This window comes from Papio anubis, chromosome 1 (assembly GCF_008728515.1).
Source record: "Papio anubis isolate 15944 chromosome 1, Panubis1.0, whole genome shotgun sequence".
NCBI lineage: Eukaryota > Metazoa > Chordata > Mammalia > Primates > Cercopithecidae > Papio > Papio anubis.
Genome location: NC_044976.1, coordinates 24,985,583 through 25,222,893, shown reverse-complemented (window position 1 = coordinate 25,222,893; position 237,311 = coordinate 24,985,583). Strand labels below are relative to the sequence as shown.

Sequence of the window (237,311 nt, the reverse complement as noted above, 5' to 3'; positions counted from 1 at the left end):
TTTGGTCAGGCTGGTCTTGAACTTCCAACCTCAGGTGAACCGCCCGCCTCGCCCTCCCAAAGTGCTGGGATTGTAGGCGTGAGCTACCACGCCCAGCCTTTTTTGTATTTTTTAGTAGAGAAGGGGTTTCACCATGTTGGCCAGGCTGGTCTCAAAGTCCCGACCTCAGGTGATCTGCCCACCTCCGCCTCCCAAAGTGCTGAGATTACAGGCGTAAGCCACCACACCCGGCCTCCATCCATTTTATAGACGAAGAAACTCAAGGAGTGAAGGACATGCCAATGTGCCAAATTGGTATCTTGATCATTTTGAGTTGGAAACCTTGGAGAAATTGTAGTTTCAGAAAGGGCGAACTGACCTGCCTCTTCCCACATGCAGCAAGCCATCAAGATTCCTCTGTGAGGGATACCCTCTCTATACCAGGGCAAAAAAATAGCCCTGATTACCAGAGACTGGGAACTCGGGGCTGCAACGGACCTGAATAAATATACTTTCCAAGGTAACCCTTATCTTCCACTGGTTCCACCTCAAATATCTCCTCATCACTCACCTAGAAATCTACTGCCCCTAGCTAGATATCCCTTGTCCTGTGACTTCTCAAATTTATTGTTGTCTAAAAAGTATAAAAGCATGTTGTAGTTGGGCACTGTGGCTCATGCCTGTAATCCCAGGACTTGGGGAGGCCGAGGTGGGAGGATCACCTGAGGTCCAGAGTTCGAGACCAGCCTGGCCAGCATGGTGAAACCCTGTCTCTACTAAAAATACAAAAATTAGCCGGGCATGTTGGCAGGCTCTTGTAATCCCAGCTACTCGGGAAGCTGAGGCAGGAGAATCGCTTGAACCCAGGAGGCAGAGGTTGCAGTGAGCTGAGATTGTGCCATTGCACTCCAGCCTGGGCAACATCTTGTTTTGACCAGTTCTTCAGACTTCACTCTCTTGTGAAGATCCCCACATACACGTAAAACTAATAAAATATTATATAATGTTAAAATATCATACAATAATAGGCCAGGCTCAGTCGCTTGCACCTGTAATCCCAGCGCTTTGGGAGGCCGAGGTGGACGGATCACCTGAGGTCAGGAGTTCGAGACCAGCCTGGCCAACATGGTGAAACCCCGTCTTTAGTAAAAATACAAAAATTAGCTGGGTGTGGTGCTGGCCTGTAGTCCCAGCTACTTAGGAAGCAGAGGCAAGAGAATGGCTTGAACCTGGCAGATGGAGATTGCAGTAAGCCAGATTGCATCACTGCATGCACTCCAGCCTGGGTGACAAAAAAAAAAAAAGTATGTAATAAAATAAAAAATAAATAAAATCCAGATATGATGTGGGTTTAAACCTAGATATAATTGTCCTAGCTACAATTTCCCACTCATTAGAAGACTTTTTAAATTTTTTATTTTTATTAGTTTTTGTAGAGACAGGGTCTTACTATGTTGCCCAGGCTGGTCTCCAACTCCTGGCCTCAAGCGATCCTTCTGCTTCGGCCTCTCAGAGTGATGGGATTATAAGTGTGAGCCACTATGCCTAGCCATGTTTTTCAATTTTTAAAATTCATCATATAGTTGTATATTTGCTATCACAAGGTAACTATTGCTTTCTGAAATGAGTTATTTTCACTTTTAATATTTTTACATTTTAAATATTGAGTAAAACAATGTTGATAAATATGTGTAAAGTATAAAGAATAACAGTAGAATGAACTCTATTATTGTTTCATAGGTCATTATTACCATTAACTTTGAAGTCCCTTTCTAAATCTATCATTTCTCTCCAAAGGTAACAACTACCTTGGATTTTATGTTAATAATTTATTTGCTTTTCTTTCTGATTTTAAAGTATATTCATTTATGTAGCCCTAAGAATAGTTTTTAGTTTGCATTTTTGGAACTTTGCATAAATAAAACAATTCTGTGTTTTCTAACTGGCTTTGCCTGAAGTTATTAGCACAAAAAGCCAGATTTTTGCATTTATAAGGACTGTAGCTATGAATATTTATATATACTGTGAAATAAAAACAAATCCAGACTTGGTAAGGAGAGATTTTATTATAATAATTTTTTTTTTTTTTTTTTGAGACAGAGTCTCGCTCTGTTGCCCAGGATGGAGTGTGTAGTGGTGTGATCTCGGCCGTCTGCAACCTCCGCCTCCTGGGTTCAAGCGATTCTCGTGCCTCAGCTTCCCTGAGGAGCTGGGATTACAGGCTCATGCCAGCATGCCTGGCTAATTTTTGTATTTTTAGTAGAGACGGGGATTTCACCATGTTGGCCAGGCTGGCCTCAAACTCCGGACCTCAAGTGATCTGCCCGCCCCAGCAGATCACTTGGGATTACATGCCTGTATGTAATCCCACCCGCCTTGGCCTCCCAAAGTGCTGGGATTACAGGCATTAGCCACTGCGCCCAGTCATTATAATTTTTTTTTTTTTTTGAGACAGATTATCATTCTGCTGCCCAGGTGGGAGTGCATGGTACAATCATGGCTCACTGTAGCCTTGCTCTCTTGGGCTCAAGTGATCCTCTCACCTCAATCTCCCGATGTGCTAAAATTACAAGTGTGAGTTACCACACCGCGCCAGGAGAGATTTTATTTGAAAGGATTATTGCAGGGCCGGGCACGGTGGCTCAAGCCTGTAATCCCAGCACTTTGGGAGGCCGAGACAGGCGGATCACGAGGTCAGGAGATCGAGACCATCCTGGCTAACACGGTGAAACCCCGTCTCTACTAAAAAATACAAAAAACTAGCCGAGCGAGGTGGCGGGCGTCTGTAGTCCCAGCTACTCGGGAGGCTGAGGCAGGAGAATGGCGTGAACCCGGGAGGCGGAGCTTGCAGTGAGCTGAGATCCGGCCACTGCACTCCAGCCTGGGCGACAGAGCGAGACTCCGTCTCAAAAAAAAAAAAAAGAAAAGAAAAAAAAAAGAAAGGATTATTGCAAGGGAAGAAAGGAACTACTGCAATAGGGGGAGGAAGAATATTGCAGCAGGGAGGACCCTCTGACCATAATATCTGCAAGTGACTCAAGGGTTAGGCAAAAACGGTTCTTCTCTCATAGGGAGGAGTAAACAGGGCAGTAAACAGGGAGGAAGTGGGATGATCAGGAGTGGCAAGATGGGACAGGAGATCAGGTGATGCTTTACCCTGAAGCCAGCCTATTCTCAAGAGGGGCTGTTAAGGAGGAGATGTGTGCTGGCTCAAGCTGAGGGTAAGCCAAAGTTCAGGAACCCGGGGGAAGGAGAGAAATTTTAACCAAAGTTTGTTCCAACTGATCAGTGGGGAGAAGAAGTTCCTCAAAGCTTTCACGAGGAGATTTGGAATTTGGAGTCTGTGTCTGGCTTTGTCATTGGTGAACCAGAGGGGCATACACTGGTCTTATCTAACTCACTTGAGGAAGGATGTTTTTTTGCAGTATGCTGTGTTCCAGAACACAAAACAGTGGGGAGGCATTTCTTAAGCTTTAGTGTTCCAGGATCACAGGGCTTGGGTAAAAGTCAACATTATCAATAAGTCTTCCGATAAACATGTGCAGTAATTTCTTTTCTGTTTAGACAAGGGTCTTGCCAACTTGGCCAGGCTGGTCTCAAACTCCTAGGCTCAAGGTATCCTCCTACGCCGGTTTGTCAAAGTGCTGGGATTATAGGCGTAAGCCCCCGCGCTCAGCCCTTTATTTTTTGTTTTTGTTTGAGGTCTCTCAGTGTATAGATTCCTCCTATCACCCAGTATAATGTTAGACTTTGTCTGAATTATGAATCAATGAATCAATAGTAATCGAATAACCCAATTAAAAAAACGGACAAAGAGGGTCGGGTGCGGTGGCTCACATCTGTAACCCCAGTACTTTGGGAGGCCAAGGCGGGTGGATCATCTTAGGTCAGGGGTTTGAGACCAGCCTGACCAATATGGTGAAACCCCATCTCTACTAAAAATACAAAAATTAGCCAGGCGTGGTGATGCACGCACCTGTAGTCCCAGCTACTTGGGAGGCTGAGACAGGAGAATTGCTTGAACCCAGGAGGCGGAGGTTGCAGTAAGCCGTGATCACACCATTGCACTCCAGCCTGGATGACAGAGTGAGACTCCATCTCAAACAAAACAAAACAAAACAAAACAAAACAAAACAAACAAACAAAAAAGCGGGGCACCGTGGCTCACCCTTGTAATCCTAACACTTTGGAAGGCTGAGGCCAGTGGATTGCTTGAGCACTGGAGTTCAATACCAGCCTGGGCAAGGTAGTGAGACCCCGTCTCTACAAATAGTTTTAAAAATTCGGCGGGGCGCGGTGGCTCACGCCTGTAATTCCAGCACTTTGGGATGTCAAGGCAGGCGGATCACGAGGTCAGGAGATCGAGACCATACTGGCTAACACGGTGAAACCCCGTCTCTACTAAAAATACAAAAAATTAGCCGGTCGTGGTGGCGGGCACCTATAGTCCCAGCCACCCGGGAAGCTGCAGCGGGAGAATGGCATGAACCCGGGAGGCGGAGCTTGCAGTGAGCTGAGATCACACCACTGCACTCCAGCCTGGGTGACAGAGCGAGACTCCATCTCAGAAAAAAAAAAAGCCAGGCATAGTGGGGTGCATCTGTGGTCCCAGCACATCTGTCGTCCCAGCCTGGGCGACAGAGACCCCAACTCAAAAATAAATAAAATATTACCTACAAGTGTTGAGTCAAATGCTGTGTAGCAACTTCGCTTTTACTAGATAAAGTCAACTGTTTTCCAAAGTGGTTGTATCAACTTACATTTCCAACAACAGTGTATGAGAGCTTCAGTTCCACCATGTTGCCATCGATTCGAAGGTTTTAAAGTTTGCCAAAGTGGTGGATGCAAAGTGGGTCTCGCTGCATTTGCTTTATTACTGAGTTGTGCATCTTTTCTTTAACGTAAGCCTCTAGCAACTCATAGCACTTTCATTGTAAATTGGACCTGCGTGTTTCCTCTTTTGTGAAATATCTGTGGCACATTTTTCTACTGGGTTATCTTTTTCTTACCGATTTGTGGGAGTTCATCAACACATTTTGGAAAAATAAATGGAAGAACGACTAAAGGTTCAGAACTGAGGAAGGTTGAGATTAGGTGTGCAAGATTCACAACTAAATACCTCAAAAATGACCCCTCCCGCAGGCTTCTTATTTGGTACTCATTAGAGCTTTATGAAAGAACTCTATGACCCCATTTTCCAGGTCAGTTTTTCCATCATCGCCAGCTTCCCTCTGTGGGAAAGCAACACAGAAGACTTCGGATCTTCCGGCTGCAGATTCCACAACCCCAACACCAACGGACTAGTTAGAATTTTCACAATCTCGCAACGCAGACGCTGGAGCGTTGCTCGCGGTGTTTTCGCGAGACTTGAGACTTGGTTCCAGCAGATCATGTGACAATCCAACATGGCGGTGCCCGGCGAGGCGGAGGAGGAAGCGACAGTTTACCTGGTAGTGAGCGGTATCCCCTCTGTGTTGCGCTCGGCCCATTTACGGAGCTACTTTAGCCAGTTCCGAGAAGACCGCGGCGGTGGCTTCCTCTGTTTCCACTACCGGCATCGGCCTGAGCGGGCCCCTCCGCAGGCCGCTCCTAACTCTGCCCTAACTCCTACGGACCCAGCCGCTGGGAGCCAGCTTCTCGCCCAGACTTCGGCCACCGATGTCCGGCCTCTCTCCACTCGAGACTCTGCTCCGATCCAGACCCGCACCTGCTGCTGCGTCATCTCGGTAAGGGGGTTGGCTCAAGCTCAGAGGCTTCTTCGCATGTACTCGGGCCGCCGGTGGCTGGATTCTCACGGGACCTGGCTACCGGGTCGCTGTCTCATCCGCAGACTTCGGCTACCTACGGAGGCATCAGGTAAGAGTGAGTAGTAGACTGGGCCTACGGGCCTGGAACAGAGGCACCTTGTCAGAAGAGTGGTGAGGATAAGTCAGTCTGGTTAGGACTCTAGGAGTTTAGGTCATATTCTAGACAGCTTCAGGCTCAACTTGCAGGGAGTTAGTTCAATGCATGGAGAAAAATAAACCGGAGAGGCTTATTCGGAAGAGCTTTCATTTTGTTAGGTCTCTTCTGAGACCCTTTCTCTATCCAAGGGGTTGATTTTGCACTAACACAGAAGGAAAAAAGGAAATCCAGTCTCTAACCTTCTTACTGTCTTTCTCTCCTGCTCTCTCTCTGTGCTTCCTACCCAGTCCTTTCAGTAAGATGCAAATGAAGAGACAATCTTTTCTCTGGACAGCTCCCACTTTTATAGGAAATCAGTCTGATGGGGAAACAGGACAGTGTCAGAGCCCTCCAGTTCACACATTCAACAGATGCTTCTCTTGCTAGACCTAGTGTGACTAGCTGGGTATGCAGAGAACAGTTGCACATAGTGTGTGCTCAGAATCCACAAAGGAAGAGATTTGGAAAAAGGTAATTGCCACAGAGATGTCATTCTAATTGTTAGCATTCGCTGAGCACTCTGTGTATTTAGTAGGCACTGTTCTAAGCCTTTTGTTTTCTTACCCCTCACAACAGTCCTATGAGATAGGAGCTATTGTTTCTCCCATTTTATAGGTGAAGAAACTGAGGGAAGCGAAGTTATGTGACTCACCTGAGGTTACAGAGTTACTTAGTGTCAGGGCTACAACAAACCTAGGCGTCTGTTCCAGAGCCTATACTGTTTATCACTAAGTGCTGTGAGATGACAGAGAAGGGAGAAACTGACTTCCTAGACTTATCATGAAATGTGACTTTCCATCTGGGTCTTGAAAAATAAATAGGAGTTAATAGGAGAGAATGGTGTTTCTGGGTTTCAAGGTAAATGGCATTTGCAAAGACACAGATTTGAAAGTCTGTGAAACTTTCAGGGCATGCTAAATTGTTCATTGTGGGCCGGGTTGCAGTGGCTGGTGCCTGTAATCCCAGCACTTTGGGAGGTGCGTAGGCGGATCTCTTGAGCTCAGGAGTTCAATACCAGCCTGGGCAACATGGTGAAACTCCATCTCTACCAAAAATACAAATTAACCAGTTGTGGTGGCGCATGCCTGTAGTCCCAACTACTTGCGAGGTTGAGGTGGGGGGATCGCTTGAGCCCAGGAAATGGAGGTTGCAGTGAGTCAAGATTGTGCCACTGTACTCCAGCCTGAGTGACAGAACGAGACCCCATCTCAAAAAAAAAAAAAAAAAAAAAAAAAAAAGAAGAAGGAGGAAAAAAAGAAATGAGGAGAAAAATTGTTTGGTGTGGCTGAAGCACATGGTATGAAGACATGCAGGAGGTGGGAGTTGGTGACAGTTGAGAATCAAAAGGTCATCAGATGGGTGGATTGCTTGAGGCCAGGACCAGCCTGGGCAACATGGCATAACCCTGTCTGTACTAGAAATACAAAAATCAGCCAGGCATGGTGGCACATGCCTGTAATCCCAGCTACTCGGGAGGCTGAAACACGAGAATCACTTGAACCCGGGAGACGGAGGTTGCAGTGAGCTGAGATTGCACAACTGCATACTCCAGTCTGGGTGACACAGTGAGAATCTGTCTCAAAAAAAAAAAAAAGAGAAATAAAAAAAAGGCTTCAGGAGCGAGAGCTGGAAGAAACTTGTATGCCCAGCCAAGGTGATGAGAAATGACATGAAACTACTAGGTAGTTTTGTAGTTCTGCTTGGGGAGAGATGAAAAGGCCTGGAGAAGTTTGAGAGGGAGGAACAGCATTAGGCTAATGGATTTATTTTATTATTTATTTATTTTTGAGACAGGGTACTCTGTCACCCGAGATGGAGTGCAGTGGTGCAGTCTCGGCTCACTACAGCCTCACTTCCCAGGCTCAAGCAGTCCTCCTGCCTCAGCCTCCCAAGGAGCTGGGATCACAGGGTGCACCACCACTCCCAGCTAACTTTTTTATTTTTTGTAGAGATAAGGGTCTCACCATGTTGCCCAGGCTGGTCTTGAACTCCTGAGTTCAGGCAATCCTCCTGCCTCAGCCTCCCAAAGTGCTGGGATCACAAGCGTGAGCCACTGTGTCAGCCTGGATTTATTTATTTTTATTTTGTCTAAGTCTGTTTACTAGGGAAAGGCTAATAGATTTAAACATTGGCCAATTTCTGGCTCAAGTGTTGCTGGAGGCTTCTGGGTTTCAAGATCTATTCTCCCTCCTTCCCAAGGTTTAGGCTCCTTTCCCTTCAAGACCCGGAAGGAAATGCAGAGTCGGAAGGCTGAGAATGAAGCCTTCACCCTGGCTGACCTGAAGCAGCTGCCAGAGCTGAACCCACCGGTGCTGATGCCCAATGGGAATGTGGGGACTCCCCTGCGGGTCTTTTTGGAGTTGATCCGGGCCTGCCGCCTACCCCCTCGGATCATCACCCAGCTGCAGCTCCAGTTCCCCAAGACAGGTTCCTACCGGCGCTACGGCAATGTGCCTTTTGAGTATGAGGACGCAGAGACTGTGGAGCAGGAAGAGCTTGTGTATACAGCAGAGGGTGAGGAAATACCCCAGGGAACCTGCCTGGCAGATATACCAGCCAGCCCCTGTGGAGAGCCTGAGGAAGAAGCAAGGAAGGAAGAGGAAGAAGAGTCTCACTCAGATGACGTGAGTACAGTGTGCTACCCTGTTCTGCTGGCAGCTGAAAGAGGCCAAAGGCATTAATAATACCACTTTTCAATTGTCCGTTACAAGGGTGCGGTCGTGGTGCAGTCTCTGCTCACGGCAAGCTCTGCCTCCTGGGTTCAAGCCATTCTCCTGCCTCAGCCTCCCGAGTAACTGGGACTATAGGCACCCACCACCACGGCCGGCTAATTTTTTTTATATTTTTAGTAGAGACGGAGTTTCACCATGTTAGCCAGGATGGTCTCAATCTCCTGACCTTGTGATCCACCCACCTCAGCCTCCCAAAGTGTTGGGATTACAGGCGTGAACCACTGCGCCTGGCCTGTTACAAGGGTTCTTAACCTGGGGTCCTCAGGAGGGTTCCAAGGAGTCTGAGAAGGAATGTAAAACTACATTTGCATGTGTGTTTCTGTATTTCTCTAGGGAGATGGTCCAGAGCTTTTACCAGAATATTTGTAAGTGGGTCTTATTTTTCATTCCCTTGGAAGGGATATATAAGGGTGGTTCCTTTTTTTTTTTTTTTTTTTTTTTTTGAGACAGAACCTCACTCTGTTGTCCAGGCTGGAGTGCAGTGGTGCGATCTCAGCTCACTGCAAGCTCCGCCTCCTGGGTTCACGCCATTCTCCTGCCTCAGCCTCCCGAGTAGCTGGGACGACAGGTGCCCGCCACCACGCCTGGCTAATTTTTTGTATTTTTAGTAGAGACAGGGTTTCACCATGTCAGCCAGGATGGTCTCGATCTCCTGACCTCGTGATCTGCCTGCCTTAGCCTCCCAAAGTGCTGGGATTATAGGTGTGAGCCACCGCACCCAGCCAGGATGGTTCCTTTTTATTCATTTTTTCTTTGTTTTGAGACCGAGTCTCGCTGTGTCACCCAGGCTGGAGTGAAGTGGTGCAATCTCGGCTTACTGCAACCTCCACCTTCTGGGGTTTAAGTGATTCTCCTGCCTCAGCCTCCCGAGTAAGCTGGGACTACAGGCTTGTGCCACCAAGCCCGGCTAGTTTTTGTTTTTGTATTTTTAGTAGAGACGGGGTTTCACCATGTTAACCAGGAGAGTCTCGATCTCCTGACCTTGTGACCCGCCTGCCTTGGCCTCCCAAAGTGCTGGGATTACAGGCATGACCCACCGTGCCAGGCCCATTTTTTCTCTTTTTTTTTTTGAGACGGAGTCTCGCTCTGTCGCCCAGGCTGGAGTGCATGGCCGGATCTCAGCTCACTGCAAGCTCCGCCTCACGGGTTCACGCCATTCTCCTGCCTCAGTCTCCTGAGTAGCTGGGACTACAGGCGCCCGCCACCTTGCCCGGTTAGTTTTTTGTATTTTTAGTAGAGACGGGGTTTCACCGTGTTAGCCAGGATGGTCTCGATCTCCTGACCTCGTGATCCACCCGTCTCACCCTCCCAAAGTGCTGGGATTACAGGCTTGAGCCACCGCGCCCAGCCCATTTTTTCTCTTTTAAAAATTATTTCCAGCTGGGCATGGAATCATTTGAACCCGGGAGGTGGGGGTTGCAGTGAGCTGAGAAAAAAAAAAAATTTCCATGTGAAAGACCAGATAAGGCGAATTCATTTTCAGCGATGAAAATGTGCTGACCAAGACATGTGCAGTGACTTGTCTAAGATCATCTCAGGAAATAGAGGTCAAGCTAGGGTGTGAGCCCAGTTCTTGCTTCTTCCTTAACCTCTGCATGCTGTCATGATGTGGCTGAGCAGTCGTCTCTATTTTCGGACCTCGAGGCAGCAGATTGAACAGTAGCCTCCACTTTCACTTCATTAGTGACATAGACATTTCTTTGGTTCCTTTCCCCAGACTTGGTTGCACATCCATAAAATCAGGAAGGTGGGCCGGGCGTGGTGGCTCAAGCCCGTAATCCCAGCACTTTGGGAGGCCGGGACAGGCGGATCACGAGGTCAGGAGATCGAGACTATCCTGGCTAACACGGTGAAACCCCGCCTCTACTAAAAAATACAAAAAACTAGCCGGGCGAGGTGGCGGGCGCCTGTAGTCCCAGCTACTCAGGAGGCTGAGGCAGGAGAATGGCGTAAACCCGGGAGTCGGAGCTTGCAGTGAGCTGAGATCCGGCCACTGCACCCCAGCCTGGGCGACAGAGCAAGACTCCGTCTCAGGAAAAAAAAAAAAAAAAAAAAAAATTCAGTAAGGTGTGATTTGTTGGGAAAACTTTTTAAAAAATGTGTACCCTGGGTAAAAAGTAATTCACCCATGTTTCAAAGCTTCCGGCCAGCTGGGTGTGGTGGCTCACGCCTGTAATCCCAGCACTTTGGGAGGCCGAGACGGGCGGATCACAAGGTTAGGAGATCGAGACCATCCTGGCTAACATGGTGAAACCCCGTCTCTACTAAAAAATACAAAAAACTAGCCGGGCGAGGTGACGGGTGCCTGTAGTCCCAGCTACTCGAGAGGCTGAGGCAGGAGAATGGTGTAAACCCGGGAGGCGGAGCTTGCAGTGAGCTGAGATCTGGCCACTGCACTCCAGCCTGGGTGACAGAGCGAGACTCCGTCTCAAAAAAACAAACAAACAAAAAAGCTCCCAGCCAAAATTGCTAAGATATCCGGACCACATCCTTAGTGTGGTACCATTCTGACTTCCCCTCCCTCCCCTCTTCTCTCCCCTTCCTTCCTTTTTTTTTTTTTTTTTTTTTGTGTGAAGCAGGCTGTGGTTCTGTTGCCCTGGCTGGAGTGCAGTGGTGCAATCTCGGCTCTCTGCAGCCTCCAACTCCCTGGGCTCAAGCCATCCTCTCACCTCAGCTTCCCCAGTAGCTAGGACTACACTCACACATCACCACACTTGGCTAATTTTTGTATTTTTTGTAGAGATAGGGTTTTGTCTTGTTGCCTAAACTGGTCTTGAACCCCAGAGCTCAAGGGATCCTCCCACCTTGGCTTCCCAAAGTGCTGGGATTACAGGCGTGAGCCACTGCATCTGGCCCCATCCTGACTTTTCTTCAGCACTTGAAGGCCTGCAGGATTTCAAGCCAGGAATCATTCTGTCATTCCACAAATCCAGTCAAGCCAAGGGCTAGTGTAGGATTCCGAAGGCATTCTAAGACCCATTTCCTGCCCTCAAAGAGCCTAAAATCTCCCTGAAAAGAAAGAACCAGCATCTGGAGATACTGCAACTGGATGTGGCCACCTGGGTTTGCATCACTGGCTCTGCTGCTCCCTCAGTGTACTCTTTCGAACAAATAACTTTTTACTCCCCCGAACCTAGGTTTTGTCATCTGTAGAATGGGAATAATGGTACTTATCTCACAGGGTTGTTGTGATGATTAAAGGAGCTAAGCTATGGGAAGGGCCTGACACACCAGAGACAATAAGCGTTCTTGTCCATTCTTTCTTTGTGATGTCACATAAAAAGGCCTAACCAGTGTGTACTGATTAGCATTGAGAGTTCAGAGACTGGTGGGAGAGCTGTGGGCCTAAGTTCGGGGGGCTTCATGTAGGCTGTAGGACTTGAGGGACGAGGAGGATTTAACCAAGTGGAGAAGAGAAGGGTGTGGGAGAGGAAAGTGGGTATTTCAGGCAGGGAAAGACATGGCCAAAAGCACAGAGCTGAGTGAGGCTTGTGGGGACAGGAGCAAACTATGTTGAGAATTATCAGGGGCTAGAGACATGTGTTGGTCGGGGGGCAAATATGTGCTGCTTCTTGGAGAAATTCGAAGGAATGGGGCTGAGGCTTGCCACACATGCCTCCTGTGCCCTGCGCTTCCCTCCCTCTGGGCATGAGGTCAGGAAGCTCAGGCAGATCACTTCTCCCTGCCTTTTAGGACGATGACCGGGGTGAGGAATGGGAACGGCATGAAGCGCTGCATGAGGACGTGACCAGGCAGGAGCGGACCACTGAACAGCTCTTTGAGGAGGAGATTGAGCTCAAGTGGGAGAAGGGTGGCTCTGGCCTGGTGTTTTATACCGATGCCCAGTTCTGGCAGGAGGAAGAAGGAGGTAATGCTGGTACCCAGGCAAAGGCAGGGGTGACCCCTGCTGCATTCTCTTGGGGTTCCCTGTTCTGCACAGTAGATTCCCTAGTGGTGAGCCCAAACCAAAGGCTAGGGAACAGGCTGACCTTTATTGTATATGAGAGACCAATCATCCTTTTTAAGAGTGGGGATCAGTGAGATGGAGAGAAAATGTCCCCCCACCCCCTGCAAATTCTGAATAACCCTCCCAGAGGAAGGATCTTAAAATACAAACAAACTGGGTGCAGTGGCTCATGCCTATAGTCCGAACTACTCAAGAGACTGAGGCAGGAGGATCACTTGAGCCCAGGAGTTCAAGGTTGCAGTGAGCTATGAACCCACTACTTTACTCCAGCCTGGGGGACAGAGTGAGACCTTCTCTAAAATAAACAAATGCCCCGCCGGGCATGGTGGCTCATGCCTGTAATCCCAGCACTTTGAGAGGCTGAGGTGGGCAGATCATGAGGTCAAAAGATCGAGACCATCCTGGCCAACATGGTGAAACCCTGTCTCTACAAAAAATAAAAAAATTAGCTAGGTGTGGTAGCACGCACCTGTAGTCCCAGCTTCTTGGGAGGCTGAGGCAGGAGAATTGCTTGAACCCGGGAGGCAGAGATTGCAGTGAGCCAAGATCACGCCACTGCAGTCCAGCCTGGCGACAGAACGAGACTCCATCTCAAAAAAACAAAACAAAACAAAAAAGCCAAACAACTCTAGGTTTACCTCTTAATAGAACTGAGAGTCCTTATTGCACTCTGTTGGATGCTTTTCTATCCCAGCAGATTTTGATGAACAGACAGCCGATGACTGGGATGTGGACATGAGCGTGTACTATGACAGAGGTACTGGGCAAGGAATATCAATACTGGGAGGTGAAACGGGTGCCCTGGCCTTGCAGTGACACTTTGCCAGAGCTAGCAAAGGCTGAGACAGGGAACCATTCCCTTGGGGTAGCCCACTGAGAGGGTTCCTCTTAAAACATCTTTGGTTGTGTACATTAAGTGCTAGTTTTGGACAGAGCCTTCCTTTCTTGGAGGAGGACGAGGGACAGATAGCCCTCAGGGGCTCTGGGTCTGATGGTCAGGCCCTGGTAGGTGGCTGGTCAGGAACTCAGGCTCTAGTAAAGTTTAGATTTTAGAAGAGAAAAGGACCTGGGTGGGGGAAATAGCCAAGTGGGGGAGGGGAGAAGACCTGGGTTCTAATCCTCTCTCTGTCATTTGTTGACTCTGTTACTTTTCTGTACCACAATCTTCTCATCTGTATGATTGGGGAGAACCATGGTTCCTACTCTTGGGGAGCTCCCAGTCTAATGAGAGAGATACAGAACACCATTAAAATGAATAAGTCAATCTTATGAGGGGGTCCTAGAAACCTGATTCTTCCCCCTTCTTTGAGAGGGACGCTTCCATAAACTGAGCTCTGGTTCCTCAGATGGTGGAGACAAGGATGCCCGAGACTCTGTCCAAATGCGTCTGGAACAGAGACTCCGAGATGGGCAGGAAGATGGCTCTGTGATCGAACGCCAGGTGGGCACCTTTGAGCGCCACACCAAGGTGAGTGAGCACTGTGCCCATCCCATGGACCCCTCTCTTTTCCTTCTTCCATCCCCATTCCGCCTACTCCCAGCAGGAGCCCGATTTCTTGAATCTTATCCCTTCACTTTGCAGGGCATTGGGCGGAAGGTGATGGAGCGGCAGGGCTGGGCTGAGGGCCAGGGCCTGGGCAGCAGGTGTTCAGGGGTGCCTGAGGCCCTGGATGGTGATGGCCAACACCCCAGATGCAAGCGTGGATTGGGGTAAGTGTGGCTGAGGGATTTCCCTGGGGGCCCAAGCCTTTCAGCTATGCCCTGGTTTCCCTCTTCCCACTGGTTTTGGCATGGGTGCTGAGTACTCTTGCAGGATGAACTTCAAAACAGAGTTAAGAGGAAAAAGTGAATCTGGGCCAGGTGCGGTGGCTCAAGCCTGTAATCCTAACACTTTGGGAGGCTGAAGTAGTAGGATTCCTTGAGCCCAGTTTGAAACCAGCCTGGGCAACATGTGAGACTGTCTCTATTAAAAAAAAAAAAAAAAAAAAAAGCCTGGGCGTGGTGGCTCACACCTGTAATCACAACACTTTGGGATGCTGAGGCGGGTGGATCACGAGGTCAGGAGTTTGAGACCAGCCTGGTCAAGATGGTGAAATCCTGTCTCTACTAAAAATACAAAAAAGTAGCTGGGCACGGTAGTGGGCACCTGTAATCCCAGCTACTTGGGAGACTGAGGCAGGAGAGTCGCTTGAACCCAGGAGGTGGAGGTTGCAGTGAGCCAAGATCATACCACTGCACTCTAGCCTGGGCAACAGAGGAAGACTCTGACTCAAACAAACAGACAAAAAAAGGCCAGGTGCGGTGGCTCAAGCCTGTAATCCCCAGCACTTTGGGAGGCCGAGACGGGCAGATCATGAGGTCAGGAGATCGAGACCATCCTGGCTAACACAGTGAAACCCCGTCTCTACTAAAAAAAATACAAAAAACTAGCCGGGCGAGGTGGCGGGCGCCTGTAGTCCCAGCTACTCGGGAGGCTGAGGCAGGAGAATGGCGTAAACCCGGGAGGCGGAGCTTGCAGTGAGTTGAGATCCGGCCACTGCACTCCAGCCTGGGCGACAGAGCGAGACTCCGTCTCAAAAAAAAAAAAAAAAAAAAAAAAAAAAAAAAAAAAAATTAGCTGGGCATAGTGGCATGTGCCTGTAGTCCCAGCTACTCTGGGGGCAGAAGAATCACTTGAACCCAGGAGGTGGAGGTTGCAGTGAGCTGAGATCACGCCATTACAATCCAGCCTGGGTGACAGTGAGACCCCGTCTCAAAAATAAATAAATAAATAAAGCTTTTTTTTTTTTTTTTTAAATTTTAAAGACTGAGCCCTAAGGCTTAACAAGATCATTCATACCCTTTGTTGGAGGAGTTTGGACTTGATGGTTACTATTAGGAAGTCTGTGGTGACAGAATGAAAATTTTATCTGAGGTCCCTTCTTACTGGCACTGTCAATGGATAGATAAGAGGGCTGGAGAGCAAAGACCCATATTTAAAGCCTCTGTCTTTGGACAAACCAGACGTAGTAGCTACTTCCCCGTCCTCTCCCAACCCCTTTAACTGGAATTTGAGAGCACCCTTCTCACTGAGAGCCCGTTTTTATCCAGGTACCATGGAGAGAAGCTGCAGCCATTTGGGCAACTGAAGAGGCCCCGTAGAAATGGCCTGGGGCTCATCTCCACCATCTATGATGAGCCTCTACCCCAGGACCAGACGGAGTCACTGCTCCGCCGCCAGCCACCCACCAGCATGAAGTTTCGGACAGACATGGCCTTTGTGAGGGGTTCCAGTTGTGCTTCAGACAGCCCCTCATTGCCTGATTGACCAGGTTGGGGGCTTCATTGGTCAGAATCTCATAGCTACATGATGAGAACCCTCTGCCCCGGCCTCATCTACCACTGAAGCAGAAAGGAGTCTGGGAGCAGCAGTCTTCGTGGCTGGTTCAGGGTGCTTTGCTCTGAGCCTGCCTGCCTGCCGGTTCTCTACCTCGGGCATTTTTACAAAAAGCCCCCTCCCGTCCCCTCCCCTTGGATATCAGGGGTAACGACCGATTGTCTTTGGTCTCTAACCCTAGTCTCTGGGCTTGCCCTTTGCCTCCTGCAGAATCTTGAAAAGCTGGATTGAGTGAGGCTATCAGCACAGCCTTCCTTGGGGACTCTGAAGGTGTCCCGAAGAAGGCCAGAAAGGGGGGGAAAGGGACCTGGACGAGGAGAGGATTTGTGAGCTTGGAAGAGCCGGCCTTGGGCGGGCCCTTCACCGCCTCACTAGGTGGGACTGCAGCAGAGAGTCCGCGGGAAGTGGCTTGGGTGTGCGACGTCACGGAAGAATAAAGACGTTTACTACTGGAGCTCCCTTTCTTTTCTAATTCGAGTCTGAAGGAAGGTCAGGGAAATTCCGAGAGAGATTTTCCCGCAAAGACCCCACATTCGACCCATTCCCGGCGAGAAAAACGCGGCTGCGCTGCCCTCCCCTCGGCATCGAGCTACGTCCCCGCCCTGAGGGCGGGACTTCCTCTCCTTGGCCCGCGGCTTCCGACGCTGTCCGGAAGTCAAGTTAGTCTAGTTAGTACCGGCCCGTTGGCGACGCTGTCCCCGCTGTTCCGGCTGAGGCGAGTGACGCTGGCCGCCAACGAGGTATACGTCCTGGGTCCCTCGCCCTCAGTCTCGTCTCCGGCGCGGCTGCTCGCCCCGTTTTCCCTCTGAGCTGACCTGCTCCGAGCCGTGGGCCGCCCATGGCGGGGGCCGCTCCGACCACGGCCTTCGGGCAGGCGGTGATCGGCCCTCCGGGCTCAGGGAAGACCACGTACTGTCTGGGCATGAGTGAGTTCCTGCGCGCGCTGGGCCGGCGCGTGGCCGTAGTGAACCTGGACCCGGCCAACGAGGGGCTGCCGTACGAGTGTGCCGTGGACGTAGGCGAACTGGTGGGGCTGGGCGACGTGATGGACGCGCTGCGCCTGGGTCCCAACGGCGGACTGCTCTACTGCATGGAGTACCTGGAAGCCAACCTGGACTGGCTGCGTGCCAAGCTGGACCCCCTCCGCGGCCACTACTTCCTCTTCGACTGCCCAGGACAGGTGGAGCTCTGCACGCATCACGGCGCCCTGCGCAGCATCTTCTCCCAAATGGCGCAGTGGGACCTCAGGGTGAGTCTCAGGGCGGGGAGGACCATTTTGCGGATGGAGTAACTGAGACAGGGAGGACAGACGCCACACCCCCATGTCACACAGGGAGGTAGGGGCTGAGTTGCTTTGGAGTAAAACAGGCATGAGTTCAAAATCTGGTTCTGCTACTGACTCGCTGTGTGGTGTTGATAAGTCAGTTCATCAGTCTGAACCTCAGTTTACTCACGTGTAAAATGGGTGTTAGTAGCCAACTTGGCGATTTCAGAAGTATGGAAGGGGTTAATGTAGAAAGTGGCATGGAGATTGTTGTAAATTGGTGGGCAAAAGTAAATGAAAGAGTGAAGTCAGATGCCGTGGGATTTAAACCCTTTGCCCACTGGGAGGCTCAGTGCAAGACATCTTGTAAGGAAAAAAAAAGCCTCCTATTTCCTGGGAGAAGGAAACGAGGGTAGTTATTAGAAAGAAACAGAGGCAGAAGGAGACTAATGGGGAAAGCTTCCCCTCTGTCCTCAAGCCCTCATTATCATGAGAGAATGCTGATTCCTGTTTCTCCAGGCCACTCTGACCCTGTCTCTTCCCTCCCAGCTGACTGCCGTCCACCTGGTGGATTCTCACTACTGCACAGACCCTGCCAAGTTCATTTCAGTACTGTGTACCTCCCTGGCCACCATGCTGCACGTGGAGCTGCCCCACATCAACCTCCTTTCCAAGATGGACCTCATTGAGCATTATGGGAAGCTGGGTAAGAGCTTCTGTTCCAGGTGAAGAGCAGGGCAGCAGCTGGGCTAGAATGAAGCAGACATCTCAGCTGAAGGTAGCTGCCTCTGGTGACTTGTGTGGTCTGCTGATAGTAGCCACAGGCAGGTTCTGACTCCTGCCAATTTATTTTGTGCCACTCTGTGCTAGATACCGTTGTGTAGATTTTGGAGACGAGAGAGCTACAGGTGGTGTTAGGTATTACAAAGGAATTAAAGTGATACGACAGTGAATATTTGGGAGTGAGGTGAGTGGAGTAAAACAGGCATGAGTTTAAATTCTGGCTCTGCCACTGAATCACCGTGTGATCTGGGTAAGTCAGTTCATCTCTCTGGACCTCAGTTTCTCACTTCTGCTCTGAGGCAGTGGCATCTGAGCTGAGACGTGAATGGTGAGAAGGAGCCAGCCAAGGGAGGACTGCTCTATGCAGAGGCACCAGTAGGGATAAAGGCCTTGTCTTAGTCAGTTTGTGCTGCCATCACAAAAATACCATAGACCAGATGGCTTAGCCAATAAATATTTATTTCTCACAGTTCTGGAGGCTGGTAAGTCCAAGATCAAGATACAAGCAGATCTGGTGTGTGGTGAGAGCCTGCTTCCTGGCTCCTAGACAGCCTCCTTCTGTGAGGACAGAATATATTCTCACATGGCAGAGAGACAGAGAAGGGGTGGGAGGCCAGGGACAAAATAGGGAAGATTGAAGTGGGCTGGTATGAGGGGAGTTGGCTAGAGTCCCAGTGGCCAGTTTTTTTTTCTTGACAAATTAGTACTCTCGACCGGGCGTGGTGGCTCACGTCTGTAATCCCAGCACTTTGGGAGGCCAAGGTGGCAGATCACCAGAGGTCAGGAGTTCGAGACCAGCTTGACCAACATGGAGAAACCCCATCTCTACTAAAAATACAAAAAAGTAGCCAGGCATGGTGGCGCATGCCTGTAATCCCAGCTACTCGGGAAGCTGAGGCAGGAGAATCGCTTGAACCTGGGAGGCGGAGGTTGTAGTGAGCCAAGATCACGCCATTGTACTCCAGCCTGGGCAACAAGAGTGAAACTCCATCTCAAAAAAAAAAAAAAAAAGAAAGAAAAAAATTAGGCCAGGCACGGAGGCTCACACCTGTAATCCCAGCACTTTGGGAGGCTGAGGCGGGCAGATCACGAGGTCAGGAGATTGAGACCATCCTGGCTAACATGGTGAAACCCCATCTCTACTAAAAATAACAGGCCGGGCGCAGTGGCTAACGCCTGTAATCCCAGCACTTTGGGAGGCCAAGGCGGGAGGATCACGAGGTCAGGAGATCAAGACCATCCTGGCTAACACGGTGAAACCCCGTCTCTACTAAAAATATAAAAAATTAGCCGGACGTGGTGGCGGGCGCCTGTAGTCCCAGCTACTCGGGAGGCTGAGATAGGAGAATGGCGTGAACCCAGGAGGCGGAGCTTGCAGTGAGCCGAGATTGCGCCACTGCACTCTAGCCTGGGCTGCAGTGCGAGACTCTGTCTCAAAAAAAAAAAAAAAAAAAAAATTAGCACTCTCCTGAACTGGGGACATTGTTCCCTAAATAGCATCTCTAGCCACAAAGGAACCTAGAGAAGACAGATAAAATGACCAGCACATAAGCAGTAGGGAGAAAAGGGAGGTGTCAGGACCTTGTCCAGGGAGCCAGCTAGCTTCTAGTCTGGACATAGAGTGATGTAGAGTCCTCAGCTCACTTTAGGATAGATCTGCCAAGGAGCCTAGATACTTAAGTTTTCTGGGCGGAAACAGGCCACTAGGGGGAGGTGCAACTTACTTCTTTTAGTGGGAAATGATTTATAAAACCGAATCAGGGACCTCAGCATCATCTAGTCCTTATTTTACATTAAGAAATAACTGGCTCAGAAAAGGAAAGTGATATACCCAGGAGGCTACCCTGCTAGAATGTAGCATTTATTCAGTTTAACCATTTACAGAGTCTTTGCAGTGTACATGCCAGGTCCTGAGGGTATGACCTGACTGTGAGCTCTGTGAGGTGAGGACAGCCATACACAGTTCTTGGTCCATGTTTGATATCATTATTTGCAACTTTATTTATTTATTTATTTTTGAGACAGTTTCGCTCCTGTTGCCCAGGCTGGAGTGCAATGGTGCAATCTCAGCTCACTGCATCCTCTGCCTCCCAGATTCAAGTGATTCTCCTGTATCACCCTCCCGAGTAGCTGGGATTACAGGCATGTGCCACCAGGTCCGTCTAATTTTGTATTTTTAGTAGAGATGGAGTTTCACCATATTGACTGGTCTTGAACTCCTGACCTCAGGTGATCACCCACCTCGGCCTCCCAAAGTGCTGGGATTACAGGCGTGAGCCACTGAGCCCAGCCTGTTTGCAGTTGTTGATCAAGCACTTCTCTGTACCAGACACTGGGGTTTACAGCATTTAATCTTCATAACAGTGCTATGAAATAGGTACCTGCCTATATAGCTAGTAAATAGCACAGCCAGCAGGGTAAAACCAAAAGCTTTTTTTCTTAGTAACTTCATTTTACTGTGTCAAGTAATACTTGAGTGCATAAATACACAAAGGAAAAAAAGAAAAACGAACCTCGTCCTCAGGTCTTTAGCCTGATACTGGTTGTTCCTGAACACAGTTTTCTCTCTTTAGCCTTCAACCTGGACTACTACACAGAGGTTCTGGACCTCTCCTACCTGCTTGACCACCTGGCTTCTGACCCTTTCTTCCGCCACTACCGCCAGCTCAATGAGAAGCTAGTGCAACTCATCGAAGACTATAGCCTGGTGTCCTTTATCCCTCTGAACATCCAGGTACTGGGGGCTAAGACAGGACTCTGACAGTGCCTGGGATTCACCAAGCCAAAAGCACAGGATGGTTTGAGGGCTTAAACAATGGTCTTTGCCCTGGGTTGACTATCGCTGAGTAATCTTAGTTTCAGGACCAGGGGCTGCTGTAGGGGCAAAATTCCAGTAAAGAGAGTGGACCAAACCCTTGCCTGTCTATTCTATTTTGCTGGATCCTCTCTTCACATGTTCCCTCCTCAGTGTGAAAATGGGTGAGTTCAGAAAGTCATCAGCAAGAAACTTGACCAGGACCAGGGACAAGTCTCTTAAGCCCATTCAACTGGGCAACTGTCTGTTGACTTTGCAAAGTGGTACCCAACCCCTGTGCCTCTCACCTTTACCCTGCAGAGATAACCTGGGAGACGCAGGTACATGTTAGATTCCTTTCTGCAGTGGGTGAACTTGAGCTAACTTGTCTCCTCACTTCTAATGCCATGCTTATATGAGGAGATGAACTCTATAATATCAATCATAACAGTTACCTCTTATTTATGGCTTTCTGTGCTGGGCACTTTGCTAAGGACTAGACATATGTAATTTTGGTTTGTCCTTCCCACCATGTGATATATAGACTGTTTTTATTACTGTATATGGATGAGGAAACAGTTATAGTTTTTTTTTTGTGTGTGACGGAAATCTCACTCTGTCGCCCAGGATGGAGTGCAGTGGTGTGATCTTAGCTCACTGCAACCTCCGCCTCCTGGGTTCAACCGATTCTCCTGCCTCACCCTCACAAGTGACTGGGATTACAGGCATCTGTCATCATGCCCAGCTAATTTTTGTATTTTTAGTAGAGACAGGGTTTCACCATGTTGGCCAGGCTGGTCTCAAACTCCTGACCTCAAGTGATCCACCTGCCTCAGCCTCCCAAAGTGCTGGGCTTTACAGGCGTGAACCACTGCGCCTGGCCCAGTTATAGATTTAAAACATGCATATTTATTGGATATCTGCTTAAGAGAAGTACTGTGCCAGGCACTGGGAATACTGCGACAGATGATCTGGCCCTAAGAGGTGCTTAGTTTAGTAGGGGAGGCAGGTGAGTTAATAGGCATTTATTACATGTACAATAGATGTAAACCCAGGGGACTATGGATGTGCATAGGGGAGCTTATCTGTTCTAATCTGAGTGAGTTGGTGGTCAGAAAACATGGGATTTATCCAGCCTTTGGGGACATGTAGAACTACTCCAGGCCAAGAAAGCTACACATACAGAGGCAAGATGGAGGAAGGTGTATTTAGAGATTGCAAGCAGTTTTACACACTTCTGTTTCACTCACAAAACTGTTTCTCTCCTCCCTGCTCAGGACAAGGAGAGCATCCAGCGAGTCCTGCAGGCTGTAGATAAAGCCAATGGATACTGTTTCGGAGCCCAAGAGCAGCGAAGCCTAGAGGCCATGATGTCTGCCGCAATGGGAGCCGACTTCCATTTCTCTTCGTATCCTTGCCAGCTTCCTGGCCATAGCGGAGAGGGTGAGACATGGGGCTCAGGAATGGCCACAGGAGGTGCAGTCATCATCCTTCTGGGTGACCTTTTTTTTTTTTTTTTAAGAGGGAGTTTCCCTCTTGTTGCCCACGCTGGATTGCACAATGTCGCAGTCTTGGCTCACTGTAACCTCTGCCTCCCAGGTTCAAGCGATTCTTCTGCCTCAGCTTCCCGAGTAGCTGGGATTACAGGCATGTGCCACTGTGCCCAGCTAATTTTTGTATTTTTAGTAGAGACGGGGTTTCACCATGTTGGCCAGGCTGATCTGGAACTCCTGACCTCAGGTGATCCACCCGCCTCAGCTTCCCAAAGTGCTAGGATTACAGACGTGAGCCACTGCACCCACCTGTGGATGACTGATTCATATTGATCAGTTGGGCTTCCTGATGACTGTCTCTCATGTGCAAAGGTGGTCCCTTGGCTTCAGAGTTGGTTGTACTGAGGACAAGGGATGATATTGAGCAGTAGGAGCAACAAATACAGAGGTCCAGAAATCAGAGGGCATTGGTCATTTGGGAGAGATGCAGGAGGTCCAGTTGCCTGGTGTGTTGCATGTGAAGAGGAAAGGACTTTGCAGGGGTGCAGGCAGGGCTGCCGAGGGAGGGGCCTGAGTGCCCTACTAAGGAATGTGGACTTCAGTTCATGAGTGGGCAGTGGGATCCACTATTCAAGCAGTACTGTTGAACAGGGTATGACACGATCACATGTACATTTCAGGAAAGCCCCTGCAATTGTGGAAAATGCATTTAAGGGATGTGATTGGGGGCAGAAGAGTTTTACAGTCTTGTTAGGTGAGAAGGGATGAAAAATTTGTAGTGAGAATAGAAAGGTGTGGAATGGAAAAATACTAAGGAGATAGACTATAAGAGTCAGTGACTGAATGGGTAGATGGAGCTGGAGCAGAATTTAGCTTCCCACATCTCTGGCTTAGACAGTGCATGGGTGGTTTTACTAATCACTGAGGCAGGAAAAGGAGGAGGGGGCAGGTTTTTCACATGGATAAAAGGGACAAGAGCTGGCAGATATGCTGTGTTCAGGGGTCCATGGGACATCCAGAGCTATCCAAGAGGTAGCCAGACTTTGGAGCTTGGTTAGTGACTAGTGAGGCTGGAGCCAAGAGGTATCCATCAGGTCACAGAGGCCATGCGTGAAACAGGACAGGAAAGTCCAGGCCCTCTAGACTGATGCTGTCACAGATTCAGCATCTACGCAGCATGCTGGAGACAAGGGGGACTCAGAGTCTTAGGGTACAGAGGAAAAGAATTCCAGCCAACACTTACTGATCTGTGTCAAGCCATATGTGGGAAACAAAGCTCATGGGGCGGGGGTTGGATGGATGACTTACAAATAATGGTAGTAGAGTGTGCAGTCTCTGGTGAAGGTACGAAGGAGCTGTGTCACACCTGCAGTTAATGTAGGCCAATTGGACTGCATGTGCTCAGCAAGGGAGGGGAGGAGCAATTTTTTGTTTTTTAAATTTAAGATGGACTTTTGGCCGAGCGCGGTGGCTCACGCCTGTAATCCGAGCACTTTGGGAGGCTGAGGCGGGCGGATCACAAGGTCAGGAGATCAAGACCATCCTGGCTAACAAGGTGAAACCCGTCTCTACTAAAAATACAAAAAATTAGCCGGGTGTGGCAGCATGCACCTGTAGTCCCAGCTGCTGGGGAGGCCGAGACAGGAGAATGGTGTGAACCCAGGAGATGAAACTTGCAGTGAGCCGAGATCATGCCACTGCACTCCAGCCTGGGCGACAGAGCGAGACTCTGTCTCTTTGAGACGCCTCGGCCTCGGCCTCCCAAAGTGCTGGGTGAGCCACAGGTGTGAGCCAGCACGCCTCGCCTTTTTTTTTTTTTTTTTTTTTTTCAGTAGAGATGGGGTTTCACCATGCAGCCTAGGCTGGGAGGAGCAATTTAAATAGTGTTGTAATATTTTGTACACCGTGCACATGGTTCGCAACTTAAGATGGTTCCACTTTACAATGGCGTGAAAGCTGTATGCATTCAGTAGAAATTGTACTTTGGGTACCTATCAATCATTCTTTCACTTTCAGTACAGTATTCAGTAAATTACATGAGATATTTTTATTATAAAACAGGCTTTGTGTTAGATAATTTTGCCCAAATGCAGGCTAACGTAAGTGTTCTAAGAATATTGAAGGTAGGTGAGACTAAACTGATGTGTGGTAGGTTATGTGTATTAAATGCATTTTCGACTTAAGATATTTTTGATTTGGGATGGGTTTATCAGGATGTAACCCCATCATAAGTCATGGAGCATCTGTACGTTACTTTATGTATTCATATATATAAAGGATTCTATTCACAAAACCATGTATGCTGCATTTAACAAATAATTTGAGGAATTTTCAAGGGTATTTTTAACCATATAGATTTGTGCTGATTTTAGATTCTGCCCCAACCCTAACCGACTTAAGATTCAGCAGCTCTCAGCAGGGCGCGGTGGCTCACGCCTGTAATCCCAGCACTTTGGGAGGCCGAGGTGGGCGGATCATAAGGTGAGGAGATCGAGACCATCCTGGCTCACACAGTGAAACCCTGTCTCAACTAAAAATACAAAAAATTAGCTGGGCGTGATGGCGGGTGCCTGTAGTCCCAGCTACTTGGGAAGCTGAGGCAGGAGAATGGCATGAACCCAGGAGGCGGAACTTGCAGTGAGCCGAGACTGTGCCACTGCACTCCAGCCTGGGTGACAGAGCAAGACTCCATCTCAAAGAAAAAAAAAAAAAAAAAAGATTCAGCAGCTCGCTATAAGAGAGTAGGGACTGATACAAAGAAGGGAGCGGTCAGCTCTGCTGAAGGGTAGGTGGGTAAGGAAAGCTTTATGGAGTCGTGGCACGTGAGTTGCATCATTTCAAGGTGAGGGTTAGCCAGTCTAATGAAGAAGGAAAGGGAATTCAAGTTAAAGAGAACAGTATATGCAAAGGCATAGAGGTTCAAAGTTGAGACAGGTTTTGAGGGTTGCAAATAAGATGGCATGGGCCAAGTGTAATGGCTTCATGCCTGTAATTCCAACATGTTGGGAGTTAAAAGGTGGGAGGATTGCTCAAGGCCAGGAGTTTGAGACCAGACTGGGCAACATAGTGAGACCCCATCTCTCTCTCTTTTTTTTTTTTTTTAAGTATAGAAATTTATTTTTGACAAAAAGTAGGGGCTGGGCATGGTGGCTCACACTTGTAATCTCAGCACCTTGGGAGGCCAAGTGGGGGAAGATCACCTGAGTCCAGATCACCTGGCCAAATGGTGAAACCATGTTTCTATTTAAAAAATACAAAAATTAGCTGGGTGTGGTAGTGCACGCCTGTAGTTCCAGCTACTTGGGAGGCTGAGGCAGGAGAATCGCTTGAACCCAGGAGGTGGAGGTTGCAGTGAGCCAAGATGGCGCCACAGTACTTCAGCCTGGGTGACAGAGTGAGACTCCATCTCAAAAAAAAAAGTAGGATGACATGACTTGTGAGCAGGGCAAGGACTCAGAGAGGGGAGCAGCAGTGGGGCCAGACAGGTAGGCAGGTAGGAGGTGAGGCTTTGTATGCCCTACTCAGGAATGTGGGCATTAGGTCAGAGATAAGCAAGGTGGATTTTACTGATCCTCAGTGATCTTCAGGGCCAGCTTGCACAGAAATAAGGCAGTATCTGCTGTGGAAAAGTCACTGGGAAGGGGCACCAGTTGAGAGTCAATCTGACTAGGGGTGAGATGGATTTTGGTTGATGGATTCATAGAGACAGTAAAGAAAGGTCTGTAAGGGCCAGGCACGGTGGCTCACGCCTGTAATCCCAGCACTTAGGGAGGCAGAAGTGGGCAGATCACGAGGTCAGGAGATCGAGACCATCCTGGCCAACATGGTGAAACCCCATCTTTACTAAAAATACAAAAATTAGCTGGGTGTGGTGGCGGGTGCCTGTAGTCCCAGCTACTCTGGAGGCTGAAGCAGGAGAGTTGCTTGAACCAGGAGTTGGAGGTTGCAGTGAGCTGAGATCGTGCCACTGCACTCCAGCTTTGTGACAGAGCGAGACTCCGTCTCAACAAAAAAAAAAAAAAAGAAAAAGGTCTGTAACTTGAACATCATTTGGTGGGCTAAGTATTTTATTTGCAGGGTCATTTAATTCTCATTTCAAGCCCTTTTATAAGTGAGGCGACAGGCCCAAGGTCCCTCTCCCGGGATGTTTTGGAAGAACAGTTCAAACCTTGGTTTTGCTGGGTGTAGAATCTCAGTTTCTTCCTTTGGAGCCATTTGGTAGTAGAACAGCCGTGGTGTCCTAACATAGCCAACCTAGCCATGGCCAACCTCCATCTCCTCGTCAGACCCCAGACCCAGACATCATCAGGATTTGAACCCACTTGGTCTGGCTCCAGAGCATGTACCATAACACAACATTGGAAGGTTAGCGCTCTTCAGTCCTTTGATCCGCAGCAATGTGTGGAAGAGGCATATAGAGGAGCAGCATTTGAGTCTGGATGTTTTTGGAGGCTTCTCATACTTGATTGGTCCCTATAATTTATGAGGAAGAGAGGGATGAACATGGTTGGAGTGTAGGCATCAGCGGAAGTCACATCCTGCCCAGACCAGCTCCCCATCCTCTGCCTATGCTATCAGCCTTGACGCACCCCTCCTCAGCACACTGGGCATCCAGGAGAAGTACCTGGCACCCTCGAACCAGTCAGTGGAGCAGGAAGCCATGCAGCTATAGCAACAAGGTGGATCCTGGAGAGCAGGATGCATAACCCAGCACTGGGGAAAGTGGAGGCTCCTGAAGCAGGCTGCAGACCCAAGAGCAAGTCCTCCCAGCGAGAGCTGGCGGGCTGGCAAGGGGATATTGAGCTCTGCAAAGGACTTCTGGCCAAAAAGCCAGACATGGCACCAAGCAGAACACCTACCATACTGTCAGTGGTGTCTGTGAGCTCTGGGCCCTGCCACCAGAAAGTCGAGCACTGGTCCTACTCAGGCTGTGACGGAATGTGCTGCAATACAAGAGTTTATATTCTACTTTTTGTGACTTCCAAACTCTTCTTCAGTCTTCCGGGCCCAGGGGTTTGGGGAAGAATGAGGGAGTGTCACCTTCCCTTGGAATAATCAGTATTTCCCCAAAGCATATAATTCACATTCAGTCACATAGGATTGACATTCAGTCTCTAGTCAGGTGTTTTTATTAATCTTCAGTTTTTGGTTCTCAGGTTTGTTTGTTATTTAAAAAGATGAGGTCTCGGCTGGGCGCGGTGGCTCACGCCTGTAATCCCAGCACTTTGGGAGGCCGAGGCGGGCGGATCATGAGGTCAGGAGATCGAGACCATCCTGGTTAACACGGTGAAACCCCGTCTCTACTAAAAATACAAAAAGTTAGCCGGGTGTGTGGTGGGCGCCTGTAATCCCAGCTGCTTGGGAGGCTGAGGCAGGAGAATGGCGTGAACCCGGGAGGCGGAGCTTGCAGTGAGCCGAGATCGCGCCACTGCACTCCAGCCTGGGTGACAGAGCGAGACTCTGTCTCAGAAAAAAAAAAAAAAAAAAATGAGGTCTCACTATATGGCCCAGGCTGGACTCAAACTCCTAGGCTCAAGCAGTCCTCCCACCTGAGACGCCTGAGTAACTGGGACTACAGGTGTGAGCGACTGTGTCCCAATATTTTCAGTTTTAACAGAGCCTCAAACTCAGCTTTCACAGGCAACAATTCCTGGCTAGACCTTTATTAATGTTTTATATTCATTTTATTTGTTTTATGGCTTTATTCTATTTTTGACAAGTGTTGACTAGTTTTCTATTTACAGTAGTGGTTAAAAGTTTACTTCAAGGCCGGGCACGGTGTCTCATGCCTGTAATCCCAGCACCTTGGGAGGCCGAAGCCAGCAGATCACAAGGTCAAGAGATCAAGACCATCCTGGCCAACATGGTGAAACCCTGTCTCTACCAAAAAAATGTAAAAATTAGCTGGGCATGGTGGTGCATGCCTGTGGTTCTAGCTACTTGGGAGGCTGAGGCAGGAGAATTGTTTGAACCCAGGAGTCAGAGGTTACAGTGAACTGAGATTGTGCCACTGCACTCCAGCCTGGTGACAGAGTGAGACTTTGTCTCAAAAAAAAAGGTTTGCTTCAAAAATGAAATACAAGGCCGGGCGCGGTGGCTCAAGCCTGTAATCCCAGCACTTTGGGAGGCCGAGACGGGCGAATCACAAGGTCAGGAGATCGAGACCATCCTGGCTAACCCGGTGAAACCCCGTCTCTACTAAAAAGTACAAAAAACCCTAGCCGGGTGAGGTGGCGGGCGCCTGTAGTCCCAGCTACTCGGGAGGCTGAGGCAGGAGAATGGCGTGGACCCGGGAGGCGGAGCTTGTAGTGAGCTGAGATCTGGCCACTGCACTCCAGCCTGGGCGACAGAGCGAGACTCCGTCTCAAAAAAAAAAAAAAAAAAAAGAAATACAAGGCTGGGCACGTTGACTCATGCCTGTAAGCCCAGCAGATTGGAAGGCTGATGTGGGCGGATCACCTGAGGTCAGGAGTTCGAGACCAGCCTGGCCAACATGGTGAAACCCCTCTCTACTAAAAACACAAAAATTAGCTGGGCATGGTGTTGCATGCCTATAATCCCAGCTACTAGGGAGGCTCAGGGAGAAGAATTGCTTGAACCCGGGAGGCAGAGGTTGCAGTGAGCCAAGATTGTGCCATTACATTCCAACCTGGGTGACACAGCGAGACTCCATCTCAAAAAAATATATAAGTTGTGTAAAGAAAAATATTAATATATAATATGGCAGTTCCTATGAGAGTGTGGCAAAAATTAAGAGGGCTTGAGGTTTTTTGTTTGCTCTTCTTGCAACTGGCTGGATGCAGTTCATATATTTTTCAACCAGTAGGTGGCACCCCAGCCCTACTTTTTGCAGTTGTAACCTGGTGTTAGAAGGGGCAGGACTGATGCCCTGGGCAAGACTGTTATGCCAAGTTTTATTTGCATACATTTTGACTTTTTTTTTTTTTTTTGAGATAAAGTCTCTCTCTGTTGCCCAGGCTGGAGTCCAGTGGCGCAATCTTGGCTCACTGCAACCTCCGCTTCCCAGGTTCAAGCAATTCTCTGCCTCAGCCTCCTGAGTAGCTGGGATTACAGGTGCCCGCCAACACGCCTGGCTAATTTTTGTATTTTTAGTAGTGTCGGGGTTTCACCATGTTGTTCAGGCTGGTCTTGAACTACTGACCTCGTGATCTACCCGCCTTGGCCTCCCAAAGTGCTGGGATTACAGGTGTGAGCCACCGCACCTGGCCACATTTGGACTTTTTAACACACATGAAGTGCTTGGTATTTTAGAGTGCTTCCACACGTAATCCTCATTAGAGATAGACAAGATGGGGAGAATTAATAAGCCATTACCCATGTTACAGTAAAGAAGCAGAAAGATGAGAAGTTTGAACTTTGGTCAGCCTGGCTCTCTCATAAGCTGTTTTGCTGACTAAATTGTGAGTATCCCTCCTTTGGTATGTTTATTGGTGAGAAGTCACTGTCCTTGTCCCACAGGTTTTGCAGCCAATCAGGAGAAATAAATTAGGCACCTATAAAGTATTACTAAATCATAGATAGTTCACCAGTGGTTTGTGCAGTTGGCACATTCATTTAGGGACATCTGTTCTGAAACAGCATTGAAATAGGACTGACTGTGCTTTGCTTTCTGGTTGTGACAGCCAGAGCCAAAGGCAGACGAATGAGGGGATATGAGGAGGCTACTGTGACTGGAACAGTATGAAAGCAACCTCAGCTCCCACGCCTGGCTCTATAGGGGATAATAACTGGGTGCTGCTTCCCAGCCTCTTTCATCTGAGAAGTTCAAAGCACCTCACCCCTATTAACACCCCACAAGGTAGGCAGGAAGTACCAATAGAGCAAGCCAGGGAAACTGAGGCCAGGAGGCACAGCCTGGGGCTAGCTGTGAATCACCTGTGGGGCCTAGAGCCCAGGAATCCTGACGCCCAGACTACTGGACAAATCCTTTATCAGGGCGTTAGGGTGGGTGCTATGCTTTTGAAAGCAGTACCAATGGCTGTGGTCATGGGTTTTGATGCTTGCCCATCACAGAGGCCCCAGCTCTCACCAAAACAAACCAAATAGGGGCTGGAAGGCATCCTTTACAACTTTATGCCTCATATGCAAGCACCCTCAGCATTTTCTGCAGCCATCGAGTGGGGATAGGTGGAAATAATTCAGGGCCTTTATTTTCAGGCCATGGTTTGACAGCAAGGGTATTTTCTTCCCCAGTAAATGTAGCTTCTGTCTACCTTCCACTGGCAGCAAAGTGATTTTCTGTTCTCTGCATATACTGAGGGGATCTGCACAGTGCAGAAAGGAAGATGTCAGATCCAAGTGAGGCCTGTGCAGTGTGAAATGTCTAGGGTAGAAGAAAGACCATCCTCCATTATGGCTGGCATGTGGCAGTCATCCTTAAGATTATTTTAAAATTTCCTAATACAGGAAAGTAAAAAACTTAGAAAATGAAAGAGAAGGCCAAGCATGGTGGCTCATGTCTGTAATCCCAGCACTTTGGGAGGCCAAGGCGGGCAGATCATCTGAGGTCGGGAGTGTAAGACCAGCCTGGCCAACATGGCGAAAACCTGTCTCTGCTAAAAATGCAGAAAAATTAGCAGGGCATGGTAGCATGCGCCTGTAATTCCAGCTACTTGGGAGACTGAAGCAGGAGAATTGCTTGAACCCGAGAGGCAGAGGTTTTAGTGAGCGGAGATCGCGCCATTGCACTCCAGCCTGGGTAACAAGATCGAAAGTCCATCTCAAAAAAAAAAACAAACACGAAAATGAAAAGAGCAAATGAGTCACCCAGAATCCCATAACAGAAGCTTTCTGTGGGGTCATCTGTTTAAAAGAAAAATAAATTCTATATTCAAATGTATATTTTGTGTATTCTCTTTTTTTCTCATCTCTGTAAACATCTGGAGGCATTTTGTATATTCTTTCAGTCTTATTTTTGTATACCTAGGGATGGATATTGCATTTATGTAAGTGCGATATTTTATGATTGTGTTATATCCTGCCTTTTTCAGTTAACAACATTCCATGTAATAAAAAACAGATACAATTCCTATAATTCCAGCACTCTGGGAGGCTGATGTGGGAGGATCACTCGAGCCAGGACATGGAGGCTGCAGTGAGCTATGATCGTGCCACTGCACTCTAGCCTGGGCAACAGAGTGAGACCCTGTCTGAAACAATCAAGTAAATAACCTTTTTAATGTCACCATGGTAATAGTCCATGGTTTGGCTATAACATTGTTTACCTATCCATACTCCCGTGGTTAGCCTACTACTAGCCTACAAGTCATCATCAATTTTTACTTTTGTAAATAGTGTGATAATTAACATCTTTGTACTAAAATCATTGTCTGAATCTCTGATTTTTAACTTGTGAGGTAGTCCTGGAAATGAAATAATTGACATATTCCAGGTTCGGGATTCATGTTGCCAAAATGCTTTCCAAAAAAGATACCACTTTACATCTCACTGATAGTGTCTGAAATTGCTCTTCTCATCTCCAGACTTCACTTGACAATTCTCTACAACTTCGGGAGGGAGGAAGACCTCTCTGAGTGCCTTAGAAGGGACCTTCCTGGTCATCCCTACTAACCAATGACATTAGGTTATATGCATTTCTTGGCTCTGAATTGGGGACCTCAACAATTAGAAGACAGTATAGAATTGGAAGAACTTAGCAGGGACCATAGGTAATTGGAAAGGTTTCCAGCCTGACTAAGAGGCTTCTGCGTGAGGATGAGGCCCTAAAGCCCACAGAGCTGAAGCACATCCTTTCTGCCTGGATTAGCAAAATGCCCACCTGCTGGTGGCTGAGAATATAGGAAGTATGGTCCCATTAGGATCTGTGGGAAAGAGAAAGGGGAGGTCGATTTGAGGAATTCTCTGTCCCTTTCTCAAGAATCCTAAGTGGGGAGAGGAGTGACTTCAGACCCACTGAAGCACTTTTAAGGATCACACCAATTTTGAAAGCAGTGAAGTGGCCCAATTATCCCAGAATCCTGGAGGGAAATTCTCTAGCAAAACACTAGTCCCCTCCTCTCTCTTTTCTTCTCTTGTCTCTGGCTTTTGAGCCTTTACTTACCCAGCCTGATCTGGGCCGTTCACTGTCTTTTCTTGTCCCATTTAGAAGGAGTTGCAGCACATACCTCCATGGCATCAGGCCTGCTAAAGATGGGGAAACCCATGTGCCTCATTTCGAGCCCAGTGTGACCTTTTCCAGCCAGGGAGCTAACTCAGCCCAGGTGTCGAGGTGGGCCAAGACAGGCTGTGACGGAATGGGGTGGGGATTTAGGGGCCAACTGAGGTGGAAAAAAGACAGTAAAAAAAGACAGTATTGGTAAATTACTCTGGATGAGAATACACGGCAAGGGCTTTTTTTTCCTCCTCATTCTAAAACTCTGAAGCAGTTGTGGAGAAGGGACATGAGAGGCCCCTTCGTAGCCATGCCAAATAAACTTGAATTTTTTTTTTTTTTTGAAGACAGGATCTTGCACTGTCGCCCAGGCTCACTGCAACTTCCACCTACTGGGCTCAAGCCATCTTCCACCTCAGCCTACTGAGTAGCTGGGACTATAGGCCCGTACCCCCATGCCTGATTAATTTTTGTATTTTTTGTAGAGATGGGGTTTCGCTATCTTGCCCGGGCTGGTCTGGAACTCCTGAGCTCAGGCTGTCCTCCTGCCTCAGCCTCCCAGAGTGCTGGGATTATAGGCATGAGCACCCGGCCAAATGTGAAGTCTAATGCAGTGTGCTTGCTATGTCAGTTTAGCTTCCAGGAACGTCCCCAGTGCCTCCCTTTGCACTGAATTATCACCTCCAAGTTCTTCCTATATATTAATCCTGGAGCCTGCACGTTGCTTTGTGGAGTCACAGAAACAGCAGAGAAAGGAGACTGGGACATGGGTTAAGATTTCCTTCAACTATGGCCGGGCGTGGTAGCTCACACCTATAATCCCAGCACTTCGGGAGGCCGAGGTTGGGCGGATCACGAGGTCAGGAGATCAAGACTCCTGGCTAACACAGTGAAACCCTGTCTCTACCAAAAAATACAAAAAATTAGCCGGGCGTGGTGGTAGGCACCTGTAGTCCCAGGTACTAGGGAGGCTGAGGCAGGAGAATGGCATGAACCTGGGAGGCGGAGCTTGCAGTGAGCCGAGATTGCTCCACTGCACTCCAGCCTGGGCAGCAGAGCGAGACTCCATCTCAAAAAAAAAAAAAAAAAAGATTTCCCTCAACTCATAAATCATAATATCAGTAATCTCAAAGGTCACATAATTTATTCTTTTTGATAGAGATGGGGTCTCGCTATGTTGCCCAGGCTGGTCTTGAATTCCTGGGCTCCAGCAATCTGCCTGCCTTGGCCTCCCAAAGTGCTAGGATTACAGGTGTGAGCCACCTCACCTAGTCACATAATCTTTTCTGAGATAAAAGTTTCACATAATCTTTTTTGAGCTAAAAGTCACTCCTCTGTACAGACAAGAAAATCTCAGATTAGCTTTACTCTAGAGGAGAAAAGGGAGAGAATGTCTCCCTGCCTTCCTTCTTTCAACAAATATTTCTTTAATACCATAATATATATTCAATCCTGTACCTAGCCCACCACCGATTTGAAGACTTGATGCTTTTCAGAGTCCCAGAATTTTTTTTTTTTTTTCAGGCCTAGTCTTGCTGTGTCGCCTAGGCTGGAGTGCTGTGATACTATCTCGGCTCACTGCAACATCTGCCTCCCGGGTTCAAGCAATTCTCTGCCTCAGCCTCTCTAGTAGCTAGGATTACAGGCACCTGCCACCACGCCCGGCTAATTTTTGTATTTTTAGTAGAGACCAGGTTTCACCATCTTGGCCAGGTTGGTCTTGAACTCCTGACCTCGTGATCCACCCGCCTCGGCCTCCCAAAGTGCTGGATTTACAGGTGTGAGCCACCGTGCCCAGCCCAGAGTCCTGGATTTTACTCTTTTATTTCTAGACAAAGGGTTATAGTTCCCAGAGAGCTGTAAGGAGAAGACTGGGTGGAGATGAGAGATGAATCAGCCTCTGACACCCCCAGGGTGACATACCTGTCTGCTGCCCCCACAGACATTCCTGGCTCCTGACTCAGTGGGTAGGTGGGACTAGGGGGATTCTGAGAGAAGGGGGACCTTCTTTGCAGAAACCTGCCTTTTCCACTCCCCACACAGCAGGGATGAGGTGGACCCTGTGAACAGGGTGAAGAATTTCAAGGAACTAAGAGTGGAATCAGGTTAAGAAAACCTAAACTTGGTCAATGAGCCTGGAAATTGGTCCAGTTCACAGTCTTTTCTCATTTAAGACAATTCTTTTCTGCCAGAGACTAGGGTGGAATTAGATTGAGAGGAGAGTAAGAAGGCTTTCTTTTCATTTTAATTTTACTTATTTTTTGGAGACAGTCTTGTTCTGTTGCCCAGGCTGAAGTGCAGTGGTGCAATCTCAGCTCACTCGCAACCTTTGCCTTCTAGTTCAAGATATTCTCCTGCCTCAGCTTCCCAAGTAGCTGGCACGACAGATGCGTGCTACCATGCCTGGCTAATTTTTATATTTTTAGTAGAGATGGGATTTCACCATGTTGGCCGGGTTGGTCTTGAACTCCTGACCTCAAGTGATCTGCCCACCTCGGCCTCCCAAAGTGCTGGGATTACAGGCGTGAGCCACCACATCTGGCCAGAAGAAGGCTTTCTTGATTCTTAGAAAGTCTAAGATAGGAGCAGGGCACCATAACATAATGTAGTTAGTTTGGGTTTTTTTGTTTGCTTTGTTTTGTTTTGTTTTTTGAGACAGAATCTTGTTCTTGTTGTCCAGGCTGGAGTGCAATGGAGCAACCTCGGCTCACTGCAATCTCTGCCTCTCGGGTTCAAGCGATTCTCCTGCCTCAGCCTCCCAAGTAGCTGGGATTACAGGAGCCACCACCCTCAGCTTATTTTTGTGTATATATATATATATAAATACCACCTATAAAAATATATATATAAAATATATATATAAAATATATATATATAATATATATATATATATATATATTTTTTTTGAGGCCGAGATCTGTCTGTTGCCCAGGCTGGAGTGCAGTGGCGGGATCTCAGCTCACTGCAAGCCCGCCTCCCGGGTTCCGCCATTCTCCCTGCCTCAGCCCTCCTGAGTAGCTGGGACTACAGAAGCCGCCACCTCACCGGCTAATTTTTTTTGTATTTTAGTAGAGGCGGGGTTTCACGTGTTAGCCAGGATAGTCTCGATCTCCTGAACTTCCGTGATCCGCCGTCTCGGCCTCCCAAAGTGCTGGGATTACAGGCTTGAGCCACAGCCGACTTTTTTTTTTTTAAGATGGAATTTTGCTCTCATTGCCCAGACTGGAGTGCAATAGCACAATCTAGGCTCACTGCAACCTCTGACTCTGCCTCCTGGGTTCAAGCGATTCTCCTGCCTCAGCCTCCCGAGTAGCTGGGATTATAGGAGCCCACCACCACACTCAGCTTATTTTTTTTGTGTATATATATATATATATATATTTTTTTAGATGGAATTTTGCTCTCATTGCCCAGACTGGAGTGCAATAGCACAATCTAGGCTCACTGCAACCTCTGCCTCCCGCATGCAAGTTATTCTCCTGCCTCAGCCTCCTAAGTAGCTGGGATTGCAGGTGTCAGCTACCGCACCCGGCCATTTTTTGTACTTTGTAGTAAAGATGGGGTTTCACCATGTTGGCCATGCTGGTCTCGAACTCCTGACTTCAGGTGACCCACACACCTCGGCCTCCCAAAGTGCTGGGATTACAGGTGTGAGCCATGGCACCTGGCCAAATGTAGATATTTTTTAACTGGTGAACTGCTAACATACAAAACTGACATATGTGTGACTGTTTTGGCCAAAGTATATGGAAACGGGAAACTGACCACTTGGCTCCTGCCCCATGGCAGCTTCTGGGAAACCACCTGAACACAGTTTGAAAACAGCTATTGTAGTTTAAAAATCATGGGACTGGCCGGGTGCGGTGACTCATGCCTGTAATTCCAGCACTTTGGGAGGCTGAGGCAGGTGGATCACCTGAGGTCAGGAGTTCGAGACCAGCCTGACCAATGTGGTGAAACCCTGTCTCTACCAAAAAAATAATAATACAAAAATACAAAAATTAGCTGGGTGTGGTATCATGCACCTGTAATCCCAGCTACTCAGGAGGCTGAGACAGGAGAATCACTTAAACCCAGGAGGCAGAGGTTGCAGTGAGCTGAGATGGCACCACTGAACTCCAGCCTGGGTGACAGAGCAAGACTCCATTTGAAAAAAAAAATAATAATAATAATAATAATAATGGGACTTGGGACTTGGGCCGGGCGTGGTGGCTCACGCCTCTAATCCTAGCACTTTGGGAGTCCAAGGTAGGCAAGTTGCTTGAGCTCAGGAGTTCGAGACCAGCCAGGGCAACATGGTGAAAATCCATCTTTACTAAAATACAAAAAATTAGCCAGGCATGACGGTATGTGCCTGTAGTCCCAGCTACTCGGGAGGGTGACGCAAGAGAATTGCTTGAACCCAGGAGGCAGAGGTTGCAGTGAGCCGAGATCATGCCACTACACTCCAGCCTGGGCAACAGAGCCAGACTCCGTCTCATAAAAAAAAAAAAAAAAAAAAAAAAAGAAAATCATGGGGCTTGGAGTCAGACCCTGTTTCCACCCCTCAGCACGTGAGTAGTTGTACAACCTTGGTTATTAGGTTATTTAGCTGCTCTGAGCTTCAGTCTTTTTATTTGCAAAACAAATGTAATAACATGTATTACTGTGAGGATTAAGGTATGAAACTACCTGGCACACACTTGTCATGCCTGCTGGGGCTGCTACTGTACTCTGTTCTCTAGGAAGAAGCAGAAATGGGACAGTGTTGGTCAGAAAAGCAAGCCTTGATGCAAGCCTCTGGACATCTGGGTGTGTGTGTGTGTGTGTGTGTGTGTCTGTCAGAGAGAGAGAGAGAGAGGGAGATGGAGGCAGGGAAGAGTACCTTGCTTTTTCTGGAAGGAGCCACAGTGGCCTTGGCCTTGTTGGGGTGCCTGGCTGGTTTTGAGAAGGCAGTGTTGGCCTCCATCACCTACTCCTGTGGATTCTACAGAGCCATTTGGATTTGACCTTCTGAAGTAACTATGCATAACAGAGGGAAGAGTAGATAACTTTAGTAGGTCATTTTAGGTTGCAGATTTTCTCCATACCATTCAAATTCTTTGGAGGAGAAGGTATTTGCAAGCGCTGGGCCTCCATTTTCTTGGGGATAATCTGGCAATATAGAAAAGATAAGGCTGAGATCCCTTGAATCTGTGTGAGCCCCAGTCTCTGGACAGCCCTTCCTCATCCCAGGACTAGCTGTATTTCCATTTCCATAATGGTCTGGAACTAATCCTGGTTACCAGGCATTTGGAAGGGTAGTTTTATTTTATTTTATTTTATTTCATTTTATTTTTTTGAGACGGAGTCTCGTTCTGTCACCCAGGCTGCAGTGCAGTGTCGTGATCTCAGCTCACTGCAAGCTCCGCCTCCCGGGTTCAAGCCATTCTCCTGTCTCAGCCTCCAGAGTAGCTGGGACTACAGGCACCCACCACCATGCCAGGCTAATTTTTTGTATTTTTAGTAGAGACGGGGTTTCACTGTGTTAGCCAGGGTGGTCTTGATCTCCTGACCTCGTGATCCACCCACCTCGGCCTCCTAAAGTGCTGGGATTACAGGCGTGAGTCACCGCACCCAGCCCCCAATTTTTTTTTTTAAAGTTAGCCAGGCATGGCTGGGCGCGGTGGCTCACGCCTGTAATCCCAGCACTTTGGGAGGCCAAGGCAGGCAGATCACCTGAGGTCGGGAGTTCGAGACCAGCCTGACCAATATGGAGATACCCCATCTCTACTAAAAGTACAAAATCAGCCAGGCATGGTGGTGCATGCCTGTAATCCCAGCTACCTGGGAGGCTGAGGCAGGAAAATTGCTTGAACCTGGGAGGTGAAGGCTGTGATGAGCCAAGATCATGCCATTGCACTCCAGCCTGGGCAACAAGAGCAAAACTCCGTCTCAAAAAACAAAACAAAATATTAGTCAGGCACAATGGCACACATCTGTAGTCCTAGCTACTCAGAAACCTGAGGCCAGAGGATTGCTTGAGCACAGTTCAAGGCTGCAGTGAGCTATGATCATGCCATTGCACTCCAGCCTGGTTAACAGAGGGAGACCCTGTCTCAAAAATAAAAATAATAAATATATCCAAGTTTTGAGCACTTTCCAGTATACAGAACCCTGCGGGAGTCACTGTGGGAAGAAAGGAGGAATAATGGGACAAAGGTACCATTATCCAGGAGCTCTCTGAGGAGATGAGAAATCCAGGATAGCTGCAAACCCAGAGGTAGGATTAAGTACATATGAAATCAGAACTGAACACATGTACCTACATACATGGAAAGTGTTGGTAAAACAGCATATCCAAAGCTCTGTACATGTGTTAAAGGGAGTGGCTGGCTGGGTGCGGTGGCTCTCACCTGTAATCCCAGCACTTTGGGAGGCTGCGGCGGGCGGATCACAAGGTCAGGATATCGAGACCATCCTGGCTAACATGGTGAAACCCCGTCTCTACTAAAAATACAAAAAATTAGCTGGACATGGTGGCGGGCGCCTGTAGTCCCAGCTACTCGTGAGGCTGAGGCAGGAGAATGGCGCGAGCCCAGGAGGCGATGGTAGTGAGAGCCTAGATCGCCACCACTGCACTCTGTTTAGCGACAGAGCGACTCTGTCTCAAAAAGGGAGTGGCTAACCTAGTTTAACCTAGTTGTGACCTAGAGATGGGCTTTGAAATTTGGAAAAGGTTAAAAAGAACATGATCAAGTGGAGGGGACAATGGGAAGGGGAGGTCACCAAGAAATTTCCAGTGGAACTTGGCATTCTTACCTGCTTTTTCTTCTGGGACAGATTTTTAAATTAAGATATAATTCATGTACCATAAAGTTCACCTTTTTAAAGTGTAAAATTCAGTGGTTTTTAGTATATTCACAAAGCTGTGCAACTATTTAAATCTAGAACATTTCATTACCCCAAAAGAAACTCTGGGCTGGGCGCGGTGGCTCACACATGTAATCCCAACACTTTGGGAGAATGAGATGCATGGATCATGAGGTCAAGAGATCAAGACCACTGGCCAACATGTTGAAACCCTCTATCTTGTCGAAAAATACAAAATTAGCCGGGCGGTTGGTGCATGTGCCTATAATCCCAGCTACTTGGGAGGCTGAGGCAGGAGAATCTCTTGAACCCAGGAGGCAGAGGTTGCGCGAGCCAAGATGGTACCACTGCACTCCAGCCTGGCAACAGAGCGAGACTCTTCTCAAAAAGAAAAAGAAAAGAAAAGAAAACTCTGTACCCATTAGCAGTGGTTTCGATTTTTCAGTATCGAGTTCATTTATTGCTCAGGGCTGGAGCTTAGTGGCGATCTCAGCTCACTCACAACCTCAGTCAGCCTCTTCTCCTGTGGGTTCAAGCAATTCTCCTGCCTCGTCTCCCAAGTAGCTGGGATTACAGGGCACCCACCACCATGCTCCATTAATTTTGTATTTTTAGTAGAGACGGGTTTCACTGATGTTGGCCAGGCTGGTCTCAACCCTGATTCAGGTGATCCATCCAGCCTCAAAGCTCTCAGTGTTGCTGGGATTACAGCGGAACCATCATGCCTCCACCTTTTTGAGAGAGTCTCACTCTGTCACCCAGGCTGGAGTGGCAGTGGCACACCCTTGCCTTGGCTGACAACCTCTGCCTCCCATGTCTGCCGATTCTCCCACCTCAGCCTCCCAAGTAGCTGGGACTATAGGCTTACATGCTAATTTTGTAGTTTTAGTAGAGATGGGGTCACTTGCTGGCCAGGCTATCTCAAACTTCAGGCCCCTGCGATCTGGTCTGCCTCGCCCTCCAAATTGCTGAGATTACAGGCATGAGTTTACACTGTGCCTGGCCTTGAAATTGTTCAAATATCAATGTAGGCCAGGAAAAGATGGCAAGAAATACCACCAAGAGATTAAAAAGTCATGGACAAAAGGTTTAGGATCCTTGTGGTCAGAACTCTGTGCCTAATATGTGCAAATCTTTACATGTACTCCATAAACATTAAAAATGAAAAGAGCCTGGACATTACATTGAAACATTAAAATGAAAGAGTTTGGACGGTGGTTTATCAGCCTGTAATCTCAGCAGTTTGGGAGGCTGAGATGGTGGATTGCTTGATGAGGAGTTCAAGACCCACCCAAGCAACATATAGCGAAAGTCTGTTCACAAAAATTAAGGCTGAGCATGGTGGCTGACACACCTGTAGTCCCAGCTACTTGAGGGCTGAGGTGGGATGGGATAGCTTGAACCTTGGAGGTCAAGGCTGCAGTGAGCCGACGCGGCACTGCACTTCAGCCTGGGTGACCAAGTGAAAAAGAGATGAGAGAAAAGTAGTCGGGCGCGTGCTCAAGCCTGTAATCCCAGCATTTGGGAGGCCGACGTATGGATCACAGGTCAGGAGATCGACCATCCTGGCTAACCCGTGAAAACCCCTCGCCTCTACTAAAAATACAAAAACTAGCCGGGCGGTGTGGCGGGCGCCTGTAGTCCCAGCTACTCAGGAGGCTGAGGCAGTGAATGGCGCAACCTGGGAGGCGAGCTGGTGGCAGTGAGCCAGATCCAGCCACTGCACTCCAGCCTGGCAACATTTGTATCTGGGTCTCAAAAAGAAAAGAAAAGAAAGAAGGAGAGAGAGAAAAAGCAAAATAAAAGAAAAATAAAAGCAGGCTGGTGCCTGGGTCAGCTCACATTTAGCCCTAGTAAGCGTCTGATTTAGAGATATTCCAATGCACAGCATCTGGTTTAAAATACTTCAACACCGACACACTACCTCAGGGCAGCTTACTTCTCCCCATATGGGGCAACTACGAGTGGTCCAGAGCTAACAGACAAAAGTCAGAGGCTGAGAGAAAAGAAAGAAGTTCCTTTCCCAGGACTTGCCCATTAAGCGAGAGTCACCAGACCTGTCTGGTGAGAGAAATCAGGTCACCTCTAGAGCTGAGTGGAGTTATTTGCCCTGCCTAGAGTCCCTGGTTTGGAGCCTTGAAATCTGACACACCTCTAGGAAAGGAAGGGAGAAAACAGGGAACCCAGAAGGCATCAGAGTGGTCCTGCCGGCTTCCCCTGTAGAAGCAGGAATTCTGACAAAGCCCATCAGAGTGGTCCTGCCAGCTTCCTCTGTAGAAGCAGGAATTCTGACAAAGCTCTTCAGTTTTAAGTCCCATAGGTATAGCCCAGCTTGGACCCTGGGCTCAGCTGTATCTTGCCAGGTCGAAGAGTGACCACCTGATGTGAGGGCAGCATTATCGGGCCAGCAGGCATGCAGGTCAGCTTTGGCAATAAGGCTGCTCCTCAGGACTGGGCCTGCCTCATGATGCTGCTTTGGGCATAAAAATGCTGGCCAAATCCTAGACTTACTGAAGCTGGAAGGATTCCTTAATAGCTGACATTTGAGGCTGGGTGAGGTGGCACAAGCCTGTAACCCTAGCACTTTGGGGCCAAGGCAGGAGGATCGCTTGAGCCCAGGAGTTTGAGACCAGCCTGGCCAACATGGTGAAACCTTGTCTCTACTAAAAATAAAACAAAAAATTAGCTGGGTGCAGTGGCAGGCACCTGTAGTCCCACCTACCAGGAGGCTGAGGTGGGAAGATCGCTTGAGACCAAAAGCTCGAGGTTGCCGTGAGCTGAGATCGCACCACTGTCAGCCTGGGGTGACAGAGCCAGACCCTGTCTCAAAAATAAAAATAAAAATAAAAATAGGCCAGGCGTGAGGTTGATGCCTGTAATCCCAGCATTTTGGGAGGCCGGCGTGGCTGGATCATTAAGGTCAGGAGTTCTGAGACCGCCTCATCAACATGGGGCGAAACCCCCGTCTCACTAAAAATGGCTGTGGTTGGGGCTGGGCATGCTTGTGAGGCTGTAATCCCATGTTAAGGATAACAGACAGAGAATCGCTTGAACTCCCTGAAGATGGAGGCTGCAGTGAGCCAAGATTGTACTACTGCACTTAGCCTGGGCAACAGAGCCAGACTCTGCTCCAAAAAGAAATAATAAGGCTTGGCGGGGTGGCTCACGCTTGTAATCCCAGTACTTTGGGAGGCTGAGGGTGGATCACAGGCTAGGAGATCGAGACCACAATCCTGGCTAACACTGTGAAACCCCGCCTCTACTAACATGTAAAAATTAGCTGGGCGTGGTGGCAGACGCCTGTAGGTCCCAGCTACTCAGAGGTCGAGGCAGGAGAATGGCCTCTCTGAACCCAGAAGGCGAGCTTGCAGCAAGTCGTGAGATTGCTTCACTGCACTCCAGCCCAGACAGAGCGGCATAACGCCTCAAAAATAAAATAAAATAAAAATAAAATAAAAATAATAAAATTAGCTGGGCGTGGTGGCAGTCCCTGTAGTCCCAGCTACTAGGGAGGTTGAGGCTGAGGATCACTTAAGACCAGGAAGGCAAGCCGAGCTTTCGAGATCACGACACTGTCGTGACCTGCAGGAGGGAACTTAATCTCTGTCTCAAAAAGAAAAATGGCCTGGAGTGGTGCTCACTCCTGTAATCCCAGCACTTTGGGAGGTCGAGACAGGCGATCACCTGAGGTCAGGAGTTCGAGACCATCTGATCAACACGTGAAACTCGGCCTCTACTAAAAATACAAAAATTAGCCGGGCGGGAGGGCTGCTCTGTCAACCCAGGTACTCGTGAGGCTGAGGCAGGAGAATGAGCGCGGAGCCTCAGGAGGGCAGAGCTTGCAGTGAGCCAAGATCGCGCCACTGCACTCCAGCCTGGCAACAGAGCACCCCTGTCTAAAAAGAAAAGAAAAACTAAATTAGTTGAGCCTGTTCCTGTGGGTTACTTTTACAGCAACTATAAAAGGAAGGTACTGCTGCTTTTCAGTCTCTGTTTATAAATGAGGACACAAAGATAAGTAAGATTAAGAGCCTGGTCAAGGCAGGCTGGGAGTCAAACCCAGGCCGCCTGAGTCCAAAAACCAAAAGCTAGGAATTTCTCTTTTCTTTTTGGGGGTGGGGTGGGGGACAGCCTCACTCTTGCTGTCTGCTGGACTGCAGGCACGTCTCGGCTTCCACTGCAAGCTTCTGCCTCCTGGGCTCATGCCATTCTTCTGTCTCAGCCTCCCGAGTAGCTGGGACTACAGGCTGCCTCCCAGCCTACCACGCTCGTGCCACTTGTATTAGTAGAGACGGGTTTCACTGTGTTAGCCTGGATGGTCTCCATCTCCTGACCTCGTGATCCGCCCACCTCGGCCTCCCAAAGTGCTGGGATTACAGGCGTGAGCCACCGCGCCCGGCCAAAACCGCAAATGTTCACTTGTGTTAGCCTTTAGTCCAAGTCCCTATGATACAAGCAGGGAAACTGAAGCCCAGGGATGTATAACGGCTTTTCCAAGGTCGCACAGCCAGCCAGCCAGGGACACAATCCAAGCCTCTCGGCGACAGGTCCAGGGCTGCCTGGACTCCGGAGTGTGGTGGGGGCATCTTGGCGGCCTTTTTCCAGCCGACCCCGCCGCCAGCCAGGCCCAGGCCCAGCCGGGTGAGCTGATGACTCAACGGGCGGGCACTGCATTTTGCTATCCTGCCTCGTCCCGCTGCTCTAGAGGGTTCCCAGCTCTCGGGCCAGACGGGTGACAACTTGCCTGAGTGAAACCGGGAAAGCGCCGCCCCTCGGCGCTCAGCAGGCGGCGGGGGCGCCGCTCAGTCAGTCAGCTAGTCGTGGCGTCCGCCAGGCCTGGCGGGCGGCTGGAAACTCGCCGCGCGCGGTCCGCCGCTCAGTTTCCCATTGGCTCGTCGGGCCCCCCGGGGTGGTACTCTGGGGCAGCTCCCTCCTGTGATTGGGTGGTAGAGCCTCGGGCCCCGCCTCCAGTCCTGGCTGTGAAGGCGGGACCGAGCAATGCGGCCGCAGGTTCCGGCGTGTTGCTGGCTGCAGAGAGCGGAGGCGGCGGGCTCGGCAGGCAACGCTCCCAGCGGCCTTTCCCACCCAGCTCGTCCTTCCTCCCCACCAGCCCGTTTCCTTTTGTCTCCATTTCCGAACTCTTTGGGACGTGACCCTCTCCTAAGATCTGGGCTTTTATGGCGGCACTGTACCCCTGCCTCAAATCGTACTTCCCTCCGCTGAGATTTGAGCCCTTGATGAGACTGTGACCCGCCTGTAAATCGAGTGCTCAGTGCCGCTCACTACTGCAGCGCTGTCCTTAGATCTCATGCCGGAGACTTCACTATTTCCTGTCCCGCTCGACCTGAGCTCGTCAGCCTCCCGCGCTGCGGCTCCCACTCACCTCCCCTCGGCCCTGCAGAGGAGGCTCGGCGCCTCCTGTGGGTTCGCCTGACCCTCCCGGTCCCATCCAGTTTGACTGGAGCCGCCCTGATGGAGACAGCCGGACCCCGGCCTCACCTGGACTCAAAGTCTTGCGTGCAGGTCACTGAGCCACCCAGGGAGGTCAGGGCCCTAACTCAGAGGTCGAAAGTCAGGATCTCTAAATCAGATTCCAGTTCCACTCCCAACCCATCGCCAAGAACTGGAGAGAGACAGGAGGAGTGTCACAGGGGAACTTTATTGAGAGGAAACATGGTCACACCCAGCAGACATGCTTTCCTTCAATGTCGGTCTTGCACTGGCGCGCGCGCGCGCGCACACACACACACACCCATCTCCAGCCCCTGCCACTGTCCAGTTCTCAGCCACAAGGCGGGACATTCCTCAATTCCTACGACCAGAGGCAGCAGGGGCAGGAGTGAGGCAAGAGGGAGGGGAGAAGTAGCCTGGTCCTGGGGTCGGGAGGAAGCGGTGCGGAGAGCAGGGCTGGGGTCATGACCAGTGGTTAGGTGCGCTCAACAGCTGCAAGAAGAGTGGGATCCCCAGCCCCAGGTGGCCTCGGCTCTGCCAGTCCCTCTCCACGGAGCCGTTTGGAGTAAGAACAGCGCCTGGGGGAGAAGGGTGGGGCCTCCCACCCCATATTAGTCCTCTCGGCAGGGTGGGGGACTGAAGGGGGCAGGGCAGGGCGGGGCGGTGGTGGGCAACACTCAGCTCTGGGGCTCCTGGGGAGCCTCGCCCCCCTCTTCCCCGGCGTTGTCGGCCGTCCACAGCGTCAGGTTGTCTCGCAGCAGCTGCATGATGAGGGTGCTGTCTTTGTAGGAGTCCTCGCTGAGGGTGTGCAGATCAGCCATGGCCTCATCGAAAGTGGTCTTGGCCAGCGAGATGGCCTCCTCGGGGCTGTTGGCGATCTCGTAGTGGAAGACGGAAAAGTTCAGGGCCAGGCCCAGGCGGATGGGATTGGTGGGCGGCATCTCCTTCTTGCTGATGTCCATGGCCTCCTGGTAGGCTGACCGGGCTGAGTCGATGATGCGCTTCTTGTCGTCACCAGTGGCCACCTCGGCCAAGTAGCGGTAGTAGTCGCCCTTCATCTTCAGGTAGAAGACCCTGCTCTCCGCGTCCCCAGCCTCCTTGATGAGATGGCTGTCCAGCAGGCCCAGCACGGTGTCGCACACGCCCCGGAGCTCAGTCTCCACCTTCTCCCGGTACTCACGCACCTCGGGGCCCTTCTCCTCCGAGCCCTCCTCGTTGCTTTTCTGCTCAATACTGGACAGGACCCTCCAGGCAGCCCTCTGGCCGCCCACCACATTCTTGTAGGCTACTGAGAGCAGGTTTCGCTCTTCGCAGGAGAGCTCCTCACCTTTCTCCACGGCGCCCTTCATGAAGGCTGCCATGTCCTCATAACGTTCGGCCTGCTCTGCCAGCTTGGCCTTCTGGATCAGACTGGCTCTCTCCATGGCTCTGGGGACACACAGGCGGGCGGCGGGCTAACTGCTGCCTGGGACCAATGCCGGACTCTGTGCCTCTCCTGCTCTTGGCCTGCCTTTTGGCTGGGTGGCCAGGCCCAGAGAAGGGTGGGGAGGAGCAGGGGGCGGGACCAGGGCCCAAGACCTGCCTCCCTCTCCTCTCCTCCCCACACCCTTTCCGGCTCTGCAGTAAAGGTAAAAAGGCTGGGATGTGGGGGTGAGTCATCAGAACAGTCAGCAGAAGAAATCTGGGCGTGGGCCCCACCTGCACAGGCACCTTTCCAGGCTCTAGGCTGCCCCCTCTTGTTCGGGGCTGGCATCATATGGCTGCTCACATCAGGAAACTGCCTGGCTTCTCAAATCAGATCCTCCTTCACAGCGCGCTTACAGAGGCTAAGGGCGGCTTTAGTCCCTGGCTGCTTCTGCCTCGACAGAGCCCATAAAGGTTCAGGAGGATGGGGTTCCTAATCCTGCCAGGTAACTTTAACTCATGTTTAGGTAGGGCCATAGAGTTTCCCAAGCACTTTCATATTCACGATCGAATTTAATCCCCACTGTGTCTCTGTGACACACACAGGACCACAGAGATGGGAACACTAAGTCTCAGAGAGGGGTGAGATTTGCTCAAAGTCACATAGCCACCACTTCCCTGAAACTCCTTTCTGCACCCTGCTTCCTTTAGCTTTTCTCCCATTGAAGTCTCTGACCTATGAGCTCCAGGCTGTGTTTGGAAGTGAGATCCAGGCTCTTTCTCAATCTACCTGAAGATGGTTCCATCCCTCAGGCCTCACTCCCCCTCAGGGTCCCCTCTGAGCTCCCAGAATGCGCAGGTGGCAGCTTTCAGAGTGCCACTTAATGAAGTGTTTAACAAGCAGCCTCTGACGCTCCAGCCCAGCCTTTGTAATTAGTCACCCAGTAGGTTTGTTGGACACATTTCCCATCACTACACAATTTTCCCTTTCAAGTTGGTGGCCTGTTGCCACTTGTTTGAGGATTTACCCTCTGGCCCTCCACACCAGGTCACTTGCCCTCTCCAAGCCACATGCCATCAGGTATCAGTGGGGTTCACAGAGGGTGGGGTCCAGCTCCCCGGCTGTCCCACTTTCCTGCCTGACTCAGACTGCTCTCTGTCTGAGGCTGGGAAGCAGTCCAGTTTGATCCCCCAGGGGGGACGCTAGCAACCCGGGGAGAGAGAGGACTGAGAAAGGGAGGTGGCAGTGACACATACCATTCTGTTTTATGGGGCAGCAATCCCAGCTACGTGATGCCTCCCCCAGCCTGTCTCTCAGAAGTTTCCCTGTTCCTTCCTTTTTTTTTTTTTTTTTTTTTTAATAGAGACAGGATCTCACTACATTGCCCAAGCAGGTCTCAAACTCCTGGGCTCAAGCAATTCTCCTGCCTCAGCCTCCCAAACTGCTGGGATTATGGGCATGAGCCACTTCCTTCCTTTTGACCATTACCCCACCTCTGACCCCTGGCAGAGTCCTCAGATGGAGACCTCTGTTGCCAACCTTCTTTCCCTGCTTGCTGGGGCCCTGGCCTCAAGTTTCATCAGGAGTTTCACCAAAGGGTGTTGGCATTGAGCCTACAGGGATGGATTCCTGCTTATCTGCCCCACCCCTAGCCAAAGCTTAGATGGGCCTCGGGTACGGCTCCTTTCACTGGGATTCTGCCCGCCTAATAGTTGAGCTAGGATAATTTCACAGGCCTGTGTCTCCCCCAGGTACCCTGAGTGTCTGAACACCCATCTTCCCTCCCAGAGGGAGGCTTAGGCCAGAACTCTGGGGACCAAAGATGAGATTCTTCTCTTTTGCCACAAGGAGGAGTAGGGACATGTCTGGACTAATGCTACAGGGTTTCCAAGGAAGTAAAGGGGATTTCAGGTTTGACAGCCCAAAGATTTTGCTCAATTCAGAGAACTGACGTAGAAAACGATAGGAACCACACGAAAATACCAGCTTATAGAGGGTATCTTGAGGTAGTGAGACTGACTGATTTTGCTTCCCTTTGATTTTCTTTTCTATTTTCTTTTTTTGGGATAGGGTCTCACTCTGTTGTCCAGGCTGAAGTACAGTGGTATGATCACAGCTCACTGCACTCTCAACTTCCTTGGCCTCAGGTGATCCTCCTGCCTCAGCCTCCTAAGAAGCTGGGACTACAGGTGCTCACCACAACGCCCAGCTAATTTTTGTATTTTTTGTAGAGACGGGGTCTCACCATGTTGCCCAGGCTGGTCTCAAACTCCTGGGTTCAAGCAATCCTCTTGCCTTGGCTTCCCAAAGTGCTGGGATTACAGGTGTGAGTCACTACACCTGGTCTTTTTGATTTTCTTATTCTCTCCAATTTATAAATAGTGAATATGGGTCGGGTGCGGTGCCTCACGCCTGTAATCCCAGCACTTTGGGAGGCCGAGGCAGGCGGATCACGAGGTCAGGAGATCAAGACCATCCTGGCTAACATGGTGAAATCCCATCTCTACTAAAAATACAAAAAATTAGCCAGGCGTGGTGGCACACACCTGTGGTCCCAGCTACTTGGGAGGCTGAGGCAGGAGAATTGCTTGAACCCGGGAGGCGGAGGTTGCAGTGAGCCGAGATCACGCCACTGCACTCCAGCCTGCGTGACAGAGCGAGACTCCGTCTCAAAACAAAATGACGACAAAAAAGTGAATATGTATTGTTTGTCTATGAGATACAGAATAGCCTAGTACCCTTGGAATCAGACTGCCTAAATGTAAATCTTATAGCTGTTTGTGGCCTTGGCCAAATGATTTAAGCTCTGTGAGCCTCAGTTCCTGTAGGTATAAAATGGGACTTGAGTTAATGGAAAGCACAGTAGAATGGATGGAAACTATTATTATTTTTTTCTTTTTTTCGAGATGGAGTTTCGGTCGTCACCCAGGCTGGAGTGTAGCGGCATAATCTTGGCTCACTGCAACCTCCATCTCCTGGGTTCAAGCGATTCTCCTGCCTCAGCCTCCCGAGTAACTGGGATTACAGGGGTGCACCACCACGCCTGGCTAGTGTGTGTGTGTGCGTGTGTGTGTGTGTGTGTATATTTCTTTTTTTTTTTAAAGTAGAGATGCGGTTTCACCATGTTGGCCAGGCTGGTTTCGAACTCCTGACCTCAAGTGATCCACCCGCCTCAGCCTTTCAAAGTGCTGAAATTACAGGCATAAGCCACCGTGCCTGGCCAGATGGCAACTATTATTGTCATGTGAAAAAATCCCATCAACTTTATTATGATCCACATATACTCACAAAGCACTAACATAGAGCTAGGTTCTGTGAAATGAGGAAGGACCCCAAGCCAGGACTTAGCCAAAGGCCAGACCTTCCCAGTTGGGTGTCTACAGGGGAGAGAAGGAGGCAGTTTGCCCATAGCCTTCTCTCTCCAGATGGATGAATGGCCAGACGGCCAGATGTGCTCAGCACTGCCTCCTTCCTCTCCATCTGGGACAGGAGTGTCCAATCTTTTGGCTTCCCTGGGCCACATTGGAAGAAGAATCGTCTTGGGCCACACATAAAATACACCAACACTACCGACAGCTGATGAGCTAAAAAAAAAAAAAAAAGTGCAAAAAAATCTCATAATGTTTTAACAAAGTTTACTAATTTGTGTTGGGCTGCATTCAAAGCTGTCCTGGGCCACATGCAGCCTGCGGGCCGTGGGTTGGTCAAGCTTGATCAGGACATTCCTGTGACCTCAGCAGCTCCTGGAACCTCAGGGGCCTTCCTTTGTACTAGTCATCCAGTCGGGGCTTCCCCAAGTCCTGGGGGAAAGCTGGAGATCCCAGGACACTGGGAACCTGGAAGGCAGGGCCTGGCAGGCCCAGGAACTTTGGAGCTTGAGTCCAGGGAGGGACCATTTGCTTTCTGCCACTGAAGCCAGGGGACCTGGTGGTGGTTCACGCCCTCCGCATAGCCATGAGCAAGGGCAGGGAAGCCCCTTCATTCCTACTCCTCCCCTGCTGGAGCTCAGGGGTGCATCTGGGAGCCAGGCTGCCTGACACCTCCTGCCCGCTCTGGCCTGTTGATCCTGACTCAGTTCCTGTCTCAGGTACCTCCCTTTGCCTCCGGGCCTCCATTTCCCAAGTTCAGGAGCTCAGACGGGCAGGAGGCAGCAGGCCCTGGCAGGGCATGGAGCTCCACAGTCAGCTGTCTGAGTCAGCAGGACAGGAGCTGGGGTTGCAGCCCAAAGGGGCTATCCTCATCCTGCTTGCTACCTCCCCACCCTCCTCCTGTACAGCATCCATTCTACCAGCAGGCTTAAGGGCTCTGGCCCCATAGTCAACCAATCCTTCTTCGCTGGTAATAATAGGCTTTGAAGGGTTGTGATGAAGGCAGCAACTATTTGCTGTCTACCTCCACTGAGGACAGAGGACAGGGCTCTGATAGCAATGGGAGGGATGCCAGGTAGATTCTAGAAAGAACTTCCTGAGAAATGTTTCCGTCTTGGAATGATCAAATTAAACAGGTGGCCAGAGGAAGCTCTAGCACCTTTTCCCACTGGCTAGTTGTGAACAAAAGTGCAGTTACCTAGCCAAGGGCTCACTTTACTAGTTGCCTTTGGGAAGGGATATTCAATTATATTTATTATCTTTACTGCTCCTTGTGGAGCAGGGCGACCCCATAGGCAGTGTGCCCAGAGTAGCCTACATTACTTTTAAGTAATTCGTGGTTCTGATTCTTTTTCTCTTGAAGGCACTGCTGTTTAGAGTATCCCACATCTAAACCAGTCCAGTCTAGAGACAGTGCGGAATTTATGAAGAGAGAATGGAATGAGGTCAGAGTGTGGGACTGCATCCCAGCTCTGTTGTAAGGCCTTGGGCAGGTCCCTTCCTGCCTCTGGGCTTCAATTTCCCCATCAGTAAAACAAGGAGGCTGGCCCAGATCAACTCTAAGCCCTCTACTGGCTATGACATTCTCTAATTTTAGGGTTTCTCCAAGATCTCATCCTCCCACTGCTGTATTCATTCCTTAGGTAGTGCAGATGGCTCAGAGCTCGGGGCAGAGATCAGGTTCCGATCTGGGATTTGCTGCTTTGCCAGCTGGGTGACCTTGGGCAGCTCCTGTTTCTTCCCTGAGTCTCAGTTCCCTCATCTGTAAAAAGGGTGACATCATCCTCCTCAAACTGGAATCTATCATCTCAAACGTTTTCTTAGCTGAGCACTCACTGGGGATCGGAATGGAAAGGCAGTAGGGAAGAAGAATTTGGGGGCCTCCAAGCCCCTGAGGCAGGGGAAGGTGGAGGGGACAAAGAGGGGACAGGATGGCCTCTTTTCATGTGCCCATGGGGGCTTAGCCACAGCCCTCTCTGCCTGCCTCTGGCGGACAAGAGTCCCTCCTGGGACTCGGCAAGCCCTTGCTGAATGGTAGCGGTAATTATTTTTTGGCCCATAGTACCGTGTATGCACATGTGTGTATCTTGACGTGGGGCAGCAGCTGGGGAGAGTGAAGGCTCCATGAGATCATTACCCTGGGCTGTGCTCAGTTCATGGGTATGGCAGTCCCAAACTTAACAACCCTCTGTCTCAGCCTGCGCTGGGACCTTTCCGAAACTAGAGGTCGGCTAAGGCTGGGTGGTGTCTGGAATTGAGACCAAGAGTTCCGGAGGGGCAGAGTGAAAAGGATGCCAACCACTTTTCCTGTGTGCCTGCTGGCTTTGTTGTGCTTTTAAATCTCCAGAGCAGCACTGGCCAGTTGGAAGAAAGCTGGGAGCGAGGGGGAGCCATATGTTCTGCACGCCCACTACAGGTCCCATCCCTGGGCCCCAAAGTAAAGGCGGCACCAGACAGCCAATGGTATGGCAAGAAAAGGGGAATCTTTATTTTGGTTAAAAAAACGTACAGGATAGCAGACAAGCAACCCCCAGCCCTGGGCTCAGCTGATTTTCCTTGGACCAGCTGTTTCCTTTAGTCCCCTGAAGCGTATGGGGCTGTGCACAGCTGGCTCAGTCCCTTGGTGCCTAGAGCAAAGGAGGCACGCACCCTCCCTACATCTTACCTACTCTGGTGGAGGGTTGGGGGTGGGAGGTGGACAGGCCGTGGGAACAGTGTCAAGCCAGTTGTGCTTAGAACAGTCACCAAACTTGTTCAGCAGCGTCATCCACCATCAACACCCCAGACAGTTCCTGAGGAAACCTGCTGGGCTTGACTATGGCTATGCCTGATCTGAGGGGGTGGAGGGACAGGCTGTAAGGCCAGATTCCTAGAGTCTTGACACCTCACAAATCCGGGGAAGGGGAAGTCAGTGGAAGAGAGAGGGAGCATTTCAGCATAGAGTCACATTATTGTGCTGATGGCTGCGTTATGGCTTTCTACACTCTGGCCGGCATGGAGCGGGAGTGGGGCAGAGTCCAGCCCCTGCCCCCTATGGGGGCCCTAGAGAGCACACAGGCCGGGCAGGCTTGGGGGCAGACCCTGTAGGCACAGATGGTGGCAGATGGGCCACAGGTTAGGCAGGTGGAGGTGCCGGGTGCCTGGCTCCCCCCAGGCCACTCCTGGAGAGGCAGAGAGCAGCGGTCCTCAGGAGGTCTTTAAGCCCCCTCACACACTGGAGATCCCCGGCAGGACAGCAAAGAAGGAGAAGAGAGAGGGTTAGCGGGGTTGGGAGGAGGGAGGCGGCCTGCAGGGGCCCCGGTGGTGGGGACAGGTGCTGCCACAGCACCTGCCTCTCTCCCCGAGAAAAGGGCCAAGCAAGGCTCAGGCAGCAGGCAACAAAGCAGGAGAGAAAACGGGCGGGTGAGAGAAAGCTCAGCGGGGACAGAAAGCCAGGACACAAGAGCGTTAGTGACTGGTGGCCCCTGCATACCAGGACTCCACCAGCACAGACCCAAGCACCTCAGGGCAGGTTCGCCATCCTCTCCCCAGCCTCACCCTCACCCTCCTCTTCCAGCTGGAGAGCTGCTCTGCGCGAAGCTACCTCCTCAGTCCACAGTGGGGCTGGGCTCTTAACCTGGCCCTATATCCCGATCCTTCTGCTTAGCAGGGAATCCCTGGAGACCCTACCACCACCAGCACACACACCGCACCACACACCAGACAGATGGATGGGCTCCATGGGGTTGGCGAGGCATGCGATGAAGATGAGATGGTGTGTGAAGGGAGCGGGCAGTGCTGGCTGACAGGGGAGAAACGGTCTTACCAGCTAACCCTCTGCAAAGAGACCTGTTAGCTCCCCTCAGGCTGTGCAGGAGATGGCAAAATCCTGACAGGTGTCCTCCTGAGGGAGATACCAGAGAGGTGGGCCAGTGTTATGAGTTGTCTGGCTGGGCCCTGCTGCCCAGGTTGGAGGTGGTAGCCAGGGAAGCTCCGGCTCTCAAACTGGACTCTACCGTCTCAAACGTTTTCTTAGCTGAGCACTCACTGGGGATCGGAGTGGAAAGGCAGTAGGGAAGAAGAATTTGGGGGTCTCCAAGCCCCTGAGGCAGGGGAAGGTGGAGGGGACAAAGAGGGGACAGGATGGCCTCTTTTCACGTGCCCATGGGGGCTCAGCCACAGCCCTCTCTGCTCTGCCTCCGGCGGACAGAGCTCCAGCCAGGTGAGGGAAGATGTAGCCAGATCACTGGGCTGCCTGCCTTCGCACAGTCTCCCCAGGAAATAACCAACTTTGTCCGAAAGAACAGAGGGCTGCCAGCTGGGGCCTCAGCAAAGGAAAAGCAAACAAAAACCAAACCAAAGCAAATCAACTCTTATAAACTAAAGTTTTATTACAGGCAGGAACAAAGAATACTGGCTTAAATAAAAGGTAGATGGGAGTCCCCTCCTCTAGCCAGCTTCTTCCTCAACTCCCAGGGCCACTGCAGTGATGGCCCAGGGCCCTGAGGTTGGGGTGAATGAAGCTGTTTCTCCCAGACGGGACCCTCTGTGGCTGCCATTCCCAGCTGTCTGTGACCACTGGCCTCTGGAGTGAGACGGGCAAGATCTGGGGACTTCCTATGTCACTTTCCAAGGGCTTCAGCCCACTTGAAGAGCCAAGGAAGGGGATGGTGGGACAATATCTATTATGATAAGAAACTATAGCTCCCAGCAGAGGAGAAACATCCTCTGAGTTTCCGGCCCAGACTTAGGCCAACCTTCACTTGCCTCTTGGCCCACCCTGCACCTTCCTTCCTTTTCTCTGGATGGAGGTCCCCGCTTGGCAGAAACACCTTGTCTTCCGGCTCCCGGCACTGGGTCCCATATTCAGAGCTCAGAGGAGGGGGTGTGGCTCGTAGGATGGCAGCCACTCCCCAGAGCCATCACCCAACCCACCACACCCAGGCTCAGCCTGCCTGGGCAGGTCCCAGCTGGAAGCCTCACCTGGGGGCTGGAGGGTAGGGCTGGGGGTAGAGTGGCAGAGTCCCCAGACACTGGCTGTCTGAAGTCCACAGAAGAAGGAAAGATAGGAGGCTGGGCTGAGCCCCAGTGGGAGCCCAGGGTTTTCTCGTGACCAATGCACGTGCCCCCTGTCCCCTTGGCTCAGAGTGCTTCTGACACTCAAAGGGGATAGGGCAGGGGGCAGGGGGCAGCCCAGGGGATATGGGAGCCAGCCACATTCATACAGGGCACACACGAACACACACACACATGCACACACACTCTCACTCATTCCAGTCAGAAGGTCTCTTGGAATAAACTTATTAAAACCAACCAGCCTTCTGATAACCTTTCACCTGGCACTACACAGACAGTAATGTGGCTGACCTTTTCTCCTTCCATTTAAAAAAAGACTATGTAGAAAAGAGGTCTATAAAATTGTGCAAAATACCCAGCATTAATAAACCCGTTTCAAGTATTGCCAGCATGAGCATAACCCACCCATGCCCGGACCTGGCTTGGGAGAGAGGTGGAGGGGCAGGCTGGGATCCCTTAAAGAGCTCGCCACGGGCAGGGGAGGGACCAGGCTCGCACTTCCACTGTGCTGCCCAGGACCTGCACAGGAGCTGAGGCTGTGGGTGCCTGGCTGGGTAATTCACCTTGGTCTGATAGAGGCTGCCCCCACCCACCACCAACCCTGCCTTCTCTACTGGAACCCCAGCTCTATCCTATTGGCCAACTCCATTAAAAAAAGGGGGGAAAAACCCCACCAAAAATCCCAAAGAAGAAAGAGCAATTATCACCAAGAGAATGAAGGAGCCCACAGACCAAAGCAGCCCATAGAGGCTTCCTCTCCACAGCCCTCTGTCCAGAGCTGGCCGCTCCTCAGTCCTGCTTCACCTTGAGGACCTTGGCTCAGCAAGGCCCAAGCAGTTCCCCCACCTGGGAGGCCTCACGCTCAGTTCACAGCCTCACTCACACAGGGCTCGCCTGGCACAGGCAAGGACTTGGTGTCGTCCCCTGGGTGGCCTCCAGAGGCTCTGGTCTCTCCTGGCACTGATCAGCTAGGGGGACCTAGGGCCCAAGGCTGTGGGAACCTGGGTTTGGGGAGCAGAGGGCACAGCCACGGAACAGTTCAGGGAAAGCCACGCAGGGGGGGAAATAAATATGAAAAGACTTGAGTCTTTGGCAGTTCTGCTTCCCTTGGATGGAACAGGGAGGGTCCCGGCAGGTGAGTGCGGAGGGGCAGACAGGCCAGCAGGTGGCAAGTATTGAGCCATGGTCAGGGGTGGCCTCCTACCATGCTGGCGTCAGGCTTGGCTCTGCAGGCTGGGTCATCGCTTCTGATGGGTGAGGGCAACACGGTGTCAGACTGCACAAATCCCCTCCGGTCAATCAGGCTTCCAAAACACAAGAGGGACACATGAGGGCTCTGTCCGACCCTGAGCCTCCAGGCCAGCGGCTGGACGGCAGAGTCTATCTCAGCCAAGGAAAGGCCCAGGCCAAGAAAGGCTGAGGAAAGGACAGCTGCTCCCCATCTGGGGGCCCAAGACCCTTACCTCTGGCAGGCCTCTCTCTGCCCTCTGGCCACCTGGCTTTTGGCCATAGAATGTATTTACTATTAATTCCAACTGGCCCACCTGTCTGGCTGCCAAGAAGCCAGGCTGCAGGTGACGGGAGAAAGCAAGGATGAACAGGTATTTGGTGACTATGAGATTCCTGTGTTCCTTTCCCCTCTAGGCAGGCTGGGTGACAGGGATACTGGGTGGGGCAGGGGACATGACTATGTGGGAATGACTCGTTCTGGCAGTGCCTACAGCAATTTAATCCCGTTCTGGAGCTCTCTGGTGCCCCCTGGTGTCGGGATGAACAGGGAGCGTCCCAGCAGGGCTGAGTCCCCAGGGTTCCTACTGCCAGGAGAGGATGGAGTCGCCACCCAGTCCGTGCAGTGGGCAACTGGAAGGGCAGTGTCATTCAAGCATGGCTGAAACAGTCATGGTGGTTATCCCTGGGGAGCAGGATTACATGTCATATCCAATGCTCTTCTGTTTTACATTTTGTACTTAATTTTTTTTTCTACAATGAGCACGTGATTAAATAACAATTCTCCATGGAATTCCTTCACATGACAAATGCCCTCGAGAGGGTGGTGGATGGAGGGCATCTAGGGTATAGGGGGAGGTCGGCTGATATCCAGGAACACTTTAATCACTGGCCAGGCCTGGCCCTGTTACCCCTCTTCTGTACCCCACTCGCTTACCTGGGAGGTAGGGGGCCACACAGCACAGCGCAGCAGTTGGTGATAATACTTTTATGGCTGTAGGGGTTGACAGAGGCCTCGCCGCCCCTCTTGCTGGACCACGAGCCTTTGATCTGCAAGCAGGAAGGAGGCCTGGGTCAAGTACCTCCTTTTGCTTCACTTTTCTAGGAGGGAGGTCTAGAGGCTGGGGACAGCTGGTCAATTCCAAAACCAATTCTGGTTAGAGAAGGGGACATGTCTTTCATGTGGGCCATTCAATGAGGGTGTGGGGGACCCCTGGTAGAGATCAGGAGGCCCCAAAGAGGAGATGACAGAGCAGAGCCCAAGAGAAGCACCAGAGGAAACCTTTCGGATGACTCCTCCCTTCTCTGGCCAGCCGCTTCTGAAGGAGGGTAGTGCAGGGGCACAGGGCGAGGGCTGACCTGCCTGTGAGCCCCAGCCCTGCTATTCACTGGCTATGCTACCTGGACAGATCACCACTTTGCTGAGCCTGAGTCATCATGTGGAAAATAGGGAAAATAATACTAATTCTCAGATGGCATTGCCAGGGCATTAGATTAATCTTTGCCAGATTCTCTAGCTCTGTGAAGCCAAGCTATGGAAGGCACTGGAGAGTTTAGCAATAAAGAATACTTTGACCTAGAGGTATTACCTAGAGCTAGAGCTCTAAATACCTAGAGCTTTCTACACTTATTTGGCCACACACTCCTTTCTCTTTAACCTCTGGTAATGTGCTGCAGAACTGGCACCCAAGAAGCTACAGAGGGAGATGCTGGCTGACGGCATTTCTGTTCTCACTGATCACCAAGCACACAACGCCCTGTCATGTGTGTTAAGTTTTGTTTCCCTGAATGAGAGGATGAGGTCTGGGAATGTATTTTCTGTTGGAGGATGGGTTGATGGTAGGCCCTGAAACAGATGCTCTCATTTGCTTTTTAGTGTTTGGAGGATGGCGAGGGGAAGTCAGGTCTGGCCCAGGGCTGGGCACATCAAACATGCTTGTTGATGGCAGTCTGCAGGGTGCCAGGTAGGGAGGGTCAATGGAACCCACTGGCCTGTCCCCTGTCTCCCCCAGGTGTGCATATTAAGAGGGGCAGCCAGGACAGGCCGGTGACACCCTGAGAACAGTCACGGCTTTGCTGCTGACAGGGGCAGTGTGCAAGAGGGAGAGCACCTGACTGGGCACCGACCTTGGCTCTGTCCCCTCCCAGCTGTGTGACCTCCCAGACAGGGGACATGTCTCTCAGTCATCGAATGGGGAAAAAGCATCCCTGTCCTTTCTGCCTCAGGCTTGGCAAAAGGACCCAAAGAGATGACGGGAACGGAAAGAATTCCGTAAGCGGTCATGTGCCAGCCAAACATCATGTGTGTTGTGGTATGGGCACTGCCTCCTGCGGGGCTGTGGAGAAAAGCAACCTGGGGCCTTGAGAGCCCACACTGAGAGAATGAAGCATGTGGAGGTCTCAGAAGCCTGCATCGGACCCACCAGGGCCAAGCTGAGAGGACTGGGAGGCATCTGGCTGCTTAACAGGCGTTTTCCCAGCAGTCCCTGAGTCAGGACTGCGCTTGGCTGCCCCAGGCTCCCTCAGCCCTGCCTCCTCCTGAGGGCGCTGCCCTAGAATGAGGGGTGGCTCCAGATTTACTCACGTCTTCATTAGTAGTCAGGTTGGAGGCGACGAGGTACGTGTGAAACCCTGAGAGGCCCAGAATGGACCAGATGGAGAAGAAGCAGATGACCAACTCCAGCACGGTGAGGCAGTTAAGGACCTAAACGGGTGGAGGGTGGGGAGCCTCCCAGCCTGGTCTGTCTCACCTATCCTTCCATGAAGCTGTTTCCCCAGAGAGCTGAGAAGTTTTGGAACCTTCCTGTGGCCCAGTCCCTACTTCTTAGCAGGATCACCTCCTGGGCTCCACGGAAGGTCAGGACCCCACTCAAGAGCCAGACAAGGTGAGAGTGACAGACGGCAGACAAAACTAAGGGTTCCAATCATAAAGAGCCTCAGGCATGACACGGTCCAGGGAGCTTGGCATCTTAAGGGACATACTCTCTTCCAGGCCCCTGAAGACGGGGACCCCCGGCCCCACAATGCCCCATGTAGAATCAGTTCTTGCCTGGGTGTGAACAGAGGAGCTGGTACACTGGATTCTAGAGGACACATGTGAGCTGTATGCTGTTCCCCTCTGATTTGAGGATGAGGCATGGGACCCACCCAGTGAAGGGACCTCAGTTCCCACTGGAGTGTCCTCTAGCTGACAAAGGATATCTTGCTGGTGTCTCCTTCAGAGTGGAGAGGAAGTTGCTTCCCTGAGCACCTGGGGAGAAAGAAACAGGAGAGGACAAGCTCAGAGGGACAGTGACTGCTGAAGCTTGCTGACCCTTGAGCTTGCTGGCTGGCCCGTTCCACTCCCCCGCTGCCCTCACCCCCAACTCACGCAACGTCAGGTGGGTGACCACGCAGGCGAAGATGAAGGCCGTCAGGAATGAGAGGGAGAGAATAAACGCGTAGAAGAAGCGATAGTTCCGTCTCCCCACACAGTTGCCCACCCAGGGGCAGTGATGGTCAAATCGTTCTGGACAAGGGCAAGGGGCGATGGGTTAGTGTGGGCTGGCCTGCAGCCAGCACAGGCATTTGGCAGCCTCAACCATGGCTGGTGTTTTCCTACTCTGCTCACTCTCACAGCACCAGCTGGCTCCCAGGCCTTGGACACACCTGCCTCTGGTCCTTTGTGTACCAGTTCCCACTGCCTGATACACTCTCTCCTGTCTCTTTACCTGGCTAACTGGAACTTCTCCTCCATGTCTCAGCTGCAAAACCACCTTCTTAAGAAAGTCTCTTCCAATCCCAGACTAGGTGGGGGGGCCCTGTTATCTGCCCCATCACTTCTCTTTTGTGGCCCTCTGCACATGTGTGCTTTTATGCTTATTTATAATTACTGGATTGGCCAATCAGCCCTACTTGACTGTAAGCTCCATGGGCGAGGGGGGCTGTGCTGGTCTCACACCATGCTGACTCCCCAGGATCCGGAGCAGCGCCGGCACAAAAACTCACAAAAGTACTTGTCACATAGTCTACCATCCCAACCACATGCTAACAGTCAATAACCCCTGTCCCCTGCTCTAGGACTAGCGGCCCAGGGAGGGGCTGGGCTGCAATGTGGTTCACAGCCAGCCAGCATCACAGGCCAGGTCAAAGGGCTGAGCTCACCTGCACACTGTCCCCGGGGGTGGAGGCACACCCAGACTCTGGTAAAGGAAGTCCCTGTGGGAATGTGGGTCACAAGCCCGTTGCAGGCCTCATGCCAAGGCCAGCGCCCTTTGCAGGGGGTGGGCGGGGCAGCTCCTCGGGGATGAATGGTGCCCACTGAGTCACCCCCTTTGCTGCATGCCGTCATGGGGTGCTCCCTGCTGTTCTCTTGCTCAGGGAGTACTGAGCTGGCATGATGATCTCACTGCCCTGGGAACTGTGCACAGTCACTGTGGCTCAGCTCACCTGCGCTCTCTCACGCAGCGTTTCCCTTACAGCACCCTTCCAGGGGACCACCCTTGGTGCCCGTCACAACTACACAGCCTCTGGAGGGCAGGGAGAGGGGACAAAACAACCACTGCAGGCAGCTGTAGGGTCAGGAGCCGTTTCCAGTGGTGACATCCTCTGCACCTCATCAGCTTAAATGCCTCTCTTCCCAGATGCTTGTCCCTCTCAACCCTGGGAATCAGATCAAAGTCTTTCAGTACAGCTGGTGCCCTGGGCCACTGGACAGTAAATCATTCTTTCTGGCCCAAACACATCTGGAATGTTATTATTTCAGTCTGTTTCCTGGGAGCTTTGACTTCCTGAGGACCGGGCTGAAGCTTGGGAGAAGGGTTCAAGGCCCCTCTGTCTGCCCCGCACCTCCGAGCTGGGGGAAGGAATCCACCAATCCAGAGCTGAAGCCAAAACACTCCTGGTGAAGCTGAGGGCCCCTCCCCTGGGCCCTCCTGAGTCAGGGCAAATCTGGGTGAACCAGTCCCCCTGCCCAGCCCTGGGTATTTCAGACCCTGCCCACACCATCCCCATGCGTGACGTCCCCCCACCCCCAGGACTCAGTCTCTCTCAGGAATCCCTGCATCCCTCCCTGCCGCCTCCTACTCACCCACACAGTTGTCACAGACACTGCAGTGTGAGGTTCGGGGTGGCCGAAACATCTTGCAGGTGAAGCAGTACTTTAGCTTCACCATCTGCCCATTGATCAGCACCTCCCGGGTCCGAGGGGGCGGCCGGTATGTAGAACTGCCTGTGTTGTCTGAGGGCAGGAGGAGAGAAAGACGGGGAATGGCCAAGGCAGCCCAGGGCCCAGATCCCCAGCAGGGGAAAGCTACTGCTGCCTGGCCAGTCCAGGAGAATCGTCAGGGTAACAGGTTCCCAGGAACAAACATTGGAGTAAAATGTCTGGCCTAAGGCAGGGACAAGTATTAGGAGCTGCCACCATGTACTGAGACTGCCTCTGTACCAGGTGCTATGCTAAAACTTTACATACTTGTTCATACACCTGCCGGCCTTACCCACTCTAAGAAGGGCTGTCAGAGAAAGAGACCCCCAGAAAGCTTACTGAGGTTTTTTTTGTTTTGTTTTGTTTTTTGTTTTGTTTTTTTTGAGACAGAGTCTCATGCTGTTGCCCATACTGGAGTACAATGGCGTGATCTCGGCTCACTGCAACCTCCACCTCACAGGTTCAAGTGATTCTCATGCCTCAGCCTCCCAAGTAGCTGGGATTACAGGAGTGTGCTACCATGCCCAGCTAACTTTTGTATTTTTAGTAGAGACAGAGTTTCACCACATTGGCCAGGCTGGTCTCGAACTCCTGACCTCAGGTGATCTGCCCACCTCGGCTTCCCAAACAGCCAGGATTACAGGAGTGAGGCACCGTGCCTGGCCAGCCAGGTTTATCTGCATCTCATCAAGCCTAGACCTATGTCCCAGTTTACAGGAAGTTCAGGAGATGGGGGAACAAAGTGAGTAACACGATGAGGAAAAAGTCAGATCTAGAACATCAGACATCTACAAGACTGCTGGCCTGATCTCTAACAAAAGTCAATGTCATTTATAAAAAGAGAGAGGAGGTCGGGTGCAGTAGCTCACGCCTGTAATCCCAGCACTTTGGGAGGCTGAGGCATGAGGATCACTTGAGCCCAGAGGGTCAAGGCTGCAGTGAGTCAAGATCACACCATGGCACTCCAGCCTGGGCAACAAAGCCAGAACCTGTCTTAAAAAAAAAAAAAGAGAGAGAGAGAGAGAGGCAGAGAGGAGATGATTCTAAATTAAAAGAGATTTAAGAGACATAAAGAAATGCAATACATCATGGATCTTATTTTGAAAACAAAACAAAACAAAAAGCAACGAAAGACATTTGGAGGGCAACTGTGGAAATCTGACTATAGATTAAAAACTAGGGCTGGGCGCTGTGCTCATGCCTGTACTCCCAGCGCTTTGGGAGGCCGAGGCAGGCGGATCATGAGGTCAGATCGAGACCATTCTGGCTAACATGGTGAAACCCCATCTCTACTAAAAACACACACACAAAAAATTAGCCGAGCGTAGTGGCGGGCGCCTGTAGTCCCAGCTACTTGGGAGGCTGAGGCAGGAGAATGGCGTGAACCTGGGAGGCGGAGCTTGCAGTGAGCTGAGATCACGCCACTGCACTCCAGCCTGGGCAACAGAGCTAGACTCCGTCTCAAAAAAAAAAAAAAAAAAAAAAAAAGCTAGGAAACAGGCCGAATGCGGTGGCTCATGCCTGTAGTCCCAGCACCTTGGGAGGCCAAGATGGGAGGTGTGCTTGAGCCCAGGAGTTCAAGACTAGCCTGGGCAAATAGGAAGACCCCATCTTTATAAAAAATAACAAAAATTAGCTGGATGTGATGGCATGTGCCTATAGTCCCAGCTACGAAGGATGCTGAGGTGGAAGGATCATTTGAGCCCAGGAGTTCCAGGATGCAGTGAGTATGAGCCAGGATCGCTCCACTGCACTCTAGCTAGGGTGAGGGCATGAGACCCTGTCTCTAAAAACAAACAAAAATTAGGGAACAATCAGCCAGGTGCGGTGGCTCACACCTGTAATCCCAGCACTTTGGGAGGCTGAGGCAGGCGGATCACGAGGTCAGGAGATCGAGACCATCCTGGTCAACATGGTGAAACTCCGTCTCTACTAAAAATACAAAAAATTAGCGGTCTGGTTTTTTAGGCCGGGCGCGGTGGCTCAAGCCTGTAATCCCAGCACTTTGGGAGGCCGAGACGGGCGGATCACGAGGTCAGGAGATCGAGACCATCCTGGCTAACAAGGTGAAACCCCGTCTCTACTAAAAAATACAAAAAAAAAACTAGCCGGGCGAAGTGGCGGGCGCCTGTGGTCCCAGCTACTCGGGAGGCTGAGGCAGGAGAATGGCGTGAACCCGGGAGGCGGAGCTTGCAGTGAGCTGAGATCCGGCCACCGCACTCCAGCCTGGGCGACAGAGCCAGACTCAGTCTCAAAAAAAAAAAAAAAAAAAAAAAAATTAGCCGGATGTGGCAGCGGACGCCTGTAGTCCCAACTACTCAGGAGGCTGAGGCAGAAGAATCACTTGAACCCGGGAGGTGGAGCTTACAGTGAGCCGAGATCGTGCCACTGCACTCCAGTCTAGGCGACAGTTGGAGACTCCGTCTCAAAAAAAAAAAATTAGGGAACAATTAATTTTCTTAGATATGATAATGGAATTGTGATTATATAGGAGACTATCCTTAGACTTTTAAGATATATGTTGAAATATTTATGGGTAAAGTATCTATGATGTCTATAATTTACTATGAAACAGTTTGAGAAGAGCAAATTGGCCAATTGTTCCCTAATTTTTGTTTGTTTTTAGAGATAGGGTCTCACTCTGTCACCCTGGCTAGAGTGCAGTGGAGCGATCCTGGCTCACACTCACTGCAGCCGGAACTCCTGGGCTCAAATGATCCTTCCAACTCAGCGTCCTTCATAGCTGGGACTATAGGCACATGCCATCATACCCAGCTAATTTTTGTTATTTTATATATATACACACACACATATACACGCAAATAAGACACACTATCAACAACTATTCAATCTAGATGATGAATGTACAGAATTAGTTGTACTATAATCCTTCCTGCTTTTCTATATGTTTGAAATTTTCACAATAAGAAATGTGAGAGGAAAAAAATGCAGAGATATAGCATATTCATGGATTGGAAGACTGAATATTATGAAATAATTTATTCTTCCTAAGCTACAGATTCAACATAATCCTAGTTAAAAATCCCAGTAGGTTGTTTTTGTGAAAAACTCATTCCAAAATTCATATGGAGGTGGCTGGGTATGGCTGCTCATGCCTATGGTCCCAGCTACTCAGGAGGCTGAGGCAGGAGGATTGCTTGAGCTCAGGAGTTTGGGGCTACATTGAGCTATGATTGTGCCGCTGCACTCCACCCTTTGCAACAGAACAAGACCCTGTCTCAAACAAACAAAAGACACAAAGGGGCTAATCATAAAAGAGCAATTTGATAAACTGTATTATATCAAAAGTAAAAATTTTTTTCACATAAAGGTAATCATTAAAAGAATGAAGAGTTGCCGGGCGCGGTGGCTCAAGCCTGTAATCCCAGCACTTTGGGAGGCCGAGATCGTATGATCGAGGTCAGAGATCGACCATCCGGCTGACACACGGTGAAACCCGTCTCACTAAAAAATACAAAAACTAGTCGGCGGTGGCGGTCGTAGTCCCAGCTACCGGGAGGCTGAGGCAGGAGAACATGGAACCCGGAGCGGAGCTTGCAGTGATTGAGATCCGCCACTGCACTCCAGCCTGGCGACAGAGCGACCTGCCCAAAAAGAGCAGTGCGGCTGGCGCCGTGGTTCGGGCCTGTAATCCCAGCATTTAGAGGTCGGTGGGTGATCACGCAGGTCAGGAGTTCAAGACCAGCTCGGCCGCGAGCAGAAACCCTCGCTCCTTACTAAAATACGTAAAAAATTAGCCGGCATCGCCTGTAATCCCAGCTACCCGAAGCTGAGGCAGAGAATTGCTTAAATCTGAGGGCGAGGTTGTATTTGATTTACCACTGCACTCCAGCCCGTCGACAGCAAGACTCCATCTCAAAAAAAGAATGAAGAGTTTTTTTGGGCTGGATGATTAAAAAAAGAATGAGGCCGGACACGATGGCTCAAGCCTGTAATCCCAGCAATTTGGGAGGCTGAGGCAGATCACCTTAAGTCAGGAGTTCTGAGACCAGCTCGGCCGCCAACATGGTGAAATCCCATGTCTACTAAAAATACAAAAATTAACTGGGCATAGTGGTGGGCGCCTGTAATCCCAGCTAGTCAAGAGGCTGAGGCACGAGAATTGCTTGAACCAATGAGGTGGAGGTTACAGTGAGCTGAGATCATGCCACTGCACTCCAGACTGGGCAACAGAGAGAGACTGTCTCAAAAAAAAAAAAAAAAAAAAAAAAAAAAACAATGAAGAAGTAATCTTTAGAGCAGGAGTGGATAATTACAATATGTTTACATCTTGTAAACATCTTGTTAACAAAGACAAAGGACTTGTATCAAGAATACATAAAGGGTTGGGTGCTGTAGCTCACCCTTGTAATCCCAGCACTTTGGAAGGCTCACCTGAGGTCAGGAGTTCGAGACCAGCCTGGCCAACCTGGTGAAACCTCATCTATACTAAAAATACAAAAATTAGCTGAGCATGGTGGCGCATGCCTGTAATCCCAGCTACTTGGGAGGCTGAGGCAGGAGAATCGCTTGAACCCAGGAAGCAGAGATTGCTGTGAGCCGAGATCATGCCACTGCTTTCTAGCCTGGATGACAGAGCAAGACTCCATCTCAAAAAAAAAAAAAAAAAAAAGAACATGTAAAGAAATCCTGTAAGTCAGTAAGAAAGTCACACAACTGAATAAAAATATGGACAAAAGACTTAAGTAGGCATCTCATAAAAGAGGCTGTCCAAACAGTCAATAAACACATGAAAAGGTGCTTATATTCATTAGTCAGCCAGGAAATGCAAATTAAAACTACAATATGCTACTATGACACATGCACTAGAATGGCTAAAATGAAAAAAAATAAAACATACCAAGTGTTGGCAAAAAAGTAGAGCAACTACAAATCTCATATGACCGTTTTGGACAACTGTTTGGCAACAGCTACCCAAGCTGAACATATGCACGCCCAGAAAACCTGCTCCCAGGCATCTACCCGACAGCAATGTGCATGAGATAATGTGCTCTGAAAGACATGCACAAAGATGTTCACAGCAATAATTCTCATAATAGACAAACTCTGGAACTACCCAAATGCCCCAGTAGTGGAATGGATGTTTTTAAAAAGTAGTATATTCACACAATGGAATTCTATATAGCAATGAGAATCGAACCATCGTCAACTACACACAATAATATTAATGAATCTCATAAACATTGTCTGGCCGGGTGCAGTGGCTCACACCTATAATCCCAGCACTTTGGGAGGTTGAGGCGGGCAGATCACTTGAGGTCAGGAGTTCGAGACCAACCTGGCCAACATGGTGAAACCCCCTCTCTACTAAAAATACAAAAATTAGCCAGGCATAGTGGTGCGCACCTGTAATCCCAGCTACTCGGGAGGCTGAGGCAGGAGAATTGCTTGAACCCAGGAGGTGGAGGTTGCATTGAGCTAAAATCGCGCCACTGCACTCCAGTCTGGGTGACAGAGTGAGACTCCATCTCGAAAAAACAAAACAAAACGAAACAAATCATGTAAAGTGAGGAAATCAGACATACAATACAAAATGTTCAAAAATAGGCAAAAGTAATCCACGGTGTTAGAAATTAGGATTGTGGTTACTCTTGGAGAATGACAGTGATTGGAAGGGTGCGTGAGGGGGCTCCTAGGATGCCAGTCATATACTGTTTCTTGATCTCAGTGCTGATTACATGTGTGCATTCAGTTTGTGGACATTCATCAGACAGAACACTTGCAACTTGTATACTTTTTTTTTTGAGATGGAATCTTGCTGTGTTGCCCAGGCTGGAGTGCAGTGGTATGATCCTGACTCACTGCAACCTCTGCCTCCCAGGTTCAAGCAATTCTCCTGCCTCAGCCTCCTGAGTAGCTAGGATTACAGGCGTGTGCCAACACACAAGCTAATTTTTGTATTTTTGGTAAAAATGGGGTTTCACCACGTTGGCCAAGCTGGTCTCAAACTCCTGATCTGAAGTCATCCACCCACCTCGGCTTCCCAAAATGCTGGTATTACAGGCATGAGCCACTGCACACAGTCACAACTTGTGTACTTTTGGTAAGCCCATTATATTTCCATAAAAAATAAGAAAGAAAGAAAAAAAGAGGCTGGGTGCGGTGGCTCACACCTGTAATCTCAGCACTTTTGGAGGCTGAGATGCGAAGATCACCTGAAGTCCAGAGTTTGAGACCAGCCTGGCCAACCTGGTGAAACTCCATCGCTACTAAAAACATAAAGATTAGCTGGGCGTGGTGGCGCATGCCTATAATCCCAGCTACTCGGGAGGCTTAGGCAGGAGCATCGCTTGAATTCAGGAGGTGGAGGTTGCAGTGAACTGAGAAGTCGCCATTGCACTCCAGCCTGGGCGACAAGAGCGAAACTCTGTCTCAAAAAAGAAGAAGAAGAAAAAAAAGAAAAGCAAGAAAGATAAAAAGAAAGAAAGATTTAAGTAAGTTATTTAGGTCCTGTCCTGTTATATCGGCAGAGCAGGACTCTAACCCAGGTGTGTCATATGCAAAGCCCAAAACTCCACCCATTGAGCCTCTGGGTACCCCAGGGCACAGAGGACCTGAACAGTGGATCCTTCCAGAAAAAAGTCTGAGTGTCCTGGGGCAGCCTGTACCCCCGGCCCTACACCATATACCCTGTCATTGCTCCCATTGCATTGTTTGCCAGATAATGTCTCCAGTTTGGCCATTTGCCTCCAATGATTATTTACTGAGTGTCTGCCAATGTGCCAGGCACAATTCTAGGCACTTGGCATATATCAGCGAAGCAAACATGCTCCAGCCTCCCATTTTCAACTACCAAATAAACCTTTGTTAGGCTGTTTCATCACCACCTTGACTATGGCATGTTTAAAATGGAACTAAGCATCTGAGCATTTCTTCCCTAAAATGGGCAGCATTAAAAAGGGTTGGGGATTTAGAGGCCAATGGTCACACTGTGAAACCGAGTTTTGTCATTGACTGGTAGTGTGTAAGGCTGAAGTCAAATGAACTTCTCTGAGCCTCAGTTTTCTCATCTGTAGAACAGGAATAACAGGTAGAATAGTTAATGAATCTAGCTCCACTTCTGCCCAGCTGGGTTTCTCCTGATAATATCATTTGCTAAAAAATCATATAAGCTCTTTGTGCCTCGGTTTCCCTAATCACTGAAATGGAAACAATAGTAACTCCCCTTTACAGGGTTGTTGTGAGGATTAAATTAATCAATATATGTGAAATGGCACAAAGCAAATGGTTAGCAAGTGTGAGCTATTATTATTAGCTCACAGGGTCAAGCGTAGTGGCTCATGCCTGTAATCCCAGCACTTTGGGAGGCTGAGGCAGGAAGATTGCTTGAAGCCAGGAGTTTGAGACCTGCCTGGGCAATAAAGGGGGACCCTTTCTCTCTCTCTCTTTTGTTTTTTTGGAGATGGAGTCTCGCTTTGTCGCCCAGGCTGGATTGCAGTGGCGCGACCTTGGCTCACTGCAACTTCACTTAGTTCACTACTCGAAATAGCTGATTACAGGGTCACCACCATGCCTGGAGCAATCCTTATTTAGAGAGACAGGTTTCACCATGTTGGCCAGGTTATGAACTCCTGACTCATGAACTCACTGCTCCCAAAGTGCTGATTACAGGGGTGAGCCACCGCACCCCGCCACCAGTTTTTATTCGTAAATGAGATGGGTCAAGTCACACCTTCATAGGATTGTGCTAAGGGCCGAATGAGATGCTTCCACAGCCCTGAGTTACTGCATAGCCTCCCAGGCCCCTATTACTGTTCTGACCAACAAGGTTCATGCCATGACGCCCAGTATAGAACCCCCAGCAGCTCTTTCCAAAGCTGGTGATACTACTCCAAACCAAACCCCTAATCCTGTCCCACAGGCCCCAGAGTCCCAGCTTATGGCTCCCCACTCACTGCTTCCTTCCTGACTTGGATATAGGCTTTGGAGTCAGAAAGACATGTAGGTATAAATCTCAGTCCAATCACTTACTAGCTGAGTGAGGTGGGTCAAGTCACTCAACTTCTCTGTGCCATCACCTGATAAATAAATAAAATGGAAGGCCAAGCATGATGGCTCACGCCTGTAATCCCAGCACGTTAGAGGCTGAAGCTATGAGGACTGCTTGAGGCCAGAGCTTGAGATCAGCTCAACATAGTGAGACCCTTCTATCTCATATAAGAATAATAATTTTAAAAATTAGCTGCATGTGGTTACGCAGTGGCTCATTGTGATCACAACACTTTGGGAGGCCGAGGTGGGTGGATCACCTGTCTGAGGTCAGGAGTTCGAGACCAGCCTGGCCAACATGGTGAAACCCCATTTCTACTAAAAATACAAAATTAGCCAGGTGGGCCAGGCACAGGCTACCCAATCCCAAACACTCTGGGAGGCACAAGGCTGTGGATCACAAGGTCAGGAGACCTATAGACCATCCTGGACAGTCATGGTGAAACTCGCCTCAGTGCAAAATACAAAAAAATTAGCTGGGTGGTGGTGCGTCTGTAGTCCCAGCTACTAGAGGCTGGAGGCAGGAGAATTGTTTGAACTCGCCGCCGGGAGGCGAGGCCGTGAGAGTCGAGATCTCAGCCACTGCACTCCAGCCTGGTGACAGAGCAAGACTACGTCTCAAAAAAAAAAAAAAAAAAAGAATTAGCCAGGTGTGGTGGTGGGCACCTGTAATCCCAGCTACTCAGGAGGCTGACGGAAGAGAATCCCTAACCCGAGTATGGAGGTTGCAGTGAGCTGAGATCACACCACTGCACTCCAGCTCGGGCGACAAGAGCGAAACTCTGTCCCTCCCTCCAAAAAAAACAGCTGTATGTGGCATGAACCTGTAATTCTAGCTACATGGGAGACTGAGGCAGGAAGTCAAGGTGGTGATGAAACAACCTAACAAGAGATAGCTACAGTTGAAGGGAAAGTTTAGGAGTTCAAGGTTGCAGTGAGGTATGACCATGTCACTGCATTCCAGCCTGGGTGACAGAGCGAGGCTGTGTCTCTAAAAAAAATTTAAAAATTAAAATAAAAAGGCTGGATGTAGTGGCTCACCCCCTGTAATCCCAGAACTTTGGAAGGCTGAGGCAGGCGGATCACCTGAGGTCAGGAGTTCGAGACCAGCTTGGACAACATGGTGAAACCCCGTCTCTACGAAAAATACAAAAATTAGCCAGGCGTGTTGGCGGGCGCCTGTAATCCCAGCTACTCAGGAGGCTAAGGCAGGAAGAATCACTTGAACCTGGGAGGTGGAGGTTGAAGTGATCCGAAATCATGTCACTGCACTCCAGCCTGGGTGACAGAGCGAGACTGTCTCAAAAAAATAAAATAAAATGGAACATCATTGAGTCCACTTCAGAAGGCTGCTGGAAGGATTAGGTGAGAATTCACCAAGTGGCTTTAGCAAAGTGGCTAGCACTTGACAAGGGCTTAACAAATATCAGCCATTAGTATGACTGTTGTTTCCACAAAACACAGCATTCCAAACAAACAATGGAGTTATGAAGAAAACTTCAGAACACAGCCCGTCTGTGAGTGAAGGACAGCCACAGATCTCTCCAGCACTGAGAGAAGTTACTGGAATCCTCAGTGGAATCCCACAGGTCTTCCTCAGGGGAGAGGGGAACCCAAGCCTCCCCCAAGGATAGGGAGGGAACTGCTAAGCATGTTCTGGCCTCCATCAGCCAGGCTTCTTTCTCTCCAGCACTCTGCAAATGAAGCTTTGTACTCCGGCTTCCTGAGGCTGCCAGGAGCCAGGGGAGGCAGAGCGCTGTGTCATGCTGGAGCAAGGGTCCGCCTGGTGCTAATCAAAGTCACCAGAGTTGGGGCAAAGGAGGCTCTGCAGGGGCTGCATCCTGCATGGGGGAAGACAAGCAGCTCTCCCACTGCTGATCCTCAGACCAGACAGTGCTGACCCATCACCGTCCAAGATTCAGCCTCAGAATCCTCCTCAACCTGCTCCTCCCGGCAGCCACTACTGGTGGCAGCTTATAAGCATCTGGAGCAAGTCCACTCTCCATTCCTGACCAAAAGACTCAAGTCTCTTCAGTTTCAATAGAGAAAAGTGACTTTCAAAGTGTACTGACATTCCCAGTCTCACTCAATCACAGAGACTGCTCTGGGCTGGGCAAGGGGATCCGTGCCTGTGAGTTACAGATGGGAAACCGAGTTTACTCCAATAATAGAAGGTGGCACTGAAACTAGGACCCTTGTCTTCCAGGGCACTCATTTGTTCACTCTTTCACACATGAGAACCTACTATGTGCAAGTTATTGTACAAGGTCTGGGGGTGGCAGGAAGGTAAGGGGCAAATTCATAGAAATGAGCCAAAGATATTGGTTTTGTTCACCCTGTGCCTGCCTGACATACTGCAGATGTTCAAAAAATATTTGTTGTAGAAAAGAAGAAAGAAGGGAGTGATAAGTGATGCTATCCCTGCCCTCAGGGAATCTAAGATCTACTCCAGGGCTGTTTCTGCTATGCCAGGCTCTTCCCCATGTAAAAAGGTGCCCTTATGCTGGCAAGGCCCTCCTGCTGCCTTCCAGGCAGAAACCAAAGCTCTGAGGATGTGAAAATGAGAGGAAAGGCAAGGCTCCTCGTCACTGAATGGCTGTGAGGGCAAAGGAATTTCCCCACCCTAAGACAGCTCTTGGAGAGGAGCAGGCAGACCTTTTGCGGTCAGAGCCTGAAAGGCTGGGGCCGTGGAAGTTCCCCAGGGCTGGCTGCGGGCTGCCAAGAAGGCCCTGACTGCCCTCTGCCCTTTCATTGTTGTCACCTGCAAAGGACTGCAGTCTCCCCGCCTCTAAGGCCAGCTCAAGGTCAGCCACAGCGCCTAGGCCTCGAGTACTGGGTCTCCATAATCCTCCCAGACCACTTTTGTCCATCTCTGGGCTCATGGAGCCTTTACCACATACCAGGCTTAGTGCTAGGCCTGTGGATACAGGAAGAGCCCGCCTGAGGGCAGAGTCAGACAGAAGTGGATAATTAGAGTCGTCCTACAAGGCAGTGCCTCTGTGTGGTAACTCTGGGCCTGCCTGATCTTATTTTGAACCCTGGCATGGCCAATTGTTAGCCTGTGACCTTAAGAAGCTGGTCAATCTCTGAGCCTCAGGTTCCTCACCTGTAGAATGGGTAATGATGACATCAACGCTGTAAAATTTTACACAAATCAGAAATAATATAATATCAACCTAATAGCTATTCAATTAATGACATTACTGGTGTCTATACTCAATGCCTCAAGAACACAGAGGGAAATATGTGGGGTGGAGGCAGGAAGCAGCATTCAAGAAAGCAACAGGCCAAGTGCAGTGGCTCATGCCTGTAATCCCAACACTTTGGGAGGGTGAGGCTGCAGGACTGCTTGAGTCCAGGAGTTTGAGACCAGCCTGGGCAACATAGCAAGACCCTGTTTCTACAAAAAATAATTTAAAAAGAAAGCAAGAGGCTGGGCACAGTGGCTCACGCCTATAATCCCAGCACTTTGGGAGGCCGAGGCAGGCGGATCACCTGAGGTCGGGAGTTTGAGATCAGCCTGACCATCATGGAGAAACCGCGTCTCTACTAAAAATACAAAATTAGTGGGGCATGGTGGGGCATGCCCGTAATCCCAGCTACTCGGGAGGCTGAGGCAGGAGAATCGCTTGAACCTGGGAGGCAGAGGTTGTGGTGAGCCGAGATCTCACCATTGCACTCCAGCCTGGGCAACAAGAGCAAAACTCCATCTTAAAAAAGCAAGCAACAAAAGAAGTGGCAGCAAAGCTGGATCAGAAAGAATGAGCACTCTGGCTCACCACGGCAGGTAAGGACAGCACAAGCACAAGCAAATGCACTGAGGTATCTACTGCACAGCGTGGCTGGGGGCGCCAGGGACCGGCAGGAAAGGAGCGGTGGCAGGGGTAGGCTGCAGCTTGCCTTAATTTCATGAGTGAGTTTTCAAGATAGAAGAGGAGCCAGGCACGGTGGATCATGCCTGTAATCCCAGCACTTTGGGAGGCTGAGGCAGATGGATCACCTGAGGTCAGAAGTTCAAGAGCAGCCTGGCCAACATGGTGAAACCCCATCTCTACTAAAGATACAAAACTAGCCAGACATGGTGTGCATGCCTATAATCGCAGCCACTTGGGAGGCTGAGGGAGGAGAGTTGCTTGAACCCAGGAGGTGGAGGCTGCAGTAAGCTGAGATCATGCCATTGCAATCTAGCCTGGGTGACAGAGCGAGACTCTGTCTCAAAAAACAAAAACAAAAACATATATATATATATATAAAATATAAAATATGTTAAATATATTACACATTAAATATATGTTAAATACATATTATGCATATTAAATATATGTTAAATGTATATTATACATATTAAATATGTTAAACATATACATATTAAATGTTAAATATATATTATATGTATGTATTAAATATATAAACATATATTTAATGTATATTTAATGTATATGAAATATATATATTATACACATATATTTAAAGATGAGCCATTTAGAGGAAAATACTAAAGAAATGAAGGTACAAGGTGGAATGCAGAAGGAAAAATCACAAAGGTTGGACTAATATCACTAACATGCAGGAAGCAGTACTGAGGGCACCAGAGAGTCACCCAAATTCTGTAGGGTTTGTGGGGGGACAGGGCAGGGGTGGGGGGACAAATTTGGATCTTGGAAATATAACTACAGTTGAAGGGAAAGGCCCAGTGGGGGCCTGTTCTGCAGAGCCCTGAGCCAGTTCAGGTGGAACACGAGGCAGGTCTGTCCAGGGGAAGTGTGCTTCAGGACTGGCCAGGGGAAGTGGGCGGAGACGTCCTGGAGACGGAGAAGATGGGGTCTGGGACCTGGTGCAGGGCAGTGGAGAGAGACGCAGCCTCTGCGTCCGTCCTGTGAACTGTAACGGGGTCTAAGTGAGCATCTGTCACTTGGATTCGGATGTCTCTATCATCTCCCATCAGATCAGGAGCTTCTGCGAGCAATATTCCTACTTCTTCCCAACTGCCTAGAGCCTGCAGGGTGAGCCAGCTGCACAGCCCATCAGCCAGCAAGACAGGATCTCAGATGAGGGTGACCGAGTGCCCTGATTTTCCTGGGATTGAGTGGTTTCCTAAGACAGCAGACTTTCCAGGCGGTCCTGGGTAAACTGGGAGGAGCTGGTCACTCTACCTCAGACTGTCCCTACAGGGCAGGAGCCCTGGGTCAGACCTGTTGGGCTGGAGTTGCTGGGCTGGGGGACCAAAGGGAAAAGACCACACTGTCTACATGAGTCTAGGACCAGGTAATCAGTTCATGCTCACATGAACAGCACCACCTGCCTCAGAGACAGCTCCCAACCTTCTGGAAAAGGTTCAATGATCTTAGTCCTCACCATTTTCAGGAAAATATGTTTTTTGTCTTTTTTTTTGTTTTTTGAGACGGAGTCTCGCTTTGTTGCCAGGCTGAAGTGCAGTGGCGCAATCCTGGCTCACTGCAACCTCCAACTCCCATTTCAAACGATTCTCCTGCCTCAGCCTATCCCGAGTAGTTGGGATTACAGGCATGCGCCACCACACCCAGCTAATTTTTGTATTTTTAGTAGAGACATGGTTTCACCATGTTGGCCAGGATGGTCTCAATCTCCTGACCTTGCGATCCGCCCGCCTCGGCCTCCCAAAGTGCTGGGATTACAGGCGTGAGCCACTGCGCTAGCCCTGGGAAATATGTTTTACTTTAGTTAGTTAGAAGTCTCCTGGTCACACCTGAAAATTTGGCTTCTATTCAAGTTTGAGAATTCAAAGGCCCCCAAAATGCCACTTTTACACTTTGCACCTGTTCCTAAAGAAAAGTCTTAGGCCCTGACATTCAGCACCCTACAAGATTGATTCCACCCCATCCTTCCAATGGGAATATCCCTAGGATCCCTAACTATCTGAAGTGCTCCTCGTATTCCAGCCAACATGGACTGCTCAGTGGCCCGTTCCCATCCCTCCTCCTTCCCTCTGCCACCCTCTCTTCCCTCAGCTTTGTCTGCCTGAAGGGCTGCCTCCACACAGCTCCTGTGCTTGAATTCCACCCAAACTTAAAGGCGTGGCTCAAGCATCACTTCTCAGGGAAGCTTCTCCAGTCCTCCAGGCAGAAGATGCTCTTGACTCCTCTGACCCTCTTCCGAAGCCTGATCTCACTGGCAGTGGCTGGTCAGGGCTAACATCTGGGGCCAACTCATTTGGAACCCATGAGAGAAGCTCCTATCAGATTCATTGTTGGCCCCCACCCGCCTTCACTCTGCTGTCAGGGGTCAGCATATAGAATTAACACACACATGAACAAACCCATGATGCCCAACTGGGAGATGTCCTGACCGTTTCCTCACCTGTCACCCTGACAGAGCAAGGAGGGCCTTCACAGAAGCTCACCCATTCTTCAGTCATTCATTTACTCATTTAGCCAACGTCACTGAGCCTTCTACATGGCGACAAGGTGAACAAGATGCTGGAATTCCACGCCCTCACAGGCCAGCAGAAAGAACAATTTTGTGGCCGGGCGCAGTGGCTCAAGCCTGTAATCCCAGCACTTTGGGAGGCCGAGACAGGCGGATCACGAGGTCAGGAGATCGAGACCATCCTGGCGAACACGGTGAAACCCCGTCTCTACTAAAAAATACAAAAAACTAGCCGGGCGAGGTGGCGGGCGCCTGTAGTCCCAGCTACTCGGGAGGCTGAGGCAGGAGAATGGCGGGAACCCGGGAGGCGGAGCTTGCAGTGAGCTGAGATCCGGCCACTGCACTCCAGCCTGGGCGACAGAGCGAGACTCCGTCTCAAAAAAAAAAAAAAAAAAAAAAGAAAGAAAGAACAATTTTGTAATGACCACCGCTGCAGCACAGGTTCAGAGAAGGAAGGAGAAGGTGCTCTGGGAATGTGCCATGGAAGGCCTGGCCCAACCGGGATCAGGAAGGCTTCCCAGAGCACAGGAAACAAGTGGAGACAAAGGATGAAGGAGATGTGTCCCTGCTGCCATCTCAGAAGAGAAAGCAAGGGGTTTGGGAGTGAAAGGCACACACTCCATCTCTGCTCCTTTATCCCTGGCCCTGTCATCACCTCCCTCAGTTTCTCCATCAGTACAACTGGTTAACGGGGTTGCCCTCACTGGGCTGTTGTGAAGATTTGTGGGGATAATCACTGTGATCCACACAGCTCACAGGAGGCTGAGGATGGGCAGCCAGACCTCTGGGTCCGGCTGAGCTGGACAATAATCCTGCCTCATGATTAGCCCTGACCTGAAGGGGAGGAAGAATGGGGCACAGCTGGGCCTCCCCAGCTGCCAGGTGGGTTAGCCCAGGTCAGACTGTGGGATCCTGAAGGAGTGGCCAGGGACCTGGAGTTTGAGGGGGAAGGAAGCTGGATGTAGGCAAGATGAGGTGGCGCTCGTGGGCATGGCTGAGGATGGGCCCGGGCAGAGGAATGAGACAAAGAGCAGACAGAGCCCAGACAACATCCACTCCAGCTGCTCGCCCTCCCTCCCTCCCTGCTGTACAGAGTATTAGTGAAATGATTTCTAGCGATGGATGCAGCAGGGCTCTGACATTTACAGGCCACTAGATGTCTTCAGGGCCAGCTGGGTGTTTAAACGCCTGTGTGAACACCATCCTGTTAGGGGAAGGAACTAACCACGGACCGGAAACCCCCGAAGTGTGCAAGTAGCCACGTCATTTCTCAGCAGGAAGGAACTGGGGTGCAGCAAGCTGAGATTAGGGACCCATCCCTAGTGGCCCACCACCCCGGAAGCCACACAGCAGTCTGAAAGGAATCAAGGGCCACGTGGGCTGCCTGGGAGCACAGGGTCTTTCTGGCCACTGCTGTTCCTCACACACACCCAGGCTGTTTGCCACTCTGGGCTTTGGCCTTACTGTTCCCAGATCCCTGTATTTCTACCACACTCATCTCCAGTGCCGCATCCTCCTGGAGGTCTTCCCTGACCACCTAACGCAAACTAGCCCACTCCCCAACACCTACTGGGCTCTTCCCTAGATAACCCCACGCTCAAGCCCTCATCTATTCAGGCCAGTGCTTCTTTGCTCAGATGTCACCTCCTTCACAAGATGTTCCCTGGCCACCCTATGTAAAACCACACACCTCCCTGCAGCCTTCATCCTCCCTCTCTCCTTTCTTCTGTCTGATATCCTAGATATTTAATTATTTGTTTGTTTATTGTCTCCTTCCTCCTCAACTGTCAATCTCCATGAGGACAGGCAATATTGTTAGTTTTGTTCACCGCTATATCACACCTAAAAAAGTGCTGGCACATAGTAGGGGGTCAATAAATGTTTGATGAGTTCATGAATAAGTGTATATGAATGTTTAAGAGCAGGGGCTCTGGCCTGAGGTCTCATCCCAGTTCTTCTACTTACTTTGTGATCTTGGACCCTCTTTTGCCTTGATTTAATTAATCAGTAAAAGGAGAATAACAATAGTACCTACCTCATAGGATTACTGGGGGATTAAATAAGATCATGCATATAAAGAGCTTAAAACAGTGCTTGGCCCCCAGGAACTACTCAGCTCCACTCTGGCTGCCATCGGGGCCTTTGCTGGCCAGCATTTCTTGCTTACTTATTTGCTCACTTGTTGATCATCTGTCTCCCTCTGTGCCAGTGTCAGCTCCAGCCTGCCTTGCTCACGACTGCATCCCCAGTTCCTAGTAAAATTTCGGAAGAGAAAACCAGGCCTCCTCCAAAGTCAGGGAATGTGGAGCTATGGAGACCCAGCTTCAGCTGGTAGTAGAAACCTCACCGATCTGTTTCTCCAGGGCGGCTGCTTCACAGACAGTAGCCCGGGGCAGGATCCCAGGGTCGGTGAAGCTTGTCTGCAGCAGGCAGCTCATGACGAAGAAGAAGAGGATGGCAGCGATGATGGGGATGGCAAGGGTCAGCTTGCGGGCCAGGTAGGGACAGCTAGAACGAGAGATGAAGAGAGATCAGCAGACAACCCAAGGGTTCCCTGCAGCACAGGGCTACAGCACCTGGCAGGCACTGTCATTCCAGCAACCACCACCAAAATCTTGAATACAGCCTTGCTCTAAGACAGAGGCACAGCTCCTCGGTGAGTGCAGCAAGTTCCCAATAAGTACCAGGAATAGACATCACTAATTGATCCTTGTGTTACACTTTCCTCCTGAGCACATGGCAGATGTGTCCAATAGATCCCAGAATTCCTAACCTCTGCATTCAGAGAATCCCTCTATACACAGAGCTTCAGGTAGACACTAGTGAAGTGGACTGTTACCTGAGACAAACCATCCTGCAGTGTTCACTCACTCATTCATTCACTCACTCACTCAGTCCACAAATATTTACTGAGGTCTTCTCTGTGGCAGGTAACACTTTCAATAAGCAGCATGAATAATGACGATGAGTAAGACAAGAGCCCCTCCCCCTTGTGGCTTATGGTCAAGTGGGGAAAACAGACATGTAAACAGGGAATTGCCACACAGGGTGATGTGTGCTCTAGTCAGGGAGGGGAACACAGTAGCACAGTCAGGAAAGGCAACCTGAAGAAGGTAATCCTAAGCTCCAACCTGAAGAATGAGTAGAGGGCTGGGGGAACTGCATGGTCCAGCCTCTGTCACTGTGACGCAAGGGAGGCAGGTATCCCCGAGGCAGTGCTTTCAGACCCCCTGACCCCGGCTGCCTCAGAGAATAGCCTGTGCCTGCTGAATGGTTGTCCCTCTGTCCCCAGGCAGGCTGCCTACCATAGCCCTCCTCAAGCTCCCTCCTCCATCTTAGGGCCAGAACATTCTAGAAGTTCTGGACACTGGTGGGAGAATGGCTTCATGATAGTGAAGCTATCAGGGCTCTCTCTCTATGGCCAATCTTCTCTGTTGGCACCTCACTGTCCACCCAGAAGCCAGAGCCATCTTTTGGAAATGTCAATCAGATAATGTCATTTCCCTGCTTCAAACCTCCCAACTGCTTCCCATTATACTTTGAATAAAATCCAAACTCCCTACCATGGCCTTCTAGGCCAGGCATGATCTGGGCCCTACTGAGGACTTCAGCCTCATTTTACAAAACTCTCCTCTTGCTCCTGCTCCTCCCATCAGAATGGCCTCACGACAGTTCCTAGAACAAGCCTGGCTCTCTCCTATCTCAGGGCCTTTGCACTTGCTGTTCCTTTTCTCAGATTCCTCTTCCCTCCTCAGAAGGACCTTCCTTAACAACTCTGCACACAGCAAACTTCAACGCTCCTTTCCTGCATAACATTTAGTATATATTTCAGCTACTTGTCTATGTGATGGCTATTTTTCTCTCACTAAAACATAAGCTCGGCCAGGTGCAGTGGCTCACGCCTGTAATCCCAGCACTTTGGGAGGCTGAGGCGGGCAGATCACCTGAGGTCAGGAGTTCGAGACCAGCCTGACCAATAAGATGAAACCCCATCTCTAATAAAAATACAAAAACTAGCCGGGTGTGGTAGCATGTGCCTGTAATCCCAGCTACTCAGGAGGCTAAGACAGAAGAATCACTTGAATCTGGGAGGTGTAGGTTGCGGTGAGCCGAGATAGCACTCCAGCCTAGGCAACAAGAGCAAAACTCTGTCTCAACAACAACAACAAACAAACACAAAAAATCATAAGCTCCTCTGTGGGTTATAGACTATGTTCTCTTGTTCAGCTTTATATTTCCAGCACACTGCACAGCACCTGGCACCAAGGAAGTACCCGGTAAATAACTGCTGCCAGGGGACAGAAAAATAGCTACCATCTTTTGAAGGCTTACTATGTGCCAGACACTGCCCTAATTAATAAATTACTATTAGTAACATTCGAAGTACAGATAGTTACTATGGGTCAGGTGCCAGGCTAAGCAGTTCCTGTGTACTTTCTCATCAAATCCTCACTGGGACCCTGTGAAGTTATGCTCCTCACTTTACAGATGAGGAAACTAGAGCTCAGAGAGCTTAAGTAACCTGCCCAAGGTCACATGGCTCAGGAGTGCTAAAGTGGGACCCAAGCCAGGTCTGACTTTGAGGTTCATACTATTAACCACCATCCCATAGCCAGAGTAGCACCTGATCAGGTAAGGAGATGACGGGGCCTTGGGAGGCCTGAGATCAGCCAAGCTTCCAGGAGTGGCACAGTAGGCACACACCTGTGGGCACCTGCATGCTGCTTCTGAAGTCTCCATCATCAGAGGCTCTGGCCTTCAGAGAAGCCCTTCCCCTGAGGAGCAGACTGCCAAGGCCAAGGGCTCCCAGTGGGCCATGCTCTGCTCCATACATCTCAATGGTTTCTGGGTCTGACCCTCAAACAGAACCAGTGGGCCCTCAGTGTCACCCACATGGCAATGAATCCAGTTGATATGCAACCAGACTTGTGTAGGGGGACAGAGAAGACTTGAAATCTAAGACTTGTAGAGCCTGCAGGAACCACCAAGTCCTAGCCTCCTGATTCTCCAGAGGCCCACAGCTCTCCCAGGCCCACAGCTAGGTTCAAGGTCATCCAGCCAGTCAATGACAGAGCTAGGGTTTCCAGTCTCCCAGCAAATACACTGTCAATTCATTCAAATACACTGTCAATTCATTCATTCAATAAGTATTGAGCACCTACTGCATACCAGGTGCAAGTTCTAGGCACCAAGGCTGCAACAGAGGAGAATGTCCTGCTCTCATGGGCAAAGACAAGGAAGAAACTAACAAGTATAACATAATATGTCAGGTGGTGGCAAGTGCTTCAGAGAGCGATAAATGAGGGGAGAGGAGAGGTGCTGGAGGGGAGTGGTTTGCTATGCTGTGCGGATGGACGGGGGAGGCCTAATGTGAGAGGGTGAGCCATGCGGCCACCTGCAGGAAGGGGATTCCAAGCACTGGCCCAGAAGGTAGGAGTGTGCACGGAGGATGACATGCCTCGAAGACGAGGACAGAAGAGAGCAGGGGGCAGTGGCCAGGGAAGATTCAGGCCTGACTTAGAATCAAAAGGGCACTCTGGCTGTTGTATGGGGGTGGGAAGTAAGGCAGAAGTTGGGATCCCTGCTGGAGGCCCGTGCAACAATCCACCAAGCCAAAGAAGCAAAGCCATTCATAGCAGGAAAGGTTTAGAGAGCACCTTACCTTTTCCCAGAGAAATGGGGAGCATCCAGTCCAGACCCAGGTGAGTTCTCGGCCCAAACCCAAACTCTTCTGCCAATCTACCGGCCCCCAATGAGGACAAGCAGGGCAAACCACAACATGGTTCACAAGCTCTCCCCAAACCCAGAAGTCCTTGCTTCCTCCCTCGCTGGAGACAAAACAGTCACCAGTGAAGATACCCGGTTAACCCAGAGAAGGTCTTGCTTCTAGTTCAGAAGTTAGGCCAGATATCACACTGCAGGGTCATGTGGGTCAACCACGGCAAGTACTGCTTCCTCCTGCCTCGGCTGCAGCCCTGGGTGTGGGGACTGAGAGGGCAGCCCAGGGAATACTGGAAAAGGCACTTCCAGAACACTCATGTGGCCACCCCAGGGAAGTAGATCTGAAACTCAGTCCAGAGCTGAGCTCTGGACCCCCCAGAGCTTCTGCTTGTAATTCATCCCTAAACTTTTTATCCACACTACTCAGAAAACAAGGGCAGAGTGTGTGGTAAAAGGGTGAAAGGAGAAGCTAATTTATAGGAAGTCTTCACCTTGCTTCAAGGGGAAACCCAAGGTTGCAGATACATGATCTGGCAGCTAGAAAGGGTACCTGGGGGAGGGTGTCTCTACGATAGCCTTACTGTGGCCACATGCCCTTGGGAAGTGCTTTTTTGATAAAGACAACACAAGTACTAATAGCAGCCAACACTGTGTGCTTGTTACTGGGCTAAAAGCTTGCATGTGACCTCATGCCACCCTCAGGACAACCTTACAAGGTGGGTACTATTATAAATCCCATTTTACTGATGAGGAAACTGGGGCACTGAGGGGGTGAAGTGACTGCCCTGAGGTCACACAATTAGTGGGTGGTGGAGCTGGGATTTGAACCAGGTCTGTTAGAGTTCTTAACTACATTGTATAATTAAGAAGGACGACCACAAAGGATGGGGAGTTGGGAGGGGACAGCAGGGCTCATGAAGCAAGGGTGGGTGGGTGGGCGTGTGAGTGTGTGTGCAAGGAATCATGGTGCAGGTGGCTCACAGGTGGGTGGAAAACTTCTAATACAAATATATGACCCTCCATCCATAAAATGGAGATTATGTGTGGGTCAATCCTGGGTCACTGGGGAATATGAAGAGGTCAAAAACCTAGGGGGGCAAATATGACCTGTCGCCCGAAAGCACTCCGAACTCTTTCCTGAAAAACAACAAAGCACTGCAGCTGTTGCTGATGTGGAACAGGCCAGAGGGACGCTCCAGAATGTTGAGCAGGGAAAGAAAACCAGGTGGTCAGGAGGCGGGCCAGGGGCCTGGGAGCCAGCTGGGTGGAGGCAGGTGGGAACTGAGGGAAGGACAGGAAGCTCTGGAGAAACTAAGGAAGGTTCTGGAGAAGGAAAGGGGGCCCGACAGGCCCAAAGATTTTGAGAAAAGATGGCTTGGGGCCTGGGGTGTGCGTGGCTGAGGGGAAGCAAAAGCGGGGTTGGTGTCTGAGACTAGAGAAAAGGTGGGGACCCTGGAGGGGCCCAGAGAGGGCAGCGAGGATGACTAGGATGTTTACTGCGGGTGTGCACAGTCAAAGGACACACAAGATCTCGAAGTGGTCAGGAAGGGATACAAGGGTCAGAAAGAACTTGGGGGGTTGGCAAGAGATGGTCCAGGAATGGGTGAGCAGGAGGGGACTGTCCAAGGAGCCCTGGGGCAGATTCTGAGAGGGCAGCGAGGATGGGGGCCGTGGAGGGGCATGGAGGGTGGTGCTCCTGGCAGTGGCAGGCAGACAGGTGCCAGGGTGGGGCCAGGGAGAATGGAGCGGCTGGGAGGGTGGAGAGCACCAGCGCGGATGGGGCACCCAAATGGACCAGGGAGGATGGGGCATCTGGCAGGGATGGGGGTGCGCAGGGGCCAGGGGAGCAGACAAGAGGCCCGAGGAGGATCCCAAAGGGGCGGGGAGGATGAGGGCCAGGGACGCGCAGGGGAGGGCACGGAGTGCCCAGCAGGGATTGGGAAGGTCGGGTGCGCGGCAGGGTGCTGGGAGGGGGCGCAGCGGCAGCGGAACTCACTCGAAGACGAAGAAGAGGCCGGTGGTGGTGAGGATGAGCAGCAGCGTGAGCGCGAAGACGCCGCCGTGGCCGGCCAGCATGAGGCGGCCGCCGCAGTAGAAGCGATTGCGGCCCGGGAACACCTCCCACTTGCGCCGTGGGCGCCGGCCGAGGCTCCCGCTCCCGCTCCCACTGCCGCTGCCGCTGCTGCTCCAGCGAGGCGGGGCGGGGGTGGCAGGCGGCGCGGGCCCAGGGCCCGGGGTTGGGGGCGCGGCGGGGCCGGGGCGGCGCGCCCCCGGGGAGGCGGGCAGCGGGGCGGCCCCGGGGCTGATCTGCTGGTACTCGCAGTCCTTCATGCGGCCGGCCGCGGGCCTCGGCTCCGCGCCCAGCGGGCCGGCCGGGCCGCTCCGGGACCGGGCCGAGCAGCGGAGGTGGCAGCGGCGGCGCGCGCGGCGCTCGCTCGCTCACTCACTGGGGCGGCCCAGCCGCCGCTCCGCCCCCGCCCGCCGCCACCGCCCGCCGTGGCCTCCCGCCGCAGCGCCCCCTCCGCCTGGGCCCGGGATGGCGCTCGGCAGGAGGACTCAGGCCCTGACTCATGGCGGGACTCCTGCAGGTCTGCGGCGCTCCCAGTCTCCCTTTTCCCTTCTGCACAAAGAGGAGGCCAGCAGACGCGCACTCGAGGGCTCTTTCTGTTCTCCGAGCAAGCCGTTTGTTGGGCGTCCACTGTGTACCAGGCACTGTGCCAAGTGCTGAGATTCAGGTGGTGGACTTCGTGATCTCCTGGCAGTCTGTGATTCCTCAGGCTTCGCCCATCTCTGAGGGCCGAACTAACAGGCATTTGCAGAGGCAGGCAGGCGCGGGGAGGTGGGGTACACGATTTGCTTTGAAAGCCAGGGCCTCTTCTACCTTGAAGTCCAGAGTGCCCACTGTGGGTGTGTGGCACACCCTCTGGCCTCGTTCACCAAGTTCTGTGTCCTGGGCCCAGGCCCAGAGTTTCCTAGGTAGCACATAATGTAGGGGTCATGCCTGAGAGCCCCAGTGTTTTTTCAGGAATTCTGGGTGTATTCATTTTCTACTGTTGTGTAACAAGTTACCACAAATATAAGGCTTAAAACCAACATTATTGGCCAGGCGCAGTGGCTCACGCCTGTGATCTCAGCACTTTGGGAGGCCGAGGTGGGCGGATCACGAGGTCAAGAGAGACCATCCTCGCCACATGGTGAAACCCTGTCTCTACTAAAATAAAAAATTAGCTGGGGCCGGCCAGCCAGTGGCCTGCCTGTAATCCTGTAGCACTCTTTGGGAGGCCGGGAGAAGGGTGGATCAATGCAGGTCAGGAGATCGAGACCATCCTGGCTAACATGGCGGAACCTCACTCTACTTAAAAATACAAAACTAGCCGGGCGTGGTGGCGTGGGAGGCCAGGAAGTCCCAGAAGCACTGGAGGCTGAGGCGGGAGGAATGGTGGTGGAAATCCGGGAGGCAGAGCTGGTGCAAGAGGGAGGATCACACTGCACTCCAGCCTGAGATACAGCTGACTGGCCTCAAAAAAAAATTAGCTGGGTGGGGCTGGTGGCTCCTATGCCTGTAGTCCCAGGCTTACCTCGGAGGCTGGAGGCAGGAGAATTGCCTTTGAACCTGGGAGGTGGAGGCTGCAGTGACGTAGGATTTGGTAAAGCATTGTACTCCAGCCTCGGCATGCAGGAGGGACTACCTTTCAAAAACCAAAAAACCAAACATTATCTAACAGGTTCCAAGTCAGGAGCCCAGGAACAGCTTAGCTGGGTCTTCTGCTTAGTCTCACAAGGCTGCAATCAGGCTGCATTCTCATCTGGAAACTCAGCTGGGGAAGAATCCACTTGCAAGCCCATTTGGGTCACTGGCAGAATTAATTCCCTTGCAACTGTATAATTGAGGAGGGCCTGGGACTTTTGCTGGGTGTCCGCTGGAGGCCTCCCTCAGGATCCAAAAGCCACCTGCAGTTCCTAGAGATTATCACATTTCCTTGCCATGCAGGTTTCTCCTACATAGCCACTTAATTTCTTGAAACTGACAATGAGGGTCTCTAGCTCCAGACTGTGAAGATAGAGTTTTATATAACTTACTATATATGTGACAGAGTGACATCCCATCATCATTGCCGTCTCCCATGAAAGCAAGGCACAGGAGCCATCTGCACTCAAGAAAAGGGAATCACACAAGATGTAAATACCAGGAGGCAGGAATCACCGGGGGTTAGCTTAGGGTGTGTCTGTCACACTGGGGTTACTGTAAAACCTAAGGAAAAGTGTAAGGAAAAAGAGAACTGGAGACTAGGAGAAAGTAAAAAAGAAAGTAAAATTATACAATGGGGAGGAGCAGGAAGCCAACAACGGTGACCTTAAGGATCAATAATTGATATATGTGCCAAAGGCTGCTGAGCTGTGCCTTTGGTGCCACAGGCTCTCAATTTGATGAGCCCCACCTTGAGCGAACCACATGGTGAGCTTCCTCCCTTTTTGCTCCTTGGCTGTGGAACAAAGTTACAAAACTAGACATACTGGTTCCAGTACAAATTCCTGTGGTCCCGCCTTAACTGGGTCCTCTTGCAACCTGAAACCTTTTCTTTTTTCCTCGTCACTTTATAGAAACCAAAGCAATTCTACTTGATTTTCAGTTTACCTCCTATCTCATAATTTCTCTTTATTTGCATCTATCCTTTCTTTATCCCTTCTTCTTATCTTAGAAGATGTGGGCCTCCTTCTGCCCATGGCCAACCCTCCACTCATATCCTTTTTTAATTTTATTTTTTTGAGATGGAGTTTCGCTCTTGTCATCCAGGCTGGAGTGCAATGGCATGATCTCTGCTCACTACAACCTCTGCCTCCTGGGTTCAAGTGATTCTTCTGCCTCAGCCTCCCAAGTAGCTGGGATTATAGGCATGTGCCACCACGCCCGGCTAATTTTTGTATTTTTAGTAGAGACGGGGTTTCACCATGTTGGCCAGGCTGGTCTCAAACTCCTGACCTCAGGTGATCTGCCCATCTCTGCCTCCCAAAGTGTTGGGATTACAGATGTGAGCCACCGCTCCTGGCCTCCTTTTTTTTTTTTTTTTTTTTAAGTAAGGCTGATGGAACTCCATTTTATTTATTTATTTAAGCCTAATAGAACTCCAAACTCATGTCCTATCTCTCTTCCTGTTCACTGATACTGCAAACACATGCTCAATTCTGTATCAATTAAAAAGCAAGGCTGGGCACAGTGCTCACATCTATAATGTCAGCATTTTGGGAGGCCAAGGTGGGAGGATTGCTTGAACCCGGGAGTTCAAGACTAGCCTCAGCAACATTACGAGATGCCATCTCTACAAAAATAATTAAAAATTAGCTGGATGTGGTGGCAGGCACCTGTAGTTCCGGCTACTTGGAAGGCTGAGGTGGGAGGTTTGCCTGAGTCCAGGAAGTCAAGGCTGCAGTGAGCCGTGATTATGCCACTGCACTCCAGCCTGGTGACAGAGCGAGACCCTGTCTCAAAAAAAAAAAAAAAAAAAAAGGCTGGACATGGTGGCTCACATCCCAGCACTTTGGGAGGCCAAGGCGGGTGGATCACGAGGTCAGAAGTTCGAGACCAGCCTGGCCAACATGGTGAAACCTCATCTCTACTAAAAAAATACAAAAAAATTAGCTGGGCGTGGTGGCATGCGCCTCTAATTCCAGCTACTCGGGAGGCTGAGGCAGGAGAATTGCTTGAACCTGGGAGGCGGAGATTGCAGTGAGCCGAGATCACACCATTGCACTCCAGCCTGGGCGACACAGCAAGACTTCGTCTTGAGAAAAAAAGAAAAGAAAACCCTAAAAAACCCAATGGAGCTTCCCATGGTTGGCTACATTCTCACCTTAGTTCAGGTTTATCTTTCTTATTATCATTAGGATCATATTAAAGAGTTGCTACCAGGCTGGGCATGGTGGCACATGCCTGCCATCCCAGCACTTTGGGAAGCTGAGGCAGGCAGATGGCTTGAGATCAGGAGTTCGAGATCAGCCTGGGCATCATGGCAAAACCCCTTATACCCTATGATTTCCTAACTTTTTATAATTCGGTCCCTGTTTACATCACTCCCCTAAAACTTATCTTCAATGTCACCAATGAGCCATTTAATGTAGTATAAACTTCTTGTTCTCACCAATACCTATAGTTCCCAGCTTCTTTAACAGATGGATGTGGTCATGCAAATGAATTCTAGCTAGTGGAAGTGACAGGTACTACTCCCAGGATGGCCCATAAAACTCCCAGGTGCTGATTCTTGCTCTCCTTCCTATCTGCTAGCAGAGTAGACGAGATTCTGAGACCCTAGAAGAGGGTGGAGCCACAAGATGGAAGGAATTTGGGTCCCTGCATAATTGTGCAGAGCAGAACTTTCCTCTACTATGACTAACATATTAAACACTCGGAGGAGAGCAAGAAATACAGTTTTGTTGTATAAGCCAATGAATTTGAGAGGTTGTTTACTAAGCAATTAACTGATCCTTATTAATACAGAAAGTTGTATCAGGAGTGGGATGTTGATATAATAAAAACACACATATGTGGCACTGAATTAATGGCCAGGCAGTAGATTACTGCCTGATCTTTAATTCAGTGCCATATATTGGATTAAGTAAAGCAGGCTGGATGGCTGGAGTTCTCTATTATGCTGTAGCAAAATATTTGGTGAAATTGTCATCTTCAATAATGTGGAAGGTAGATGCTATGCCCACTCACCCTGCAACTATAAGGGAAGAGTTGGAAAAAGTCAGAGTAGGATATGGTTGGCCACTATTGGGGTCTGAATCAGTCAGACTCTAGTCAGGAGACAGAAACCATCCCAGTTGTTTGAACAGAAATAATTTACTATAAAGAAGTGGCCAGGCGCAGTGGCTCACACCTGTAATCCCAACACTTTGGGAGGCTAAGGCGGAAGGATCACAAGTTCAGGAGTTCAAGACCAGCCTGGCCAATGTAGTGAAACCCCATCTCTACTAAAAATACAAAAATTAGCCGGGCATGGTGGCACACACCTGTAGTCCCAGCTACTCGGGAGGCTGAGGCAGGAGAACTGCTTGAACCCTGGAGGTGGAGGTTGTGGTGAGCCGAGATTGCACCACTGCACTCCAGCCTAGGCAACAGAGTGTCACTCTGTCTCCAAAAAAAAAAAAAAAAAAAAAGAATTATTTGCAGCCTGGACAACATGGTGAAACCCTATCTCTATTAAAAAAAATACAAAAAAAAAAAAATTTAGCTCAACATGGTGATGTGTGCCTGTGGTCCCAGTTACTCAGGAGGCTGAGGCAGAGGGATAGCTTGAGCCCAGGAGGTGGCCGTTGTAGTAAGCCATGATCCCACCACTGCACTCTAGACCTTGTCTAAAAAAAAAAAAAAAAAAAAGAATTACTTGAACTGAGTTCCTTGAGCAAAATAAAATTATAAATAAATAATTGTCAATCTATATAAAAAGTTAGGGCTGGGCGTGGTGGCTCACACCTGTAATCCCACCACTTTGGAAGGCCAAGGTGGGAGTATTGCTTGAATCCAGGGATTCAAGACTAGCCTGGGCAACACGGGATACTATGTCTCTACAAAAAATTTAAAAATTATTCAGGCCTGGGCCGGGTGCAGTGGCTCAAGCCTGTAATCCCAGCACTTTGGGAGGCCGAGACGGGCAGATCACGAGGTCAGGAGACCGAGACCATCCTGGCTAACACGGTGAAACCCTGTCTCTACAAAAAAAAAAAAAAAATTATCCGGGCCTGGTGGTGTGCATCTGTAGTCCCAACTATTCAGGAGGCTGATGTGGGAAGACTGCTTGAGCCCAGGATAACTGAAAGGTTACAGTATCAGAGAGGCAGTAACAGCAGGAAGCAGTTAAGAACTCCTTGGCTGAGGGAACAAAGAAAATAGGTTGGAATTATTACAAATTAGAAGCTTAGAGCAGAAACTAAGGAAGAGTGCCAACCAGATGATTTTTTTTTTTTGAGACAGAGTCTCGGCTTGTCAGCCTAGGCTGAGAAGTGCAGTGGCTGATCTCAGTTTCACTGGGTAAGCTCCATCTCCGGTTCATGCTATTCTCTTCCTGCCTCAGCCTCCCGAGCTGGGACTACAGGCTCTCATCTCACTCGCTAGTTTTGTATTTTTTAGTAGAGACGGGTTTCACCGTGTTAGGCTTGTGATGGTCTCATCTCTCCTGACCTTGATCTCACCGGCCTCCCACAGTGCTGGGATTACAGGTTTGAGCCACCGCTACCCGCCTTCCATGATTTTTTTAAAGAGATGGGATCTTGCTATGTTGCCCAACCTTGAGGGCAGTGGCTATTTATAGGCATGACCTTAGCACACTACCAGCTTCGAAATCCTGGGCTCAAGCTATCCTTCCCTCTCAGTTTCCTGACTGGTTGGTTCTATAGGTGCACGCCACTGCACACAGCAATGCTGGTGTCTTTGAGGCGAGGCATGTTAAACTTGGTTCTGCAATAGGAAATACCTGCGAACTACATTCGGCTCTACTGCAAAAAAGTACTACTTCTGTCAGGGTGAAGGAGCACTGTTAGGTTCACTCTCAAAGGAACTGAAAGTAATAGAAGGAGCCAATATCTTCGTCTCTTCCAGCTCTGTGGTCTCCCTCTAGTGCCCATTAGCAGAGCCAAACAGATGTAGCTGGTAAAGCAGAAGTGTGTCTTACAGAGCCCCAGCCTCAGTAACTCAAAGCTGAGTATAGACAGGCCGGTTTGGAGCTCAGGTAATAATACTGGGCACAGTCCACCTCTTTGGCTACTCAGCATCCACATGCACTTGCCTCTACATTTTTTCTTTTTTTGAGATGGAGTCTTGACCTATCTCCCAGGCTGAAGTGCAATGGCGCAATCTCAGCTCACTGCAACCTCTGCCTCCTGGGCTCAATCGATTCTCCTGCCTCAGCCTCCCGAGCAGCTGGTGCCCACCACCAAACCTGGCTAATTTTTGTATTTTTAGTAGAGATGGGGTTTCACCATGTTGGCCAAGCTGGTCTCGAACTCCTAACCTTGTGATCCACCCACCTTGGCCTCCCAAAGTGCTAGGACTACAGGAGTGAGCCACCGTTGTCAGCCTGCCTCTATATTTTTGAACCTCCATACAACAAGGCAACTCTAGTCTTCCACCTAACAAGGTGCAACTATGCAACTATCTTTTGTACAAGTACATTCTCACCCACTCCACCAAAATGAAGAATTGCGGAATCTCTTTTTTTTTTTGGAGACAGAGTCTCGCTCTGTTACTCAGGCTGGAGTGTGGTGGTGTGATCTCAGCTCATTGCAACCTCTGCCTCCTAGGTTGAAGTGATTCTCCTGTCTCAGCCTCCCAAATAGCTGGGACTACAAGCACATGCCACCATGCCTGGCTGACTTTTTCTTTTAGACAGAGTCTCACTCTGTCACCCAGGCTGGAGTGCAGTGGCCCGATCTTGACTCACTGCAACCTCCGCCTCCCGGGTTCAAGCGATTCTTCTGACTCAGCCTCCTGAATAGCTGGGACTATAGGTGTGTGCCACCACGCCCAGCTAATTTTTGTATTATTAGTAGAGACGGGGTTTCTCCATATTGGCCATGCTGGTCTCAAACTCCTGACCTCATGATCTGCCCGCCTTGGCCTCCTAAAGTGCTGGGATTACAGGCATGAGCCATCATGTCGGCCTTCTTCTTCTTTCTTTTTTTCTTTTTTGAGATGAGTCTCACTCTGTTGCCCGGGCTGGAGTACAGTGGTGTGATCTCAGCTCACTGCAACCTCCGCCTCCTGGGCTCAAGCAATTCTCCTGCCTCAGCCTCCTGAGCAGCTGGGATTACAGGCATCTGCCACCACGCCCAGCTAATTTTTGTATTTTTAATAGAGATGGGGTTTCAGCATGTTGGCCAGGCTGGTCTGGAACTCCTGACCTCAACTGATCTGCCCGCCTCAGCCTCCCAAAGTGCTAGGACTACAGGCATGAGCCACAGCGCCTGGCCAGAAATGCGGAATCTCAACAGTCATTGTATCTGTCGCTGGGATATGTTAATAACTCCTCAAAATCAATCACATTCCTGTCTGGAAACACTGTTACTTAAAACTGAATTGTAAAGTTAAACAAAATTTGCATAAAATAATAAAAGGAAGGAGGAGAGAAAATTATATACATGTATTTATATATTCATATATGTGTATGTATAACTACAAATTATTTATAAATATATTTATCTTATATTTATTATATAATTAAAAAAAATTTTTTTTTTGGTAGAGATAGGGTTTCACCATGTTGTCCAGGCTGGTCTTGAACTCCTGGGTTCAAGCAACTCACCCACCTTGGCCTCCCAAAGTGCTGGGATTACAGGCGTGAACCACCATGCCTGGCCTATAATTATTACTTTTTTTTTTTTTTTTTTGAGGCAGTCTTGCTCTGTCGCCAGGCTGGCGGGCAGTGGCGTGATCTTGGCTCACTGCAACCTCTGCCTCCCAGGTTCAAGCAAGACCCTCAGCCTTCCAAGTAGCTAGGACTACAGGCGTGCGCCACCACACCCAGCTAATTTTTATATTTTTAGTAGAGACAGAGTTTCACCATGTTGGCCAGGCTGGTCTCGAACTCCTGCTCTCAAGTGATCCGCCTACCTTGGGCTCCCAAAGTGCTGGGATTACAGGTGTGAGCCACCGTGCCCAGCTAATTTACAGAATTTTGGACCACCAGATAGTTCCCCGAAGTAGCAGGCCCATGAATTTTTGTGGTATTTCCTTCCCATTCTTTATTTCACATTTTACTAAGGCATCTAAAAGTACTTTCTACTTCTTTGTTACATGCTAGGTCAAGATAATCAAGGTCTCTGTGGACTACATTATGACAGAGAACCAAGGAGTTGACACAAACTTGAGGCAAGACTGTGCAAGTGTACTCTGGGCTCCAAAATGTAAAAGCAAATGGCTTCTGGTCCCTCCCTCTCTCCCTCCTTTCCTTCCTTCCTTCCTTTTTTCTTTTTTTGAGATGGAGTCTCACCGCACTCTCACCCAGGCTGGAGTGCAGTGGCGAGATCTCAGCTCACTGCAACCTCTGCCTCCCACGTTCAAGCGATTCTCCTGCCTCAGCCTCCCAAGTAGCTGGGATTACAGGCACCCACCACCATGCCCAGCTAATTTTTTGTATTTTTAGTAGAGACGGGCATTTCACCATGTTGGCTAGGCTGGTCTCAAACTCCTGACCTTGTGATTTACCTGCCTTAGCCTCCCAAAGTGCTGGGAGGTGTGAGCCACTGCGCCCCGCCTTCTTTCTTTCTTTCTTTTTTTGAGATGGGGTTTCACTCTTGTCGCCTAAGCTGTAGTGCAATGGCGTGATCTTGGCTCACCGCAACCTCCGCCTCCCAGGTTCAAGCGATTCTCCTGCCTCAGCCTCCCAAGTAGCTGGGACTACAGGCCTGCACCACCTCTCCTGGCTAATTTTGTATTTTTAGTAGAGACGGCGTTTCTCCATGTTGGTCAGGCTGGTCTCGAACTCCCGACCTCAGGTGATCCACCTGCCTTGGCCTCCCAAAGTGTTGGGATTACAGGCATGAGCCATTGTGCCCAGTGGCTTCTGGTATTTCTTACAAACTATATGGAGGAAAAAAATCATGTGCCAGGTCAACAGCTGAACACCAAATGCCAGGTGCACTGCTACAACTGGAACAGCAGCTGTAATTGGAGTTATTTTTTGATAAAATTTATTATACTTTTTTTTTGAGACAGGGTCTTACTCTGTTACCCAGGCTGGAGTGCAGTGGTACGAACATAGATCAATGTAGCCTCGACCTCCTGGGCTCAAACAATCTTGCCACCTTAGCCTCCCAAGTAGCTGGGACTACAGGTGTGTACCACCATGCCTGACTACTTTTTAAATTTTTTGTAGAGACAGGATCTCCATATGTTGCCCAGGGTGGTCTTGAACTCCTGGGCTCAAGTGATCCTCCTGCATCAGCCTCCCAAAGTGCTGGGATTACAGGTATAAGTCACTGCGCTTGGCCACTTTTTTTTTTATGACAAGCACTAGGGTCTTGCTATGTTGCCCAGGTTCAAGTGCCGTGGCTATTCACAGGTGCTATCTCAGGACTGATCATCACAGGAGTTTTGACCTGCTCCATTTCTGACTTGGGCTGGTTCACCCCTCCTTAGGCAAACTGGTGGCCCCTTGCTCCCAGGAGATCACCATATTGATGCCAAACTTAGTGCAGACACCCAATCAGAATAGCGCAGTATAGCTCAGAACTCCTGAACTCAAGCAATCCTCCTGCCTCAGCCTCCTGAGTATCTGGGACTACTTCCATTCTCCAAGATCCAGTTGCCTTATTTATTGTCCAAACATGTGTGTTAAATAGGAAAATGACATCACCTTAGCATCTTTCAATCTTTGATGGTGACACTAAAATCTGCAACTCCCCCAACGTATTAGTCAGCTAGGACTGCCAGAACAGAATGCCACAGGCTGGGTGGTATGAAGAACAGAAATTTATTTTGTCACAGTTCTAGAGGCTGGAAGTCCAAGATCAAGGTGGGTTTATGGTGAGACCTCTCTATGGCTTGCAGATGACAGCCTTCTTACTCTGTTTTCACATGGCCTTTTTTTTCTGTACACAGATACTCCGAGTGTTTCTTCCTCTTCTTTTTTTTTCTTTTCTTTTCTTTTTTTTTTTTTTTTTTTTTTTTTTGAGACAGAGTTTTGCTCTTGTTGCCCAGGCTAGAGTGCAATGGTGCAATCTTAGCTCACTGCAACCTTTGCCTCCTGGGTTTAAGCGATTCTCCTGCCTCAGCCTCCCAAGTAGCTGGGATTACACCCATGTGCCACCATGCCCGGCTATTTTTATATATATATAATTTTTTTTTTGAGATGGAGTCTTGCTCTGTCACCCAGGCTGGAGTGCAGTGGCACGATCTGGGCTCACTGCAACCTCCACCTCCTAGGTTCAAGTGACTCTCCTGCCTCAGCCTCCCAAGTAGCTGGGACTACCAGTGTGTGCCACCACTCCTGGCTAATTTTTTTGTTTGTTTGTTTGTTTTTTTTTTTGAGACAGAGTTTCACTCTTGTTGCCCAGGCTGGAGTGCAATGGCACGATCTTGGCTCACCGCAACCTCCGCCTCCCAGGTTCAAGCGATTCTCCTGCCTCAGCCTCCCTTGTAGCTGGGATTATAGGCATGTGCCACCATGCCCAGCCAATTTTGTATTTTTAGTAGAGACAGGGTTTCTCCATGTTGGTCAGGCTGGTCTCGAACTCCGGACCTCAGGTGATCCGCCCGCCTCAGCCTCCCAAAGTGCTGGGATTACAGGTGTGAGCCACCACGCCTGGCCTTTTGTATTTTTTTTTTTTTTTTTTGAGACAGAGTCTTGCTCTGTCGCCCAGGCTGGAGTGCAGTGGCCGGATCTCGGCTCACTGCAAGCTCCGCCTCCCGGGTTTACGCCATTCTCCTGCCTCAGGCTCCCGAGTAGCTGGGACTACAGGCGCCCGCCACCTCGCCCGGCTAGTTTTTTGTATTTTTTTAGTAGAGACGGGGTTTCACCGTGTTAGCCAGGATGCCTTTTGTATTTTTAATAGAGATGGGATTTCACCGTTAGCCAGAATGGTCTCGATTTCCTGACCTCGTGATCTGCCCGCCTCGGCCTCCCAAAGTGCTGGGATTACAGGTGTGAGCCACCGCGCCCGGCCTTAATTTTATATTTTTTAGTAGAGACCGGGTTTCACCATATTGGTCAGGCTGGTCTTGAACTCCTAACCTCAAGTGATTCACCCGCCTCAGCCTCCCAAAGTGCTGTGATTACAGGGGTGAAGCACCGTGCCCAGCCCCTTTCTCTTTTTATAAAGACCCAAGTCCTGTTGGATTAGGGTAGGCCCTATCTCTAGATACAGTCACACTGGAGGTTTAGGGCTTCAACATATGGATTTGTGGGGGCTGTGGAGGACGGTCACAGTTCAATTCACAACACCCGGGTATGCAGTTTACTTCTAGTTTGCTGTCTTCATAGAGGGGGAAGTCCCAGAGGCATCTACTTGGCCTTTCCTACCATAATGGCCCTTACTCTATGGGTCAGAGAGTCAACTGAACCCATGTTAGTTGTTAAATACGTCAATTCCAATTATAAATTCAGGAACTTGGGAGATAACCCCAAGATATGTCCAAAGAGGCCACCAAGAGCCCCTACTCTAACTGATATGCCACAGCGACATTTTAGGTCCCCAGGAATCAGCATCAGTTCAGAGCCAATATTTAGTAATCCCCTAAAGGTCTGGATATTTCCTTTTCCCCACTGTACAGTTGCTCTAGTGAAGGGTTATAGATGTTATGAAGAAAATTGGAGGGAAAATTTACCATATATATTTTGGCAGTGTTGCTGGGTCCTTTCTTAAGGGGACTTGGCCTCCCTTTCAATCAAGGGGTTCCAGGTCTCTTAGCTGACTTAGGTCTAAAAACTGGATAAGAGGCCATGACTCCCCATTGTTGGTGATTCAAATCGTATTTCCGGCCACTAGATTCTTACAAAGACTCTACTGCTTTTGATGGCAAATGCATCTACCTTGTCTTTGTCGGTTAAGCACTACTACTTGGCCTCTGATACTCTGAGATCCTCTTGTCTCCAATGAAATTAGGGAGCCCATCTCAATGATAGAATTTCCAACCATCATTTTTGAATCACAGAGAGTCCCCACAGAGCTTTCTAAGAATGCAGATGCTCCCGTCACCAATACATTTCTCAATGTTGTGGTGAACAGAGTGTCCTCTGGGCCCTCTTGGGAGACACAGAGGACACCAAGTTCACATATGATACATTTATTACAACATTATTTTCTCTCTGGTCCTTTGAATTTTGTCCTCTCCAGTGAATTCCTCCCATCTTAGCCTCACTAAACCTAGATACCAGCTGGGCACAGTGGCTCACACCTGTAATCCCAGAACTTTGAGAGGCTGAGGCAGGTGGATCGCCTGAGCCCAGGAGTTTGAGACCAGCCCAGGGAACATGGCAAAATCCTGTCTCTACAGAAAATACCAAAATTAGCTGGGTGTGGCTGGGCGCAGTGGCTCATGCCTGTAATCCCAGCACTTTGAGAGGCCAAGGCGGGTGGATCACCTGAGGTCAGGAGTTCGAGATCAGCCTGGCCAACATGGTGAAACCCCGTCTCTACTAATAATACAAAAATTAGGCATGATGGTGCACGCCTGTAATCTTAGCTACTTGGGAGGCTGAGGCAGAAGAACTGCTTAAACCTGGGAGGCGGAGGTTGCAGTGAACCAAGATTGCGCCATTGCACTCCAGCCTGGGCGACAATAGTGAAACTCCATCCAAAAAAAAAAAAAAATTTAACTGGGTGTGGTGGCACACGCCTATAGTCCCAACTGCCCAGAAGGCTGAGGCAGGAGGCTTGCTTGAGCCTGGGAAGTCGAGGCTGCAGTGAGGTGAAATTGTACCAGCCTGGGCATCAGAGCAAGACCCTGTCTCAAAAATAAATAAATAAATAAAATAAAATAACAGAAGTAACATTAAGTCAGATTTTCAGTCATCCAACCAAGTAAGTCATTAGAGCCACTTGTAGCTTTGTGAGGTAACACTTTAAATTCAGAATCTCTAACAAGTGCATACACATCAATACATTTGGCTCAGTCCTGTGTTATATTTCATCCTCATAGGTTTAACATTCTAAGAATCCACTCCCATGTGTATTCCCCAGATTTCTGTCTATATGTCAGAAAAATCTTGAAATGATTGTGGTGTATAAGTTATTTCCTTCTGTAAGATTTTATACTTGCCTCCTTGGAGAATGCTGAGATTGCATCCTAGTTGTGGATCTGGTGGCAATGAGGGGTGGCTTGGGTGGATCTTGGGGAGAATGGCATATCTTTGCAAGGTATATATCCTGCCCCAGAAGTTATTACAAGCTTTTCAAGCAAGGGAAGCCTCGACTTCTGAGACACAAGTCAACAAGATGCTTCTACTAGCAAGAGAAGCTCCGAGAGAAAGATAAATCTAAGATTTTCACATTTGTCTGAGTCAAATCAGATGTCCTCATTCCAAGTTTCAGGGTCCTACTCCTTCTGAATCACAGGAAAGACTTAGTTAAACTGAATTCAGCTGATGGAATTCTGCAACATGCACAATTTTCATTTTATTTGTAGCAAATCATTCTGGTGGCTACTGGAAATGAGATTCATTTATGGCTATCAGAGAAGCCCTACAGTTCTCTGACCATGAGTTCAGCTGAGAGTTTAAAGACCTGAGCTGGTCATTTATTTATTTATTTATTTTTTTTCCTGCAAGACCTATGATGCAACTGGAAGAATCGGTCCCATATCATAGTACCTATAGTCATTATCACTGCCATAACAGTTAGTGCAACCACCACTTGGGCCCCCAAGACACTTGCTTTGGTTGGCACTTCATCACAAATAACCACAGGCGATGATTTCATTAATTATGATGCCACAGCATGCTATGGATCAGTAGCATCACATTCTCATTGGCAAGGAGCTCAGCACATTCAAACCCAATGACACAGCCAACCTGATTTCCTAATCCCACCGTTTGGGGTCTTTTTCCTGGGGCCACTCCTAGTACCAGTTTCTGTATCAGTCAGGGTCCAGGCAATGAGAGAGAAACCACATCAGTCACTGACAGAGAGAATTTAATATAAAGAATGGTTAGAACAGTTAACTAGGAATAAATTGTTAACTAGATAACTGTAAGGGTAAAAAGAAAACTCCAAGATATCATGGAGGCAGCAACAGACAGTAAGAAGCATCTATAACTCCTTGGGCTAAGAGTACAAAGGCAAGAGTTTGGAATTACTCAAAGTTAAAACCTTAGAGGAGGGCCTCTGCAAGAGCTGAAACTCGGACCTCTCAGTCTGATGCTCTATCTAGTCTTTGAGCTTGAAGAACTCAGACCTCTGAGGACAGGATACTACCCAGCTGGTGCTGGTATCTCTGAGTGGGACACATGGAACTGGTTTGGCAATTGTTGGGAAAAACTACAAAGTGGATTCAGCAGCTGCTATAGGAAGGACCTGCTGCTGCCTGGGTGAAGGAGTGTTGCCAGAGTGACCCTTACAGGAATAGGAAGCAAAAAGAAGAGTCCCGGCTGGGCGTGATGGCTCACGCCTGTAATACCAGCACTTTGGGAGGTCGAGGCAGGCGGATCACCTGAGGTCAGAAGTTCAAGACCAGCCTGGCCAACATGGCGAAACCCTGTCTCTAACAAAAACACAAAAATGAGCCAGGCGTGGTGGCGGGCGCCTGTAGTCCCATCTACTCGGGAGGCTGAGGCAGGAGAATCACTTGAATCAAGGAGGCAGAGGGTTGCAGTGAGCCGAGATCGCGGCACTGCATACTAGCCTGGGCAACGGGAGGGAAACTCCATCTCAAAAGAGTCCCTTCTTCTTCCTTTGGCCTCACTATCTCCCTCTGGTGGCCCTTATTGGGAAAGCCAAACACAGGGCCTGCCGAAGCAAAAACGTGATTTTCAGAGCCCCAGCTCCAGTATCTCATGTAGAGAATATGTGGGTAGGTTTGGAGCTGAGAGACAATAACTTAATAACTAGCACTGTTGTCTTTATAAAGTATTCCAAGAAAGAGGTGAGTTTAGGTGAGAATATGCAGGATTTCAACAGAAATAGATGAAAATAGAGAAAGAACAAAGATCATGGGTCTTTCAGGGTTGGAAAAGCTGAGTGCTTCTGGACAACAAATAGTACAAAGTAAGATAGAAAAGATTTTAGGGGCTGGGCGCGGTGGCTCAAGCCTGTAATCCCAGCACTTTGGGAGGCCGAGACGGGTGGATCACGAGGTCAGGAGATCGAGACCATCCTGGCGAACACCGTGAAACCCCGTCTCTACTAAAAAAAATACAAAAAACTAGCCGGGCGAGGTGGCAGGCGCCTGTAGTCCCAGCTACTCGGGAGGCTGAGGCAGGAGAATGGCGTAAACCTGGGAGGCGGAGCTTGCAGTGAGCTGAGATCCGGCCACTGCACTCCAGCCCGGGCTACAGAGCGAGACTGCGTCTCAAAAAAAAAAAAAAAAGAAAAGATTTTAGGGCAGGGAGCAGTGGCTCATGCCTGTAATCCCAGCACTTTAGGAAGTTGAGGCAGAAGATCACTTGAGCCCAGGAGTTCGAGACCATCCTGGGCAACATAGCGAAGCCCTATCTCTACAAAAAAATAAAAAATAAAAATTAGCCAGGCATGTTGGAGCATGCCTATACTCCCAGCTACTTGGGAGACTGAGGCAAGAAGATCACCTGAGCCCAGGGAGGTGGAGGCTGCAGTGAGCCGTAACTGTACCACTGCACTCCAGCCTGGGCAACAGAGTGAGACCCTGTCTCAAAAAAATAAATAAATAAAAAAGAAAAGGTCTTGAACAACATGAATTTAAAGATGCAATCTTTTTTTTTTTAAACACTGTCTGGCTCTGTTGCCCAGGCTGGAGTGCAGTGGCACGATCTCAGTTCACTGCAACCTCTGCCTCCTGGGTTCAAGTGATTTTCATGCCTCAGCCTTTCAAATAACTGGGATTACAGGCACGTGCCACCATGCCCGGCTAATTTTTGTGTTTTTAGTAGAAATGGGATTTTGCCATGTGGCCCAGGCTGGTCTCAAATTCCTGGACTCAAGTGATCAGCCTGCATTGGCCTCCCAAAATGCTAGGATTACAGGCATGAGCCACCGTGCCTGGCCTAAAGATGCAATCTTTCTAAGGCAAATATCAGGTTAAGAGTGTGGCCTTCATGGCCAGGTGCAGTGGTGGCGTGTGCCTGTAGTTCCAGCTACTTAGGGGGCTGAGGTTGAAGGAATGCTTGAGCCTGGGAGGTTGAGGCTACAATGAGCTGTCATCACACCACTGCACTCCAGCCTGGGTGACAGCATGAGACGCTGTCTCAAAAAAAAAAAAAAAAAAAAAAAAAAAAGAGTAAAAACTATAAAACTCTTAGAAGAAAACATAAGGAGAAAACTTCATGACATCAGATTTGACAATGATTTTGAAAAAGCAACCCATAGAATAGGAGAAAATTTTGCAAATCATGTATCAGATAAGGGATTAATACCTAAAATATATAAAGAACTCCAACAACTCAACAACAACAACAAAAAAACCCCAAAACAGGTAAGGTTATGAATACATATTTCTCCAAAGACATACAAGTAGCCAATAAGCACATGAAATGATACTCAATACACAATTTAAATCAAAACGCCACTTTACACTCACCGAGGTGGCTAGTATTAAAAAACAGAAAATAACAAATGTTGGTGAGGATATACAGAAATTGGAACCCTTTTGCATTGCTGGTGGGAATGTAAAATGTTGCACCTGCTATCGAAAACAGTATGGCTATTCTTCAAAAAAGCAGACATGGAACTACCATATAATCCAGCAATTCTACTTCTGGCTGTATACACAAAAGAACTGAAAGCAGAGACTTGAACAGATATTTTTATTTTTTTATTTTTATTTTATTTTATTTTTTTGAACAGATATTTTTATATCTGTTATATAAAATGTTCATAACAGCACTATTCATTACAGCCACAAGGCGGAAGCTATCCAAGTGACCACTGACAGATGAATTGATAAACAAGATGTAGTACAATGGAATATATCCTGAAAAAGAGATTCTGATGCAAGCTACAATATGGATGAACCCTGAAGACCTTATGCTAATTGAAATAAGCCACACACAAAAGGACAAATATTTTATGATGCCACTTATATGAGGTACCAAGAGTAGTCAAATTTATAGACAGAAAGTAGAATGGTGGTTGCCAGGGGTTGGAGAGCAGGGGGAATGTGAAGTTATTGTTTAATGGGTACAGTTTCAGTTTGGGAAGATAAAAAAGTTCTGGGCCGGGCGTGGTGGCTGACATCTGTAATCCCAGCACTTTGGGAGGCCGAGGCGGGCGGATCCCGAGGTCAGGAGATCGAGACCATCCTGGCTAACACGGTGAAACTCTGTCTCTACTAAAAATGCAAAAAAAAATTAGCCGGGCGAGGCGGCGGGCGCCTGTAGTCCCAGCTACTCGGGAGGCTGAGGCAGGAGAATGGCGTGAACCTGGGAGGCGGAGCTTGCAGTGAGCCGAGATCGCGCCACTGCACTCCAGCCTGGGCGACTAAGCGAGACTCTGTCTCAAAAAAAAAAAAAAAAGACCAGCCTGGCCAACATGGCAAATCCCCGTCTCTACTAAAAATACAAAAAATTAGCTGAGTGTGATGGCGGGCACCTGTACTCCCAGCTACTTGGGAGGCACAGGCAGGAGAATCGCTTGAACCTGGGAGGCGGAGGTTGCAGTGAGCTGAGATCGTGTCACTGCACTGCAGTCTGGGCGACAGAACAGGACTCCATCCCCCCGCCAAAAAAAAAAAAAGTTGGTTGCACAACAATGTGAATGTACTTAATGCTACACAACACTTAAAAAGTTAAGATGGTAACTTTTGTTAGATACATTTTAGTGCATAACATACAGTCTGACTAGTTGAGACTTAAAATAACTTTAGGCTCCCTTGTTTTCACTAGTAGGAAGTGGCTTGGTGAAAGCTGAGCATTTTCCAAGGAGAATGGTCATACTTCCCAAAGCCAATCTCAGATGTGGCCATGAAGGGTAATCAACAAGGAAGAAGTCAGGCAGAGCAATGTGTGCCTGTAGTAGTTGGGGCTACTTGGGAGGATAAGGTAGGCGGATTGCTTGAGTCTAGGACTTTGAGGCTGCAGTGAGCTATGATCCTGCCACTGCACTCCAGCCTGGACAATAGAGTGAGACCCTCTCTCTTCAAAATAAAATTTTAAAAAGGCAAGGAAGAACTTGCTAGAAAGTCACATCCAGGAGCCATGGAGAACAACGGACAAAAGAATCCATCCCAGCCCAGGTACGGCAGCTCACGCCTGTAATCCCAGCACTTTGGGAGGCCAAGGTTGGGGGATCATGAGGTCAGGGGTTCAAGACCAGCCTGGCCAACATAGTGAAATCCCGTTTCTACTAAAAATATAAAAATTAGTTGGGCATGGTGGTGCATGCCTGTAGTCCCAGTTACTCGGGAGGCTGAGGCAGGAGAATCACTTGAACCCGGGAGATGGAGGTTGTGGTGAGCCAAGATTGCGCCACTGCACTCTAGCCTGGGCAACAAAGCAAGACTCCATCTCAAAAAAAAAAAAAAAAAAGTCCATCCCATAACAAAAACAAGGTCTAGGCTGGGTGTGGTGGCTCATGCACATAATCCCAGCACTTTGGGAGACCAAGGAAAAAGGATCACTTGGGACCAGGAGTTCAAGACCAGCCTGGGCAACATAGCAAGGCATTATCTCTATAAAATATGGCAAAAACTAGCCAGGCATGGTGGAATATGCCTGTAGTCCCAGCTACTTGGGAGGGGCTGAGGTGGGAGAATCCCTTGAGCTCAGAAGTTTGAGATTACAGTGAGTTATGATCACACCACTGCCTTCCAGCCTGGGCGACAGAGTGGACCCTGTCTCTAAAAAAAAAAAAAAAATCACATTCTAATCCAGGAACTCCCTGCAGTCCAGGGAAAGGGGCTTTGACCTGCCTGAGCAGTGGGAATTCAAAACTGCTTTGGACCAGTGACTGTGGCACTTCTTCCATGCTTTCCTTTTCTGAACGGGGGTTTGTATTGAGGTTATCCTTTTCGTGCTCTACCAATGTATACTGGGTATGTTTGTGAAGTGCAGATAACTTGCTTTTTCAGTTCACAAATCACCATAAGGAACCATACTGAAGCTGACTGAGAGACTCTGAGCTGAATACAGTGACTAGATGGGATTTGGGGCTATTTCCCCTGGGCAGGAGTAAGTGTATTCTGTGAAGAAAAACAGGTATTTGGCTCAGAAACACAGACTGTAACATACAATTATCTGTGTTCTCTTCTTGAACTCACAGCCAGACTTCACTTCCCAGTAGGGCTACCAGATATAGCAAATAAAAATATGGGAAGCTGGTTACATTTGAATTTCAATTAAGCAAGGAAGAAATTCTTAGAAGTATGTCCCATGCAATATTTGGAATGTAATTATACTGAAAAATAACTTGTTTACCTGAAATTCAAATGTAACCGGGCATGCTGTATTTTATCTAGGAAACTACTTCCCCACTCCTTTGCGGTTAGACGTGGCCATGTGACTAAGTTCTAGCTAGTGGAATGGAATGATGTGCTGACTCTTCCAGGCTGGCTCCTTAAAACTTTTCTGGGAGTGGAGGACTCTGAGGAGCTAGAGCAGGACAGTCACAAAATGGACAAGACTGGGTCCCCAATAATTGGGCGGAACAGACCTCCCTTCCTAAACCTGCACTAGACTATGAAGTAAAAAAGAAAGGAACTTTTATTATTAAGCCACTGAGTTTTGGCAGTTGTTTGGTATCACAGTTAGCCTACCTTGGATAATATCCCTAATCCCTAAATTCGATAGTTTTTCTCATCCTTTCCTTAACAGCATATGACCCTGCTAACCATTTCTTTCTTCGTGAAACTTTTTTCTTGAGACAGGGTCTCACTCTGTCACCCAGGCTGGAGTGCAGTGGTGTGATCATTGCTCACTGCAACCTCGACCTCCTGGAATCAGGTGACCCTCCCACCTCAGTCCCCCGAGTAGCTGGGACTATAGATGCCCACCAGGATGCCTGGCTAATTTTTGTATTTTTTGTAGAGATGGGGTTTCACCATGTTGCCTAGGCTGGTCTCAAACTCCTGGGCTCAAGCAATCCACCCACCTCAGCATCCCAAAGTGCTAGGATTACAGGCATGAGCCACTGTGCCTGGCCTTGAAACTCTCTTTTCCGTCAATGATAGAATTTGTTTCTGGTCCTTTAATGACAATAATGGTAATAAAATGGCTACCATTCATGAAGTTCTTGCCATACAGGCATTGTGCTAAGTGCTTTACCTTCATGACTGCCCACGTGGTAGATGCTATCACCCCCACTGTAGATGAGAAAACAGGCTTACAGAGGTTGAGCCACCTACCCAAACTCTTTCAGCCCCTCCCTCTTCTCTCTCCACACTCTTTTTTTGACAATTCCATCCAATAGCATGGCTGCTGTAATAACTGTGCCTGTGTGCATGGTTCCCTGACCACTCTCTTGGTCTCCAGTTCCACATTTCTTGGCACATAAATGTGCTGCTTGGCATTTTGGACCCAACATGTCCAAAATGCAGCTATTCCTTTGTTAGCACTGTTCTCAACACTTTTCATACGGTGACATTTAATTCCCACCACTACCCTATGAGATGTTATTATCTATGAGCTAGATATTATTATCTACATTTTACAGATGAATAAACTGAGGCTTAGAGAGTCAGTATCTGGCTCAAGTTTACACAGCTAGTACACACTAGAGCTGGGCTTGGGGCTGATTTCAAAGCCTAGATTAAGACCTCAGCTCCACTCACACCGGGCTCTCCCTGTCCTATCCTGTTCCACTTCCTGCCTTCTATATTCACTCTCTACCCTGAACTTTCAAATCCTACCTATCCTTCAAAGTCTAGCTCAACTATCATTTGTCCATGAAGTCTTTTCAGGTATCCCAAGCTGGAAGGGATCTCCATCTTGTGTGAACTTACAGAGTACATGCTCTGTGCCTCACTTACCTTTTCCTTTTCTTTTCTTTTTTTTTTTTTTTGAGACGGAGTCTCGCTCTGTCACCCAGGCTGGAGTGCAGTGGCCGGATCTCAGCTCGCTGCAAGCTCCGCCTCCCGGGTTCATGCCATTCTCCTGCCTCAGCCTCCCGAGTAGCTGGGACTACAGGCACCAGCCACCCCACCCGGCTAGTTTTTTTGTATTTTTTTAGTAGAGAATGGGGTTTCACCGTGTTAGCCTGGATGGTCTCGATCTCCTGACCTCGTGATCCGCCCGTCTCGGCCTCCCAAAGTGCTGGGATTACAGGCTTGAGCCACCGTGCCCGGCCTCACTTACCTTTCTCTAAGGGCACAAGTAAAACTTGAATTCATTCTAATCATAAAAAGTTCAAGTAGGGCTGGGCACGGTGGCTCATGCCTGTAATCTCAGCACTTTGGGAAGCCGAGGCGGGCGGATCACGAGGTCAGGAGTTTGAGACCAGCCTGGCCAACATGGTGAAACCCCCCGTCTCTACTAAAAAATACAAAAATTAGCTGGGCGTGGTGGCGGGCACCTGTAATCCCAGCTACTTGGGAGGCTGAGGCAGGAGAATTACTTGAACCGGGGAGGCGGAGGTTGCAGTGAGCTGAGATTGCGCCACTGCACTCCAGCCTGGGTGACAGAGCAAGAATCCGTCTCAAAAAAAAAAAAAAAAGTTCAAGTAGTGAGATATAGAGCAAGAAGTTTAAGTGTCCTTTCACTCCCGAGAATTTATTGCTTTCTGCCTTGATTAATGTTTCTGTGTCTGCTAGCAACTCTATTAGACAGATATATGAGGACAGGAGGCATAGCTGAGTCATCTTTATTCCCCTAAAATAGGCATCAATAAACAATTACTGAAAGAATCAATCAGTTTCAAACCCCTTGAGCCTGCACATATTACACTTTTAGACGTCAGTGAGAGGGTCTGTTCAAGAAAAGTGACATTTTTCCAGGAGGACTGGTAAAGGTATGTCAAACACTGTTTCCTCCCACCTTCATTAAAGAACAACAAAAAAAAGCATCTACTTCTAGGTACATGAGGCGTCTGGTTTCTGTTTTAGCAGGGTCTCAGAAGGAAATGACTTTTCTCTGAAACTGTAGACACCCCACCTAGCTGTGGCATTGTTAGGCCTCAGGGTAAACAGGAAACTTCCTGCCTTGGGCCCTTCATGTCCTTCTCCCAGACTATTAAAGAGACTGTTAATAGGATGGTAAAAGGACAGCTGCTGGTCATAAAATCAGCCCATTCCTTAGATCCTCAGAGAACAACTAAATCCCTGCAAGGTCAGAGAGAAAACCTTGTCCAGCTCACACCAGGTGCGCCTACCTAGCTGGGCTCCTGTTACAGGGTTTCTGGGCATGATGAGATCTACTGTGAAGGTTAAGCTGAGACTGCCAGAGCAGTGACATCACACCTACTCTGTGGGGTCTGAGTCACCTTTTCCAGTAGAGGAATAATCAGTCCTGATTATCCCCCAAAAGGAGGCAAAGAGGAGAGCGAAGAGCCCAGTGCTCCTACCTCGGCAATGAAGAGCTGAAACAGGACCCCAACACTTCCTGCACACAAGGTGGAAGTGTCTGGATTTGCAGCTGTTGGCAAGGAGAAAGGGATCAGTTTCTGCCAACTAACTGGAGGGACACTAGGGCAGGGGTGATCATCGTTTGCCAAGAAGGGCACTCGGTGTCTTGGCAGAAGGCAGAGGGCTGCCCCGATCTGTGTGTACATTTTCAGAAGCATTTGACTCTGGACCAAATTCTCTCAGCTGTGCTAGTGCTGTGGCGATGGATGGGAAATGCTTATTGGCCAGGCTGACCAGAAGCTCCAACAGAGGGTACTGGGGCTCAGCCAGGAGCTTCCCTTCAGCTGGCAAGTTTAGCTTTCTGTCACGGTCAAAGGGAGTGTGTCAAAATTCCAATTCTCGAGGCTCTCTAGAAGCTGCTTAGGATTACCCATCTGTTTTGAAGAGTTTCTGCTTACTGGATTTTTTGGCTTAAATGGGAAATAAAAGAGGTGATGGATGATACAGAGCCAAACTCTCATTTGGCTCAAGGAATAGGCAAAGGTAGCTCAGCAGGGGTCAATGATCTTACTTCCATTATAGTGGCAGGCTTATGACCAAACTGGGGCCAGGAAGCAGGGCAAATACCATTTCATTCCACCTTGGACTTAACGTATGATTTACCAATTCCTGCCGCTGTGCTGGCGCCTCTGACCCATGTCGACCGATCAAGTAAGCAGGCACCTGAGAACGGGACGACAGGTGCCTTATCTGCCAGATGTCACTGCTTTCCCTCATTGAAAGGAAAAACCACCTAAGTTACTCCCAAGAGTTGCACTCGGGGGTGGAGGAGGAGTTTCTTCTAATTGCTGAAAACATGAGAACTGGATATTTTCTCCTAAAATCCCACGTTTAAGCCTCTACATTAGCATTTAGACTGGGGTGTTTCTGTTGTTTAAGGCAGTTCTTAAGATCTTAGAGCAGAAAGGGACCTACAAGAGACTGTATGGTTCACCACCACCCCTTGAAGAATATCATCATTTCCCACGGTTTCAGAGATGGTAACTAAGGTTCTGAAAACTCTCCCAAGTCACATGGCTGGTAAATGGGGTTTTATTGAGAGGACTAGAATCCAGGGTTCCTGATGCTTTCTTCTTACCCTTTTTCCCCCAACTGGTTTACATTATTTTAATTTTTTAAAGTTATTTTAGTTTTTGCCACGAGAAGGGAAGAGCATGGAAAGATCTGTATTATTTTTATTTTTTACTTTTTCTGAGACAGAATCTCACTCTGTTGCCCAGGCTGGAGTGCAGTGGCACAAACTTAGCTCACTGCAACTTCCGCCTTCCAAGTTCAAGCAATTCTCATGTCTCAGCCTCCCGAGTAGCTGGGATTATAGGTGTGTACCACCACACCTGGCTCATTTTTGTATTTTTAGTAGAGACGCGGTTTCGCCATGTTGTTCAGGCTGGTCTCGAGCTCCTGGCCTCAAGTGATCTGCCCACCTCGGCATCACAAAGTGCTGGGATTACAGTGTGAGACATTGTGCCCGGCCTGTATTATTTATAAAAAGGTAATTCATTGCATGTATAACTGTACGAAGTTTAATTTGCATATCTTTGTAAGATTTTTTTCATATAAATAAAAATAAATGCACAAATCATAAAAAAATTCATCAGAAACAATGTCCCATTTGGAAAAAATGGTCCCACTTTACTACTCCCACTACTTTGTTCAGGCCTGTACCATCTTGTGTAGACCGTTACCAGCCTGTCAGCTAAAGCCTTTGATGAAATTTACACTTCAATAAATTGACATTTAAATTTACACACAGGTCAATGGTAGGTTTAAGACTGCCTCTGCTATGTTAATTGACTAGACAGATCCAGGTGTACTTTAAACTTGGAATAAGACAATCTTCACTTACAGAGAAAATAGTTATCTAAAATTTGCCCTCGCCAGGACCAGACGGGGCTCTCTAGTGGCTGACACTTCTCCCATCCCTGACCAACTTTCAAGGAGAAAAAGATAGATTATAAAGGACATAGTAATGATCCCAGGGCAGCACAGGCAGTTCCAATGTGTATTTTTACTTTCAGACCCCTGGGTTAAGTCGGCTTCCAGCCTGTCCCTGGAGAGTCCAGGTCATGTCCAAGGCAGGAAGTTGCAATGTAGGAGTAGTCCCAGGAGCCAGTAAGTCAGGAAGTAGCCTAGAATGTATCGTGTGACTGGAGAACAGGTTTTCCAGCGATACAAAAGTCCCATGATAGGATTTCTGGGGACCTTTTGTCCTGGTGGGGAGTCCTCTGCAATAGGCTTCCAAGGCACAGTCTTTAAGGATCTCAACAGCGGCTCTTGATCCTGAAGCAAGTGAGCTGGAAACCAGTACACAATAGGAGTGGAGGAGCCCAAAAACCTGGTGAGAACCTAGAAATCATGAGAGGGGAATACCCAGACATTTACTGGAATGTCACTGACTCAAATTGGACTAGCCTGGGGACTTCTTCACTGCTGGGTGAACTATGGTCACCCAATGTATTACACTGGTAAAGAAACTGAAAACAGCTTAGGATCCATCTTAGAAAGATGTATGTAACAGCAGACAGGCATCCTCCATGTTACAAATAAACATAGCTACAGACTACTTACATTAATTACTATTAAAATAATGGGCCAATGAATACTAGAAACTCTGTGGGGTCTAATTTTAGCCCAGGGCCTGGACTCTAAACTCTGTGATATTGATTTGGGGCTTGGGAACCTGAGGTGGTTCCCTTATCCCATGGGATGGCAAAGCACAGGGAAACAGGCAGAAGACCCATTGCTTGAACATTCTCTCTCCTACTGGAGTTCAGAAATAAGTTTCCAAATGGTCTCCCTCAGCTAGCCTGGAAACTTTAAGCTTTGCTGGCACTCATTCTGTGATTTAATCTAGCTGAAAACACAGAATGCTACTTTCTATTTTCTCTGTCTCTTATCCATACAGCTTGGAAAAACTTTAGAAACAGCCAATGTGCAACTCCAAGAGGAAGAAACTGTTAAGAAGAGGTCAGCATGGGGAAAAAAGACGTCCCCAGGGTGATGCCACAGCCAATAACAGAAAATCAGATATAAGATCAAATCCTTCCCATCCTGCTCTATCACCACCGCCACCACCCAAAACATTGGTTAAGGTATCTCCTCTGGAAATTGGGGGACTGCCTGAGTTGAGAAGCTCCAGAAGTCAGCAGTCAAGAAACCAATATGGATATAACTGTATATTAGGAAAAAAGATCCCAATATACAACTGTATAAAAGATTCCTAATATACAGTTATATATATAACTGTATATTAGGAAAAAGAGACATCCTCTGTGCTTATTCTTGTATCTCAGTCCAATCAGGTCCTTTCACAACCTTCGTGTTTTTGCATATGCCCTTCCTTTTACCTAGAATGTTCCTCCTCTGCTTCTTATATGGAAAATCTCATTCTTTAGGACCCAGCTGAAATATGACGCCTTTCTCAAGTACTACAGTGAGTTACCTACTTCTTCTTTGCCTTCATAATACTTTATCTGAGCTTTAAAAAAAAAAAATATCGCTGGGCGCGGTGGCACACCTGTAATCCCAGCACTTTGGGAGGCCGAGGTCAGGAGATCAAGACCATCCTGGCTAACACGGTGAAACCCCATCTCTACTAAAAATACAAAAAATTAGCCGGGCGTGGTGGCGGGCGCCTGTAGTCCCAGCTACTCGGGAGGCTGAGGCAGGAGAATGGTGTGAACCTGGGAGGCAGAGCTTGCAGTGAGCCGAGACCGTGCCACTGCATTCCAGCCTGAGCAACAGAGATTCCATCTCAAAAGAAAAAAAAAAAAAACATCTCAGGCTGAGCATGGTGGCTCATGCCTTTAATCCCAGCACTTGGGAGGCTGAGGCGGGTGGATCACTTGAGGTCAGGAGTTCGAGACCAGCCTGGCCAACATGGTGAAACCCCATCTCTACTAAAAATGCAAAAATTAGCTAGGTGTGGTGGCAGGCGCCTGTAATTCCAGCTACTCGGGAGGTTGGAGCAGAAGAATCGCTTGAACCCAGGAGACAGAGGTTGCAGTGAGCTGAGATCGCACCACTGCACTCCAGCCTGGGCAACAGAGCGAGACTCCATCTAAAAAAAATAAAAATAAATAAAGTAAAATAAAAGAAATCTCAAAATAGCACTCCCCTTTCTATCCCATTATACTATTATTTTATGTTAAATGTCTGTCCTCCTGTTTATACTATACCATGAGACCCCGTAAGGCAGTAATTTTGTCTTTTTTTTTTTTTTTTTGAGATAGAGTCTCACTCTGTTGCCCAGGATAGAGTGCAGTGATGCGATCTCAGCTCACTGCAACCTCCTGGGTTCAAGCAATTTTCTGCCTCAGCCTCCCGAGTAGCTGGGATTACAGGTGCCTGTCACCACGCCCAGCTAATTTTTGTATTTTCAGTAGAGACGAGGTTTCACCATTTTGGCCAGGCTGGTCTTGAATCCCTGACCTCGTGATCTACCCGCCTTGGCCTCCCAAAGTGCTGGGATTATGGGTGTGAGCCACCACACCCAGCAGTAATTTTGTCTTATTCATGTTTCATCCTTAGAGGTCTGACCCAGGGTCTGGCACAAAGAATACCCCTAAATAGTCATTGAATGAATAAATTCAGTATGGATCACTCAAATGGGAGATGTTAGCTGCCTTCCCTGTCCTTGGCCAAGGGGTTTTGCCTGTATTCACATCTTTATCCCAGTCAGGAATCCACCTCACCTGAACATGCATGCACAGACCTCCAAACAGCAGCAGCACTGCAGCGTGGACCAGGTACACAAACACCTTAGGACTGAGGAATCCAAGATTGGGCTTCTCTAGGGTCTTATTGTTCTTGCTCCTTTGCAGCCCAAGTGTAAGGCAGAGCCAAGGGTGGGTGGTCACGTATGTCCAAGTTGCCCAGACAACCAGTATAGCCACTGGTGCAGCCAGTAGAAAATTGGGCACCTGCCTGAGCTTGTAGTATTTCAAAAAGCCAACATTCCAGTAGACATCCTGGATATAGCTGTATATTAGTGGAACATCCCAGAAGCACCAAGGCGGTTCATTTCCCTCTGCAATCCGGTAGCCCTTGTCTACAGCTAACTGTACCAAGGGCTCAGGAATGGGGCGGGCTGAGCCTGGCAGACAGAATTGGGTGTAGGCATAATACTGAAAGAGGGCAAAGGGAAGGCCAAGTGTGAACACCGACAGAAACAGAGAGGCCATCAGCTTAAAGAGCTGTCTCAGGGGATTCAGCATCGTAAGAGAAGAGAAAAAGCCTTGGCACTGAGAATGCATGAGGAAGCCAACACTGACCAACCCATTGGAGCGTACCCCAGTGGCAATGGCAAAGAGGAGTCCACTAGTCCAGACTCGGCCCCTCTCCAGCTGCCCCATGGCACTGAATGTCAGGAGGGCAAACAAAGCTTCTGAGTAACCAGCTGCCAGGAAGACATTGGCAGGGCTGAGACAGAAGAGCAGAGCTGCATAAAAGGCCTGGCGGGGACAGTGCAAAACCAGACAACCCAGGTCATGAAGTGCAACTGCAGCCAACATGAAGAACAAGAAATTGAGTGATGCTACTGAAATCAGCAGGCAACTGCGCAGAGTCAGTAACCCCCGTAAGGGTCGCAACAGTTCGGTCCCCACCATCAGGGCCAAGGGGAAACCAGGAAAGAAGGCGAAGTTGTGCTCATACAGGTAGCCATGCTCAGCAATGAACAAGAAGTGTTCAGCATCCCAGCGAGACAGGCCACCCAGAAGACCGTCCACAAGTTGGTCCACAAAGCCTGAGGGGGCCAGGCGAGGAGGAGAGAAGGCTTCTGCGTGGTGATCTGGGATGATGGCATTGAAGAGGGCCTGTGGAGTAAAGAAAAACCAGGATTTTGGTTGAGTAACTGGAAGAAAAGAATTGCCATTTAATAAAATGAGGAAGAAGGCCAGGCTCATGCCTGTAATCCCCACTTTGGCAGGCTGAGATGGGAGGATTACTTGAGTCCAGGAGTCCATGACCAGTCTGGGCAACATAGCAAGACCTTGTCCCTATAAAAACTAAAAAAAAGTCTCAGCACAGTGGCTCACACCTGTTATCCCAGCACTTTGGGAGGCTGAGGTGGTAGGATCACTTGAGCCCAGGAGTTTAAGACCAGCCTGGGCCAACGTAGCAAGACCTTGTCTCTACTAGAAATAAAATAATAAAAATTAGCTGGGTGTGGTGGTACATGCCTGTAGTCCCAGCTACTTAGGGGGCTGAGGTGGGAGGACTGCTTGAGCCCAGGAGGTTGAGGCTGCAGTGAGCCGTGATTGTGCCACTGTATTCCAGCCTGGGTGACAGAATGAGACCCTGTTTCAAAAACACTCAGAACTCTTCTTGAGGACTGAACCCTGGACATGTTAACATCTGAAGGTTAGAAAGAGGATGAAAATCCGGTAATGAAGAAAAAAAGGAACAGTCAGTGAGGTGGCAGGGAACCCAGGAGAGCATTAGAACCAAAGGAAGAAAAGGAAGTGATCAACTCTGTTAAATGCTGCTGGGAGGTCAAGTAAGATGGGGGCTGAAAACTGACCACTGGATTTAACAATGTGAAAGTAACTGGTGACTTTGACCAGGGCTATCTCAGTGGAGGGGAAGAGACAGAAGCCTGCCTAGGCTGGGTTCAACAGAGAATGGGAGAAGAGAAACTTTGAGGAGTTTTGCCTTAAGGGGAAGCAGACAAATGCGGTAGTAGGTGAACAACAACGTGGGGTTAAGAGAAAACTTTTTTTAAGGTGGGAGATAAGGGTGTGTATGTTAGTGGAAATAACCCAGTAAAAGGGTATGCAGGAGAGAGGGAATTGCAGGGTAGGCAAAAAGGGATGGAATCTGCTACAACGGTAGAGGAGCCTGCCTTAGAGAAGAGGACAGACAGTTCATCCAGTCTCCAATCTTCAGTACTGAAAGCACAAAGGTGCAGAAATGGGTAGGCTGAAGAATGTGGTGGGCACACATGGAAGTCTCCTCTAAAGCCTTCTATTTTTCTGAGTTGTCATTTAGGAAAACAAGTTGTTACATGTTACATGTTTTTCTCTTTCCTCAAATCTCTAACACCCCCAGAACTCACTCTCAAGTGATAGCCTCTTTTCAGGACACGGCACATATCATCTTCATTAATAATGAAACCACCAGGAAATCAACAGAAGTTGTGCTGGGAAGAGTGACAGTGAACCGGGGGCTAAAACCGTCAAGGATTAGCTGTCACTGACAGAGACGATAGCAGCAACGATGGGTAACTTAGGGATATAATCTGATGGCTTGAGCGTTAAAGCTGGAGGTGGGGGGATGATAATCACATTTACTGTTAAATGTCTTTTTGCTGGCCAAGTGCAGTGGCTCACGCCTGTAATCTCAGCACTTTGGGAGGCTGAGGCGGGCAGATCACGAGGTCAGGAGTTCGAGACCAGCCTGGCCAACATGGTGAAACCCCGTCTCTACTAAAAATACAAAAATTAGCTGGGCATGGTGGTGGGCGCCTCAGCTATTCCGGAGGCTGAGGAGGGAGAATCATTTAAACCTGGGAGGCAGAGGTTGCAGTGAGCCAAGATCACGCCTTTGCACTCCAGCCTGGGGCAAAAGGGCGAGACTCCATCTCAAAAAAAAAAAAAAAAAGTCTTTTTGCCCTATTAGATGGTCAGCTACTCAAGAGAAAAGAGACCATGTTTTTTTACACTTACCATCTAGCCCAGTTCTTGGAACGCAATAGGTACTTTAAAAATTTTTGGTGGTTGAATGAACTGCCTAGAGGAAATATACTGTTTCCAAAATTACCACCTGAATTAGAACCCAGCTGTCCTGGTTCCCTATCCTGATGCTGACTTGCAGCATTGCTCCTTTGGTCTGCCAGTAACCCAGCTGATGCTGGTTGAAAGACATCACTGAGTAAGTCTCCCTAGCCTGGCAACAGGAGCATAGCCCCATTTTTAAGGCTTTTTAAATTTTGGTCAGTTTCCTTATCAGGCCACTTCAAACAGTAAAAACAAACAGGACAGGAGTGACAGTCACAGATAAACAGCCCTAGCCTGCAGGTGGACACGTTTAACTAATCTCGAAACCCAGCAGAGTCTGCTATGCCTTATATAGTGGGGAAGGAGAGAGGAAAGTTTCCACAAAGGGACCGGTTATGAGCCTCAGAGACAATGGTACTGGCATAAAAGGCACACATCATTATGTGAATCTAACACCCCTAGGGTGTCGACATACATTCAACAACATTCATTCATTTATGAACATACTGAGCTAGGCACCAAGCACTGTGCTAGGCAGCAAATAATTCATATATACACAATATTTTATTAAAATATGTATCAAGGGGAGCCTCAGAGGGGAAAGGGAACTGCAAAAGGGCAAGTGCACTGAGAGTTGTGAGTGGGTGAGGCAGGAAGGGGAGGCACTCGGGGGAATAGGAGGAACCATTATATATCCAGATGGTCTCACGACTTGCACATTGCCATGTTTTTCCCACTCAACTGACTGATACAATGCTCAGTCTCCTGGTAAGGGGGACATAGGGCAATACTTTGAGCTGTCACACCCTACAAGCATCTCTGGTTACAGAACATCACAGTCTGTTGGAGAGACCACTAGCTCAGGAGTTAGGAAACATGGGGTCAAACTCCAGCCCTTCTCTATCTTGCTGTGTGGCTTTGGGGATGTCACTTAACCTTTCTGGGCCTCTGCTGCTTCATGGGTAAAACAAGATTAACAGACCATTTTTCTAAGATTCCTGACCACTTTTCAGCTCTAAAGTCTATGTCTCTGTGGTTTCAACCACATGGAGGGGCACACCTGAGAGGTGGAAAGGAGATGGGGACTCTTCTTACTGCCTAGTCCAGTCATGTAGCAATGACACATTCAGGACAAAGGATGGGAGACTGACCTGCAGCATCAGAGTCAGGATACGGCAGCTGACTGCAAACCTCAGCACCTCCTTCCGGGATGGGTCCTGGGGCCACATCCTCTCACCATCAGGAATTCAGGGGTGTTGCTACCAGGATTAAGCTCCCTCAGGCCTCTAAACTCCAAAGGAGGAAAATGTCACATATCGAGTGAAAGCAAATTCTTGAAAGCATTCTTCACTGGAACCTCCCCTCTCAGAATTACTATGACAAACTTAACCAACCACCTAACTTCCCAGATGAGGGGAAAGCATCTTGACAGCAAATGGGTTCAGTAGGTGTCACTTTGAAGCACTGAATTCTCGTTGGGAAAGTTCCATACAGCTAAGCAGGTAGCTGGAAAGTTAAGGTCACAGAAAATCTTTTAAAGTCTATTGAATGTACCTCTGCAGGAACTAAAGATCTGGGTTCAACTCCTGACTATCACTTACAAGTTCTCATTAGTCCCTCTGAACCTCAGTTCTTTAGATAAAAAATGGGAGCAGACTTTTTTTTTTTCCTATCTCACAAAATTGTCATGATGGTGAAACAGACCAAAGTGTGAAGTTCTACTCAAATCTGTGTTGTGGTTGCTATTATTTAGTGTGTGCCCTTTTCCTCTTGCCCAGAATAATAAACTAGGTCCCAAACCAGAGTCCCCAAAGTGGGGCATAAAACCATACTGGAAGACCATAATGACTCCACACTGTAGCTTAGCTCTCTGATGTGTGTTCAGCTGGTCTGTTAAATTAAGTGGGGAAGGAAAAGAAAACCACCACTCAGCAGGACCTCAGCCAGCTCACACTGCTGAAACAAACTGAGGGTGAACACAGAGTAGACTACCAGGGATGGAGAAAACTGTTATTTCCCATCTCTTTATTGGGATGGTAGCGGTGTATAAACAACTACAAAGCCACTCCGAGGCAGGGAATGCACCTTAATCTTTTATAATTCCCTGGGCTAAAAGAAGTCATAATAGCTCCTCAAGAACTTTCAAACACCAGCCTGGGAAATTCGAAAGGAAAGCAAAAGCATCAGTGGCAGCTCATCAATTTGGGGTGAAGAACTATGCCCAAAAGGAAAAAAAAAATTTGAACTGAGAAATTTAAGGAGGAGGGCTGGAAGACTCTTCTCTTATTTGGCGAATACCTACCAAACCTGTATCACTTGTTTCTGGAATTCTCTGATCCTCACTAGACAGTGTGCTATGCTCTCATTACATTCTGCCCTATTGCCTTTATTGTTTTGCTTATTTAAGTTGCTAAGGGCAGGGGCTTTATATCACAACTATATCCCAGGGCCTAGAACACAAACAGGCATCTTAAACTTGTGTTCTGAATGAAAGGAAGTGGTAGGGACAGGATACAGCATCATCAGTTCACTGACTCTAGATATGAAATCACTGCCCCAAGTATTCTTCCCACCATATCTCACGTCAACAGCATGACGACAAAGTCACAGGAGAATAAAATTTCCCCAAAAAGGGAGCCAAGTTGGCCAATGGCAACAGTACTCTTTCCTTGGCACAAGGGGGCGCCTGCTGCTTACTCCATCGCCAGGAGACCTAGAGGAAGGGAGGGGCCCCCAATTCCACGCCGGTTGGCTCACGAAAATTCAGTTCAAAGGCAAGCTTCTGAAAGCCCCAGAGAGCAGCGGTAGTCTGTGAATCTACCCTACGTTTCCAACGTGTGACTCGCTGAATCGAGAGAAATCACGGAAATGGGCATACCCAACCTCACACGGCTACTCCTTCCCTATCCTAGGGCGAATTCACTCTTCTTTCCTCTTTCTTGGCTTCCCACCCGCACGCAGAAGAGAAGTTGGGAACAGAAAAGCACTCAACCCACCTATGCCATTTGACCATGCTTGCATTCTTCCTTTCCTCTCTCGAGTCAAGCTCTAGCCTCAGCGACTATAGATGTGTGTAGCCCCCACTTTGCTTACAGGTAAACCAAGTAAAAACAAAGCCAGTCAATTCTCCCTCTCAGCTAATTGCCAGCCTCCCTTCCCAACAACCCCTTTGCCAAATCACAGACTCTTAACTGGCAGGACACTTACAGATCAACTAGTTTCACTCTTCAAAAATTTTCCCGTGAGATAAATAGGCTCCAGAGATCTCATCAGACACGGCGAGGCCAGTGTAATTACCATCGCCATTTTATGGATATGGAAACTGAGGCTCACTGGGGTCAAGTGACACACCCAGGGCCACTTAAAGATGCTGTCATGTTTTTTGCTTCTTAAACCTCACGGTACCAGCCCGCATCCCTCGCCAAAGGGTATGCGCCCTTTCCGGGCCAGGATTATGACCCAGGTCACCCAAACGCCTAGCCCAGTACCTCCATGCCACAGTCTGCCCTTGCTGGGTATGCCTAGGGTAGTTGGGCCCTATCTGAGAATCTGGGACATCCTGTTGAACTGCAGCTCTGGACCCTCTGAGTAAGACCAACACCCCCAGCGTGGGCTGGAGAAGTCGCTCTGACCCAGGGTCCTCAGAGCCAAAGGCCTCGTGGGCCGTCCCGAGATAGGGGCTGCCTTCTGTGAGCCCAGCCGTGTCCGCAGCCCGTTTCTGGCCGGCTCCGTCTGGACACAGTCCCTTCTGGGTACTAATCATCGACTCTCAACCCAGATGGGCCACGGCCCAGGGACCGCTCCCGAGGAAGCCTGCGGAGCCCCACCAGGCCACAGGGCCGGAAGCAGGCGAGGGCGGGAGGCTGGAAAGGAAGAGGCGGCGCCCAAGGCTGCTATGGCGGAGGGGCGGGGCTGCCCGCTTCTCCGGGCCTCTGCCTCATTTCTACCGGCCTCCAGTTGATAGCTTCCCTCCCGCCAGAACTCCAGGGCTCCCAGGCTGGCGCCAGGTCCTCAGCCCGGCCCGTCCCGACCTCCCCGGCGGGGACCGAACCTTAGCTTCTCCATCCGGGGCCCACGCGGCCCGCGCCTGCGCGCTGGCTCCGCCGACGGCTTCCCCGCCCCCCTCCTGCCCGGACTTGGAGCAGCCCCGCCTCCCTCCGCGGCGGCCATGTTGACTCCGGGCGAGCGGGGTGGGGGCCCCCGCTCGGCGCTTCGTCTTGTAGCACCTTCCCACCTTGGTGACTCCTGAAGAGTTTCCTCGCACTTCTCTCTTCTTCAAGGCCCCCCGCCACCCCGCCTTCAAATAGTGAGCCGAGGCTGCTGTCTCACAGTCAGTGCTCTTGCCCCAGTTCCTTCCCGCTGACGTTCACTGAGTTCCCGGTGTGGGCCGAGGCTCTTGTAGTCGGGGGCTGACCCGCAGCCTCTTCATAGAAGCCAGAGCCGCGCTCTTCCTGCTGTCAGGCAACAATAGCTCAGCACAGGGCCTGGCACACAAGGGATGTCCTCCGAATAGCCAAAGAAAAGCATTCTTGGGGTTTCTGTGGCCGGCAGTGGCACCCTGCGTTTTGGGTGTGAAGAAAGTGGGGGATCCCCCTGATTTTCCCCTCCTTTAGCTACCAGAGACCTTCTGTCCTAATTCAGTCCTCAGCCCCACCTCAGGTGGCTAATGAGGATGGCGAGGAAAACCTCAGAGAACACCCCCCAGGCCAGGACTCCTTTCACCTCCCTCACCCAAGTAGTTTCTCTCATAGGAAGTGGGGCCAAAAAAAAGAAGAGGCGAAGTCAAAACCGTCTACTGGGGGGAGCGGCCAGTTTGTACCCTTGTAACGGAAACTGTTAGAACAACTTTGCACCCTTCTTAAAGGAAACAGATGATAAATCCTTCTCCGTTGGTGGATTTCTTGTTTCTCAGGATTCCAAAGTCTTCTGTGGTTTCAGTTATCTGCTCTCCAAACGAAGCCAGGGGCCGGGTTAGCCTCTGGCCACAGCCTGGCTCAGGGAGGGGTTTATCTTCTGCAACAGCTACTCATGTGGGTGGGAACAAAGAGATGGTTGCTACCTCTCCAGGCGAAGACCAGCCCACATCAGTCTGTGGGGGCCTGGGACTGTATCTCTTGACTCTTCATAACTCATTTCAGGCCCTGAGACCTAAATTGCCTTCAGATATTTGTTGTGTGCAAGGTGAAGAAAATGCAAATCACATTTAGTCGTCGTGTGTTGGAGAAGGGGGAAAAAATGGAGTTTCATGGCCCTTCCCCCAGGTTTTTCAGTGCCACGCACTTGTTCTCAGCTCCAGAGGTCTGTGAGTGACATGGCAAAGCCTGGGGGCACGCTCGTGACTGGAGCCTAAGGCTGTGACTTGAATCTCTAGAAGTCCACCATGAGGCTCCAAGCAGCACTCTCTTTGCAAAGACAAAACTGAGACATGAACTGTCCTTGCTGTGTAAATTCACAAGGGGAAAAAGACGTGCATTCTCAGGGTTCCCTCTGTCCACACCAAATTCTCTCAAAAATCTATTTGTAAAAAGGCCAGGGGTCTCTCAAGACAAGTCAGAATGTTTTTTAAAAGCTCAGCTGTCACCCTGTAGAGGTAGAACTTTATCCAGATTTTCAGCTGTACTTTCCTGCAATTTCTCCTTTCCTTCTCTGCTACCCAACCCCCTCCTCTTCCGCTCTGTTTCCGTTTCATTTTCTGACTTCTGCTCTGACAGGAAAACAAGGAAGCTGAATCTTGTGCTCTCAAAGCCCTGACTCCCTGGTATCAGATTGGAAGAAGGCTAGGTGGTATAGGAGGGGTTTCTAGGGCTCCAAGGCTTTGAGTAGTAAAGGAGTCAGCCTCTCAGTGTTCTTGTAGAGTCTGCAGCTAAGATGGAGCCTGCATCTACCCAGGGAGCCAGCTGAGCTACCAGAACTGTGGAAAGCAAGTGAGACAGAGCCATATCCCAGGCTCCAGAAAGACTCCACACTTCCCAGACATTTCCATTAAGAAGCACATATCCCACATCACCAAGAAACAGTATCACATGCAAATCCCTAACCCGAACAATGCAAGCAATGCATTACTATTCTAGAAGCTTAGGATTTAAGAGGGTTACATCATTTCTGTTCTTTGAACTTGCCTCATTCTGCTCTTGCTATTTTCCCTGCTTGAAGCACTCTACTTTCAGACCACCCTTTGGCCAGTCCATTATGTTTGGGTCTCAGAAGAGATGTCACCTCCTCAGAGAGGCTTTCCCTGTACTATCCCATCAGTCTGTTCTTTTGTTTGTTTGTTTTTGAGACGGAATCTCGCTCTGTCGCACAGGCTGGAGTGCAGTGGCTGGATCTCAGCTCACTGCAAGCTCCGCCTCCCGGGTTTACGCCATTCTCCTGCCTCAGCCTCCCGAGTAGCTGGGACTACAGGCACTGCCCCCCTCGCCCGGCTAGTTTTTTGTATTTTGTATTTTTATTATTTATTTATTTATTTATTTATTTAATTTTTTTTTTAGGCGGAGTCTTCACTCTGTCGCCCAGGCTGGAGTGCAGTGGCACCATGTCGGCTCACTGCAAGCTCCGCCTCCCGGGTTCGCGCCATTCTCCTGCCTCAGCCTCCCGAGTAGCTGGGACTACAGGCGCCCGCCACCGCGCCCGGCTAATTTTTTGTATTTTAGTAGAGACGGGGTTTCACCGTGTTAGCCAGGATGATCTCGATCTCCTGACCTCGTGATCCGCCCGCCTCGGCCTCCCAAAGTGCAGGGATTACAGGCGTGAGCCACCGCACCCGGCCAGTTTTTTGTATTTTTTAGTAAAGACGGGGTTTCACCGTGTTAGCCAGGATGGTCTCAATCTCCTGACCTAGGTGATCCACCCGTCTCGGCCTCCCAAAGTGCTGGGATTACAGGCTTGAGCCACCACGCCCGGCCTTTTTTTTTTTTTTTTTTTAAAGATGAAGCCTCACTATATTGCCAAGGCTAGTCTGGAACTCCTGGGCTCAAAGGATCCACCCACCTTGGCCTCCCAAAATGCTAGGATTACAGGTGTGAGCCACTGTGCCCGGCCTCCGCTTTCTTCATAGCACTTAACACCATCTGCTTGTCCTGTCCATGAATTTTATTTGTTTCAATGTCTGTTTCCCTCTTCTGGAATGTAAGCTTCTGAGTGTAATGGAGGAGCAAGGGCTTTGTTCACCAATGTATTTCCAGTGTTAGAACAGTGCCTTGCACACTGTGTGTCTTCAGTAAAGATATGGTCAATAAATCAATTTCTTTAATCCTATACCTCTGTTTTATGGATGAGGGAGTTAAGGATCACAAAGGGGAAGTGACTGGCAAGAAGTCACATAGCTAGTGGTAGTGATGGGACTTGAATTCGGGTCTCCAGCCTCCCAGGCTGGTTCTCCCACTCCACACTATTTTAATCTTTCACAGATTTACCTCTTTCCCTCTCTTCCTTTTTTCCCATATGACTAATAGTCTTTACGGGCTATGCTAAGATGGGTACACCAAGTCTTAACAGCTCCAACCTACTCTTTTCCTCCATCAAAGTCCTATCTTACCGTTTGATTTGTTCAACAGTACAGGAATGCCTACTATGTGATGGGATGATGATGCAACACTGAGCAAGACAGAAACAATCCTTGCCTTGGTGGAGATGATATCTACTTCATAGGATTTATAGTGCTTGGCATACAATGCTCATAAAGAACAGCTGTTATAACTCACTACAAAAAAGTGATTTTCCCACTGAAGGTGTAGAGAAGGAAGTTACGTGGTTCTCACAGAACACCCACTTCCCTGGAGAAACTGACAATTCATTTCTCTCTGTAGCTGCCTTGCCGTGCTCCTGCCTCCACTTCTAGAGGTGGCCTTGGCCCTAGACTGGTTAGAGGACCGGCCCAGTGTACCTACTCTCAGCAGTTTAGTTTCTAGACGCTACACTTTCCATGGCCCCAGTCCTATGGAATTGGAATAGCTGATCCTAATCTGGGATGCTGGCTCTGATGTCATGCCATTGTGGGGCCAAAGTGACCATACTGGCCTCTGATGAAAAGCAGCTATGCTTTTACTCAGGAACTTCTTATGCTACCTTTTGCTGTGGGATAAAAAGGCACCACATCGGGCACGTGGCTCAAGCCTGTAATCCCAGCATCTCTTTGGGAGGCCGAGATGGGTGGACTAACAGGTCAGGAGAGATCGAGACTATCCTGGCTAACACGGGTGAAACCCGCTCTACTAAAAAAATACAAAAAACTAGCAGGAGGTGGGCCGCAGTCCAGCTGCTACTCGGGAGGCTGAGGCAGCCCATGAACTCCGGGAGGCTGAGCTTGTAGTGAGCTGGAGATCCGGCCACTGCACTCCAGCGCCTGGGCACAGAGCTGTAAACCCGCCCCAAAAAAAAAAAAAGGCATTCACAGCAGTTTCTTAAGGATGTTGGTGACATTTACATCCATCCTGACACTTGAGGTGACACCAGTCAGGTGTCATTTACCAAAAGCATCCTTTTTGGCCTCTGCCTGATCACTTGAAGATGCCCATCCACCCAAGGACAAAGACTCTGCCTTGCCTGCAACTGCAGGAGCCAAACACTCATCATTTAAAGCCCATGGTCACTAGATATTTTTCACCCTTCCTTCAGTGTTTGCCTTTCAATAGTTAGAAAACCTTGACCCCACTGAGAGGCCTAGTGGGAAGGCCTTAGCCACTTGGGGGTGGCAGTGGCTGCAAGGCAAAAGAGCCAATGAGGTTTAGAGTATTGTTTAGGCTGGACTTGGCTGCTCTCCAGCTATGAAAGAAGGTTAAGGTCATTTGGGGGGTGGGGAGGGAGGAGCCTGGGAAAAGAACTACTGGCCACACCCCTGGGTTCTCTGCTGGCTAGGTTCTATTTACTTCTCAAAAGCAAATTACTCACAGCTCACTGGCCAGCAGTTCTCTTGGCCATGGTAACTCCAGTCAGAAACTGGAACCAGGCTAGGCTCTCCCTGCATTGCAGGAGAGCAGATGAAAGGAACCCAGGAAACCGAACTCCTAGGTAATGCTCCACACACAGTCCAGATATGCACTTTCTAGACTAGCAAACGGAGCTCGAGACCCAGAACAAAAATAGCCATTAGCAATATTGCTTACCAAAATTGTAGATATGAAAAACTTCCCATTTAACTTTTTCTAGAAGAGTCCTAGGAAGGCATCTTGGTTGACAAAGGTTTTCCTTTCTCAATTGAGAAATACTAATTATTCAAATCCTGTTCCTGACCCAAATATTAACAGCCACACTTAGTCTGATGAACACTTGATTGAAATTCTTAGGACAATTTTACCTTGTGTTAAAGACAATAAAAACAAATCTTGCTTGCTGAGCTCCACAGCTAGATCCCTTACTCCTGGTTGGGTTCTCATCCAGAAAGGATGGACATCCAGAAAGACAGGACATTTTAGCTTTGGCATGTTCAAAGTAAACTTCCAAGCAGGGATGACAAGAAAGAAGGTAGTGTGGCATATTAAGAAAAGCATGATCCTTGGAGTCAGGTGGAACTTGCTTGGTGTATGAACTTAGTCTTTCACTTTTCTTAGCCTCTTTCTTCAGCTGTAAAATGGGAGCCACATACTGACTTCACAGGCACAGGATTGTTGTAGGATTGTGATGTGTTATGTCCAGAATGTAAGTAGGTACACAATAGAAAACTGTTGTTTGTTTCAGATTTCACTTCTAAGTGTCCACAGTAATAGCATTTTTTCTCTTACTGCTTCTGATTTCTCCTGAGGAACTTGAGGCTTCTCAGTTTCCCTAAGGAAGGGGGTGAACAGAGAAACTATACATTGTGACATTAGCCTCATAAAAGCAACTGCATCTAGCCAACATTGACAGTATCATTCAACTACTACTTAAGTAGATGCTATATGCCAGGCTGTATGTTAGAACAGGGATGCACCAGAGAACAAAATAACCCTCCCACCACCCTCAATTTACATTTCAGTGGAAGGTGACAGGTAAGTATAACTTGTAATAGGCCAGATGGTAACAAGTGCCACAGGAAAAATTAGGCAGACAAGGGAAATGTAGTGGGGGGGCAGAGATTGCTATTCTAAGTAAGGTGACCAGGAAAAGTCTTACTTATGTATTTGGACAAAGACTTGAAGCAGCTGAGGACTTGAGCCATGCAGTTATTTGGTGAGAGTAGAAAGTACAAAGACTCCAAGGTGGAAACATCTCTGTACAGTGGGGTGAGCAACGGGCAAGACGGATGGTGCAGGAAAGGTAGAGGTAAGCTAGATAACTCAGGGCCTTGTAGGCCACTTTGAGTCTGGATTTTTACTTACTCAGAGCCAGAAGCACTGAAGGCATTTTATCTGACTTACCTTTTGTAGGGGTCCTTTTGGTTGTTCTGTTGAGAATAGGTTCAGCCAGGCAAAGCAGAAGCAGGGAGGCCAATTTGGAGGTATTTCAAGAATCCAAGATATAACAGTGTCTTGAACTACAGTAGTAGTGCGGGATTGAGGATTACTTTATGAAGAGTGCTAACAGATTGGATGTGGAAGTGAAAGAAGTCAAGGATTTTTTTGGCAAGTGATAGAATGGAGTTGCCATTTACTGAAAGGAAAACACAAAAAACCAAAACTATGGTAGAAGCAGGTTTCTAGTGGGGGAAGACAGGACATTTTAGCTTTGGCATGTTCAAAGTAAACTTCCAAGCAGGGATGACAAGAAGATGGCTGAATGCTCTAGTCTGGAGTCAGGGAAAAGAGCCAGTCCAGAGATATTACAAGTGATTAAGTTGGAGGTTGCCTCCAGATAAATGGTTGTCTTATTTTGGACAGATGCCACTATTTAGGGGAGATCTCACACTAAGGGAGGTTTGCAAAAACAGGACTACCTCCTACCCCCCGACAAAGGTCAAGTTTTAGTTTGAAAATAAAAAGCTTCACAAAAGTCTTACCAAGATTTAATGTACATTTATTCTTAACACGTGGAACATATAGTATAAAGATTTCATACTGAATAAATGATATTCATTAAGCCAAAAAAGGAAAAAAAGGAGGAATTTACATCAAGTTTTAGCTACATTGTTGAAATACAAATATGCAGATTTTATCACTGAAAAAATCTCAATTGTGTTTCTTCATCAGAACTTCAACTGAACCTAGAACTTTTTCACACCTCGATTAGAAAGAAAACAAAACAAAACAAAAACCCAGAAAAAAATAAACTATAAGTTGATTGGCTGCTGAGACAGCAAGGACTTTTTACAGAGACCTGTACAGCATCGCACCAAGAAGGGCGATGTCTGGCAAGAGATTAAATAGCTGTGTCTCGCTTTGTGCAGGTCACCAACTTGTTAACTCGTCATACTATAAAGGGGTAGCTGGGATGAGGACCAAACTGTGGGGATCCAAGGGTATGTGCAATGTACAACGTCATATATATACACACGTGGCAGCGCAGCCGCTGCAGCTAAAGGTTAAAACCAGTTCTAAGAGGTGATCTCAGGGTTATTCATACAATCAAGGAGGAGAGAAAGAGGTCAGGGTGTTGTAGGTTCACACATGATACTTTGGGGGAAAAGCCTTTTTTTTTCTCCTCAACGTTTAACTAAAAACATTTTTAAAAACTACAGCTTGCTGCTGACCCAGCGTTTTCTCTTGTTTCCATGTGAGACATTATTATTACAGTATGTTTACAGTATCAGGTGTACAGTACAGTACATGAAAGGGTCTACACTCTACTGCACAGGCCTCTCCAGTGAACAGGGTCTGTTCACAACTGCGAACTTCTTGGCTCCTGCAAGATTGTGAATGTACAACAATAAACCACACACAGTTCAGCAGTCACCTTTTTTGTCCTTCAGAATTTTTTTTTTTGTATTTTTTTTCTTTTTTTTTTTTTTTTACCATTAAAAACAGTTATGAAATGTGGCGTCCCGTTGATGCAAGGACTGGGAAAGCCATTTTTATTTTATTTTTTTTTCCCCAAACTCACTGTAAACAACAGTAACTTTGGTTAAAATAAAAAAAGTATTCTATGTAGGCAGAGCTTTGTCTTTTCAAAGAGGGTGGGGTGGGGTCCTGAGGGGAGTAAGGTGAGGACAAGGAACAGAAAGGCGTGAGGTGGTGGACGGGGGGAGGTGGAAGGAGGAAAGAGAAACAGGAGAGACTTTTTCCCAAGGGAGAAGCTGGACAGCACAGGGTAAACTGGATTCTGAGGTGGTTTTGCATAAATAAAGGGCAACAGTCAGTTTCTAAGTTCTCCACACACGCACACACACACAGGGGGGGAGGTGTCCCACGGCTGTCATGACTGGCCAATCAAAAACAGTACATCACAAATGACTTGTGAAACCAATGAGTTCATCAACGGTGATACCGAGATGTCCAACAGCCGTGATTCGTACAGAGTAAACTCTGAGTGGTTCTCGTCCACCTTGGCCAGGGCAAGCAGCGCGCGGGCAGCCCGCCGCATCATGTCCACACTAGTTGGCTCAAAGGGTGGGTTCTGCATGTGGAGGAGGCTGGCCTGGCTCTGCTGGAACTGCGTGGCGGCAAGGCTGTCCTCTAGGAAGCCCAGGAGGTTGCCGATACTGCCCTTCTGCACTGCAATGGCACGAGCTGCCAGGCTGTCCCCCTGAGCCAGGTTGGCCAGCAGTACCACAGCCATCTCCCGGCACACCGGGTTCTTTCGGTCACTGAGGAAGCGCACCATAGTGCTATACAACTTCTCCAGGCGACTGAAGGGGGGTGTGGCCAGAATCAGGTCCACATTGTTGTCCTGGATGCTGAGTTTGCTGAGGGTTTCCAAGACCAGTCTCTGCGGGGAAAGGACGGCATTGGGGCCCAGGGTGGAAAAGGGGTCCTGGGCTTCAGCTGAAGGGCAAACTGCCCAGTGTAGGAGTCCGTCCAGGACAGGCAGGCAAATGCTCTCGGGGTATGGGGATAGGTCCAACTGCCCCGAGATGTTGGCGAGTGTAACCAAGGTGTTTTCCCGGAGCATCTCCAAGCAGTCCCACCACCACTCCACTTTGTTGCAGCTCACCCCTTGGTCCTGTTCCTCCTCCTTCTCATAAGTTAGTGGTGCCTGCTTCCGTTCTGGGTGCTTGTGGTGCAGCAGGATCAGCTTGCCCAGGATGAGCAGCAGCCCTGGGTGTTTGGACATCTCAAAGTCATTGCCTGGCACAAATGACAGGCTTCGAATGGTATTGGAGACACAGACACAGCGCTTGGCAAGAGAATCCTGCCAGTCCAGAAGGGTACACAGTGGGGTCTCATCCTTACTGTGGGGTTCGTCCTCTAGGATCTTGATATTCCGGTGGCTCTGTGCTGGGCTAATGCCAAATGGAAACTTGCTGCTCTCCTTGATGGCCTCTGCACTCTTAGCTCCATCCTCGGTCAAGGTGCTAGACCGAGTAGACAACATGTCATCCATAGTGGCTGTGATCCGTTTTTCTGGAGGTCCATCAGGTGGGGGTCCCTCCTGGTCTGTTGTCCCTGGCGTACCCTCTGCTGTTGTCACATGCTTCCGGGGGGCTGGTGGGCAGGGTGCATGAGGCCGGGAAGGCAGCAGCTCTGTCTTGCTTTCGAAGTGGGTCTGGATATGCTCAGTGGTGTCCCCCCCACCAATCCGCCAGTGCAGCAGGCCACTGTCAAACTCCTGCACACGCCCAAGCTTATCTGAGCAGTCCACCACAAATGGGTCATTCTTCTGTACGATCTTTACTGGAAGCTTGTCAAACTTACTGATCAGCTTCTCCTCACTATTCTCTGAAGCTGGTTTGTCCTTGCCTGAAAAGGCTATCTCCTCATCATTTTCAACTACTTCCTCTTCTTCTTCCTCTTCTAGTTTAGGACCTAGAAGTTCTTCTTCTTCTTCCCCACCCTCCATGGGAGCTGGACTAGACACCTTGCTGAACCTCCCAGGATCCAGTAGCGTTCTCTGTCCTGGGTCACCCACCTCATACTCCTTTAAAATGCCAAAGATCTCAATCAGGCATCGTCGGAAATATTCTACAAGGAGCTCTAGCAACCCTGGGAGCTAAAAAGAGAAAGAACAGGAAATAAATTAAGGGATAAAAGTGGTCAAAGAACAGAATCCTTGACTTGAGAGACCTCCCCAAGTCTTCTGTATCAGCTGGGAGAGGCAGAGTTGCTCCTTTCCCAAAGGTTCTCCACAGAGCAAATTGTTCATCTTAATCTCTTCTATGCCCAACACAAAGTTCTTTCTTCTGCCCAACCTACCTTCACATAAGCCTATCTCCAGGAACACTAGCCAACAGCTTTGCACCTCACCCACCAGGGCCAGTCATCTCTTAGCCTTCTCTTTTCCCAAACAATCTTCTGCTGTTCTTCACCAGGCCAGTTTTCAACCTGGTGGTCACTGCCATTATCTCTTTTAGGACATTCTCTCCATCTCACTGCCAAGTGGAACCCAAGCTTAGGCATGGTGACTCAAGCTAAGAGAAGAGAATGCAATGTGGGCAGATGTTCATGGCTCTCTTCTCCAAGCTCCCCAATAGTCTAGGGGGCTGGAACTCCATGGATCTTGCAGCATAAGGAGTGGGATGAGGCTTCAGCTCTCCAAACACTGGTCCAAACTGGGGCTACAGAGACCCAAATTCCACCTTGGATAATATATAGGCCATTTATTTACCTCTAGAAGAAAACACTCCTCTCCAGTCACAATCTTTGGCTGAACAGTAGAGCAGATGGGAAAAAAATAAGGGCTTTCAAATTAGATCTAGGAGCTGGAAGCAGTGGCTCACACCTGTAATCCCAACACTTTTTTTTGTTTTTTTTTGAGACAAAGTCTCACTGTCATCCAGGCTGGAGTGTAGTGGTGTGATCTCAGCTGGCTGCAGCCTCCGCCTCCTGGGTTCAAGTGATTCTTCTCCTGCCTTAGCCTCCCGAGTAGCTGGGATTACAGGCGCCTGCCACCACATCGGGATAGTGTGTGTGGGGTGTGTGTATTTTTTTTTTTTTTTTTGAGACAGAGTCCCGCTCTGTTGGCCAGGCTGGAGTGCAGTGGTGCAATCTCAGCTCACTGCAACCTCTGCCTCCTGGGTTCAAAGTGATTCTCCTGCCTCTGCCTCCCAAGTAGCTGGGATTACAGGTGTGTCACCAGGCCTGGCTAATTTTTATATTTTGGTAGATATGGGGTTTTATCATATTGGCCAGGCTGGTCTTGAACTCCTAACCTCAAGTGATCCACCCACCTTGGCCTCCCTCCCAAAGTGTGAGGATTACTGGAGTGAGCCACCGCGCCCAGCCTAATTTCTGTATTTTTAGTAGAGATGGGGTTTCACCATGTTGGCCAAGCTGGTCTCAAATTCCTGACCTCAAGCGATCCTCCTGCCTCGGCCTCCTGAAGAGCTGGGATTACAGGTGTGAGCCACTGCGCCCAGCCGGTAATCCCAACACTTTGGAAGGTTGAAGTGGGAGAATCAGTTGAGCCTAGGAGTTTGAGACCAGCCTGGGCAACACAGTGAGACCATGCCTCTACAAAAAATAAGGAAGTTAGCTGGGGCCTGGAGCAGTGGCTCACACCTGTACTTTGAGAGGCTGAGGCAGGTGAATCACTTGAGCCCAGGAGTCTGAGATCAGCCTGGGCAACATGGTGAAGCCCCATCTCTCAAAATAATAATAATAATAATAATAATAATGATAATAATAATTAGCTGAGCATGTTGGCGTGCACCTTAGTCCTAGCTACTTGGGAAGCTGAGGTGGGAGGATCACCTGAGCCTGGAAGGTCGAGACTGCAGTGAGCTGTGATTGCACCACTGCACTCTAGCTTGAGTAATGGAGACCCTGTCTCAAAATAAATAAATAGCTGGACATGGAGGCTGAGGCAAGAGGATCGCTTGAGCCCAGAAGTTTGAGGCTGCAGTGAGCCATGAGGGCACTACTACACTCCAGCCTAGGTGCCAGAGTCTCTTAAAAAAAAAAAAAAAAAAAAAAAAAAAATTCTGGCTTTTCCAGGAAGTAGCTGTATAAAATAAAAATTCCTAAACTTTACAGGGTTATTCTGAGGTGTAAATGGGAGATGTCAAATACCTGGCATATGAAAATTGCTCTATCAAAATTTTTCCTTTCTCATGGTAGGCAATAATATGCAATGGAAATAAAATCAGGCTTAGGAATCAGACAGATTCTACTGACAGCTATGTGAACCTCAACAAGGGTAAGACTCTGAGCCTATTTACTCATCCCTAAATGACCATATCTCCTGTCTCTGAGGGCTGTTGCTAGGATGACATGAAACAGAATATTAAGGACCTGGCACAAAATAAGAGCACAATAAATGGTAACTATTAATAAGTCAGCTCCTTGATATACAGGTTGGTAGGTATTAAAGATGATCAAAAGAAAAAGAGTAGGATGATGCAGCACAAACTCTTTCCAGCACCTCTACTAGTGTGCACATCCTATGGAGGGTGGGTCTGAACAATCAGCTTTGTAAGAATATTGTTAAACAACCAAATCCCCCATCCACTCTACATCTAAGGACACTGGGATCAACAAAGGCCCCTACTGTTCAAAGAAGAAAGGGAAAAATGGAAACAATGTACTCTGCTCACTGATAAAAAGACCACAGATTCAGGCCAGGCCTGGTGGCTCACACCTGTAATCCTAGCACTTTGGGAGGATCACTTGAACTCAGGAGTTCATGAACCTGGGCAACATAGTGAAACCTTGTCTCTATTAAAAAAAAACAAAAAACACAAGATTCTTCTAGAAAATGTGGTGTCCTCACTGGCATCAATAGAATCTGCATTCTTACTAATACCCCAAAGTGTCTCCCAAATTCCTTTTGAAGTCAATCCTGTGTTAAGGTATCATGTAAACAAATTATTATTGCTCTCAAGATCCTGGGCCTGTGCCCAGAGGCAAAGGAAGCAAAGTACTGGCATGGAAGATATCTACAAGAGTGAAAGAGAAAGACCATGGTGGCTAAAGATGAGACATTCCCATTGTCTACACTAAGAAGATCCCAAACCATCTCAATCTTCCCCAGGCACTGATACTCACCTGACTGAGATTGAAGGTCATGATGCTGTTGTCATCATATAGCAGGATGTTGATGGTATCTAATGCCCATGTGCTCTCTGCCAGGAGACCAGACTTGAGGGACATCATTACCCGCCATGCCTCCGGGGTTCCTGAAATAAACCTCCATGTCGTCCATCCACCAAGCCCGGGTTGGCTGGAGGCACCCCCAGGGTTGCCCCATCAGTGAGGCTACTCTGAAGATAACACAATGTAGAAGGCAGTTCCTGTCTGGGAGATGACACACACCAGCCCCTCATGGCTTCTAAGCTGTCTGTCTAGGACATCACTGCATGGCAATGTTTTGAAGGAAAACTTTTAGTTAGCTTATTTCTTCCTTTTCCAAAGTTCTTTGGTTCTATTTTAGTCAATATTGGACCAGATTCAACCTCATCCAGAATATTAAGGTGGAGGGAACAATGGACAAGACGGAAAGGGGCAGATTAGGCAACCGAATGAGGGAGATCTCCTTACCAATGTCTTTCATTGTGAGCCGCCTCCTCTGCTTCAACACAGGCTGTGTGGCTTCAACAGAGCCAGGTGGGAAGGTGATATCCCGCCGAATCATGGGGGGCTGCACAGGGGCAGGTGCTATGTGTGAGGCAGGTACTGGGGGACCTGCCTTCTGCATTTTCATCCCAGAGTGCAGGAATGGAGACTTGCTAGGAGAGGTGCGGTTCTCCATTGGCCGGGGCAGGGGAGCAGGGCTGGATACCTGAGGAATGTGATTCTGCATGCTTGGCGGGGGCTGGTAGTTAGATGGAGGGGGCCTTGTCATGGGGGGCACAGGGGCAGAGGGACCATATGGGGGCTGGCGTGTGCCATGGGAAGGCCACGGGCCTTCGTGGTTGGCCCTCTGATCTGTGTGCAGCATTTCATCTGTTCGGTTCACGCCATGATAGGCGGGCCCCTGGGGAGCAGAGCCCGTGCTCTGCCTGTTGGCATAATTATAGGTCATGTCATTACGCCCCTGCCACATGGTGCCTTGCTGAGCAACCTCAGCTGATGCCTGTATGGGGCCGCCCATCATTTGCGGTGGCATGTTTTGCTGGGCATTGGTGCCAGGGGGTGCAGAGACACGGTCTCGGCCAAACTGGAATGGAAATTGGTTCTGGGGGCCGCCTGCTGGTCGGCGCTCAGTAGCAGCGGTGGCAGTGGCAGGATAGGCATTGCCATATTGGTTGTATACATCTTGCTGAGGGGAAGGCTGGGCAGCTTGTTGCTGGCTGGCAGGCTGGGGCTGGGCTGGGGGCAACTGCTGCTGCTGAGGCTGCCCCTGCCCAGTGCTGTATGGCACGCTGTACATCTCCCCTTCATGCCGCTTGGCAGGAGGGCCATATGTGCCATCCATTGGCCGCTTGTAATTCTAAGGCAGAGACAAGCAGAGGGGAAGTTAATACTCTGCACTCAGGGACATAAAGCCCACAGATGCCGAGATGGCTACAACTAGATGCCTGGTGGCCATAGACTCCAAGGAAACATGGGAATCACCTTAACAAATTATCTTTTGAAGTTGTTTCCAAAAGCAACCACCACTCTTTCTTCCCCTCCCTTGCTCTAAGTAGAAAAATATACAAAACCTAACGATCAAAATAAGGTCTATTTCTAGCCCCTTCCAACTCCAAATAGAGAAGAGACTGAGGACTTGGCTCTTCAAGCAGGACTGGCCAGTCAGATGAGAGAAGAATGCCAAAATATCTAAAGTGAGCTTCTTAGACTTCAACACGTTAGTTTACTACTAGCTTTCAAGACGAACCTGCATGCCGGTCCATTCCCAGCTACCCTCCTCACCTGCTGCTGCTGTTGATACATTGTGGTCTGCTGGCTGGGGAAGGGGCTGCCAGAAGGGGTACCTTGGGTGGAGAACTGATTGCCATAGGAATCATGTCTACAGGAGGCAAAGAAACACAGGATCAGGATGGGTAGTGGCAAAGTCTGAGTCACAGCAGCACCAAGACCAGGCTTTACTCACCGTTGCTGCTGCTGCTGCTGCTGCGGGGGGTAGCGGCTAGGAGAATACATCCCCGAGTCTGGGTTGGAAGGCATGAGATTAGGCTGTGGGGCCCCAGTGCTCATGTTTCCCTCAGGCCCTATTCCAGGCTCCGTCCTAAACAAAATTGAAGAGACAGATTGAGCCCACTATAGCCTCAGGGTGCTGGCGGGTGGACAGGAGCTGGGGTCATGCTTACCTCACTCTGTCATAAGGACCTCCATAGGGATAGTGCTGTCGTGGTCCCATCGCCACATTTCCTAGCCCAGGGCCAGCAGCACGACTGTAGGGGTCACCCATCCCGCCGTTGGGGCCCTGCCCTGAGGACATGAAGGGATCACTCCCTGGAGCTGAGTGTAGAAAGGCAAGCAGTGAACAAACTGGTAAGTTGGCAAAGCTGGTAATATATATTTGTCTGCTCCAAAGACCCAGGCCCTCTTCAAGTTTGATCTCATTGTTTTCCAGACAAGTTCAAAACAGAGATCTAAAGAGGCCCCAACCAGCAAAAGGCATGTACTTGTTAAGGGATGACAAGGTGAGGTCAAGGAGGAGACAAGAAAGGAGGTAGGGATGAAGAGGGGTAGTTAGGGCAGGAAATGCATTATCTCAGAAGATAGCTCCACAAGAACCCTGACCCACTCTCAAGATTTCCCACCATTTCACTGGTCCCATCTTTACGAGCACAAGCTCAAATAGCAATCAGATCAGTCACCTTTCCTCATGCTGCCATAAGGATCCTTATTTGGCTCATAGGACATGCGCCCCATCATGTCAGAGGTATTCATACTGGGCTGATACCCAGGGTTTGGAGTCATGGAATTCCGCTTCTGGAATGTGGAGTCACTTCCATCATTAAAGGCATCCTGGATCCCAACCGAATTGCTCCTGCTCCAGAGTGAGGAAAACCAATTAGACCACAAATAGACCAATTTCTCCAATATAACACAGGACACGCAGTAGTCACTGGCTGGGAAGGCAGAGGCAAAGACCACCCTTTGGCTGCAAAGGAGTTCCCATGCACTTATCTCCAGCCATCCCTCCCAACCATCTGCCCTGCTCTTGGCCATACCTCATGCCTGGCAATGGGGGGATCTGACTGTGTGGTGTGGATGCTGGAGTTGGTGGCTTTAAGTCTCCTCCTTCTGCCATGGAACTGCTGGTTGACTGAGGAGTCTGGGGCCCCTGCATAGATCCTGATCCCGCTGTGGACAGAGATACAATTTGAGCAGTTTGCTTGGCATGAAAGTGTTTAACTCTCACACAAACACACGAATGACCCAGAATCTCTTTGGGAAAGTTCTTCCTAAGGCCTTTAAAGCCTGATCACCCTTCTTAGCAGAGGATCTACAAGGCCAGGTCATAAAGACGGGAATTTGAGGGTTTTGTAGCTCTTTGTTTTTGTTTTCCATGTAGAAAAGAGGAGTGTTGTGGCCATGACATCACCATGCTGGTGATTCCTTGAGTCACTGCCAGCTTCCCTGGCTATTTCTTTTCACTCCTCCAAAGGACCTTGTCTAACCTATTAAACTCTGTAATGCTGGCCCATGAGCTCCAGTCAGAGCCTCCGAAATCCTGGGTAGGGAGGGGCTTCCAAATCTGGGATGTATTTTAGGAGTCTAGGAGCTCCTGTTCTGAAGCATCCAGCTTGGTGTCATCTCTCAAGTTCAAATGTTCTTCTAAGCTGATGAGTACAAAACTACTAGTAATTAATGTTTCCAATAGTTACCATTCCTGGCAGTAGATATCCCACTGCTGAGGCCTCCCCAGCTGATGAGTCATCTCAGGTACTCATTACACCCTCAGAGGTCAACACCAGGGCACATGTGTTTACACCCACCTTCCAGGCACCCTGGTCTTCTTCCCTCTCTAGGCTCGCCCTAGGCCTCAGCCTCCTCTCAGAAAGGAGGGTGGGCAGAGGCACTCCCATCAGGGAGTTCCATTCATATCCCTTCCCCACTCCCTCCTTTCCATTCATTACCATCTCAGCTCCCTGGGGAATTCAGGGCTCTAGTCTGAGCTGCATTCTAAGGTGCTGACATCAAGGGGCCAAAGCTCCCAGATGGCCCTGTCTTGCTGCCATTTGTCAGTTCCCTCAACTCCTCTTGTGCCCCTCCCATTCACAACTTTACAAACATTTGGCAAGTTGCCAGCTGCACAACAAAAATTAAAACTTTAAGGGCTGCTGCAGAGTACCTCCCAAGGGAGTTTTCACTGCCCACTCTCTAGTCAGCCAACCTATTAAGCCCTGTGGTAGGGCAAGGCAGAGCACAGATCCTTGGCATATCCTACTGGAGGCAGGTACCACTGAATATGAGGCCAGGGCAACAGGCCCTCTCAGCCTTGGTGGGGCTGCTGATCCCATCCTTACCAGGAGAGGGAGGCTGGATCTTGGGCTGCGACTTCTTGGAATCAGCAGCTGCAAAGATGTCTGGGGGAGGGTCTTCTCCCCGTTCAATCTTGCATTCAAAGGCATAGAGACACTGGATATACTGCTTTTTCAAGGAGCTGGCAGCACTGCTTGATGTGCCCACATTGAGGTTGGTTGCAAGTTCCCGCCATTTTTTGTTCTTGTTGACCTGTATAATCAAACCAAAAGAGTCGGGGTATATCTCCCGCCTGGTTTTCTGCCCGAAAGTCCCAAGCCCCATCAGGCTGCAAGGTATTCATCTTTGTAAAATCACAGTTCTTAGTTAATTAAAAAAGTTAAACTTGCTTGGTGGATACTCCACAAGAAGTGCTAAATCTGCAGCTGGCTTCGTTTTACCCTCAGGGTGTTCCACTGCAACTATCAGACTGTGCTTATGCAAAACAGGGCAAATTTCACATTACTACTGGAACAGAATTCAGAGTCCAGTTTTTTAGTACACTGCTAAAAAATGGTGTACAAATCATCTGCATATCTAAATCCTTTTTCTTTCTTTTTTTTTGAGACAGAAAAAATAAATCTCGCTCTGTCACCTAGGCTGGAATGCAGTGGCACGATCTCAGCTCACTGCAACCTCTGCCTCCCGGGCTCAAGCGATTCTCTTATCTCAGCCTCCCCAGTAGCTGGGATTACAGGCGTGCACCACCACTTCTGGCTAATTTCTGTATTTTTAGTGGAGACAGGGTTTCACCATGTTGGCCAGGCTGGTCTCAAACTCCTGGCTTCAAGTCATCTACTCGCCTCAGCCTCCTAAAGTGCTGAGATTACAGGCATGAGCCACTGTGCCTGGCCCTAAATCCTGTTTTAAATGCACTAATAAAAACTAACATTTTATAAAATGGAGACTCGTGATAGTATCAATGACCACCCTGCTTGACTTGCTTTGTCAAACTGGGAATTTACACATCTGATTTTTTTCTTGGCATGGTGCTCCCTGCAAATTTGACATTCTTGTGCCACTGGCTCCCCTAACATATCTCACTGACAAATAACCGGAGATCCCTTTCCCTTACCAGTCACTGTCCTGATGGTCCAGGTGTTCAGGGTCTTATTTATTTATTTATTTAGAGACAGAATCTCACTTTGTCACCCAGGCTGGAGTGTAGTGGCGCCATTTCTGCTCACTGCAACCTCCTCCTCCTGGGTTCAAGTGATTCTCCTGCCTCAGTCTGCCAAGCAGTGGGACTACAGGCGCCCGCCACCATGCCCCACTAATTTTTATATTTTTAGTAGAGACAAGGTTTGGCCATGTTGGCCAGGCTGGTCTCAAACTCCTGACCTCAGATGATCCGCCCGTCTCAGCCTCCCAAAGTGCTGGGATTACAGGTGTGAGCCACTGTGCCTGGCCCAGGGCCTTATTATGACTTTTTTTTTTTTTTTTTTTTTTGAGACGGAGTCTCGCTTTGTCACCTAGGCTGGAGTGCAGTGGCGCGATCTTGGCTCACTGCAAGCTCCGCCTCCCAGGTTCATGCCATTCTCCTGCCTCAGCCTCCGAGTAGCTGGGACTACAGACGCCCGCCACCACGCCCGGCTCATTTTTTGTATTTTTAGTAGAGACGGGGTTTCACCATGTTAGCCAGGATGGTCTCGATCTCCTGACCTCGTGATCCGCCCGCCTCGGCCTCCCAAAGTGCTGGGATTATAGGCGTGAGCCACTGCGCCCGGCCTTATTATGACTTTTGTACCTCCCCAGCAGCCAACCTACAGTTCTGCCTCCTTCCCTCAGCTTTAGGGCACACACTGACCAAGCCCATTCCCCAGATGCTCCCTACAATTAGTCTTTCTGCTCTAGATGGACAGGTCTCCTTCTTCATGTATTCTTACGCTTATTCATCTACCATATGGTAAATCTGTTCCCCCAAGGCCTGGGAACAAGGGTTTTCCAGTCCCTATACACAAAGGAAGTTCAGTAAGTCGTAATGTCTGCTGATACGGTACCCATGACACTAGAAAGAGGAGTTTCAACAGGCACAGAGGGGGACAACCTAGATGGGGCAGAGGTGACTAGGAATACTTCTTAGAGTGGGTAACACCTGAGCTAAGTCTTCATGGTTGGAGACGGCCTTGGTGGGAAATATCCAGACTCTCTCCCATCTCCGTGGCATCTAGGCCAGTCTACTGGATTGGCCACTCTTCCACCTAAACCCTACTAATCCTTTAGATAAGCTCAAGATGCAGCTTTGCTTTCTTGGAGCCTTCATAAACTAACTTATAAAAAGCACTCTTTTGCCCCTGAATTATCACTGTCTTTTAAAAGTTCAATTACAAGGCATTTTAAAGGTTTGCATCCTTTTGCAATCTGGAAGAGACTCAGACATCAGAATTCTCTCTGTATCTCATCCTAGGTTCAGTGAACCCTGAAGCTCACCGAATCAGAAGCGAGCGAAACCTAACCCAAAGCTCTCCTTCCCTATAGGCAGGGAAGACTTGACTATGAGATCTGAGTATCAGGGAGAATGGCAGGAATATACATGGAGTCACCTCAAAAGCCTTCCATGGCTTTGCTTCTCATGCCAGTTATGTGGCAGTATGCACGTGTCTTGTTTTGTTTTGTTTTCCTTTGTGGGGGAGGGGAATAAAGCCTGAAGGGAGAAGGAATTCATAACTGACTGTTGGCTGGCTTCATTCCAATCACTTTCTTTTCTGCTGGTGACAGCTGTTTTCCTCTTCTGATTTAGAAGGTCTGGAATAAGTCCCTCCCTGCCACGCCTCCCCGAGCTCAGCCACAAACTGATCCAACAGCAGGCTTCTGGTCTGGTGACTACAGAACACACACAGGAGGAAAGTCTGCAAGGCACAGTCTGCTGTCTGCCTGTGCTGCCTCACCTGTTTGCCTCCTGGGCTAAGTCTACAAAATTGTAAGGTATCAGAGTAGGCGCAAGCTCTGGGTGGTGTCCAATTCAGGTTATCACTTAAGTTTCCCATACAGAAAAACTAAACACATCATTTCCTACTACTTCTTCCTTTAAAATAAACTATTTCTACTAAATAGTTCCTGAAATCCTGTCTCTACTGGGAAGATTCCAGGAATGGGAAGATCTACTTATACTCTGGCTGCCTCTGTACCATCTTGCAGGCCGATTTATGTGGCAGAAACCTTGCTGAAAGTCAAGGTTTTTCTAACTTTTGATAGTCTAGTGAGTTATATACTGTTACATAGTGTTTGTATTTTACAAATAAGAAAATTAAGGTTCAGAGTGGTTACACACCTTAAGGTCATATATGTTGTAAGTGGGTAAGAAGGGACTCAAAACCAGGTCCATCTCTCCAAATCCTGTCTTTGCTACTATGCCAAATTGCCTCCCATGGAATCAGAATGCCCACAGACCTTCCCTAGCTTTGCATCTCAGTGGGACCCTAGATACACGGTAAACTTACTGCTAATACCTCATACTACCAGGGAGATCTCTGCTTCCTGCCTTATCTTCTGGGAAACCTGTGCTCCCTGGTCTATCAATATTATCAATATTCGACTCAGAGAGCAGGAGAGGATGATGTCCCTGTGGGATGCATGGTACCACGTGAAGCCAGTGAGTACCTAAGAAAGGGGTTTGTGGAAACCACAGGGGCAGTCAAGTGTCAGGCACCCACTCACCTGAGTCAATCCACCAATCTCCTTCACAGACACATAGAGGCGATAGAGGTCCAGAGGTTTCCTACCCACAGCAGGCAGATTTGTCATGCCCATGGCCTTCTCCTCAGTGAAGGCCAGATAACGGTCCACCCACATCTTCCTCTCAGGCTCACCACCCAGCTCATACAACTTGGTGATCTTCTCATTGGTTGTAGTAGAAGAACTGGATTTCTGGAAGGTTCAGGTCAAAATTCATAGGAATGGGTCAGATTCAAAGCCTATGCTAAGGGTCTCAGAAGTCTCTTGACAGGAGCAGTGTTAAAGCTTCTTACTCTGGGGTGGTCACTAACACCTGCCCTGCCTTCACAAGGTTGAAGGGCCAAAAAAGAACCAATTTTTTTTTTTTTCCTATAAAGGAAGGAAGCTAACACTGAATATATGTTATGTACTGGGTGGGATGCTAGATGCCTTTATATATTAGATACTATAAAATTATCCCCATTTTTAAAGATAAGGAAGCAGGCACCAGGAGGCAAAGCGTAAGATCTCACAGCTTTTAAGTGGCAGGCTCAGGATCAAATCCTTGTCCATCTGACATCAAAGCCACTACTACTCCCACACTACTACCCAGGAGCCTGAACATACTTAGGTACTATGTTTTAGGTAAATCGAAAAACTCACAACATGATCTTGAGGCAATGGGATGGACTAAAATGAAAAGAAACTCTTTGCCTCTTCTAAAGAAAGGAAGGGTTTCCCACCTGGTTGAAGGGCTTTGGATATCATCCTGTCCAAGACAGGAGGATGGTCAAAAGGGCTAGGAGCTAGAGGTGAAAACTCATAGGAGGTAACAGCTATGATTTGTATTTTCCCTACGTATATAGATAGGGAAAGTGAGGTATGGCCAAGGACAGAAATATTTCAAACGACCCAAATGCTGAGTAGGACCCATTACTTTGCTGAGTAGGACCCATTACTTCTGCACAGCCTAACAGCACACCCAGGACCAACCTAAGGGAAGCCAAGGAATCAAGTCTCATGTGCCTTATCTCCTTCTTTACAGTACACAGGGTACCATTCCTGCTGCCACGAGTAAGGTTCAGGAAGAGAAGAGCAACTAGTTGCCCATGGCACACCCCATCTATCAATGCTTGAGTACAGGAGGCATGGTTTCACAGAGGGCACCAGCCAAACAGCACAGAGAGTTTGATGCTGCAGGGTCTGGCATTTCCCCCATAACAAACAGCTGTGAGAATATTATGTTATTTACCAGGATCCCTTAGACCAACCCAGACCCAACTCACTGAGCTATTATTCTGAGACCCTTCATGATAAGAGGAGGCAACAGTAGCTTTTTCAGAGACTATCTAGTCCGGTGTCATAAAAGGCTGGGATCTTGTCTCTCTCTTTTCTTTTTCCTTCCTACCACTGAAAAAGATAGGACACAAAATTGAAAGAGTCAAGACAAAAATTGCTACCTTGGATTTGGATTCTGTCTTGGGTGTCCCGTCTGCCTTGTTGTTCATTTTGGTGGCTGGAGTTAGCTTGACATCCCCAAGGCCCATCATCTCTGGGCTGGCTGCCATCCCTGTAAAAGAGAAAAAAATTCTCAAGACCAGTAAGTTTAGCTGTGATGTGACTCTTGAAGAAATCCCTAGTGAGAATGACTAGCACTTACCTGCAGAATTGTTGGCCATGGTTCCACCCATGGAATATGGGGGTCCCTGAGGGTTGATCATGCCAGCCATACTATTAATCCCTTGTCCATAAGGAGGTCCAGTTCCCATCATGCCCCCTTGATTCATATTGGGGTAGCCTGGCGGCCTAAGGAAGAAGATGGAAAGTGAGAGAGACAAAGGTTAGACTCTGGGCTTTTAGATTTGAACTTGAGCCAAATAATGCTGTGTGATCATCTAGTTAGGATTAAAAGGAAAACACTGATGGGTCCCCAAAACTAGAACTATGCAACATCCAGATATTATTTTTCTTTATTTTCTTGAGATACGGTATTGCTCTGGCACCCTGGCTGGAGTGCAGTGGTGTGATCATAGCTTTTTGCAGCCTTAAACTCCTGAGCTCCAACGATCTGCCTTCCTCAGCCTCCTGAGTGCCTAAGACTATGAGGCATGCACCACCATGTCCAGCTAACACCCAGATTCTCTTATCTTCTACATCCCACAAAAGATACTAAGAGAGTTCAAGTTCTGGATAGCGAACAATAGTTTATTTAATTTTTTTTTTTTTTGAGATAGAGTCTCGCTCTGTTGCCCAGGCTGGAGTGCAGTAGCGTGATCTCGGCTCGCTGCAAGCTCCGCCTCCCAGGTTCACGCCATTCTCCTGCCTCAGCCTCCCAAGTAGCTGGGACTACAGGTGCCCGCCACCATGCCTGGCTAATTTTTTGTACTTTTAGTAGAGACAGAGTTTCCCCGTATTAGCCAGGATGGTCTCAATGTCCTGTCCTCGTGATCCGCCTGCCTCGGCCTCCCAAAGTGCTGGGATTATAGGGGTGAGCCACCGTGCCCGGCCAATTTTTTTTTTTTTTTTTAGATGGGAGTTTCATTCTTGTCGCCCAGGCTGGAGTGCAACGGTGCGATCTCGGCTCACTGCAACCTGCAACCTCCGCCTCCCAGGTTCAAGCGATTCTCCTGCCTCAGCCTCCCAAGTAGCTGGGATTACAGGTGCCCACCACCATGCCTGGCTAATTTTTTGTATTTTTAGTAGAGATGGGGTTTCGCCATGCTGGGCAGGCTGGTCTTGAACTCCTGACCTCAGGTCATCCACCTGCCTCGGTATCCCAAAGTGCTAGGATAACAGGAGTGAGCCACTGCACCCAGCCACAATAGCTGAATTTCAAAGGGTACAATTCTTTGAAGCAGAGCCCTGCTGTGTCTTTTAAGTACTGCCTTCCTCAAAGCCACCTCCAAAGTCAAGTTGTATTTCCATTTAAGGGCCCTGTCTGTGGCAAAAGACATAGATGAAATGCCGAACTGTACCACTTTTTGTCATGCTAAATTCCAGACTGGAACCCTCAGCATATCACCCAGAGGTGGCTTTGCATTATTTCTTGATGGGCTAATGCAAACTTTGCACTTCCATCTTTCTGAAGTTCTACCAAATCCAGCTCTTTATAGTCAATCACCCTATTTTACCTTGGTTCATCAACAACTCAATAAGATTTAGTGGCCAAAGAAGTCGTTAAACCTAATCACGTGAGCCTTCTGCACTCTAGCACCAGAGTCAACACACAGGACCACATAAAACAGTAAGAGAAATGGCAAACCACAAGCTTACCATTTGCTATTTCTAACACCAAAGATCCAAGACATATGTATCATTAAGAATCCTTTTGGAAACCAAAATGTTGACTGATAGAAGTTAAACCACCTACTCTGAACACTTATTTTGCAAATCAAAATAAGCTGTCTTTAGCCCTGGCAACATAGTGAGACCCCACATCTATTTTAAAAAAAAAAAAAGGCTAGGCATGGTGGATCATGCCTAGCACTTTGGGAGGCCAAGGCAGGCAGCTCGCTTGAGGTCAGGAGTTCGAGACCAGCCTGGCTAACATGGTGAAACCCAGTATCTACTAAAAATACAGAAATTAACAGGGCATGGTGGCGGGTGCCTGTAATCCCAGCTACTCGGGAGGCTGAGGCAGGAGAATCGCTTGAACCTGGGAAGCAGAGGTTGCAGTGAGCTGAAAGTACATCACTGCACTCCAGCTTGGGCAATGGAGTGAGACTCTGTCTCAAAATAAGTAAGTAAATAAATAAAAATAAAAAATAAATTAGCCGTGTGTGGTGGTGTGTGCCTGTAGTCCCAACTACTCAGAAAGCTGAGGTGGGAGGATCACCTAAGCCTGGGAGGTCAAGGCTGCAGTGAACTGTGGTCATGGCACTGCAATTCAGTCTGGGGAACAGAGCAAGGCCCTGTCTCAAAAGATCCCAAAACAAAACAAAACACTCCATAAAAACCTTTTTTCTTTTCTTCTATTTTTTTTTTTCAGTCTAGTTCTGTCGCCCAGGCTGGAGTGCAGTGGCACAATTTCGGCTCACTGCAGCTTCGCCCCTGGGTTCAAGCGATTCTCCTGCCTCAGCCTCCTGAGTAGCTGGGATTATAGGCGTGCACCACCACACCCAGCTAATTTTTGCATTTTTAGTATAGACGGGGTTTCACCATATTGGTCAGGCTGGTCTCAAACTTCTGACCTCATGATCTGCCCGCCTTGGCCTCCCACAGTGCTAGGATTACAGGCGTGAGCCACCACGCCCAGCCAAAACCCTGTTTTTTTATAAAGTTCTTTACATATGATGTTTAGTCATGTGAAATTTCAGACCCATCTAAGACATGTAAGAATTAACACTTCATACACACACCCATTTCCCCCCCGCCCGATTTAGGTCCAGAAGCATCTCAATAATCTGAGTGGGTCTACACTTCCCAGGCCTTACCTGTTTTGGATAGAGTTGGCAGCAACATGCATGGCGACAGCAGTTTCTTGGGTTTTCCGGTTCATGCCCCCTGGTGGGGGACACATCCCTGACCCAACCTGAGGTGGCATATTGGCCATGTTAGGGCCATAAGGCCGGTTGCCCATGGAGGCGTGACTCATCCTCCCTGGAGGGAGTGTGCCGTAAGGTGGGATGCCAGGCTGTCCATGCATCTGACCTCCGGCACCCATGGGGTTTATGCCTCCAGCCATGCCTGCACTGGGGTAGTTGGCATTGGGCAGGGCATTATAGTTTGGCTGCCTGGGGTAGCCACCTGAGAGGGGAGGAAGAGAAGACAGAGACTTGGTTAGTGACTCAATAGCAACTCACTAATATCTCTCACAACTCTAGAACACCAAACAATGTCATTCAATATTTTGGTTAGGAAAGAGACCAACTTCATGGTAGCCTTTATCTCCATGAGAAAAAGTGGGGGGGGGTGCCAGAAGCATGTAAAGGCAGGTCAGTTATCCCCTCCATCTTAAAGGCAGCACAGAGCAAGGTTGGCTTTGCTGCCACACAGGCACTTCACCTTCCAGAAGAAGATAACTTCCTTTCTATCTCCATGCTCTGTGTAAGATACTCAACTTTTGATCTGCCTAGGGCTGCAATTTTGAGCAAAGATCTATTCCATTATGACTTATTCACTAAAAATAATTTTAAAACAGTAATAACCAATAGCTACCATGTATTAATTGTCTGTGCTCAATGGTGGAGTAAACACCTTATCTCCATTTTTACAAATGAAACAGAGGCTCAGTGAAATTGAAAGACTTTCTCATAGTGACGGAGTAAGTGGAGACAAATGGAATCTTTCCTTGCCCTTCTTCAAGGGCCTGGCCTGGGTGGATTTAAGGCAAAGGACAGCCCTTCTCTCACAAGGTTACAAGCTAGATGGCAACATAACAGACAAGGAACTGTTTTCTCCTCTCACCCCTATCTACTCCTAACTGGGTAGTATACTGACCTTGTGGGCCATACTGACCCCCCTGGGGACCATAGCTCCCCATGGAGTTCTGCTGGTAGGAGCCCATGCCTGTGTGTATCTGTCCTCCGGAAGGCTGACGCGGAGATAAGGCTGAGCCAGGCTGGGGGGAACTGTACTGGGGCATCTGGGGGTTCCTCTGCATATAACCTATTTGTGGGTAGTATCCATATAGTTATTAGCTTTATACAATGCGAACAAATGCTCTCCCTCCTTATCCTGGGACTTTACCATCTACATTTTCTTTAGCAGCTACTTGCATGGAGTCTCTATCTGATTTTCTATATAGTGGTGTGTCATTTTAGGCACCTTCAGAGTGACATAAGCCATTAACCAGGGCATGCCAACTGTTTCTGCTAAATGGAGGTTTGAAAAGACAAAAAGGAATGACAAAAACCAAAATGAATGACTTAATGAGTAAAGACCAAATGTTGAGTCTTCAGCAACTGCCGACCACATGAGGCAAAATGTAAGAGGGCAACCATCAAAACAGAGATAAGTACTGAGAAATGGAGACACTAACATGGCCAAGCCCACTCTAACTTCACAATTTGCTGCTGGGTCTCAGCACAAAGAAGTAGTAAGTGTTTGGGATTATATATCTGCTAATTACCCTGATCTGATCACTATACGTTATATCTATTGAAACATCACTATGTTCCCCATAAATAAGTACAATTATCATGTCAACTTTTAAAGAATATAAAAACAATTTGCTGCAGGGATTGTCCTAAGCTTCATGGTCAAACAGCTCTCTAAAAGCTACTGCACAGGGCACTCAAATGTCTGTCCTAGCTCCCTGCCCCTCCCCAACACCCAGGCTCTCACCTCGATCTTGGGCAATGCTTGATTGGTTCATGGAAGGATGCATGATGCTGTCCGACTGGCCACTGGGTGGCCGAGGTGGCATCTGGTTGCCTGCTCCAGACAAAGAACAACATAAGAATATCATGGCTAAGCCTGGGAATTCTAGCTAGGTTGTCAATTCAGAGCTAGAAATGGCTCATGGAGAGGCCAAGTACCTCCCAGTATCACACACACAGAGATCCAGCCAACAGGTTCCAATCTCCCTTCTCCAAATGCTAAGGGGGAAACTACGCAAGCATGAGCCAGAGATGCTTTCTCTGCCAGGGGAAGACTAGGACTCCTTAATATTACTGGGGGCAGTCACCTTTCCCTCTCCCTAAAGCCCAGCACTTGAGGGTACCTGGCACTGCAGCAGGCGAGAGTGGTCCTGAGCGAGACTGAGCAACACTGGCGGGAGAGCCAACAGGGGACGGGGAGGGGCCTCGGATGCCAGGCAGGTGAGGGGAAGTATGAGGAGAAAAAGGAGACTGAGCTGGATTACTCTGCTCTCCTTGGCTGCTGGAAATCCCTGATGTGCTCACTCCAGGACTCAGAGCTCCTTCTGTCCCCATGGGGAGGTCATCTATTGAACCAGATAGATCCTAGAACATATACATAAGAACATGGATTAGTAATATTAGGCAGAAAGATTCTACTATCAATAATCCTACTACTTGCTTAGCATTTTCCTTAAATAATCAAGAGCAAATACATCACACACGTTCTTTACTCATGATACTATTTTTATTTTAAAAAAAAAAAAAAAAAAATTTTTTTTTTTTTTTTTTTTGAGACAGAGTTTCGCTCTTGTTGCCCAGGCTGGAGTGCAATGGTGCGTCTCAGCTCATCGCAACCTCCGCCTCCCAGGTCCAAGTGATTTTCCTGCCTCAGCCTCCTGAGTGGCTGGGATTACAGGCATGTGCCACCACGCCCGGCTAAATTTTTTGTATTTTTAGTAGAGACGGGTTTTCTCCATGTTGGTCAGACTGGTCTCGAACTCCCGATCGCAGGAGGCCCTCCTTGGCCTCCCAAAGTGCTGAGATTATAGGCGTGAGCCACCGCACCCGGCCCTAGTCATAATACTATAATTTACATATGGCAAACTCTGTTAAGGACCAGGTGGAATATATATTAGACCTTGGTGGGCCATAAAGCCTTCTTCAAAACTATTCAACTCTGACACTATAGTGCAATAGTAGTGAGACAATATACAAACAATGGTGTGACTGAGTTTTGCTGATTCCTTTTCTATGCTTCTATCCCCTCAGAAGCAGATCTAGCACTTTCGTCTTCTTTCCCAGTCCTAACTTCTATCGTCATAAGAAAGCAACTACTTCAGTGAGGCTTTAGTTCTTTTCCAATAGCAGAACTTTACAAAATGCTGCCAGGATGGTACCAAGAGCTACAAGAGAATGTTAACAAGTTTGGGAAACATTTATAGATCCCCTCTACTTCTATTATATATTAGAATGATGATTATTATTATAGATTATCATAGCCTCCATTTGCCAAGGACTCACTCCAAGTCACCATACTTTACAACATAAGGGGTAGGAGGTAAGAAAGAGATACATTGGATGAGAAAGGCAATTTCTTAACCGCCAAGAAGGTCTGGGACTATACTCCTAACACCTGGTCTATAACAGTAATCAACAAATGTTTGCCAATTGAACAAATTCTGTTTTTTCCCAGCTTTTATGTTTTTCAGTGAGAACTTGGTATTTGTAGGCTTTGCTTGTCTTGAATTAATCAATAAAGAGTTCACTCTAGGTCAACAAACTCCAGTATTAGCAAACAGGAGCTCAATATGAAAAATATTCACCCCAGAAAATATACCCTAACTCCATCCCCTGCGCCATGTTCATTCTCTAGCTAGCAACATTACTTCAGGCTTGGAACTAACTGTAATTGAAGAAAGGATGAAAACCCTGATACTTAAATGGTAAACAAAAGAGTTCTCTTAAACACACTGGGTCACATGCAGTGGCTCCTTTTGGAAGGCTGAGGCAGGCAGATCACTTGAGCCCAGGAGTTCGAGACCAGCCTGGGCAACACGGCAAAACCCTGTCTCTGCTAAAAACACCCCCAAAAATAAGCCAGGTGTCGTGGTGTACCGCGGTAGTCCCAGCTACTTGGGAGGCTGAGGTGGGATAATCTCTTAAGCCAGTGAGGAGGAGGCTATAGGGAGCCAAGATTGTACCACTGCACTCCAGCATAGGTAACAGAGCAAAACACCGTCTCGAAGACAAACAAAAACAAAACTGAAAACACCACACATCTCGAGGAGGAGGAGATCCAAGTTGGTTTGAGTCTATTCCTGCTCCAATAAACGAGCTCACCCTGGAAAGATCGGCTGAAAGTGACTTTGACACTAAGATCAGACAGTTAACACTGGAGGTCAGAGAGTACCTTTTAGGCTCTCCTTCAAGTATCCAAGCTGGGTGGACCTTCCACAAACCACTTGGTACCTCACTAGGCTGGGAGCATTTCTGCTGAGCTCTTGGAGACAAAGTTTGCTCTGAAGGCAGGTAGATAGGTATGCATTTGTGCCTGTGTCCAGCTTTCCATGTTAGTTGAGAAGTCAGAAAATGCTAGCTTTCTTTTTTGTTAAGAAGTAGGCCAGGCATACCACAGCATACTTTAAAAATGCAATGAGAATTAGTTCCACCACAGAACGATTTCAAGAGGTCAACCACGAGGTAACAGCAAAGGACATCTTCCTTTCTTGAAGGACTAAAGTACCTGGAGCTATGAAGAGCCCCACGTTAGTCCCAAGAGAGAGGGACTCCATCCTTGGTTCTTCTTTTTTTTTTTTTGAGACAGGGTCTCACTCTGTTACCCCAGGCTGGAGTACACTGGCACGATGCCAGCTCCCTACAGCCTCAACCTGCCTAGCTCAAGTGATCCTCTTACCTCCACCTCCCGAGTAGTTGGGACTACAGGCATGCGCCACCACATATGGCTCTGTGTGTGTGTATATAGGCATGCGCCACCGTGTGTGTGTGTGTGTGTGTGTGTGTAGAAGAGATTCTGCCATGTTGCCCAGGGTGGTCCCAAATTCTTGGGCTCAATCCTCCCACACTGGCCTCCCAAATTGCTGATATGATAGGCATGAGTCACCGTGCCCAGCCCCATCCCTGTTTTGATGCCTAAGTTACACCACAGACATCTAGCCTCTGAACCAAGAACAAACTAAAAGAGGCAACAAGATGACAAGGAGAGCCACTGTAAGTAGAAAGGGCCTCAAAAAGCACTCATTAGGCCCTACAGTCTACAGCAAATCCCACAGCTCAATGATCTGTTTTAGGGATCAGCAGGTTCCCTAACCTACTCCTTACTACAGTCTCCATTCCTTATCAAACTGCCAGCTTTTGGTAATAAGAACTTTCCTGCTTACAGGAAAAAGAAGTGTATTTCAGAACAGAATAGGAATCAAGGATCCATCCATCAGACGAGAACTTGGTTCAGTTCAAATCGCTTTGAAAAATTAAATGTTGGCCAGGCGCAGTAGCTCATGTCCGTAATCCCAGCACTTTAGGAGGCCGAGGTGGGCGGATCACGAGGTCAGGAATTTGAGACCAGCCTGGCCAACATGGCGAAACCCCATCTCTACTAAAAATACAAAAATTACCCGGGCATGGTGGTGGGCACCTGTAATCCCAAGTACTCAGGAGGCTGAGGCGGGGAGAATTCCTTGAACCCAGGAGGTGGAGGTTACAGTGAGCCAAGATAGCACTACTGCATTCCAGCCTAGGAGACAGACTGAGACTCCGTCTCAAAAACAAAAAAAAACAAAAAAAAAAACAAAAAAACAACAGTTTTGATCATTTTTGTCTTTAGTTATACAAGTAAAACATGAACAGTCTCATGAAAAACACATTTCAGATATTACAGGTGAAGCCAAAGTCCCCTACACCTAAGTTCCCCAAGCTGTCTTTCTGTTGCCCTCAATAGAGAAACCACTGTTCAATTTGGTGTGCATCTTTGTGCGTTTTTTTTTGTTGTTAATTTATTTTTATTTTTTATTTTTAGAGAAAGGGTCTCGGTCTGTCACCTAGGCTGGAGTGCAGTGGCATGATCTCAGCTCACTGCAACCTCCACCTCCCAGATTCAAGCGATTCTCCTGCCTCAGCCTCCTGAGTAGCTGGGATTAGAAAAATTAAATGTTTTGTTTTGATCATTTTTGTCTCTAGTTATACAAGTAAAACATAAACATTCTCATGATAAAAACATTTCAGATATTATAGGTGAAGCCAAAGTCCCCCTTGGCTGTCTTTCTGTTGCTCTCAATAGAGAAACCACTGTTCAATTTGGTGTGTATCTTCGTGGATTTTTTTTTTTTTTTTTTTTAAGAGACAGGGTCTAGGTCTGTCACCCAGGCTGGAGGGCAGTGGTAAGATCTTGGCTCACTGCAACCTCCACTTCCTGGTTCAAGTAATTCTCCTGCCTCAGCCTCCTGAGTAGCTAGGATTACAGGTTAATTTTTGTATTTTTTAGTAGAGACGGGGTTTCACCACGTTGGCCAGGCTGGTCTCGAACTCCTGACCTCCAGTGACCCGCCCACCTTGGCCTTCCAAAGTGCTGGCATTACAGGCATGAGCCACCATGCCTGGCCCCCAGCTAATTTTTAAATTTTTTTGTAGAGATGGGGCCTTGCCATGTTGCCCAGGCTTGTCTTGAACTCCTGGGCTCAAGCGATCTGCCCTTCTCAGCCTCCCAGTGTTCTAGGATTACAGGCATGAGCCACCACCACTGGCCTTGGTGTGTATCTTTGGAAGTGCTAAGAAAAAAAACCAAACAAGAAACAAAACAAAAAACCAAAACCTGGCCGGGTGCGGTGGCTCACGCCTGTAATCCCAGCACTTTGGGAGGCTGAGGTGGGCGGATCATGAGGTTAGGAGATGGAGACCATCCTGGCTAACATGGTGAAACCCCGTCTCTACTAAAAAAGACAAAAAATGAGCAGGGCGTGGTGGCGGGCGCCTGTAGTCCCAGCTACTTGGGAGGCTGAGGCAGGAGAATGGCGTGAACCCAGGAGGTGGAGGCTGCAGTGAGCCGAGGAGATCGTGCCACTGCACTCCAGCCTAGGCAACAGAGTGAGACTCCGTCTCAAAAATAAATGAATACATACATACATACATACATACACACACACACACACACACACACACACATATACATACATACAAACCCACCAACCACTCCTATCAGCTCACGGCAGGAACTGAGGAGGTCCCTTCAGCCACATTTACAATTAAAAAACCAGGCTCGCCATAGATCCACAAGGAGAATGCCCCTGCTCCACCTGAGGGATCCTAGAAGCCTAAAGAAAACCTTTGTAGCTCTTGGGGCTGGGGTCTCAGAACTCTGGAGGCATCTGTGGCTGACAAAGATGTGGCTTTCCCTTCTTCAGGAGAGCTGTCACTTTTGGTAAAGTGCCCTGAGCTTCTTGGAGAAAAAGTGCTAAATAAACCACTGTCAACAGTAGTCCCACCTGGCTGGGATGCCTGGGCATAGAAAAATACTGGGGAAGGAAGAGCATTAATCTTCTTATCTCTCTGATTTAGTTGGCTTGGGGCCAACCTCTCAAAGTGTCATTTTCATTAGATGGCAACTGGTCAGCACGGGATAGTTGGTTTCAAATAATTTTAGGAGCCAAAATGTTAGCACAGAAAGGGGAAAATCATTTACGATTAACAGCTACCATTTAAGCATCTACTACATGCCAGACACTTTGCAAAGTTACCCAATTTTCTACAATTCTTGGTTACAGATACTATTACCATTACCATTTTGGTTTTGGTTTGGGTTTTTTTGAGTCAGGGTCTGCCTGTTACCCAGGCTGGAGTACAGTGGCACAATCCTGGCTCACTGCAACCTGTCTCCTAGGTTCAAGCCATCCTCCCACCTCAGCCTCCCGAATAGCTGCGACTACAGACACCCGGTTAGTTTTTTTTGTATTTTTGTAGTGATGGAGTTTCACCATGTTTCCCAGGCTGGTCTCAAATTCCTGAGCTCAAGCAATTCTCCCACCTTGGCCTCCCAAAGTGCTGGGATCACAGGCGTGAGCCACTGTACCCAGTCACATTACCAATTTGAAGATGAGGAAGTTGATGCCGAAAAAGATTGGGCTACATGCTCAGGTCATCTGGCAAGTGGTGGAAGCCAGATTTTAAACCCAGGCCTGTTGAACCCCATAGGCCATGCTGGCTTTCTCTCTCCATTATGTTGTGACACTATATGAACTGAGGAGAAAGGTCACGCCTCTTAAGGAGACCAAGGCCCAGCTTTTGGTATTTATCAGTTGTGACCTTGGGCAAACTGGCAAGAAGCCAGGCTTCGGTTTTCTCACATATACAATCAGAGAGGGCTGGATAAATCTAAGTCTGTGACACCTCTGGCACATATGCATGAAACCCCCCTAGCACCATATGGTCAGGGTTAAACGACCAGCAGTAATATTCTGGAATGAGAGATATAACAACATACCAGCAATATAAGTTATAAGACATACCCACCAGTTCCAGTGGCTAGGCATAGTAAATATTTTTATTGGGAAATGGGAGGAAGTAGTAAGGGCAGAAGTCTCCAAAAGATGTCTTGCCCCTCTATCTACATGAACAGATATTGCTCTGAACTCCACATCCTTTTATTACACAGGACACACCTCTGCTTTCTACTCCACAAAAAGCCAGTTTTTCAGGTCTTTTGTTCCACAAAAAGCCAGACTCTGTTAAGCCAGACCTCAATGTTCGTAACAGTTCAGTTTTCTATAACACATTTATCATTAATAAAAAGTTCAATCGGGCTGGGTGCGGTGGCTCACACCTGTAATCCCAGCACTTTGGGAGGCTGAGGTGGGCGGATCACGAGGTCAGGAGATCGAGATCATCCTGGCTAACACGGTGAAACCCCATCTCTACTAAAAAATACAAAAAATTAGCTGGGCGTGGTGGCATGTGCCTGTAGTCCCAACTACTTGGCAGGCTGAGGCGGGAGAATGGCATGAACCCAGGAGATGGAGATTGCAGTGAGCCAAGATCGCGCCACCGCACTCCAGCCTGGGTGACACAGCGAGACTCTGTCTCAAAAAAAAAAAAAAAAAAAAAAAGGCCCCTATTCTCCCTGGTGGGGGATGCCCTTGGCATCTTAGGACTCTCAGGTTCTCAGTTATCCCAAAAGAGCCCACCTAACAAGCATCTTCTGAAAAGACTGTTAAAAGAACTGTAGCAATGCCCCTTTAATGGGAAGATTTCTTTTCCAGGGTTTGTTCTCCTCCAAGTATAATCCTGCTGAGAGATGGGAGGTGAGGATCAGCCCACTCAGTGCCCTACCAGTTCCAAGGAAGCAGCAGGGCCAGGAGAATTTCCTCACGTGTTTCCAATGTGTTTTGTGCATTTTATTGCTCATCTACCATGCAGATCAAAAGCGCTGGAGCAGATCCAACTATTTCACACAGAATCTCACACTCCAGGCTGGCTACAGCCCTGAAAGCCTTCATTTCTTCACTTGAAATACTGCCCAATGTTATTTTGGGATGTGACCTGATAGAGGAAGCCCACAGGGACTCCATGACGATAACTGTTCCAGCTGTGATTGGTTGCCCAGCCCTAGTGAGCGCCAGCATGAGTCTGTCAGGCTCTGCTGACAAACAGAACTCAGCAGCTAACACCTTCTCTTCACACCACAACAAAACCATGCCTGAAATCACACAGTCCATACCTTATTTTGTGGGGTAGGGGCAGTGGGGGTGCTGGTACTCTCACAGGAAGAACTGCAAGTTCTAAGATGAATTGGCTGCCCGCTGAAGAATATTTTTAAGCAGGAAGATACCAGATCAGGGTTAGAGGAGGGAAGTTTAAATTATCTCCCAATAGAGCCACATGAGGATGACATAAATTCATTTTGCCGAGCAGGTGAAATGGCAACAGGTACCAAGTATAAAGAATAGGCTCATGACAATGCTCAGATTTAGGGTTTTCCCATAAATCTGGCTAAATCCTTGGGGAATCCCAGATAGAGTTCTTGTATCCATTTAGTTGGGAAAAGCTTTTGCTGAGTTGTGCTGATACAGGCAGGTAAACTACCCATCATGAGAACCAGGTAAATCCTACACATAAGCTTGTAATAAGTGTGTGCCCTGGGAACCTTGCAACTCAGCCATCCCCATTTAAATGATAATACTTGAATGAAAAAATTCCATAATGACCAAATCTACACTAGTAATTTGTCAGTCCCCTATCCCTGCCCCACCCCTAGGCTGCTCTCATGCTGAAGAATGGGAGGAAATCCTGAAGAACACAGAAGAGACTGGGAAACATAACCCATGAAGAAAAGGAAAAGGTAGGAGAGGAGGCAACAGCCTTAAACTCTAAGGAAGAAAAACTGAGACAAAATTAATTACTTAAGGCAAATAAGTTTTTGGGAGACTTGGCTTTTCATAAAACCTTCCTCAAGCAACAATTTATTGAGGGTAGCAGAGAAGAAGAGGCTACCTCTACTGAACACTTGTACAATAAAGTTCCAGTTATAAGTTCTCTTTTTTTCTCCTTAGTCTTTGCTATAAATGTAAGAAAGATAAATTTGACCCACCCCAGACTGGTAGGGACTCCAAGAGTTACAGAATTGCTGTGACATTATTCCATGGTTTCAATCCAACAGATTAACTGCCACCTATGCCTAGAGAGCAGGCTTGCTGGTGTTAACTGAAATGCCAAGAAAGAATCAACACACAGAATAGGCTGCCTTTCACACCCGGTGGTAATTCCAGGTCAGGAGTTAAGCAGGTAAGGAAGGGGAAGAAAAGATGCAGAGGTTGACAATACCCTTTTAGTGTAAGACCAAGCCCTATGACCTACATGGACTACCTCCATGGTTTGGAACAGCAGAAACTACTCCAGGAAAGGCTCAGAAAAATCTGTTTCCTACTTGCCCCCGTCAAGTTTCCAAAAACTTGGTTTGTATCTTAGAAACCATCACATAGGATGAGATCCCCCACCAAACTCCCTCTTCTCCTTTTCTACAACAGGCTATTGTTCTGAAGATAATGATTCAGTCTTCCTGGTACCTTTTGGCCACCTGATGGGGAAGGCATAGAAGAGAAGGGTTAGACTCTTCTTGTCTCCAGAATGCTTTTCAGGGGCCCATCTCCAAGAGGAAACCCCCTATTACACATCAGAATTCATAAAGAAAGCTCTGGAGACCAAATCTCCAAATACAAAGGATGTTGGAAAAAGTTAATAAAGTTTCTTTATATCTTCCTTTTGAAAGGAAGCAGAATTGACACAAATATGTGACTATCACATATTCAACCCTAAGGTGAGTGGCTTTCATTTAATTTTCACAATCATCTTCTGATATAGGTATTACCCCCATTTTAACAAAGAAGCAAGTTCAGAAGTGACTTGCCCAAGGACAGACAACTATTAAATAAACCTGAGGTTCAAATCCATTACTTTACACTCTTTCCATAAGGTATTAATAGAAGCTTGACATGATCAAAGGCTGGCTTCCATGCTCCAAGAGAGGTAAGGCCAACAGCCTATATCACCAGACATGCTGAGTGATTAGCTACTTGACTCAACTGGCTAACCTCATGAGGCTCACTTAACTACTTTATTGAAGGAAAGACTGATACTAGATGAATCAAACTCTACAAAATCTATGATGCTATGTGTTCCCCTCTTTCCTTTTTTCTTTTTTTTTCAGACAGAGTTTCGCCCTGTCCTCCAGGCTGGAGTGCAGTGGCGCAATCTCAGCTCACCGCAACCTCCGCTTCCCAGGTTCTAGCGATTCTCCTGCCTCAGCCTCCTGAGTAGCTGGGATTACAGACCCTTGCCACCAAGCCCGGCTAATTTCTTTTTTTTTTTTTTTTTTTGAGGCGGAGTCTTGTCACAGCCGTAGGCTGAAGTGCAGTGGCTTGGGATCTCAGCTCACTGCAAACTCCGCCTCGGGTTCAGCCATTCTCCTCAGCCTCGAGTAGCTGGGACTACGAAGCCGCCACCTAGCCTGGCTAATTTTTTGTATTTTTAGTAGAGGCGGGGTTTCACCGTGTTAGCCAGGATGAAGATGCCGATCTCCTGACCTGCGTGTCTGCCACGTCACCGGCCTCCCAAAAGTGCTGGGATTACAGGCGTGAGCCGCAGCCCGGCAATTTCTGTATTTTTAGTAGAGATAGGGTTTCACCATGTTGGTCGGGTTGGTCTCGAACTCCGACCTCAGGTGATCCACCTGCCTCGGCCTCCCAAAAGTGCTGGGATTACAGGTGTGAGCCACGGTGCCCCAGCCCCTCTTTTTGTAATTACTCCTGCTATAACCTTCAGTGTTTATTTCAAATCAGCACTTTCACCGATAACCTTCGACTTAAACCTACTTTTTCTATGCTAAATTAAAGGGTACAGTACTTCTTTTCACCCCTGGGTTTTCTGTAGGGTACTTAAATGTATAAGAGGACAGAGGGCTATAGGGAGGGTGACTTTTAATGTAGGGAAACAAGCAGAAGTCCCATTAAGGTAGAAGTCCCATGAAAGTAGGAGCCTGGTCTCTGCTGGGTATTCAAACTGAATGTGTTTGAATCCTTTTATTACAAGGGCGTGGCTCACAGATTAAAAAAAAAAAAAAAAAAAAAAAAAAAATCAAGGTATTCCTGGCCTCTAGATGGCCTCCTCAAACCCTCACACTTTCCTCCTCACCCAGCACTGTAGCCACCCTTCCGAACTGCAGGATGTTTGGGTTTTTTTTAGGTACCCCACTCCCCAAGCTACAAGATGGGAAGGCTCCTTTCTAGGGGCTTTAAAAGCCAAGCAAGCTTCAACCCTCTGGCCACAGAGGTGCTCCAACAACAGGGCAAATTAACTCTCCTTTCACACACATCAGGCTGGCTGATTTCCCAACCACCAGAGTAGAGTTGGGTGGGAAGATAAATTGCTTGAAGATGCTTTATAGGTACAACAACTACAGGCTAAAATTTTTTTTTTTTTAGCCTTGGGAACTTCCAAGATGAAAACAGTTTTGTGGAGGCAGTGAGGAATCAGAAGCCTCCACGCTCCAAGAAAAGATCTGCTAGCCATTCTATTAAACCATCTACTTTGACCCAAGTCAGAGAGCTAGTTCCCTACTCTCACCCTATAGGTAGGGCCCAGAGTTCCTCTGAGGCTCCTCTAGATGCAGTTACAGGACTGATGGCACTGTGCTCTATCTCCACTAGCCTGTGGGACCAGAGCAAGATCAGGCTATTTAGTGACCAGAAAGATGCCAGACACACAAACGACAAGATGCTTGATAAATGTTGCTCAATGAATTATCTACTCAAAAGCATCCTCTTTAGACACAATCTCTATTAGTCCTCTTTCTTTCCCTTAATCTCTATTCCCCCATCCTAAACCCCTATACCTGAATGCTAAACCTCCACAAGAGACGGGCTCTTGGGTGCTGGTATCAAGAGAACCCGATTCTCCTGTTTAAAACTCAGAAGTACAACCCCAAATGGGTCTTGACAACTTGCTAAGAGCTGTTGCTAGAACTGCAGCAGTGCAGAAAAGGAGTGTCTGGAAAGGAGGCTGTCAGAGGCAGGGCTCTGTGTCACTGGAGAAATTTCAATCTAATTGTGGTAATACGAGAACGTGCTGTTCTAACCCACCTCTGCAAAATCTCTTGAGGCAGGTCTGACCCTTTGGGTGGAGGCTGAGGGCACTGCTGAGGTAAAAAGGTGGGGAGAAGAAAGACTGCTGGGCTGCTTGCATTCCTGTGGTGGGAGCCCCTGCAAACAGCGGCTGGGTCACTGCAGCAGCCATTGATTTTCCAGGGGTCGATATTCTACTCCCACAGATATGCTCAGCTGGAGGTTTAATCACATCGAGTGCTTCTGCTCAACATTTCCCCCATCGTTCCCCCCACCCCCCTGCAACAAACCAATAAAACAAACACCAAACACAATGAGAACTGGCAAAGGATAGATGAGAAGGTGCTCCTCACAGCTGTCCCCCACCCCCGGAGAAACTCTAGGCACCAGCTCAAAGGGAGTAAATGCAAGAGAGAGCCAACGCTACAAGGGGCAGTCCACAAGACACTGCAGGGACAGACCCACAGGCCCCAGAAAAAAATTTTTTTTTTTTTGAGACAAGAGTCTTGCTCTGTCACCCAGGCTGGAGTGCAGTGGTGCGATCTTGGCTCACTGCAAGCTCTGCCTCCTGGGTTCATGCCATTCTCCTCCCTCAGCCTCCCAAGTAGCTGGGACCACAGGCGCCCACCACCATGTCTGGCTAATTTTTTGTATTTTTTAAGTAGAGACGGAGTTTCACCATGTTAGCCAGGATGGTCTCGATCTCCTGACCTCGTGATCTGCCTGCCTCAGCCTCCCAAAGTGCTGGGATTACAGGCATGAGCCACCACGCCCAGCCGAGAATTTTTTTTTTTCTTTTTCTGAGACGGAGTCTCACTCTGGAGTCACCCAGGCTGGAATGCAGTGGCCAGATCTCAGCTCACTGCAAGCTCTGCCTCCCGGGTTTACGCCATTCTCCTGCCTCAGCCTCCCGAGTAGCTAGGACTACAGGTGCCCACCACCTTGCCCAGCTAGTTTTTAATATTTTTTTAGCAGAGACGGGGTTTCACCGTGTTAGCCAGGATGGTCTCGATCTCCTGACCTCGTGATCCACCCGTCTTGGCCTCCCAAAGTGTTGGGATTACAGGCTTGAGCCACCGCGCCCGGCCGGCTGAGAATTTTTTAATTCATTGCCTAACACCTTCATATAGACCCATCTAAAAACTGGGAGATTTTACATAAAAATCCAGGCATCTAACTTCTTCCAAAAGAAAAAAAAAAAAAAAAGATAATGATGATGATTCTGGAACTCCCATAAGCCACGAACTGGTTGAAACCCTGCTTTTCAGTTTGTCACAGTCTCATCAGGCCCGTATAATACCATGTTATCTGCCTGACCAGTCACCCTGCCCCCCAAAGGCTTCTCACTGTCTTACCCAGTTAGTAACCACTTTTTGGCCAAAAATGTATGAAATGTTTTGAGAGTCACTAGTTAATAGACTCAAATCTGGGAAAAAAAAAAAAGAATCTGGGTCAGAGCTGGGCCTGAGTTAGAGCAGCCAAGAGCAGTGCATATTTATGGAATAGGGCTGTTCTAATCCCAGCAGGAAAGAAGAGCACTGTAAAGCTAGAGAAGGCAAAGAAGTTAGGAACCCCCTACTTTCTCAAAGCCAAGCATTCCCTGTTAGGAAGGTTAACCAAATGGAGTTTGTTCTATTATGAAGATCATCAGCTATAATCTTAGAACTTGAGTAAAGAGGGCAGGAAAGGGGAGTGAAAGGAAAGGAACACAGAAAGCAAGCAGAGTTCTGGGTATGAGAAGTGTAACAAGGAGGGGGTGTTGCCTTAGGCTTCCACATCATCTGGCTCTCCTCTCTACAGCAAGCCTGGTTGCCCCTCAGAATTATAGCAACCAGAAAGCAAGCAAAAACAACCAGGGAAGGCAAAGTTGGCACTGTGCTGAACACGGCTTAGAACTAGGGGGCTGGATGGCCTCCTTGGTTTTATAAACTCTTAAATTTATACTTGTCAGTGATCTTCCCTACCTTAGCCTACTGGTCTATATACAAAATCCAAATATTTAGGGAGAGAAAGTGGAATAAACAGATTTGAGAGTGAGAAATGGATAGAATCTTAAACCAGAATACAACCTCAAAGGACTTTGAAAAGAACAACTCTGAACACAGGGGAGCTATAATCAAGTTCCAGAAGATAACAGGGGATAAAAATCCAAATATTCTTGATAATGGTTCCTCTGAACATTGACCTATTTTGTTTGTTTTTCAGACATGGTCTTGCTCATAGACCCAGACTGGAGTGCAGTCGTGCAAGCATAGCTCACTGCAGCCTCAAACTCCTGGGCTCAAGCAATCCTCCTGCCTTAGCCTCCCACATTGCTGGGATTACAGGTGTAAGCCACCACACCTGGCCACTGATCCCTTGTAGTTTAAATTTGTTTTCTCTCTTACCTTTCCCAAAATGTCAGGAAAAATTACTTTCACCCATCCCCATCTCAGTAAACAATATTCAATATTCTTCCCATATCAAAGCTGGCCTTAAGGGACAGGTTCACTGACTCTCAAGATTAAGCCTCCAACCCCTAGTTCGCACCTTCAACAAGGCATGGATTCTTAGCTTCTTTGGGAAAGGTCAAAAGGGAAGGAAGCTAGCAGCTTGGAGGTAAGTTCTGCCTCAAGGCAATCAGATTATGTCACAATACCAAACAATTCTATGCTGGTAACAGGCAGGGAAGATGAAACAATTTCAGGCCGTAGAGTAGGGGTTTCAGGAGACCAAGCACTGGTCCCCAGAGGGATGGCAACAGAATACATACCGATGTCATCACAGCTTTCTAGTACGTCTTAGACACGAGAAAAAAAGAATACGGCTAATTCTACACTTGACTTATCAGGTATAGTGTTTTTTTGTTTGTTTGTTTGTTTTTTGAGACGGAGTCTTGCTCTGTCACCCGCTGGAGTGCAGTGGCTCGATCTCAGCTTACTGCAACCTCCGCCTCCCGGGTTCAAGCAATTCCCCTGCTTCAGCCTCCCTAGTAGTTGCTAGTAGCTGGGACTACAGGCGTGTACCACCACACCCAGGATTTTTTTTTTTGAAACGGAGTCTTGTTCTGTAGTCGAGGCTGTGTCAGTGCAGTGGTGCAATCTCGGCTCACTGCAACCTCCACCTCCTGGGTTCAAGCAATTCTCCCTGCCTCAGCTTCCCAAGTAGCTGGGATTACAGGTGCCTGCTACCACGCCCAGCTCATTTTTGTATTATTTAGTAGAGACAGGGTTTTACCATACTGGCCAGGCTGGTCTTGAACTCCCAACCTCAGGATATTCGCCCGCCTTGGCCTCCCAAAGTGCTGGGATTACAGGTGTGAGCCACCGCGTCTATCCCACACCCAGCTAATTTTTTGCATTTTACTAGAGACAGGGTTTCACCATGTTGTCCAAGGATGGTCTCGATCTCCTCACCTCATAATCTGCCCGCCTCAGCCTCCCAAAGTGCTGGGATTACAGGCGTGAGCCAGTGCACCTGGCCAGGTATGTTAACATAGCTCCACACCTACAGGTCCTCCCCTCTGGGCCAAATTTCAAGAAACAGATTCTCACCTTGGCTTAAAGGACCCTACTGGTTTCTACAAAGATAATATTTCTAGGTGGACTTGGCTCATTTCCTGTTTGAAAGGCCCAAGTCCGCCCAAGGACAGACATGAAACAGCTGGGCAACCAAACATCTGGGAGCTGGTTTTCTGATTTTGGTTGATCTTTTTGGACAGAAAAGCACCAACAGCAAAAGAAAATGCTAGGGGGAATGGGTGAAGGTGAGCCACTGTCACTACGACAACTAGTTCATCCATGATGACTAAGGAGTATCAGGACATTCTAGTTTCTGAGAATTCTTCCTTTCAGAGTAAATGCTTCTTACATTCTTCTGGAGAACAGAACTAAATCCAAAAACTGTAATAGCATTAACTTTGCCTAGAAATCTAGAAATCTCAACATCGTATCTGTTCATAACTCCTTCCCTTTCTCCAAAGAGAATATGGAAGGCAAAGTCCATTTTCTGAATACGGCATTTTTCCTCTTCTATTTTTTTGAGATGGAATTTCGCTCGTTGACCAGACTGGAGTGCAGTGGCGCGATCTCGGCTCACCGCAACCTCCGCCTCCCAGGTTCAAGTGATTCTCCTGCCTCAGCCTCCCAAGTGGCTGGGATTATAAGCACACACCACCACGCCCGGCTAAATTTGTATTTTTAGTAGAGACGGCGTTTCTTAATGTTGGTCAGGCTGATCTCGAACTCCCGACCTCAGGTGATCTCACCACCTCAGCCTCCCAAAGTGCTGGGATTACAGGAGTGAGCCACTGCGCCCGCGGCCTTCCTTTTCTTAAAGGATCTTTTTGCTGATCTTGTATAGGAGTTGGTCCTAACAGTAAAAGCAACAGTAGAACCAGTGGACTAGAAGTCAAAGAATCCAATGTTGTCGTTTACTGAATGACCTTGGACAAGTGTCTTGCCCTTTCTGGGCCTTAGGTTCCTCATGTAAAGTGGAGGTGGGAGGGGAGACAGGAATGGGGGTGTCAATATTGTAAATATTCTGTCGTGCTGGTTCACACTGCCTCCATTCTATTCTTTCTCTAATTGTAAAGGTTAAAAAACTTAAAAATGAAATTTCCAAGAATCCCTTGGTTTTGCCTACAATTCAGCTTCTGGTAATGAGAAGCTGACTCATGAGATTAGATCAAAGCAAGCAGAGACCATATTTCTGTCTCCTTCACTTGTTTCTGCAGGAGCATTTTGGTTCCATCCTCCACTTAACTGGGTGCTGGTTCTGGCAGCAGCAGCTACTGCTTCTTGATTCCAGCTTACTGATCCTGGATCACAGGTTTAGGGATATGATTCAAGAGCAATCAATCCAATAGTAGCTCCGAGGTCAAAGTTCCCCTGGTAGGTCAAATCTAGGTTAAATCTGGGTCCAGTTTCTTGGAGGCCAAGCCTAGAGCAAGCTCCCTCACTCTTTCCAGTTGTAAGCTCAAATTCCCTATATTAAATCTCTATTAAACATAGCTAGACCTAGGGTCTAGTACAGAAATCCTCTGACTCAGTATTATCAAATGATCCCAAAAGAGAAGCTGTAAAGGAAGAGAGAAAAGATTTATTCACAAAGCGTATTTTTTTGGAGGAAATGGGCAAGAGCGGGGAGCCTGAGGACTTTAAATACATTTGTCCAGGACAACCTCCTTCACTTCTTCCCTTTTTACAACCTCACTGTACTTTCTCTCTCTCACCTTAAGCTCTGAGGGGGTGGGTGGGGGGTTTGAATTGCTCACACAGGATGGAGGGTTGAGAACGAACCCACAGTCGTGTCATACTACTGTCCCGAGGACTTCAAATCCTATTTCCACTAATAACCTTTTGGTCAGCACACGCTTTCTTTTCCATCCCCATGTTTTCTGCAGCCTGTTATTCTGCTGAGGATGGCATAACCTGTCCAACTCAATAAGTATCACCTGGGCTTCAGGGACGCTTGGGCCAGAGAGAATACCAAGTGTCTTCCTCAGTAGTAGGAAATACGTTTATAAGCTCCAGGTACAAAAGAATCAGGACATACCAGTCCCGATAGCCCTGTATACTAATAAGTGAGGACAAGTTTGGCCCAACTTAGCTTCCTATAGCAGGGCTGAGGACAAACTGAAAAACAAGGTAAAATTCAAATGGTGTGCTTAATGGGGGAGGAGGTACTTCCACCCAGTCCTCTGTAGGACTAAGTGACTCAAGAGCCATCATACTAGAGGTAAGGCTCAGTTGCTTTTCAAAGATTGAGGCTGTTCCGAAGGAAACAAAAGGTTCCAGCAAGAGGAATCTGTGTGAGACACACAGGCAGGAAGCAGAGCTGAGCCACCAGCGACTAGAATAGAAACAGGAAATGGGCCCAGGAACAAGCATACAGTAATCTGCTGCAAGCAGCAAAGGCTCAAGCAGGCAGCAGGCAGTATCGAGGCTGGAGCAGTGTGACTAAGATAGAGAAGCGGATTGGCCAGTCCAGCCCAGAGAACCAGCGTTCTAGAGAAGGGATGGCTACATGCACAGGGTACATGCTGCTCTTAGCAGTCTGGGCAGATATGACAAGAGGGGGTGGGGATTTTCTTTTCGAGACTCTGAGAGAGCACCTGGGCTATAATTCAAGAGGAGCAGGCACAGAGAGATAGATGGTCAGCTATAAAGAAAACAGGTCACCAACCTCAGAAAGACCCTGCTTCTCTGGTTACCAAAATTGCTAGTGACATTTCTGTTATCCCTTTGAAAATAAACCATCAAAAACCTAGGTAAGGACTGTGGGCCCTCTCTCCTTCTATCATGAAATGAACAAAAGGGAACAGAAACTGTGTAAGATTAAAATCCTTCAGACATTCTAATTTTCTTTTCTTTCTTTTTTTTTTTTTTTTGAGATGGAGCACTGCAACCTCTGCCTCGGGTTCAAGCGATTCTCTTGCCTCAGCCTCCCGCGTAGCTGGGACTACAGGCCCCCGCCACCACACCTGGCTATTTTCGTATTTTTAGTAGAGACAGGGTTTCGCCATGTTGGCCAGATTGGTCTTGAACTCTTGACCTCATGATCCACCCGCCTCAGCATCCCAAAGTGCTGGGATTACAGGTGTGAGCCACTGTGCCCAGCCAAACGTTCTAATTTTTAAAGCATTTATTGAGAAGATTTGTCACTCCTCTCAATAAACCTAAACAACAAAACGTTAGCTCCCAAAGCTCAGCTAGGTAGCGAGAATCTGGGGGGTATTAAACAAAGATTTACGAATATCTGCCTGTGCTGGGCACATGACAGATGTCAGATACAGTTCAAGCAGAGGTACTAGCACAAGGCTATGCCAACATGAAAATGGGGAAGAAGTCCCAGAGGGGTATTTCAGCTAGGTTTTGAAGCCAAAGTAGAGGTTTGCTGAGCATGACAGAAAGAGAGAGAAACAGATGTATATCCTAATCAAGAGGACCAGGAATTGTGAGGAGCTTAAGGTACAAATGAGTGGCTGGAGAGGAAGTTGCAGAGGTATGCTGGGGGCTGTGGATGGCTCCACTACGGGTTCTGAACTGGGTAAGCCACCGGGAGCCAGGGTCCCCAAAAACATGCACGAAACAACTGGTGGTGGTCTCCCACACTGACAAAGTCTCACTCTGTCACATAGGCTGCAGTGCAGTGGCGCGACCTTGGCTCACTGCAACCTCTGCCTCCCAGGTTCAAGCGATTCTCCTGCCTCAGCCTTCTGAGTAGCTAGAATCACAGGTGTGTGCCACCATGTCTGGCTAAATTTTTGTATTTTTAGTAGCCTCATGATCCACCCGCCTCAGCCTCCTAAAGTGCTGGGATTACAGGTGTGAGCCACCGTGTCTGGCCTACCAGCTTGATACTTCATTTGAAAATTTTATTCTCAGCTGTCAGGGTCTCTGTGCTTCTAAACCATTAGACATATGAATCACTTAGAGATCTTATTAACAGAGTTAGATCCAATAAATCTGGGATGGGGCCTGAAAATCTATATTTCTAGCAAGCTTCCAGGTGATGCTGGTGCTTCTAGACAATGGACCACACTGAGTCACAAGGATCTAACTGACTAAAGTTAGCACTGACCAGGACAGTATATTCTAAGAAGACAGAGACAGAACAAGGCTTGCTCTCATCCAACACAGGAACCAAACTCTAGTCAACGGTTCACTGTCTGAGGTGATTGCCCAGTTGGCTAGTTCCTCCAAGTAGGTCCTATATGTCTGGCTATCTTTCCTACCACCCACCCTTTCCACAACTCATCTGTGCCTCCATCATAGGGATGTCTAGGAAAACAGAAGTAAAATGGAAATCCATTGACATTCCTTCTTTTAGTTCAAGTCTAGTAAATGCTAAATGGCAAAGAGCTGAGTCTTTTGCCTAGAAATGAAGAGAGGATCAGATTGTCCATGTCTTTCCTCTACTGGGTGGGATGCTGGAGGAAATATTTCACCTGAAATATCAGAGCTAGATTCAAATCTTGATTCTGATCCTTGGTTTTTCATATGTAAAACAGGAGTGGGTATTCTGTACATTCTAATTCCTATCTTTTCAGAACAACTGATGTTGACTGTAGCTCCTTGTCTAGCCTTAATCCTGCCCTCTAAAATTTGGATTCTACAGGGACAGCATAGCTCCCTCCCATTTCCTCTTTCTAGACCAAGATCTCAGCATCTGAGAGCATTACAGAAGTAAAAACATGAATGGTAATAGCTAAGATGTTAAGTGAAATCTAAAGAATGGCTCAGAAACTCAAGGGATAATTTGATAGACATTACAAATCCTAATTCTATTCTCCACCTCCCTCCCGATATCAATAACATCCAGTCCTACCTAACCTGAGGAAATGAGTATGACCCAAATCTTCAACAACAGGCTTTAAGATAACCTTTTTTTCAGCCAAGGGTATAGTGTCCCTTAGAAATTAATCCAGTGGATGCCTTTGATTCCTTTTTCTCACAATTCCAGAAAGACGTGCCTGTTTATACCCTCCTAATATTCTGCTAGCACCTTCACCTTTCCCTCTTCCATCTGCCTTATACATATGCAGGTCTTTGGGATGAAGCGGAGGAACTGGACTGATTCAGCCAGACTCTCCTTTTTCTCAGTGCCTTTCAAGAGTGCTCTTTCCCTTTCCCTTGTTCGTTTCCTTTTCTCAAGCCCTCAGAAATCAGGCCTTTTCCTTATCTAAAAAGGATCCCAATAAAATGCTTTATGACAAATCCAACTGCCCATTTTCTTTGAAATACAAATTTGACATCTTCCCTCCTCCCTTGGCTTCCAGAAATATTACACAATCCTGGTCCTTCTCCGATCTCTCCAACTCTCTGTTGGCTGCTTCTACCTGATGGCCTCTGGCATCGTCCAGAGCTCCATCTGGCTTCTATCTCTAAACTCCACAGTTTGGGAGGCCTGTTTCATTCCATGGTTTAACTATTAACTACCACAGTTAACTCTCAAACTCGTATCCAGACTCAGGTCTTACCTAAGTTTCAGTCTCCTATCTCCAACTAGAAACTGGACATTTGTTTTCAGAAATCTTATGATATTCCACAAAATAAATATGGAATTTAACTTCTCAAAAATGAGACTCTCCCTGCCCACCAGTCAATCAAAATCTTTAAATATTCCACCCCGTAGAACCCACTTATTCTCAGTCCTATATTCTTTCCTGCATGTTCCACATGTGGGAGCAGGTGGCTATGCAAATGAGACAGAAGGAGCAGAACGCCATACCTCTTGCCAGAAGTAGTTCTACGGTTTAACTTATTCCACTGCTTTAAGACTCTCCCCTTTTCAAAGCATACTACAAACTAATGGATCATTTTGGTAAAATATTAGTTTTATCACATGATTGCATCAGTTACCTATCTGTAAGCCCAGAGATCAGATCTAAATGGCTGAAGCTCAGCAGGATCCCTGTGATCTAGCTTTCCTTCCTGTTACTTCCCACCCCAGGAAGCTGACCAGCCCCCAAGTATCTATACTTCACCTCATCCCCATTCCTGCATGGCCTCTGCTCAAGCTGGACTTTCCTTCCTTTTGTAACCACTTAAATACATCCACATCTAGCTCATACTGACTGAACTTCAACATGACTTTTTTCTTCAACTATTGAGACATAAATGGATCAGTGACTTTGCCGAACTCTGACAGCACTCATTATAACATACAGGCACATGGTCTTCTGTTTTATGTCTATTTTACTAATGAAACACAGGAGGATCCTTCAGGATAGCAACCGTATCATATTCAGAATCATGGACCCAAGAGTTCGAATGACCTCAGAAGTCATGCAAGTTCAACCCTTGTCAAATGTCTACTTGTTTTCTACATAACACCCACAGCAAAAAGTGTGCCTGGTTTTACTCCAGGGACAGGAAACTTACCTACATCCCTCCTCATCCTCCAGATCCCAAAGGAACTTACTTGTATGTCACACTTGGACTTAAATCTACAGACAACAGGTAGCCAGGTTTTAAAGCATTAATGTAACTTGGCCAGGTTTGTTTGTTTGTTTGTTTAAAGATGATCACTCTGGTGATTATGTTGAGGACAGACTTGGAAGGAAAAGGGGAAGAAAAGAAACAGAACAGTCAGAAGTTTGTGGCAAGACACCAGGTGAGAGATAACAGGGACCCGAAAAAACAAAAGGCAGTAGAGAGAGGGGAAACCAGACTCAAAAGCAAAAACCATTTCTGTGGTAGACTAAGATTTGGTGACCAACTAAGTTTGGCCCCACTAAAGGAAGGGATCCAGTGATGAGCACCATAGAGCAGTGGAGCTCCCAGGGTGGTACTGGCAGGGCAACGGTTCCGCTACCCAGGAATAAACTGCACTGAGGCCACAGCTACAGGAGATCTAGTTTCTTTCAAGTTTCTTCTTTCTACCATTCTTAACCCACAGTGTGCCTTCCAAATCATCAAGAGTCAAACTATAGTGTAAATCACCACTATTATTCTAGTTACCGCTATGGCTTCCTAGTCTAGTACTTTTTTTTCCTTCCCTTTTCAGAAGGTTACTACCTACCTCAGTCTCATTCCAACTGTGGTCTTCTGAACTGGCAGCATCTGTACCACTTCAGAGCTTGTTAGAAATGCAAATTCTTAGGTCCCAGCCCACACCCACTGAATCAGAATTTCTCAGGTAGCAGCAGTAATTCAGGTGATTCTTAACACATGCTAAAGTTTGTGAAGCACTAGCTAACCTCTTCAGATCACAGCTTTCAATCCCGTACCCATTTTCCATTACTCTATCCTAGGTATACTTTCAAGACCAAAATGTAAATTCACAAATGTGTCTCAGTAAGGAAAGTTACAGAAGCTGGGTGCAGTGGCTGACGCCTATAATCCCAGCACTTTGGGAGGCTGAAGTGGGTGGATCACTTGAGGTCAGGAGTTTGAAACCAGCCTGGCCAACGTGGTGAAACCCTATCTCTACTAAAAATACAAAAATTAGCCAGGAGTGGTGGTGCACACCTGTAATCCCAGCTACTCAAGAGGCTGAGGTACGAGAATTGCTGGAACCCAGGAGGCGGAGGTTGCAGTGAGCCAAGATCGTGCCACTGCACTCCAACCTAGGTGACAAAGCAAGACTCTGTCTCCAAAAAAAAAAAAAAAAAAAGCAAGCATTCATTATTCTAGGGAAACGGCATACACTTGGAAGAATCATTTAAATAGAAGCTTTAAGATAAAACTCCATATGGTCTCAAAAATGACTATTATCAAAAGTTAGATACCAATTTCCAGATGAGTCCCTTAAAGATTTTATCCCAAAATGAAGAAATTAAAGACCTGGGCTGGGCACAGTGGCTCACGCCTATAATCCTACCACTCTGGGAGGCCAAAGTAGGAGGATCACTTGAACTCAGGAGTTTCAGACCAGCCTGGGCAACGTAGTGAAACTTCGTTTATTTTATTTATTTATTTTTTTTACAAAGAATATATATAAAGACCTTAATGAAACACCTAGATTTGCTCACATATCCCTTACAAGAATCACCTCCAACCCCCCTTTTTTTTTTTGAGACAGGGTCTCATTCGTTTTACCCAGGCTGGAGTGCAATCGCAACCACAGTTCACGGCAGGCTCAAATGATTCTCCCACCTTAGCCTCCCCAAGTAGCTGTGACTACAGGCATGCTCCACCACACCTGGCAATTTTTTGGTTTTTTTTTTTTTTTTTTTTAGAAACAGGGTTTCACCATGTTGCCCAGGCTGGTCACAAATTCCTAAGCTCAAGGGATCCTCCCGCTTTGGTCTCCCAAAATGTTGTGATTACAGGCATGAGCCACCACTTCTGGCAACCTTATTAACATAAGGTGAAGTGGTAGACATTTTACAAGATAGATGACAAACCCTAACCTCACTTCTTCTATTTATTATTCTTTTTTTGACATGGAGTTTCGCTCTGTCCTGCAGGCTAGAGTGCAGTGGTGCCATCTCGGCGCACTGCAACCTCCGCCTCCCGGGTTCAAGCGATTCCCCTGCCTCAGCCTCCCAAGTAGCTGGGATTACAAGCACATGCCACCACGCCTGGCTAATTTATTGTATTTTTAGTAGAGATGGGGTTTCACCATGTTAGCCAGGATGGCCTCCATCTTCTGACCTCGTGACCTGCCCACCTCGGCCTCCCAAAGTGCTGGGATTACAGGCGTGAGCCAAAGGCGCCCAGCCTAACCTCACTTCTTAAGGCCACTGTCAGGAGGCACAAATAAATTAATCCATTCTCTAAAACGAAGTTTGTGTCTCCCCATGACAGTCTGTGATACCTGCTTTGCCCTAGCAGTGGAAACAACAATCTGGTAATATAGTCAAGCTGCTCCTGTCAGATGTATAGTTCCTGAATGAGCATTATAATGAACGCTGCTCAGGTTCATCTGTTCAGTAAGTTGGAGCCTACTACATGCCAGGCACTATGACAATAAGTAAGAGAGCAAGTCAGCCCTCACTGAACTTGCAATAAATAAGTAACTTAAATTATACTTAAGTACTGACAAGAAGTATGGGTGCTAAGAGTTTACTATAGGCTGGGTGCCGTGGCTCATACCTGTAATCCTAGCACCTTGGGAGGCCGAGGCGGGTGGATCACCTAGGTCAGAAGATCAAGACCAGCCTGGCCAACATAGTGAAACCTTGTCTCTACTAAAAATGCAAAAATTAGCTGGGTGTGTTAGCGGGCACCTGTAATTCCAGCTACTTGGGAGGCCGAGGCAGGAGAACTGCTTGAACCTGGGAGGCAGAGGTTGTGGTGAGCTGCAATTGTGCCATTGCACTCCAGCCTGGGCAACAGAGAGAGACTCCATCTCAAAAAAAAAAAAGTTTACTATAGCAAAGGAACCTGAAACAGTCTAGAATAGATCTCTACCTGCAAATCAGGATTCACCTGGGACAGCCACTAACCACACCAATGCCCAAATCCCAAATCAAACAAATCAGAACTCTGTGAACCCTGGGCATTAACTAATTTTTTTTTCTTTTTTCTGAGACGGAGTTTCGCTTTTCTAGCCCAGGCCAGAGTGTAATGGCACGATCTCGGCTCACTGCAACCTCCGCCTCCCAGGTTCAGGCAATTCTACTGCCTCAGCCTCCTGCGTAGCTGGGACTACAGGCGCCCGCCACCACGCCCAGCTAACTTTTGTATTTTTAGTAGAGACGGGGTTTCACCATGTTGGCCAGGCTCGTCTCAAACTCCTGACCTCGTGATTCGCCCGCCTCGACCTCCCAAAGTATTGGGATTACAGGCGTGAGCCACCGCGACCAGCTACACCTTTTTTTTTTTTTTTTTTTTTTTTTTTTTGAGCTGGAGTTCACTCTGTCGCCAAGGCTGGGAGTGCAGTGGCGCGATCTCGGCTCAGTGCAACCTCTGCCTCTCAGGTTCTGAAGCGACTCTCCTGCCTCTGCCTCCCGAATAGCTGGGACTACAGGTACCCATGGCTAATTTTTTATATTTTTAGTAGAGATGGGATTTCACCATGTTAGCCAGGCTGGTCTCGATCTCCTGACCTCGTGATCCGCCCGCCTTGGCCTCCCAAAGTGCTGGGATTACAGGCATGAACCACCATGCCCGGCTCTTTTTTTTTTTTTTTAAGGTAAACTAACAATGGCCTTTAGTCAATGAAATCATCATAGAAGTTATTTAAGCTGTGTCTTGAAGCTTGATTAGGTAGTAGTTTTCTGAAGGAGCAATCTTTAAGATATAGTCTGAAAGATGAACAGGAAGAGTTGAAGGGAAAAGTATGAGGCAAAGGGAAGGGTGTGTGCAAAGGTCTGAAAGCAAAAAATGGCATGTGATGCCTTAGAGACACTGAAAGAAAGCCAAGAGTAGGCCAGGCGCGGTGGCTCAAGCCTGTAATCCCAGCACTTTGGGAGGCCGAGACAGGCGGATCACGAGGTCAGGAGATCGAGACCATCCTGGCTAACACAGTGAAACCCCGTCTCTACTAAAAAATACAAATAACTAGCCGGGCGAGGTGGCGGGCGCCTGTAGTCCCAGCTACTCGGGAGGCTGAGGCAGGAGAATGGCGTGAACCCGAGAGGCGGAGCTTGCAGTGAGCTGAGATCCGGCCACTGCACTCCAGCCTGGGCAACAGAGCTAGACTCCGTCTCAAAAAAAAAAAAAAAAAAAAAAGAAAAAAAAGAAAGAAAGCCAAGAGCAAGGCAGAGAAAAAAGAATAAAGTAGAGGTTCTCAAAGTACCACCCCTGGTCTAGCACCAACAGAATCACAGAGGAACTTGTCAGAAATGCACATTTTCAGGCCCCACTCCAGACCTACTGAATGAGAAAGACACAGGGGACGGGAGCTGAGAGGGAACAGCAACCTGTGTTTCTGATGTCTAACATTAAAGATTCTGGATTTTAGGCTGGGCAAGGTGGCTCACACCTGTAATCCCAGCACCTTGGGAGGCTAAGGCAGGTGGATAGCCTAAGATCAGAAGTTTGAGACCAGCCTGGCCAACCTGGTGAAACCCTGTCTCTACTAAAAATACAAAAATTAGGTGGGCGTGGTAGGAGGCACCTGTTATCTCAGCTACTCGGGAGGCTGAGGCAGGAGAATCCCTTCAACCCAGGAGGCAGAGGTTGCAGTGAATCAAGATCGTGCCACTGCATTCCAGCCTAGGTGACAGAGTGAGACTCCATATCAAATTAATTAATTAATTAATTAGCTGGGTGTGGTGGCGAGCACCTGTAAACCCAGCTACTCCGGAGACTGAGGCAGGAGAATCACTTGAACCCAGGAGGCGGAGGTTACAGTGAGCCAAGATCGTGCCACTGCACTCCAGCCTGGACAACAGAATGAAACTCTCAAAAAAAAAAAAAAATCTGGATTTTATTCTAAGATTAATGAAAAAATAATTGAGAGGGTTAAATATACGGATAACATGATCAGGATAATAGCACCTAAATGGCTTGGCATCAACAGCTGAGCATAGACTCCTCAAAATTTAATTTTTGTAATATTCAAGGGTCACAATCATGCCTTTAGGGCCAGGGAGGTAACGTGAATGAGTAAGGAGGGCAATGTGAAATCCGAGGCGCTGCTCTCCAGCCAGCCTGCAATCTGCTCTGGTGCCAATAGATATCTCACAAACATTTGTTTAGTGAAGGGATGCACTGGCAAACCTAGGGATCCTTTAACAAACTGGTTAAGAAAGGAGAGGGCTCTTGTAGGGAATCCAACTTCTCATTTCTTCAGATGGGGCTGCTTCCTAGCCTGCGTAGGCAAATCTGGCATTAAACCAAAATTTCAAAGAATAACCGCTTTTTGATGCCTGTCCAAGTAGCAAAGGGATAAAAAGCAATTCAAAAAACAAGATGCCAATAACCCAGCCAGCTTACCTCCCACATGGAGCTTCTACCACTGAGCAAATGACCCATTTGGACGAATCTTTAGAAAAAGTCAGAACTTGGGAATGTTCCTTGTGATAGGCTTCCCAGGAACAACCATCCCCTGGGCCTAAAAGGCTGCCAAAACCTTCACCTTCACTTCAGTGGGTCAGATAAGAAGTTCTTAAGATTCCCAATCCTTACTAGACATGTAGCATCTCTGGATACAAGGCTTCTCAGGACCAAAAAAAAAAAAAAAAAGAAAAAAGCCAAATACAGATCTATCAAAAGGTCACCAGAAGCAAGCAAAAACTTTTCGGAACGAAGCAACTTACAGCACTGACAGAAATCCACCGATTTGGGTTCTTGACACAATAGCACCTCACCCAGATTTAGCCACAGACCACAGATGATGAGGGAGTGGTTACACATTCTGACTGAATCAGGTTAAAAAGCACATTCCAATGAAGTTCAGGATGCAGAAAAGGATTGCAACAGACACTAATGAGAAGGGAACAAAGAGTGATCGCTTTATTAAGGCACTTCCTTCCCCCAATTCCTCAGTTGAGAAAGTCAACAGTCTCAGACGTCCTATCTGCATTCTGGCCTCAGAAGCCTGAACACCAGGTACTAAGGGATTCTGCAGACCTTGCCCTACTGAGGTGTCTCAGAGACCTTCAGGGGAATCCATGGGAGGCGCTTCATGATGAAGAGAGTTCCCGCCTTCTGCCTATTTCTTAGAGATCCTGAAACCATTTCTCTCAGGTCAGAATAAATGAAGACACAGGCTTTAAATCCAAGTAGAGTCAAAATTCCAAAAGATTCTTATCTGGATATGTGGCTGAATTTTCATTTCCTATCTGAAGCAGGATTTGTCATGGTGGGTTTGCTACCCACCATCTTACCAGATGACTAGATTTCAGAGTAGCCTATTTTATCTCTGTGCCCAGCAGATTAACTTTCAGAGGCTGAGTAACTTGCCCACAGAGCTAAGACTAACGGTAAAGGTTCCCACAACCACCTAGTTGGTGTTAACTGCCTTTCAGGTATAAAGTACAGTCCCAATGCCCTCTGAGGCGATGATTACAAAGGCTGACATTTATGGAGTGCCTACAATGTGCAGTGCTCGTGTGTGCTCTCTAGTAACCTATTTAATGTTCACCACCACCCCCATGAAACAGAGTTGGTGGCAGAATCTAGAGCCAGGAACTCTGTTGAGAAACAGTTTCAGACGTCCTATGTGCATTCTGGCCTCAGAAGCCTGAACAGCCAGGAACTCTGGCTCTAGAGCCCAAGCTCTTAATCACTAGACTATACTGCCTTTCTCAGGATATGGTCAGTCCATTCCATAAATAAGTACCTGATTCCATAATTAAGCATCTGGGCATCAAGTACTCTACCAAAAAAAAAAAAAAAAAAAAAGAGTAGTCACACAAAATCACCACCAGAAAAACTGCTTTTGCTCCAGCAATGCTCAATGTGACAACACATGCTGAATTGCCCCAGGATCCTACCTCGTAGCTAAACATTAAGCCAAAAGCCTAAAAATTAAGCCCTTAAGAGTAAAGTCAAGAAACTGATACTTTTCTCAACTTTGATGGAGAGCAGACAGTGCTTCTGATATCTCCATCTTCTCTGCCCCTCATGTGGGTCCATGTCTAAAAGCACAATATTTAAAAAAACAAAAACAAACTAAACAGATCATAAACCTATTCCCTGGGCAGGGAGACAGAATAGACATCTACAAGTCAACCTTTAAGTTCCTTGAATTCAAGAAATAACTTATTCATTTAGATCAAAATTACCAAAACTTCCAACCAGAAACTAGTTTGCTTTGGTTTCCTCTCTGCCCCATCACCTTTCAGAAGGTGCAGAAATACTCACAGGCAAGCTGGAGGGTCTTGACTGAAGGCTCAGGTTCATATCTTCTTGCCCTCCCTTACTGGAGGTCATTGAGGGGGCTGAGGATGCCTGAGACCCAAATGAATCTTGAGATAGCTCCTACAACAAGAAAAACAAAAGCTGTGATGGCCTGGTATTGATAAACCAGGCAAGCTTACTTCATGGTGAAAGGGTTATGGGACTGTCTCTCATGAGTGTGAGAGAAAGCCCAGTTGCGAACAGTATTATCTGAAGGCCAGAAAAATCCAAGCCGTGACTTGCAAGAATGTCAACAGTGGACTCTTTCTGGCAGAACTGTCACCCATTCATTGCTACCTACAGAGGGCTATTTCTTGGGGTTAAATGCGAATGTATGGCCAACTTCAAGTTAAATCTATCAAGGAATGAGACCAATGAAACCACAAAAATCATGCTAGATCCTCTGCATTAAAATGAGTACTGCTTCCTTCAAAGACATCACCTTGGGATGAGATATTTATTCCAACAGTGCCACCAATACATAAACTTTTTAGGGGACCTGTCATCACTCAGTCATCTCTCTTCTTTGGGCTCTACAAAGAATAAAGCCCCAAATGCTATTTTAGGCTCTATTACCTATATCTTGTTCACCAGACATAACTCCAAATGAATTTTTGCTATTTCCCCAAACAAAATCCACCCACAAAAAATAACATTTACCACCACTGAGAGTATTCTAAAGAAAGTGGTATCAGCTCTGGTGGCAATTCCAAATGAAGGGATCCAAGTATTTTGAGTGATAGCAGAATGGAATGGCAGTTGGAGTGAATGTACAGTACCACCTCTCAAAGTGACTATTTTGAAAAAAGACCAACTCACTTGGATGCTCAAGTTCTGATGTTGATTTACAAAAAAAAAAAAAAAAAAAATTCAGTCCCATTATCTTTAATTTCTTATCCATCTATACAACTTTCCATTGCCCTATTTCTTCATCATTAAGGAGAGCTATAGATCTTTATGTAGTTAAGTAGGTTATGCCTTTATTAGTTCAATCAATCCAGTTATCATGTTTACTCAGAGTTTAATTGGTCTTTAAGTGCACATTAGAGAACCATTCTGTACAGTAAAGTTCTCATGACACTAACCCCCAAGCTGTCTGTTGTCACACACAGGGAAGGGCAGGAGGTCAAGGATATCTTACCTGCGGTGGAGGGAAGCGCTGTTGGGAATAGGCAGTTTGCTGGGACTGCTGAGACTGGGGCTGAGGATACGCAGCCTGCTGGGAGAGCGTCGAGGGTGCTGGCTGCTGAGGTTGCTGCTGCTGGTAGGGAGACTGAGCCTGTGGCTGTGAGTAGGAGGGCTGGCTCTGAGGGTGCTGCTGTGTCGTGGACTGCTGGGAGGGGTATGGAGTCGGGGACTGCTGATGTGGAGGTTGGGATGGCTGTTGGGAGTATGGAGTCTGAGAGGACTGGAGCTGTGGTGGCTGAGACTGTGGCTGCTGCTGATACGAAGGTTGGGCATGAGGGGTCTGGGATGGTGGTTGCTGGGAGTAGGGTGGCTGCTGCTGCTGAGGGTGAGGACTTTGCTGGTTGTAATATGGAGTCTGGCCCTGTTGACCATACCCGCTGGGGCCTTGTTGTCCATAAGGAGGAATCTGTAGGAAACGAAAATATACTTTTAGCACTGACTCTCCTGAATGAGGAAAGATGAAGTGTTTTGTCAGAAGCTATGCACTGAGGATGAGTATAGAAAGCAAGCATGCAAGGCCTCATACTTAGGAGGCCCGGGGTTTTTCTCTCATCCCTGCCTAAACTGAGCCAGCAAGGACGGCCAAGCTGGGTTTTTAGGTGGTTTGTTTACAAGTGGACATTTATCCACTGAAAATTTACACTATTTACTATTGAGGCAACTAACACGAGTTTAAGAGCAGCTGTTTCTACCAATGAGCCTACTCTTTTTATCACGGCCTAGACTGTTTTTAGAAGTGTTAGGAATCTGTACCCTAACCACAATGAATAGTCAATAGCAGCCTGGCTCAGCCAACTGAAAACCTAGGGTTTAGTAATTCAGACAGTGTGCAAATCACTAAGCTACTTTGGTTCTTTCATTTAGTTTTCATTCAAAAAAAATGTTTGAGAGCCTACTCGATTACTTGTACCAGGCACTATTTTAGTCACTGGGTATGTATTTAGTAAGCAGGCAAAAGAATAAAATAAAATAAGTAAATAAATAAACTACCTCATCTTTCCTCTATTAAAAAAAAGAGACAATTTTCTATATTAAAGGCATACGTTGCTTTAAAGTCTTAGAAGTAAAATTTGTTTTATATTCTCTCCCTATTTTCAGTATCAATATCAAATATAAGTGATAGAAAACTTTGTCAACACAAAAATGACAATAAAGAGATAATGATGTGAATGGTTCGACAAAAGGAGATGGATAAGGGGAAATCTTAACATTTGTAACAATGCTGTTAACATCTTTTCTGTTCAATCTTCCCCTTTTCTTCTACTCCCAGTAACATTCATTTTGAACCAGATGGCAGATATGGTAAAGGCATTCAGAAGCATAAAGGGCCTTTTCTGTCCCCAGGGCACATGATATGAATGGTTTTCTTAGTAGTAGCAGTGCCTAGGTGTTCAGCCACTGCCTTTCATCCCACCTCATTCAGAGATCACCACTCACTAGGTATAAGCTGGCCTGTCAGGTCAAGAGAAAAAGAGGTATGTACCTGTGACCAGGGAGTAGTTTTCCTTGGAACACACATGGGACGGTGCCTATAGCTTTGGCTTTGCTAGTAGCACTCTGTAATTAACTGAGCCAACAGGTCTACAGTCTTGTCAAGAGGCTTGGAAGCCAAGGATACATTCTGATTCTATAGCTCACAGATCAGATTTTGGACAGCAACAAGGGTCAAGGTAATCAGAATCACCATCTACCTGCTGTGTATAAGAGAGGCCGCCCATGGCACTCTGCGCCCGGCCCTGCATGGTCATCGGGTACCGCTGCGGGGTCTGGGACCCATATGGCTGCCCTGGGTACCCATGTCCTTGCTGCGGTCCTGACGGAGGTCCCTGTTGCTGCGAGTATGGGTTAGTCCCGCCATATGGCTGAGGTCTCATCTTGCCCATCTGATCCATTGGACTGGATGGCTACAAAATAAAAAGCATTTCATTAACCTGAGCTTTGATGGTCTCTGGCCACTGAATATACAACCCAAGTATACAGGTTTTTTCAGTCTGTATGCTACAAAGAAATCCAGTTACTTTGAAAGAGCAATGAGACTAACCTAGTAACCTTTAAGTCAACTGCCCTGCCTCAGAACCCTAATTTTGTCATTTGAAAAATGAAAATACCACCTATTTGTGAAAACATCTTATAAGCTAAAAACTACTTTGTAACTGTGGTACTGCTTGAGATCCAAGGGACAGGCCAGGTGTAAACAACAAAGGCCCTTCAGTTGGTAGAGGACGGTGCTGCTATGCACTGCCATCACCTTGTTAAACACCAAAATTGATGCTTCAATACTATGACGGGGAATTCATATACACAAACATCTAGATGTTTCTATTTTTCCAATAGTGAAAACTCCCCTTAAACACCTATAGCCTATCTGCACTACGGCACAGTTAAATTTATGCTTTCTTCCAAATAAGCAAAGAAGCTAAGTGACAGTTGAGGGAACAGTAACTCTGAATTAAGAGCCTTGTGCATCTCAACTGAAAAGCTCATTTCCTTTAATATTCAAGAGTTTGAAGATGTAAGGAGGACAGAACTTTTGTTTCTCTGAGAGACAAGAAGATTCAATGGTAGACTATCATGGATGTTGCTTTCTTTCCAGCTCTTTGTGGAGCAACAGGTTCAATCGGCTCATTCACTTTTTGATATGCCTTTATCCTACTGGCGCTCCAGAGCACACCTTCGACGGCCAGAAATATCTACCTATATCTATTGGTGGTGTGGGGGCAGGGGGAAGTTTCTCTAAGCATCTTTTAGATACACACAAGATGCAGAGTAGGCATGAGTCTGATATAAAACTTAAAAACTGGCTCTTACATTGGGGGTAAAGTAGATACTGATAATCTAGGCCTATCGTTAACTGTCAAATGAAGGAGTTCAGTGGTTCATTGATTTTAGCATGCATCAGAATCACTTGAAAGGCTTGTTAAAACAGACCACTAGAACCCACCTCCAAGGACTGGTCTAGGTTATCCCTAGGGTTCCTTCCAGTTCTATTATTCAAAATTAATAAGCTATTCTATAATTTAAGATATTAAGACCTTAAACAACAACAAAACCTCCAAAATAAAGGAAGGGGACATCCAAACAATTGGTTCTCTGTATTTATTTTTTAATAATGCTATTAAGTGTTTTATAGTAGAAGAAGTGAGCTTTCATGAAAGAAAACAGGTAAGACAATAAGCCACAGAGGCTGTTCTTAATATCAAAAGGAAAAAAGAGAAGCAGAGTTATTTCTTTTTTTTTTTTTTTTTTAAGCAGAGTTATTTCTTAGGCTATATCTGAACTCTCAAGTAACCTGGTGAGTGATGATGGGAATACTCCTCTCCCATGTTTCTGAACTGTATAAAATCATACTAAAACTGTGTCCCAAATCACTACTACATGTCAACATTATTAAAGTACTGTTTCCAACAACCCTACATGTCAATATTATTAAAGTACTGTTTCCCACAATCCTAACTAAACAATTTTTGCCCGTCTTTCATCCATATTAGAAGCTCCAATAACGTTCCCAATCATAATTTCAGAGCTACATAGATTTTAGAGTTACTTAGGAAGTTCAAATTTAACAACAATTAAGAAATAGCATATGGTCCTCCCCAGTACACCTGGCAATGGAGCCAAAACATCAGCATTCTCTCCTGTAAAGAGCTTGGGGGCTTACATGGCCATATCATGCCACAATATCACACTGAGGTCCTCATCTCATCCCAGACTGCAGCTGCTGTCCATGCGGCCTCCAACTGCAGAGACTATTTTGTTGAACAAAGAGATCAGCCTGCTCTGGGTATCTCTGTCAGTCTAGGTCTCCCCACAACATGAGGGGCAGTCATTACCATGGTTACTATAGAGCTTCTAGAGCAGTAGCTATTAACCAGGGATGCAGATTAGAATTTTCTGTGAAGCTTCATAAATGGCTAGGCCTCTCTCTAGAGATTCCAATTTACTGGGTCTGGAAGGGCTTGTGCTCTTCTCCAACCTCCTTAAAGATCTTTGAATGAGTCTGGTATATACTATTAGCTAAGAACCAGTGATCTAGAGAAGCACTGGCCAATAACATTTACTGTGATGGATAACTATTAAACACTTAAATTATCAAATATTACTCAGGAACTAAATTTTTATTTTTATTTACATTTAATTAATTTAAATTCACATAACTACATGTGGCTAGTGGCTTATTATGTTAGAGCAGTTCTAGGACAATGCTATTCCCAAATCATTTCCACCACTCCCTGGTCAATAATAGTTTCAAACTTCCTAACTACTAAATCCTGCACAGTATTATTACATAGAGCATAGTGTAGTAATTTGATAGACTTGGGTTCAAATCCTATCTCTCTCACCATCCTACCTTGAACACATCAGTTCTTTAAACGCACATAACATACTTCACACAGTACCTGGTATTTAAACGTCCAATAAATGGTAGCGATTATCAGTAATGATAAAACAGTGCTTCTACCTGGCTCTAAAGCCCTCTACAATGTGACCCGGTTTTCCACATTTTTTCAGTCTCACTCCAAGATTCCCCACATACTATCCACACCCAGCTCTATGCAATGGCATCCTGCCCTGCCCTCCTGTCCACAGTGGCTTCTAGTAACAGAAACTTGACCTTTCAAAATGAAGCCACTTCCCGTATCTTTAGCACACTTTGATCTCTCACATTTCTAAATGCCTTATTGTAAATCCAGTTAGCATCCTAAGATTTAACACTTAGTTGCAGCTAACTATTCCAACTAACTGATTGCATTTCTCAAGACTAGCTTCTGGGAAGCCAGAGATCAGGTGTTTTATCTTCAAAGCTCTCCCAAATACCATAGTACAGAGCTTGGGCTCAGTGACTGTTCAATGTGCAATGCTGTCCTATTCCAAAAAGGGGTAGGAGACACTATGGGGACAAAGCCCAAATCAAACTATCTAGCCATAAAGCCAGGGTCATACCCTAAATCTAACTCTAACACAGGTTATGACTTTGAAGGTAGAAAAAGAGTTGGACTGAAGTGAAAGAGGAGAGAGAAGGAAAACAATACTCAAGAGAGAACAGGCACACTTTAAGAATAACCTGGTTGGGCGCAGTGTCTCACATCTGTAATCCTAGCACTTTGGGAGGCCAAGGCAGGTGGATCACTTGAGGCCAGGAGTTGGGAGACAAACCTGGCTAACACAGTGAAACCTTACCTCTACTAAAAATACAAAAATTAGCTGGGTGTGGCGGCACATGCCTGTAGTCTCAGCTACTTGGGAGGCTGAGGTATGAGAATCACTTGAACCTGGGAGGCGGAGAACTGAAGCGAGCTGAGATCGCACCACTGCACTCCAGCCTGGGCAGCAGAGCAAGACTGTCTCAAAAACAAACAAACAAACAAAAAACCTCCAAGGCCAGGCACGGTGACTCAGGCCTGTATTTGCAGCACTGAGGTGGGTGAATCACTTGAGGTCAGGAGTTCCAGACCAGCCTGGCCAACATGGTGAAACCCTGTCTCTACTAAAATACAAAAATTAGCCGGGCGTGGTGGCACGCGCCTGTTAATCCCAGCTACTCAGTAGGCTGAGGCAGCTGAACCACCTAAACCCAGGAGGCAGAAGCTGCAGCAAGCGGAGATCATGCCACTGTACTCCAGCCTGGGCAACAGAGCGGGACTCTGTCTCAAAAAAAAAAAAAAAAGTTGATACCAGGGAGAATTTCAGAACTGCAGGGGCATCCTCATATACACTGCTTAAAAACAAAAGGCTAAGGACAAGTCACATTTTCCTCTCTCACATGGGGGCCTGCACTCCCAATTGAGTACAGCTATTTACATGAGGGCTATAAAGGGTTCAAGGAATGTCCCACCTCAACTTTAGGAAATCTTTGTAGACCAAAAAATAAATGTACATCAAAGAAATTTTTATTCTAAAAACAAAATCAATATGCTTCCTTTTTCTGGTCATCAGATTTCTGACTCCCTCCCATCACAAAAGGCTTATGATCAACAGAATATGCAGCTTATTTGGCAAACTAAATACATATTCAGTTCAAACAATCAGGTTATTCTGGTCTTATGTAAAAGTTAGACATCTGCTTGAATCAGAAGGCGAGGTCGGCAGAGACCTAACTCACACTTATGACATTTAAAACCATCGTGAAAGATTTGTGATTTGCAGTTATAGATGAAATGCCATCTCCCAATCTCTAGTAACAGAGAAGGGGCCTTAAATCTTCACTGATCAGTTTTATTGGAAAGTAGCAATTTCACACCAGAAAAATCCCTAGATGCAAGATACAAAAGCCACTATCAGCAGTCTGCAGGCACAAGGCAGGGGATGGAAACACCAAACCCTAGCTGCAAAAAGCCAGAGATTCCACTCTGGGAAAGACAGAGGAAATCCTTTCAATGGGAAACCACAGGAGTAGATTACTGTGATTACACTTCAAAAGCAAAGGCTCTGCCACAGAAACACATAATTGAGAGGAAAATGCTGCCCCTTGATCAGCAAAGTCAGGCCCCCTGCTATATACTCTCCTGAATTCATAAAAAATAACAATAAAAAAGGAGGAAAGAGCCATAAGAAAACTCCTCATCTCCATCCACCACTTATCTCCTTCCAGATCACTGGCCATGTTATAAACTGCCTGCCAAATGAAATGTATCAAAAGATGCAGTTTAGGGGCATCAAAGGCAAGGACGCCTAGCAGCTTGTCCTTCTGAATATATTCAGAACAGCTAGCAGACAGACCCCTTACATAGGGAGTTCCCCTGCTCCAAGCCAACAGAATTACAAGACCCTCCAGACTAATGGGCTACTGGAACCTCTTGCATCAAGGAAAACCAAAATGACCCTCAAAAACTGCTGAAATTAACAGACTAGACTTTTAAGGTGGACCTAGGCTAAATGTCTTATAACCCAAAGTAACCACTTTGTGAAACTCACAGATTAAAATATGCTTCAAATTCTCCATCTGACCATGACCGAGGAGACAGCAGAGAAGACACAGCCAAGAACTCAAAACTTCTAAGCAGAGATATACCATTTACAAAAATGTACCACACCACGTGGCAATGGCACCAGGAAAGAGAAACTTCATAATTTTATTTAAATAAAAGTACAACTGAGGAAAGCTCCAGTTCCAATCCAAGGATATAGAAAGAAGTGACCAGGCAGCAACCCTAAGGAGCTAAATTTAGTACTCAACAGTGCCAAGGGCTAGCAAAAATAAGAACAGAGAGGGTTGGGCCAGGGGCTGCCAAAAAGGTGTCCATCAGAGAGAAGTCTTGACCACCACTCATTTTGTCATCCTAAATGCTAACTAGTTGGGGCCAGTGTAAACCTAGAGCTATAACCTTGACTTTTGGATATTTAAATAGTATTACTCCTTGTGCTTTCAATTTATTCCTGGCTAGATTTGTTATATGACTTTTAATAATAACAATAAAAAAATGCATCCCTGGCTCTTTAACCAAAAGAACCCCCTAATTGATTCCCACAGTAATTAACCTGCATTTTACCTCAGAGAGCGGTAGTTAAGGAAGTCGGCACTGCTATTTATAACTCATCTCAAATTGAGGGCAGACTGCCTAAAATCTAACACATCCCAGCTGTACTCCTGTTTGAACTGGGGCCAAGGGAATTTTTTAAAGCAATCTTGGCACCGAATGAATGACACCAACAGTATGAGAGCGCGAGTGGTTGTGTTGTGGTGACGTAGCATTGGAGGTGGAATGGAGAGGGGGGCCAGTGTACTGTGATCCCTCTGGTGCATGCCTGCTGCTTGCTGAGTCCCAGTACAGTAAGCTGGGAACCGCCCACTGAGAGCCAAACACAGGAAAAGGCTTTTCCTGTGGAACGCCTTGAAGTGAGAAACACATGGCTAATCTGCATAAACTCGAAGCCACACCGCCCCTGCCAGGAAGGTTAGTGCTCGTAATCTCTGGCCATGAAGCTGGCTGCCTGGGAGGACTTGGACTGGCGCCTGATAACCCAGAAAGAGCCGAGAGAACAGATGGGTAAGGACCCCAGCAGAAAACAGCCCCAGGTCACATGACTCGCCACATGGCCCCGCCAGCACAAACTATTGTCTGGCTTCAGAGCTCCCTATACAAAGGCACCCCGTCCTCCGCTTCCTGTGATTCCGGGGACAGGCGGCAGCTGTTGATCCAGTTCCAGCATGGGACCCTCCCCTGTGATAGGGCATTCCAGGCAGGGACAAGTGTAAAAATTAAGGCCTCTCCCAACCAACAGCTTTCAGCTTCCTGCCAGCTGCACGTGGCTCACTTAGATCTCAGGAGCAATATCTCAGGACAGACTAGGCTTCCACCAAAAAAAAAAAAAAAACACCCTATGTACCCTGGCACATAAAATGACAGCATAAATCATTCTCATTGTCCCTTCTCTCCCCAGCCACAGACATCTATATCTAATGCCCCTTATCCTGTCTTTTCTCTATCACCTAGTACTTCAGGCCTTCTTTGAAGACTAGTCAAGAACTCCGAGCCCCCAACTGAGGAGAAATTGTCCAGAAACCTGTTTGTCTTAGTTTTACCCCTAAGACCCTGCCCCCTAAAATAAGGAGACTACCTTCATCTTGTTTTAAACAGTGGGGAAACATGACTGTTTATATGACCTAGGACAATAAGAGATTTCTAACCTCCTATATGGCCTCAACAGAGACAACACTAAAAATTTCCTGAAGCCAAGCTGATGATAGGAAAAGAAAAAAATCTCATCAGATTATACCCACACCTGATGCAGGGAATCAAACCCACTCAGTCTAGGATTCTCTTCATTCATAACCTAGGAACCATACCTCAGTTTTCTACTTCACAATTCATTCTAGTTCATTCAAGTTCTAAACAAACTGACCATCTGCCTTTGGTGAGAGAAGAATCATCAACAACTAATTTGAACTACCACTCCCCAAAAAAGTTTTGTTTTTTAAAAATTCTTTCAAGCTTCCATAAATTTCCAAGTGGAATAAAAATTGGCCAAGCACAGTGACTCACGCATGTAATCTCAACACTCTGGGTGGCCTAGGGTGCAGATCGCCTGAGGTCAGGAGTTTGAGACCAGGCTGGCCAACATGGCGAAACCCCGTCTCTACTAAAACTACAAAAATTAGCCCAGCATGGTGGCACGTGCCTATAATCCCAGCTACTCAGGAGGCTGAGGCAGGAGAATCGCTTGAACCTGGGAGGCAGAGGCTGTAGTTAGCCGAGATCCCACCACTGCACTCCAGCCTGGGCAACAGAGCAAGGCTCTATTTTGAAAACAAAAACAAACAAACAAAAAAAACCACCACAAAAATCAGTGAAAATTTCTATCTACTTCATTCTGCTTACAGAAACCATTCTAGAAGATCAGACACATTCCCCTTTGCAGACTTAGCCCATTCCAATGATATCCCCTGAAGCACCAGCCTGATCAAACCTCCAGGAAGGGGCTTGCGACCAGATGTCAAACCAAGAACATCTAGAAAGTGATGTAAAGCAAAACAAAGGCCTCATTATCTTCTGGGCTTAGCGATATATAGGCTACCATCTCTATCCTTCCAGACCAGAAGAGAAAACTTACTAAGGTTAGAAAAAGGAGATCAAAAGGGAGTCATTGAATCATATAGCAAAACTCCATCAGATTATAAGAACCAACCATAACCACCTCACAGCTATCTACCAAAAAGAGGCATGCCAGAAAAACCACAACCAGGTGACTGATACTTCTTCACTTCTTTGGTGCCAGAAAGAGCCCTTAAAATAAAGCCGCTAGAGCATCAAACTAATGAATTCCAACAAATGGTAAGTACTTCTCTCTTCATCCAGAGCACTTTCATTAGCCACCTTTTCCAGAACAGGTAGCTATCATCATTTCCAGAGAAAATGCTCTTCCTAAAATGAAGATCACTTTTTTCTAAGTCCAAACTTAACTAACCAATTTCTCCCTATTTCAAACAAATTACAAAAGCCACTAAAGAAACCAAGTTAACTTCTCTGGAAAAAAAATCCTTTCAGGTACTGCTTAAAACCCAGGGTTAGGCCAGGCACGGTGGCTCACACCTGTAATCTTTGGGAGGCTGAGGACAGAGGATCATGAGGTCAAGAGTTTGAGACCAGCCTGGCCAATATGGTGAAACCTAGTCTCTACTAAAAATACAAGTATTAGCTGGACATGGTGGCACGCGCCTTATAGTCCCAGCTACTCAGGAGGCTGAGGCAGGAGAATCGCTTGAACCTGGGAGGTGGAGGTCTCAGTAAGCCAAGATCGCGCCACTGCACTCCAGCCTGGGTGACAGAGCAAGACTCCGTCTCAAAAAACAAAAACAAACCAGGGTTATAAAAACAACAGTCAGGCCCCAAGAAAACTATCAAACAAGAACAAAAATGTCATCTCATAAAATTAAACGTCCCCTTCTTTACAACTTTTTATCTCAGAAGGCAGCAGTACAACCAGGTGCAAAAAGCAGATAAACTGAGAGGCAGTAAGCACATCTGGGGTCCAATGCCAGTTCTCAAACCAACTTCCTGAGGGAGTGGTCAAGATGATCAACCAGGTTGAACCTCAACCTCCTCAGCTCCTCAATCCAATTCTACCCTCCAGATTCTTAATTAGCAGGTCTGGGATGGGGGCCAGGCCAGGAATTTTTTTTTTTTTTTTTTTGAGACAAGGTGTCTCAATCTATCAACCCAGCTGGAGTGCAGTGATGCAATCATGGCCCACTGCAGGCTCAACCTCCTATCCTTGGGTTCAGATGATCCTCCCATCTCAGCCTCCTGAGCAACTGGGACTATAAGCACATGCCATCATAGCCAGTTTTTGTAGAGATGGGGTTTCACCATGTTCACAGGCTGTTCTTGAACTCCTAAGCTCAAGTGATCCGCCAGCTTCAGCCTCCCAAAGTGCTGGGATTACAGGCATGAGCCACTGCGCCCGGCCAGGAATCTGTATTTTTAATCTTAAGAGATTCTCATATCCAGTCTGGGAGCATTTTGGCTACAGGGCCAAAGGTTAACTGACAATCAAATAAATTAAGATTGTACTTTTTTTTTTTGAGACAGAGTCTTGTTTGCTCTGTCACCCATGCTGGAATGCAGTGATGCCATCACTGCAACCTCCACCTCCCAGGTTCAAGTGATTCTCCTGCCACAGTCACCCTAGTAGCTGGGATTATAGGCCTGTGCCACCACGTCCGGCTAATTTTTGTATTTTTGGTGAAGACGGGATTTTACCATATTGGCCAAGCTGGAAGGTTGTACTTTTTTTTTTTTTTTTTTTGAGACAGAGTCTCATTGTCACCAGGCTGGAGTGCAGTGTGCGACCTCAGCTCACTGCAACTTCTGCCTCCCAGGTTCAAGCAATTCTCCTACCTCAACCTCCTGAGTAGCTGGGATTACAGGCGCGTGCCACCATGCCCAGCTAATATTTGTATTTTTAGTAGCGACGGGTTTTCACTATGTTCGTCAGGCTGGTCTCAAACACCTGACCTCGTGATCCACCTGCCTCAGCCTCCCAAAGTGCTGGGATTACAGGTGTGAGCCACCACTCCCAGCCCAGTTGTACCTTTTTAAAAAGAAAAAAAAAAAGTATAGAGCTTCACACTACTTTGAGCAAGTCACTTCATTCCTTGGCACCAGAACTATCTGTAAACAGGGATTAAAGACTTTAACAAAAATACGAGACAGTTCAAATGATAAGTATGTGAAATGCTTGTTATAGTGCCAATCCATCTCTAGCAGAGTATCTCTAGAATTCAGATGTACATTCATTTTCCTTAGCCAAACAATGGTCTGAAGAGGGCAGTGCCTGGCCAGCAGAGAAAAGCCAGAAATGCACCTCAGATTCCCAAATGAGCAGCACTTTCAGTTAAAATCAAGCTTTCCCAAATTTCTATACTCAGTCTCAGATTGTCTGGTTCACCTGGGCAAGTATCACTAACATACTAATGCTTTACTTATTTATCTTGTTTGCTATCTGTATCCTTGACTAGAATATAAATTTCAGGTAGGCAGAGAGAAAGATATGTGTACAAAACAAACATGCTCCCCTATGCCCAAAAGCAGGAAAGGAAAGGGGAACGTAGAAGAAAAAGTGAAACTCTAGTGGCTGGCAATTCCTATCCGCTTTAATGCTGAACCGAAATGCTCTGGATCTACAGGAGTCCTCCCTTATCCTTGATTTTGCTTTCCAAGGTTTCAGTTACCCACAGTCAACCACAATCTGAAAACGTTACATCCAATAAGATATTCTGAAAGAGAGAGACCACAATCACATAATTGTTGTATTTTATCATTAGTTATTGTTAATCTCTTACTGCGCTGAATACATCAAACTTTATCATAGGTACGCATGTACAGGAAAAAACAAAAGTACAATCAAATCTTTGTATCCATGGGTTCTGCATCCACGGATTCAGCCAGCCTCAGATCAAAAATGTAATTAGGCCTATGATGGTTGTACCTGTACTGAAAGTGTACACTTTTTTTCTTGTCATTATTCCCTAAACAATATAGCATAACAACTACTTACATAATATCTACATTGTATGAGGTATTATAAGTAATCTAGAAATGATTTAACATATACAGGAGAATGTACATATTAATAGTTTATATGCAAATATCATGCGATTTTATATATTCCCCAGATTTCAGTATCCTCAGGGAGTCCTGGAACCAACCCCCTACGGATACTGAGGGGCATCTGCACATTCAGGGTCTGGTACTTTTAGGCATCCACTGGCGGTCTTGGAAGATATCCCCACACAGATAAAGGAGGACTACTGTACATGGCCAGTTCTATGCAGTGGCTTAAGAGCTCTGCCCCTACAGTGCCTTCAACTTTTGTCTCTCAGTTTCCTTATCAACAGAACAGATAGTAGTACCACACTTCAGGGTCAAATAAAGTAATAAAGAACAACAACAAAAAAAAACGGTCAAGTGCGGTGGCTCTTGCCTGTAATCCCAACACTTTGGGAGGCAGAGGCGGGCGGATCACCTGAGGTCAGGAGTTTGAGACCAGCCTGGCCAATATGGAGAAACCCCGTCTCTACTAAAAATATAAAAATTAGCCAGGCGTGGTGGTGCATGCCTGTAATCCCAGCTACTCAGGAGGCTGAGGCAGGAGAATTGCTTGAACCTGGGAGGCGGAGGTTGCGTTGAGTTCAAGATTGCGCCATTGCACTGCAACCTGAGCAACAGAGCAAACTCTGTCTCAGAAAAAAAAAAACAACTGTTCCTCAAATCAGCTGGGCATCCTCTAGCCTCAAAGCCTTTGTATTCACAGATCCTTCCACTTGGAATACTTTCTTCACCCAGATATTAGTATAGCTCACTTTTATGTCAAATATCACTTCAGTGTGGCCTTTCCTGGTGAACTCATCTAGTATTTTAACCCTGCACATTCCTATACTTGGTCCCTGATTAACTTTTTCTCCCAAGCATGTATCACTAATGTAGTATATGGTTCACTTATTTATCTTGTTTAATCTATGTGTCCTGTGTGTTTAATTCACTGCTGTATCCTCTAGCACCCAGAATGTCAGCTATCATAATCCTACACAAGTGCTAACAATTAAGGTCTGTCCCATACACTTAAGACCAGAAGCCCAAAGTCATCAACTAGAGGTTAACTGATAATCAAATAAATTTAGATTGTACTTTTTTAAAAAGAAAAAAAAAGTATAGTTTCACACCACTTCGAGCAAGTCACTTCATCTCTTGGCACCAGAACCATCTGTAAATAGGGATTAAAAACTGTTTAACAAAGATACAAAATAGTTCAAATGATAAGTATGTGAAATGCTTGTTACAGTGCCAGTTCATAAAGTGCACACATAATGGATGTTACTTCTCTCTCTTCACCCTCAATAGAAGAAATGGCAAAATGGGGTTGAGAGCAGTTTCAAAATACCTACTTAAAAAACATGAACTCACAAGTCAGACACCAAAAGGGTTGGCCAGTCCAAGTTTCAAGCACCACCTACTTTCAGTCTGTTCTCCCAGAGGATTTTGTTCAAAGCTCCTTCCAAGAATCCTGACAGTACAGCCAATAGTATTCAACCGGGGCAATACCAACCACTGAGAAGTGTTTGGAAATAAATGTATGAAAGTGCCTTTTTTGGTTGTCACAGCAACTCTATAGTGCTACTGGCATTTATTATCTGGGGAGCAAGATGCCAATGTCCTGCAATATAGCACCACGAAAAGAAGAGCCTTGCTGGCTGGGCACAGTGGCTCATCCTGTAATCTCAGCACTTTGGGAGGGCCAGGCAAGCGGATCACCTGAGGTCAGGAGTTCGAGACCAGCCTGGCCAACATGGGAAAACCCTGTCTCTACTAAAAATACAAAAATTAGTTGGGTGTGGTGGCGCATGCCTGTAATCTCAGCTACTCAGGAGGCTGAGGCAGGAGAATGGTTTGAACCTGCGAGGCAGTGGTTGCAGTGAGCTGAGATCACAACTGCACCTCACCCTGGGTGACAGAGTGAGACTCCATCTCCCCCCCCCCACCAAAAACAAAAACAAAAAAAAACAGAAGAGCCTTGCTGAGGAACAATGGACTCTAACCCAGTATGCTTCAATGGATAACTTCCTATAAAACCTGACCCTAGAGGGAAAGGGACTCAGAACTGACCAGCACCCATCCTAAGAGCTCAAGAGTACAAAGCTACCCATCAGACAAGGTGAGTATAAGTAAAAATTTTAAAAAACAGTTGTGTTGTTCTCCAATGCATTTATTACAACTGTAACTATATAGTTATTTGTACTTATCTGCTTACATATTTTTCCCCACTAGAAAGTACTCCATGGAGGCAGGAATTATGAATCCTATGTTCATAACATACTACCTGATCCACTACAGAAGCTCAATAAGTGTTTTTGCATTAACGTAAGCAACTAGCTTGTGGCAGATACTCACAGGTTTTTTTCTTTTCTTTTTTTTTTTTTTTTTTGAGGCGGAGTCTCGCTCTGCCGCCCAGGCTGGAGTGCAGTGGCCGGATCTCAGCTCACTGCAAGCTCCGCCTCCCGGGTTCACGCCATTCTCCTGCCTCAGCCTCCCGAGCAGCTGGGACTACAGGCGCCCGCCACCTCGCCCGGCTAGTTTTCTGTCTTTTTTAGTAGAGACGGGGTTTCACCGTGTTAGCCAGGATGGTCTCGATCTCCTGACCTCGTGATCCGCCCGTCTCGGCCTCCCAAAGTGCTGGGATTACAGGCTTGAGCCACCGCGCCCGGCCCCACAGGTTTTTTTTCTGTTTTTTTTTTTTTGAGACAGAGTCTCACTCTGTCACCAAGGTTGGAGTGCAGTGGTGCGATCTCGGCTCACTGCAACCTTTGCCTCCCAGGTTCAAGCAATTCTCCTGCCTCAGCCTCCTGAGTAGCTGGGATTACAGGCACGCACTACCACTCCCCACTAATTTCTGTATTTTTAGTAGAGATAGGGTTTCACCGTGTTGGTCAGGCTGGTCTCAAACTCCTGACCTCATGATTCGCCTACCTAAGTCTCCCCAAGTACTGGGATTATAGGCGTGAGTCACCGCACCCAGTCTGATACTCACAGGTTTTTCAAAAAAGATCTCTGCCATATGACTTCTTACATTGGCAAGGCCCAACTATTTTATGGTTTTTTTAAAAGACGGGTCTCCCTACATTGCCCAGGCGGGCCTGGAACTCCAGGGCTCATGTGATCTTCCTGCCTCAGCCTCTGGAGCAGCTGAGATTAGAGGCGTATGCCACTGTCACCAGCAGATTTTATGCTTTAGATTAAACAACATTTCAACAACAGGACTGCGCAATTAAGTGAACTTTAAAAAGTTCTTATCCTAAAAATTCTTGAGAAATGGAAAATATCATAAAAGTCTAGGAAATCTTGATGGTACGCAAAGACACGCTGGTATACTGCATCCCAGTATATGCTCAAAAATTAGAAACTTGTTCCCCATGTGAGGTGATAAAGATTGAAATCAGATAAAGGTACTTCCTCCCACAGACCATCCTTTCTGGTGCTTCTACTAGGAAAAGGACCTTGGCACAGACGGACCACATGCCCAACTGAATATTGCTGTCCTTTTGATGTTTTCTGCCTTATTACCTACCATTAAGTGATATGGTACACTTAAGGAATACATGGAGGGGCAAGAGTAATGTTACAGAGCTTTACCCAGGAGTGCACATTCCAACTTTTGTTCTATATGCATCTTCTGATCTAGTTTCTAAAATACTCCTCCCTCTTCCATGTTAAACTGATTTGCAGGTTAAGTGCTGAATACAAACAAAGTAAATAAAGGTAAAAACTGCCCCTAGCCACAAAACTTCAAAGCCTCGTTTTCTTTCTCTAATTTCTCCCATTCTTTTTATTTTATCTACAACTGCAAACTTGGGCTGGTCTTTCAGTTACACAAAAAAGATCCTAAATTTCTCTAATACATAATTCTATATCCTGCTATCCTGCCAAAGAAGATATCTCTGACATATCACTGAGCTGTAGGAACTTAATTTACATGCAGTCTTGGATTCTGTTTGTCATCATGCTTCTACATCAATCCAATCAAGTACTGTATTTTGATAAAAACACCAAGCAGCAGCAGCAATGCCACTGCGTTTATTTCATTAATTTCTAGGGCTGCCTTGGACTACTTTCCCAAAATACCAGTCTTTCACTAGGTCCCGCCAAGTCCACTCTGAACTATAGTAGGCACAATTAAGTAAGTTAAAGAACAGCCCAGGGCATAGTCAACCTTATTAAGATTATAGATGCGGTACGGTGGCTCATGCCTGTCATCCCAGCACTTTGAGAGGCAGAGGCAGGTGGATCATGAGGTCAGGAGTTCGAGACCAGCCTGACCGACATAGTGAAACCCCATCTCTACTAAAAGTACAAAAATTAGCCGGGCATGGTGACACACGCCTGTAGTCCCAGCTACTTGGGAGGCTGGGCTGAGGCAGGAGAATCGCTTGAACCCAGGAAGCAGAGGTTGCGGTGAGCCAAGATTGCGCCACTACACTGCAGCCTGGGCAACAGAATGAGACTCCATCTCAAAAAAAAAAAAAAGATTATAGATGCATCCAAATCCTCAGGTTTTAAGGTCAGCAATTTCCTGGCTGGAAAACCAGAATACTACAAATTCTCTAGTTCTTTTCAATGTTCCAAAAGTATGCTGGTACATAGCAACCTCATCTACACCACTGTCTATACAACTATACAAGTATGTACAGGAGACTCTGGCTTCATGATTTATCCCAGGAGTGTACAGGGCCATACCAGTTAGCAGTTGTCTTTTCAGAAGCTTATTGTCTCTATTCTTTGCCATCTCTGGCCAGTATAATCAAGTTGGGATGGACAGTTGGCATTCTAAACTAGCCAACATTTAATTCTCTTTTTCCCTACCCCCTTCAGTCTATGATGCCTCGAAATTTCCCTTTGGTGAATGTGTTTGGCTGGGTGAGCCCAGCTATCTTAATTTCATTTTAACCCAAAATACCATAATGAGACCACATATTGGTCACTTGAGGTTTTATGTTGGAGTTTTGAAGAAGCCAATTCAAAGTGGCACTGGGAAAGCAGAGGATTGAAATCACAAACTGTAAAGAAAAACAATGTTACAAATCTGTCCTGGGCCAACAGAACCCCAAAAACAGATTAAGGAATCTGTCTCCAGACCAAAGGCAATAAAGTGGGAAATGAGAAGAGGTAAAGACGATTTAAGAACTTATTAATCACACACAGACACTTCCTGCCTCTACTTAGCCAGGCTTTTTCAAGAGAGGAAAGCAGATACCAAGAATCTTCACCAAAATGATGTTAGTCTGAAACTGGTGTATGTTGCATCTCCAGTGTTTTTAAAGACATTTTACCAGCTCTGGTGTGGTAAAGTTACCGGCGTTTCCACGTGCTCCGCATTCTACTAACGCAGAGTTAGACATCAAAGAAGAAAACGAAAAAGGAAAAAAAAAAAGCCAAGAACAGAGAAAATAAAGCTTAAAAGTGATAAAGTTTAAAATACACATGCACAAACACACAAACATAAGATTCCCTACTAAAGTATTCATCTGTACATAGAAATATGAAATCACAGATCAAACTGTAGTTTCCTCCTGGAAACTACTGCCTTCATCGCAGCTGGGTCCCAGTGATCACAGCTACGCTTCTCAGGCAGGAGGGAAAAGAGGCCTGGTAGCAGAATACTTGTTTTTAATGGGAAGGACAGAGAAATCACATAAGGTGTTCAGAAAGTCCAAATGAATTAGAACACTGGTTCTTCACTTGGTCTTCAAACTGTTAATATTTATCACCTGACCACTTCTGTAACTCCCACATCTGTGCCAAGCACAATCCTTATTCATTAAGTTATACAACCAGAGACAGGTCTTGGCTCAAATGTCCACCCCTCAAAGAGTCCTCATTCACTGCAGAAATGAGGTGACTTGTTCAGGAATCTACTTAGAGGGTTTATTTTTATTTACTTAATTTTTTTGAGACAGGGTCTTGCTCTGTTGCCCAGTCCATACAGTCCAATAACACAATCAGGTCTCACTGCAGCCTCCAATTAGCTCCTGGGCTCAAGTGATCCTCCTGCCTCAGCCTCCCAAGTAGCTGGGACAATAGGTGCATGCCACCAGGTCCAGCTAATTTTTAAAAAAATTTTTTAGCAGAGACAAGGTCTTGCTATGTTGCCGAGGCTGGTCTTGAACTCCTGGGTTCAAGCAATCTTCTCATCTCAACCTCACAAAGTACGGGGATTGCAAGTGTGAGCCACTGCTCTCGGCCTACTTAGAGGTTTATTCACTAAAACTTCATAAGAGACACAAGGAAAGGAATTCACAGCAAAACTCAGACTGGCCACTAAGCAGTAGGGGGTAAGGGAAAGAGGTCAATAAAGGCCTACTGTGAGACCACCAAATCACCCACGGCCCTGTTCTCAGATCAGACAGCCATCACAAGCAAAAGGAACATTATGGCATTTAATTAGTGCTCCAACACTGACCTGTAAATGGCACTTTCAAGAATCACTTTCTTGGAAAAGTGTACTGTATTGGTCATACTTGGAGACCACCACAGTCAAGATCCTTTTTTTTTTTTCTATATATAGACAGGGTCTTGCTGTGTTACCTAGGCTGAAGTACAGTGGTGCCATCATGGCTTACTGCAGCCTCAGCCTTCCTTGCTCAAGTGATCCTCCCATCTCAGCCCTCAAGTAGCTGGGACTACAGGCGCGCATCACCATGCCTGGCTAAATTTTTTGTTTTTGTAGAGACAGGGTTTTGCCATGTTGCTCAGGCTGGTCTCGAACTCCTGGGTTCAAGCAACCTGCCCAGCTCAGCATCCCAAAGTGCTTGGATTACAGGCAGGAGCCACCGTGCCCTGCCAGTCAAGATCTTAAAATACCTTTCCCACCTTCATCAAAATCCCAGGACCACAGGTCCAGATTATCTTCACGCCATATTGCCAAAGAACTAAGAGAAAGAGAAATGGAAGGCAGGGAGCCCCCAAGTCCTATAAACAAGCAGACATGTTTTGTGACTAGAACTTAATCATCAGTGCATAGTAAAGATCCATCTCAAAAGTGTTTTGTTTCTTCTGTTACCATCTGAATGTTTATGTAACCATGAAATTAATACGTTGAAACCCTAACCTCCAACGTTACGGTATTATTAATAGGAGGTGGGGTCTTTGGGAGGTAATTAGGGTTAGATTAACTCATGAGGGTGTGCCCCCATGATGGGCTTAGTTAGTGCCCTATATAAGAGCAAGAGACGGGGGCACTGGCTCACGTCTGTAATCCCAACACTTTGGGAGGCTGAGGTGGACAAATGGCTTGAGGTCAGGAGTTTGAGATTAGCCCAGCCAGCATGGTGAAATCTCGTCTCTACTAAATAAATAAATAAATAAATAAATAAATAAATAAAATTAGCCAGGCGTGGTGGCGTGGACCTGTAATCCCAGCTACTCGAGAGGCTGAGGCAGGAGAATTGCTTGAACCCAGGAGGTGGAGGTTGCGCCACTGCACTCCAGCCTGGGCGACAAAGCGAGACTCTGTCTCAAAAAAAATAAAAATAAAAAAAGAAGAGGAGCAAGAGACATAAGAGGATAAGAAGGCTCTAATTGGGGTGGCAGACTGGCAAGAAGACATAAGACAGTAAGACAGTTGCCTACAAGCCAGGAAGATGACTGTCACCAAGAACCAGATCTGCCAGCGTTTTGATCTTGGACTTCTCATCCTCCAGGACTTCAAGAAGTAAATGTTTATTGTTTAAGCCACCTCGTCTATGGTATTTTGTGAAGCAGTCCAAGCAAACACACTCCCCTAGCCTCAAGCATTTTAACCTTTTCTCCATTCAGTAACACTTTTTTCATAGGAGGGGCACATATACATAAAACATCAGTCTATGGTATAATTTAGAAGCAGCCCCTCAGGTAATTTGGATATACTCTGGCAGCCCAGTTGAGTGTAAATGTATAAATCCAGTAGTTCTCAAACTTCAGTGTTCATCCGAATGGCCTAGAGGACTTGTTAGAACATATTGCCAGAGTTTTGGATTCAGTAGGTCTGGCCAAGGGTTTGCACTTCTAAACAGGACCTGGTAATGCTGATGCTGGTGGCTAGGGACCATACTGAGAACCACTGCACTAATCCACCTCTCAAGCTGGAACAACAGGTGCTGTGTGTGTGTGTGTGTTCTATTTTTTTATTTTTTGAGACAACATCTCACTCTGTTGCCCAGGCTGGAGTGCAATGGCGTGATCTCGGCTCACTGCAACCTCCGCCTCCAGGGTTCAAGCGATTCTCCTGCCTCAGCCTACCAAGTAGCTGGGACTACAGGTGCCTGCCACCACACCTACCTAATTTTTATATTTTTAATAGAGACAGGGTTTCACCATGTTGGCCAGGAGGGTCTCAATCTCTTGGCCTTGTGATCTGCCTGCCTTGGCCTCCCAAAGTGCTGGGATTACAGGCATGAGTCACTGCACCCGGCCTGTGTGTGTGTTTTAAAGCACTGATAAACCAGGTGCTCACGCCTGTAATCCCAGCATTTGCAAGGCTGAGGTGGGTGGATTACCTGAGGTCAGGAGTTCAAGACCAGGCTGGCCAACATGGTGAAACCCCATCTCTACTAAAAATACAAAAATTAGCTGGACGTGGTGGTGTACGCCTGTAATCCCAGCTACTCAGAGGCTGAGGCAGGAGAACTGCTTGAGCCCAGGAGGTGGAGGTTGCAGTGAGCTGAGATGATGCCACTGCACTTCAGCCTGGCTGACAGAGCAAGACGCTGTCTAAAAAAAAAAAAAAAAAGCAAGCAAGCTAGCCCTAATAGCTGGCATAGTGATACGTGCTTGTAGCTCAGCTACTTGGGAGGCTGAGGAAGGAAGACTGCTTGAGACCAGAAGTTTGAGAGTGGGCTATGATTGTGCCTGTGGATAGCCACTGCACTCCACCCTGGGAAACACAGCAAGACCCTGTCTCTAAACAAATTTTAATTAAAAAAAAAAAAAAAGGCATTACAATAACTCAGATATAGCTAAAAACTAGGGATAATTTTGAATTCGGTAAAGACCAATGCTAGCTTTAACCACTCAGTTCTATCTCTCCTGAATTGAGAAGCAGGGCCCAGTGGGAACCTGGGGTCCTGGGTCGGGGGGCACTGTCGAGAACTTCCATGGTAGTGCTGCAATCTTCCTACGTCACCCTTCTGGCCTCCTGGCTGGACCAGGGTGGTAGCATTCCAGGAGAGCTGGGTGCAGGGAAGGAGAATGTGAGGTAGATTGGTGGATGCATAGGAGGAAGGTGGGAGTAGTGGTGTCAACTCTCCTGGAGGCTTGCTTCTGAAAAGGACAGTTGGAGAGTGGGAGAGATAGTTGTGGGACTGACCAATCAGGAGTCATGTTAGAATTGTATTTGATAAACGAATAGTACTTTCACATATCTAATATTTACTACAGCTTCAAGGTAGATATTTTTCCTCATTATAATATAGTTGAGAATACAGATTCAGAGAAGTTAAGTGATTTGCCTAACGTCATACTGCCATAAGAGAACTTTAAACCTAGATTTTAGAGATAACTCTGCTATGAAAACTTTGTATGTGGCACTCAACTTTATGTGTTCATTTCCCCCAAGTGGCAAATTAAGACGATAATCCGCTTGGTGCGGTGGCTCACGCCTGTAATCCCAGTACTTTGGGAAGCTGAGGTGGGGGGATCACGAGGTCAGGAGATTGAGACCATCCTGGCTAACATGGTAAAACCCCATCTCTACTAAAAATACAAAAAAATTAGCTGGGCATGGTGGCAGGCGCCTGTAGTCCCAGCTACTCGGGAGGCTGAGGCAGAAGAATGGCGTGAACCTGGGAGGCAGAGCTCGCAGTGAGCCGAGATCATGCTACTGCACTCCAGCCTGGGCGACAGAGCAAGACTTCGTCTCAAAGAAAAAAAAAAAAAAAAAAAAAAAGACAATAATCTCAGCCTCTTCAGCAAGTGCTCCAAGTTTCTGGAAAAGTAGTATCACTCTGCACATATTTTCATAATTCAAGTCATTTTCACTCAGATCAAAGTGAAAGACTCTGACTGGGTGCGGTGGCTCGCACCTGTAATCTCAGCACTTTGGGAGGCTGAGGTGGGTGGATCACAAGGTCAGGAGTTCAAGACCAGCCTGGCCAACTTAGTGAAACCCCATCTCTACTAAGAATACAAAAAAATTACCTGGGCGTGGTGGCGGGCGCCTGTAATCCCAGCTATTCAGGAGGCTGAGGCAGACGAATCGCTTGAACCCAGGAGGCAGAGGTTACAGCGAGCCGAGACCACGCCACCGCAATCCAGCCTGGGTGACAGTGCAAGACTCCATCTCCAAAAAAAAAAAAAAAAAAAAAAAGTGGCCAGGCACGGCGGCTCACACCTGTAATCCCAGCACTTTGGGAGGCCGAAGTAGGTAGATCACGAGGTCAGGAGATCGAGACCATCCTGGCTAACATGGCGAAACCCTGTCTCTACTAAAAAAAAGTACAAAAATTAGCCAGGCGTGGTGGCGGGCGCCTGTAGTCCCAGCTATGCGGGAGGCTGAGGCAGGAGAATGGCGTGAACCCAGGAGGCGGAGCTCGCATTGAGTGGAGATGTGCCACTGCACTCCAGCTTGGACGACAGAGCGAGACTCCATCTCAAAGAAAAAAAAAAAAGGTGAAAGACTATCTTAAAGCCTGAATCTCACTCCCAACCTCAAAGATCCCTCTTGAGAAGGAGAGGACCGGGGACTAGAGGACCAGATGCTGCCAGTTCTCACCAGTGGAATCACAAGGCAGCTGTAAACCAAGTGCCATAGCCATCCATCAGAAATCCAAAACAACAAAACCCTGAATGGAAGGGATGGAAGGGACTGACAGAGCTCGAGGCACAATGTCAAATTGTAACTAATGGCTTTTCAGTCTTTCACCCCATTTAAGAGTTTCAGACTATTGCAAAAATAACGTCCTAAACAATCTTGGTGCCTGAGTAATTTATTTTGAAGAAGCAAAATTAGTATTTTAGAGTGTAATACCTTTGAAGAGTCAGACAAACCCTGTCTACCTTGTCAGACAAACCCAACTCTACCTTTTACCAGCTATTTTTCCTACGACAAATTTCTTATCTTACTCTATCTCCTCAATTGTAAAGTAGGAAGATTAATAACAGAACCCACCTTCTATACAGTTTTGAAGATTAAATTAGGAAATTCATCAAGAAGACTAAGCATAGTGCTTAGCACATAGTAAGTGTTCAAATGCATGGTAGCCATCATTTGAAAGTCAGGATCCTTGCCAGTCACAGTGGCTCACACCTGTAATCCCAGCACTTCAGGAGGCCAAGGCCAGCGGATCACCTGAGGTCAGGAGTTCGAGATCAGCCTGGCCAACATGGTAAAACCCCATCGCTACTAAAAATACAAAAATTAGGCCGGGCGTGGTGGCTTATGCGTGTAATCCCAGCACTCTGGGAGGGCGAGGCAAGTGGATCAATCATGAGGTCGAGTTTGAGACCAGCCTGGCCAAGATGGTGAAATCCCATCTCTACTAAAAATACAAAAATCAGCCAGGTGCGGTGGAAGGCGCCTACAGTCCCAGCTCCTTGGGAGGCTGTGGCAGGAGAATCACTTGAATCTGGGAGACGGAGGTTGCAGTGAGCCGAGATCATGCCACTGTACTCCAGCATGGGTGACAGAACAAGACTCCATCTCAAAAAAAAGAAAATTAGCCTGGCAGGGTGGCACACAGGTGGCGCACACCTGTAGTCCTAGCCACTCAGGAAGCTGAGGCAGGAGAATCCCTTGAACCCAGGAGGCCGAGGTTGCAGTAAGCTGAAATCGTGCCACTACACTGCACTCTAGCCTGGACAACAGAGTAAGACTCCGTCTCAAAAACAAAGTCAGGATCCTGGTGAGGATCTGTGACCCAAGAACAGATAAACTACCTACAGAATTGTTCCCCAAACAATTGTAATAAGGTTCTCTTTAGCAGCCTAAACTCCTAAGCAAGCAAAATGTTAGAAATCTGGAGACTAAAAGCCGGTTATCCAAACCTAAATTACCAAGAGTTTCACATAACACTGGATCAACCTGTGAACTCCAGCACCTTAGGACCAGAACAGAAAGAATGTTGTCCAAAAAGCAAGAAAAAAAGACATACATATTTGCCAAGAAGACACAGTAATAAACCAATTCCCAGCATTTCTGCCCTGTTCTCTAAGGACAACAGAAAGCAATAATGTCTACCCCAGACAGGAGAAATCACTGGGCAAGAAGAGCCCAAAGATATATCTGTTTCCTCTGAAAGGAAGCATCCAACACTATGTGGCCTTTAATCCTCTACCACGTGGCTGAACTCGCACTCTTCTTAAAGTCAAAGTACACAGCAGTTGAGAGTAAACAGCTGGGCCCAAACGTACTCATGCCCGGCAAGCACATTGTGACCTCAAGGAAAACATGAGGCAAAATAAAAACACCAAGCACACACCAAATGGGCTTTTAAATGACTGATATCACACCAACCACCAAGCTCCCCTGGTGCTAGATCTTAAGGGGAAAGAAGGGTTCCTTTAAACAGAGATGCCTATAAACAAGCAAGCTGAAAACGAACAAGTTTAAGAGAGAAAAGCATACAAAAATCTTGGCTGCTGGTGATGAGCCATGGAAAATCATGAATGTGCCAGTGCCAAGGGAGGAGGAAGTCTAATATCTAACTTTGCAGACTTGGGAACATAAAAGCAACAAAGCCATAAGGAAGCCCAAATGCAAAAGAGAAAAAAAAAAAAAGGCACATGGCACATTTCCTCTTCATATGGGTAGCAATTCGAGCAGTGCTTTGGGCCTGCAGAGCACTTAGCTCAGTACCCAAAGCCCCTTAGTATTTAATATCAACATAACTTCCTGAAGGGTGACAAAAATCTGTCCTGGATTACTGGGTGATTTCTAATATGTACCATAACCAACACTAAGTCAACATTTCAGGGATCAAATTTCCTACTCTGCAGCATGTTGGAATGCATTCTTGGCATTAGACTTCTTCCCATTCCAGTCCACCCTCAGAAAATGCAGAAGCCACTGGGAAATAAAGACTCAACCTGTCCCAAGATAATATTCCAGCTATGCACAAGTGACTAACAAAAACAAATAGAAGTTCATTCAGATGTCCCTTCACATTCAGTAAAAAACTAATTTCATCCATTTAAACGCAGAGGAGGGGCAATTTCAGGAAGAACACTCAAGACTGTTAAGTCAATATTCACCAGAACTTGGATTCCTATAAAACCTGGGATTGATCAAAGAGTTCATCTCAAGCCCCTAAATACCTGTAATACATAGCAGGTTAACTATGGTGCCCAATTCTGAGTAACTGAAAACCCACTTTCGCAAAATGCAAAAATGGCAAGGCAAAAAAGGTGGAAGCAATACTTCTAAACTATAATGTTTATCCAAGACTCCAGTACTTTCAGCAGGTCATGGACAATTATTTAAAAAAAAAAAAAAAAAAGAAAAAGAAAAAGGCCTGTCACGGTAGCTCATGTCTGTAATCCTAGCACTTTGGAAGGCCAAGGTGGGTGGATCACCTGAGGTTGGGAGTTCAAGACCAGCCTGGCCAACATGATGAAACTCCATCTCTACTAAAAATACAAAACTTAACCTGGCATGGTGGCGGGAGCCTATAATCCCAGCTACTCGGGAGGCTGAGGCATGAGACTCGCTTGAACCTGGGAAGCAGAGGTTGCAGTGAGCCGAGATTACACCACTGTATTCCAGTCTGGGTGACAGACTGAGACTCCATCTCAAAAAGAAAAAAAAGGCCGGGCGCGGTGGCTCAAGCCTGTAATCCCAGCACTTTGGGAGGCCGAGACAGGCGGATCACGAGGTCAGGAGATCGAGACCATGCTGGCTAACACGGTGAAACCCCGTTTCTACTAAAAAATACAAAAAATTAGCCGGGCGAGGTGGCGGACGCCTGTAGTCCCAGTTACTCGGGAAGCTGAGGCAGGAGAATGGCGTGAACCCAGGAGGCGGAGCTTGCAGTGAGCTGAGATCCGGCCACTGCACTCCAGCCTGGGTGACAGAGCGAGACTCCGTCTCAAAAAAAAAAAGAAAAGAGAAAGAAAAAGAAAAAAAGAAAAAAAAAAAAGGGCTGCAGTACTTCTGTACTGGAGCAGTGTAACCAGTGTAACCAATCCTTCTCCAGGTAAAAGCATTATAGTGGCCTGGCACTGGACACACCATGCATCTTCAGCTGTTAAGCATTCACTGATGATCCTTGACCAGGGAAGTGCCAAGGCCCAACCATACATGGACCAGCAGGTAAAGAAACCAAAATCACTATATTCCAGAGGCTCCACAAGGATTAAGCATTGGTGAGCAGCATTTGTTAGCTGCTTGGCCATAGAAATCTAGTAAAAAACAATTTTTTTTTTTGAGACAAGGTCTTGGCTCCACTGCCCAGGCTGGAGTGCACTGGCGTAATCACGGCTTACTACAGCCTCAACCTCCTGGGCTCAAGCAATTCTCCTGCTTCAGCTTTCTGAGTAAGCTGGGACTACAGGTGCATACCACCACATCCAGCAATTTTTGTGTCTTGTAGAGATGGGGTCTCCCTATGTTAACAGCCCAGGCTGGTCCTGGGCTTGGGCAATCCTTTCCCCTTGGCCTCCCAAAGTGCTGGGATTATAGGTGTGAGCTATCGCACTTGGCCAAAAACAGTATTAAAGGCCATTTCTATGAATAAATGGGCAGACTGCGTATATGCACTTACCTAACCCATCAACCTCAATATAAAGTCTAACACAAGCAACTTGGCTTGAACACAACTCCCAGCTCTTCAGAAATAGCAGCCTAAGAGTCCCAACAGGTACTTCATGGCTCTTGATTTAAGAAAGGTCAAGTAACTCTGCCAAGACAGAAAAGGTCCAGACTCACCAACAAAGTTGAACCACCATTACTACAGAGCTGTCCAGGGCACACAACTCTGAAGGTGACGTGACCTTCCAAATCCAAATTTACTAGAAAAGTGCCCCTAAACTAGCCAAGAACATAGCAGTCTGTACCAAAGACTTGACCTAACCACAGGAACCACTAAGACCCTGGAACCACTCTTTCATGGAGTTTTATGATTAGAGTCCAAATTCTCAAAGTCACTGGAACACTGAGACAACTACTGGTCTGGAGATGGATGTGCAATGTGGATTCTATCAAGTCCATGGAACTTAAGAATAGCATTATGAAAAGGCAAATTAGTACTTTAACTTTCTTGAATATTTAGCTTCACAAAAAAAGCCTCTGAAAAGCTGTCCCAGGTTAACCCTGGCAAACTGATTGAACCTTTTCCTCTAATGCCTTCAGCTCACATATTTAGTGTGGTCTATATCCATTTATAAAACCTTGCTTTGCAAGTTTTCCAGATATGTGCACATAAGTATGCTTTCCTAAGAAAACTAAATGCCTCTGATGGAGATATTGTTTCTACCTTTTAAATCTCTTCCTAGTACCTATCTGGTATAATCACACAGGGCTATTTCCCACCCCCAGTGGAATTTCCAGATCTCTCTGACTTAGAAACAAATGCTCTCAGCATTAAGTCTGAAGTTCCTAATACCCTCACCACCAACATACTGGGAAAGGACCATGCAATATTAAGCAACCTATGTCAGTGTCAATCCAAGTTTTTGTGTTTTGTATTAAAACAAGCTGATAGCCTTTGGTAGCAAGTTAGCTGAACCTAAAAATCATGGTCAGGACCATAATTACATTCATATTCCCTGCTACTATATAAACAGCTAAGTCAAAAGGGCACTTCCAGGACTCTGGTCTAAAAAACATTTCTTATAAAGAAAACTGGTGTCAGAGTCAATGAATCTAGTTAAAAAAGACATTCTGAGAAGGCAAATCTGGTCATCTCACAAGGCTACCAAAGAAGACCACAGGCAGACAGCTAAAATATTCATAGATTCTTCTTCTTCCTCCATAAAAACAATGTGTCACTGAAGGAACCCAGATATGTTTTTAATCCTAAAATGGCAATTTCAAAAACAAAGACAGTGTCTACTCACACAATCCTTCAAGTAAGATGTAGTGAGTCCCCAAACATTTGGACTTTGTACTGCCCCAGGAACAGGGGGTAAAGGCATGTTAATTTTATCATAAGTGATACACAGAAGTCCAGTAAAAACTGTGTAAATAAACCCAGGCCCTTGGGTAGCGGACTTATAATCCCAAGTACAACAGCAAAACTGAGGATGAAGACGACACTCAATCTGCAGTATCTTTTTTCTCCTTTCTAATATTCCAGAAATGCAAACCAAGCCAAAAACAATCTCACCAAGCTACCCTTTAAACCTCAAAGTCTCATAAGCCAAGCGTTTGGGGTAATACTTACCTTACTACTGACACTTAGGATCTTCTTTCCAAACTTCTATTTTCACTATGAAACTGCAATTGACTTTAACAAGGTATCACATGCCCTGAACTTAGCATGGAGGCAGGGCCACAGAGGTTTCACTGCCAGGGCAGCATCTTTCCATGTCAATTTTTTTTTTTAGATCACTTCTTATCTCCACACTTACTGCCCCCCAGCACTACCCTTTTCCTATCCCCAAGTCTTTTTCCCCAATGTTATTTTACTCCACCACATGAGGAGGCTAGCATTATCTTTGCTTGAAAACTGTTTACTAATTTGCCTGTCAAACATTCTATAGAACCGTTTACATCTTACTACAGAAACCTCCTGGGTACATATTGACAGCTCAGCAAGTATTTACACAAAGCTCTGAAACATTCGGTTCCTTCAGAGACGAAGAAGATGCTGTGTCAAGCAGAGAATTACCAAACACCGTTTCCTCTACTATTTTCCCTCCTTTATAAAGGAAAGCTCCCTTCCTCTAATATACCTAAATTACACTTCTAAACTGCTAAGCCAGGAAGAGAAAGAATGGAAATTCAGGTGTATTGGAGAAGAGAAAGAATAGCATTTCCAGGACCACGTGCAAAGCACACCATGTAGTTTTTTAAACCATAGCTATGAGAAACAACGAATGCACCTATGAAATTGACCCTGAAACACAGCTTTTCCTCTTCCAGTCTCAGGAACTTTTGCTTCTCTCTCAGCAAAATTTACAGGACAAGTCCAAGCACTCAGATTACAACCAACTGCCCAAACCAGACCTAGACCTGCCCAAACACCAGGAATCTGGAGAGCTTAATGTTCCTCTCTCTCCCTACTCCTTCCCAAAAGCAGCAGAATATTAACACTGAACTTATGAATATCCATTCCTCACCCCAACCCCAAGTGCCAAAGCCTGCTGGGGATCCTGAAGCAACTATTTTTCAAGTCTTGCTTTAATGAAATCTAGCTAACTTTCCAATGACTATTTAGTGTTTTAAAACCACCAGCCAGGTGGAATGACTAATGACAAACAGATTAACAGTTTCAAGGCAACAGTCTGGTAGAGCTTTTTCTGTAAAGGTCCACAGACCACAATGGCACCCAACTGTTCAGAGCTTGTTCCTGTGAATCTCAGGAGAAAATAGCTTTGAGTTCCTTCAGCCCAGGGGAAGAAAGATGGTCTCAAGACCCCTGATTTATGTATAGAAAGCTGCCCTCACAAACAAGCCAGCTATGGAAGCACAGACGTGTAGCATCTTAGAGTGAGGTCATGCAGACCAACTTCATTTTATTGATGAGGGAGAAAATGAAAAACAGAGAAAGCAAATGACCTGCCCAGGGTCACACAGCTTAATCTGGAGCTGTATGTGGAACCTAAGCCTCCTCCTTCCTCCTCCTGTTGTGAGTCCTGTGCTCTTTACCACTAATGCAACACACAACTCAAGTATGCACCAGTAATAACAACTTAAGTGTGCATCAGTAATAATAATGACCAATCTAAACAACAAAAAACTCAGAGATAAAAGTCACAGGAATCAGGACTCCATTCGAGCCCCAGGCATTACAGCTCACTGGCAGAAAAGAACGACTCAGTGCCAATATATTTGAATACCACATTTTTACCATATTTACAAGCTTCAGTTGCTTCTAGAATTTTGAGAGTTGAAGCCAATTAATAAAACCTTTTGAGGAGTGGGAAGAGGAAAGGGCCCTGCCCATTACTTTGTTAGCCTATTCCCACATTTTTAAAAAGTTCACTAACCTCTTTGCAAAGGGCCTACTGTAGACATTACACCCTACAGGAGTCAATCCAACATATTAATGTTTAATGCAATCCAAGACATCCTGTTTCAGCAGGTGCTGCTTGTCATGGTTACCCATGTCACACACAAAGCAAGAAACCTAAAAAGTCCTCACAGGGCCCAATACACAAGAAGCCAAACTCGGTCCTGGCTGCTTTCTCTGTTCTCACACCACCATCTCAATCCTCATCACCCCAGTTCTCTCATGAACAGTAGAGAAACATGAAACCCCCACAACTAAAGTGCCATCTCAGTGTGGTTTTCCTGGTCCCTCCTACTTGAGAGAGCTCCAAGAGTCCTGTATTTCAGCCAGCCTAGAATTTCTGCCAGTAGGCATTCCCATAATAAATCTAGGATTCCTGTATCTGTTTCCCAGGAGTCAGAAATATCATTTGATATTTCCATAGTAGAAACTAACAACCAAACTTCTACAATCAAATCCAACTGGTTCCTGGACTATTTATTGTATTTCATTTTTTACCTTGGTAAACTGGTACTACTCTCAAAGTATTATTGCTAAACAGCGTTCCAATAAAAGGCCTTAAATCAACTTCGTGTGTGTAAGTAACCTAAAACTATGTCATCAGTACCAGGATTCAACACTTGACATACGCTACTTATGAAAAGGAATAAAGTAGAAGTTTGTCTGCTAGGACCTTCCCAGCTCCTGTGAAAAAGACATAGTCACAATACACACACCTAATCTTTATTTCATAACAGCAGAGTCAAATGAAAACATTATCACCTTAGCTATGTTAATTAAGTCGCTGCAAAATATTCTTAATCTAAGACTGGGCCAGGGAAAGATGGGGGCAGAGCAAGACTTTTTAATTTCAGAATGTTCAAGACTAAAGCATCATGGTCTGAAAAAACATTCATCCTCAAGTGGCAAAAAGGAATTCAGAACAAAGTCTGAACCTACAACCCTCACCTAGACTACTACCACACACCTGAAGCAGTCCACAAAACTGGAAGCTGCACTGTCTCTCAAACAAGTGAATGCTCACCAGCCCATTCCCTGGGCCTCTGGGGAGTAGGCCACTGAGCTGAAATTAATTAGGAATCTATGTTGTGTGTGTGTGGGTCTAGTGATAATAAAAGAGATCAGAAAATTCATCCAAAGGCAGCAGACAGGCTTCCAAACAGGGACTGTATCCATTCTCCTATCATCCACACAGAAAAAGTGTTCCATAATTTAATGACTGAAAAACAGAAATCATTATACCAAAAGAGTTGGCTTTTTCTTTAAAAAGTTTGACTAAATATTTCCAAACCAGCAGAGTTCAAATCAATTTTGCTTTTAAATGAACCCTGACTTACTACCCCAAATGACTTATTCTAATAGTTTTCAAGAAAGGTAAACTTTTCAGCCAAAACCAAACAAAACAAGGGGAATGAGGGGAAAGAGGTTCAGACTATAGGATGACCCAGAGACAAGAGGATGCTGTCTTTTAAGACAAAACTTTTCCTCCAGACACTAGAAAAACAATGTAACATTTCCCTATTTCTTGCCCAGATACACAACATCATGGAAGATGTAGAATCAAGGCACAGAGCTCCAAGCCCACCATCTAACACAGCTAATTTCAAAATGCCCAGCTCAAAGGACGAGTAGAAAAGTAGCTCTAGGATGGGCTGGGAATACAGCTAGTAAGTGAACAAAATCTCCTAGCACAAAAGCGCAAGGGGTTTGGGAGGCGATGGATGGAGCTTCCCCCTCTATGAAAACATGTATGACTCCACAGAATACTCAGTATCCCTGACCAAAAGCACTGCTGACAGAGCATGATGAAAATGGAAGAAAAGCAATAAAATAAAACAAGATAGAATAGTATAAAAAGATACTTCGAAGTTGCAATTTCTAAGCTAATCTCAAGTGTCATTCTAGGTCATATCTTCATGTCTTGGAAGACAAGAAAAAAAGTGGTACATTAAAATGCAAAGGAATAAACTGGCCAGTCTCTATTTCAAAGCTCTAAAATGACTGATGACAAAACAGAAAACTAGACTTTTTGTTATTCCAGGAAAAAAACAATTTCACCAAACCAAGCCTTTAGGAGAAAGTCCCTCAAGATCATGAAAGACACCAACTTCCGTTTAAATTAAGCTGCTATTCCAAAGTTCAATTAACAAAAGAAAGTGTTAACAAGATTCAACATGTAAACAAAGAAAGAGGCCAGCCTTCCATAACACAGAACGCTTGAACCTAATATAAAATTCCTCAGAAAGCTCCCAGTTCTTAAAAAAAAAAAAAAACCAAAAAACGAAAATTGTTTTCTCCCCACCCATAAAGATCCCACATTTGCCACTCAATAAAAACCCCAGTAAAATCATTTCAATTCTGCAAAGCAACCAGTGTCAAAATTACTCAAGACAAATGCATCTTCAGAGCCATCAAAGAAGTCATTTATACCATCAGGAAAGTCACAAAACCAAAACAAACAGCAAACCCATTGTAGAGAAAAAACTCAGCTACTGTTCTGACAACACAGAATTCATTTCAGGCTGCATAAAACATAACAAGCAAAATAAATCCAAGGTACAAGCAAAATGCCATTGCCCCCTCTTTTGTTTCGGGCACAATGTAACAAGGGCAGGCTGTCTGAGGCTTTGCTCCTGCTGATACAGTATTGCTACTTAAACCTCCCTCCTCAAGGTCACAGCCAATTTCAGCTCTGGAATAAAAGGCAGATAGTGGCAGCGATGGTTTGGGTTATCACTGGCAGAAAAGCAGAGTGTAAAAGTTTATGAGCTCATCAGGATTGTTGTACCATTACATCAGAGGCAATTATAAATGGCCAAGAGCAGGAGATGGGGAGCCAATCAGATCACAGATAGGATGTCAACCTAAGACCAACTGTCTCCTGGCTTTGACAGAAGGATTTTACCTCCATAATTCAAATCCCAAACCAAAGCAATCTGCACTTACTACTCCAATCACTCAGCTGTTTACCAGCACTTCCAGAGAGAAGCCCAGGCCACTGGGCCGGCGGAGCCTAAGACAGGAGATGGCAAGGGCTGCCCTAGGTGAACCGCAGCCGGCCTCTAGCAGCTCCCAAGCGGTCCCCTGCCCTCCCTCGAGGTCCCCCCGAGCTCTAGGGGCCCTCTTTGAAAGCACAGATGGGGGGCGACCCAGAGGAAGGCCGGGGGACGGAGAGGAGCGGCAGGTGAGCAAAGAAACGTTCATTCAACTCCTGGGTTCCTACCACTGCCTACACTCCTAACCTGAGCCCCCAGCACCCCCTCACTCCCGGCCAGGCCCTTCCCCACACACTCTGCCCCGCACCCCCATCAAGACCCCTGGAGTTCGAAGGGACCAGGGGAGAGGAACAAGAGAAGCAGACACCTCTGGGAAAGCCCGACACAAAGGCTGGAGGAGGAAAGGAGAGGAAGGCAGACAGGCAGCCATTTTAAGAGAGAAGAGCCAGACAATGGCAGCTCCCCAGCAGTGGGGGCCCGAGACTGAGGAGAGCCCAAGGCTGTGGCCCGCTGACCGCAGCCGCCACCCACCCCCAGGACCACGCTCGCCCCAGCCCCCTCCCCACTCAGCTGTGTACCTGAGGGGTCCGGGCGAGCGGCTGCCCCCCGCCGCCGCTGCTCCCGGGGCTCATGGGCGCGTGGTGGCTCCTTTGTTGGGCCCCTCCCGAGGCGGCCGCCGCCGCCGCCGCCGCTGCCGCCGCCGCAGCCCCCCAGCACTGCGAGGCCATGTCCGCCGGGCCCTTGCCGGCGCCCCCGTCCTGGGGCCCGCCGCCGTAGTCGCCCCCGGGGTAGCCTTGGTAGCCCCGGGCCGAGCTGGGCGACGTGAGCAGTTGGTTGAGGGTGGGGGTGGCGGTGGGCTGGGGAGTTCCCCCGCCGGCCGCGGAGGGGCCGCCTCCCCCCATGGCCCCGAAGCGCTGCTGAGCGAAGGACGAAGACGACGAAGAGGCGGAGGCGCTGGAGGAGGGAGGCGGCTTGGAGCCGGGAGCCGCCGCCGCGCCGGAGCCCGGAGTGCCACCTCTCGGGGAGCTCAGCGCGTAGGCCGGGGCGGGCGGGGGGTAGGCGCTGCGGTTGGGGTAGTAGGAGTTGTACTGGTGGTTGGGGAAGCCGTGGTCGTGAGAGTTCTGCTGGGGCCCCGCGTAGGGCTCCAGGCCCCCGCCGCCGCCGCTCTGCAGCGCTGCCAGGCCAGGGCTTTGTTGTCCGCCATGTTGTTGGTGGAAGACGGCGGCCGCGGCGGCGACAACGGCAGAGGGGCTCCGGCCGTAGGGTTGCCCGAAGCCGTAGGCTGGGGGCGGCAAGGCGGCCGCGGCAGAGTGAGGAGGCGCCCCCACCCCATCGCTGCTGCCGCCACCGCCGCCGCCGGGCGGCTCCGTGAGGTTATTGTTCAGGGCGGGCCTAGGGCCCGCGTTCCCGTTCGAGTTCTTCAGGTCCGGCTCCGCGCCGGGCCCGCCGCCGCCGCCAGCTCCGCCGCCGCCGCCACCCCCATTGCTCTCGGCCCCGTCTTGCAGCTCCTTTCCCAGCGGCTGCGGCGGCCCCACGGCAGGGCCCTCGCTTTCCTGCCCGGCGGCTGCCTTCATTTCCCCGCGCTCGGCCGCTGCCGCCGCCGCCGCCTCGCCCCCCGCCTCCTCCCGCTGCTGCTGCTCGGCTTTCTTCAGCTCCGAGGGCGGCGGCGGCGGCGGGTTGCCCAGGCTGCTGGCGGCGGCGGGGGCGACCTGCGCGGCCATGATCCCCGCTGTCTCGTCCGCGGAGAGACCCGGCCCTGTCTTCGTCTTCTCCCCCCCTCCCACCCCGCCCCGGGGCCGAGTCCCCCGGGCTGCCCTCCCCACCCGCCCGGGCGGGCCTCGCGGGGCTCCGCTGCTGCGCTGCGCTCGCTCCTCTCCCCCCCGCCCCGCCGGCTCAGGCTCCGGGCTGGCGGCGGCGGAGGAGGAGGAGGCGGCGGCGGCCGAGGCGCCGGCGGCTCAGCTGCTCCCGGCTCTGTAGGCTCGGGACCCGGCTCTCCCGGCTCATTCCCCCCAAGCCCTTGCCTGGGAATGAGGGGGGCGGTGGAGGCTCCGCTCCCCAGGGCCTGGCCCCGCTGTGACTCTCCGCTTTCTGCTGCCGGAGAAAGGAGGAGGGAGGGAGGGAGGGAGGCGAGGGGGAGGGGGCGGGGAGGGAGGGAGGGAGCGGGGGGAGGGGGACCCGGGACGGGCGGGCTGGAGGGCGCGCGGCAGCAGCCCGGGCACCGGGAGCCAGAGTCAGAGCGCGGGCCGGGCTGGGCGCCCTGCCTCCCCTCGCCAGCCGCGGCTTGGGTCGAGGCTGCGGCGCGGCAGCGGGCGGGCGAGAAAGCGGTCGGCCGGACTGAGCGGCTAGAGCGCCCCACTCTCCTCCGAGTCCCCCTCACTCCGACACGAGGCTCAGCACTGCCATTTTACCCAGCGCCGTCGCGGCCGCCTGGCAAACCCGGAGTGGAGAGCGGAGCGGGCGCAGGCCGTGGAACGGACTCGCTCCCTACCCCTCACAAAGGAGGAGGGGAGAGAACAAGCCGCGGCGGCGGCAGGCCCTTAGCCGCTTTCGCTAGGCAGCGCCGCCGCCGAAGGCTTCGGAGAAAACCCGGCCCGGAGCCCGCGCATCTCTGGAGCCTGCGCCGCCTCCCTCCCGGCGTCCCTATCCAGGTCTGTCCCCTCCCGGCCGTACCGAGGGGAGCGGGCAGCGTGAACTTTACCCGCGACTGCAAAATTGGCCAGAGCCCGAGACCGCGGCCGCCTCGGCCCAGCCCTGACCCCCTGGCAGCCGGCCCGGTCCGTTGGCTGTTGTTTAGCACCTCTACAGCACTTTTCGTCTTCAAAGCCTTCTACAGACCCCGCTAAAGACCCAGCCTTTTTACCCTCTTTGCGAGCCCAAAGGAATGACTGGTCATTGTTCAGACGATTCGTTTCCCACTCGCCTGCCCTCATTAGCCGGTCCTCACAAGGCTCTGGGGGCATGAGGTCCGGATTATCCCCATTTTACAGAATTGAAAGAGGGGAGGGAACTGCCTGTCACTTAAAGTCAGAGGGCAGAGGAGGGTGACTTTAAAAAGAAGTGGAGTCACCAAAGCTGCCTTCGGTCTACTTGCCTTAAAAAAAAAAAAAAAAAAGTCAAGTTGTGAGCACATTCAACAATGGAATCAGAATATCAAAATGGATTTGAAGTCAAAACTGATAATCTCACCACTGACTTAAAATGGAGGCCACTGAAGTTGCTTTAGGAGCATACAACAGTTACCCAGCAGGAGAACCTAAACCCCGTTTTCACTCCCTCTCAGGAAAACTTAGCCCACAATGACCAGTATCCCCAGTCTCCAAAGACAGTACCTTCTAAGACTGAAAACCCACAGAAGAGGCTCCAGGGACTGCAGGAACCTGAGTGTTCAAACCATTACAGAAGAGAGATGCAGAAAATGGAAACCATTTTCTCCTTGAAGAAAAGGCACAGTCCAACAAGTCACTTAGAAAATGGATGCTTCTCAGATTTGTTTTCTATCCTGTAGCGTAAAAATTGTTTAAAGTTTACCATTTACATTCTAAGAGACCCCGATTGAGCTGGATCTGAAAAGATCAAGACATACACAGAAAACTCCAGTGTTGTCCTGATCTACAGGCCCCACCAAATCCCAGCAGCAGCCTTTTCTTCCTCAGGCTGACTTGGAATGTTCTGACATGACAGGCTACGAAAGCCAGAGGGGATTCCAGCTCCTCACCAGACCCAAGGCTGCCTTGGGAAAGGCCCAGGCCAGTGTTCCTAGACACCAGGATCTTTTCCCCCTCAGATTTTGTAAAGGGAGACTTCTTGGCCACAGGACCATTAGCTTAGATTATGCAGGACCCCGGAGTGCTGGCCATATCCCTGGTCACTATGAATAATTCCAAAGCCTGAACTCACTTCTCCCCCCAAGAAAACTTAGTGAATCCTACATTGAAAAGGCAAAACCTTCCTGTTAATCTAACAGTGGTGGAAAAAAAAAAAAAAAAAAATCCCACAGCTTTATTCTTCTCCCCTCCCCCGGTCTCAAGCCAAGAACCAAAGCAGCCTACCAAGAAGATCCAACTGACTGGTATGGGCCAGTGCCCTCTTTTCACTCATAGTCCTCAGGGGCAACAACTCTCCCCGGTGCATTAGGTCCTAGAAACCAAATTATAGGCTGCTCATAAATAGAGCTTGGCTATTTAATCAACTGCCTCTGAGCTGGCAAACAGTCCTGAGTCCTGCACACAAATGAGGATTTTTTTTTACATGCAATTACCCTGCCATTTTCCTCAGAGCTGGGGTGTAATGGGAAACCTGGAGCCCAGTGAAAATCTGGAAGCTAGAATGGATTTCTCTCCAAAGAAAGCCCTCATCCCCTTTCTTCAATGGCTGTGAAATATGGAAAGCGCCAAAAATCTCCTTCCCTACACGTGGGCACGGTGTTTTGAAAACAGTCACCATTTTTCTCTAGCAATAAGGTAAAGTGCACAAAAATCTATCCACCTGGGTTGGAGGAAATAATGTGGCATTTCTCTTTTTGTTTTTTAATTCACTAGGGTTCTCTTCCACTTCTACCTTTAGAGCCCCACACCACAATCCCAGGGACTGTTGAGCTGAGGGAACTTTTTTAGAAACTGGCCCATCAGCTTTCCCTAGGGGCAGTGGCAACGGGAAAGGGGGGGGAAGGGAGGAGCTGGGCACGTGGCTGGCCCGAGCAGCGAGACCCCGGCTGGGGGCTGTGGTTCCTCCCTTCGGTGGAGTTTTCTCCCCCACGGTCCCTGCCTTTTAACCCCACACCCTGGCAGCTCAGGAATCCCGGCGCAGATTGGAGAACTAGGACTAGGACAGCGCTACCCTCGCGAAAGCGCCTCGGCCAACAGCCTGATGGCAAATATGGACTGAATCGTTGACATGGAAACCGGACTAAAGTCTCGCTAGCTCTCCCTCACAGGAGAGTTCTTATCGCCGTCCCCGACCGCACGGCACTTAGCAAACATGGACTGGATCTGCGGCCTGGAGTATCAGGCGGAGTTTCTGGGCGCATTAACTCCAGCGGCAGAGCAGCCAAGGAAGGGGGCAGGGCTGCCAGGACAAACCGGCTGAAAATGGCAGAGGATGTGCTCCCATTTTATCCGGCTGCACAGTGTGCATGGATTGGGCCCGAGGATAAGGGAACAACCTATTAAAATCCAGAGAGTCAACTGCAAAATGTGGAACCGAGGCCTGGAGGGTTTGCTAGGAGAGGGAAACGTGTGCAGGGAAGACAGACCTTCCTCTCTCGCAATTTGCTTCCCCTAAATGTCTGAAAAACTCAACAAACAAACAGAAGATCGGGCTCGGCTCCTTCCTCCACCCAATCCTTGTGGGAGAAGTCGTTTTAAGCCCAGGGACCCTAGTGAGGGTTTGCTTAGGTTCCTAACTAAGGCGTGGAGAATCGTTGGAGCGCCAGGTTGTTGCCCCCACACGTTCCCGCCGCGGCACAGCAGCAGACACCCAGCAGAGCTCTCTCGAGTGCGAACTAGAGCTGCGAGTTTGAGCAAAAGGGCAACTATGTCAGTTGACGGAAGCCAGAAGCAGAGTTCAAAGCCTGGCGTGGATTTCCGTCTGGAGCTGTCTGTTTCTTAAAGTTTGTAACTCCGTGTTAAGAAACAGCCCCAGCGGAGGCTTTGGGATCGGTGTGAAAGTCTAGCACTACCATCTGACAGCGAGTTGCAAAACTTTGGGCTGCATATTAAGCGAGGAAAGTGGATTGAAGCGAGAGTCAAGGCACTTCATTATGTTACCGGCTCCCAGACGGGAGCTGTAAAATACGAACTGGATCCACACACGGAGAAAAATGGAATGAACTTGGAATGGCATTCAACAGCTCTTCGCGGTAAAACTGTGCCTGCCAAGGACCTAGAATGCCAAAGGAGCAAACCAGGAGGCCTCAAACTTGGTGGGCACACAGTAAATGCTTTTCTAGATCTTTTCCCCATTCATCTCAAACTCTTAAGCAATTTGGGGTCATTTATATTTCAGAATAATAAGGAACACATTTTGAGAAATGTTAATTTCTGAATAAGACTTTTTTCCCCCAAAGTAGCTGTGAAAAAAAGAGCCTCAGGCGTAAGTCAACCAGCTTATTTTGTCCCAAAATGAAATAAAAATTACCCTCACCCCCACTTTCCCCAAAACTAAAACAAAAAATAAAATAAGTAAAAGTCCAGGCTGGTCTGGCTTGTGGCAGGTTTCAAACAAAAATAACACCCAGGGCCAGTCTAATATGAGGAAAAAGGTACCAAGGCTTTCATATTCTCCTAAGTACAGCCTCACTCACCAGTCTTACTGGTGAGCTTGCTGACCAGTGAGCTTATTTTTGTGGAAAAGACTGAGTAAAGCTACTACTACTAATATTTTTTAAAAAAACAAAAAACAAAAAAACAGAACTGGGGTTTTATAAAACCACTGGGCAGATCAGGAATTTGGATTTCTTATTTCTGCTGAGCTCATTGAAGATTTGTATTCACCAACTAATACAAAAAATACTGTATGAAAAACCCATTTAAAGAAGCTTGAGCCAGGCGCAGTGGCTAAGGCCTGTAATCTCAGCACTTTGGGAGGCCGAGGCGGGCAGATCATGAGGTCAGGAGATCAAGACCATCCTGGCTAACACGGTGAAACCCTGTCTCTACTAAAAATACAAAAACTTAGCCAGGCGTGGTGGCACCCGCCTGTAATCCCAGCTACTCGGGAGGCTGAGGCAGGAGAATTGATAGAACCAAGGAGGTGGAGGTTGCAGTGAGACGAGATCGTGCCGCTGCACTCCAGTTTGGGCAACAGAGCGAGACTCCGTCTCAAAAAACAAAAACAAAAGCTTGATAGCCACTTCATAGTCAATCAAAAGAGAAACTTAACAATTTTGTACTTGGTACTTATTATACTAAGCTGTTTTTAGATCTGGAAGGCTAAGCACCAACAATATTACCAAGGAAGGGTAAGGTCACCAGTCTTAGCACAGAAGGCTATTGCTCAGGAACAGAAAAAATCTGTTATCTTGGACTTCCCATGTTAAACCAATGTAGGCTGCTTTTGTTTTGTTTTGTTCTTTAAAACCAACCTAGGTAAATTTCACACATATAAAATGATTATAAGGGAAGTTTTTGAGAGTTGACAAGAAAATCAGAAGGAAAAATCAAACACTGTATTCTAGGTGGAGATTTCTTTCAGCCCTTGCCTCCATAAAGCTTTCTTACACTGCCATTTTACTGAGTTAGGAAAAAAGAGTCAGTGGGGAAGTTTCTCACAGCAACTCTGGAATGGATCTGGAATGGAGTCTTTTGTTCCAATACAAGTTCTGTAGAAGAGTTGGAAAGAGAAGCAAAAACAGTGTAAGCACAGACAAAATGGAGGGAGGCAGGCATGCAATCCTATGAAACAGGATAGGTGGCTAAAAAAGCAAACATGCTGTCTGTTCTCTGCAAAGCAACCACCTCAAGAGAATCCTCCAGCATGATGATACTGGTTTTTTTTTTGTATAAGAATCAGAGAAAATCCAAAGAAATCTATTAGGTATAAGACAGGAATTGAGTGGCCCCTAATGAAAAACATTCTGACCAGCTTTAATAGGGTTTAAACCCATCTATCCCTACAGAAAACGCCTATTCCCAAAGATAAAATGGACCAAACAAAAAAGTCAGGCGTGGGAGTGATTACTATAGTAGCAGTGTGGCACTCCACTCCAGTGAAATACAGAACTTACCGATGACACCAAGGGAAAGCTGCCAGGAAAAATCAGACTGAGTTTTGGCACTTTTCCACATTATCACTTTCTTCCCTGAAATTTAACAATATTGAAACTGGATTCAGAAGTCACCAGAGGGGTTGGGGGTAGGGACCAGCATGTTGGTTCTTATTGGCCTACCCTTCCAAAGAGACTACTAGAGACCTATATAGAAGTGTGTTGTTGCTCTTCTAGTCTTGCTGTGGGAGGGACAGAACAGGAGACAATGGACGAAAAAATCCAGCACACTTCATCAAGCCTATTCAACAAGCCATTTTAAAAACAGTATGGGAGGCCGAGGCTGGCAGATCACTTGAGGTCAGGAGTTCGAAACCAGCCTGGCCAACATAGTGAAACACCGTCTCTACTAAAAGCACAAAAATTAGCTGTGCATGGTGGCAGGCACCTGTAATCCGGGCTACTCAGGAGGCTGAGGCAAGAGAAAATCGCTTGAACTCAGGAGGCAGAGGTTGCAGTGAGCTGGAATTGCACCACTGCACTCCAGCCTGGGCGACAGAGTGAGACTCCTTTCAAAAAAAAAAAAAAAAACCAGCATGGAAACACACACACACACCTCTACCACAATGTGTATTCATCAATATAACTCATCCACAAACTACACTCAAGAGCACACAGTGCTGTGCAACACTAGGCACTATTTTTGCCCCCAACACCAAAACCAGGATGGAGATTACACATTTTTACTAGTCCCTTTGGACTTTGGAACAAAGCCCAAGAGCTCATTGAAGTATTTTTCTTCTAATCACTCACAACTACTTAAAAATATGGATACTCTAATTAGCCAGGCGTGGTGGCGGCAGCCTGTAGTCCCAGCTACTCGGGAGGCTGAGGCAGGAGAATGGCGTGAACCCAGGAGTTGGAGCTTGCAGTGAGCCGAGATAGCACACTGCACTCGAGCCTGGGCGACAGAGTGGGACTCCGTCTCAAAATAAATACATAAATACATAAATAAATAAAATATGGATACTCTGTCGAACAAAAACCCGAGTTTGTGGCTGATGTGTTTGCCCGTTTAGCCCAGATAAAGTTGGAAGTCCGAAGTGTTTAGAAAACAGGGATTGTAGTTGACTCCGCCACACCTACCTTCCAGTTCTTTATGAAGTAGTAGCTAGTGTTTCCAAGGTGGAATCACTGGAGAGTGGAGGTACCACACAGCCTTCAGAAAGAAAATACTCTCTAGGAAAAAACTTTAAGGTCAAGGGGGCTTCAACCTGATTGGCTACTGAGAGTTTTTAGGAGTCCATCATTATTAGTACAATTTGTCACAGAAACCATTTTATAAGCTTAACCAAGTTCTGTAGACCAAGACCACGGTCTCTACCCTAAATACTCACCTTTCATGATGAAGCAACTTTAACCTATGCACTTGTTCATCCTCAGCAATCCTTGAGTTGCACATGCTCTTCTGACCCAATTTCCACCAAAATCGGTCTTCTCCTAAGGCTTAGAAATTTTTGTGAGCCTGTTATTCTTTCAACTAGAAATTAACAGTATGACGATTGCTAATAGTAACCACTCCAAAGCCATATTTTAAAACTTCATTAAGTACCTTGTTCCTTGATCTAACTACCTCCTGGAATACTTATTAATGCTATAGAAATTACATTTAGTGCCAGGCACTGTGGCTTACACCTGTAATCTCAGCACTTTGGGAGGCCGAGGAGGGCGGATCACCTGAGGTCAGGAGTTTGAGACCAGCTCAGTCAACATGGTGAAGCCCTGTCTACTAAAATTAGAAAAATTATCCGGGCATGGTGGCAGCCGCCTGTAATCCCAGCTACTTGGGAGGCTGAGGCAGGACAATTACTTGAACCCTGGAGGCTGAGGTTGCAGTGAGCTGAGATCATGCCACTGCACCCCAGTGCAAGATTCTGTCTCGGGGGGTCGGGAGGAATTACATTTAGCTACTACTTGGCAGTAGAATTTTATTTTATTTTATTTATTTTTTGAGACAGGGTCTCACTCTGTTGCCCAGGCTGGAGTTCAGTGGTGTGACCATGGCTTACTGCAGCCTTGACCTCCCCGGACTCAGGTGGTTTTCCTGCCTCAGCCTCCCTAATAGCTGAGACTACAGGCATGTGCCACCACACCCAGCTAATTTTTAAAAATGTTTTTGTAGAGATGGGGTTTCGCCATATTGCCCAGACTGGTCTGAATTCCTGGGCTCAAGTGATCCTCCCCCCTCGGCCTCCCAAAGTACTGGGATTATAGGCATGAGCCACTGTACCCACGTGGCAGTAGAAATTTCTGAAATTCCACAATAAAATTCACAGGAGAGCCCTGCAATAGCCATAGTGCTAGGACTAAATACAGTATCAAACAGGAGCAGTCATGCTGTGCCATAACCGTTGACTGACATCACCTTTTGACTGCCTGTGAGTGATTCATATTCTCAGTGATCTGCTAATGTGAAGATTAATTTAGTAGGTTCTTCACCATCGCACACTGTGCTATAGGACCAACCAAGTCTCCCCCTCACCTCCACCACACACATGCACACACATACACACAAACCTCTGGCATCATATTTTTGTATGTGATGCCAAAATATGAGAAATATTTAACAGGAAGAACTTGAGAAACATTTTCTTTCTTTCTTTTTTTTTTTTTTTTTTGAGATGGAGTTTCACTCTTGTTGCCCAGTCTGGAGTGCAATGGCCCAATCTCAGCTCACCACAACCTCCCGGGTTCAAGCGATTCTCCTGCTTCAGCCTCCCAATTAGCTGGGATTACAGGTATGCGCCACCATGCCCAGCTAATTTTTATATTTTTAGTAGAGATGGGGTTTCTCCATGTTGGTCAGGCTGGTCTCAAACTCCCGACCTCAGGTGATCCACCCGCCTCGGCCTTCCAAAGTGCTGGGATTACAGGCATGAGCCATGATGCCCGGCCCAGGAGAAACATTTTCTAAACAATTAAAAATATGTAGGAGACCTGGATAATAAGGGAGGTTTGTTTTCTATTTTGTTTAAGGTTTTTACTTCTGTATTTTTAACCCTAGAAAACACTCTCTCTCTCTCTCTCTCTCTCTCTCTATATATATATATATATATATATATATATATATATACACACATACTTTTCTTTTTTTTTTAGGGATCAGAGATGCTGGCCAGGATTAAGGTTATACCAAACATATTCCACACTTTCCACACTGCCATTTTTCAAACTAAATGAAACAGCAAAAACATGGAGAAGGAATTTACAGGAACGAAGTACTGCAAAGACAGATGAAAACTCTACAGAGGTGTTCTTGGAAGTGAGTGAGGGTAGGAGATGAGGAAAGGAAAGTTAAAGGCTTATGCCCTACTCAGTATTCAAAGCAAGGAGCCTATAGTTTGAGAGCTAGCTCTACTTTTGAAACAAATGTCTAGACGTTCATTCTAAGTCAGGTTTCCAAATGGCTGTATCCATTTATAAACTGTAATAACCAGGATTTCAAATAGACTCACAAAATCCAGTCATATGGACTATGTCTGCTTAGAAGCATCAGAGCAGAGGGTCCCCTCCAGTAGAATAGCCATCTCTTCACCGTGATATTTTGAAACCAGTTTGCCATTTTCCACTTTTTGGTTTGAGATGTCAATCCTTTCATTCAATTTACTATAATGGGAGATCCTCTTATAATTACTCTGCTATGATATACAACATTGAGTATACACTACCATTGTACCTCCCATAAAGCTGATATCTACTTAAAAGGAAAAACATACCTCCAAAATCGTACAAGCCTGTTGGATTCAATATTTGTTTATAAGTGCCTAGCACTCAGATGAAGATCCCTCATTTTGTCCGGTACAGTGGCTACTCGGGAGGCTGAGGTGGGAGTATTGCTTGGGGCCTGGAATCCAAGGCTGTAGTTTGCTATAATTGTGCCTGTGAATAGCCACCACACTCCAGCCTGGGCAACACATGGAGATGTCATCTTTTTTTTCTTTCTTTTTTTTTTTTTTGAGACGGAGTCTCGCTCTGTCGCCCAGGCTGGAGTGCAGTGGCCGAATCTCAGCTCACTGCAAGCTCAGCCTCCCAGGTTCACGCCATTCTCCTGCCTCAGCCTCCCGAGTAGCTGCGACTACAGGCGCCCGCCACCTCGCCCGGCTAGTTATTTGTATTTTTTAGTAGAGACGGGGTTTCACCGTGTTAGCCAGGATGGTCTCCATCTCCTGACCTCGTGATCCACCCGTCTCGGCCTCCCAAAGTGCTGGGATTACAGACTTGAGCCACCGCGCCCGGCCGAGATGTCATCTTTAAAAAAAAAAAAAAACAAAAAAAAAACAGGCCAGGCCGGGTGGCTCATGCCTGTAATCCCAGCACGTTGGGAGGCTGAGGTGGGCTGATCACTGGATGTCAGGAGTTCAAGACTAGCCTGGCCGACTAAAAATACAAAAATTAGCTGGGCTTCATAGCAGGCACCTGTAATCCCAGCTACTTGGGAGGCTGAGGCATGAGAATTGCTTGAACCTGGGAGGTGGAGGTTGCAGTGAGGCGAGATCACACCACTGCACTCCAGCCAGGGTGACACAGCAAGACTCGGTCTGAAAAAAAAACAAAACAACAAAAAAACCCTCACTGTCCAAGAAAGCCCATGAACAAAGAGAAGAAAAACAAGGAAAAACTGAAGACATGGCAACTCCCATTTTATGGGACCTTAAAGTGAATTTGGTGAGTACAAGGAAAATAATGAATTTTTTTTTGTACTTTGAGGTCACGGGCATAATTACCAAAGGTATTAATATCAATATTATTACTACTCTGATACTCAGGTTTATACATTAGTCATTTTTTTCTTGTAGAGAATAAGATAATTAAGTAACTTATCCTCCTCTTCTGCTCTTCCCTTCCTTCTCACTCTTATCTTTTTTGTTTTTCTTTTCTCTCTTTTTTTTTTTTTGAGACAGAGTTTTGCTCCGTCACCCAGGCTGGAGTGCAGTGGCGTGATCTCGGCTCACTGCAGCCTCCACCATGCCCAGCTAATTTTTGTATTTTTAGTTTCACCATGTTGGCCATCACCATGTTGGCCAGGCTGCTCTGAAACTCCTGACCTCGTGATCCTCCTGCCTTGGCCTCCCAAAGTGCTGGGATTACAGGCATAAGCCACTGCGCTGGGACTTTTTCCCTTTTTTGTTGTTGTTGTCTGTGGGTCACTTAGGCTCTCACATTGCGTGATTATACTTGGACTAAATAGCACAAAAATGTCCACAATGTACAATTTATACCACACCATATGCTCTCAAACTCAGGCTCCTGTACATAACAGTGCTCGTGCCAAGGATTCCTGCATGGTTTGAAATCCTGTGCTCCTAAGGCAGCTATGTGGAATCATGAGATATTTGTTCTACCGATTCAGCTGACTCTGGGTTTAGAATGGTCCTTGGTCTTTGTAACAAGAGAAACATCTGTCCACCAAAATGAATGGCTAAGATGCGCCAAATCAAATAATTTCCTTAATTGGACAGATGAGAAAGGAAAGAGCAAGCCCCGCTTAGAGTCCATTTCATTGGAACTCCCCAACAGAATCCTGGTGCTAGATGAGGAAACAGAATAAAGTCTTCCAATCTTTCAATCCTTGCTACTGAAAGACTAGAATTTGATCGTTAGATCAGTGTTTGGTGGGTTTCAAAATTAGTGACCTGGGAAGTCCCAGACTGGCAACCAGCACTTCCTCACTCCATGAAAGTGTGGCTATCCCTTTCAGGGAGTTCATTCCTTCAGTTCAGCCTTTTTGAGTGCCTCACCTAGCAGCGACACAAAGCAGAACAGTTACCTGAAGAAATCTTTTTTTTTTTTTTGAGATGGAGTCTCACTCTGTTGCCCAGGCTGGAGTGCAGTGGTGTGATCTTGGCTCACTGAAAGCTCTGCCTCCTGGGTTCACGCCACTCTTCTGCCTCAGCCTCCCAAGTAGCTGGGACTACAGACGTCAACCACCATGCCTGGCTAATTTTTTTGTATTTTTAAATAAAGACGGGGTTCCACCGTGTTAGCCAGGATAGTCTTGATCTCCTGACCTCGTGATCCACCCGCCTCGGCCTCCCAAAGTGCTAGGATTACAGGCATGAGCCACCACGCCCGGCAAGAAATCTTAAATATTCAAAGCTGCACTGACTACGTAGACCCCCTTGTTTTCTTTTTCAAATTTGAAAATATGTGCTCAACAGAATTCTCTATTTTAAAAAAAAGATTTTAGGCCAGGTGCAGTGACTCACGCCTGTAATCCTAGCACTTTGGGAGGCCAAGGTGGGAGGATTACCTGAGTTCAGGAGTTCAAGACCAAACTGGCCAACATGGCAAAAACCCATCTCTACCAAAACTACAAAAATTAGCTGGGCCTGGTGTTGCGCGCCTGTAGTCCCAGCTACTTGGGAAGCTAAGGGAGGAGAATCACTTGAACTCAGGAGGTGGGGGTTGCAGTGAGCTGAGATTGCTCCACTGCACTCCAGCCTGGGCGATACAGTGGGACTCTATCTCAGAAAAATAAAAAGTTTTTTTTAAATGACATCTCCAAACTCAATTTTCTTTTTCTTTCTTTTTTTTTCTTTTTCTTTCTTTTTTTTTTTTTTTAATTGGCATGGGGTCTCACTCTCACCTAGGCTGGAGTGCGGTGGCATGATCTCAGCTCTACCTCCTGGGCTCAGCAACTCTCCCACCTCAACCTCCTAGTAGCTGGTACTACAGGTGTACACCACCACGCCTGGCTAACTTTCGTATTTTTGGTGGAGACGAGTTTTTGCCATGTTGCCCTGGCTGGCCTCAAACTCCTGGGCTCAAGTGAGCCTCCCATTTCAGCCTCCTAGTAGCTGAAACTACAGGTGTACACCACCATGCCTGGCTATTTTTGTATTTTTGGTGGAGGCAGGTTTTTGCCATGTTGCCGTGGCTGGCATCGAACTCCTGGGCTCAAGCGACCTGCCTGCCTCAGCCTCTCAAAGTGCTGGGATTGCAAATGTAAGCCACCATGCCTGGCCCCAAACCCAGTTGTCTGTTATAGTATTTGTAAAAGTATTTGTTAACTTTGTGATGTTTACCTTAAACTCTAAACATTTACCAGTTGACAGTATTAGACGCCTAATAATTTGGAAAAGAGAAGAAAACAAATTCTTAAGTTTCTATACTGCTTAGGCATTCATATGGGTAGTGCTGGGTACACAGTAATAGAAAGTTGTTGGCAAGAGGTCAAATTTATAAAAAGTATATTGAAAAATTATTTTAAAAGGAAAAAGCAAGGTCGGGCATGGTGGCTCACACCTGTAATCCCAGCACTTTGGGAGGCCAAGGTGGGTGGATCACTTGAGTCCAGGAGTTTGAGACCAGCCTGAGCAACATAGTGAAAAAACCCGTCTGTATCAAAAATACAAAAATTAGCCAGGCATAGTGGCATGGGTCTGTAGTCCCAGGTACTTGGGAGGCTGAGGCAGGAGGATCACTTGAGCCCAGGAGGCAAAGGTTGCAGTGAACTGAGATTGCACCACTGCACTCCAGCCTTCCTGGGCAACAGAATGAGACCTGTCTCAAAAAAAATAAAATTTAATTTAAAAATTAAAAAAGGAAGAAGGAGGCTGGGCATGGTGGATCACCCCTGTAATCCCAGCACTTTGGGAGGCTGAGGCGGGTGGATCATCCTGGCCAACATGGTGAAACCCCATCTCTACTAAACATACAAAAGTTAGCTAGGCGTGGTGATGTGCACCTGTAGTCCCAGCTACTCAGGAGGCTGAGGCAGGAGAATAGCTTGAACCTGGGAGGCGGAGTTTGCAGTGAGCCAAGATCAGGCCATTACACTCCAGCCTGGGCAACAAAGCGAGACTCCGTCTCAAAAAAAAAAAAAAAAAAAAAAAAGAGAGAAGAAGCACATTTCACTAACACGGTGTGCTAGAAACTTGCCTGTGACAGTATAAGTATATGTCACATTTTCTTCCCTACACTAGGAAAATCAGGGAGATAAGATCAGCCTAAAAGTTGAAAGAATATGAAAACAAAATGAAAGCAAACAAACTGGGCAGCCTCTTGAGTCTGTCTTTATAACATTCAGAGGAGACTAGCCCAAGTATTACGTGAGAGGACAAGGTGCCTGGGTGATCACCTGGTGCTCCAGTCTGGAAATCTTCTGGGTCAGAGCACCTCGAAAAGGAAGCCACAGTCCTCACCCCAGCCCAAGCTGTGTGCCAGTGATGTCAAGTCATTTGCAGCAGTACAGTACTAGGAATCCTTCTTCCATGGGGAGCTATTGAGGAGCAACTCAGTTCCAAAACAGGGTTTTCTAAATTGCCTCACTCCTCACTCTATAAGCTTCCCTGAGGGCCAGGAATTAGGAGAACTTGCCTAGTGTACCTGTAAAGGAAAAGGAAAACAACCGAGGCCATAAACCACAATGAAGTAACTAAGTGTGAAAGAATTTGTAACAAAAATAAAAATAACTTTTGTTGAATTATTTCAGCTTTACACTTAAAAATCAGAGAGACCAAAATTCCTTTTTGAATTTCTCTCCTTCTTTCTTTCCTTCCTTCCTTCCTTCTTTCTTTCTTTCTTTCTTTTTTTTTTTTTTTTTGCTTTGTTTTTTGTTTGTTTGTTTGTTTGATTTTGTTTTTGAGACAGAGTCTCGCTCTGCTGCCCAGGCTGGAGTGCAATGGCATGATCTTGGCTCACTGCAACCTCCGCCTCCCGGGTTCAAGCGGTCCTCCTGCCTCAGCCCACCAAGTAGCTGGGACTACAGGCATGTGCCACCATGCCCAGCAAATTTTTTTTTGTATTTTTGGTAGAGACAAGGTTTCACCATGTTAGCCAGGACGGTCTCGATCTCTTGACCTTGTGATCCGCCCGCCTCAGCCTCCCAAAGTGCTGGGATTACAGGTGTGAGCCACCACGCCCAGCCTTTTTTTTTTTTTTTGAAGACAGGGACCCATTTTTTCACCGAGGCTGCAGTGCAGTGACTGGAGTGCAGTGGCGTGATCGTGGCTCACTGCAGCTTCGACTTCCTGGGTTCAAGTGATCCTCCCACCTCAGCCTACCAAGTAGCTGGGACTACAGGAGCACACCACCACACCGGGCTAATTTTTTTGTTTGTTTTTTGCAGAGACGGGATCTCACGAAGTTACCCAGGCTGTTCTCAAACTCTTGACCTCAAGCAATTCTCCTGCTTAGAGGTGTGAGCCACTGCAGCTGGATCCTTACTGAATATTCTAAACTTTTACTTTGTTTTTTGTTTTTTTGAGATGGGGTTTCACTCTGTCACCCAGGCTGGAGTGCAGTGGCACGATCTTGGCTCACTGCAACCTCTGCCTCCTGGGTTCAAGCGATTCTCCTGCCTCAGCCTCCTGAGTAGCTGGGACTATAGGCACGTGCCACCACACCCAACTAATTTTTTTGTATTTTTAGTAGAGATGGGGTTTCACCATGTTAGCCAGGCTGGTCTAAAACTCCTGATCTCAAGTGATCTGCCTGCCTTGGCCTCCCAAAGTGCTGGGGTTACAGGCGTGAGCACTACACACGGCCTAAACTTTTACAGAGTCTTGCTCTGTTGCTCAGGCTGGAGTGCAGTGGCATGATCTCAGCTCACTGCAACCTCTGCCTCCCAGGTTCAAGCGGTTCTCTTGCCTCAGCCTCCTGAGGAGGTGGGATTATAGGCAGGCACCACCACACCTGGCTAAATTTTGTATTTTGAGTAGAGATGGGGTTTCTCCATGTTGGCCAGGTTGGTCTTGACCTCAGGTAATCCACCTGTCTCAGCCTCCCAAAGTGCTGGGATTATAGGCGTGAGCCACCACGCTGGGCCCCCTTTTTTTTTTGAGACAGGGTCTCTCTGTTGCCCGAGCTGGAGTGCAGTGGCATGATATTGGCTCACTGTAGTCTCAACATCCTGGGCTCAAGTGCTCCTACCACCTTAGCCTCTGGAGCAGCTGGAACTACAGGCACACATCACCATGCCTGACTAATTTTTGTATTTTTTGTAGAGACAGGGTTTTGCCATATTGCCCAAGCTGGTCTTTAACTCCTGACCTCAAGTGATCTGCTTGCCTCACCCTCTCAATGTGTTGGGATTACAGGCATGAGCCACCGCACCTACACATAGGTGTGTGTTTTCTTTTATTTGGATTGGTTCCAAATACTACATTGGTTCAAAATGATACAGCCTGGATGTGGTGGCTCATGCCTGTAATCCCAGCACTTTGGGAGGCTGAGGTGGGCAGATCACCTGAGGTCAGGAGTTCAAGACCAGCCTGGCCAATATGGTGAAACCCCATCTCTACTAAAAATACAAAAATTAGCTGGGCGTGGTCATGGGCCCCTGTAATCCCACCTACTTGGGAGGCTCAGGAAGGAGAATTACTTGAACCTGGAAGGTAAAGGTTGCAGTGAGCCGAGATCCTGCCACTGCACTCAAGCCTGGGTGACAAAGCAAGATGCCATCTCAACAAAAGAAAAAAAAAATTATATTCCCTATAGATATTACTAGAGGTCTAAATGACAGTGATGTCTTCAAATGAATAAAGAAAAAATATCTTGGGAAGCATCTCTTACACAACCAAAATTTCAAGATTTGGGAGATTTAGAAGATTTAAAAGAAAATATTGAGTAATATAAACATGAAAAGGAAAGTGGGGTAGATCCTTCACCTCACACAAATTTTTCCACAACGATAGAAGCTATCTTGGGCCAGGCATGGTAGCTCATGCCTATAATCTCAGCAATTTGGGAGGCCAAGGCAGGAGGATTGCTTGAGGCCAAGAGTTTGAGACCAGCCTGGGCAACATAGCCAGACTTAATCTCCACAATAAAAAAAAATTCACCAAGCATGGTGGTTCATGCCTGCAGAATCAGCTACTGGGGAGGCTGAGGCAGAACTGCTTGAGCCCAGGAGTTTGAGATTACAGTGAGATATGATTGCACCACTGCACTCCAGCCTGAGTGACAGAGCAAGACCCTGTCTCAAATAATGATAATAATCATAGAAGCTATCTCACAAGTGACTATTGTGTGTGTTATATAGTCTCTAATACTCACAAAAATCCAATAAGATAGGCATTATTGTTTCCTATATAAGCAAAGAAACTGAGGCTCATATAGATTATGTAATTCAAGGTTACAATACTGGTAAATGATGGAGTCAGGATTCAAACTCAGCTCTCTTATAAATTCTGAATTCTGAGGTTTTCAATAAAAATGTGTAATAAATCCAATAATGTTAGAAATGTACTTTTTCTTTCTTTTTTTTTTTTTTTTTTGAGACGGAGGAGTCTCGCTCTGTCACCCAGGCTGGAGTGCAGTGGCACGATCTCGGTTCAGTGCAACCTCCGCCTCCCAGGTTCACGCCATTCTCCTGCCTCAGCCTCCCAAGTAACTGGGACTACAGGCGCCCGCCACCACACCCGGCTAATTTTTTGTATTTTTAGTAGAGATGGGGTGTCACCGTGTTAATCAGGATGGTCTCAATCTCCTAACCTCTTGATCCACCCGCCTCAGCCTCCCAAAGTGCTGGGATTACAGACGTGAGCCACCGCACCCAGCCCGAAATGTACTTTCTCAAGGTACCAATATTAACTGTTAGTAGAATCACCTGTTTTTGTGTGTGTGTGTGTGTGTGTGTACTGATCCCAAAGAATATAATTTCTCTGGGCCTCTTAGAGCTTCTCATTTCCAAGTGTGATCCTAGGATTAGCAGTTTAAACATCACCTTGGAGCATCTTAGAAATGCACAGTCTCAGGCCCCACTTCAGACCTTCTGAAACAGAATCTGCATTTTGACAATATTCCAAGTGGTTTTTCTGCAAATTAAAGTTTGAAGCCTGGCCAGGTGTGATGGCTCATGCTTGTAATCCCAGTGCTTTGGGAGGTCAAGGCAGAAGGATTGCTTGAGGCCAGGAGTTTAAGACTACTCTGGCCAACAGTTATATAGAGCCCTGGCCCCTAAAATAACATGAAGTTTGAGAGGCACTGTCTTTTTTTTGTTTGTTTTTTTGAGACAGAGTCTCACTGTGTCACCAGGCTAGAGTGCAATGGTACGATCCCGGCTCACTGCAACCTCTGCTTCCCGGGTTCACACCATTCTCCTGCCTCAGCCTCCCAAGTAGCTGGGACCACAGGCGCCCGCCACCATGCCCAGCTAGTTTTTTGTATTTGTAGTGGAGACTGGGTTTCACTGTGTTAGCCAGGATGGTCTCGATCTCCTGACCTTGTGATCCGCCTGCCTCGGCCTCCCAAAGTGCTGGGATTACAGACGTGAGCCACGGTGCCCAGCCAAGAGGCACTATCTTAAGGATGGGTGGTTCCCTCCCAGTTACTAAGGAGGCTAAGGTGGGAGATCACTTGATTCCAGGAGGTAAAAGCTGCAATGAGCCTAGAACAACAGAACGAGACCCTGTCTCAAAAAAAAAAAAAGATGGGTGGTTCCACGAAGAGGGATGCCTCTTACCCCCGTTGTGGCCATCCACATTCATAGGACCAGGGAGGGAGGGGAAAGATGGTAAGAATGCACTCACATTATAACCTTTCCTGTCTGATTTTTAGCTAAATGTTCATCAGTCATTTTTTATGACAGCTTTGAAATATAATTACAATTCACCCATCAAATTGTACAATTCAATGGTTTCAGCATATTCAGAGTTATGCAACCATCACCACAATCAATTTTAGAACGTCTCATCACCCTGAAAAGAAACTCCATACCCTTTAGCCTCCTCTCCCCATTCTCCCCAGCCTCACGCCCTAGGCAACCATTAATCTACTTTCTGTCTGCCAGGGGTGATGGCTCACACCTGTAATCCCAGCACTTTGGGAGGCCGAGGTGGGCAGATCACTTGAAGTCAGGAGTTTGAGACCAACCTGGCCAACATGGTGAAACACCATCTCTATTGAAAATACAAAAATTAGCCAGGTGTGGTGGCAGGCACCTGTAATCTCGATTACTTGGGAGGTTGAGGCAGAAGAATTACATGAACCCAAGAGGTAGAGGTTGCAATGAGCAGAGATCACACCACTGCACTTCAGCGTGGGTGGCAGAGTAAGATTCCATCTAAAAAAAAAAAAAAAAAAAATAGAAAAAATCTACTTTTCATTTCTACAGATTTGTATATTTTGGACATTTTTTACAAATGGAATCATATAATATGCAGTCTTTTGTGACTGGCTTCTTTCACGTGGCATACTGTTTTCAGGTTTCATCCATGTTGTTCACCTGTCTTAATCCTTTCTCATAAGTGATAGTATTCTTCCAACAGATGTGTGGGTGCCGGACAGCAATGTCACCCTCTCAGCCACTCCTCCCAGTGGAGCTCCTGAGTACCGTCGCTTCCCTATGAGAAGCCTTTCTCCTCCCATTATTGACTACCCTCATAAGGAGGACTTTAGCAGAGTTCTTTTTTTCCATTTTCTCCCTGGGACTTAGCAGCTGAAGTGCAGCTGGCCCTTGGCCAAGCTTCCTCTCCAAGACACCTGCAGGTGCTACCAGTGCTGCCACCTTATGCCCATTTCTTGAAGTAGTGGACACTGGATCAGGCACTGTCTTCCTCTCTGAGAGCCCTGCTCTTTGCTGTGTTCACAATCAAGGTTGTGACTCATGACAGAGTGTGACCAGGAGAGGTCGAGGGTGTGCTGTGTGGGAACTCATGCCTGGTGCCTTCAAACAACCAAGAGGCAGAGAAAGAAGCAAGTGCAAATGCACTTGGAGATCAAGAGGAGCGTGACTTTAAACCTCTCTTTCTGATCCTCTTGGCTGTTTCTTCAGCTTCCACTTCTCTTCCTCTCCTCAGTTCACTTTCATTTCCCTATGTTACTCCTCACAGAATAGGGAACCTACACGTCTCTCACTGTTCATTTCCACCTGGATTGTTTTCTCTTGTCACGTCGATTGTTTTCTCTTGTCTCTAAGTTTCATACTTAAGACATTTGGGTGGGCTTAAGTTACTTCTATAAAAAAGAGTCAGTCTAAACATTCTGCCCTACTGAACGGCAAAACAAGGAAAAGGTTTTCTGTTCTCCAAAAAAATAAAGATGTTCTTCCTGAATAAATGAAGCTACCCAAACTCAAATTTTTAAAACATACTTAAATCATCAGTCCCACAAAGAAAAACTAGCATAGTAATGAAAATACTTTCCCTAAATGTTCATGACTGAGTCTGGGACCTTATCAAAGTTCATTCAGGGGCACATGGTTCCATTACAGATTATCATGCACTGCCCTGAGCTCCCTGAATAGCCCATATATCTCCACTCATGCTCTTATTCCTGGGAAAAGCTTTCCAAATTAAGGCTCCAGGTACTTATCTACCTCAGACTGTCATTGCCACTCTATGATATTTATTTGAGAAATGTTTGAATACTACCATATGCTAGCCTTGTGTTGTACACAAGACAAACAAGGTTCCAGCTCCCATGGGGTTTAACTTCTAGGTAGGGAAATGTAACAGTAGGCTGCAGCCCTAAGACCTGTGGTGTGCTTGGCTGAGTCCCTCAGTGTGTCTTGATGAGTCCTGCTACCCCGAAGTAAAACAGGCAGGAAACACCTTGCTGTCTTAGACAGCAAAGAAGAAAAGCAGATGGGCTGGGTGTGGTGACTCACACCTGTAATCCCAGCACCTTGGGAGGCCGAGGCAGGCTGATCATTTGAGATCAGGAGTTTGAGACCAGCCTTGCCGAAATGTTGAAATCCCTCAATTAAAAATACAAATATTAACTGGAGGTGGTGGCAGGCGCCTGTAATCCCAGCTACTGGGAAGGCTGAGGCAGGATAATGACCTGAACCTGGGAAGTGGAGGTTGCAGTGAGCTGAGATCATGCCACTCCACTCAAGCCTGGGCAACAGTGAGACTCAGTCTCAAAAAATACGAACAAAACAAAACAAAACAAAAAAACCGAAGAAAAGCAGATAGATTCAGGTGGTCTTGGGTGATAGCCTTACAGAATCTTCTGCCTTCATCTTATTTTGACCTTCCAATAACTCCCTGAGAGCCTCAGAAGTGTCCCAAAGTGATAACCGTACCATTAACGGATTTCATAACCTTATTAAATTCTTAAACTCTTAAACTATAGCATATGTGTATGCTATAGTTCTAAGCAATACCATATATATGTGCTATAGTTCAAAACAATTTCTAAGCAATGCATATATATATATATATAATGCATGAGCCATAGAATTGTTTTCATGTATAATTTTTGTTAATTTATATAGTTTGATATTATTTAACAGTATAAACATTACATTGTGGGTTGTTTTGTATGATCATTCTTTAATCCTTGAGAACTCAGAACAAAGTATTACATGCCTTTCCTATTTTCTACTCATTCTGTCTTCCGAGGGGCTGGGCATATCAATGGGATCTTGTTAAACTTTTACTGTTAATCAGCTCGTAGGGAAATGCATTATTTATTCTCTCTTGCTTGGGGGTCAAAGCAGCCAACCAGATCTAAAGGGATATTTAGAAGACCTGTCAATGTAAACAGGTGTGTATTTACTCTGACTTTGCTATAAGGCTTCATTTATCTGACACCTTTGGATAATATGAAAAGCCTGAATTCATTTTCTAAATAATTAAAACGAATCCCTTTCAGTACAAGATGTTTTAAAATATGCCTTTAATGAAAAATTATTTTAAATAAAACAGATCCCTGCCTTCTTGAAATGTATAGCAAATATAATTTAAACTTTTCTTATTTTCTTGGTCATTGTTAGCATTCAGAACGAAACTCTAAAGTACTGCATCTCTGAGAAATATTAAAATATGCTATGCTTTTTGCCCTACCCAAAATAATCCAAGGCTAGTGTGATTTTGAGTTCTTTTGTGTCCTTCCAATAATTTTCTTTCTGTTTTATCCATTCCTTTGCCAAGATATTAGATAATACCTCTTGCTACTTCCTGGGGGCCTGGCTGTAGCAATTCTCTTCCTAATCTGTGTCCTAGGAAACTAGGTAACAAAATTTATTAGCGTTGTGTGTAAAGTAAGAGCAAATAGGCTTTGAATCTGACAGTCTTTCCTAGAAGTGAATAGTATTAGCTTTTCAAGCAGTTCATTTTTTAGTAGTATTCTCAATTTCCCTACTGATACCCTAGATTGTTGGATAAATTACCTTCTATAGAAAATTGAGACGTTAACATAGTCCTTTTCTTTTTGTTATTGTTGTCTTTTTTGAGACAGGGTTTCATTTCCGTCAGTCAGGCTGGAATGCAACGGCACGATCTCAACTCACTGCAACCTCCACCTCCTGGACACAGGTGATCCTCCTGCCTCAGCCTCCCGAGTAACTGGGACTACAGTTGCGCGCCACCACACCCGGCTAATTTTTTCTAGTTTTTGTAGAGACGAGGTTTTGCCATGTTGCCCAGGCTGGTCTCCAACTCCTGCCCTCAAGTGATCCAGCCACCTTAGCCTCCCAAAGTGCTGGGATTACAGGCGTGAGCCACTGTGCCTGGCCAACATAGTATTTTTTTTTTGCTGATATAATTTAGCTAGATATAACTTTTTCCACCAACCTTCTCCTTTGATTGGATGGGTGCGGTGGCTCATGCCTGTAATCCCAGCACTTTGGGAGGCCAAGCAGTGTGATTACCTTGGGCCAGGAGTTCCAAACCAGCCTGGGCAACATGGCAAAACCTCATCTCTACAAAAATACAAAAATAAGCTGGGCATAGTGGGTGTGGTGGCATGCACCTGTAGTCCCAGTTACTTGGGAGGCTGATGCATAAGAATCACTTGAGCCTGGGAGGCGCAGGTTGCAGTGAGCTGAGATCGTGCCACTGTACTCCAGCATGGGTGACAGAGTGACTCTGTCCCCCAAAAAAGTTCTCCTTTGTTTCTATTCTTTTTAGTTTCTCCTAATTTCTGATTTCAGACCATTAGTCCTTTCAATATGGCATAAAGAAATCCTAAATCTAAATAGCTGGACAGGGTGACTTAAGCCTGTAATCCCAGCACTTTGGGAGACCAAGGCGAGAGGATCATTTAAAACCAGGAAAAGGTGCAGCACAGTGGCTCATGCGGGTAATCCCAACACTTTGGGAGGCCGAGGCAGGCTGATCACTTGAGGTCAAAAGTTCGAGACCAGCCCAGCCAACACAGTGAAACCCCCTCTCTATTAAAAACACAAAAATTAGCTGGGCATGGTGGCAGGTGCCTGTAATCCCAGTTACTCAGGAGGCTGAGGCAGGAGAATCGCTTGAACCCAGGAGGCGTAGGTTTCAGTGAGCCAAGATTGCACCACTGCACTCCAGCCTGGGCAACAAGAGCGAGAATCTGTCAACAACAGGAAGGAAGGAAGGAAGGAAGGAAGGAAGGAAGGAAGGAAGGAAGGGAGGGAGGGAGGGAGGGAGGGAGGGAGGGAGGGAGGGAGGGAGGGAGGAGGGAAGGAAGGAAGGAGGGAAGGAGGGAAGGAAGGAAGGAAGGAAGTTTAGAAACCTGGTAAGATTTAAAGATCTTATAGATTACAGGGAGCCTTCCAAACACAGTGAGTTTTTGTATGTTTTTCTGATATAAAAAAAGACCCAATTTGTCAGCTTTAAGTTAATAACAATGTAGGCCGAGCGTGGAGGCTCTCACCTGTAATCCCAGCACTTTGGGAGGCCGAGGCGGGTGGATCACCTGAGGTCGGGAGTTTGAGACTAGCCTGACCAATGTGGAGAAACCCCTGCTATGGGGTTTCTATGACCCCATATGACCTCTGCTTCCCAGGTTCACGTGATTCTCGTGCCTCAGCCTCCCGAATAGCTGGCATTACAGGCACCTGCCACCACGCCTGGCTAAATTTTGTATTTTTAGTAGAGACACGGTTTCACTATGTTAGCCAGGCTGGTCTCAAACTCCCAACCTCAGGTGATCTGCCTGCTTTGGCCTCCCAAAGTGTTGGGATTACAGGCGTGAGTCACTGTGCCTGGCCAGCTCATCCTTTCTTCAGGCCCTCCGCCCCATCAGAGTTGGAGCCAAAACTCAGTTGTGGTCAAAACTCAGTTAACTAAAAGTTTACAAACGGTAATAATTCATCATGCAAAGATTTGCTTTGGGGCTTTGTATGAGGAGGAGATGAGTGGGGATGTGGGCCGTGAGCTGTGCTACCATCTTGATGCTGTGTCTTGTGTTTTCCTGTCAGTGTCTTGTTGCTTCAGGTCCTGTAGTTGTAAGCTGCAGTGATGGAGAGTGGGGTTAACCTAGTGCAGTTTTTACTTCAATAAATGACTCCTCTCTAGGGTGTTACTAATATATCTCTTCATACCTTTTCTCATGCTGCACCTCTTTCAGATGTGCTCCTATGGTGTCCCCCGTCTCGTCTTAAATATCACCCCTTTAGGAAACAATCTCTAACTCCTCTAAACCTGGGGTCAGCAATTTTTTTAAATAAAGAAGCAGTTATGTAATCCCAGCACTTTGGGAGGCTGAGGCAGGCAGATCACCTGAGGTCAGGAGTTCGAGACCAGCCTGGTGAAACCCTGTCTCTACAAAGAATACAAAAATTAGCCAGGTATGGTGGTGTGCACCTGTAATCCCAGGTACTAGGGAGGCTGAGGCAGGAGAATCACTTGAACCCGGGAGGCAGAGATTGCAGTGAGCCGAGATTGAACCACTGCACTCCAGCCTGGGCAACAGAGCAAGACTACGTCTCAAAAAAAAAAGAGAAGCAGATAGTGGCCAGGCAGGATGGCTCATGCCTTTAATCCCAGCACTTTGGGAGGCGAAGCAGGGGGATCACCTGAGGTGAGGAGTTTGAGATCAGCCTGGTTAACATAGTGAAACCGTGTCTCTACTAAAAATACAAAAATTAGCCAGGCATGGTGGCAGGTGCCTGTAATGCCAGCTATTCGGGAGGCTGAGGCATGAGAATCACGTGAACCTGGGAAGCAGAGGTCATAGTGAGCCAAGATCACACCACTGCACCTCAGCCCGGGCGACAGAGCAAGACCATGTGTGTGTGTAAGGGTGTGTGTGTGTGTAAACATACATGTGTGTCTTTAAAAAAAAAAGCAGATGGTAAATATTTTAGGCTTTAGGCTTTATAGGCCAAGAGTGGTAAGAGTGTACTCCAGCCTGGGTGATAGAGTAAGACCCTGTCTCAAAAAAAAAAAAAAAAAAGACAAACAGGTTGAGAATTTCCTATTGGAAATGCTTGAGACCAGAAATGTTTCAGGTTTTGGAATTTTTAAACATGAAATTCACTTATGTTTCATATACACCTTATAAACATAGCCTGAAGCGAATTTTATTTTTCCCTTGGGGATGCTATATGTTGTATACCTGCATTTTGACTGTAGCCCATCGAATAAGGTCAGGTATGAAATTTTCCACTTGTGGTGTCATGTCAGTGCTCAAAAAGTTTCACATTTTGGATAATTTCAGATTTCAGAATTTCGGATTAGGAATGTTCAACCTTCAATAAAAAGTGTTGGCTGGGCATGGTGGCTCACACTATAATCCCAGTACTTTGGGAGGCTGAAGCAGTAGGATCACTTGAGCTCAGGAGTTCCAGACCAGCCTGGACAACATAGGGAGACCCCATCTCTACAAAAACAAGTTTTAAAAAAGTCAGATGTGGTGGCGCACACCTGTGGTCCCAGCTACTCAAGAGGCTGAGGTGGGAGGATCGTTTCAGCCAGGAAGTTCTAGGCTACAGAGAGCTGTGATCACAGCACTGCACTCCAGCCTGTCTCAAAAACAAAAACAAAACAAAGAAACCCCATGAACAATCAAGAAAGACGTATTGATGAAGATGTGGAGAATTTGGAACCCTTGTACATTGTTGATAGTAATGTAACATGGTGCAGCATTTTGGAAAACAGTTTGGCAATACCCTAAAAAGTTAAAAGCAGAGTTACACTATGACCCAGCAATTCCACTTCCAGGTATTTCTACAAAAATAAAAACATGTGTCCACAGAAAAATGTGTATGCAAAAAGTTGTACATAAATGTTCACAGCAGTGTTATTTATAAACAATCTAAATGTTCATCAACTATCAAATAGAAGCATTGAAAGTAGGCCGGGCGTGGTGGCTCATGCCTGTAATCCCAGCATTTTGGGAGGCCAAGGCGGGCAGATCACCTGAGGTCAGGAGTTCAAGACCAGCCTGGTCAACATGGCAAAACCCCGTCTCTACTAAAAATACAAAAATTAGCTGGGTGTGGTGTCACATACCTGTAATCCCAGCTACTTGGGCGACTGAGGCAGGAGAATCGCAGAGGTTGCAGTGAGCCGAGATTTGCACTGCAGATTCAGCAACAGAGTGAGACTCCATCTCAAAAAAAAAAAAAAGAAAAGAAAAAGAGAAAAAAGTGGTATATTCATTCAATGGAGTGTTATTCAGCAGTAAAACAGAATCAAGGCTGGGCAATGTGTCTCATGCCTCTAATCCTAGAACTCTGGGAGGCCGAGGCAGCAGAATTACTTGAGCTCAGGAGTTCAAGACCAGCCTGGGCAATGTGGTGAAAACCCATTTCTACAAAAAATTTAAAAATTAGCTGGGAAGCCTGGGTAACATGGTGAAACCCCATCTCTACCAGAAATACAAAATATATGTATATATATACACATACATATTAGTTAGGTGTGGTGCTGTGTGCCTGTAGTCCCAGCTACTTGGGAGGCTG

The 237,311-nt window shown here is 47.5% G+C and overlaps 6 protein-coding genes across 15 annotated transcripts; 2 read left to right on the top strand and 4 right to left on the bottom strand.

Moving 5' to 3' along the window:
- The first annotated feature begins 5,264 nt into the window (after positions 1 to 5,264).
- Positions 5,265 to 16,451, top strand: GPATCH3 (G-patch domain containing 3). Of its 2 annotated transcripts, none has more exons than XM_003891401.5 (7): positions 5,265 to 5,835; positions 8,122 to 8,546; positions 12,348 to 12,522; positions 13,319 to 13,378; positions 13,968 to 14,089; positions 14,204 to 14,331; positions 15,712 to 16,451. In XM_003891401.5, the coding sequence occupies exons 1-7, from the start codon at positions 5,385 to 5,387 to the stop codon at positions 15,926 to 15,928; spliced, it is 1,578 nt and encodes a 525-aa protein (XP_003891450.1). In that variant the 5' UTR covers positions 5,265 to 5,384; the 3' UTR covers positions 15,929 to 16,451. The 2 variants fall into 2 exon arrangements, with proteins under 2 accessions (XP_003891450.1, XP_017814138.1); XM_017958649.3 differs by having other exon boundaries at positions 13,316 to 13,378.
- Positions 16,452 to 16,568: 117 nt separating this feature from the next.
- On the top strand, positions 16,569 to 27,299 carry GPN2 (GPN-loop GTPase 2). Its single transcript, XM_009202712.2, has 5 exons — positions 16,569 to 17,246; positions 17,811 to 17,967; positions 20,618 to 20,778; positions 22,116 to 22,246; positions 26,931 to 27,299. The coding sequence occupies exons 1-5, from the start codon at positions 16,836 to 16,838 to the stop codon at positions 27,001 to 27,003; spliced, it is 933 nt and encodes a 310-aa protein (XP_009200976.1). The 5' UTR covers positions 16,569 to 16,835; the 3' UTR covers positions 27,004 to 27,299.
- A 17,635-nt stretch (positions 27,300 to 44,934) lies between these two features.
- SFN (stratifin) lies at positions 44,935 to 55,879 on the bottom strand. The gene is made up of 2 exons (XM_031665973.1): positions 55,778 to 55,879; positions 44,935 to 46,173 (listed from the first exon to the last, which is right to left on the bottom strand). Exon 2 carries the CDS (start codon positions 46,167 to 46,169, stop codon positions 45,423 to 45,425), a length of 747 nt encoding a protein of 248 aa, XP_031521833.1. The 5' UTR covers positions 46,170 to 46,173; positions 55,778 to 55,879; the 3' UTR covers positions 44,935 to 45,422.
- ZDHHC18 (zinc finger DHHC-type palmitoyltransferase 18) lies at positions 51,983 to 83,586 on the bottom strand. Its single transcript, XM_003891398.4, has 8 exons — positions 83,118 to 83,586; positions 77,748 to 77,908; positions 60,869 to 61,018; positions 59,171 to 59,308; positions 59,002 to 59,050; positions 58,385 to 58,487; positions 56,738 to 56,850; positions 51,983 to 55,877 (listed from the first exon to the last, which is right to left on the bottom strand). Exons 1-8 carry the CDS (start codon positions 83,450 to 83,452, stop codon positions 55,760 to 55,762), a joined length of 1,167 nt encoding a protein of 388 aa, XP_003891447.1. The 5' UTR covers positions 83,453 to 83,586; the 3' UTR covers positions 51,983 to 55,759.
- Positions 83,587 to 105,522: 21,936 nt separating this feature from the next.
- On the bottom strand, positions 105,523 to 120,299 carry PIGV (phosphatidylinositol glycan anchor biosynthesis class V). Of its 7 annotated transcripts, none has more exons than XM_031665950.1 (5): positions 118,251 to 120,299; positions 117,013 to 117,104; positions 115,168 to 115,302; positions 110,993 to 112,114; positions 105,523 to 108,644 (listed from the first exon to the last, which is right to left on the bottom strand). In XM_031665950.1, the coding sequence occupies exons 3-5, from the start codon at positions 115,243 to 115,245 to the stop codon at positions 108,363 to 108,365; spliced, it is 1,482 nt and encodes a 493-aa protein (XP_031521810.1). In that variant the 5' UTR covers positions 115,246 to 115,302; positions 117,013 to 117,104; positions 118,251 to 120,299; the 3' UTR covers positions 105,523 to 108,362. The 7 variants fall into 7 exon arrangements, with proteins under 7 accessions (XP_031521810.1, XP_009200916.1, XP_009200907.1 ...); XM_009202652.4 differs by lacking the exon at positions 118,251 to 120,299 and adding an exon at positions 118,068 to 118,196; XM_009202643.3 differs by lacking the exon at positions 118,251 to 120,299 and adding an exon at positions 117,224 to 118,061.
- Positions 120,300 to 124,915: 4,616 nt separating this feature from the next.
- Positions 124,916 to 211,096, bottom strand: ARID1A (AT-rich interaction domain 1A). Of its 3 annotated transcripts, none has more exons than XM_021938090.2 (20): positions 209,568 to 211,096; positions 177,054 to 177,266; positions 175,316 to 175,768; positions 174,139 to 174,255; positions 145,694 to 145,934; positions 145,315 to 145,404; positions 144,469 to 144,636; positions 143,463 to 143,775; positions 140,690 to 140,835; positions 140,490 to 140,599; positions 139,033 to 139,242; positions 135,381 to 135,588; positions 134,082 to 134,214; positions 133,725 to 133,900; positions 133,212 to 133,362; positions 132,995 to 133,129; positions 132,814 to 132,910; positions 131,497 to 132,388; positions 131,005 to 131,135; positions 124,916 to 128,011 (listed from the first exon to the last, which is right to left on the bottom strand). In XM_021938090.2, the coding sequence occupies exons 1-20, from the start codon at positions 210,708 to 210,710 to the stop codon at positions 126,278 to 126,280; spliced, it is 6,861 nt and encodes a 2,286-aa protein (XP_021793782.2). In that variant the 5' UTR covers positions 210,711 to 211,096; the 3' UTR covers positions 124,916 to 126,277. The 3 variants fall into 3 exon arrangements, with proteins under 3 accessions (XP_021793782.2, XP_031521801.1, XP_031521800.1); XM_031665940.1 differs by having other exon boundaries at positions 126,278 to 128,011; positions 133,725 to 133,897; positions 209,568 to 210,759; XM_031665941.1 differs by lacking the exon at positions 144,469 to 144,636 and having other exon boundaries at positions 125,923 to 128,011; positions 209,568 to 210,759.
- Between the last annotated feature and the right edge of the window lie 26,215 nt (positions 211,097 to 237,311).

Bases quoted from the DNA above. Each gene is read 5' to 3' on its own strand.
- GPATCH3 (XM_017958649.3), top strand. From the start codon at position 5,385: ATGGCGGTGCCCGGCGAGGCGGAGGAGGAAGCGACAGTTTACCTGGTA. The intron at 13,379-13,967 runs GTACTGGGCAAG...CTGGTTCCTCAG, and splicing joins GAGCGTGTACTATGACAGAG to ATGGTGGAGACAAGGATGCC. The intron at 14,090-14,203 runs GTGAGTGAGCAC...TTCACTTTGCAG, and splicing joins CCTTTGAGCGCCACACCAAG to GGCATTGGGCGGAAGGTGAT.
- SFN (XM_031665973.1), bottom strand. From the start codon at position 46,169: ATGGAGAGAGCCAGTCTGATCCAGAAGGCCAAGCTGGCAGAGCAGGCC.
- ZDHHC18 (XM_003891398.4), bottom strand. From the start codon at position 83,452: ATGAAGGACTGCGAGTACCAGCAGATCAGCCCCGGGGCCGCCCCGCTG. The intron at 56,851-58,384 runs GTGAGTAAATCT...TCCTGCTTGCAG, and splicing joins ACCTGACTACTAATGAAGAC to ATCAAAGGCTCGTGGTCCAG. The intron at 55,878-56,737 runs GTAAGCGAGTGG...GTGTTTTGGAAG, and splicing joins TGTGGCCCCCTACCTCCCAG to CCTGATTGACCGGAGGGGAT.
- GPN2 (XM_009202712.2), top strand. From the start codon at position 16,836: ATGGCGGGGGCCGCTCCGACCACGGCCTTCGGGCAGGCGGTGATCGGC. The intron at 17,247-17,810 runs GTGAGTCTCAGG...CTTCCCTCCCAG, and splicing joins TGGCGCAGTGGGACCTCAGG to CTGACTGCCGTCCACCTGGT. The intron at 17,968-20,617 runs GTAAGAGCTTCT...TTCTCTCTTTAG, and splicing joins TGAGCATTATGGGAAGCTGG to CCTTCAACCTGGACTACTAC.
- PIGV (XM_009202673.4), bottom strand. From the start codon at position 115,245: ATGTGGCCCCAGGACCCATCCCGGAAGGAGGTGCTGAGGTTTGCAGTC. The intron at 112,115-115,167 runs GTCAGTCTCCCA...TTTACTCCACAG, and splicing joins TCCTGACTCTGATGCTGCAG to GCCCTCTTCAATGCCATCAT. The intron at 108,645-110,992 runs GTGAGGTGGATT...CATGATTTCTAG, and splicing joins GTCTGTGCATGCATGTTCAG to GTTCTCACCAGGTTTTTGGG.
- ARID1A (XM_021938090.2), bottom strand. From the start codon at position 210,710: ATGGCCGCGCAGGTCGCCCCCGCCGCCGCCAGCAGCCTGGGCAACCCG. The intron at 177,267-209,567 runs GTACACAGCTGA...TTTATTTTGTAG, and splicing joins CGCTCGCCCGGACCCCTCAG to CCATCCAGTCCAATGGATCA. The intron at 140,836-143,462 runs GTAAGGCCTGGG...CTTCTTCCTTAG, and splicing joins GCCAACTCTATCCAAAACAG to GCCGCCAGGCTACCCCAATA.